This window comes from Haemorhous mexicanus, chromosome 2 (genome assembly GCF_027477595.1).
Source record: "Haemorhous mexicanus isolate bHaeMex1 chromosome 2, bHaeMex1.pri, whole genome shotgun sequence".
Lineage (NCBI taxonomy): Eukaryota > Metazoa > Chordata > Aves > Passeriformes > Fringillidae > Haemorhous > Haemorhous mexicanus.
The window spans coordinates 81,296,487-81,553,943 of record NC_082342.1 but is presented as its reverse complement, the minus strand read 5'-3'; the positions used below and the strand labels follow the sequence as shown (position 1 = coordinate 81,553,943).

General features: G+C 40.3%; 1 protein-coding gene and 1 long non-coding RNA gene across 7 annotated transcripts; one reads left to right on the top strand and one right to left on the bottom strand.

Annotated features, from left to right (window-relative positions):
• The first annotated feature begins 28,187 nt into the window (after positions 1-28,187).
• On the top strand, positions 28,188-169,508 carry ABCC4 (ATP binding cassette subfamily C member 4). 6 transcript variants are annotated; one of them, XM_059839228.1, is made up of 32 exons: positions 28,244-28,377; positions 30,955-31,098; positions 41,413-41,523; positions 43,713-43,833; positions 44,490-44,714; positions 49,317-49,406; positions 49,740-49,903; positions 53,965-54,090; positions 56,879-57,128; positions 59,236-59,340; positions 63,593-63,682; positions 64,051-64,242; positions 65,782-65,876; positions 65,983-66,069; positions 72,217-72,313; positions 73,450-73,668; positions 75,550-75,690; positions 77,043-77,080; positions 77,382-77,482; positions 80,428-80,574; positions 105,495-105,574; positions 123,332-123,482; positions 124,130-124,249; positions 127,617-127,727; positions 129,209-129,309; positions 131,472-131,663; positions 135,769-135,924; positions 139,901-139,990; positions 140,464-140,636; positions 146,834-146,939; positions 160,226-160,360; positions 165,060-169,508. In XM_059839228.1, exons 3-32 carry the CDS (start codon positions 41,468-41,470, stop codon positions 165,165-165,167), a joined length of 3,867 nt encoding a protein of 1,288 aa, XP_059695211.1. In that variant the 5' UTR covers positions 28,244-28,377; positions 30,955-31,098; positions 41,413-41,467; the 3' UTR covers positions 165,168-169,508. The 6 variants fall into 6 exon arrangements, with proteins under 6 accessions (XP_059695208.1, XP_059695210.1, XP_059695209.1 ...); XM_059839225.1 differs by lacking the exon at positions 30,955-31,098 and having other exon boundaries at positions 28,188-28,377; XM_059839227.1 differs by lacking the exons at positions 30,955-31,098; positions 53,965-54,090 and having other exon boundaries at positions 28,188-28,377.
• A 32,674-nt stretch (positions 169,509-202,182) lies between these two features.
• LOC132324289 (uncharacterized) lies at positions 202,183-209,875 on the bottom strand. Its single transcript, XR_009485562.1, has 3 exons — positions 209,781-209,875; positions 205,513-205,650; positions 202,183-202,304 (listed from the first exon to the last, which is right to left on the bottom strand). It is a non-coding gene; the product is annotated as an uncharacterized LOC132324289 (long non-coding RNA).
• Between the last annotated feature and the right edge of the window lie 47,582 nt (positions 209,876-257,457).

Sequence of the window (257,457 nt, the reverse complement as noted above, 5' to 3'; positions counted from 1 at the left end):
TTCATGGTCACAAGCACTTTACCCTGCATTGTTTCTAGAAAGTTAGTGTGTGAGTGATGAATAAATTAAACAGATACTTAAGTGATAAGAAAGAAGTAAGCAGTCCTGTTACAACCCTCATTTCTTCTATAAACTGTAAGAAGTAAGTTAATCAGTCATTTAAGAAGTTCAAGGCGAAGTTGAAAGTTAACTTGTTAGTTTGTTTTTCATTATATCAAAACTTTTTTCTCTGTTACTGAACAGACAAAAAGTTGGAAAACAGCCAGGAGTTTAAGGACTGTTTAAATACGAAGTTGGAAAAGGGAAAACATTTTGCTATGGGCCTTTGTTGAACCATTTTCCCCGAACTCCACAGATGCAGTGACTGATTATGTGACATATTGCTGTCTCCATTAAACTGGACACTGTGCCAGTAACATGCAATATTTCTTTTACTACTGATATTATCTTTTTAAATGTCCAGTGCCAGTTCTTAAATGCAGTTAATGCCTCTGCAGTAAGACAAAAATGTTTACACAGGTAAGCTGCAGCTTTCAGTCTGTGAATTCTACTTCAGCCTATGTCAATTGTTGTAAACTTTTAATTGGATGACTTCCCAATGCTGATACAGATCTGGCTGCTGACAACATATATTTTGCTCATGAAGACAAACACAGCTAGAGCAAATAGGTAGCTAACTGAATCAGTTGTGGAGAAAATTATGGTTAAAAAAAAGAGAACAAAGTGCAAATCAATCCTGATGTTATCTAGGCAAGAGAAAAGAGAGCTCTGCAAAGGAGGTACCTAAGGTAACATGGAGACAACAATGTATGAGATAAATAATCTGTTATGACAAAGAAATTCTATCCAGAGTGGGTGGACCATGCAAATTGATCCTGAGCACTGCCAGGAAGTTATGGGAGGCCTAAACAACCAGGAGAAGTTGGACAAGCAATAAAACTAGAAGTTACAAAGACAGAATCAGTGACTCAAGATTTCTGCAGAAGTCAAAGAACTGAAAACAGTGTGTAAATAAATCAAATGCTCAGAGACATCTCTACTAAATTCAGTCAGGCAAGGCACCAGCTGTATGGTAATACGACTGGTCCTATTACACAAACACAAAAAGAATTCCTGAGAACTGGGAGTGAAGTATGAGATGGTGTTGAAAGAAGGAAGGGTGCATTCCAGATGAGCACCAAGTTCTGCTGTCTCTGCCAGATGCATGCAACATAGAAATCAAGCAAGCAGGGTAGCAGGCATAGGCTGAAGGGGTACCACCTAGAGAGGAATTTCAAGGAGCAATGAAATCACTAGAAGTGGGAAAGTTGAGGAAAAAGACAATTTCATCGTTTACTATATCAAAAGGAGAACATCATGTTTCAACATTAGAGTGGTATACAGCAGTTGCAATTTGAGATGTCTGCAGTTCAACTTGTTAATCATGAAGTGCTGGGTGACATAAACACAGAAGGAAAACTCAGTTCAATGTTGATCCCAAATGTATTGCTTTTTAATGAGCACTGCAGTCACAATACTAATATGATTATATTAGGGTCATGTAGTATAGTACAATCTCATTATTAATAGCACAATTTTTATATTCCCATTCCTGTAAATATTTCAGGTCAGGGTCAATGGGGTTCTTAGTAATCTGCTCTAATTGAATATGTCCCAGCTCATTGCAGAGAATTTGGACTTAGGTAGTCTTTAAAAGGACCCTTCAAAGTCAAACTATTGCATGATTCTATAATATTGCTGTAGAAGAGAAAGAAAAACTTCATATCCTTATCACTAGGCGAATTGCTTTGCAAATATATGGACACAGCAGGTAACCCAATTCAGGGTTTACACTAAATTTATACAATCTAGGTATACATGTGTTTAGGAAAATACATAACTATATATGTAGTTATGTATTATATATATGTATGCATTTAATAAGGGTAGGTACAAGCTATGCTTTATTACATTTTAAAGCATTTTCTGTTAGTTGTTTAAAGGGCAAACTGCTCACTCATGCATTATTTATATGAGCACCTCTTGAATATTTGTCTAAGAATGTGTGGGATTTTGAACAGCAGATTCAAATCCGTGTTTGGTATGAAGATAAAAACACATAGGATTAACTTATTTTCGCATCACGTTCCTTAACTGGGCATTAAAGATAAGAGCTGAATTTGAAAATGCTACTTTAGGATGATAGAGCATTATGTTCCTTATTTTATGCTATTGACACTAGACACTAACAAACTTACTTGGATAAAAGACATTTGCTGTCACTAAGTGCATTGTTGCTGCTGGCACTCAACCTAGACTTTCAGTAAGTGGCAAAAAGCCAAAATGGCTTTGTCTACATAAAAATATGAAATGCGAAGAGCTAAAATGCAGTGAAGTTAGAATGACAGGACAAATCATGTGTTTGATCTGTGCTGAAAGCTGGGGTGAAATTCAAGTCATCGTGCTTTGCTGAGAACTTCCAAACGGTTAGAGATGAAGTGATAGGCTCAATGAAGAGATCATGGTTTTTATAGAATAAACTGATCAAACTCAGCCTCTATTAGAATAAGTCTGTGCTGCAGTATAGTGGTAGCATTACTGGAAGCTGAAGTGTTAGACATGAACAAGCTCCAGGGTGCTGTGGATAGAGGAGCTCTGTGCTTTGAATGATGATAAATGCCAAGTGAAAAGATTGCAACACAGATAAAGAAGCAAGGAGGCTGGGAAAGAGGGAAGTAGCAGAAATATTGTGGTATAAGTGCTACAGACACATGCAAACACTAAAGAAAAACAACACAATGCTGGAAAAATCACCAGTTTGTCATACAAGTGAACTCAGCCTCAAGAAAACCTGTGTAAGTGCCCTGAGCGCACCCACATCCACCCTTCCCGGGGATTTGGGCGCTGGGGCTTAAGGCAAGCTTACAAATGGTGCAGCTGAAGATGCACATCTCCCTTCCTGCTGGAGATGTGGTAAGAGACTCCCAGCCAGCACGGTGCTGAGCAAAAGCCATGGCAGGTGTCCCTCTCTGCCCTGTGGGATCTGCTTTTATGCTTGGTCCTTGATGGAGCTACAGCGCCTGGTGCTTGGCTTCCCAGGCTGTCCTGGGCCATGGGCCAGTGATCCAGAGCTGGACCCTGTCCCTGACCTGCAGTCTTGACTTGCCAGCTTGACCTTGGACCGTAGCAATCACTGGGCTGTGTCTGACACTGGGCACTGTCACTCCTGGGGCTGTCCCATTCCCTGGACAAGGGCCCATCCTGCCACCCCCGTGGGGAGCCCCCTCTGCCCTCTGGCCAGCTCAGGGCACCATGAGCTCCAGTGCTGTGGGGCCTGGGCCCTGCTGACCCTTCCTGTCCGAGCGCAGCACGCCTGCCCCGAGGTCTCCACAGTGTTCGCTCTCTGCACAGCCCGGAGCTCCAGCTCAGCCCCAGGTCTTGACTTCCTCAGGGGCATCTGAACACCTGCACCCAGCCCAGACACTAACCCGGGGCAGCTCCAGTTCCCCCCATGCCCCTGGAGCTCTTCAGGGATTGTCTGACACCCTTGCCCCACTGCCTGACCTGGACCATATATTGACACTCCAGCAATATCAAGCCAGGCTCGCTGGCCACCGGGAATGGATATGTATCACCCACCCCACTCCAAGCCAGGGAGATGCATGGGCCCTGGAAATAGTTCCATGGGGACCCCCAGCATGGCCTGAGACCCATCAGACATTGCCCAGGATCCCCTACCCTCGTGGCCAAGGCACCTCACACGCAGTGTGTATGACCTCAGGTCTGTGCAAAGTCTGAGAACACTTGTGAGCCAGCAGTGAGCCCAGGTGGCCAAGAAGGTCAAAATAACACTGACCTGCATCAAAAATAATGTGGCCAGCAGGACTAGGGGAGTGATTGTCCCTCTATATTTGGCACCGGTGAGTGCCCACCTCAGATACTGGGCTCCTCAATTTGGGAAGGACATTGAGGTGCTGGAGCAGGCCCAGAAAAGGGCAATGGAAGGCTCTGGTGAAGGCTCTAGAAAGTCATAAGAAGAGCAGTTGAGGAACCTGGGGGTGTTTAGCCAGGAGAAAGGAGGTGACCTTATCCCTCTCTATAGCTGCCTGAAAGGAGGTTGTACCCCGGTGGGGATCGGCTTCTCCCAGGTAGCTAGGGGCAACATGAGAGAAAATGGGCCAGGGAGAGTCCAGGCTGGACATCAGACAGAATTTCTTATTTGAAAGGGTAGTCAAGCAATGGGAATGGGCTGTCCAGGAAGCTGATGGAGTCACTGTCCCTGCAGCTGTTCAAGAAATACCTGGATGTGGCACTTAGTGTCATGATCTAGTTGACAAATGTGGTGGTCAGTCAAGTCTTGACTTGATGATCTTGGAGGTCTCTTCCAACCTTACTGATGCTATGAGTCTACAGCATCCCTGATTGAGGAGTCCATAGCCAGGGCTTATCCCTTCCCATGGGAGCTGCTCTGAAGCAAATCTTTGGTGCTGTATCTCTAGAAGAGCCACAGACCCCACTGTGGTGCAGCCCAGCCTGCACCTGCCTGTGGGCCCTGCTGACCCCGACCCCGATCTGCACCCATGGGCCAATGCCTGAGCCTGGCCACAGCCTGTCCCCATCCCTAGGGAGCTGGACAGTGCCCAGAAATTGAGCTGTCCTGGTGACCCTGGCTGCCCTGCTCCAGGGGAACGGGAGGATTGGATGGGCCCTGGAAGCCAGGTCCTGCCCCTACACAAGGGAGCCATGCCCTGGGGAGACTTTATCCAAATCTCAGGGCATTAAGGGCAGAAACCACGGTAAAACTGTGGAATCACAAACTCTGTCTGTACATAGCTCATGTTATCTGGTTGTATCAGTCGTTTTGAATGAGTGTATTTAAAACAACATGCAAATAACCCTTTCTGGGTATAGTACTCTGTCTGTACTGTATTGAGTACAGACAGAGAGAAAACAGCTTGACATGAAGAATAGACCTGAAAGGATGTTATCAATTTTGAGGATAAGGTCCAGCTGTGCAAAGTAATCCAAACTGACATAAAGTAATAATATTATGAAAATTAATAATTAAAAGGAGCTGCTGAATTGCTTTCTTAATGCTACGTTTTGCATGCCAGAAAAGGTTTGGTACCTTCCCACTATTTCATCTGATAATACAGCTCTTTAAAACTGCAACACATAATCACATTGCAAAACTCTTTACACATCTCTTTGGCCTATGTCATAAAGACTGTGGAAGATACAGCTCTCTTTGCCTCTACCAGCCTGCCGTGGTACTAGCCCTCTGGGAGGCTGTCACTTCACATGAGATTTAGGCCAGAAGGAAAAATGTTGTTGCCCTCCTGCAGCAGATTGATCTCCCCTCCTCCTTCAAGAAGGTGCTTCCACCCATGTCCCATACTGGTGTGGTGGGGAAGAGACACCTCTGCTTAATTACTACAACTTTTTGGGTGTCTGCCAGTGTGCAGTTCTCATGAAATTTCCTATGCTGCTAGTCATTCTTTCCATAATGGCAGTAGAAATGCATCTGCTCATAAACACACATAGGTACACCTCCTTCTGTTTTAAACAACTGAGGTACTGAACATGCTGTGCAAGTTCCTGTGAACACTGCCAACCTGTCCTGCTCACATAAGCACTTCAGGACCAACAAAGACTGGGTGATATCCCTTAAAGCTGATGCACAAAATACAAAACTATGCTTACACGTCCACGCAGCATTTCCTGTGACCTCCTCATATTTTGAAAACTGAATTTAGTAGAGTTCAGCAGTTTCATGACACAGACAAATTATCTCAAGTAAGGCCATTAATACATTTGCTTGTCACCAGTGACATCCCAAATCCAGGACATGTCAGACATACCTGCTCTGAGGCCTAACACTAGGATTGGTATATATTCTTCCTGCAATTTCTTTGTATTGCTTCTGGGAGCAGTGCAAAGTGCTCCATTCTTGCTCTAGCTGTATTTGCCTCAGACCATTTCCTCTAGAGCAGAAAAGGACTCTCTCTTTTACTTTTCCTTCTTGACTCCTAGCAATGCTACTTACAGTGTCAGAAAGCCCAAACCTGGTGTTTTCTACAGCACATATGGATTAACTTTCAGGTCTGGCTGGTCTTCAGCCATCCCTTCAATAGGAAACTTCCTGAAACACTCAAGAAATCCTTTACCTCTTCTGTTTTCAGGTAGGAATATGTGTTAAACTAAGGTGGGATTGAGTGCAGATGACACTGTTGTCAGTGTTGTGTCAAACTGAAAGAGCCCAAGTTTGTAAAACTGGAGAAGGACAGTATTGTTCTGACAGTGCTTCTGAATGTTTTAGCCAATTGAGACAACACCATCATGTTTTCCAAGAGCAATGAGGTGATTACAGAGATGTCTCACACTTCCAAATGGACCAGGTGTAAAGCACATGTGAGGAGCTAAAGGTGGGGCACAGCTCTTTGTTTGCTGGTGTTTTCCTAGCTTAGCACCCAGCTGGACTTAGGCCCAGCAGCAACAGCCCTTTTCTTAAATCCAACCCTTGCTGCTAATTAAAAACACGTCCAGGCAATCCATCAGCCATGACACACACCTGACTGAGAACTGCTAACCACCTTAATACCATCTAAGGTTATCAGGAGCTGATAAAGCATGATTACAGCCTGCCACAGGCTAAGTCCAGTTTCATCTGTCTTGTAAAAGCCAGCAGATGAATGCAGCTTCAGGGTAGGCAGGAAGCTGTTCAGTAGGATCTAAGCCCTTCTCAGCTCTCTGTTCCTGGCAGGGCAAGCACTGAAGAGGAGGGGAATTAATCACAATGCTGCATCTTGCTCATCACTTACTATCTGCCTCTCATATAGATCACTTGCTCCTGATATAACAGTGCCTTAAGGGAAGAAGGAACCTTTAACACATTTCCATCTTTCTGTATGTCACAACAGGGGTTAGATCTCAACAATTTCACCTTTTTAGTATGACTCAAGTCTATCTTTGGAGAGGGCATTTGCTTCTGATTTAATGGATGAAGATGAAGCCAGGAATGCGTTTCTGAGTTTGTTCCAAGGGTAAAATTTGCTCAATATCTTAAATGTGTCTTCATCATTCAGTGTCTCTTCTTTTGTTTTCTTAAACAATCTTTTAATAATGGCTACTCTGGAAATGAACCAGGTTGGATGAGATGATCTTTTGAGATCCCTTCTATCCTGGGGTGTTACATGAAATAATTTTATACTGGAGTCAGTGTATGACCTCAATTACGGTTTTCATAATCTAAATGCATCAAGTTCTTTCAGTCTCTTGCATTAAATATTTTCATTAAATATTTTCTTGAACTTTCAGATACTTTCTGGGACTTTTTTCCAGCATGTTTCAACATTCTTGTTAAGTTATGGGGACCAAAAAGGAAAGTTATAGTCTGGTATTGCCTGTTCCAATACCAGTTCTATTTTGTATTTAAAATATTATATTAACTTTATTTTCCAGAGTATATTGGAAAACAATGTGTTCCACAGTGCATTGGAAACTCACATGTAGATATGACTCTTGAGAACTTTCTGAATGCATTATTTTGCACAACTGGGAATTGAGTAATCTCCATACGTTATTTTTTTACAGTTAACTCTGTCAAAAGAAAGTAACATTTGACATCCCCTATGTCAAAGTAAGGCCTGCTCATTTACTGTCCTCAATGAAAAATAATAAAATATTTAAAAACAATACAGAAGTCTTGATAAAAGTAATAATTTTTGGAAATTAAGAAATGAAGTCATCTTGGACAAATAGCTCTTGCATATGAACAACTGCTTTGGCAGAATAAAATTAGTCCATCTGGAAAACAAGCAGTTCAGTGACCTTCCAGCATTAAAACATTCCTCCTAAAGACCTGAAATCCTGGCATTATGCCAGAAGTACTTTTTTTTTTTTATTTACTAACCAACCTTTCCCATTCTGTGCTCTGCTTAATTCCACACAAGCAGCCAAATGTCTTGCACAGTGTTTGGAAAGCAAACCACTGGTTTGTTCTTAGAGATTATGATTGAGAATACACAATTGACCTACTTAATTTTGTGGTGCCATCTACTTTGGCAACCAGAGCAAAGTAAGTGCTCTCTTGTAAACAATGGCTTTCATGCTTTTCTATCTGTACTTAATCATGTCCCAGCAATGTTTGCATATTTGCCTGAGAAGTTCTCAGGCTGAAAAGCCAAACTCCAGAATACTTGGGGACAAGAACTAAGGCAATTACTCCTGCAATTTCATTACAGAAGTGGTCTGAGGAAAAACTTTGCTGTTTCTTATAGCAGACGGGGTTCTGCAGGTTCAGAGAGTAAAAGAATTTCATTAGCAGGGTGATGGTATTTACACGTGATTACACATTGTGCTAAAGTTTGTAATTTGCTGTTATTTCATTTGGCTTGGGAACGGAAGGATGGGAGTAGGAATGGAAAAAAAAACATCACTGGGAAGGTTTAGCTGGTGTAATTGAGTACTGATAGTTATATTGCTGAGAGGCTGAATTTTGGCAGGAATGATCATTGTACTCCTGTGTGAAGCTGGCTTCTGGGGCGTCCACAAGCAGAGCGCAAGTGAGAAGGCTGTGCCTTCTCCTATTTGGTCCTTGGCCCTGAGCTGAGGGAATTCTCCTTTTCCTCTCCCTCTCCCCAGGTCTTTCCTGCCGAAACACAAGCTGATGGCAGGACAAGAAAGGGAAAGGAAAAAGAAAGGAAGGGAGGGAAGGAGAGGGAAAGATAGGAGAAAGGATTACTGCAATCAGTGATGGATAGCATCAATCCATTTCTCAATATGGATGTGCTCAGTGGGACAAAGTTTAGAGCTGAAACCCATGCTAAGCACATAGTAGGAACAGCAGCTTCTCATGTTCCGAAAGTGTATTACCTGCATTAGCTGTTTCTGGACATCCTGAGACAAACCTTGATCCTCACCCTGGGTGACTGAACTGACCAGTGCTACAGTTGTGAATCTGATGGAGCAGCATCACAGGGAAGAGCTTTGTAAACATTCACATTGTCTGAGTCAACATCACCTCCTTGTCTGAACCATCTTTGATTCATCCTGCATGCATAGATTGTCTTTTGTCTCTGTTTAATACTGAGTTCCTTATTCACAGCCAAGTGATAATTCAATCTGAAAGCTTTTTCATTTTTCAGGAAGTATTCTTAAACAGTGTCTAAAAGCAATTATATACAGATGTAAGGCAAAATAAGACTGTTGACATGACTTCAGTGAGCACAGAAAAACAATACATTTTTCATTTGGGCTGCCAACTACAATCTTTCTGAAAGCTCTGTATCTCTTTGGCCCTGCAAAACTTGGAATTTGGAAGGGACTGAGGGGCCTTCTGCAGCAGGTATTTTACAGCTCTCTGAATGATATTGTATCAAAGCCTCTACCATGTTACACATATATTGCAGATGTTCCAGCGTTTAACCTGGTGGTTTTCAACAGATTTGGACTGGGCTCAGAAAGTAAGGGAATTTGTTTAGACAACCAGATATTAGTAAAATCTCTTGCTTCCTATGAATGGCATGTACAGTTCAGTAGCAGTGAATAACATACCCTTTGAAAAAAAAAATTGAATTACCATTCTGTCCTGATATTCTTTCTTGTTCCAGTCTGAAAGAATCCATCACGCTGATTCTTTCAAGAATTCTTACATTTCTTGACAGGTATATACCCATTGTGTGACTCCTGGCTGATGATTTATAATCTCCTTAAATCAGTGGTTTATTTGGGATTTGATGGAAGCAAGGGTGTTATGTTTACTGAGAAAGGCAATCATGAGAGGAGAATAACTAATGAAGTGCCACCTCCTCACTTGTGGAAACTTACAGACCCTCATTCAGAGAAGAGAGAAAAAACCCACATCTTCATGAGCAAAATTCTTTGTCTACCCACCACTCACAGCTGCACGCACTTCACAAATCTCCACCCCAAAGCCCAGCTCCAAGAGCAAAGCCTCACTTGGCCACAGCTGCACTGAGGCGTGTGAAACTGCCCCTGGTGTTAACACCTTACACGAAGCTGATGTTACTCACCTGCTTTATTTCCCTTTCATACTTTCTACCCACTTCAGGTGAGTGATTGAATATTATCACTGCTTTCCAAACACAAGAGAACAGAAAGTCATGCTTAAAAATATATATCTTTTATCTCTTTTAATTGAAAGCATGGAATTTGCATCTTTGCCACTGAGTAGTTCTCTGTGATAAAACTAAGGTAAGGATGTGACTACACATACAAGAAATGAAACAGAACATAAAAGTGAAATATTTATTTAAGGGGATATATACTGCTCTAGAGGACGAAAATATGGAAGTAGTTCCTATCACTAATGTAATAAACATATCATTACTGTGATTCATGCGTCATTAATGGGATTATCATATCACTAAATGATAAGATTGCAAGAAATGAGGAAGAAAAATGTGCCTAGACAAGAAACCATCTAGGTCTAAGTGTCTTAAAAGATGACCTGCTTGGGTAACATGGGTAAAGACCACCTAACTTGATTTTGCAGAGGAACAAAAAGCTTGGCAGTTGTATTTAAAAGATAAATAGTTCTGATAATTTGGAATCACTGTGATGGAATCCGAAAAGGACATGACGCTTTGGCAACAAATTCTTTTGTGGTTTCTGACTGGTCTTGAAGAGCTTCCTTTCCTCCCTGACTCTCTTTGTTGATCATGTTGTGCCAGCTCTTCCTGTCTCTTGACCAATCCCTTACTACATGTCCATTCTGTAATATAAAACCTTGGCAGACATATGTGGCTGTAATTGCAAAATGTTAGCTACCTGAGCTGCTTTACTTCTCCTCTCCTTTTGCTCATAAATTTCCAGATACATATTGAAAACTTAGTTCTTCTGTTTCCTTAGTTGCAATAGAGCATATAATTGCTGACTGTGAGAAACGACAGGTTCTTCTCCAAACTGTAATTTAAGCATCAGGAACTAATGTCATTTTAAACTTGGTTTTGAAATGCATGCTTTGTGGTACTCTGGTTCTGGAGTAAAACTTCAAAATAAGTGGCCACATGATGATTCAATTTTACAGAGAGGGACAAATTCAGGTAGTTTTGAAACTAAGCTCCCTGATTTCCAAAGAGGTGGTTATAAATTCATTGGACTTATCCATAACTGCATAAAGTTCAAGAACCTGAATGCAAAAGAAGTCTGTAACCTGCAGATATACAAAATGGAAGAAACAGCTGCAAACCTACTTCATGAATAGGAAAAGGTGAGTAACACAGACTATTTTAGCCTGCTAAACTAGTTCTCTGTAGTTCAGAACACAGTAGGACAACACTAGGAATGCCTGAATTCAAAATTACTCAAAGCTCACAGAGAAATTCAAAGTAAATGACAAAAGGCATTGAAATGTACAAAGTCAGAGAGGACAGAGAAAGAAAGTGTGGATCCACTTGTATGGAAAGAAGGAGGTACATGCAAAATGCTAGGCTGGTACCAATCCAAAATAAAGGGCTGGATTCAATAAAGGACATGGGTTGTGCAAGAGTCAGCACCCAGTCAGGAATGTCCTTGTTTGTTATGCATTGACTGAGGAGATACAAGCACTCCAGTTGGGATTTGTAAGCACTGGAAGAGTTAAGGCTCCTTGAGACTTAAGAGAGAGTACCACGGGGTGGTCTCAAACACTGTTTGTTTCCTGGATTTAAGCACTCTGTTAAGGGCTACAGGAAGTGCCCCAGTGAGACCTGGGTCTAATCTGTGCTTTGTACATACATCACATATTGGGATGCAGATGACAGGCTTGTGGCTTCCTTAGTAAAGATGGGGAGGAGGAATACATGTAAAAAGGCAACAATCAGTTCTGAAAAATTATATGTTAACTAAAACAGTTGACAAAGAAGTGGAAGACACATTCCTTATGTAAATCCAAACCTCCAGCTGCTAGGTAAATGCTGCAGACCATGTGATCAGTGGATTTTGGAGCAAGTGGAATGAAGAAACAACTCAGCCTCTGCCTTAGACAGCCACAGAGTTGCTAATGCAAAATTCATGATTTCAGGAAAGACATCAGACCTGACCCCAGGGCCCAGCAAGTAAAGGACACAGATGGACTTAATATCATCTCATCTTTCAGTTTTTGTGTATTTTATGCTATCCAATGTAATAGGATAAAAAAGCTGAAATAATTTTGATGTCAGGAACCATCTAAATACAGGCTAATATAGAGTGTCTGTGCTTGTATTTTCTTTATCCCTCAAAATCAGTAAAGCAGATAAGCTTCCATCTGGTTTCTTCTCCCCTCATTATTGATATCAGCACTTGCTAGGACACTCCTTCTGCAGTTTGCAAACTCTTTTGAGATTCTTTAGGGCAATATTAAAGCAAAGATGACACAACATCTTTATAATTTCCACATGAGTGAGGAAATTAATACCTCCTGCTATACACTTCAGAAGCAATCTGTGCAGGGTACACTTTCTGGATGCAGATTTGGGCTCTTTGTCTTCTGGCAATGCTTCAGTTCCTCTGTAACCTTCAGCTTCCAAAAGGTGCCTGCAGTGTGACCATGATGTTTGAACTTCTTCTTTCTACCAAGGTCTTGAGGGATGCATTGTCACTGGGCCAGTTTTACAAATTAAAAATTCCTGCATTTCTAATGACTGGTTCATCTGCAAAATCTTTTAATCTAATTTACAAATGTTTCAAAGTAACAGAAGTCCCATTCTTTGAGGCAGAAATAGGAACAGCAGGTCTACCAGCCATCTGTTTCCTGAATAGTTTGAATGGGAGCAGAGCATTTACCTTTCCTCAGTCTTAAATCTCTTAACTACCTCAGGATTCAGATGGAGAAAACCCAACACATTTTCTAAGACATCTGGCTTGTCATGTATTTATAAATTCAGGCTTGGGGTTCAAGAACAGGACATCTACTTTAAAATCTCTATCTCCTGCTTTCCATGCAGCTTCAAATTGATGGAGTACTTTAAACTGATGGGCAGTAGTGCCACTTCCTATTGAAAATGCAAGCAAAATAATGTCTTTAAAAAGCCCAATTCTTCTTTAAAACTCTGCAATGATGATTTTGTTGAAAAGTCTCTAATGGACTCAATTCAGGTATGCCACAGATTGAGCCCATGGAGGATAACATAATAGTACTTAAGATGTTTATTGCATCTCACAAAATGTCCTGCTGTCACTCATGAGGATACACACTAAGATGCTAATCCTAAAATCCAAACTACTTTTTTTGGCAACTGTTTTTGCTGTGATATCAACTGGCTTGGCTTAATGTTCAAGTATCATCACTCAGCAGTCATTGCTCATGTCTGCAAAGCCCACAGACTTAGTCATGCAGACATTGGTATTATATCACCTAAATTAATGTAGAGCCTAGGCACCTACATATCCCTGCCAATCTCAAATCCAGGGGTCACTGTGCTATTATGGCACTTCTGGCAATGCCTTCAAGTCCAAGATTCAGTAGAAACAAATGCAACAGGAAGAGTTAACCTCATTATAAACATATAAATGTCACAAGCGTTAGCAGACAAAATAAAATACAAAATTACGGAGTTCATGAAGCAGAGCTGAGCAATGACCTCATGCTGCTCACCAGCCTGTTGGTATGTGTCAGCTGCTGCTGTTAGGCTGATGTCACCTCTAATGCAACAACTAAAACCACATTCTTGGGTATGTGTTTGCCTAGACATTGTCCCTGTTCCCCTATTTCTTGTACAGTAGCAGGAGGCTCAGCATAGGCAGCACAGTAGGCACCAGAATAAGTTTGTTACACAGGAGCACTTGAGAGAGAAAAGTCAAATATTACCCATTCTTCAAGGGTCTTTCTGTCTCTTCCCACCCACCCCATCACCCAGCCTGCATCTCTGAGGTCTCAAAGCTTGGCTCTGCACTCATCTGCTCCAAAAACTGCAATGATAACAGGCTTCAGAGGGACAAGGTGGCATAAGATGACACATTTGATAGCTGTCTTCCACCTATCTAGTTACTGGCTAGACTGGACACACAAGAAGGAAATAGCATTCAGCATATTCTGTGTCACCTAGATATCCTCAAATTCTGTCCCTGTCACTGCTTAGTTTGCTAGTACAGAATTGGTGTTGTCCTATTACAGACTTCCCCAGAAAAACAGCTCTAGCAAACAAAGCTTTCAGTGTTGGCTGGACATCCTGCTTCTCCTCCACAGAGATGCAGCCACCTCCACAGTCCTGCCTGCTTGCTCTGGAGGAGGGGAAAATACTTTCCAGGACATTTAGAAATGCACGCAGCCAGCCAGAGCTGGCAATGTGGAACAGCACCATCTCTGACAGAAAACAAACTTGGCTCTCCCATGTCTGAGATTAAAAAGTCTTCATGGGTTCCTCCTGGAAGAATGCCAGAGGATGGTTTTGGCGGGGGGCTGTGCCTTCAAACAGACTATGAGCTCCTTCTGCACTGAGGGTGAAAACCAGAAACAGGCCTTGAGGTGCTGCAGGGAGCCTAGAGAACTTGTTCTGTCCTCAGGGCTTTCTCACCATAGTTGTGTGTCGTTCTAACCACATTAACTGGCTGAGCTGCTCGGACTGAACGGCTAAAAGGCAAAATACACATTTATTTAGGGAGTTTTCTGAGAAAGGGATACCCAGGAAAGTTTCATCTGATGTTGTGAAGCTTTTCAGACCTGTGGCAGTCAAAGTCAACCATCCAATCCCAAATTTCTGAGTTTTCTATGGTGGTCTGAGAGCAGCAGTACCCATGTTAAGCTGCTTTAGGAAGACTACAGGGAGCGTAGGACTGACATTCTTTGGGTGCTGGTTGCAAGGGTCTAAATTTGCCCAAGGTCTTTGTGAGGAAAATGAAAATTAATTGTCCTGGGTATGAGCAATGGGAACTTGCTTTTGTTGGATAGCAAACATTTTGTTTCAGATTGGTTGGACTGCCCAAAGTATTGCCTTCTCCTGACTTCACCTATGTCAGCCAAAGAGATGCGCCCTATACTCTCCTGCAGCTCTTCTGAATCTGGAGCAACCAAAAGGAGGGGGTCATGCAGGCATTCTGACAAAAGCAAGAGACTGAGGGAAGCGCATGTAATAAAGTTCTGCACAAAAAGAGGTAATAAAAAGGGCAGGAATGAGTTGTTTCTTATTTCTTTGCAATTTTCAAAAAAATACATTCATATTTGAATATTTTAGGGCTTTTGTGGCATTTTTTTGTTTCTTCCTGTGATATTTCATATGTCAGATCTGCTTTTGGTCAGGAGAAGAGACCAACTGCATGGAGACAGTTGTGTGTGTCTGTTTAGGAAAGTGTCTGTATCTGACTATGTAAGAATATGACCAACGCATGCTTTTGATTGCATTCTCTGGCTAACATAGAAATGCATCTATGTAATCAGAAAAATCTGCTTATAATAAAAATGAAAAGGTTAATTATTCTAGTCCCTGTGCAGATGTTATTGATAATGCCTTTTATGTGAAACAACATGAACAAAACAGACCTCTGACCTTCAAAGAGACAAAAGAAAGGAAAAAGCCTAATACTGTGCCAAATTTTAAAAAGACAAATGCTTCAGGGAAAGAAAAATAAAAAGTTTGAGAGAGTAGAGTTAAAGAAGCAAACTATGAAAGCAATCTTGTCATTACCACATTCTTTAGAAAAAAATCTATTCTGAGTATCCTTTGCAAAATATTAAATCTTCAAATCCCAGCAAAAATCAGGGCAGATAAATTATATCAGGAGGGTTGACTGACATTATATATTGCTTCAGTTAAGTGTTCAGATACTTGCATTGTCAGCCTATACCTACTGGGACTCTAGAAGATAATGCTCTTTTATAGGATCAGAGGAGTAGAAACGTTTAAACCAGATTGTGGCTAAACCCGGTAATAAATATCTTGGGTTTGGAAAGTCATCATCCTCCTTGACATTTTACCTTCTGACTCCTCCATGGTTGTTCTGGTTTGCTTGTGGTGCTGCTTGGGGCAGCAGCTTGAAGAAGGTTTTGTGTGAGGAGTGAACGAGGAAGTGGCGGAAGAAAGTGGTGGAAGGAAGGAGGGAGGGAGGGAGGGAGGGAGGGAAGGAAGGAAGGAAGGAAGGAAGGAAGGAAGGAAGGAAGGAAGGAAGGAAGGAAGGAAGGAAGGAAGGAAGGAAGGAAGGAAGGAAGGAAGGAAGGAAGGAAGGAAGGAAGGGAAAAATTATTCAGATTGTGGTTTTCTTGACATACGAGGCAAAATATTCAGTAGTTTTTTATTAAAAAAAGGAATTTTGGCACGAGAATTCATTCTAGGGTCACAGAATTCTGTTAAAAAAATCCAAATTGAGAATAACAGCAAAAGACAAATAGAAAAATATTAATTTTTTCTATTAAAAAAAAGTTTTGATTATTCAATTTGAAATCACTTGTTCAGTCTAGAATTTCTTTTAAGATTAAAAATGTAAAGTGTTCAGATTTACAGGCTTAATAAAAAGCTTTCTTCAACCTAAAATTACCTCTTCTATGAAATTACCATCAAATAATAATAAAAAAGTATAATTCACATACGTTCATCCATCCATCCATCTAACTGCCAAAAGCACATCCTTTTTTCCACTTCCTTTACTGCTTTGACTCTCTATCATCTGATATTTATTATTATTTAATTGTGCTGCCATTCATCCAAGTCAGGGCTGAGCTGTGCTAGTTGCTGCATGATTAGGTAGCAAAACCTTTAAATTAACAGTTTCACTAAAGAAATCTTTTAGATTAGAAACATAAATAAAAAGGTTTTAATCGAATACTTATCCAGTGCAGTCAACCAGGAAAAAATGGTTGCCATGGTAGCTAGTATTTCCCTGTATAAATGTTAGGAGCTGTGATGATTCACTGGTCAAGCAACAAAGTTAGGAACCCCTGCTTCTTCCTTGGCTGTAGAAATGCATCATCGGCATCTCTCTCTGACTTCTTTATTTGATCAGCTGCCAACAAATTTAGGTGGGAGTTTTTTGTGTTGCTAAAGTCCACTACGGAATATAAACTTTTTGTCCCTCTGTATCGATCCCTTGTTGTCATTTATACAAATTATATCCACCCTAAATGTATTTTGCAAATGATGCTTTTAGCAACATGTCCCATTAGGGAGCTAAGGATGTGCTTAGCATAAGCATTTTGCTTTATGGCTGTCATAGGTCTCACCCAGAAGCAAAACTTTAAGCTTCTCTACTGATTACTATAAGGAAGCAGAGACCAAAATGCAGATTTGTCTCACCTTGGCATTTGTGGCATTAGACTATATTATATCACCACTACATTACTGTGTGATTTCTTCCCTTGTGGCAAAGACAATGAGAATTACAGTTCCATGTTTCTTTTGTAAGGTTGCCATACCTTCAGAGAGAAGTGTGTTATCTCAAGTGGTGCCTAATTCACATAGAATGTAACCTATTTCACACAGAAGAGACATCATCACTTTATATCTCTGGACTCCCAGCAGCTTATATCTTTCTGAGTAATTCAGGGCTGCAGGGATATTTGGGGATGTATGTCATATCTGGACTTACCTGAGGGGTTGTACAATGAATGGGAACAGACTTTGAAGCCCACTTGGGGGTCAGTAGGATGCTAGATGCATTTTGATTTCCAAAAGAGCCTATTTACTCCTATTTACTTGTTTGGATGCTGTCAATCTAATTTATGTGCAGATATGTCCAAGGAAACAGCCAGGTTTACTGAGTCACTGCTGCTGTATAGAAACTCTGCAAGAGGAAGTGGAGAGCACTTACCCAGCTCACCTACCTACAAATGTTCCAAAGCAGAACTTACTAATGCCATGGTTGTCTTACACTGGGTGGGCCTCCTTCCTTCAAACAATGACCTTCCTATAAGGAAATATCATTCTTACAAAATTACTTAAGGAAAATATTTTTTTAAAATTTGGCAGGCTAAATGACTCATTCAAAAGGGTCATTATTTAAATCTTAGAACAAAAGCTGGCAAAATTACTCCTATTCTTTTTCTGTGGTAATGTAACTCCTGGGAATCCAAGTCCTGAGGCAGAAGCTCTACACCAGTGCTGGACAATTAAAGAATGAAAGTGATTGTCAATCCCCAAAGGAGCTCAGTTCTAATACATGAAAACAGTGCTTTAGCTAATCTTCTTGAAACTCTGTATTATAAATGTTACCAGGTAGGAAAATGAGGAAAATGACAGAGTTCATTAAGGTTTTTTTACTCTCCATTTTCTTCTGTTTAGAAGAGCAGGCAGGAAAAGACATCAGCACAGGTGACATCATTAGCAACATGGCAGGATTGTGGAAAACTGATTTCTGTTGTGAAAGGATAATAATGGTGCTGCCTGCACTTAGGAGGTGAAAAGCTTTTGAACATCCAGAGAGAGAGGGATGATACTTTTATGCAACCCTTGGGTGACTGGTCATCTCCTTTGAAGATGATCTGGAGAAGAAAGGAGCACACACAGTGGCACCAACTTTCTCCGGCAGGAGGGATGATGGTGTAATTTTGCTGCTGTGAAGTGTATTTTGAAGGGTAAGAAATGCATTTATTTACAGAAACAGAATTACAGCTATGACTTCTGATACATCCTAAAGCCATTCTGTGCATGTAGATATCACTTCATATGCACACAAATTTATTCCACCTATTCCTGCCTGCCCCTGGTCGCAACTGAGGAGATTTGTAAAGAAGTTTTCTCTCACTTTGGTCTGTTGTCAGGTGTGATGAATACATTTGGCTTGTTGGACAAAGCAACCATTCCACACTTAACCATCTGCTGGTCATCTTAGTACCTGGCATAATCATCCTCCCTCCCTGTCCCCCTTTCATGGTTAACCTCACCTCTCTCTTTTTTCTATTATGCTCAGTTTTCCATCCTTCTACCTAATTTTCCTTCCTTCTTGCTTTGGCCCCATCTTGGATCCATGTTCTCCCCAAGCCTTGGATAATACCTTCCTTCAGTCCTTCTTTTCTTCTCAATCTCTGTGGTTCATGTAGCAGTCCTTACTGGCACAGCACTTGTTCTTACTGCCTTTTCTAACTTCGCGGTTGTTTCTCCTCCTTGTGCTATTGTCTCGAACCAACCTCTTCTGAAAACATCTGCAGCCTTTTTATAACTCTCTGACACAGAGTATAAAGGTTGAAAGGCCATCAGAGGGAATTTGCAGGCCAGAGATTCAATGAGGAAGCAGGTAGATGCTAACAAAGAAAAAGATTAAAATGTAACAAATGCAAATACGGCCACAGGATTCCCAGGAATGCTTTGCAGCTTCAAAGCAAGAGGAAGGAGCGGGTATGTATTGGTTTACATCTGGCCAGTTCCAGTCATGGCATGGAAATGCTCCTGAATTTTTCACCAATGCTAAAAGTTTTGTGTATTTCTGCAAATGTAAGCAGCCCTTTCTCTTATCTCCCACAGAACAGGCAACTGTGTCTTAGTTTGGTGGTTCATGTATCTGAGGCCATGATATTTTTTTTTCCTTTTTACACTAACACACCTGCCTGTTCCCTCAGGACTTTACACACTCTTTGCACTTGGACATGAAGCCAGCAGCCCATAGGAAATACAATGAAGTGCAGAATACAGAGTGCACATCCCTGAGGTAACATGGAATACTGTAAACACATCTGCTTTTTATTCTCTTCTATGTCTTCCATAAACTATTGTTGAATGCAAGATCTCAGTTCTTGCCCTCCAAGTGCACTGTTGCTTCTTCTCAGAGATCTAAATAAATGCCACAGCAACCAAGGTAAACATCTTCCCACGACAGAGGAAGTAGAATGTCCCTCTGTAAGAGTTAGCCTCCCTCTGTGGGAGACAAAATTTTCCACCTTGGTTTGTCTGAGGCTGAGAAACAAACAGTCATAGAATGGGAGCACTAAGGAAGACTTCACTGCCTTCTCCCCTAACAGCAACATACATTCCACCAACCTTTTTTCTCTAACATAAACACAGCTGTGAGCATATTAGCTTGAAGCCGCACAAACCAAAACAGATTAAGAGCAAGAATAAACATGACATTTAACATGTTGCTAGAAGATACCTAGATGCAACAGTGATTAAGGTGTTGTAAGACTCTACATGCAGGAAAACATATACATGGTGCCTGTGAGTCAGTATTTATAAGCATTTGAGTCACAGGAGCATTGAATTGTTGAGGTTGGCAAAGACCTTTAAGATCACTGAGTCCAGCTACTACCTAACCCTGCCAAGGCCATCACTAACCGTGTCCCCAAGTGCCACGTCTACATGTCTTTTAAATACCTCCAGGCATGTGACTCAACCACACCCCTGGGCAGCCTGTTCCAGTGTTTGACAACTCTTTTGGTAAAGAAATTTTTTCCTAATATCCAAAATAAACCTCTCCTGGTGCAACACGGGATCATTTCCTCTTGTCCTATCACTTGGGAGGAGAGACTGACCTCCACCTTGCTGCAGCCTTCTGTCAGGTAGTAGTGGAGAGCTATAAGGTCTCCCCTAAGCCTTCTTTTTTTCAGAGAAAGCACTTCATAGTGTTTGGGCTTAAATTTACCAGATAAAGGAAGATTTTAGCACCAATTATTATATAAGAAATCTTGTAAAACTCTGACTCACAAAATGCATTCCTGGTATGTAGCCCACCTGTGCTTGAAACACCCCAGAGAAGTGTCAGGCTGCCAAGAAATAATTAAGGAATGAGGGCCACGCCCACTGGTGTGTGGATAGGATTGAGGAGGCCAAGGATATGTGGACAAAAAAATTGCCTTTTGGGAGTTCTGCGTTGGCAGGTAATTGGTGTTTTGCTGACAGCTGTGCCCAGAAATGTCAGAGAAACTTTTGTTACTTCTCAAACTGTGGGTGCCCCAGGAAAAGTGGGAACTCTGTGTGACCCAGCCAAAAAGTCACGCTTTGGACCTATGTGTGCTAGTCCCTGGTGAAACAGCCAAGAGCTAAGGAAGGCCAAGTGATAACAGTGTTGACAGACTGTTGGTCAAGCTGAGAGTAACTATGTTTGCAGTCATTTTACATGGTTTGTGTTCTGATTCGATGGTCTACATTTGCAGGTAAGCACCTCACACCCAGGTGTGAAGTGCTTACCAGCTTTCCAGGAAAGTATTGAAAATTGAGTAAACTATCTTCTCCTTTGTCAGCAGAAAAATAAAGAAAAAACTGCAAATTTTTGAAATTATAATTTTTTAAATTTTTTTTTACTTTCCTGTCCTTAGCATCCTGTTAGAATGTCTGGTCACTTTCTATGCTTTCTGTTTCCAAAGCTAATGGTGTACACACATACAGACTTGCATTTCACTTTGCCTTGTAAGGATCCTATCAAAGTTAGAAATCAAGTGTGCAGTGTGTTTCATTTCCTATTGAAACTTACGTGATTTTATGATCTCTAAATATTACTCACTTAGCAGTATCCTAGCTTTTTTCCATCTTCATCCAGGATGCTGGATGACATCAGGCTTTCATTTAGTCCATTGGTGGCAGCAAATACTCCCAAGGCACCTCAGAAAAGGTGAAAAAACAGTTATCACATCTTTTAGGTTCATTCATATTTGAAGAAAGTGTATAGACTGAGGATCTCTACTGACAACATATGCAGTTTCTATTGTGAGGTCAGAAGTCTTGCCTTATAACAAGAGAAGTTACTTTAATCATGTCCAAAATCCCATCATAGTTGGTAACCCCCAACAGGGAAAAAGCCACTCAATTGAAGAGGAAGCCACTCAATTTAATAGGGAAAATTGCCACTCAATTTAAGTAAGGTTTTCTGTGGCTCTGTGTTACAGAAAGAAAAAAGGTCTATGTAGTAATTTATGATGTTTTTCTGTGTTGTCTTCTGTCCCCTTGCTATCGCCAAAACTAATTTTATTAAACTTCAGTCTGGCAGTGACAAATGAAATACAATCAGGATCCAGATTATCTTGATAATGATGTTTCATTCTGAAAAGTGACCTACGTGTCTCTCCCTCTGGAGCTTGTTGCTTACTCATGCTACTTCAAGGAGGGAAAAGAATTCTTCTGTAAAGACACTTCTGTTTTGTTTGACCATCTGTACAATGTCTTTTTTCTGATTTTAGCATGTAAGTAGAGTGGCTTCAAGAAAAACCAGAAATATCTGGGCTGTAATGGTGGAGCTGCTGATTGGTTTGCTCTGTAGCTTATAAATTTATGAGTGCTCACTATTTGCCTTTTTCTTCTTAAGATAAAGGAGAACACACATGCTTCCACTTCTGACGTCTCTCCTCTCTCTTTTGCCCGTTTAGGTTAACAACAAATGAAAGAGAACATGCAATGGAAAATGCATTTATATAAATAAATGAGGAAAATGCAAAAGGATATTGTTATCAAGAAAAACATTGAAAGAAGCACAGATGTTACTCAAGTCAAAGAATGTTATTTGCTGGTAGTTTTTCACATGTTTTCATAGTCACTTCTGAAAGTAGAGCTTTCTTATCAAAGCCATTTGAATTCTATGTTTTACAAGTGTTCTGTGTCCCAAATTTTTCTTTAGAAAATCAAGACAAAACTCTTAGGCATAAGATCCTCATTCATATAGCAAGAGCACAGTATTGCTGGAATCAGATCTACATGAACCGAAATGAACCATTCACCTCCAGGCTGAGATGAGGTTTTAAAAAGGGAGTTTTCCCCTCCATTTTCTGGACATCATGGTAACACCCTGGCAATCTTGCCCAGGCAAGTGAGTCTACAGACACTGGCATTCACAGAAAGCACAGAAGTCAGAAGGTCAGCCAATCCACTCCCTACTCTCTGACTAGGTTGCCTAGGCTGAGCAAACATCATGACAGAGATTATAGAATCATTGAATCATAGAATATCTCAAGCTGGAAGGAACCCACAAGATAATTGAGGGTCCCTGCTCCTTGAAGAAGCAATCTTGTTTTTAAAAGTCAGGGATGGGAAGTCTTCATTTCCCTAGGCCATCAGTCACAGTCTGCACAATAATTGCAGCAGGTTGGTTTTTGTTTGCTGACTCACCTTTGTCCTGGAACTACTTGAATTTTTTTTTTTGTTACTGTAATTCACTGTTGCTTGGGGATTATCCCTGGCTGTGTGCATTAGTATTAAGCTAGAAAACTGAGAGATCAGGATAGGAAGGAGGCAAATAAAGGGCAAGATTTGCTGTAACATATAATAGAGAATGTAAAGAAAGACTTTGGTCTTCAGAAACTGTATTATCAATATTATCAATGTGGTTCAAAAAACAGAAGACTTGAAAATGTAATGAATAGAAGCAGGAAGATTAATGTCTGTTACCTAGTGAGAGTAGAAGAGTGAAATGAGCTCTTAGCTGCTAATGGAGAAGAGAGGGCCGTGTAGCTCAGGACAGCAATATTGTAAATACCTAAGTCTGTGTTTTCACTAATAGCACAGGGAGCTGCTGCTGAAGGCCTGCTGCAACCTCATCCAAGTCATCCTATAAAAATATCAGTCTCTAAGCGCATGAAGTTCAAGACATGAAATTGTTAGGGGCAACTGAACAGCTGGTAGGTGAGTCAAGTTTAGTTTCAGTACAAACACATCTGATACTTTTCTACTGCATCAAATATTCAATTTAATTGAAAGTAACTGGTCTGAATCTTATCTTGGCAGATAATCAACAGAAACTATTTGCTATAGAGAAATGATTTTAACTCCGTTTTGTGTAAGGCAAATAAGTATATCTGCAACTACAGTCAACTATAAGGCATCAGAGACATCACCATGGGATTGGCAGGTAAAGCACCATTAAAAGAAGGCTGAAAACTTCTGCAGTGGTAACTTGTGGCTGCATGGAATATCCTACCGTGTCTAAAATGTAAGTGGGCACCTATGTGTAAGCACCTGATTTGCACCATAATTTAAGGAGAATGAATTAGCACAATTAGCACAAATTGGCATGTAGAAGATGGATATGAGGATGTATAAGAAGATATAGGGAAAATAGAAATGGCTAGGGGAGTAATAAGAAGAAATAGGAAAGGCATCCAAGGAAGACTGTTGACATTACATGCTGATGATGAGGCTGAAATAGCAGAATTACAGCCTTGTTCTGCAGCACTGCCATTTCCACTCTGCAGCTGAAGGAGAACAGGCCAATATGTCTGTACTGCAGAGGCACAAACATCATTCCCCAGTGGATACATCAGCCAGATGATGAGTCAGGCCACTGGGTAGTGACAAGCTGGGCTGCCAGCCAGTGGGACAGCCTGCTTCCCTGCCAGCAGCGTGGTGGGATACAACACTGCCTGTTTGGGTTGTCAGGCAGGCATATGGTCTTGCCCTTCTGCCTGGCTTCAGTCAAAAACATTAAACTCAAACAATGCAAAGCCTTCTCATTCTGCTATTGTAGCTTGCCTTTGGAACACTAATCCCTCCAACATCTTTCAAACAGCTTTGAATTTGATTCTGTCCCTAATACTGCCTCAGAAACACCACACAGTGCTCAGCAAATCTTTTATACAGACTTCAAACACACTCATCCACAACTTCTTGGTTTTCTAGGTGCTCATCTCAAGGCACTGGGATATGATAAGGAAAAACTCTTCAGCCCAGAAATCAATGGTTGCTTGCTTGAAAGAGAAAGGTTATAGTGCTATATCCTCCAAAAGACAAAGCTTTATGTTCCTTTTGCATAACAGGCATCAGTGCCTACATTTCACCTCAAGACCCATGTTTTATTTGCCATCTGGATACCAGTGGAAAGTAGTGCCCAGTAATCTTCTAAGGGTTTTGAGAGAAGTGGATGTCTATGAACTCCCTGATGGTAAGTGCCATAAAAATGCAGATGGAGAAATTTATTAATCTGATTGTATTCAAAGTGCAAAGACAGTAAAGAAGACGTAAGGCCACACATGATAAGATGCTTACTTAGTGATTACTGTCTTTCTTGTGCACTGAATGAAGAGTGATACTCATGTGTTTGCACATTTGTGACACCCCCTGTGATCTGAATTTATTTTCCCAGGACAATATATATGCATAACAATTTTAACTCAGTTGTCACTGCTTTAATTTGGCTATTGCCCTATTTGAATTGTTGGCTTTGCTAGATCATTATCCATATGGCTATGATAATTTAGATTTACTAAGTCACACTTTCATTAGTTTGCTACATATCTTATTTTCTCCACATGAAAATAGTGTTGCCATAGCAAAATGTTCAATGCATAAACTGGCATTTGCTTTTTTTGACTCCTAAAATAGAAGAAGGATTATTAAATTCATTACTGTGCTCTTTTCCCTTCCCTTTCCTCTCCATGGGCAGTCTCAGGATTTTGTGGGCACTTCTTTGCCCAACTACTTCACACTTTTTTATTACTCCATTAGCTTCTAATTGCACACTCAGCAGATAGAATTACCAGTTAATCTGGCTTTCAGGATTTATTTTATTAAATGTTATTTTCCCTTTCTATTTTAGTTTTTTCTTCTCCAAAACTTCTTTGGAAGTGTTTTGTTTTGGATTTAGGAGTAAACACTGATATGTATTTCAAAATTAAGTGGCGTCAGCATTCATCAGTCATAATGATGGCAACTGAACAATTTATTTCTTGAGGATTGTTTTTTGTCCTTTTCCCATCATCACAATAATACTGAAAAAAAGTTATTTTAATATTTTGCTTTAATACTTTTACCTGCATTTTGAAAATTAATTACTTGTTCATGAATAGCCTACTGCTTCCTTCCCCAAACTAAGAAATATTTGGGTAATCTTTCATTGCACAACCACTTCACAAAGCTGAAGTCAGCCTTAAGATTTACATTTTCATTTCTCCCTCTCCCTGACCCAATCTTTATTGACATTTTGGGACTTGCACTATGCTGTCATACTTTTTAATTCACTCATGAGTATCTAGTTAGACAAATTTTTCTCACAGAAATCTAAACCTGTCAAATTTTGCTGATGGGCAGAGCTTTTCTTCACAAATTTTGTGAGGTTCTTTAAATTTATTATCCAGATTCTAGAATTTATAGGGACTATTTTGCTAAAGCCTGCCCTTTCAAACCACGGCATCCTTTCCACAAGTTTTTCCCCTTGTTTTTATCTGGAAGGATCTAGAGAAAGCTGTTGACAGGTGTACTACTTACTGTTCATGAAATTCTGTGGCACACCATCTATGCACAAGCAGTGCAGGCTGTTTCCAGCCCCATCAGTGCTCACTGACAGCAAGCTCAAGCTGGATTTGTCTGACACACGGTTATGACATTCCTTCAAGCATGAACTGATGCTATTTATTCAATAATGTAGTATTTATTCAATAACCCTCTTTTATCTCAGCATGTCAACTCTGATGTGTATAATTAAAGTCAGATGCCAGCCCTGTCAATAGTTTCACTGTCAATACATTTAAGCAGGAAGAGATAGGCTTGGTTGCTCCTGGGGACATGAAATGAATACACAGAACATAAGAATCGTGTTTGTTTTGTGGCTGGCTCAGAGTGGGCAGGAGTCTAGGAGATCAGGGTTGGGATTAGTTGCTCAAAATTGAGTTGGAAGTAGTGGTGTACATCAGGTGTTAACATTAGGTCCAAAACTATCTGACACCTTCATAAATGATCTGTATGAAGCAGAGGGCTGCCTCAGCAAGCTTACTGATGATCACAGAATCACAGATCCATTAAGCTGGAAAAGACCTTTGAGATAACTGAGTCCAACCTATGGCCTAACACTACTTTGTCAACTAGGAGTGGCACCAAGTGCCACATCCAGTCTTTCCTTAAAGACCACCAGGGACGGTGACACATTACTGGGAGGAGTGGCTGATCAGTGAGAGATAACACTCCACAGACTTGTGCTGCCATCCAGAGGGACCTCAAGAGGCTGGAGAAATGGGCTGACAGGAACCTCATGAAGTTCAAAAAACTAAGTGCAAAGTCCTGCACCCAGGGAGAAATAATCCCAGGCATCGGTATGGGCTGGGGGCCACCCCAGCTTGGGGTCCTGGTGGACACCAAGTTGAACATAAGATAGCAATGTGTCCTTGTGGCAAAGAAGACCAATTATATGCTAGGATGCATTAGAATGGGTATTTACCAGCAGGTCGAGAGAGGTGATCTTTTCTCACTACTCAGAAGTGAGGCCACCCCTGGAGTCCTGCATTCAGTTCTGGGCTCCCCAGTCCAAGAGGGACATGGACATACTGGAGAGACTGAAAGGTCTCAAGGATGATGAAGGGACTCTAGTTACCTTTCCTATGAGGAAAGGCTGAGAGACCTGTTCAGGCTGAGAGGGAGAAGACCAGGCTGCTCAGCCTGGAGAAGACAAGGCTCAGAGGGGTCTCATTAGTGTGTACACTGATGAAAAGAGGACAGAGCCAGGTTCTGCTCTGTAGTGCCCAGTGACAGGACCAGAACCAAGAGGCACAAGCTGAAACACAGCAGGTTCCATTTGAACACCAGGAAACACTTCTTCATTGTGGGGGTGACTGAGCACTAGCAGAGGTTGTCCAGAGAGGCTGCAGAGTCTCCATCCTTGGAGATACTCAGAAGCTGCCTGGGCATAGCACTTAAGCAGCAGGGGTTGGACCAGCTGACCTCCAGAGGTCTCTTGCAACCTCAGCCATTCTGGATTTTAGAGACTTCAGAGAAATAACAGCATGGCAGGGAATCATTCTCCCACAGAGATTAAGAGTTCTTTGGTTACTTCAGGCACGTGTACTTTCTGTTTTCCTTGCAGCTTTCACTACTCCTTTTCATCACGGTCCCTTTGGCAGGTCACGGCTGACATGACTGGAGAGGAGTTTGGTGATAACTTGCTGAACCTTTGAGAACTGCCAATTTCAGTGATGCACCACGTCCTGAAATGAATTAGCTCCTTTATTATGTATCGCCAACCTCTCCTAAACATTGTTCTTTTGGTTTGGTTTTTGATTTCTAATAGAAGAATATGCAACATCTGGGAAGGAGCGCTGACAGCAAGTTTCTGACGGCGTTTGGTCCCGCTAAGCCTGACTTGACCCTGACTCGCGGCCGATTTTTCTGTTCAAAAAAGCCGGGTGGGCACCTCGCTTGGCGCTGCACCGAGGAGATGCTTTCCATCAGCAAGGGGCACACACAGGCGCGTAACCGGGGCTAGGGGAGCAGAGCTCCCCGGCGGAGGCTCGGCCCGCGCTGAGCCAGCCCCAGCGGAGCGGCTCCCGGCGCTGCCCGGCACCTCTCAGGCTCCGCGGGGAAGCCGGGCCGGCAGGAGGCGTCTTGCGGCGGCCGGCAGGAGGAGGAGGAGGAGGAGGAAGAGGAGGAGGAGGAGGGCCGAGGCGGGGGTGCCGGCTCTCCCGGAAACAGCGCCGGCCGGCGGCAGAGCTGCGGTGCCTGCCAGCCGTGGAAGCCGCTCGTGGTCCTGCGCCTTCGCTGCACGCCGGGCGGGTCGGGGCGGCATGGCGGGCGGCATGGAGCCGGTGCCCCGCGAGGAGAAGCCTAACCCGCTGCAGGATGCCAACCTCTGCTCCCGGCTCTTTTTCTGGTGAGCGCCCGGGAGAGGGCAGGGGGAAGGGCAGCGCCGGAGGCACGGCGCCGGGCTGCCCGCCGGCGAGGAAGGCACCGGGCACAGCGCCGCTGGCTTCACCTCGCCCGGCCGCTCAGGAGTGCCGAGCCCCGGCTCGCACTTGAGCGCGGCTCCCGGAGCGTCCGGGCGCGCCGGCGGGGGGCGGGAGGCAGCGAGCGAGGAAGGGAAGCGGCGGTCGGCGCTGCCCCGCTGCGCCGTCGGCTGCCGGCAGTGACTGTGCAGGCGCGGGTCGGACGCGACCTGCCGCCCGCCCCCGCCTGCCCGGCTGTCAGCGCTGCCGGCCGGGGCTGCCTCGGCTCGCAGGAGGGCTGAGCTCTCCTGGAGTGAACCCGACAGCCCGCGATAATCCCCGGCTGCGGTCTGGGCACGGCGCAGCCGGGGGCCTGCCTGTCTCGGGCACGGCCGCGCTCAGCCGGGCGGGCGGCGCCGAGCGCGGCCCCGTCGCCCCCCCGAGCACGTGTTCGGTTCCCTCGGTAGCTGCGGGGAGGACGGGAGCGTGTTCTGCTTCCTGGCCCGGGTAGCCGTGCCCGCGACTGGGTGCAGGGCTGCAATGCTCCCAGGCATTGTTCTGCTTCCCTGTTTGAATAACGGGTCGCGGGCAGGGATTGCTCATCCCGGCGAGGCGTGAGGCTTTGCCCTGCAGCAGTGAGGTGGCTTCTGACCCGCATGGCTGCCTGGGAACTCCCTGGCGTAAGGGATGGCCGGGCAGCATCCTGGCTGCTCTCCCCCGCACATTTGCTGCCGCCGCTCCGCAGGGGCTTGGGATCTCACGGAGCGAAGGCTGACGGTGTTGCCAAAAACTTTACGGCTACCAGTCCAGAGTTAGAGCTTGGTCTCTTACTAGTGGGGACCTCGGCGTGGGTATATATCTGTACGCAGAGGTGGGGAATTGCAGCTCAACATTTTAGTTGCTTTGAACTGTAGTAGGAAAACATGTGCAAAGTAAAACGAGAGAGCGCCGAGCCTGTTTGTCCAAGCAGATCCCATTTGGAAGAGCACTTCCAGAGAAAGCTCTTATCCTGCTTCACCTGCTGCAGCCTGAACCAGGGTACACATGTTGTGTGGTGGAGGAGGGGGAAGGAAGGGAGGGCATGGCAGGTGAAGCTCTTTTTTTGGAAGCCTCTGAAACACAAATAAAAAACTCTTTGATTCTATAAGCAGCGATGAGCAGGTGCAGAAGTCCCCTTTGGAAGGAAGGGGGATTTTAAAAACCCTGACAAATTTTAATGAAACATGTTTTTCAGTCATGGATATGTCCTCAGAGGTACTATGTGCAAAAAGAAAGAAAATAAGTAATAATAAAATGGCAGCTTGTATGCTTGTGCAGACCTCCCCGTGTTCAGCATTTTGACTTTTACTTTAATGCCAGGGATGCCTATGTTGGAAACAGCTTTGTTGTGAAATCCAAGCAGAATGGGATGAACCTAAGTTGGCCATGTAGCATTCCAGGACTGCTTTTGGTCTGTTCCCTTTCCCTTGCTGGAATCTTGTGGTGTTACTGGTAGTTCTGCCAAAACCAACCCAGCTAGATGTGAAAAAGAAGCATGCAGTGCTCATATCCAGCTTTCTTACTGCTTGTACCATTGTTTTTTTAGGCCTTCTGTATCACTCTGCATGTGTTGCAGAGAAGCGTTCAACAGCAACAGTGATGTGCCTTAAATTTCCCTAGTTTTAGGCAGGAACCTGAAAGGCTCCTTTTACTCCAGAGGTGCTTTTAGGTTCTTACTTTGCAAAGGGAAGAGTAGGTGGAAGGCTGTGCTTGGGGGATGACAGGTCTGCTCAAAGTCCAGAGATTGACTGGGACTTGAGACTTCACAGTTCGATGGTGGTGTACAGCCACAGGGCTTCTGCATTGGAAAAGGGTTTAGTGGGTCATGTAAAGCTTTAGAATTTGCCCAGTGTCCTGTTTCTCAGGCTTTTGTAGCAGTGTAATTCACAGCAGTGAAAATCGCCTTCTGAAGTCTCGTCTCTTACCTGTGGTGCGTGTGATCACAACTAACATCGGTATATTAGTCAACAAGCATTAGTGTTTCTAGGTGTAAATTTCAGCTGAAATGATACCTTCACTGTTCTCCACTGTTCAGCCTGGAGAAGACAAGGCTCAAAGTTGAGCCTTGTGGGTAAAATTGAATAAGCAGGGGCTGTCATTTTTCTGCAAGTTAATACATTTCTGCATAAAATCCAGGAAGTGTTCAAACACCCTCTCATTTAGCTATAAAACTAAGGGTAACTCTAAGAATTACTCTCCCTCTCTACAATGAGCATAGCGTCTCTCAGCTGTGTGAGTACTGCTTCATTTTAGCTATGTCTCACACAGGACATTGTGAGATGTTTTCATCTGGAGAGCTGGGGGAACAGTGCCTGAGGAAGGCCATCCTGTGAGTAGTAGCAGCCCCCTCCCTGTGGTTGTGTGCCTGCTCTGCTCTCCACATTTCAGGTATTGGCTGCTTGTTGTCAATGAGGGTAAAAATATGGCATTGCAAGCAGCTGGGCAAAGGTCCTTCTTATTTTTATTTTGTTTGTATTTTTCTCCAGAAGTTCAGTTTTGCCATTGTGAGGAACCACCCTCCCATTTGTTGCCAGCGGTACAAAATAAAAGCCGACATGATTGCCTGGTGCAAACAGGATCAAACTCATGGGAGAAAAAAAGTCATGTTTTCACTGAGTTATAAATCTCAGGTAATGAGTGTGTAGGCTGAAGAGACATTCTTCTTCCATTGTTTGAAGCTTGTCTTCTTGATGTTGGGTTGTGACTTCAGCAAGTATGAGCTTGATGAACGTGAAACGCTCCAGCAGTACATTCATGGGAAAGAGGAACATCTGGATTCTGTGTTAATATTGTTGCTTTTATAATGCATCTCTTGTGCAATGTTACAAGAATGAAAACTATTCATGACAGAAGTGTGAAGATCAGGGCAGTTGCAAAATATTCTTGTTTTCTGTGTCTTTCACTGAATTAGCAATATTAACAGGAGTTTATCAAAGCCCAAATTGGCCTTCTGGATGTTTCAGGTATTATTGTAACTCCTGACTTTCAAGAGTCACAATTTCCATGCCCACCACACTTTTTAAAGCCCTGGCTGGTATTTAATTTATAGTTTGGAGTGCTTGTAATTCTGATTTACTTCATCTATGTTGTTAGGTTGTTGGTTTTTTAATTGTTGGCTCTGTTTGCTGATGAGAATGAGGACTTTGAAGGATGGATAGGAGGGTTTGCTTTCTTTTTAAGGTTTGTCCAAGGAAGAGAGAATTTGTCTGTGTTTTTCATGGTTAAACAGCTATTCAGTTGTAGAAAGCTTAGGAATTGAAAAAGCCTTATAAGCCCCCATGCAGTTGAGAATAGCACTTTTTGCATATTTTTTTTCTGATGTGAGTGGTGGGGATTATTAAATTGATAACTTAAGAGTAAGAATATTTCTTATTTCTGGCTATTAACCCATCCTTGATCTTGCATGTTCATTAAGTAGGAAGCATATCTTTATTTGCTCAGAGCACTTGTTCCCTTGAGTTACTAAATATGTTTTTTCTATATAGCAGTTGAATTTTTGTGCATTCTGCTGTTTGGACATCAAATCCACTTCAGTGGAAAGTTGCCAAACACAGGGTATGATTAAATTTTTGAGAGACTCAATAACTTTTATGCTCTTAACAATATGATAAGGAGGGCAAGCTGAAACACCCTGGAAAGAGTATCCAGCATTTTTTGTGCAGAGAAGTAAAAGAAGTTAAAGTTCTTCTAGATTTCATACAAAATTTTGACTTCATTTTAATAATAACAGTAATTACTTACCTGTCACAGAGTCACCATGACTGTGACTAGTCTTTGAGTGTTTTGGAACACTAAACACTGTCATCATCCTCAGGCTAGATGCCTTTTCACATCATGACTTGACATGTGGCAATTGCCATTATAACAGCATTAAAATGTAATCTGAAAACTTGCAGCAAGGCATCTACAGCATTGTTACTCCAAGGAATAAGTCAGTGACTGGTTTATCATTACCTGTTAGTGTCTGGCAGCACTCTTTTTACTTACTACATGTATACTTTGGGGAGGAGAATGACAAAACCACTAAGTCTTCTTCATGGGTCTGTGTGAAGTGCAGTGGGTGAGAAGAGTAAAAAACAATCTTAATTTTTGGATTTAAGTGTGAATTGAATGGGGTAAGACATGTGAGTCCCAGGATTTTGAGTGAGGACTGTGCAGTATGTAGCTGCTTGCCTGACCAAATGTAGTCATATCACAGATTTCTCTTGTAGAAGTGTAAATTGCTTCACACCTTATTTAACTTCCTCCTCCTCTCACCCTGTGGTTTAGAATTGGAAAGGCCACTGACTGATTTCACTAGATTTCTGAGGCAGCCTAAGTATTGCCTGCTTATCTGTCTTCAAGTGTTTCTTGCCTTGCATTGAAAGAAGTTATGGAAAGAATTCATCGTTGTTCTTGATATTTCAACTGGACTCCAGCGGTGCCACCAATAAAATTGGTTTGTGTTCTTTACTGTGTCAGTGAACAGATTTGGCTGTGAGGATTTTACATTTACTTAACATGAAAATATCAGGCTTTGTGACTTGCCTGGGATCTTGCCTGATATTTAGTGAATTCCCATGGTCAATGCCTGAAATTGTGTGGTAATGCCACTTTATAAAGACCTCTGAGGTAGCTAAGTTCATTTATTCACCTGCTGGTGCAGGACAGTTGTGGTACTGTAAGAAACTCTGAAGAAATATGTAAGCATTTTCAGTATAGATAAACAGAAACCACATTTTCTGTACCCTGAGATGGAAATCACATTTGCTTCTCTTTTTTCTCCTGGATGAAGGAAGACTGAGGAACATACATACAACTTTTTTGGAAAGATAATGTCTTGTTTGTTCATTTATCAGTTATTTAATGTCCTGCTGTCAAATTTGAATCACTTGTTCTCCTGAGCTACTGCATTAATTTTTAAGTTTTGTGTGTTTATTTGCGAGATGTCTGTATTATGCAAAAGAAAATACTTGAAAATTATTGTTTATGAACTAGTAAAGTTAAAATATGTGGATAAAGAGTGCTAAATAGATTATATGGAATACAACAAGTGTGTATAAACTGTTGAAGTGTTAGCATTTGCTGTCTAGTGTAAATATCTGTGCTTAGATATGCAGTTAGATGAACTGTTAAGAGTATAATGAAACACAGACTGTTTGCCTTTGGAATGCTTCTGTAAAGCCTGCTGTATCATTTATGAGAGAAAATGTCTTCTAATTCCTGCAAAACTTCAAAATTAAGATTATGTCATGGTGCTGTTTTTGTCTTCTTTTCCAAAAATTATTTCCCTATCCTGCTTCTAGAAAACTAGGCCATATATAAAGTGGAGGAGGGAGATAACCCAGTTAGATTTTGGGAGTGGAAGGTTTTCCACTCCCAAAAAAAGACCAGTCATCTATTTTATGTTGTTTTGTATCCGTGGCACCGTACCACTTCTAATAACAGTGGGAACTCACAGGACATTTTAATTCTCCCTATTTCCATTGCTTGTCAGAAAGGATGTTAATACAGAAATTCCCACCATTAGGTCCTTCTTTAATGAGTAACTACTGAAGTTTATTTTTATAAGTCACAATCTTCAGACCTTTACATCAAATCTTTGGTACTTTGGTATTTTTCTCGGCTGTGGTTGCTGGGTTTGGAATTGATATTTTAATGATAGTCTTTGAAATGCCACAGGTACAGGTGATGCCACTCCTCTCTTCCCTGTTTCTAGGCATGCAGAAAATGTTAGTTTGCAGTATGCTCCCCACTTCTTCTTGCCATGTCTGTGCTTCTTCTTGCTGTCTGAAATTCTGGGAAGTGTGCTAGATTAATAAGGTAATTCCGTACCTGGCTGATAAACAGTATGAAAAGAGCCTGCAATAAATGTAGTCAAATCCCAGTTGTGTTACTGTCACCATCAGAGGGTGTTTAGCAGCTCAGCTGCTCACACTGTGCTATGGAAAAAGCAGCAGCTTGGAAGATGAGATGGAGCTGGGTATCAAAGGTTAATACAGTTGGTATTGAAACTGGAAGCCTGAAGGGCGTTTTTGAGTTAATATGGCTTTGAAGTAATTTCATTGTATTCCTATTTTTTCCTTCTGTAAGCAATGAGAAAAGCTGCTCTTTAATCCACATTAAACTGGGGAGGGAAGTTGCAACCAAAACACAGTTGAAAAGCGTCTGAAGAAATACCAGACTTACTCTGTTTACTTTGTTGCTTGTGGATGACTGCCTTTGTAAGGGGAAGTGGGAGAAGGCAGCTTACGAATGAGAATGGATGAACATAGGGAATGGAGAGGTTAAAAAAAAAAATCACATGATGACTACAAACTGTTGCTAGGGTGTCTATGAGTTCTTGCAGAATAACTCTGGAGACTCTCAGTGCATGTGTCCTTCTTTCTGTACATCCAGAAAGCCAGCAGTGATCCTCTGGACTGAGAGCAAGCACACAGCAGTGCTGAATTGCCCTGCTGGTGTCGAGTGTCAGATCACAAAGGTGGGTAATGGACAGTTCAGTGAGGCAGTACAGGCAGACTCCTGCCTGCACCAGGGAGAATAAGCAACGTGCATTATTATCCAAATGGCCTGTGAGGAAACCCCATTTGTTTTATCAAAAAAGCCATCACCAAAGTAGGTGATTAAAGAAAAAACAAGAAAAAGTGTTACTTTGCAGCTTAGTTGTTGAAGTAGTGCTTCCAAGCTGCTCGAGGGAGACAAAATCTCCTAGTGTTACGGAGGAATTTCAGTAAACAAAGACTCTCCTGTGCAACTGTTGAAAAATAACTGGACATTGAGTGTGAACAGGTGATGCTTGTAATGTAATGCACAAATAAGCTTAAGAGGAATGGGGAAAATGCAATTTGTAAACCACCTCTTAAAGGAATTAGTTGCTGAGAGCATACTGGATGTGGCTTTGGCTGGGTGCTGTAAAATTATCCAGAAATTACACTTCTGCTTATTATTACAAATAAAGAAAATATTTTTCTAATCAGGCAAGCAGTTTGTGTAGTCTGATTTTTCTGACTTGTCCTGTGATAAAGCAGGAGCTCTTGTGAAACTGATGAGAAAGAAATCTCGCACTTCTGCAGAGGAAGGTACTGTAATATGCAAGTGACTGACTGTGGGGTGATTGTTGTGGGGCTGGTCAAGGCAATTGAGACTTGTGGGTGCACCCAGGGCCCTTACAGACGCATCCTTTGATCTTAGGACATTTTTTATTTGTCTCAGCTTTGTAATGTAATTGCAAATGCTTCTTGGCTGATGTTTTTTGACAGACTTTATCAGTTAATGAAGAACTTGTATGCTTGGGTTTCTAGAAAGCTCTGCAAGCCTGCTCTGCAGTGTGAGAATGGTACTTTTTGAGTATTTACAAGCAGGACATGATACAACCCCAGAGGTACAGCAGGTCCCATCCCTGTGTTAATGAATCATTTGAGCTGGACACTGCTATTAGTTTCATATACCTATCTGTAATGTATTTCTTCTGTGGCTGATAGGAGATTATTTCGGGATTATAGGAAATCTAATTTACAAGCTTTCTTGTTTAGGAAATTTTATTTCATGTATGAAGCATGACTAGCCGTAATGATGCTGCCTTTTGGATAGCAGGGCCTGTTTCTCTTTCATGCTGATGCTGTCTTTGAAGAAGGGGCTGACTTCTCTTAGGAGGGTAAGCAAACACTGTCTTAGCTTTTTCTGCAATCTTAGAGGCTTTCCAATATCTTGATGGAGTTGTTCTCGTAGCAGTTGGTAAAAATTGGACTTTTCCTAAGCAACCAAGTAAATTGTGGCTGGTTGACTGTGTTGTAATCTTAAAGGGTGTGTAATGTCAGGGCCCAGGAGTAGGGAAATGCAGGAAGTGAATGTTTATATTGTGGTCTTTGTGTATCTGCTGGTTCAGAAATGAATCACTTTCTTTTTTTATCAGTGCCCAAGGTACTGCTGCAGAGGTGAAAAGCCTTTTGGGGTCGGAACAGTGATTTACTGTTTTGCAGCTGGCTGTCTCTGGGTTTGCACCAGGTTATAGGGTGATTTTTTAATTTATTTTTTTAATCTTTATTCCAAGTGACATCAGTATTCTGGCAGTACCAGGGACTTACTCTGGGCATGTTTCCAGACTGATGTCTTTGATCAGCTAATCGTTTTGATAGAACAGAGGCATTCCCAGCAGAACACAAGGTACTCAGGATTCTTACAGATACTCACATTTTTATGCGTAGGTCACGCTAGGAAGAATTTGGGCTAAGCTCTTTGAAAGGCATCATGTGAACCTTGTGTTCTGAAAGAGTAACTAAAATGAAGCAATATGTAGGAAAAAAACCAGGAAAATTCCTAGCGAATTTTGAAATAAAGACAGTTACTAAGGAGTCCTGTTTTTATTTAAGTTGAATAGCTTCTTCAGAAAGAAATACAGAAAGACATTGTGAGTCTTACTTCCCCAGCACATTGTTCCTCTTTCTTCCAGTAAAATAGTATTGAGCCCATCATTGCAGTGAGAGGAGGGGTTCGCATGACTGCCTATATATTTCCTCCATTTCTTTAATTTAGGTTATTATTTTAGCTTTCTTATTAAAGAATAATGTAATTTGCACAGGTTCTGTTTTCATAACAAATGCTGATTTTTTGTGAGCTGTTTTCATACTCTTTGAAGTGATCTGTGTTAGCTGATCTCTCTTCTGACAAAAGACATACCACTCTAATGAGTAGTTTTCCTTTATGGCTGTGTTGGGGTTTCAGAGATGTTCTTTATGTAGGCTTTTGCTTTATTTGTCAGTCTCCTCTAGCAGCCCTGTGACAGCATTCTAATTTAACTGAGCCTTTAGGCAAGAGAAGGGCTTGGTTGGTTTTTGTGTGTTACAAATGTGTGACTTGACTAACAGCGGGCTGTGTGAAATAGGTTGGTCTCAGTTCTGCTGTGAGTGCAGAGAATTCCACAGGGCATAATCTGCATGTGGCATTCAGGTGGAAACTTTAATGGCTGAATGTGCTAAGTCTTCTGTCTGGCAGTAAACCTTCCAGCATGAAGTTCAGGATGCATCAGTGAAATGGTGATGCTCAAACTCCTCTTGGTGTACTTAGGGTTTGCAGAAGACCTCATTCTTGGGATAAAAGCCCTTCAAGGACTAACCATCATTTGAAAAGAAAAATGTTTAACCTTCTTCTAAAGGTCTTGAACTATATTCCGTTAATTCAGCATACTGTTAAAAGGTTTTTTTACTCCTGAGATCTTCATAGCAGTAGCTCTTGAAGATGGGTGTTTTGGGGGACACTAGTCAGAAAGTTCAACAATGGGTGATTTTTAAATTTTTTTGAGTTTTTTGTACAATTTTTTTCTCTAACCTTACGGAAATGTGGGCTTGTGCTGAGTCTTTGCCATGTGTCCATTATAATAAATGAGTCACAAAATGAATTACTACAGTTTTCTGCTTACTCTGGATTGGTTTTCCTTGCATTCTTTCATGTTAACTTAGGTTGTAGTGCAATATATTACTCTTTTCAGTGTTATGGTTTTAACTGATGGAAAAAAGGAAGAAGCCCTCAAGTTGCCCTAGGTCTCACTGGAACTTATAGCCTTGAGACTTCTGGCAGTTTTTACCCTGCACTACCATCTCTTTGCTCCTTAAATCTTTTTCAAAAATTCACTCACACTGTAGGTACAGTGTGGAGATGGGGGGGACAAGGGATTTACTGCACACTGTAAGAATTCCTCAGTGGAGATGGGCATATCATCAGTAAGTTGTTTTGGGTGTTTAAGGACCAAGGACAGACTGGGTGGCTCTTACAGTCCTGTACACTTGGGAGTGTTGTCTTTCAGTGGATTACTTTGCACCGGACTGCACATCTGTGGTCAGCACGTGCTGCTCTTGGCTGTAGTGTGGAATCAAATGCCATCAGGATTGAGCAATTGCCTTCAGCAAGAAGGCGTTATTCTTCCTGTTGCCTGCCTGTGGTTTTTTGAACAGTGTAAGTAGAGGAATGGTGTTCTACTGAGTAAAATTAAAAGCATTGTTTTTGTTTTTTAAGACTATATATTTAAGTCTGTTTCTAAAGTCTCTTTTGTTTTCCTCTGTGTGCTCTGCTGCATGCAGAAAGTATTCTATTCAGCACTGCTGAGGCCCCAGTTGGGCCCTGAATGCAGTTCTGGGGTCCCCAGTACAAGAGAGACACTGACAGGCTGGAAAGAACACAGCAAAGGGTCACAACAATGATAAAGGGTTCGGAACATCTCTTCTGGGAGGAAAGGCTGAGGGAGCTGGAACTGTTCCTACTGGAGAGGAGAAGATATGGGGAGTATCATCAGTGTGAATAAATACTTGAGGGGAGGGTAGAAGGTGGGCAGAGCCAGGCTCTTCTCAGTGGTGTCCAGGAGTAGGATCAGAGGCAGTGGGGCCACAAACTGAGTAACAGGAGGTTCCCCTTGAGCATCAGGAAACATTTCTTTGCTGTGAGGGTGACTGAGAACTGTCGTAGGCTGCTTGAAGAGGTTATGAGGTCTTCGTGCAGATCTTCAAAGCTCTCGGGACATTGTCCTGAGCAACCAGCTCTCGGTGGCCCTGCTTGAGCAGAAGGGTTTGGACCAGCTGACCTCCAGATGTCCCTTCTGACACAACCCCAGCCTTTCTGTGATTCTGTAAGAAATAGCCTATTTATGTTCCGTGTTAAATGTCAGAACCGGTTTTCTTTTCACCACCTTGGCAGCAGTAGCCAGTGAAATCTCACAACCATTTCCGTAGGTGGGAGGAGGATTTAGCCTTTGTATTTTCCTGAAAGGGCTGCCTCATCCTGATTCTCATGTTAGGGGAAAGATAACTTTAGCCTGTGTCTGAAAGGAGACCTGTGACTTGTTCATGGATGCATCCTAGGCTAATACTGATGTTTCAAGAGAAGGAGCACTGGGTATTGACCTCAGGAGTCAGCTGAAGTCTGCAGATCTTTCCCTGCTTGTCCTGGAGCAGAGGCTATCTTCTCCAGCAGGCAGAAATTATTTGAATGGCTTTGAGGTTATTTGCCTCATACCTGCTTTTCACCTGTGGTCTGTAAGAACTGAGGCCAAAGAAGACATGTTTCAATGGAGCAGATTCCTTGTGTCAAGCCAGGCAGAAGTTCTGCTGCTGGTTGGAGCAGTTGGTATTTTGGACCTTTTGTGGGGAAGTTGGGGTAGTGATTTGGGCCCTGATGCTATTTAGCCATAAAGTCCCAGCAACAGACTTGTCTGACAAGTCCTTTCTGTTTCTAATTGTACCTGTAACATACATTTAGGAATTAACAGCTCACATAAACAAATCTTCAGTACTCGCTCCAAGAGTTTGAAAAGGGCTGTTAGGCATCAAAGGTGCTACTCTAAGGATAGAGACTTAATTTTTTTTAATGAGTCACGAAAACACTGTGCTAACATGCTAAGTAGTGTAGGAACACTAAATAACCCCATTTGTTACTTGCAGTTGTGCCATGGGGCCTGGGAAAAAGGTTTTTACAACAGTGCTATCTTTGAAGAAACTCTGAGCCTCCTCTCTAGAGTTCTGCCTGCCCATCCACCCTCTCTAAAACTAGCCAACAACCTTCTTGTAAGCCAGTGTATACAAAGTTTAGTTAGAACATGCCCGAGCAAGAAATGTAGAGCAAGTTGATGAGTATTCATAAGCACTGTTGTGGTTGTGAATAAATAAATACCCTCACTGTAAACCACCCCAATTTTGAAATCTCACATGTAGGTCTTGCAGAAAATAACACGCTTCACCTAGCACACCACACGTTCTTTTAAGAGCTGTGTTGGTGAAATTGGGGAGTAAATAAGTATCATGAACTAAGCAGCAGTTAAAGAACTTTCCCAGGCAGTTGAGATCAGACAGACAGCTTGCCTTGAGTGCAAGAGTATTTTTTCCAAAACAGATCCTTGACTTCTTGATTTTGATGGTGCTAACCAGTTGAGAAGGTACTTGTAGGAAAAGCCTTAGAGCCAAAATACATGTCTCCTGGAAACAAAATATCACAAATTCAGCAGAGAGACAAACTAAATGGAAAACTGCAAGTTCCCTAACTCCATTGTTCCCACTAAGCCATGCCTGTTTTGCATGTGTCATTCCTTTTCTCTCCATCTCATAGACAACTTGGTCACTTTTGTGCTTTATGCCATACCACCCTCGCTCTGTGGAGGACAGCTGAAGCTGTTTGTAGTTCCCTGATGTGTTTCAGGCTGAAGGATCCAGGTGCATAAAAATCTAGTCTTGCTGTTCCCTGAGAGTTGACCTATTTGATCTAACAAAATACTGTGTTTTTCAACAAATCTACAGTACTGCTGTTATAATTTATCTTCAAAGTGTTCTCGTAAAATAGTGAGCTTTTAATAATCTCCACTAAGGAAACTGAGCCGTTAGGCATTATTTTCCTTTTTTGAACCTACACACTGTGTCAGTGTGCTTCTGTTTGTGTTTCCATGCATGAGTAAGGTACATAATAATCCATTGTTTTCCCATTTTTAGATTTCAGTGATTGTCTTTAAATTACTGACCTTTAATACTCGTCAAGATGTCAATTGAACAGCAGCTACTTTTCTCCTCAAGTAAATGTTACAAAAAATGTCTTTTAGTGTGCATTACAATTTTATTTACAGCTTTCAATATTTTAATAGTTGGGTTAAGTTCTGGCTTTTCCCTTCATATTTAAAGGAATGCTATTTTTCCTTGAGTGTAAGGAAGCACTGTGAGAAAACAATTCCCTTAGGGCCAAGAAGGGTTGGTTTGCTGGCTGTCTGAATGCCTGGGAGGAAGGTGTTATGGGCATAAAGAGATTTAGGAAGTGGGAAGTACTTTCCCATTTGCAAGATAGGGGTTGACTTAATTCTTAGATAAAAGTGCAGTGAAATGTGTAGACGTTGAATGATTCAGGAGGGGGAAAGAAGGGGATAAAAGATTTACTATGTAAAGAAATTACTCTTTTTGGTCTGCTGGCCAGTTCACTAATAATTTGTATTTAACTAGGTGGTTGAATCCCTTATTTATTATCGGCCATAAACGGAAGCTTGAAGAAGATGATATGTATAAAGTGATGCCAGAAGATTCCTCAGAGAAGCTTGGAGAGGAATTGCAGTGGTAAGGAGAAAAATAGTAGAATACTTTGGGTTGGAAGGCACAATTGTTCTCTTTTCTGGTATTAATGCTGGAGAAGGTAAAAATCTTATTTCTATTCTAAAATTAAAAGATGTTATTGTAAAGTTTAACAAGGTTAAAAATGCTGAAGAATTTAGAGCAATAAGAACTAAGAAAACTTACTTACCATAGAGACTTTTTAGATTTTTTTCAAGTTATACATAATGGAACTGCATTAGAGTAATTCCATTATGTCATTTATAATTAATTTGACACTTTGCAGAATTGCTTGCAAAAGACAACTTTTCATCAACTGTAATGGTAGTAATCCTTAATAAATGTGTGAGTCTTCTGGCCTGTGGTAAAACAGCTGTGGAAGCTTCAAATTGCTCTGTATAAAAGTGGAGAAAAAAAGTTTTCTATTTTATTTCTTTTTGTTTGTTTCTTTCTTTGTTTGTTTAGAGTGCAAACTGAATTAAATGACCCTTTAAATATATGTGTATATATAAATATATGTATGTTGAAAATCTGCCACTCACTGGCAGTGTGGGCAAGATGCCTTGGACAGCTAAAAGCATGTATCTAGGAAGTGTTTTTATTTGGTTTTAAGTACTTTTTCATGGACTTTGTGTAGCGTTACGGACTCAGGGGGATCTATATTTGAGAAGGAAAATATCTTCAGATAATTACTATTTATATCAATTGTCATGAACCTTCCAACAGAGGGAATTTTTGTCTTCAAATAATCTTCTGCTAAATGTAGTTAGAGGAGAAGATGCCTCCTGGTGAAAGGTGGCTTCTGTATTAAGAAAGTGTGGCTTTGCTGTTTCTTGCCATTACACCGAAGGCAGAGTGGATGGACTTTCCTGATAGTTTGGTTGGGATGAGAGACTCCTCAAGAAGCAAAAAGAATCCAGAAACTAAAGGTTATGACCAGGTCTGACATCATCCTGCTCTGGATAAGTTAACTGAGGAAAGAGGGTTGGTGATAAGCTCATAGGAGTTGCTGCTTTTAATGTCTTTGTAGCTGGAAAGCTTTGCCAAATTCCATGGTTGTGTCTTCAAGCAGTTCAGGGACTTGGCTGTAGGGAAGATGGATTTTTTCCAATTATTTTTTATAGTAAAAGAACACACTTGCATGAGTCAGGAAATGGTAGAAGAAAAAAAAAAAAAAGAGTGGTTTTTAATTCTTCAGTGTTCTTGACCAAGAAGCAGAGAATATAATTCATAAATAGCTGCCTATGGAAGTCTTCTCTTACGCCAAGAAACCCCACAGAACCTACATAGTTTCTGTTTTCAAAACATGTAGACAATAACTCTGTAATTCTTGTAACAAAAAAAGAGGGTAAAAATAATAAAAAAAAAGTGTTCTTATCTGTATGCTTTGAACTTTTGTGCTTTGTTGCAAAATAATTGGCTTTCATGCCTTAGATTCATTTCACCCCTCAAACTATCGAGGTCAGAGGTTTGGCAGAAAAACACTTAGCCTTCAGAAGAAAGGGAGAGGTTTCTCTGTGACAGCAGTGTGTTTTAAGAAGTCTGATTAAGTTCTGATACTTTCTTGTTAAAATCATGCTTGCTATTGCTGTCTTTGGTTTTTATGTGAACAGATTGTGTCCTGCTTGTGGGCAGACACGTGGTGATGGTAAGGTCTTTCCCACTCTGCTGTTGAATCCTCGCCTTCAGATAGGTGTGTGAAGTGTGCTGGGTGACAGAATCCTCAGCAAAGCAGGTGGCAGAAAAAAGAAAGGGCCAGACATGAGAAAGGGTTGGATGTCACAACCTCTCTGGGCAAGCACAGGGCATATGGATAGATAAAGACACTGTGCTGCCTCAGTTTAGTCCATGGTCAGGATGTCATAGAATAGGAGGCTCTTAATTAAGGTGGGTGGTGACTCTCTGAACTGAGAGGAGAAGAGATATGGGAAGGGTTCCTCATCAGCAAATATGATGATATGGTGATAATAGTCAATAGTGGTGAATTGTTTGTGATTAACCAAGAGCAAATAGGCCTGTAATATTAAGTACCAAGTGTTTATGTGACTGAGAAGACATGATTAATTCCTTTGGTTTGATTGGATTTTATTAAGGTGATCAGGGAAATCTGGCTGGTAGTCTGAAAGTGTTTTTTCTAGGTAATTGCCTTGTGATTTTACTTCTGTCCTCCAACATAATTGCACTTTGTTTGTCAGGTACTGGGATAAAGAGGTGCAAAAAGCAAAAAAGAGAGGGAAAACACCACATTTAACAAAAGCCATTATTCTGTGTTACTGGAAATCCTATTTAGTTTTTGGAATTTTCACAATGATTGAGGTAAGTGCTGTAAAATGTCTCAGGACCTACTTCTTGGCTAACAGCAATGGGAAACTTGTCCACTTAGACTGCATGACATGTACTGGTGACTTTGTCCTGGACAGCTCAGAGAGCCTGGTAATGTTCTCAGAAAGGTAAAACAGAGCTGTAGCCCTGCAGAGACTGAAAAACTGAGTCATAACTGCGGGATTATGGAAGTGGAGCAGAGAGCTCATTTCAGTGCATTATTTTTGAGACATTGCAAACTGCTGCTTTGCTTTGTAAGGCTCATCTGTATTTTATGTATCTGAGTGGGGTGCCCAATAGAAAGGGGTTTTTTTGCTCTTTGTAAGTGACTCCAAAGGACACATGGCATTTTAAAAAATGGAAGTGTAATACATACACATGCAGTTTTTACAACATCAGAGCGAGTTTTTTGGTAATTGAGAGAGTTCTTCTTGAAGTTCCTGCTAAATTTTAATGTGGAGCATGTTTCTTTTGGATTTTGTGTTGATAAAAATTGGCTTGACATTTTAGAGCACAATAAAGACAAAATAATAAAGGATATGGCTTGCAGCAGTACTTGGCTTCTGTTCACCTGTGTACAGACTTGGTTAGCATGGGGTGATAGGAAATGACTAATACTTCTAATACTTTCCCCCTTCTTTCTCTTTCAGGAAACCCTCAAAATAATTCAACCAATTTTTTTGGGAAAAATTATTAATTATTTTGAAGAATATGATGCCTCAGATGAGGTAGCTTTGAATTTTGCATATTGCTACGCAGGTGCTCTGTCTGTGTGCACCCTTATTCTGGCTATCATGCACCACTTATACTTCTACCATGTGCAGAGGGCTGGCATGAAGCTGAGGGTGGCCATGTGTCACATGATTTATCGGAAGGTAAGCAAACCTGTTCACAGCTGTGTTTTGTATTTGACAGCTGTTCTGTTAGAGGAGTTTAAAAATGCAGTATGGAGGGGCTTGACAGCTGGCCTGCAAGCAAAGCTGAGTTAATAGAAGAAATAACGTTTGATGATTTTCAAGTGTATCCATAGCAAAGAAGAAGACAAGGCCGTCAGCATGGAAACAGATTAGAAGGGATACATCAAAATTTTTGTAAGCTAGACTACGTGCATCAGTGGATGTGTATATGTACCTTATTAAATTTCTGTAAAACTTTTGCCAGTTATATTAACACCAATTGCTTTGCACCAATGAATATAATAAGCTATTGTGATGTAGTTAATGACTTAAGATCTCGCTTTGTTAAGAGTATATAAGCTAGAAAACACACAGAGTGAAAACTTTTTTCTTCTTAGACCCTAATCACGTGTGCGCATGTCACGTCCCACCTGGCGGTGACAATGCAGTTATTTGTTATGCTCATGATTGTAATTCCATTGAAGTTACTCATTAGCAGAGACCTAGTGCATGGGGAGTGTGTCAGGCCTTAGATGTGTGCATGTGGCTTTGCTTTCTCTTTGGTGCTGAGGTGTCTGAATGACAGCTTCAGGCCTGCTTAGTGAAGGCGGTGAGTTAAATAGCCCTAAAGTCTTGGAAGAGCTGCTTTTTTTGACTCCTGCTGCTGTTGGAGAGGAGCTCCCCCCATTGCTCTTGGAAGTGTTGTGTGCTTGATCTGTAAGAGGTGTCAGCATAGAGCAGGAGAGGGACTGAGCTCCGAGGGAATGCTGGCAGCTACTCAGCCTTGCAGCTTGATCCCAGGGGCTGATGTGGTGCTTGGATGTCACCATCCACTGCAGCACTCTGTCTCCTGGGAATTGCTTTGCTGTCTAGGTTTCCCCCCATCCCTGTTGTAGTTAATGGTGGGATTTATTTATATTTTATCCCATCAGTGATGTATAACTAGCAGGTTGTCTCTTTTGCAGATCAGAGGCTGCTCCCCTCCCTTGGGGCATCCATCAGGTTCCCTTGGGGAGTGGCAGCAGTTCTGTGGAACTGCTCCTTCCCACTCCAGGCAGGCAGGGATGCTTGGCATCTTCACCTTTATCCCTCCTGTTTAAGGGGGAAGAGAGAGAGGAGCAGGCAGAAGAGACACAGTTCAGAATCAAGTGGAATCCTGAAGGGAGGGAGTTACTTTTTTTTTATCATTTACTGGTTTTATTGTGGGAGTACTGCAGCCCTCCACTAAAACCAGTGAAATGTGAGAAGGGATGTGGTTCAGGAAGCTGTGGTTTCTTTGCTGTCTTTGTGTCCTGATCAAGAAATAGCTGTCCTGAACTACAGGTGGAGTTGTGGCTGCTGTCAGAGGGAAATTGGAGCAAGAGAAGTTGAGTTTTACTTACAGGAAGGAGCTGAGCAACATCCAGGACAAAATGCTGTTTCCCAGTTGAAAATGTCTGCTTCACTCTTCTGAAGCTGTTGGCAATACCCAAACTGTGAGCCTGTCTGCTTGCTAGCAGGAAATCTCTGCTGAGAATGCTGGAAGGGAAAATGCCCCATCTTTCTATTTTCAGTGCTGCTGGAATAGTGACCTGCAACTTCAGACCTCAGCAAAGAAGTTTAATTGAAAAATCAGGACTGCACAGTTTCTTTGGAATGTAAAGAAATCCACATTATTTTAGCCATTAAACATAGGTACCATCAACTTAACACAAATGGTGTAGGTCATGTGAAGTTTTTGGACAAAGCAGTAAAGTGAGGAGAGTAAAAATGTCCCCATTTTAAGTGGTGTTGACTTTTCATACACACATTTATTCTCTTCCTCTTTTGATACCTTGGAAAGGATCCTCTGTGAACTTGGCTCTAGGATGGCACAATGCTTTCTTGTACATAAACATCTCTCTACGGTATTAATTTACCAAACTGATTACCAAAATGGAATTAATGGAAAATGTATATAGTGGTGGTGTTTGTTGCTGAGTTGATAGTGGCTTAGAAGCCTGGAAAAGAAATATTTGTAATATGCACCCTTATTTCTAGAGCTAGGATTAAATGGAAAATTAATCAGCTCTCATTTTTACTTCTGAGGGTGAGGGTTGAGGTAACAGCCGAACATTGACAAACCTTTCTAATAATTTGTCTTCATTATGTGCTGCTTATAAATAGGTCATACTTTCTCTTTAACCTCATACAGGCTTTTGAAAGAAACTGGGGTGTTTATTTACCAGCACTTTAGCAGAGTTTGTTAATTGCTGTAGAAAATAAAATCTTGGATTTGTAAGGATAAATAGATTGGATAAGAGAGCATTCTTAATAGAGAACCTCAAATGTTCATAATTCTTAAGTTTTAGACCATTTTTCATTTCCTGGAAAGTTCAGATCTAATTTGTAAAATCCCTGTATTCAAACACTTAAGAAGTTTTGTTACCAGTAAGAAGTATTAGTGATACACATAGAAAACTCCTAACAAAAATGAAAGTGAAATCTGTCTCATGATGACTCAGAATCTTATTTTTTGAAATCAAAGGCTACTTTTGGGAAACTGGTTTTTGTTGGTTTTATTTTTTTAAGACTTAGCTTTTAGAAATTTTTTTATGTCAGTGTACTGACTTTAGCGGGATGGAATTAGTTTTCCTCAGCTCATATGGGGCTATGTATCAGATGTAGTAAAAAGAGAAAGGTACCAAAACAGGACTTTTTAGTAAAAAATTGGTTATGAAAGTAAAACTGCTACTTTGCAGTCGAGACATATCCATTCAGCCAGGAAAATGCAAGGCTTATTTCACTTAAAAAAAAAAAAAAAAAAAAATCAAAACCAAGAGGGAATCGAGGAAATACTGAAACTGCATTGCCACATGATGGGAATGGCTGCCTCTTCCCTGAGAAGACAAATCAGTCACAGATGAGCACCCTCCTGTTGGCTCAGATGCTTTTGTGGTTCCTCCTGAGACTGTCTTGGTCAAAGTGAACTGGACTCATAGAATGATTTTAAAACTGGTTTTGTTGCTTGTGTGGAAGTAGCTTGGATGAAGTCAGGAAGGTGACTGTGTGGCAGGTCTGAGACAGACCCAGGCCATGGGCCACTAGCAAGATACCAGCACGTTCTTCTGATGGTTCAGGTGAACTTCAGGCAGCAAATATGCTGTAAACATCCTGATGGGAAACTTCCCCAAACATGCATCCTGTGAACTCCTATTGCTATGATCTGTGGGTTTCTAACAGCTTTTCTCAGAGCTTACCAGCCTTAGTGTGTGGTGTGGAGCAAACGTGATAGCAGCAGGCAGCAGCTACCTGGGGGATTTCAGGGGGATGAGAGACAGGTGGCTTAAGACAGGGAATGAATCAATAATTTTCTCAAATAACTAAATCTGATCTTTCATATACTCAGTATCCTAGATTTATTTTTTGGAATGTCAGAGGAATTTCATAGTGGAGTTTTAAAAGTTTCTGCCTTTCAGTGTTTCTGACTTTCAGGGTTTCAATGAAGTTAAGGTTGGGATTCTCTCTGTGATTGTGTCTTTCTAACACAAACGTGAGGTGCAAGAAATGTAAGGAGCCTTGTTTGAAATTATGCTTTGAGTAGTACTTTGATGGCTGATGTTCTCCTACTTGTTTCAAAATACTAGAACAGTATCTTTGAAACAATCAGTGCTTTTCATGTTTGGTTATTGGTCAAAAAGGAGCCGTAATAGTGTTTGGAGAGGGAGAAGTAGATATGCACTGCCTAAAAATGTGAAGTGTTTTTGAGGAGTGAACTATTTCTGTACAGAAAAACATGCAACATGCTTTGTATGTTTTTTAAACTTGTGCTACAAACCTGTGTTTTCTCTCTAGCAGGAAGAAGCAGGGTGTGTTATTGGTATTTTTGAGCAATTTCACTTTGGACCTTTGCAGTAAGGTTCAGACTGCATATTTCCAGATGGGATTTTTTGGAGGGGGGCGTATTTTTTAAACACATTTTATTTTCTATTGACTAAATTTTTTACTAATGTATAAAAATACTTGATATTTACTCTTGTTGTTTTTCATAGTATGTGCTAAACAGCATTTTACATAATTCAGAAATGTTATGATTTTCCTAGAGTTGGTGATTTGTAAAGGGATACTCTGATTAGCAAAGATAGTCTGAAATTAATAATTTGAGGGTTTTTTGCCTTCTGCTGATAACGTGTTCAAAACAGAATTGTTTCAATTGGCCAAACACTGTTCTGACTTTAATCTGGCCTTCAGGTGGAGTTTTCTGTTCCTGTTTTGTACAGAGGCTCTTAGTAAGGAGGAGAACAATGCACATGGAAAGTTACAGCTCTTTTGCTTGGTGGCTCACTGTGTTGGTATTTTCCTATTTTTAATCACTTCAGACATGAAGATACGCCATTTTTATTCTCACAGTCCTTCCCTTGACCTTTTTTTTTTATTCTTTTTTCTTTGCGACTTTTTTTAGGATATTTAGTCTAGTCCTCATTTTATTTAAGGCTCCAGTGCTCTCAGGCAAAAGATAAGTGCCTTCAGCTTTAGCCATGGTACTGTTTTTATGTATCTTGTGTGTATAGCTGTACTGTGCTCTACAAGCTGTGATAATTTGAACTGTTTTGACTTTTTTAGGCTCTTCGTCTCAGTAACGTAGCTATGGCGAAAACTACCACTGGTCAGATAGTAAACCTGCTGTCAAACGATGTGAACAAATTTGATCAAGTAAGGAGTATTTTACAGATCTTTCCAAGGGCCTGGAGAAATTGTGGGGTTGGAGTTAAGAAAGTTTTGTTTAAAACTGGTGATTAAATGTTTCTAATAAACATTTCTTCTAGTTGTTTCTTAAACATTGAATGTTTTGTGTTGGAAGGGACCTTAAAGACTGTCTTGTTCCAGCTCCCTGCCATGGGCAGGGGCACCTTCCACTAGCAGCTTGCTCATAGCCCCATCCAGCCTGGCCTTGCCACAGGCAGAAGTACTTCCTAAATGTTACTAGGGGTTTGATTTGTTAGCTAAGAGCAAAAGTTAATTTTTGATTCTTAACTATTTGTTTAGGTAACAATTTTCTTGCACTTCTTGTGGGCTGGACCGCTTCAAGCTGTAGCAGTAACAGTACTTCTCTGGATGGAAATAGGCCCATCATGTCTTGCAGGAATGGCAGTTCTGATTATTCTTCTTCCTGTGCAGACCTGCATTGGGAGGCTTTTTTCTTCCCTCAGGTAAGGCTGCATGTTTTGGGTTGTAGCTATTTTCTGTGCTGGGTTTTAAAATGTGCGTATTGATGGAGGCAGAGTATCAGCTTATGTCTGGTGATTTTTTTTTCAGTGTCTCTTGTCTTTGCTAATGTTTATTACAGCTGCTCATGTGAGAGATCTGAATTCCAGATTATGAACTTGAAGTGGTCTGTCATCCAAACATGTTGAAAATATCTGCTACTTATTAGTTATCCAGTGCATTAAAAGAGTCTGACTGTTTCTGTAGGTACATTGCTGTGGATGGGGGCATAGAATTGTGGAACCTGAGCTTTGCCTTCCTGCAGTAATTCTTGGGAGTGGTTACTCCTCAGGGGATGTGGTCAGCCCTTCTCTGTTTGACTTACTGGGGTGACACAGGCATTGCTGCAGAAGGCTCTGGAAGTTTCTTGTTCAAAGATCTTGCTCTCTCTCCTCCGTGACTAAGATGCCGAGAGAAAAAAGGGGAAGGAACTGAGAGAGAAGGGAAAAAAAATTTATCATGGTGGTTTTGATGCCAGCTATGAGGTTTCCAGCTGCAAGGTTCTAGGCTGTGGAGATAAGAGTTAGGAGTAATTTTCTGCTGTCAGACAAATTTAATTTGTTTTTCTGTAACTTTATCCTAAAAACCCCAAGCACCACTTGCCTCTGTTGGATTGCTGAGGCAAGTTCTTGCATCCAGGTTTTGTGTTTCTTGTGTAATTAGCCATGCTTGGCTTACATTATGACTTTATAAAAGGCTTTCACACCTAACTGGAAATATTTTTGTGTTCCTTTGCTCTGTACACGTATGCTTAGGCATGTTAGGCATCTTTCTTTGCATCTTTTTGTTGAATGGGTTCCTTTTAGCTCTTTGGGTAAGTGAAATTTCTGTAAGTGAGTTACTGGGTTTTTTTTCAAGTTGTATTTCAAGACATTTTCTAGACATACTGAGCCTGGAATTGCCATTGCATGGCCAGGTATGAAGAGAGAGATGAGAATTAAAAAATGAAAACAACTTGTAGACCTCTTCATTTGTAACCAGTGTGGTAGTCTTCAGTCATTACATTCCTGTGCTGTTTCTCAAATAATGTTCAAGGGCTATTTCTCAAATAATGATCCATTCTCTGTCAAATTCTAAGGGCTTTTCTTTTTATGATAAAGCCTGGTTGTAGAACACTTACCATATGTTCTTAAATGTGTATTTTCACTGTGTGTGCTATATGCATGCAGAAGTATCAAGCTGCTTCATTGCTATTTTTCATTAGGTCTAAGTTTTTGAGGCTTGAGTCAATAATTAAAATACCTAGTGCTTAGCTAGTGCTTTATCTGTGGTGACAGGCTTTAATATCCCCATTTTACAGATGGGAAACTGAGTCATAAAGAGATTAATTGACTTTTCCGGGGTCAGAAAATAGGGTGACAAAAATCTCTTTCTTGAAGGTATGTACTTTAAAAATTAATCAGTAGCAGTGTAACAGTGTTTGGGGTTTTTTACCCATTCAGTAACAGCCACTTGTTTGGATGCAGTGCAAGGAAAAGAATTGGTTAACCAGAAAAGCTGCTTGTCTCCATGTGCCCTGATTTTTTTCTTTTTGAACAGAAATGTGCAATGAACAGAAGGAGTTAACGGTAAAACTGGAATAGATTTTAGCTCTGAGTGAGCTGATGAGTGTGTTCACATGGCATTTGCTGGGAATCTGCATGGATTTAAGGAAGGCAGCCTATGAAGAAGTAATTTAAGGATTAAAGCTTTTGCTAAAATCCAAGCATGCTCGGTGTGGCAGTTAATTTGTGCTATTATTCAGCATTGTTCCTGTGACTCAGTTGTGTCAACAGGCATGAACACCAGTTCATGGTGCAGCCTCTGGCCTCAGAGCTCTGGGGGTTTGCAGAGATGGATTTGGTATCCTGTGGAATGGTATCCACTGCATTCTGCGGGCTTGCCTTTACTTGCACAAGTACGAGAAGTTGTGCAAAATACACATGACCCAATATATTATTTGAGAAGCTTTGTTGGACTGAAGACCATTTTATATGTATTTTATTCACAAGAGCTGGATGCTTTCACTGCTTAGTCATGCAACTGTAGTATTGTTATTTAAAGTCCTTCTTCTTGAAGATAAAAACTGTGTCTAACTGCTGTGTTAATTAAAACCCCCCAAATATGCCTTGTGAAAGCAAAAAGGAATTTTGTAGCTAGCTTAATTTAGAATGGTTTTTAGTATCATAGAGGGGTCGTCTCAGACAAATTTTCAGGTCCTTTCTTACTGCACTTTCTTATTGACATGCTATGTGAGCATGTATTGGACTGATCTGTTTGTACTCTGAACTCACTATTTTTGAAACCAGGGACATGTGTTTCTCTGCAGTAATTTACCATTAATGCAGAGGATGTCTGTATACTTAGTAAGCCATTATACAACATCACTGAGCCTGTGGCTTCTGGTATGTGTGTACAAAATATGCTTATTGCAAAGTAGGGGAGTCTAACTTCAAAATGTTTTTAAAAAGACTACTCCCCCAACCTCCTGAGCATTTTAAGGCAATTTGAAACAGGATGGTTACTATGATAACATTTCAGCAGGAAAACTGAAAAATTGGTTTATGAGAACTACAGTCACACCATTTAAAAAAATAAACCTCTGTTAACTTTATTATTTATTCTATGATCTTCTGCTTTCTATTATGTGGAGACCAAGCCTGGAAGTTGGGTGACTTTCAGGGTTGTAGGTGAGAGTTGTTTGCTGCTGCACAGGCAGGAGCAGCACTTGCTAATTTTATCTTTTGCAGTGGTGGTGTGTGTATGGGGAAGAAATGATGAGCTATTACACTATTTTAGCAATTGCTTTTCTGTTACTGTTTCTTTTTTAAAAAGGGGAAGGATGAAGTAGCAAAGACAATCTCATTCCATGCTGATGTGGTTGGTTTAGTCTAAGATATTTTCCTCAGTGTTAATAAGAATCCACGATTGCACTAGGGCTAAGTTTCTAAATGGCTTTTGTTAGTTCCCTTGTATAAATATTTTTTAATACCCTGCTTCAGCCATCCTAACATTTATGGAATGCTGGTGCTGAGAAGTTTTTTAAAATGAAGAGTAGGTGCTTGGAATTCTTTCAACTTGCCTTCTTTAATTATGGTGATTTCTTCCAGTGTATCAGAGAAATCTTTCAGGGGACAGGTTAAGCTGAGAAAGCCCAGTCATGCCTTCTAAAAAGATTTGAATTTTTTTTTTAATGATCTCTGAATCTTAACTTTCATTGTTACATGAAAAAATAAGTAATTTAGCAGGTAAAGGTATGTTTTATCAAAATAAGGTCTACCATAGCTCTCCATGTGCAGAGTGTTTGTCTACATGAATGAATTCAGAATTGTAATAGGATCTATTAGCATGATTTATGCATTTATTATGTGGCTTCTAACTTTCAATGCTTTTTTCCTAATTAAAACTGTGACTTTATTATTTAATTATATAGATTTTTCTTTTTTTTTCTATCAGTGCAAACATAATGTGGGACTAAAAGGGATACAGTTAAATTAGTGTTAATTACAATTAATGCTTAAATAATATTTTTTTTAAAGAAACCGTATCTAGATTATCAATTAATTATGGTTCATGTACTAAGTAATCTCTGCTTCAACTACAGTTAATCCTAAAAAGTCACAAATGAGGCCAGCTTCTTTAACAACATCAAAAGAACTTTATGACAAGGGTGGTTGTTTTGGCATTTTGAACTCTTTTTAAAGTAATTTTCTGATTTTTGCTTAGTTCTAAATGCAGTAAACAACAGATATGTTGTTTAATGAATACCGCCTGTTTGCACAGACTGACATATAGTCCTGAGCATTGAATCAGCTCTCAGTTCCCTGAGAAGCAGGAGTACAAGCATACCAAGTGTGTCTGCTGTGTGTCAGCTTTAAGACACTGGTCTTCAGGAAAACCCTTTAATGCAATTACAGTTTTCTGAATCGTCTTTACAAATAAAAGCAGAAACTTCATACATATGCTATGTGCTCATAAATAGTCTTCTTTAGGGAATCTGAGGATTTTTCCTTTGTCCTATTTTCAGAAGCAAGACAGCTGCCTTAACAGATGTCAGGATTAGGACCATGAATGAAGTGATAAGCGGCATGAAGATAATAAAGATGTACGCTTGGGAAAAATCATTTGCAGAACTTGTGAATGGTTTAAGAAGGTAATCCTGGAAAGATACAGCTTGATGTATGATCAGTGTCATTTTCCATTCTTTACATGGGAATAAGTGCTTTATTTTGTGCTTTAAAATGCAGTTTTCATCCATTTTGTGAGCTTTTTTTTTTAATTTTCATATAGCAACAGTGGAGGAATGAAGATACATTCTAAGGGAATAAAAAAATTTAAAAATCCTCCAGACTTCAATAATTCAGGATTTTTTAAGCTTCCTCTAACAGTTGTGTTCAAAATGAGCAACTATTAAGCTGTAGCAGTTGTAATGCAGCAATTTCACCCTCCTTTTATGCATTTTATTACTCGAGCCACCTGGGAAAGGTAGACAGGAGAAAGACAGCAGATCAGAAATTCCATTGTTATTCAACTGGCAAGGCCAGCTGAGTTTGGTGTCCTAAGACATTTCATTTCAGAGGTTCGTTGGCATCAGATTAAAACATACTAATACATTTGATTTTCAGTCAGTATTTGCCCTTTTACTTGACACTGTAACAGCATTCAGTACTAAAGGTTAACTGTAGGAGTTTGGGTGCATATTTCTTATAAACTGATTTTCATGTCATGTACCCCTCCAGCATATGAATAGAAGGTTGGTATCCTGCTGCAGATTATCTGACTTTTTTAGTTTTAAATGTTTAAGTTTGGAAATCCTTTTCTTGAAAGGAATTTTTTTTCCTTTACATCCATGTGCAGGCTTGCAGACTTGCAAATGTTCCCTGAGATGTTCCTTCCCATGCACATTATTGTTTCCTCTGTTGAATTATAGGATCCTGTGCTGATTGAATGTTCATGACTGATGGGAACCTTTACTGTCTTGCATGGAGCCAGAGAGAATATTTCTTTATTGAAAGCTTCCTCAGTGGGTTGTATTCACATCACTAAATTTTAGATTTGCAAGTTCAACACCTCATTAGGATTAGAGGCTTCCTTTTTAATGTTGGAAAGAAAGGAAATCTTCCAGAACACACCTTGAGCCTTCTTTCCTTTCTTCAGCTGTGTTGTGGAAAACTGTAACTAAAACTCTTAAATTTAGTCAGATGCTTTATTGTCCAGTATTTCCACATTGGCCCTTGACAGTGGCTGAGATGCCATCTGAACTCCTCCATTGCTCTTTTTTTCTTGTGTCTGTCTGTGTTAGTTTCCTTTTATGTAAGTTTGTGCCTCAAGACAGTGCCTCATATATATTATATGCAGCCTGCAGGTAGGCTGCAATTTATCTGGTATTTATGGAGAGTAGCACAAAAAACTTGCCGATTATTCACAGATAACGAGAGGATTATTAAGGATTATTAAAGGGTGGGAAAAGAGTTTCATCCAGGGTTTTAGAAGTAATTGAATTAGACCCAATTCAAATAGTTTACATACAAATGTTCCTTCTCTGTACTCTGGAGGAGATTAGAGATGGTGAACCCTTAAGCTGAAAAAAAGAAGTCTTTGAAATTCTTTAAAAGACCGTCAGTTCAGCCAGTTTGGCAAATATAGTGGGAAAGTTGTTTAACTAGTTTTCCAGTAGTGCATACTGCATCCTTTTCTTCTTTAAGTGGTTACTTAATTTACTTCAAATTGTATTATCACACCTTGAGTTTCTAATCTTAATGTATAGTTCCAAGTGGAAGGCAATCAAAGTTATTAAGATTTTCCCTAAGAATTGACAGAATATGTGGAAAGAGAAATTAGGACTTGTTTTGGGATTTTATATTTGATAGTATTAAGTAGACAAAAAGTAGAACATATGAGGAAAGAGTAGGTTGTTTTGGCTGTCTTGATAAAGGAAAATTATTATGTTAATAAGGAGGTAAGCCTGATAGCATCCACATTGTAGCAGATGATAGTGCAGTAACATTTTGAGGATTGGACTTGTTGAGTCATTTAGAAGTGGAAACTGCAATTAAATGAAATGGAAATTGAGAACAAATGCATCAGCAGCTTTTGAGTTGCTGGAGGAAGACTTATGTGTTTGTGCAATACTTCAGTCACTATTTAGCTTGGGCAATGACTGGCAGAACGGTTGGCCTCACAGGTCAGTGTTTTCTCAGTTTATGAACCAGAATTCCTAGAGCAAAAGAAGCCAAGAGCAGGGTCCAAATTGGGAAGGATAAAGACTGAGATGAGAGGAAGTACTCTTAAGTCCTGTGATATAGCTTGAGGAGCAGCAGCTTAATAATGGCAGATACTTGGGCCATGGGCAAACTCTTGATCTTCTGGAAATTGCCCTGGTTTTTTCGATTGCAGAGTATGTGTTGGTCTTGTCATGAGTTTTGTGACTGAACTCCAGTGGATTTTGATATTGGAAGGATAGGGAGTTTATGGGTGCTTGGCCTTTATACAGGCTTTTTCTCCTCTTTGCTATTGCATGCAGCCCAAAAATATTTGAAGCAGATTAGAATCTGAATTAAAATACTAGTTTGACTAGAGAAGAAAAAAATGGTACATTAGTTTTCTGACTCGGAAAAATAATTGATTTCTATAGCTATTAAGATATTAAATATAATGAATTTCTCCTTTGAATTTCCAAGCCCATAAATTCTGGTTGATTTTTTTTTTGGTTTTTTTTTTTTTTGTGTTTTTTTTTTTTAGGTTGGTTTGATTGGTTTTGTTTTGTTATTTACCAAATAATATGTTTTCTTCACCATTGTTTGCATATGAGTTGGGGCAGTGCAAGAGGAGGAGAAAGGATGTGAAAATAGAATCCTGATGGGGGGTTTCCCTCATCCTATTGTTGAGGGTAGCAGTAATGGGAGAGATTGATGTGATTTGTTTATGTTTTGCATTTTTAGGAAGGAGATTGCCATGGTTATGAAAAGCTCTTACCTTCGAGGACTGAACTTAGCCTCGTTCTTTGTGGCAAGCAAAATTACAGTGTTCATGACTTTCATGGCTTATGTACTGCTTGGGAATGCCATCTCTGCGAGCAGGGTGTTTGTGGCAGTGTCCCTCTATGGAGCAGTGAGACTCACAGTGACCCTGTTCTTCCCTTCGGCCGTGGAGAGAGTGTCCGAGTCGGTGATCAGCATCCGGCGGATCAAGGTAGCGTTTCTGACTGGGAGGGGTCTGCATCCCTGCTCTTACTATACCTTTGTTCCTTCTCTTACTCTACCTTTGTCTCTTACTCTACATTTGTCACTGACAAATGCAGCCTTATTATAGTTTTGCAGTTTGGGATCTGTGATGAAATAACCTGTTTTGGAAACGGAATGTCTCTCTGCGTGGGGAGGATGTTGAGATGCTCGAGCACATCCAGAGGAGGGTAGCAAGGCTGGTGAGGGGCTTGGAACACAAGCCCTGTGAGGAATTGCTGAGGTAGCTAGGGTTGTTTAGCCTGTAGAAAAGGAGACTCAGAGGTGACCTTGTCACTCTCTGCAGCTTCCTGAAAGGTGGCTGTAGTCATGTGGGGGTTGGTCTCTTTACCAGGCAGCAACTGACAGAACCAGAGGACACAGACTCAAGCTGCATTAAGGGAAATATAGGCTGGATATTAGGAAAAAGTTTTTTACAGAAAGGGTGATAAAGTTCTGAAATGGTCTGCCTGGGGAGGTGGTGGAGTCACCATCCCTGGATGTGTTTAAAAAAAGACTGGATGTGACACTCAGTGCTGTGGTTTAGTTGAGGAGTTGGGGCATTGGTTGATGATCTGAAAGGTCTCTTCCAACCTAGTGATTCTGTGAGTTCTGTGAATTCTGTATGCAGATACGAAAAACGTGATATGTGCTGTAGGGTGGGCTGAGGTGTGGGAGAAAAGTGTGCATGGTGAAGAGGTGTTGTAGACATTTCTGAAGTGAGAGGAATGTGTGTGCAGGCATGCTGGGATTGGGGTTTGAAGAACAAAGCAGGCAGATGGGAGCTACAGGATTCATATTTCACACAGCAGTTCCCTGTCATCTGTGGAGGACAGGTGTGAACCCCAGCTTCTCTCTTGTGGCTGCTTTCAGTGCTGGAGTGAAGACAAATTCAGGAAGAACGAGCATTGGTAGTGCTGATGCTGGTCTAACAGAACCAGCACCACAGTGCTCTGGTGTTCACAGGAGTGTGTTGTACACCATGGACTGCTGTGTTAAAATGCTTGGCTTCTCACAGGAGTCTAAGCAGTACCTCTGTGCCTGGAAAGCCTAGCGGTAATCTCTGCCCTCCCATGGCTCCTGACATCCTCTTCCTGCTTCCTCTTAGTTACTGCTTTCTGCAAGTCTTCAGCAGCTATCTCACATCTGCAAGCTCTTAGCTGAGGACTTGTTAACTAGTCTTGGCTTCTACGATCAAGATGTTCCTTCTCTTCCCAAAATATTGTCTGCTGCTGCCTATTTAAGGTCCTTAGACTCCGTGAGTCAAAGGATAAAAGAATTTTTTTTTAGGTTTTGTCATAAAACTGTGGCAGCTGTTAACCTCAAAAGTTATCTGTGGAAGTAGCCCCTTTCCTTTCTAAATGTGTTTGGGCTGTTGAAAACCTAGCATCAGGCAAGGTGTGGCAGAAGTGTGGCTATGGTGCAAAGTGCATGCTTATGCAGATTGAAGGAAGAGTTTGCTGACTGGGATGTAGTGTAGAATAGAAGTGCAGTAGTGAAAGTGAAGTGAGCCAGCTTTGCAAATGTAAGCAAGTTTCTTTTTTGGTTCATGTCCTGGACTTGAAAATGAGGAAATGTTCAGAGAGTGTTCTGTCTTCTATTGGCCACTTGAAGAATGCTTAATAGAGACAGTGGACAGCTGCTTATTGTGTCCTCATTATTCTTCCAATTAAATAACATAAACCTCTGCCAGCAGTGGAATGAGAAGGTGTTGCAGTGAGGGTTTCACCTCTTCTGCATGGAAAGAGGGAGTTAAACAATTTTAAAAGTTGTTAGTAATTCAAGGAAAAGACAGGACAGGTTCTTAAGATCCATTTGCTTCTGGAATTCTTTATTGAGCAGGTGGTTGTTAGAGTCCTCTCCTATTAAGTCTGCAGTTTTTTGGGAGGGAGAGCTGGCTAGTTACAGGTACACTGCTGTAGTTGTGCATTGCCTTGGAAATGCAATTCTTTGATCAGTTTGTGGTTGTTTTATCCAGCCCATAATTCATGTTGTGTATGCTGCCTTCAAAAAAATGTGTTCCTTTCCCATTCTCAGTCTCACTTTAGGCAATATCCTCTGCTTTTCTTTTATTGCAGAACTTTCTGATGCTTGATGAGGTCTCACACTTCAAGCCACAACTGCATGGCAGTAATGAAAATATCATTCTTCATGTTCAGGATTTGACTTGCTCTTGGGATAAGGTAAATTTACTTACGAATTAAGTATATTGATGTTGCCAGCATTTAAAGTCTGAAATGCAGTGTGTGTATGGATGTGTGGTGTGCTGATACTTTGTATTCCATCCTTTGTGTTTGAGAATCCTTTCAGTATGTTGAGCTAACTCTGTAGAATAGTACTGAAGACACTGTCTAGTGCATCTTAAAAGCAGCTATTTCTCAATACAATACTAAATGAAGAACTTTGTGTTTCTCGGGGAAAATATCTCTTTTTATTAAGCAGCACTACATTGTGGCTGAGGTACTTAAATTGGAATTAAGGACAGACAGCACAGCAAGGTCAGCCTTATTGTGTGGGGTTTTTTTCTGTGAACTGAATGCTTGATCAGTCCATTAGTCTAGAACCAGTACAATATTATACTTACCACAACAGGTTTGAAAGCTTTAGGGACGAGTCAGCACATATGTATTGCTCTGTATTTTGAGACTGATCAGCTGCACATTTTTTTCTGCTTAAAATGCACCAAACTCACCAAATGGCTAGAAAAAGGGACAATAAACATGTGATAAATTTATTATATATCTCTCTTATGTAATAAAGGCAAGGGTTGACTGTTTGTTTTAAAACTTTAATTGCTATGATAAGCAGCAATTTGTGAGGAATTGTTGGTGCTATTGCAGCCTGGCAGTATCCTCACACAGGAGAGACCTCAGTCTCCATTACAAGTGCTGGAAGCTCTCAAAATGACTTTTGCATATAAATGTAATGCAAATAAGACATCACATATTTCCCTTTCTAAGCCCTATTCCCCTGCCTGTGCTGTGTCCCAAGGAAGATAAGGTGTGAAAACATATGAAGTGAGGATCTACCTGCTTGTAGCTACGTAGCTGCAAAATATTGCTATTTTATTCTGCTGTACTTTCTCAGACTTCTCTGTGGCATCAGTATTTCTGAGGCATTGACCAAGCTTTTAAAAATTAATAGATATGAAAGGTTGTGAATGCATTCTAATGCAAAATGCAGTGTATTGCCTAATCTTTGTTTTCTTCTCAAACTGACTTTGGTACCACCATTAACAATTTACAGGAAATGGTTGCATAAAGTGCCCATAAAACACTTTTTTTTTTCATTAGTTGTTTATTGCATGAAGCAGGGTAGCATGACTGGAATTACTGGTTTTCCTTCAGTTAAAACCAAACCCCAAACCAAGCCATCGACAAAACTGTTAATATAACTTCCATTTTGAAATTTAATTGCAGTGTGCATGGGAGAAGAACATTTCTCTCAGAACTGTTAAGATCTGCTTAGAAAGTTTCTACTATAGGCTCTTAAAATGATGCAAAATAATTTTATAGACTTGCTCACTGAAAAAACATGGTTAGTTCTGATAGAGACAAGTTATGAAAGGAGTGCTATAAACATGTGTCCTTTGTCGAGAAGTAGGCTTAGCTTGCCACCCTGACTGAGTTTCTCAAGACACTTTGGATGTCTGTAGAGACACTCTACAGCAGGAGGATAATTTTTTTTTTATTTTTTAGAGATTGTGTGCCAAAAGCGATACTAAAAACACCAATCAAGAAGCAACGCATGAATCCAAAATCACTTGATGTAAAAAATGGATTATTATCTACGCTTTTAGGAAAACAGCCTAACATGGTGTATTACAGTTTCTCAAAAGATAAACAAAACCAATTAACTCCTGGTCACACTCTTGTTTTACTTAGACAAGTGTTATCTGAGTACCACAGGCTAGTCTGATACCAGCATGGAACTAGGGATTCTTCAGTACAGCTTTTTACTGATGTTCCTTGAATTTACAGAACAGTCTGTCTGCTCAACTGGGCAACTTCAGATTTAAAGTCTCAGCATTTGAGCAGAGGCCAAATTTATCCCTTGTGATTTTAGTCCTTACATGAGAAGCCTAAGTAGTATAGTACTTTCATGCACTATATGATCTCTGTGTCCCTTAGGTGGGCAGAACTATTTTATTTTCTTGTGTGTAGGATATGTAAGGTCTGCCCAAGCTCACCTAAGGAGTTGTTCCCCCAAAGGGATCATTCTTGTGTCCCCTTGTCCTGCCTTGCATTCTCTGTCTGTTGCCTCCCTTATGCTGGTTGTTAGTGCTGGTTTGTGTGACCTTGTGGTGAAGCAGCTCGGAGGGATAAAGCAATAGAAAAGGAATCACTTCTAATGAGATCAGTTTTCTGATAGCTGAGTCCCATAAACAACACATGCAAGGTTAGGCAGAAGGAGGAAAGTTAGAGACACAGCAAGCTGACAGGGCACAGGTGAGCTGGTACATTTCTGATAATGTGCTGTCAGGTGTACTTAGCTGCAATATTAGTCTAGTTTAAGTGCCTCAGTTTAGTGCCTTAAAATAGGTGTGGTGAATTCAGGACAAATTTTCTTTAATTATAAGGAATGCTATTTTGGAAAAATACCGTGTTTCTTAGGGGGGTGTGTGTGGCTGTGCTGTTTGCTTGAATTACTACTTTTGTGTAGGCTCTGTGATAACTTCCAGTATTGCTTTAAAGTATAGTATGGCAGTAATAGTTTAAAAACTTTCTGTATTGTTGTAAAAAATCTTTCTGTATTATTGTAAAAAATCTTTCTGTATTATTGTAAAAAATCTTTCTGTATTGTTTTTTGGTTCTTACGTTATATTTTTTAAAGTTTTTGATGTGGGCGGAAATGTCTTTGCACTTCTGTGAATACAGAAGAACAACCTCTGGATGCCTGAGGAAGGGCCTGTGTGTCTGAAAGCTTATTTATTTTTTCCGTACAGACATTGACTTAGGAAGAGATATGTTCTCTTCCTACAAACGCTGTGTTAAAAAAAGAAAATCTTTGGCAGTCATAAATTTGCTTGCTACCCTAAGGTCAGTTCTCCTGACCTTAGCACTTGGGTGAGCACCTGAGCTGCGTGCTCTGGGCAGAGGAATCACCTTCGAGGTCGGTCAGGTGCTGCTGCTTGGGGCCGGTGGTGGGGTTGTGCAGAGGAAGGGAAAGAAATCCCGTTGGTGCCACCTTGTGGAAATACATAATGGCAGCAGAAGGGGTTCAGCAGAGCTGCACAAGGAGCCCGAGTTCAGCTCCTGGCAACCTGAGGATCTCCTGCAGTGTGTCCCAGGGCTCTGGCAGCGGGGCTGCCTGCCAGCCATTTCTCCTGGCTCGAGTGAGCACGTGTGTGCCATCCCAGCTGTCCCAGCCATCCCAGATGTGGATGGATACTGGATTTCTCTTTCTTCCCAAATAATTGGAAATGAATTGCAGGCTTCCTCCTTTGCAGTCCCTGAACATTTTTGGCTTTTGTCATCTTTTGTGTGGAGTTATGGTGGTGGCCTTTTTAGCCCCTTGATCTTCAAAAGATGGCTGGAGATGTTAAGGTATTCTTTAACCTTGCTCTTCTGTTTTTGGAGCTTAAGGCTGAGTTTTTGTTTAGTCCTTTAATCAAAGTACTTTTGGGGGTTTTTAATGCATGTATTTTACTGTTTGTATTTTAGTGTCAGTCATGCTTAGTGTGGGTGAAGATGCAAGTGAAGGAAGATTGTATTACAAAGGTGTTTTGCTTAATTGAGAGGGAGCTCCACCAGGTCCTTAGAAATTGCTGTTTAGCATAGCTGTTAAAGACGTGAGCATCCTTTCCTTCCACATCTAGGCATTTTTGGAACCTTGAGAGGAGAGGTACAACATAAGCTCATCCATAACTTAAAGGATAGGCATACTAGAAAGGAATATTAAACAGACACTCCTAGGATAGTAAGAAAGAATATCCAGTATACAAGATGAAGTTGTGTAAAATCAAATGGCATTTTTATGGTTTTACTTTGGGTAGAGCCTTGACTAGAGCAAACACAGCCCTGGCTTTCCTGAGGCTCTGAGAGCCTCAGCTCCCCATTTATCTGTGCGCTCAGAGTGGCTGAGTGTGTTGTGCTGGGGCTGGGAATGCTGGTGTGGTGGCCACACAGAGCTTGTGTTCCTGAGGCTGCCACCCAGATATGTGGGCTCTGAGGAAGCCCTGCTTCTGCTGCCTTTGGCCTCCTTATTCCTTGAATGCTGTTTTAGCTGGGTTGCGTGTTCGTGGTGAAGGATGAGGGTCTTTCAAAAGTATTTGTGAATTACTGAAGAGGCAAAAATCATATGCCTGAAAATATGGTGGGCATAGGGACTGGTAGGTTATAGTGATGTATGCACACTGTTTTCTGTTTCTAAATACTTATTTTGATGGTTTATATTTCATTGCTAGAGATCCTGACTTTTTTCTCAAATCCCCAGAGTTTAGAAACCCCAACACTTCAGCAGATATCCTTTACTGTCAGACGAGGGGAGTTGCTGGCTGTGATTGGTCCTGTAGGAGCTGGAAAAGTAAGTCTTAATATTTACACCATCTCATGAGGCTTTTGAGTCTATTAAATGTGAAAACTAGAAACCTGGAAATATACAATTCCTGTGTATAATGTGTATGATCATACATTCTGCATCAGAATACTGGCATTCAAGATAAGCCCATGTCCTTCTGGGTGGGCAGAAGGTCCTGTGGAGCCTAACAGTATTTTGTGTGTTGCTTCATGACTGCATGAAAAGGGTACTAGTGCTTTTCTGCTGTTAGCAGTAGTTTGAGACACAAGGTGAAATAGGCCATCATGGTAGTAAACACTGCCCAGTCTCTGTGATATCTTTAGTGCAACCAAACTTTTAAATTTTTACTTTATTTTTTTTTTAATCTTTTCCAGTCTTCTCTCTTAAGTGCCATACTTGGTGAGCTGCCTAAAGACAAGGGTTCGATAAATGTTACTGGAAGAATTGCCTATGTTTCACAGCAGCCTTGGGTGTTTTCTGGCACTGTAAGAAGTAATATACTGTTTGACAAGGAATATGAGAAAGAAAAATACGAAAATGTTTTAAAAGTCTGTGCTCTTAAAAAGGTAAGGCTTTCTCTTTGTGTATTTTCTTTCCATTGTTATTTTTATTGTAGTGTTCTTTCAGGCCTGTGGTACAGGCTGCAATGTACGACATATGGAATTGTTATAAGTAGCAAACTCTCGTTGCTCATCAGAAATGTGTAATTATTTTTGCTATCCTTGTATAAGGGATCCTCTTCTAATTCCCAAAACTTACACTAGGGGGAAGTATAGCATGTGTGAAACACTGACAAATTTGGGAAAAGCTGTTCCCTATTATTTTGTTTCATAATTACATTTTAGCCGTTTTTAATGTGTATTATGGTAGGGGTGTGTGCAAATGCAGTAAGAGGCAGAAAACAAATGATGAAGCTAGCACTCTTTGTGATTTTTGTTTCATAAATATCCTATGATTTTTGTTTTATAAATATCCTATATGCTTTCCTTTGAAAGAAATGTTGTGTTTGCTGTATATTATGCATTGCAAACAGCTATCAAAAGAACCTTAGGGCTATGTACTGGAGAACTTGCTGAACCCAAGTAGTTTTATGAAAAAATATATTTGAAAGGTTTGTGTGCAAAGGAGTTTGTGACATGAGATACAGAAGAGGATTAAGCCAGATTTGTCAAGAAACAGACATTTTGCTTGGCAGCTAAAAAGGTTTTGTACAGCATGTTATGATATTTCTGTCAGCAGTGACACAGGTGAAAAGCAGATGGTTACTGTAGTGAACATTTTCTGCAAGATTTTTACACTCGGCAGGTAGACTTTAGTGTCTCCTGCTGATATTCAGTCATGCTGTTGTCTAAACTTAAGGCTTTAATGACTTTAGAAGACAGCAAACAGCATTTTAAAAATCCCCACTTCATATTGATGGTAGATTTGCTTTCATAGTTTTCTTGCAAATTTATGTGTCTTATAAAAGCTGTGAATAAGCTTTCAGAATATGTTTTGTAGCTTAATGTAAAACTTCTGTATTTCCTGAAAAGGAAATATGGTAATATGACATAGAGCACTGTGTAATTTTGTTGTCTTATCCACAGTCCTGAAGTCCCAAATTAAGGAAATCTGTGTGATGAATGATGTAGTTATTTTTCTTGACTACATTGCAGTAAGAATAAAACCAATGCAGTTTTTAGGGATGGTGGCAAGATAATTTACCGATAATAGTTAGTGCAGATTTTATTTTTGTGACAGCTAATTTTGTTCAAATAAAAACTAATAAATTTACTGTTAGACTTTTTAGTATTTTATTTTATTTTCTGAATCACCAATAAATACTCCTTGTAAGACTAGGGGTAGTAGTGCACTTTCCTCTGGCACAGCTGTAGAAAAAGTGAACTTTAGGATCTCATCTATTTTTTCTGCTTTCTCAATTACCTTTTGCTGAAAGTATAGAGTCAAAAAGTAACTGCAGATATTACACTTAGTATGAAATCTTATATTTTAATGTGTTACATTAATACTTTTCAAATAAGAAATGTTACATTGAAACAGCTTTGTCAGTGTTTGAAGTTAAAATGATTTAAAAAATATTTTTATCTGTTCTTTCACGTTTACAGGACTTGGAATTACTGGCGAATGGTGACCTAACAGTGATAGGAGATCGTGGAGCTACTCTGAGTGGGGGGCAGAAGGCCCGTGTAAATCTGGCCAGGCTAGTGGTTTTTGCTGTTTCTAAAATTTATAAACTGTCAGATTCCAGTGACTGAAGTAAACTAATGTAAGACTTTGCTTTATTGGCATTTCTTTAAACCTTTTAGAGCCGTGTATCAAGATGCAGACATCTATCTTTTGGATGATCCACTGAGTGCAGTAGATGCTGAAGTTGGAAGACATTTGTTTGAAAAGTATGTTACTGCTTTATTTTAATAGAAAATGCAACTTTTATATTGTAATTCCTTATCAAAAAACTTGAGAAGGCATTTCTGAGGAGATGGATTTCTTCACAAAACTTTGTACATTCATTTTCTGATTTGTTTTTCCCCTATTTTATGTAATTGGAAGATACAGAGTATTTTTGTTCTGCTCTGTGTTTTGTTGATTTTGTTCTTTATTTTTGAAAGCCCTGTAAAAATCTGTTTTGAAGATATTATAAATAGAAATATTCTTAAAGGCATATGTGCCATTTTCTTAAGGAAAATGTCAAGTTTCATACATGAGTACTGTAATCTCATGGGGTTTATGAATAATGGAGTTTATAAATATTAGTACTGAGTGAAGAATAAAATGGGGTGGGATTTTAAACCTCTTCTTAGTTTGCTACAACTTTACTTGCTAGTAATAAGCACTTAACTCAGGTGACTAAAGGAGAGGACAGAACTGTCTTAAACTGTTGAATAATTCTTAATTTTAATTCTTGAAATTTCTCTTGGGTAGGTGAAACAGGGCATGTGGCCTGCAGAGTAGACAGCAGAGAGCAGAAATAGAGGGAAAGAGAATGTACAAGTTTACTATGTAAGAGAGGGGTATTGGACCTTCCCCCATTTCCAAAGAAACAGGAGAGTGTTCATTAAAAGTCAGGTTCTCTTTTCAGTGAGTTTCTTCTCCATCCCTCTAAAACTGTGTAATCTAAGGCACATAGGTGAGTATCAGAATAATTTGGTTAGTCCCAACCAGTGTTTTGTCCTTACTTCTTCACAGCTTGCAGCTCTGTGTTAAAAGGCATAATCTGGAATTTACTAGAAGGAGGAGCTTCTGTTGATGAAATTCAGTGGTCTTTGGTTGAGGCCTTCAGTAAATGTGTTTTGTTTAGCATATTTGCATCCTTTGAATTCCATGCTCCAAATACATGAATTAATTTGGTTTTACTATTGTTCTCTCCTGTCCTTCCCTAGATAATCATAAAAACTTGCAGAAATGGTCATAGAAATTGCACTGAGTAGAAGTTGCCTGAATGTTCTTTTTTCCCCATACAGGGGAAACTTTTAGTATCTAAATTTGAAAGTTGTACATCCTGTTGATGTTTGCAGTTTCAAATCTGGACCCTCTGAAACCCCTTTAACATGCTGCTTTATTTTACTGATGTTTTCAAAAGGCCATTGTTTGTTTCTGTCTGCTAGTATGGAGTAAGAGTTTTAGGGTGCGTGGGCTTTACTTTCGTTTTTCAGCTGCCACGACTGATAGATGGAGTTCATCACCTCTGTAGTTCGTGTGCTGTCAGATTTCTTTAATGCCTGTTGAAGCTTTCTGGGCTTCAGCTGCTGCTTTTCTGTTTCTGCACAAGATCTTTCTGCATCTCCAGCATCTGACTGTATCAGTGCCTGGGTTCTGAAAGTGCACCCACCTGAGCTGTTAACCTGTCTCTCCCTGAAGTCTTAAGGTCTCTTCATGAAGAGGGAGACGAGAAAGTACCACGGTGCCTTGTGAAGGAGGTCAGGCTGCCTCTTCAGCTTGCTCTGCTTCTCGTGTGAGCTGTGACACTGGCAGCATCTACATTCTACTGCAGACCTGGAAGTGTGGATTTTTGCATGTGCAAAACCATAAAGGAGATAGAAGCCATTGCACTGTGTTTTGCTGATAAGCGTGTGAAGATGAGAAGGAATTAGGAGGTTATCTCAGAGAATTTGAAACTCAGACAAGTAGCTGGGGTTCTTTCTGTACTTTCATTTTTTCTCACAACTCCAGATCAGATTGAGCAAAACACAAAGAAGTAGAATAAAAGCATTTTTTAGAAAATGGGCTGGGTGGAGTAGTACTGAGAAGGAAAACTGAGCAGTGCCTCCCTATACAAGATTTTAGGGGGAGGTTTACAAACAGAAGTTGTCTTCTGAGGCTTACATGGAATCTGTAAAGGTACTGGGGGTAGTGGGGTGAGCATTATGTTCAGTGAGTTGCTTTGAGAAACAAGGCAAGGCATGTACTTTAGTGCTTCCTGAGTAGTGCTAGAAATGTGGAGAAGACAGAGAGCACTTGGGCAAGAATGATTTCTTAGAACATGGTGCTGAGGAATGTCCAAAACACCACTTCAGGCAGGCTGCTCCCCCAGGAGTCCAAACCACGAGGCTTAAAACAATGGGTGAGATGGAAGAAACAGGGGATTTTTTAATGAGAATCTGAAGTGGATATTGTTCAGTTCACTAGCTCTTTTTTTTCTTGCAGTTTTGTGTTAAAGTTTATTTTTTTTCCACAAGTGTCTAGTCTATGTGTTTGTTTACAAAGGTAGGTATGTTCCTAGTAATTCCCCAAAGCTATGGCTGGTTCGTTGCATTTGCTGCTTTTCTGTGTTTTATTCAGCTACTGCAGTAAGTAGTTTAAAATATATAAATACTTTCAAATGAGAAAGAATGCAAGTAGCACAGCTCCGGTGGGAAAACAGACCATGATATTATTAATAAAGGACTTTGGCTCTTAAGAATTTCTTCTTGATTCAGACAAGTCATTCTGTGGATGATGGAGTAGATAAAGGCAGTTTTTCAATTAATTTCTCTTTTCTGGTCAGATTCCTTGGAAGATATTAACTGAAGATTTTCTATTTTTGTGTTATTTGTTGCCTTTTTTCCTGTGAGTTCTCAATAGTTAATAGTAGGCATGCTTCAGCCTTTTTCCAGTGGGGGGTTGCCAGTAGAGTTGTATGTTTTTTTACATATTTGTATTTGGATAGGAAAAGATGCCTTTGTTTTATATTTATTTAAATAAATATAGCTTTTAATTCACTTTTAAGAAAGCTGACATTTTGAGACCTCTGCTTTCAAAATGAGGGACAGCCATCACAGATCCAGTAGGACATTTCTTTGTATGGTGAAGTTTGGAGCAGATGGGGATTTCTAAGAAAATCCTTCAATTGCACTTGGATCTCAAGGAATTTCCTACTCTCCCTTTTTATCTATATATTGCTATAGATTATATGGTTTCAGATCACCTTTAGAGATAAAATTGTGTCCCACCAGCGGTATTGACTCCAAAGTCATGTTTTTAAGAGTGAGATTTATATTTCATCAGTCTATTGGGGCTTTCTCTAGGTATTGTTACTTCCCGTGTATCTTTTTCAGTGAGAGGAGCTGTATGCCATTCTCAGTTGATGATAAGCCTGATTTCTTTCTCTTTCTCCTCTGTGCTTGTGAGAGTAGACAGAGTTGCAGGACAGTTTAGGAATCTTTTAAGACCTAAAGGACCTAAAGTTGTGATGGTTCTTGGGACTGGTATGCACATCATTCCTAGTGTCGGACAGAATTCACATAAAAAATTCACAGACACCGGGATCTCTGGCTCAGAAAGTTCCTAATACATGGACTCTGGAAGCTGGAAATGGGTGCCATAGGAAGCATCTCCCTATGTACTTTCTCCAGCCATCCAGTGCTACCTGGTGCCTGGAATAGGTCAGTGGCTTCTGTGGACCAGTCATATTCATGCGTGGCTGGGACTAGTCATGGGATGGAGATAAATGATTGTCAGGGTAGGCATAGAAGCAGAAGCAGCAGAGTAGAAAAAGAGACAGCAGAGTAGAATGTGTAGGGTGTGTGGGGTTTTTGTCTCTGGCAATCATAACTCACTTTTTTTAAAAATTTTGTAAATTTTGAAATGTATAAAACTAAGGGGGATCATTCTCCCTAAACTGCTTAAATTTAAACAGAAGGAAGAGGAAAACAAGTGTAGGAAGTAAATGAATGTAACAAAGGGTTTATGCCTGTGAGCACATCTGCATGTGCTTTAATTTCATTTCAGTGGTTATTTTCATTGAAACGAATATAAGTATTAACTAGAGTAAAGTTAAACTTCCAAAAAGGAGAGGGAGAAAGAATGGTAAGGAAGAAAGTAGAATCATTAAAGAAGAGACATTTTGCAGAGGTGAAAGAAAGCTGGTTCTTGGAGATAAAAACTTAAAGAAAGATTGAAGAAAAACTTGTCTCAAAGAGAAGCAGAACTGATAGGGAAGGAAGAACAAATGAGGATTTGTATGCATGAAGTGCAAAGACTGTGCAGGGGAGCACTGTGTTACTGTAGGCTCCTTTCTCAGTGTCTCCTGCTTCATGCTCTGCACTATCAAAGCTCAAGCTAATTATTTTTTAATTTTGTATAGTTTGCTGTCAAAGTGCAGTGGGTTTTTCAAATGGATTATAGTATCCTGTTGCTTAAGTTTGTTAACTTAAAATACTCTTTGCTTTTTTTTGTTGAATCAGAAGGGTGTAATTTCTAGAGAGGTCTGTCCTGATTCTGGTATTTCAGATGGTGTATGAAGGTCATTGATGGTACATTTTTAGGTGATGGAAAACCAGGCAACACTAAAGGCTGTTCTGGAAACAGATACTTGTGAAGTTTTGGCTATGGGATGTGAATTATTAGGTGCGTGCAGCTGGGTAAAGTGCCAGGTGTTGAGTCCATGAAGGTACAATGAGCAGGGATCAGCAGTGTGGAAAAGGAGGTGTAGAGTGTTGTAGATGACAAACCCAGTATGACTCAGTAATGTCATGCTCTTGTTAAGGAAATGGCACCTTGGGATTTATGACTAGTACTATATGTGGCAGTACAGGTAAAATAATACTCCTGTTATGGTTTGAACATGTAAGGTCTCAGCTGAAATAATGTTTCAATTTTGTGCCCTTCAAAAAATGATCAGCTTCATACTCCAGTGTAGGTAGTCAGGAACATTCAGGTGTCCAGGGTAGGGTGGCAAAATAGAAAGCTATCTGCAACTTAAAAGAAAAGTTTATTTGGGAGACTTCTTTATTACTTTTATTGGTTTTTCTTTCCTGTCTGGAGGACTTCAAGTATGAAGGGACCTTGTACACCGGAATGAACTGGTCTAGGGGCCCTTGGGGATGTAATGGATTGAAATTGCACCAAAGGACATAAACTTGAACTTCAGAGGAAAAAAATTATAATGGCAAGGGTAGTTTGTCCCTGGAATACATTTTCAAGGGTGTTGAAATTTCTGTTTAGCTTAAACATGGAGAAGAACCCATTTAACTTTTGCCAGGAACATTTTTACGTTTAAATTGATTCTCAGTTGGGGAAGAGGATACAGCTTTCATAGTCCCTTCATCTCGCTTTTTCTTGTACTCAGGAGAGGCTGAAGAACCTTTGGGTGTTCTCTGTCTGGATCTGGTGTGACTGTGTGCACAGGTGTGCATGTGCTTGTGCATGTAATAAATGGGACAGTGGTGACTGGAGTTGGTGCAGCAGTTTGTCCTGTTGTCATGCATGAAGTGTGCCCACAGTCTAACAAAGTGTGCCTCTGAAGAGTAGTGGACAGTCCCAGGGAAGGTGAATTATCTGGGTTTGAAAAGGCAGGTAAAAAGGTTGTGGCAGTGCTAGGCTGGCTCCAGCAGATATCTGAACTCTTGGACCAGTTACATGCTCTGCTGAGAAGGTTTTCCTTGTGTTCTCTGTATCATCAGGGAGAAAGGGACACACTATCAGATCGTGATTCACTTAGAACCGGGCTTTTCACCTTGTTGTTGTTCTTCAGTTATACAGAGCAGTACTTCTAAAAGTAGATGGATGATGAAACTAAGCCTTAGTGGAGCAGTTAGAAAAAGAAACACTCAGGGACTATTTTGGAATGTTTTGGGGTTTTTTTCTTAAATCAGTAGTACTGTGTAATTCTCCAGAAGAGTCTCTGTGGCTCAGTGTTAAAGCTGGTCTGAAAGCTTCTCTCGAAGAGATAATTTTATTGGCTGTATTTCTCCATAATTTTCTACAGTATCTTGCCCTCCTTTCTCTTTCCTTTAGAATATTTTTTTTAAATACTCTCTTTGCAATTCAGCTTATGACATGTACATTTGTTGCAAGAATATTTAAGACAACTTTAATGAAATGTCTTATTGCCTTCTCTTTTTTTGCAGACCAGAAATAATTATATCTTTTCCCTGCCTTGAAAACTTAAGAATTAAATGAGGAACATGTTTTGTTAAGGTTTTATATAGTTTTTGTAAATCTAGTAAGCATGGTCTTCTTCTTTTTTTAAAAACTGAGAAATTGAATAGAAGAGGTTTTCCAGAAATAAGTTAAATCTTTTAGGATATTTAATTTTAAATAATCTTTCAATCTCTTTGCAGATGTATTTGTCAGGCCTTAAATCAGAAGATTTCTGTTTTGGTCACTCACCAGTTGCAATATCTCCGTGCTGCACATCAGATTCTAATTTTAAAGGATGTAAGTGATTTCAGTGTCTATACTTACACTTTTAAATTATCCTTTTTAATATAAGAATGGAAAAAAAAAAGTCAGATTTTAATTTTTAGTTCGTAAATATATTTTTTATCTACTTATGACTACATATGGTTTTTAAGTTTTACAGTTATTAATAAGTTGATTTTTCTTGGAGTACCTTCCCTGAAAAATCTGTTTCTGAATTTTATAATGCATGTAAATAATCTTGCATTAATAATACTTATTTCTTCAAACACTTTGTCTGGTTTGAAATAAAGTTTTAGCCTTCCCTTGCATCAAATTTAATATACTCTGAGACTGTGTCAATGCTTTGCTTTTGTCCTTGTTGCTTACACTTCTGTGTGAATTAAGAACTGTGTTAATTTTGCAACAAATCAATTTTTAAATTAAGGCTGAGAAATAGTCTCAGATGCCTTTGAGAATGAGCATGCCTTCAGTACAGCTGGTTCCTTCCCATCTTCATTGTACCAGATACTGAGAGGCAGAGGGGAAAGGCAAGGACTGCAGTTGGGGCTTTTTTTCTTGGGTTTTTTTTAAGGCTGAGTAGTGAAATATTTGAAATTACTTTTGATGCATCACAATGGTGCAAAAAAGGGCACTGTCCCTCTTTTTCTTTCCATTCAGATTGCTTTAAAAGTTTCAGGAGCTCTTGAGAAATGAGTTTGTGGTAGAGCTGAAAGAAATGTGGACATGGTCAGTGTTGCTCCTTGAAAGGTTCTGTGAGGATCAGAAAATGGAGATGGTGTTTACCCCTGGGATGGAGCAATATCAAAAGACTGATGGTTGTGTGTGTGGTTTAACAGGTTGTCCTAAAGCTGCATGGTTTGGCATGTCCCACAGCTTCTCCAGGGAAGTGATTCTCCCCTGGCTGTAACTGGGGCTGTTCTCATCCTGTTTGTTTGTTGGCCCTCTTAGCTGCTACAAGGTGGCTGGTCAGAGCTTAAAGAGCTTGTTTCTGCTCCTCTAAGTGAGGAACTCATAGAGGCTTCAGCTCAGGTACTGCAGTGGGATGTGTGCCCAGCAGCTGCAGAACCCCAGAGGTAGCGAGGACAGGTAAGAAAAATTGTCCTTTATGGAAAGTATATAACGAAGGTACTAAAAGTTTATATTGATTGTAGGGTAAAATGGTGGGGAAAGGTACCTATGCAGAGTTCCTGAGATCTGGCATCGACTTTGCTTCCCTTTTGAAAAAAGATGAGGAGGTGGTAGAACAGCTGTCAGTTCCAGGAACCCCCAACCTGAAGTCTGCCCGGAACCGAACCTTCTCGGAGTCCTCTGCCTTGTCCCAGGATTCGTCCGTCCACTCGCAGAAAGATGGAGCCATGGAACAGCCACCTGTGAGTGCTCAGAGGAGAGAGGTGTCTTGATTCTTGTCTGGCTGGTTTTTAACTTAAATTTTGATCTGGGCTTTCCCTGCAGCGTTGGGATTTCAGGGGTTACTGAATTGCCTTATCAGGTGAGAGCTCGCCTGTGGAGAACCTGCCTGGCTGTGCTTGGCTGGCAGCTCACAGCTCAGCGTGGTGCTGTTCAAGCCCAGCAGAGTCGGTCTGTGCAGTTCAGCATCAGCTCTGCTGGGTGCTGGGAGCATTCCTTGTGTGAGTCCAGAGCCACCACACTGTGCTTCTTTCAGCCTGTCCTCTGACAGCAGTGCTTTAAAGGGCCGGTCCCACTGTACTGGGTGTGTTTGTGCAGTGTTGAACTGAAATGAACACTTTCCCTGAAGTCCTGAGCTCTGGGAAGTGCATGTAGGAGCTGTGGCTTTATGCAAAGTCAGTGTTTGCATAGCTGGCATCAACATACCCATAAACATACCCACATGATCTTGAGCTGGCCCTGCGGGGGTGATCCTGGGACACTGCTGCCTTGCTCTCTCCAGCCCTTTTGTTGGTGAAAACAGAAGGCTTTGTATGGTGCCAGTGTGACTTCCAGGTGCCTCCTTATCTCAGCCTGCCCAATGCAAAAGCAGCCCTGAAGTTTCTGTGCCAGAGGTTGCCTTCTGCTGGTGTGTTTGCATTTGCACCAAACAGTGCAGGCTCCCTGTAACCCTGCTAGGCTTGTGCTAGCACTGCATCCATGGACCAAGCATTCCCTGTATGTCCCTGATGATTGTCATCCCTATGCTGTGGGTATATATTATCTATATTTCTTCTCTATGATGAAAAGCAGTGAGATTAAAAAAAAAAAAAAAAAAAGCTACAGACTTTTTAATGCCTTTTTGAGGAATGGTTTTATGCTCCAGAGCAGTAAACTTACATTATTAATGCCCCAGTGGCAATTCCAGTCTTAAATTCTCCTAAATTTCTGGAGGTGTACCAAACCTCTGGGGAGAAGTGGGAAGGTGTGGTGGCTGGAGAAACAAAAAGCAAAGATAGGCTTCTCACCTTTTATGGATTAGTGGGTTGGATCTCTCTTTTTGTGTCCGTCAGGTCTCTTGATTCCACTGCTCTTGTACAGCCATGTCTTGTGGCAACAAAATCAGCTGTTACAAATCCACTGAACTGACACTAGTTTTTTATTGCATATACTGTAAAAATAAAAAAAAATCCTGATTTTATTAGTTTGTATAGTTCTTTTAACTTCTTTATGCCTATATCATTTTTTCCTTCTCTGTTTTTTAGCGTTCCCCATCCATTGTTTGCTTACTATGACTTCCCATTTGTCATTTTACTTATTTTCCCTATTAACAGATGCTTTGTTTGTATTTACAAGGAGATGATTAGAACTTTATTGATAATTTGTAAGTCTTGGGTATATATTAGTTGATTATGGTACACACTTGTAGAAGAGTATTTAATTTAAATGCTTTTCTGGAAAGGAAAGGTTGCCCATATTTGCATTCTGAAAACTGAGTCTTCCCTGAGTAAAGGCCTTAATTTCTGGAGCTGTTATGAGTGAATGTAGTGTATAAGAAAAGAAGAACCCACATAGTTGTAAGAGTAAACATTTCTGGCTATTTATGAAGTTGTGGTGTATTTGGTGAGCCAATGCAAATAAAATTCTTGAAGTGTTGCTTTGCAGAGTGGATTTTTCAGTATTAGTGCACTGCGACTAATTTTTTTTGTCATAGCTATAGTTCGATATTTAAAAATTTCTATATGCATAATCACTTTATCTCCTTGTTTAATTGCTTGCTAATTCTGAACCATGACTTTCAAGTGGCTTAGTCTGAATCTGTAACTACAAGGTTGATGGGGTTTAATCTGTGGACTTTCTTTCAGGGTGAAAATGCCCTGGCTGCAGTGCCAGAGGAGAGTCGCCATGAGGGAAAAATAAACTTTAAAGTTTACAGAAAATACTTCACTGCAGGAGCAAACTACTTTGTGATTTTTATACTCTTATTATTGAATATTTTGGCACAGGTAAGTTGTTGGAAGCCACAAATAATATTGAATGTATTTTGGGTTTGTGAGATCTTTTTCCCCTCTATATTTTTTTTTTTTAATACAGTGCCTGCTTGGTGCTGTAACGTTTAGTCTAAAATGTTTGAGTGTTCTTTAATAATTTTGTAGCGTACCTAAGTGTCAGCATGGAATTTTTGGTACAGCATTGAGAGGTCTTGGCACTGATCCTTATTCCAACAATTTTCATACCTCACTAAAATAATTATTTTGGTGACAGCATGCCATGAAAATTATAAGCCAGTGTACTCTGTTTAGAAAGAGAAGAAAATCATAAGGTAAATAAAAGTGGTGTTATAAAACAGTCAGAGTGTTTCCAGTTGAGGAGGGTAAAGAGATGTACTTTGTGTGGGAGGACAGAGCCTGACAGAAGTTCAAAGAGCAGCTCACCTGTTGGTAAGTGCAGATCATGTGAAAAGTTTAGGTGGAGGGTCACTGTTTAGCAGAATGAGAAAGAAAGGAAGAGCACAGGCAAATATTTTGTGTGATGCAGACTGTAGCAGGTATATAAATGATTTTTTAAACAAAGTTATTTACAAACTTACTGAAAGCAATGGTGAGCTGAGGAGGCTGAGTGAGGATACCTTTCGTGAACCTTTTTTTCTTGCTGAGAAAGCTCAAATTCATGTCATGGAAATTATTTTTCTTGGCTGTAAAAAAATAGTCTATATATTTTAACATCTTAGTTCTTGCTTGTCCTTGAGTTGAGTCTGTTGGAAAGATAGCTAAACAAGATCAGATCTCTGTAGTAGACTGCCCACAACTTCAAATTCATGTGAACAGAAGTGTATTTTGAGATAATAACCCTGTTACATGTTTGTAGTCACCTTTTGTCACAGAAGGAAGGTGGCAGAAGGAATTTTTCCCTCCTTCTCCTCTCTCATCCTCCTTCAACCCTGTTTCTGGTAATTATCTCCTGTAAACACAAATTTCTGGACTGGTAACATCAGAAAGTTTGTTAATCAAAAAGCATTTTGGAATATCTCTTGTAGCAAATTTAGGAACTGAGAAAATGAGTTCTTTAATGTTCAATTAACATACATTAGGAAGAGCTACTATATTTTGTTTGCTAAAGTGTATTGCTTTCCTTTAGTTTGCTAACATGTAAGGTAATTTAAGGTAACTTCTTTCTTTGTAGAGCACCTTCTAATGTGCTTGGCAAATTGCTGCTGGTCTTGAAAGACTGGATGGCATACTTTTCTGAATATGGGATGTTTTCCCAGAGAGCTTGAAAGAATAGCAGGGAAATTTAATTTTCTATTTTTTTTTTAAATTTTGTGAGATGATTCTTGTATTTGCTTCTTTTGCTCAAGGTGGCCTATGTGCTCCAGGACTGGTGGCTTTCTTTCTGGTAAGCTGGTGATAAAAAGTGGCTGGTTGTTTCTGCCTTTTCAGTCAAGTGCTGTTTGTTTAGTTGAAAAGGAATGGAACCTGCTCTAGAATAGTTTAGATCTTCCACTTCTTTTTTTGGGGGGAAAAAATTTAAACCTTATGCTAAGTGTAGACTGTAATTGCATCTATTCATGTTGAGATGCATGACAGCATCAATACATGAGATCTTTTGAACTAAAGATTTCAGCTAAAGAATTGACTCCAGAAACAGCTAAATGCACTTCTTTGCTGATAGCTATCTTCTGTGTGCATTTCCACAGGGCAAATCATCAAGAAAAGTTGAATCTCACAACAAACGGAAATAATGGAACAAATGAGCCTGATCATCTGGACCTTAACTTTTATTTGGGAATTTATGCAGGTAATTGCACATGCATATGTTTGTGTGTGTGTTTGTGTCTAAGAACTATTTATTATCTGATAGGGATTTTTGAGAGGTGCAAAGCAATGTGTGGCGAAATGTGATTTCTAGCAGTAACTGAGCAATGTCTTAGCAGATTAAAAGCCTGAGTCTTGCTTTCTGATTAAATAGATTGCAATAAATAAAATAAGTCTGACAGAAGAAATAGGTTGAATGCAGATTCTTTAATTGCTTTGGCTGGATTTTGGAAGGTAAATCAGGAATTGAGTATCTGAAAAGTCAGTCACATTAAGGTTGTGGTTATTGTCTATATATTAGTAAGTAATTGAGCTAAATCTTCAGTCATTATATGGATGGCAAGAGGGATTAGAAATGGATCTTTGTTCTGTGCTGTTCTGAAACTTGGCATGGCTACATTTCTTCTGAAGTGCCATAGCAAAAAACAAGCTTTTAAAAGGCCTCCTAGATGGGTATGCAAAGCAGGTTGTTAAAAAACATTTCAATATATTTCAATAGGTAGCATTATGCTTCTGAATATTCAGAAAAGGGCGTTGATCCTTGCATTCAGGCATCCAAACATCTTGAAAAACTGCTCTGAGATGTAGTAAAAATTGCCACAGAAGAATCATGTGCATGCTCTCAGATTCTGCTATTTAACACTCCTGGTGATGTATGGTTTTGTATGGCATGGTAATTTCTTCATGGAGATGTAAATGACTGGTGTGAGAAAACAGGTGGAATGCCAGAAGAATATGCATTGAATGTATTCAGAAACATCTCCATGGGTGAGAGAATAGGTGCAGGATTTTTTGTATAGTTTGTTTTCTGGAATCCACGTGATCTAAGTGGCTGACAGAAAACATTGTGTTTGGCCTGGAAAGCAGCAATTTAGGAGCCAGATGAACTTGGCTCTTATTTTCTCTGTGTAATGTCTTATTTCCTGAACTGTTCCAGTGGACTGCACAGTGTGATTAAATGTGGCAAATTTCACTTTCTCCGACCAGGTAGCCTAAACCACATTAGTGAAAATTTTATCCTTTAAGGAATATTTTGCTCTAGATAGCAGAACAACAAAAGCTACCTTTATATTGAAACATTTAGATGACTTAGGGAGATATTTACAGTTGTTGAACAGACAGCATTGACTTATCTACAAAATTCTGAGTGAAGCTGACAAAGTTATAAAAAGGTAGTACACTTTACATGAAATACATAATAATCCAACTTACCTTTTTTTATAATATCTTAAACAGTATAAAACAATTTATTATTTTTATTTCTGATTCTCAGTGTTTGAAAAAACAAACCCGCTGTCTAAATTCCTTCTTTGTCCTTGTTGCTTCTGTGGAATAAAGATTCTGAGGAGTAAAATTTTTGTTAATGCTGGCCAGAGCTGAGGTACCAATTCCACACCTCTTCTATAAGGCAAACATGCAAAGAGCCCCTGTCTGTCTCATATTGAAGTTCTGAGCTCATGAACAGGGAAAGCAAAGAGACAGACCAAGTGAAGGACTTGGAAGCATGTCTTGTTTCTCCCTCTTGAGCCATTCAGTCTGTTCAGGTGTTTTGTTCTGGGACGGTCATACCAACAGCTTCCAGCTGCTTCCAGGCCTGAGTAAAGTTATGCAGAAATGTGGGGTTTCCAGGATGTGGTCCCTCTCCTCATGTTGCTCCCAGAGACTGCTGTTAGGAATGGGCTGTGCCACAGCCTCCTGCTTTGTGCCTCTCTGGCTCCCTTTTTGCATGACCCAGCTTTCCTGTTTGGGTATGTGCAGTTATTGTGGGAAAGCTTGTCTTCTCCTACCTGGCCTGGAATACAGCAGCTGGGACAAGGCAAAAAAACTCTCATCCCAGCCACCATCTTTTTTCTTAAAAACCACCTCACAGAATGTGAGCAATAAACTGCAAGAAGACAAATGAAATAGTGATGATAGCTTTATTTACTCCCTGGGAGGATATAGAAGGAAGCAGGATGGGATAGCTTAACCATGTCACATAATTTAAAACCTCCCTCTTACCCACTTTTACTATAGCTGTTCCTGAATTGTGTATGATTTTAACCTGCCCTGAGAATAGGCAAAGTTTTCTGCTGATAGTTGGGGTCTAACTTCAGCATATCCACAAGACCTGAGGTAGCTGTGCTGATTTTCTGAAGCAGAACACGTGGAGCCTGAAAGCTCTGCTAAATGTAAGGTTTAGACCTTCACTGTTCACTCTTATTGACAGGGAATTTGAGCAGCCACACTGGAGATTATGCACAGCAAACAGAGCAACAGCAATCTCATTATTTATTTCCGTTTTTTGCCCTGTAGCACCCTTGCCTTGTAAGCAGAGTTGTGCCCAGAGTTGTGCACACCAGCTCCCTAGAAGGACTGTTTCTTCTGGTGGCATGAGGAATGCATCTTACATAGTGTGAAAGATACCTAATTGAAATTATTTGGGGTGTTTTACAAGGGGAAGAATGGCATGAGTGGTTTGGGCTGATTGGGAATAACTAAAGGTTGTGTCTAAATAGCCAGGTATATATTACTTGTTTAATACCTGCTGGAAGTGTTGAATCTTCACAGTGACCTGTGCAAGCCACAATTATACATGGCACTGTAAAATGATTTTTTTAGTAACACTGTTATGCAGAAAGTTTCAATATGCATTTATCTCATGGGTTAACAGACATTTCCTACATTTCTATGAAGTACCAGTTCTTTCAAACAGAAAAAGAGAAATGGATTAAATTGATTCTGTGATAATAACTGAAGCTAGTGACAAATGTATCTGTGTTCTGCACTCAGTCTGAGTCCCCCTAGGCTTAAGTTTGGATTCTTGCTATATGCAGAAGTCCAGAGAATTTGGTTTTAGTGCAATTTTATTTTTAACTTCTTTTTCTTCTGAAAGATCCATATCTTTTTGGAGGCTCTATTCATGTTTTGGGTTTTTTTTCATTTCAGGTTTAACAGTGGTTACAATACTATTTGGCATAATGAGGAGTCTTCTGGTGTTTCAAGTTCTTGTCAGTTCTGGTCAGAATTTGCACAACAAAATGTTTCAATCCATTTTGAAAGCCCCTGTCTTGTTTTTTGACAGAAACCCTATAGGTAAGTTTATTGTAAAAAAACCAAACAAACAAACAAACAAAAAACCATCCTCAATATTTAATGTATCTCCTTGATTGCACAAATTGTACTATTTCTGGAAAATTACAATTTGATGGTATTTTTGCACTTCTGTTGGTTTTTTTGTTTCTTTTGCTTAGACTTTCTAAATCTAAATTTTTACTTAAGCACTTCAAATTTAACAGTGTGGTTGTTTTCAATTTCAAACTCAGACTGCTTATTGATGGTTCATCTTACTGTCTTTAAAAGCAGCTTACAGAACAATGAATTAGCTGTAGCTTTGGTGTTGTACATAGACCTGCATTTGCACTGCTGTTCAGATGCTGTTTCACAGGGAGTCTCCAGTATGCTGAATGTGTGTGAATGCATTTTGTAAAACTGTCATCCAGATCCTTCTGTTCTTCAAAAGAAAGGAGAGAAAAGCTGGAGCAGAGTGAAGAGAGTGGGAAAGTGTGTGGTACTGATTGACTAGCCAAAGGTTTGTCTTTTACATGAGAACCAGAAACCTGATGGTCTTCACTCCCTTGGAAAAAAATGGACTTGTTCTCATTGCCCCAGGAGGCATTTAATTGTAAGGATATAAGGATGGCTTTATTGTTTCAGAGAAAGTAGTAGTATTTTCAGGAAATAGATACTTATGTGGAGAAAAGGTTCATGCCCATGATATGATGAATGAAAGGTGTATGATTTAATCTTAAAGAACACCCTTACCACTGCAGAAAGTTAGGGCTGTGTTACATGGCCTGCTTGGAAATGTAAATTCATGGCCACAGCAAAGGTTTAGAAGGGAAGCTCAGGAAATGGGAAGAAATCCTAGTGCTGATGTGTCTGGGGTTCTCCTCTTCTCTCTGCTCTTTGTGTGCGCAGCAAACGCAGTAACTTCATTTCTGAGGGAATACATAGTGATCTTGTAAAAATGCCCATAAATCTGGTTCATAATAACAAACCAAGAACTAGAGAGAGAACATCAGCAACAATGTAGAGTAACACCAGTTTGCTTTGTAACACTGTGAAGCTCTAATTAGCAGTGCATTGTAAAACTGACATTCTTTAATTCTGCTTGTAGCTGGTGTTCGCACACTGTTGTGACTTGGATGTGTGTTTCTGTTAATCAACAGATATTTTATAATAGAGGATTAACTTCAGGATGCATGTATTTCTTTCCCTTCATCTTTCTTTTGGTCAGGGTGGCATGCAAAAGTACTGCTGTTCTGATCTCTGCATTATTTGAAAAAGGAAAAAAGAGAAGAAAAAAGATGACACGTGAGACAATGTTCTCCTTCAGAATTGCAGCACGCAGCAGTTCTGAAATCTGTTTGTAATATCTGTGTTTCATTGTCTGATTTACATGGAATTTTTTACTGTTTATTTATCTTTTAGAACTTCACAAGCTATTTCTTGCATTGAGGTGGGATGGGTTTTTTTGCCTTTTTTTAATATGCGTATGAAAGACATACTAAAAAGAAATTGAAATTATTAAATGTGCTTTTCTTCTAGCTTGTGATTGTAATAGCTAAACCAAACTATCAGTTATCATATCCCATATTAGCAAAACTGATATTGCAATGTCAGATCTGTCATTTAAGCATCCAGCATGTTCTCAGTGTTAGTGTGAGGTCTCTAAGACCTCAGCAGAAGCAGTTGCTGAACTGAATTTTGCTGTTTCATTTATCAAAAAAGAGTCAGCAATTAAGAAATGCCACAGCTAGTATTTTTAACACACAGTGATCTGTGTTCCAGAGTTGAGTAGGTAACTTAAATAAACAGACATCCCAAGCTCTTGGTAGTTCTTACTGGGGAAGCAGAGTAACGAGGAGCATCGGGGAGTCGACATTAGGAAATGGAAATGCGTGGTGAATCATGACATGTCTGTCAGCTCCCAACACTGTAGATCCAATCAGTCTTGGTGAATAAATGAGATGACTTATTTCTAAAAAAACTGTGCTTTGTGAATCAGTTTAGGCATAAGCCCAAGATCTCTCTTTACAGATTGCATTAGCAATATATGGGGAGGGGTAGGTTCTAAAGGGAATAGTAACTAGCATTTTATCCAGGTGATAGAAGAATGTCAATGTATTTTTGGAACCTGGATTACATAGCAGAGAGAGAAAAGAAATAAAAGGACCCCTCTCCTGTCTCCCTTTCCCGCCAAAAATATTTGTACGTACACAGATTTCACCTTTCAATTCAGCATAAGTCTTAAAGGAGGTAAACATTACTGCATGTTTTGCACTGGAAGAACCTTGTTAATAGATGACTGTCTCTCTCTTTCCTTCTTAAATGTTTAGCCTAACCCTACTGAGCTGATAATCCTAAGTGACCAAAGTGCAGTGTTTTACCCAGCGTGCAGAAAAAATTGCCATTTATTTATGACTGAAATTCTAATTTATCAGCAGGTATCTCTACCACATCACTTACACAGGTGTTGTGAAAGCCAGATGGGTAGTTGAAGTGTTAGTATTTTGGGTTTTATTACATCTGACTTGTCTGCATTTGTTCATAGAAGTTTTTTTCATGTGTAGAATTTGGCTCTCTGGAAACTTCCTTTGCTCTTCTACCCATATCCCAGTAAGGGAATGACATGAATGTTAAGGTATCTGTAAAGTAGGAAGATTTGAACGTTTTCTATTTCATAGTGAATGCTTTATATATTGCTCTTCACATGTCACTTGCAGGAATAAAAAGGGGTTGATTCCTGTGCATGTCTAGCACAAGAGGGCAGCATGATCTGTTTTATCCCAGTCGAGCATTACAGAGGCTTCTTAGAAGGATAACAAAATTCATCTGTTGTGTTTTTAGAGATGATATTTGAGGAGTAAATTTTCAGCCTCTCCACTGAGCAATAGTACTGTGGTTCCATTCAGTTGTCTTAATTGTCTGCAAGAATAGTATTTTCTCCTGATCTTTCACACAATAAGCTTTTCAGCTTCATGTAGTGCTGAGTTCAGGAACTTTTTTCCTTTTGGAAATAGTGACAAAAAAGTCAGATAACCCTCTAGAGTCAGAAGACTCCCACCAGGGCGACCTTCTTCAGCCATTATTTCTTTTATTTTTTTTTCCAAGATGTTTGTAACACTTCAAAACAGATTTGTTATAAAGCTATGTGAAAGGGACCTGGACTTCAGCAGCAAAGACTTGATTTGGGACTTGCCTCTTTTGAAATGAGTTTCTTATTGAATAGTTCAGATGATCCTACTTTTGACAAGCTTTAGGATTTGATTCGAGATTACGTGCTTAGCTTGTAAATGAATTGTTCTTTTCTGGGATTTAGGGACAGAGATTAGAGAAGTGATGCTAATGTGTAACTGCATAATTTTCAGTTATGGTGGTTCCAGTGTAAATTCTGTGTAATTTTGAATTGCATTGAATTTAGGAAGCTGAAACCTGCTGCTGCTTTGCTGATGGGTGCTGTAAGAAGGAATGGATGATATGCATTAATTTGTTCAGATAAAATAGAAGTCTCTTCCCCTTCTAGAGAATCTGCCTGAAATTTAAATTGAACCAGAATCACTACAGAAGTGCAGCTTTTTTCTTTTTTTCCCAAATTGTATCTCCCCAAACTCTTGGCTCTGACAGTTATAGGGGGAAAAGAAATATTTTGGCAGACTTTGCAGCATTTCTGGCCTTCTTAGAAATGGGAGGCACTGAATTGTATGATATTTGTCCTTGACTTGTTAAATTAACAGATTTTTTTTTTTCTCCCATGAATGCATTGTGGAAGCATTAAATAAACATTGATGCCTTTGGGTACTTACCTAGACTTTGAGATTTGACCAGGTTGTAGAGAGAAATACTCTTTTTTTTGGTTTTGGCAGCCAGAAATGCCATGCTGAACTGATAGCTAATAGCAGCACATGAAAGCAAACTCCAAATATAAAAAGATTAAAATGTGAAAGAAAGCTGTTGTTATAATGAAGTTTGTTTTTCTTTAAGGCATAAGGATTTTAATTATGGTGTTCATAAGTCAACTGCTGAAACGCTTATAATTTGACAGAGAAAGTTTCTTTATAGGATTAAAAGCATGTTCATCAATGCACAAATGCCTATCTGCATTTTATCTGACAGAAGTGTCAAATGGGCAATGTTGTTACAGTGTTTCAACCATATAATATTTGCAACGAATATGGTATTTCAGCAGTCTGAAAATTACAATGCTGATAATGAGGTTGTTAAATTATACTTTATCAGATGGATAGTGAAACTGCTCTAGTTAGTGTACATTAATGTCTGCTTGTTCACACAAGTGATTCTGCTGATCAAGTAGCATGTTTAAACAAGAAATACTGGTCTTAAACAGTGTGATTTACAGTAGGTGGTGTTTTGGCATATCATGCCGTTAACAAGGCAAAGCTTCATGTTAAGATACTTCGTTTGTAGTCTCATTCGTCAGTGATATATAAATATTCAGTAGCAATGCCAGGAAATGTATTGTATTCCTATTTGACTCAATGACTCAATTGCTTTCTTTATTTCTTTTTTTTTTTTTTTTTTTTTTTTTTTTTTGGAAACAAGATCTGTCCTATCTTTCTGATGCAGTTTTCAGATATATCCTTGTGGTCAAGATGAATTCTGCAGGGTTGTGAAAAACTGTACCAGCTCTTTTGACGGCTTTCATGTTCTCTTAAGCTAATACAAAAAAATACATTGTCCTTAAAGCAGCAGAGGTTTTGTTTTAGACTCCCTGTGCCAAGCTCTAAAGGGCATTCACATGTGCACAGGTTTGTTAGTTTATGTTGAAAAAGAAGTCCCTATAGGACAGCCCTTTGTTGTAAAATAAAAACACAGATTCTCTCTTCCGTGTTGGTAATCACTTGCATTTGTTTTTATTAAGATGGCAACACAATGGGTTCCATCAATCATCAAGATCCTTAACAACCACACAACGTTGTAAATATTATGTTTGGGTGTTTGAGTGGAACAGCTCGTCACTGAAGTAGGTGTGGTAATTAAAACCTGTTAGGTTGCTACATGTGTTAAAGAAAAAACCCTTTAATGTTTTTTTCATATAACAATGGCGATATGTACTTTAAATCTTATCAGGGCGTGATTATTAAATGATATTTTATGGGAGTTGCTCATTTACTGTTAGTATTATCATGGCTTTGTTAAGAGTTTAAATAGTCTTATGCTTCCATGTGTTTTATCACCATTATGATTCTGTCAAGAGCTGTACGAAGGTGATTGCTATAGGAGTAGTCTTTAAAGTCAGTAAATGGCACTCTGGAGTTATGTTTACATTTATTATCTATTAGTGTAACTCGATTCAACTCTATCCTGTTCTTTTCTGCAATAATAATTGAATGAAACTTGGCCATAAACCGATGAGACAAGCCCATTACATTTTCAGTTCACCGAGTCAGAGCTCACCCCATTTATGCCTACTAAGGGAGATAAAATTAAAAGCTTTACGGAAAAGCTGTTTGTAGGAGGGGATGAGACATTATTTGACAGGGAAATAGCATGAAGCTTGCGCTGACAGCCACTTCCAAGTGCAGCCTCTTGCTTCCCTGGCACAAGATTCCGCGTCCCTTCGTAGGGATTTTCGATCTTCTTCACATTAAGATCCCCTGGTGGGGAAAACTGCCTGCTGTCAAACTCATTTCTGACCATATGCTGACCTGCCCAGATACTGCAAAGTCTAGTGTTTTCATTTACTGAAGCAGCTACAGAGAGAGCTGCTCTCGCCCCACCTCAGCCGAGCAAAAAGGAGGCATGGAATGTCGAGCAAGACAGGGAAGCCTAATTAAAAATACTGGCTTTAGAAGACTGCGCAGAAGCTGTTCAGAGGCATCCCTTTCCTGCAAGTGTAGCTGGAAAATAAAAACGAAATTTTGTTTCAGTCTTGCATAGCTGGCATGCTGTTTCGGGGAGATTTGTGGCAATGGGGAACTAAATGTTGGTTGGAGACACTTGAAAACAGAGGGAGAGACTGCTGTAATATTGATGAAAAACTGCAAGGGGCTTTAAAAGAGGGCCCAACTGAGGTGATGCAGTTACAAATAAGCTTTTAGAGATAATCCAAAATGGAGATTTTTTTTTTTGATTTTTTTTTTTGTTTTGCTTTGATAATAACTATTTTAAATATGTAACCCTTTTTTGCTATTTTTAATCTGTTTATAAATTGTGGAATGCTACTCCGACTGCTGTGGATAGTGGGGACTGGAGGTGCCACATGGATAGAATGTCCTCTCTTGCTGTTCATGGATGTCAATTTTGGATGGGAAATGAACATCTCTGAGAAATGAGGAAAAACTTATCAAAACTCACTTCATTCAACCTTGGAGCAAGGCATAAGCATTTCCAAAAATAAATTACTTTGGAGAAGAGCTGGGCAGGGATGATGAATAACCAGGTGGTGAGACCACCTATAGGGAATGTGGGAAATGCAGTCCAGCTCTTCTCCCCTGCTGGTTCAGTGTGAGCTTTGAACATGTGGATCCCCCACCCTGGCTGAGCCATGCACACTGGGCTCTTGGCTGTGCCATAGCCTTCCACTGCTGTCCCTTATGGACACACAGACACAGTTAGACCACTCTGGTGTTTGCAGAAAAACTAAACTAGCCTGCTTTCATGGGGTGTTTTGGGGTTTTTTTTGTTTAATCTGAGTAGCTGGAAATTAAAATGAAACAAACACTATCACAGTGTAAACTCATTTCAGTAGCACTGTTCTGCTTTATGCTGCACAGAATTCTTTCTCCCAGACGGTCCTAGGTAATCTGCACTGCAGCATCTGGGTGAATTAATTAGTTGAGGTTTCTTTCTTTTTTTTCTTTTTTTCAGATTGCCAGCATCTTGCAGATTATGCAACAAGTGAAGATTAGTTTGTGCCTGTGGTGATCTTGTAGAGTGTTTGGAAACAAAAGGCACTTCTCGATCCAAAATTAAAATTTTAGTGTAGAAAAGAATGGCTGTTGTATGTGAATCTGCCTGTTTTGGCAATCCAGACTAAAGCGTGAAGAATAGAAATAACAGCAGAAGCAGAGGTATTGAATCGAACTTGACTTCAGTGTGTTGTTCCGTTTAAAAAATACAAACGTAAAGTAATTTACAAATAGCAAAATACAGCATTGCTTGCTGTCTTCCACCCTGTCTTTTTTTTCCTTCATCAAAACCATTAGGGACTTTGTCTGGGGCTTTTTGTTATGTGTTCAGGTGAATGCATATGCAAAACCTCCTTCAGGTTTTGATTTTTTATGTCATTTTATGGAAGATAATGTTACATTTGGAGAGGGCAACATTATTCCAGGCTGTATATGTTGATAGCTACCAGCCTTAAGAGGGCTTTTCAAAGTGTTCTAGTATAGCATCAAGCATATGAAGAACATTTTTTTGTTTGTTTTATTAGTTAGTGGACAATAGTCCTGTAATTAGAGTGGTAGTATGTAATGGACATTAATTATTGCTTGTGGCTATACCGACCTTGAGGCAGGTAGCTTGAAACTGGAAACTGCACATTCATTTTTGTTTGGGGTTTGTTTTAATGTTCATTTAAATTTGGGCTCTTGTTGAACATTTTCTTAGGTGATTCTTAGTTGCATACTTAGTTGCCCTAGCTTTTGACTCCGGTTTGAGTAGACTGTTTAGTTGTGGTGGTCCCAAAGGGAGGTTGTAGAGTGAAGAGGTTTCTGAAAAGTCTGTATAGGCTGGGGCTGCCTTAACTATGACTCACCTAATGCCGGGTGGGAAGTTGTATTCACAGAGCCAGCAGGGAAAGCAAGCTGCTGGATGGCAGAAAGGTGGCAGAGTCTTCATTCTCAGCTGTTTGATTCAGAGTGGAGTGCCTTTTGTGCTCAGGAGGTGGTTTTGGTTTTGTGTTTGTCTTTGCATTGTTGTAAAAGACTTAGAAATGGCTTTTGACCTGTTTGTCTTCTAGTTGTAGGATCCCCTCATCCTTCCTCATTTACCAGTTAAAGAAAGACCATAAAGGTCACTAATGCTTCTCAAACTTGAGCTTTTATCATGTGCTACTTGTGCAACATTTACGACATTTGAAAATTTGGAGGAAGTTTAGAGTTCAGCTTTTCATAAGGTCAAGGTTTCTCTGTCCACTGACATGGTTCTGGTCAGTTTTCATCCACTGTGTACTGAATTCACCCTCTGTTTTGTCCAGGAATGCTACTTTTCCTGCCCTCTTTCAAGCATAAGTCTTCACTAGCTTGATTTAGTGTTGGGTCAGAGAGTGCAGAATAATCTGAAGGTGTTTGGAAATCTGAGAAGGTGAAGATTTGGAACTTGGACATTCTTGCTAGCAATTATAAGGAATAGTAGATGGAAGAGAGATGGTCTAACTCTTCCTCAGTTCTTTTTATCAGATGTGATGAGATTTCTGTGTGTGTGTGGTAAACCTTTTTTTTCTCAATGAAGTTACTGTCTGTTTAATATGTAAATGATGCAATGCAGAATATTGCTAATTCATGTGTAGGCAGGAAAAAACACTCTGTTTGTGGTAAACTTCCCTTCAGTGGGAATACATGCTTCTTTGTCCCTGTGTGTATTCATTTCTCAGCATAATTTTGTGTTCATTCAAATGAATGTTCACAACCCAAAAGAAAGAGTTTAGTCTACATCTTAGGCAAAATTCCTACATATGTTCTTAAGATGTCATAATTAACTTCTCATACAGGAATTCTGTTCCTGCCCCATCCTTTCTAGGACAAGCCAGGAGGACAGTACATGATTGCATGCCAGGGCATTTGCTCAGTGTTGGGTTTTTCCCCACTCTCTCCTTTTCAATGTGGATATTTAAGCTGTAAACTTTACACTGTCTTGTTCCTCTCTTCTTCAAGAGCACTTTTTTTTTGTTTGGTTTTTTGGTTTTTTTGTTTCGAATCTGTCATGCTTATCTGTATAGAAGAGGTGGTATCTGTCTAAACTTAGGGAGTTAAGTCCCTGTGCTTAAGGATGGGTAACTAGGATTTGGAAAGGGTCACTAAGAAATTAACCATATTTTTACCTTTTTTTTTTTTTTTTTAATACATGTTTATGTAAAGGCCCATATATGCTTTCCTTGAGGTTGGTGCAATACTTCTTTCCTTTCTCCCTTCATTCCTTAATTCCCCAGTTTCCTTTTAGAAGAACAGTTCTCCTCTCTCCTGTCTGAACAACCAGCCAAAAGTAAACAATTAGCTTTCCAGAATATTTCTGGTGTTCCCTGACTAAAAAAATGTTGAAATGGTTTAAGGAAGAGTTGATAGTTCTTACCTTTAGTCAGCTAATATTCCCTTACCATTGGAAAAAAAAACCCAGTTGTTTGGTGCTCCTTTGGGACAAAAGATACCTGCAGAAAACTCTGCAAATTTAAAGCCTCAGAACCATGAAATATAGGTGGTTTTAGCTTTAGAAGTGTCATCTTTTTTTCTGTTAAACTAAGAATATAGACTTTTTTTTTCATCAGTATTTTTGACAGAAAACTAGTTATTCTAGACTTATTCTAATATTAAGAAATCTTATCTAAGGAGCGCTTTCAAAATAAAGCCAAATTTGAGAGAAAAAAGTGCCTTGAGGTTTTTATAAAGCTGACAAGTTCTAATATTCCAAATACATAGTGACAATGATCTTCTTTTATAATTAGGCTACAAGTATGATTTAATACTGAATTCAAAGCCATTCACTGAATGCTGCTTATATTTAAACCCCCAAAAATCCCCAAGAGAAAAAATGGAAAAAAACAATCCCAACATATTTTTTTTTAATTCAGATAAGAAAAAATAAACTCTGCTGCGCCTCAGTTTAGTAACCAATGTTGCTCAGCTACTACCAAAGGCTTAAGGACAGTGTTTAGAAGTGATTGTTCAAAAATAAGTGTTTCTCTAAGATTATGAGGGCTTATACAGATGATTTTGTTCACCTGCTGAGTGTTCAAGAGTGGAATGTCCAATCTGACGCTTTCCAGAAGTGTTTGTTTGCTTGAAAAAATAGAAACATTCCTGTGGAAAAACAGGATTTAATTAATTTTTGTCCCTTCTTAGCCACATACTAAAGCAATTTTATTATGTACTTTTAATAGAGACACAAATGTTTAGTGGAATGCAAAATCCCAGGTTTCTGAAATGAGGTGTTTTTAGCTTAAAATGTAGTGCTGTGAGCACTGCTTAATTTGTTAATACCTTCCTGTTCTTCCTCTTGTTGTTTGTGCTTCTCATGAGATGCAAGATGTTCAAATGCTTTTTGAGTACTTGTTACTAATTTTAAAAAGGGCATAGAAGTGTTTTGAATAGAAATCTTACATTTTGTTCAATTAAATGGGCAGAAAGAGAACAAGTTAGTACAACTGAAAGACAGTACATTTATATTAGATATTAAGAAAAAATTATTTGCTGTGAGGGTAGTGAGGCACTGGCACAGGTTGTCCAGACAAGCCTGTCCATGCCTTATCCTTGGAAGTGTTCAAGCCACGTTGGATGGGGCTCTGAGCAGCCTGGTCTTGTGGAAGGTGTCACTGCCCACTGAAGGGGGAGTGGAACTAGGTGGTCTTTAAGGTCCCTTCCAACCCAGACCCCATTCTGTGTTTCTTTGATTTTATGGGTCTTGGAAAGCCAGAAGGTTACATTCATTCTTTGTCTCCCTGAGAAGGAGGTGCAACAATTCTCTTCCAGCTAGTGACCTGCAGCACTTTGGTAGCTTTGGGTTGTATGTGAATTACCACAAAGTAAAGGTGATGGGGAAAAAAGTTTCAGCATGGAAGAAGAGGGCTTTAAAGATCTTTCGTACCTCTCTCAGATTTGGTGCAAAGCAGAGATTATTACTTTCACTTTCATCTCATCTTTAAAGGGGCTGTGGTTCTTCCTAGTGGAACTTGAGCAGCAGGATGGGCAGAGAATGCTGTTGGTGTAAGGGGGAGTGTGACAGGTGTAACATTTGCTCCTTAGACCAGTTTTTCCTCTTGCTGTATGCCTTTGTGTTGTGATACCAAAGCAATTCAAGAGAGGAAACAGAGCAACGAAGGCGGTTACTTTAATTAGTATTAGAATTTTATCCTCAAAGGCTTTTCCATCTAATTTGGTCTTCTGATTTTCTGTTGATTCTTCCAAATGCTTCAGACTTTGTCAGACAAAAGCCTTTTTCTTCACAATTGTCAAATTTCATTGAATCTCGAGTCTTGGTGATAGAGCTTAATTGTCAGCAAAATAAGTCTTGGTTTCTCTAAATTGTTTGATCCTCAGTTGGTTTAGAAGTGACAATATACTTCCATTTACAGGAAGTAAATGGGTTTAGATACTGTTTTCATGTGGCATGTGGAGCAAAGTTGGACCCACTAAAAACATTATTTCAGTTGTTTTCTGTCAGGGAGGCTTAGACAAAGAGCTTAGTCTCAGATCCTTTAAAGTTCAAGCATCTGCCACTAGGGGCAAAAATTATTTTCCTGTGGGCATTCATCTTTTATTGTAGATTTACTGTGTGGCTTCACTTGGTTGATAATCTAATTTAAACCTCAGAGATGATTCATACCTCCTCAAGGGGATTCACAGCTAGTTTAAATTTTGTGATGTCAGAACTTTTCAGTTCTTCTAGGATCTCTTCTTTGAACATAATGGTCCTTTGGGTGTTTGAATGCACCGAGGAGTAAAGAATGTAACCCATGCAAATGGTAACACTTGAGAGATACCATTTTACAACATACCTCGGGGGTTTTTTCGTATTTATTTGGATTTCTAGTTCAGGTAACTTGTGATGTCTTGACTTAATTTAGGACCTAATCATTCCAGGTAGTCTATTTTGGACAAACTTCTGCAGGTATGAATGTGGTACCTGTTGAAGTAAGGAACTTTCTGGAAGGTGGAATAGACCATGTGCTGTGCTAGAGACTTTTGTTTCATAAGCCCAGCATTTTGTATACCTGTAATATGACAGTTTTCCAGAAAAACGCCAGATTATGAAAGGTTAAAAAACCTTGATGTCAAGAGGCATTTTCAATTTCCATTCTCAGAAAACCAGAAGAAACAAAGAAGCAAACCCCCAATTGTCCAGAAGGTCCTAAAAGGTTTTAGAGTCATCCAAAGACTTAAACTTGTTTGTGACCCCTTCCTGAAAGCATGACCACTGTATAGTTGACCACTAAAAATGTTAGGAATTGAATGTTCATATTAGTTTCATATTATATTCATATGTGGACTGGTATTTGAGGAGTTCTTCTCTAGAGTCAGGCAAGGACAAAACAGACATTCAGAAAATTGAGAGGTGTTGTATATACCATTCAGCTGTGATGAAAGGTTTATTGAATGCTTTTCACAAGCATTCTAAAGTCAAGCTACATTTTGAAAACTATCAGAGCCAACATTAGTTCTCCAAATATTCTAATTAAATAAACTACTATGCTAAGTTGTTACTAATAATACTCTGTAATTTTAATAGTGGTTGGTTTATTAACACAATTTTGCCTCTTGTGGATTTTTTGCTTGGAGGTATAGTTTTGTTTCATATGTGTTAACGATGAATCCACAGATTGATCCCGAATCAAGTTCTGTGCTCATGCTGTTTTGCAGAGAGGGAAACAAAACACAGGATATTTTTCTGTCATTTGCTTTCATTATTATATGTGTATTTTTCCATTTTATTCATGCCTTACTGACATTTGATGTCTTTTTCAATGCAGAATAATGGCAAAGCTGTTGTTTTGAAAGAACCTTTCCCAAACTGTCTGGGATCAGATTATGATCGGTTATTATTTGCAAAAATTTTAATGCATATTACAAAATAGAACTTGTGCTTCAGGTCCATGAGAGGATTTAATAGTGGTTTATGTATTGGATATGGATACTTGAGTGATAGGTAGTTTTGTTATAGTCTTTACATTGCTCCTCTAGTTGTCCTGTTTGTTACAGTCCTGGAACTTGTTTCATCCTAATGTGTCTGATATATTTTCAGCAGAAAAGCTGCTGGTTTGAAAAAGTGACAAAACCAAATTGTGGTGAAAATGGATGTCAGGAAAACAAAATCAATGTGTAAGTAAGAGGACTGTTAAAATCCAATAACAGACATGTTTTGAAGAAAGAAAGAAAGCTCTTACTGATAATTCCTTTACCTGAAATCTTAATTGGCCTTGTGAAGTCTTAAGACCCTTTGTGAATGAAATTAGGCAAACTAATCAGAGTATACTCTAAAGACTAATGAGACACAACCATTTGTTTCCCCTGCAGTTCTGTAGTTAGCAGAGTGAAATATGCTCCTTTAAGAGCAGTTTAAAGCAAGAAGTAACTGAAATCCTCTGAATTGTTTTCTAAAGACATCTCTTTCAATAGAAATAAGTCTTCCCTCGTCTGTCAGAGTATAACCTTGTGAATAGTCTGTATGTGAGCAGTGCCTGTGGTTATGCAGTATGTCCTGGATGTGCTTTGCCATCTTCCTTCAGGTGACACTGACTCTTTGATTTCCACAGTTCTAGTTTGGGATCTATTTCAGAACCTGATTTCTCCCTTGCTGTATTTCCCCTGTTTTTCCATGTAAAACAGGGTTTCTGTTGCCTTTAAGGCTTATGTGTTATTCCTCTATCTGGCTCTTTTTGTCACTCTGCATTTCCAAAACATCAGTTCAGGCACTTCTCTGGTTTTAAGTGTTGCAATCACCTTGTGTTCACCTTCTGTTCTCAGTTCCTGTGTCCCCAACTCTTCCACACTTCCTAGCCTGTGTGTTGCTGTGTTGGGCTTTGTGCCTTGGCCGTGCGTGGAATGACATTTGTACCTAGAGCTTGTGTCGTGCCATGGTGAAGGAGAATGGAAGAACCAATGTTGAAGGAGGAGAGAGAATAGGAAATAGGGAGTGGGTATTCAGTGTATGAAGCTCAGGGTGAAGCAGAGGATACATGCAGGCAAGGCAAAAATTCAAGTCAGTATGTTCACAAAACTCTCTCAGGTTTGGTGAGGTCTGGGACTGGGACTGCCAGCTTGTCTCTTGACAATTCTGTCTGGCAGCTGCATCCCAGGGCCAGGTGGAGGAAAGATCTTTTCTTAGTCTTACAGCCCCAATATACTGTGAAGGAGTCTAACAGGAATTGTTAAGGGAGTATGACTTGATTTGCACATTAGCCTTACCCCCATGCAAGGCTTTTACTATTTCTGCACCTGGTAAATGGAGCAGTTGGCACATTCCAGTGTTTTTAATTCCCTCCCTCATAATTCTGCTTGTTTCTCTTTCATGCTTACATCTTTGTAACTTCCTGCTCCCTGTGCACTAAAGTTCATCCACAAGCTGGCAGTTTTTCATCTTAAAATCATCTCTCAAGATGCACCAGTAGCATTGTAACCGCAGTACACTGACAGCAGTTAAACGTGTGGGTGGGGAAAACTCATTAATTCGGTGACCCCTTTGTGTTCCTGTACTTTAAAACACAATCTTGTCCTGCAACTTTCTGTTCCAGCTTGCTGCTCCATCTGCCCCTAGCTCCTTATTCCTTCTGTAGTCAATTTTACTGGTTTCTCTTAACTGGCACAACAAACTCTTCAGGGCAGGGCATGCTGTTGGCTACGTGCTGGTCCAGCCTGCATTCCAGTGAGGCTCTGCCTCCTGCCTCAGGTCCACTAATCCTCTTCTGGCTGTTTCTGACATGCAAACAACAAATGGCAACGTTCTCAGGAGTCCCTTGTTGTGAGCAGCACTCCTCTGTTTTAGCCTGTTTATTTATTTAGGAATTCATACTGCTGGACAGCTGTAAATCAGAGCTTCACAGTGAAGTCTGTCTCTGATCTTAACAAAACCAAAAGGGTTTGTAAATTGTATTCACTCCTGCTTGCGTGATGGTTCAGTCAAGTAATTTTTTTCCTCCTTGATGTGTGTGATTTTTTTTTCTGTGTTCATAGAGAAGTGAAAAAATGTTGCTGTTAACATATTTATCATTCTGAGTTTCTTAGAATTAAGAAATTTAAAGTTTCTTATTTAAAAGCCATGAAAAAGAGGAAATTATAGGATTTTTTCTTTCATTTTGAGCCACACATGTAATGTGTAATAAGTATGTAATATTTAAGGTATATTTATACATAAACATTAAAGGTTCCTTGGTTTTGATATATGCACAATTAATGTTTTAGTGTGGTCAGCAGCTATTTCTCATTTGTAGTATATTTTTCTTTTTCTAGTATATTTTTCTTTTTTGTTTCTGAGATGAAGCTTTCTAATAGTCGCCCAGTAGAGGAGTACAGTAGAGTCAAAGGCAGTGCAGTATAGCTTTTCCAAATGCTTATCATTTAATAATGGAATTATTAAAATGTTTTTCTTTCAATGTAATGAATAAAATACACAGTAGAGCAGAGGTCATATTTGGGGTTTTTTTTTCTCATTTTTTTCTCATTCTCATTGATTTCATTTAAATTAATTATAGTTTAGTCTGTAAAGAAGTTTACTTTATAGCGATATTTTTTTCCCCAGAAGCCAATGGCCCAAGGTAATGCATTGTCAGACTATATGTATATTCTCTTGGACATCACTTCTGGAATAAAACTCTTGGGTTGTGATCGCCTTCAGCTTTTCTGAGGAAAAAGATTTTTGTTTGTTTCTCAGGCAAGATTTGCAAGTGGAATTTGGTGCCAGCCACAAAACAGAAGAGTAGGTGAAGTCCCAGATTGAAGCAAAATATTTATTTTCATGGGGCATGACGGTGTGGGGTGTGTCTTCTTTAACACAGAGCAAATATTCCAAGGGAATGCTTTGATTATTTGCACAGCAGAATAAGTGAGCTTTCTGACAGCTATACCAGAATATCTCTTTGAGTTCTGTAGTAATGACCTTCCATGTGAGGCAGGAAAGAACCCATTGAAAATTATCTAGTGTCATCCGTTGAGCATTCTGGATAGCCAAACCGATGTGGTTTTTAATTTTTTTTTTTTTTTTTTAATTCACAGTGGCTTTTTTTTAATTGTAGGAATAGTTAAAAAGGAAAATGTGTTTCAGGAATCATTACATGGGTATATAATGAATGACCTTTAGAGAGAATCCCTCCTTTCCAAACAATCACATATTCCAGAAGAAGAGAGAAAGAAAAATAAACTGAAGGTAAAGAAAAATGAATAATCAAGTTGAAGGAAGATGCCAAGCAAAAGAGAACAGTTTACAGTCAGATGGAGATGTGAAATGCTTCTGCTGTTTGGCCTGTCCAGAGGCTTTATCCTCAGACTGGGTGGGCTAGGTGGAGGCCAGAAGTCTTGGCTGTCCCAAGACAGCCTCTATAGAATTCAGTCCCTATACACTTCTAAACAGAAGAAACAGTTCCTGTAGAATTTTCTCTTATGGTTCCGAAAAAAAGGAAGATAAATGGGGATCTGAATATATAAGATTGGTAAAAAATGGCATATTATTTGTTTTTGGAATGATAACCATATAGCAGTGATAACCAGATAGCAGTTTCAACTAAGATTTCAGGAGTCAAATGCTTTATGTTCAGTAATGTCCTATTTCTCCATTGTTATTTTAGACTGGATTGATGATTGAGCCCCCATAGCTTCAACACCAATTAAAAAAAAGAGAGGGGGAAGAGAAAAGCATTGGAACATTAGAAATTAAGATTCTTATTATGAGAATTATTATTAGGAGATAGAATGTGAAAAGCAACAAATATGAGCAGATTTGCAAGAGCTGTGTGAGGTCCACCTTAATATTTTCTGAAATGCAGTATTTAAAGCCTATTCTGAATCATGTCTTAATAGTATGAATAACATAGGAGAACTCCTTTTTGTTGTTGAAAAAACCTCATCTGGAAGGTGACATATATTTCCATTTTTATTTTAATTCTTCAGTTGATGTATATTTTTATATATGTAGCTCCCAAATATAAAAATAGCTCTAATAGCATAAGGTCCTTTGGGTGTTTGAATGCTCTGAGGAGGAAAGGAAAGAATGTAACCTCCTCTCATGTAAGTATTCCAGTAGCAAAATACTCTTCAGATACTTCAGTCCATCCTGTTTGTAGTATTCTGTTTAAATTTTCTAAGTCCCCTTTCCAGCAAAACAGCACTGGGGACATATTTTCAGCCCAAACTGGGTTTGTAGCAGAAAGAACTAAGCTGCACAAGTGCTCTTTTATAAGTGGGTGCATTTGTGGTTAAATATTTTAGCCAAGAATTAAATTCATAATTATGCTAGTAGAAAGTCATTATAAGACTAAATTTTGTAGGCAATGTTTTGTGTTTCTGTTACACAGATGCTTTGCATTGTCGTGAGAAGTTGAAGTAGGTAACTTAATACATGAAAAAGAAGGTGGAGAAAAATCAATGGAAAACGTAGTCAGTAGTGTATAACGTGACATCTTTTTAAAGGCCAATTGATAAGAAGTTGCAAATAGTTACTTTTTGTTTGTTTGTTTGGTTTTTTGTGCTTTGTTTTTTGTTCAGTTAGACTGTGTCCCTTAAAAATGGAACTTAAAAGTGATGTTGCTTATGTTGAAGCATACAGCAGAAATTAAGTTCTGCTGTATTTTGGCAGTTCATTAGATGTGGTGGTGTCATTTTAGGTTGTGAGGTTTTTCTGTTTCAGTATGTTTAACTTCAGAATTTTTTCATTAAACTGAGGATAACTTAAAACAGCTTCAGTGGATGAGTTTAAAAGGAAACAGAGGGGATATCCAGAGTTTAACTTCTAGAATGGTTAGAACTTTTTTCTGGCAATCTTCATCACAGGATTACATATTAGAAGTTTGATATTACTCCAGGGATTGGCGGGGGGGTTGCAGGTGTCTGCTTCCATTGTCATTCTAAATATGAAGCAGAGATGTAGTTTGGTACTCAGGTTCTAGCATAAGACTTTTACATGTTGCCAGGAGTTTGTACTTTTAAATGATTTTGAATCTTCCTTTCACAATCAATTGCAGGGTATGATTGCAGGGATCAATAATTAGAAAATTCCTGATGACTGTATTATCCCAACTCTAGCATACTTTTTTTAACGGGATCACTTTGTTAGCAAGTATAATACAGCACCAAAGATAAATTCTGTTTTGTAAATGCTGTTACATCTGGAATTGTAACCAACTTAGTTAATGGGTAATGAGATACGATCAGAAAGGCGGTTAGAATGCAGAAGGTATTTTGAGATTTGCCAAGAAAGCAATTTCTGAAAGAAGGAAAGTTACACTTCCCCCTCTTCCTCCACACAATCAAGGTTTTTCCTTTGTGTGCTTCTGTTTTTAGTGGAGACTTTAGATGTAATTTCTGCATTGTATCTTATGTAAGGAAGCTTTGGCTGGCGATAACAGATGTTAATACACGTGCTCTTCTGAGTACACCCAGGAAAAAGGACTAATCGACTGCACCACATAAATAACCAAAGAGAGAAAAAAAATTGTATAGAGCATTGACCTATTTTGGTTTGCCACTGCGGGGTAATTCCAATCAATGGTGTGTATGGACTAGAAAGCTCCAGAAACAACTGTACAGTTGTGAATACAGTGTATTCATACTAGGTAATGTAGATGTCTCCATCAGCAGTAAAAATAAAAATTCATTTCCAAAGAAGCCTGTTTCCCATTCTTATCTTTATCATAGTTATTCTTCTTCCTTTAAATCCTACACTTAAAAATAAGATCAAACACAGTGTTCGCGTTTTCTTCTCATTTCCTAACTGTTTTCTTGTTTGACAGCATTTGTGTAAAAAGTCCTTTTCAAGTAGTAAATTAATTTGGATAGAAGGCTTCCCACCTGAATTCATTACATGCTGGCAGTTTAGATAAATGGATATTATGGTCTCAGCATATTTCGGCCCAGCACCACTGTGCCTATTTGCAAATGTCTAAGAAAGTGATAATATTCCTATCAGTTTCAGACTGCTAAAGAAAAAAATGGGGTAGAATTTCTTATTTATATTTATAGGATGCCTGTGGGGAAGACAGCAATGCTGTATATGGCAGTTTGTGTGGACATGTGGTGCTAAACATATATTAAAAAAAGATAACAGACCTTCTGACGTTTCTTTGTAGAAATATGGAAGAAAAGCCAGAGTAGATCAGTAATTGACAGTTATGCAGGAGATGCATTTCCAGATTTCTTTCTGAAGAAATATTTCACAAACTTACAATTCCTTTCAAAGTCGGTAATCCATCTTTAATTATTTTGTTGATTTCATAGTTGTATTTTACAAGGTTGATGTAATGTCTGCTTCCTGCCAACATTTGATATGGACAATCCACTTTGTCATTGCTTTGATGAAACGGCAGGCTGCTTGTAGTTGCAGTACTTTTTTTTCGGGGTGTGTGTGTTTGTGCGTGTGAACTGAGCATGGGTAAAGGCTTATCAGTTGCTGAATGCCACAGCTTAGCAGCAAGATCTGTGGGGAGCTGCCAGTTTGTACCACGGACAGAATGGGAAGTGTGTTCAGTGCAGTTCAGTGGACGGGTGTTTACATGTACCCGGTTCTGTACAGCTGTTTCTTATATTTGTATTTTCTGAGTGTGCCTTTATTGCACTTTATTACACTTGAGAGCATTATTTTGCTACCAGGTGTCCCTTTGAAAGGGCTTTGGTGTTCCAGGCTGTAATTGGGACTGCTGGAGTGCACGATTCCTCTCTTTGGGGTCAGGAAGCCCATGCTGCAGTGGTGGCACCCAGCCACCCTGGTGTCAAGGGGGTGGGGGACACAAGGGGCTTCTGCTCACTCAGCAAAGTCAGTGGCTGCACAGTATGTGCATTGGGATTGTCTGACATGGATCCATCCAAAGGTTATCTCCTTTGCTAGCATCTCCTTGGCGTGACATACCTTCAAGCAAGTGTGCAATCCTAGCTGGGGTTGTTTAGGTTTAGTTACACATAAATGACTAAGTACCTTCTTGAATCTATTCTTAGCACTGCAGGCTGGCTTTAGACAGGTTCCTGTGAGTTTACAGCAAGGAGAGGAAGAGAATATAACTTTTTCTCCATGGAGGCTGGGCAGTGAGGGTGTTCTGGCTTCAGAGTAGCTTAAGAGATTTTGAATGGTTTTTTCCCCCTGGTGAATGCAGTACGTGGATAGGGATATTTAGGCCAATTGCAATGGAGGAGTTTAGGTTACTATGCAAAGCAGTATTTATTAATGACATTTGCATGTTGGAATAAAAAGTGTGATGCAATTAAAATTGCCTGCACTGAGGATTAGCCTGATCTCTGAGGGGAAAAGCATTCCAAGACTGCGCACCCATGCACACACGTGCATGCACAAGTGGCAAAGTCTTTCCATCTGTAGAGGGCTCTTTTCTTAAACCCTTCTTCTTTTCCAAAGGGGCGAGTCAGTGAAGTAGAGAAGTAGTGACAAAGTATTTCTGCAATGTGTGTTGAGGCAAGTGGGTATAAAGGTTTTGTAAACTCATTGCAAGGTATAGAAAATCAATGTGCCTACTCTATTGTATTACACAGAAGTATTTCAGTGAATGCCCTGGCCAACAAAGTGTACTAGAAGTGCCAAATACATTTAGAAATAATGTACTCTTGCTCTTAGGGTCATTGGAATTTAGGTTGCACAACATTGAATACTGTCAATGGCATTTGGCTATTCCAGTGGAGGATCCTAGTTTCGTGTTTAAAAAAAAAATCCTTTTCTGGTGTTTACATCTTGAGTGTTGATTCAGTTTGGATTATATTTCTTTCATGATAAAGTATGTATAAACATTTTAGAAAGGTGTGGCACAGTCAAGTATTTTCATTATTTATATGATAGGTTTGAGCATCTATTCCAAAGTATCAGTAGGCACCTGCAGAGGCAAAGTGGGTTTGTAGCACCTGAACACATTCCGATTCGTGCAATTAAAGCAGTTTACAGAGCAAGGAAGAAAAGAATATCACATACTGAGGTTTGATGTCTTTTTCACAGGGGACAAAAGAGTTTTGATTCTTTCACTTCAAGTTTAGCCTAACTATTGTGTAGGGGAGGAGGTTTAATGAATCATTGTTTAACTTTGATACTGCCAAGTATTTGACCATTAAATAGTCTGAAATGTGTACATAGCACTTTGGTGACAGACCCTTATTTAACAGTGATTAATTGGCATTGAATAGTTATTTAATTACTTCGGAAGAAATCTAGCAACAGTGTGTGTTCTGATTAAGTTATTTGATGTAAAAACAAACACAAGGCTGCTGAAGAGAGCACGTCCCCTTTTGCAGCTTGCTACTAACACTACACACTGCGTGGAAGCCTGAGTGATTGAAATAGCAGATACTATTCACCAGTTTGGATGCTGTTGTAACACTGCCATACTTAATCCTTGATTTCTTAAAAGACTTTTTTTGTTTGTGGTTTGCTGAAATTTGACTTAGAAGTTTTAGATGTAGTATTTTCTTTTTGCTTTTGTAGCCCCTTACTGGGATAAATAAAGGATGTAGGTATTAAGGGAGCTTAAAATTTTTTGTGAATTGGACATACTGGACTGATCTAAGAGTTGTTGTTTCTTGGCATGTGTATGTATCTCAGAGATGCTTACTTCAGGAGTTTGGGGTTTTTGGAAATATGAACTATGGTGGCAAGGTTATGTTGATAGTCTGTAAGTTTAGGAGAGAAGGATTTAGAGGTTTTGGAGAGAAAATGTAATTTTCAGGGTGAGGGGGCAGGTAAGTTGTGCAGCTCCTGACCGTCTTGAATAGCAGGTACAACAGTTTTCATAGTCTGAAGAAGCATTCTCAAAAGTTAGGTTTACACATTTTGGTGGACACTGTAGTCATAACTCTAAGCATTTTGAGTCCTGACTCCAAATAGGTAGTTTAACTTTAAATCTGGAATGTTTTCTCTTGCATGCTTAATTATGCATAAGCAAGTCAGTGATTTACTGTGCTTCCAGTAAGTGGAAATAGTAGTTTCTTCATACCTTGTGAAACAGACCTTTTGTACTTGTAGACATCCTTATAAATGAAGCAATTGCTTTGAATGCAATACTGTCATGGCTGTGGGGCATCTGGTGGATATTTCCAAAGCGTAACACTTCTGCTTGAAGGTGCATTGCTGTCCCTGCCACATGGTGAAGGAACTTGGTTTAGTGAGTTACTGTGCCTTCCTTCTGTGTAGGACATGCTGTATAAAATGCCAGTTCAGTTACATCTGTGTGAGCAGGATCTGAAATGCATCTCCAGACTTGTATTTTCTCTTCTACTGTCTCTGAGGTAGTAGAATTGGAGAACAGCAATGACAAAAATAAAGCTAAGGCTTGTGGGTCTGTCGCTTGCCTTTAGCTGTAGAAAAGCATTAATGGTCACCAGATAAACAGTACTGGAGGGAGATACAGACCTCTTAGCAATAAGCAGAATATTTTCCTGGTCTTAATGGCTTCAGGTGTCATTTTCCTGATTTTCTATGTGCAAACACTAAATAGACTAATTTTTCGGTAATTTGAGAATTCAAAAACAGTGAAACTCTGCTATCAGAGAGTCAAATTAATGTTTATTTGGGAAGCAACTGATTCATGTTGCCACTGTTTAATTGTATTAGGTGGACTGTGAAAGGTTCCAGTTTTCAAGGTTTGTCTTTTTCATATAACATTTCTTTTGCTCACTCAAATTTTAGTCAGTGTCATTTTACAGAATTGCTGTATTTACATTTTAAAGAGGATTAGGCAGATTAAAAGATGTTTTCATGTTTTATTGATAACATCAGATTAATTTCCACTTTCCTAGTGGCAGCTCACAGAACTGTCAAAACAGAGGCTGTAGAAACATTGTTATACTTAACAATTCCATAAGGCAGTTGCAAAAAACCTCAGTTTTGGCAATTAGCAGCGTGATTGCCTCTGGGAACTGGAGTGGTTGGTGGTAACAAGGAAGAGACAGTGATACCAGGGATTGCTGGGGACAGCCTGGCTGAGCTGACTTTTCTGTCATGACCACGTTGCTCTGAGAACTTCCCAGGAAGAGGAGCAGAGCCACAGTCATCCTAAATGTGCAGGCCTTGCTCCGTGGCTGGAGGTGCCAGCATGGGGCTGACCTGGCTGTGGCCATGGAAGAGCAGCCAGCCTGAGTGACCCTGCTGCCTCCTGGCAGTGTCACGTGGGATGGCCTTTGCGCAATGGCTTCTTAAATAAGTCTGAAACCACTACAAGTAAAACTTACTTGGGGTTAAAAGGCAAAGAGGTGATTCTTAGGCTGAATTAAGGTGGGGTTTGCTCGCTATGGGAATAATCCTTTGCCCTTGTGTGCAGCTGGTCATTGGTGGGTCTCACAGCTTTTCATGGAGGGGCTTAGCACTGTCACCTCTCCTTGCTGTGCTCCTTACTCTGTAAAATAAAGTGAAGTCACTCAAAAGACAAGTGACAAAGCTGTGAACAGATTTCTAATACCCTGAGCCCAGTCTTTTATTCCACCTAGTTTTCCTTATCTGCCCTTCCTGGACATACTGCTAAGGAAACCTCTATCAACAGGAAGCATTTAACCTCTTCAAATGATTTTCTTTTTGCCAGTGAAGTCTTGGTGCATTTGAAAATAACCTAGAATGTGATATTTAAGGATATTAAGAAGCCTTAGTGACAGCGTGTATGCAGCATGTGCTTGATCACTCTTCTGTGACCAGTCTCCATGAAAGAAAATCATGGCAAAAAGCAAGCTTTTTTAAAAATTGCCTTGGACTTTCTTCTGATGTGTCTACCCTGATATAAGTAAAAGGGAACATCCCCACATGATATTCCTAGTAGAAAAAGATCAAAGAGATTTTTCTGAGTCTTGTGCTGCTGTACACCCTTCCTCTCTGTGTGCAGAGCCTGAAAACAGGATCAATTCAGCTGTTGGCTGCCTGAAGCAACTGCCTTGGGGAGTGAAGTACTGCAGAACAAGCTCTTTGCCTCCAGTATCTCTCTTCAGAGTCATATCCCAGACCTGAGGAGAAGGAAGATTTCTGTATCATTTGGTGTGCGACAGAAATTCCCTTAAAAAGGAATGAATGAAAAAGAGCTGTGAGCAGAGAACTAGCACGATGGTTGCTACAGAAGTTCCTTCAGTATCTCTTATCTCTAAATTACGTCGCCAGTGCACTGTGTGGAAACTTTAAACTTGCTTTCAGTTTAATGAGTTCCTTTGAAAGGAGGAAAAAAAAGTCTTTTGTTGCCAGTGCAGTGAATATGTTTGTACCAGTTAAAAGTATAATTGAATCAAGATATATGCAGATAACAAAGCAATGTGAATGCATGTATGGGCATCACACACCTTAGAAATAGCCAGATTCCCACCCCTGGTTTCGTTTCTTTCCTGGTGAGTAGAGATACTGATTAATAGAGAAAGATACTAATCCACTTATGGGTGGCAGTGCTGTGACTTTAATTATGAAAGAAGTCTTGATGTAGCTGACTTTTTTCAGTCAAGTAGAACTTGGGAAAATAGAGAAATGTAAATGCTTCACTGACAGCAGATTAAAAATCGTTTTATTAGCTTTAATAAAGATCAGTATTGTCAAGGTTTTCAATAAGTATAAAGGTAAGGCTGCATGAATGCAAATCTATCTCAGATTTTATTTTAGAAATGCCTGCAATTTGAATCCATGTATAATGTCGAGGGGTGAGAACAGAAATGCTAAAAAAGATCAGTTAGATCAGCTATGATCTATCTGAGACATGCATGCACTAGTGAGTTTCAGTCAAGGATAGGAGCAGATTCCAGCTGATGTTGCTTGATGAAACTTGCATTAGGTTGTCTGACCTGTAAACCTTTACCTGCCCATGTTAAGCATATAAAAGCATGTGTGTTTCACCCGCTAAATTCTGTTGAAATATTATCTTCAAAGCCCATTTAATTTTTTTTTTTCCAGCTGCTTAAGTGAAGGTTTTATATTTGGGTAGAAGGCATTTGTAAAAAAATTATTCTTCTTCAAAATATATTGCAGTGGTTGTAAGAGACTCCCTTCATGGGGGTTTCCAAAATTGTCTTTTTATTTTTAAAGTCCAGCTGTTTCTTTTTAATTGTTTTTGAAGTGGTAAAACATGGATCTTTTCAGGAGTTATATTTACTTCCCTTTTGTTTTTCTTCTCAACCCTGTTTCTATAGGAAGAATCTTAAATCGTTTCTCCAAAGATATTGGCCACTTGGATGACTTGCTTCCTTTGACGTTCTTGGACTTCGTGCAGGTAATTCAGTTGCTGCTGTCAGAGACTTCAGCTCTGCATTCTGCATTTAGATTCCTGTGTGCTTTGCTGAGGATCAGCTCTTTGTCACAGATGTAGCTGAGTCGAAGGAAAGTACTTGTTTGTGAAAGAAAGGTGCGGTTGAAATTTAGCGTGTCAGTAAAAAGCTAACATGAGTAATAACTGGTAGGTAGGAGTGGCTACACACAGCTTGCTATTATGTCAAGATTTCAGCTCATAGCAGCTACATGCTTGGTAAATTGCTCCTGATTTGCCTTCAAGCAATCTGGCAAGCTTATTGCTGTTATAAGAAATATGTCCATAGTAAAGAAACAATCAGCTCACATGAAAAGATAGCACAGATTAACCTAATTACATGTCTACTTCCACAAAGAATCAAATGCTTACCACACCATTTCGGATTAAAATAGGTGTGGCTATTTACAAAGAAAAGATTAGTAGTAATAGGGTGAATATAATAGCCTTAATAGGAACAAGTGAAATAAGTTGCTGCAGAAAAGAAAGATGGACAAAGCATTGAGATTTTGATAATGATGAAATGATAAAGGATTATATATGACATCAAGGTAATTTTTCTGTTGCAGTTGCTATTAATCTTTCTCTTAAAAAATTGCAGGAGCGTAAATCTGAAAAAGAGTGATCGTACTGTATGAAAATAACATGAATCACAGAATACACAGAATTGTGGAGGCTAGATAAAAAAAGACTTAGTGGATTATCTGGATCCACTTAGTGGATCACACCTGTCATGCTGAGGTCAGAAATGTTTCTTAGGGTGCTATTTCTAGCTTTGTTTCGTCTCTTAAAAATAACTTATTCAGGATCTAAACCCTGTTTTGACTTAAAGACATTTCAGGTTGAACAGTTTAATCATATTGTTCTTGCTGAACTCTTAAAAATAGGAAAAAAAATATTCCAAGGAGTAGAAATGCCTACTAAGATAAAGTGGTTTTTGGAGTTTAGTGAAGTAACTGAAATTGAGGTGTATTTTTTGTTTTTCACATTTTTAAAGTGTCATTTTGGGGAAGAAAGAAACGTGGTGTATTTTACCTGTCAATTACAGTAATTGGGGTTTTTTTGTGAGTTAGGGAGTTGCTTACAGTGAATATAAGGATTTTTGATTCATGGTGAATTTAATTTAATTAAATTTAAATTCTTCTTGAAAGTGCAATATGGCTTTTTTATAAAAACAATTAAATTTTTGCTGTTTACACAGATTCTAAGTCTTCTTCAGTCTCGTTAACTGTCTTATTAGACAGAATATCTTTATTTCAGCTGTCTTGAAACTATGCATGTGTGCCTTTCTTTTTGACTGGAAGTTCAGTTTGTTCTGCAATCCTTATCATCTTCTCTTAGCATACGGTTTGCCATCCACAAAGTCAAACCCATCTGTCCTGCACTGTGTATGTGTTCACACTATGTACTGCTCATGGCCAGAGCATCCTCTGTTTCCTGTGGTCCTGAGATAAAATGATTGACCATTTTCTTTAGTTCTGTGCCTTTGCAATAGTAATGTGAGGGTTGTGTTGCAAGACAACATGGTGGTTTTACAGCAAGAAACTGAGTGGGTGTTTTGCACGCTCTGGCATGTGGTTTAAAGGCATGTGGGGTTGTCTGAGGATGCAGAATTTGCTGGGAAAATGTTACAGAAGTCTGCAAAAGCAGAGGGAGCCGCATTGGTGTGATCCTGTCCATACTTCCTTTTGGGAGCAGACCCTGAAGCAAACTGTCTTGAGAATTGCACTGTCTTACTTTTGACAGAACAAACGGATCTCTGCTTCAAAAGAAGGCTGAGAGAGTGTCTACCCTGTGTGCATGGCACATGGTACAGAGTGTACAGAGAGAATCATCTACCAGCACACTGGAAAAGCTAGTCAGTGACCAGTGTATTGATCCTTTAGGCAGTGTGTGCTTTCCAAAACTGAGCGGGTCTGGAATGAAAGATGAAGGCTGCTTCACTAGATGTGATTGTTTTCTTCTTTCAGGCTCCTACTGTAAACCACATTTGGTAAACATTTCCTTCATCTTGATTAATTTATGTGGATTTTTTAAAATTGGCTATTGAATTATTTGTCATATTCTGGAGTTTGTTTTTTAAGTGAAAAGTTTTTGCTTTCCAAAAAACAAAGTAGATTTTACAAGTCCAATAGAGTATTTAAAAGACACTGTGGTTCAAAGCTTGCCTTCTCTATTTGGCATCAGAAAAGAAAATTCAGGATCTTACTGTTGATTAATAATGCACTGCTATCCATAAGAAAAAAACCCCTTTTTTCTTGGCATTTTTTCTAAAATTTACTCTTCTCGATCAGCAGGCTTCTTGCTTAGTGGATGCTTTTGTAATTCAAGAGCAAATATATATTTATTTTGGATGAAGCAGAGATTTTTACAAAGGATAACTGTTATCAATAATGATAGAGATCTTTTGTCACTTGTTTTGTTTGCAGGTGTCTTTTATAACACTTCTTATAATCCCTTCAGGAAGAAATATTTTCTCCTTTCTAAAAACAGTATTAGCTGGATATAAAAGCCCTGATCCCAGCCATTATTTTTGATTCTTTGAGAGACATTTCCCAACATTCATTGTTTAAATGGTTGTCAGGAGGAATCAAGTGAAACTTAATAAACAATGCAGTAACTGGTTCATCTTACTTTGTGTGTAGAAGCTTTTCTTGAGCGGATTTGCATTGAAGAAGTGGTCGTTTTTCAGAGTTATTGCTAGGATCACTGTGGAGCATTCCACCCTTTTACTGTATTGGCAAGTGAGTGTGTAATTTCAGCACAAATAAATACAATGTGATTGGACACTCAAAAGCTACAGCATGAGCCAATTTAAATACCAATAAATAAATAATTAAATGCCACCTTCTAATTTCAAGAATTTTGTAATTATACAAAATACAGATATTTTAAGCAATGCTAAAAATTGATAACATTCTTTTTGGAGTAGGTAATAAGATTTATACACTGCACTGCAGCCATAATGAGCATTATTCGTTTAGACAGCTAAACTGGATGAAAATTAATTCTTTGAACAGAAAGAGTTTAATTTTTTACATCTTCTGTTGAATTAAGGAGAATAAAGATTTTCAAGTCAGTGGATAGTCTCTGTGCACTTTCTAGTTAATGCAAAGATTAAAAGTATGCAGCAAGCACAAAGATCCATCATGAACCTTGTGTTTTCTTTTGAAAATCTGGTTAGATTTTACAAAACCATGGCTTTGCAATATCTCCCAAAGTAGCTACTCGCATTGCATTTAAAGTTTTCTGCCATATTTTCATTCTTTGGTTTGAAGTGCACCAAAATATAGCACACGTGTCTTGAGAGGTTGAAGGGAAGAGAAGCAGTCCTCACTGGAAGGCAATAATTTTTTTCTTCTTATGAATTTTAACAGCATATGAGGCATCTCATGTTAGTGCAGCTGACTGTGTTTTGTGGAAATTACAGCTGTATCCACAAGGTCTATGAATTAAAAATAAGTTTCTTTTATGAGAACATGTTTATGGCCATGTTTGACTACATGGCTGGAACAGAATGCTGTGGGTAGATGTGAAGTAGAAAAATTGAGAAGAAAGCAAAATTTAAGTTAGGTGTTTCAGCTAAGATATCTTTAATGGTATGGTTAGAGTCCAGATTGAAGTTCATTTAAGTGAAAAAAACCTTCAAAATCTGCAATCTAAGCCTGAGTCTTACCTTCTGTAATGAATTCTGGCTGACCATAACGTTCTGTACCAGTTCTCCTAAAAAAGTAAACTAGAAAGCAGCGCTATGTTCAGCATGACACTTGTTATTTCTACTAAATATGGCATTAAATTTATTTGTAAAATCGAGTAGTAATCAATGTTTGTAGGTTGACTAAAATCATCAAAAAGCTGAATTAACTTGTTTGGTGATGAAGGTGGGGTTTTGGCTTTTTTTTTTTTTTTTTTGGTAAGCTTACATATTTTTAATTACTGTTAGCCTCCTTAGCCTCTGTCTGCATCTTGTTCTCTTTTTCTTAACTGGAGTTATGTGGTTTTGGCAGCTGTTCTCCAGCTAAGTTACAATCTCATCAGGTACAACTTGTGTGGAGGCCAATACAGTGCTTTAAAACTTTCTAAGAGGATTTAAACACCTACTTTATTTAGATATAAATGTTCTGCCTTGACCTCTGTGGGAGTATAAGGTGGTGAGGATGTGGACTTCACTGGTAGGTGTGGGGTCTGATGTGTAAAATCATAGGCTCACAGGATGCTTTGGGTTGGAGAGGAGCTCAAAGACTATTTAGTTCCAAACCCCCTGCCAGGGACAGGGACAGCTTTTACTAGACCAGGCTGCTCAAAGCCTCATCCAATCTAGCCTTGGACACTTCCAAGGATGGGGCATCCACAGCTTCTCTGGGCAATGTTTACCTCAATGCAGCACTAATAAAACTCAGTGCACTAATTGGTGAAAAGGTCAGCCAAGAAATAGAATAAAATTTCAAGAGGATATTAGGAATTTAAACTAATGAGGGGGTATTAGGAGTTAAGAATCCAATATATTTAATAGTGGTTTATGCACATTAGCCCAGATATTCCTAAGTGGCCAGTGTTTTGGATGCTGTAGTTTTGAGACCTCATCAAATGCTGAATCATATTCTGACTCAAGATAGATCTACAGAGGCTTAACATCTTTAAACTCTGATCTCAGACTTTGCCAGATGAGTACCCAAACTGATAAACTACTGCTTGGAAATTATGTCTGTAAACTGATTGAGTACATAGGACGGTGAAATATATTTAAGACTTCCTGTTGGTTTTGTAAATTATTCTGATAAGTTTTAAAGGGGTGATTTTCTCTGTAGTTTTTTGTAATTTTTGTATTTTTTCAGTGATCTTATTACTTGTTAATAGAGTTGATTTTCTGCTTTAGTTTCAAGTGAATTTGAGTAATTAATGTGATGGCCCCTTCATTTTGATTTCTTACCCTATGTTAGATTGAGGGGAGGAGTTAAAAAATCATGATCTGTTTTGTTTCTGGAGAACACTGTGAACATGTGAACTATCTGCAGCTGCCCTTGAAAAAGGGCAGTGATTTATTGAGGAAAACTGAATTGCAAAACCTTTTTCCTCCCCAAAATCAACAGCTTGACTGAGTTTAAATAACTGACTTTTCATATCCTTTCATCACACACAAAGACCTAATCCTGAGACTACTTGAGCCACCAATGTAGGCTGTGGCTGAGACCACCACTGAATGTGCCATTCCCTTCTCACTGCGCACAAAACACATTGACTGCAGCTTTATGGAGTGAAAATAGTGAAGAAAAGGAAAATGTGAAGGAGGTGTCCACAGTCATTTCTTTAAAAAAAAAAAAAGAGAAAGGGGGAAAAAAAAGCTGCTGCATCTGGATATTAGGAACAAAAAGTGCCTCAGACTGGAATAATAGCTTGGGTCACTTGCTTTCGTATGTGCACAAGGGTGGAACTGCCGTTCCTTGTTTCAGTACCACTGACCCCTGCATTTCATTGTGTGGGGATGTCAGGGAAAGTGTGTAGAAGGAATTTGAGGATCTTTTAGTTTAACAATGACGTTGTTATTTTGTGCTTTCTGTGAGAGGTGGGATTCCTGAGGCGTTTGTTGCGTTGTTTTTTCCAGTTTAGCTGAGTTTAGTCTGTATGCATGTGTGAGTTTTGAGAGATATTTTTATTCATTAAAGAAGAATTCTTTCTGTGTGTTTGCATGTGTGTATTCAAAATATGATCAGCAGTGTGTTGTCCCCTCAGTAGTGGGATCTGTGTTAAAAATGTCAGTATAGTCTGTTGAGCCTGGTGCAGACCTGTGAATACCTTGGATACTTTTAGCTTCCCTTCTGCTGAATCATGGTAGTTTTGCTGTGCTGAGGTTTAAATGAAAAATAAATAAATTATTGAAACACAAAACAGTTGCCTGGTAACACTTGGCAACTGAAACCTTACAGGACTTTTTCTTGCTGTACCTTCCCAAGATGCATATTAAGGGCATCTCGCTATTGCACAATGAAGGACTAGTTAAAACCTAAAAAAAAAAAAGTAATAGGGATATATATTTTTTCATTGGTAACTTTTGAGCTCTAGTTTTAGAAAAAGTTAAAATTATCATTGCAATAAGATCCTAATTTTTGCTGTGATCATGCAGTATTTGCATGTGCTTTCAGTTTTGGTCATTTTTTTTTAAATTAACCTCACTCACTTGTTAAAAACAAGCAAGCAAACAAAAGGGGTGGGAAGTAGTGGAGGAAGAGGAGACTTGGGTTGCATTTGCGTCTCCAAGGCTAACATGCAGAAGCTGTGAGTTTAGCACAGACACTTGTCTAAATAATGCAGTTTTTTATTGACCTTTTTTTCTCTGTCCTTGAATGTCTTGATTGTTAAATCTCAGTAGCCAATTAGTCTTGTTGATGGTGACCAGCAGTGGGAGATAATCTATGCCAAAGCTATTGCTGTTCTTTATTTTGTACCTGTCATCACATTCCTTTGAATGGAAGGGTGAGTATCTTGCATCCTTCAGACTGAATATTTACTCAGGTTGGTGGTTTGTGTGCAGGATAAAATGTGTAAAGTCTGGAGTCACTGCTAATGGGTGAATTCCTGTTTATATATGGACCTCAGCTTTCCAGGGAAGGCTATGGTCTGTTCTCACTACAGTGGCTGTGTATCCCCAGCCTAAGCCTTTGCCTCACCCCCCCTTTTTTTTTTTTTAATTCTTTTTCTATTTATGTTAATTTGTAGAATTTTTTTAAGACTAGGTATACATGCAATTGTCCACACATTAGTGTAAAGGCAGCAGAGATCACTACTTGTAACAAAGCTAATTTGTGTAGGAACGTAATGTAAATGCTTTAATATTTTAGGGTGTTTATTTACTTGGTGTTAATAAAATTTGAAGATGCAACACTTTATCTGATATGGGAAAGAAGGTAAAATAATACTGAAAATGTGGTGTCATTACCTTCTTGTCCTCTTGCCTCCTTTACTGCTTTTGTTTTTTTCCTTTTAGTTTTTGCACTTCTGCATTTATGTGGTAAAAGTAGGTCATAGGTTTGGACTGAGCTCCTTTCATTTTCTCATTGTGGAATACAGGTGGTTTGAATATAGTGCTTTGAAAAATGAAGCTAGTTTTCAATTAGTGGAATTCTGTCTTTTTCTAGAGCATATGAGCATTGTGAGGTGCAGTCTTTATCCTAATTTCTCTAACATTTTAGCAGGTTGAGATTTAATGGTGCTTGTTCTTGCAGTATTTTGATAGTTGGATCCTGTAAATACAAAAATACAGTCAGGTGTAAATAATTTCTTCTCCAAATGGACTTTTCTGTTTTCTTTATCAGATGACTTTCAATATATTTTTAGATAGTAGAAAGCAGGATAGTGGTATGGAAGTCCAGTGATGTTCCTTCCCCCTGTTCTGTGTGGTTTGGAAATTTCCCCACTTTGGTTAAGGTGGAATTTGTAAAAGTTCCAGAAGGAGATTCTGTTCATTTGGGGATGTTCATATCTGTTGGAAGGTATTTTCTCATTTGCTTTTCTTTTTTGTGAAAGAACGCAAAGAAATATTCTCTAAGTGTATTTATGTATGCAAGTGAACTTATTTTCTGTTGTTTTTTCTTTTTCTTTTTGGTCTTTGTTTGTGTATATACTACTGCTGTTTTTAGAGCTAGAGTGGGAATTTTTATTATTATTTTATAGGTATTTTATATGTATTTTATAGGTTATAGGTTTTTATAGGTTCATTAGTATTTCCCTGACTTTGTAAGCATTATCACAGCCTATCTTATCTGTGTCTCAGAGTGGTGATAAGTTTTAAGACTTCTGAAAATCATTAACATTTCTAACACTTTACAGTAGCCAGAAATATTATAATTCTGCTGTCAGTCACAGAGTGTAACAATCCTCTTCCAAATGGTGATAAGTACAAATCTTCTAGATTGCCTTTAACTACTGATACACTATAGATAGGGCAGTGTCTGCTTACAAACAAATTAGGATTTCACTGTTCGGCAAAAGGATTGGAGATTTCACTTTTGATTCAAAAAGGAAGGAGAAACTTGGAGGTAATTTGCATTACTGAGCCATGTTGCTGACACTTGTGTGTTTTTGTGTGTGTGTGTATTAAATCATCATGCATATTTATGCCCAAAACAAACATGTGGGACAGGGAATTATCTTTAGCAAAAATAAAGACTTCATCTCACAGAAATGTTCTGCCAGGGTTATGTGTGCATCTGCACAATGTAAGAACTTTTTTCTTGCTGAAGCTGATACTGTGGCAACTTGGTGAACTCTGCAGCTGATTTGAAAATTCCAGATGTGTTTGTTTGTCAAAAGGTAGAGGAGACTGCAGTGTCGGCAGTTCTGTATGACAAAATATGAGAGTTCAGCTGGTAACTGAATGTCATATGTCTTTTTATTACATCTTTTTGTTACATCTACATTAAAGGACTTCTTTGTACTGTTTAAAATAAATTGATTCATTTGGATTGTACTCATGAAATACAAAAGTCTGTGTATTTAGGCTCTTTCAAGGACTTAATAATATCTATTCCTGCACAGTGGAAGAATAGGATGCTGAGCTATTTCATTTTCTTTCACAATCACATCCCTTAATAATTTTCTTAATGGTTTTAAAAATCAGTCTAATGTTTAAATAAGCAGAGCTCTCTTGCTATGAATGTCACTTGTATTCTAAAGTAAAGGGCTTAGGTCTTCTTATCAAACTGCTGGGTTTGGTAGTTGGTTCAGTTGTCCACCCTTCTGTCAAACTCAACTTAACACTCCAAAAAACAATTTTTCAGTTTTCCACTAATAGTTTGGATTTTGGGATCAGATCCAACTTAGCTATCAGTTACTTTCGTAAGTGTGCCCTTGTTGATGGTTTGTGATAAATAAAGCTTCTGAAAAATCTTCCTGATGGTTTGCTGCATATTTGTAACACATAAAGAATGAGCACACACTTATGACAGTAAATGATGTTTGTTCCTAACACTTTACAGTAGCCAGAAATATTATAATTCTGCTGGAATTTTCTCTTTACTCACTGGGTTCTGGACATGCACAGGGCAGCTGAGCTGGGTGAAACCTGCTGGTGGTGGAGTGAGGCTGGTGCTGATTAGTTTAAGTATGCTGAAAGCATCAGACTGCTGTTCAACTTTTTGGAGGTGAGTGATCACTAGATATCATGTAGTACTGAAAAGTTACAAGTCAGGAGTTTATTTTGAACAGGAAAGTAGTATTTTATAGCCCTATCCAAGTGGCAAAGCTCTGGGAAAGTTAAGGGGAAAATGTCAGGGACAGCTTAGAAAGCATTTTTTGCATATCTCCTGTGAAAGCGTGTGACCTGAAGGAAAAAGAAGGTAGTTTTATTTCTTAGGATAGCTGATGCTGTAGTCCTTAATATTTTTCATAGTTTTCATTTAGCTGGGGCAGAGAGGCTGTTGTGGTATTTACAGAAATAGGAGTAGTTCTTCATTCCACCTAAAAATAAATACATGAGTAGTGTATTTCTAAATAGCAAGAACAACAGTAAAATGCTTAAAAGCTTGTAGTTGCTGTAAGGCACAAGAGCTGTGTAACTGAGGAATTGATACTCTTTTTAAGAGAAAAGCCCGCAGTTTGAATGTAGCACAAAGCTTTTAAAGTTGCTGAAAGACCCAGAATTAACTTCTGGTGAAAGTTAGACTTGGCTGAGCAGAAAAGGTCATGCAGTTGAAAATGAGGTATTCTTGAGGAGGGTGCACAGCTGCTCTGGCATTATGGTCATGGGGGACAAGAGACCTGAAGCAGGAAAGTACAGGGCTCAAAGACAAAGTTTGCAAAACTGTGACATGTGGGGTAGCAGTGTCTTGGTAAGCAGAGTTTTGCTAAACATTTTAAAGAACTGAAAAGAAAAAAAGTGCATAACGTGAGTGAAAAGGTGATATCATTGTTAGCTCAGAGGAATTCCTCACAGGAAGAGGGAACAGTATTTCAGCAAGTAAGTTAATGGGCTAGACCCTAAGAACATGAACTAATGCCATCAGTGATCTGTCTGGGTCAGTGGTTTTTCTCCAGCAGCGGCAGTAGGAGATGCTGTTCGTGGAGGGCATGAGCTGCTTTCTGTGATCCTTTCCCTGTTTAGTCCCCCAGCACTCACAGTTTGTACTCATGGTGTCAAACAGCCTAACTTTTCCCAGTCCTTTTACTATGCATTTTTTGCATCATTTTATATTGGCCTGTAAGATCTGCCCCCTGCATCCTAATAGCCTGAAAGCAGTGAGATTTCTGTGGGGTTTTTTGTTTTCATTCTATGTATATGTTCTCCATAATTTTCACTGAAATAACATCTGCTTTCAAAAGGGGTTTTTGAGTGGGATAAGACTAAGACTAAGATCAGTGAATCAGCCTCTTCTGGTAAAGTGCTAAACATGTGAATAAAGGACAAAATGGAAAATACACCACTTGTAGCAGTACTAAGGAGTAAAATACCCATTGTTGAATCAGATGTTTTGATTTCATTAGGCTCTGTGCTCAGTAGGGCTGTCTTGGTTTATATAGCTGGGGAAACATTGTGGAAATTACTTCTAAGAGGCGGGAGGAGAGCAAAAATTGTCAAGCCATTCTTCATTTTCCTTTGAAAATGTCAGTTAATCAACAGCAAGGACTGACAGAGGAGATAGATACAAAAATGCCTTTTTCTGGGAATCTTGAAGCAAGGGCAGCAGCCAACAAAACAACCCCACTTGGCAATGGGGGTGGATATTGGAGGCGTAAACCCTCTAAATTAACATGATGGAAAAGAGATGCTTTCTGCTACCTGAGGAGTAACTCTGGGAATGTTGGATAATGCCAGACATTTTTCTGTAGTGTTTCAGGCAGGTTCTGGCAAGAGCTGCAGAGAAAGCAAAGCATGTATGTGTGCACGTGCTACACTCACTGATTAATGCTGTTTCCTCAAGCTACCATGTAAAGTTGTGCTCGGCATCTGAGGTGTTCCACAGGAAGATAAAATGTATTTTTTATGCTACAAAGACCACTGTAGTTTATGTGAATAGTTCTTGTGTGTGCACTTTTTGTGCCTTGGGAAAAGAGCAATATATGAAAATAGCCAAGGCCTATTCACAGGAGATGAGACAAACAGCACTGTTGAGCAGCAGAAGCATATTAACTCTTTATATTGTTCATATGGGGAAATCACAGGGAAGTTATAACTAACTCCTGTGACTTCAGGAAGATCTCTCACTTTCCTATAGATCTCATTGCAAAGTTGTGACTTGCTGCCCAAATCATTGAGAACACTTCTGTGCAGATGTGCTTAGGGGGCACAAGGTGCAACGAACAAGGAACACTTCAGAAAATCGAAGATCCTGTTCAAGATTCTGCTGCTTATAAATACAAAAATACATTGTCCACAGCTGTTTACAAGAATGGCTATTGGCACTGTCATTTTGTGTATGACAGTGTTGGTTTCCCTGTACAGTGGGTATGAGCTGGAGCTGCATGCCTAAGTAGAGGCTGTAGCTTTGGCTCTGATAAAAGCTTTTTTTTCCATGGAAAATCTGTATTAGCTGGAAGTAACTTACTACCGTGGCTGAAGAACCCTGGCAAAAAAACTTCTTACATGAGTGAAGATAGTTTATTATTAGAAAGAATATAAACTGTGTATGTTGTAGGAATATAGTGCAGAGTTTTAAGGGATGAGTGTTTCAAGTGTCTGTCAGAATCACCAAGTCCAGAGCTGGTTATGTGTCTGTTTCTAAAGCATCATATCTGGAAGTCTCAGACAACGTACGGACTGTGATTTCTGAAAACTGCTGTTACAGTCAACTTCTGCATGAGACAGTTAAGCCTCTTGGCCCAGGGTGCCCAGAGAACCTATTTCTATCTTACTTCTTGAAGGGTAAGAGATTACTGATGATAGGATACTGTTTGAATATGAGAGTGGTGGTGGTGCCAATGCATTAAAGAAAACACCCGTTTTATTATAAGGTCACTTGTTAAAGAACAATTGCGCACAGTTTGCTGTGACCTCAAACAAATATTAAGGCTTCTCACTTAATGACAAAATGCATGCCAAGTCAAATGAATGAGCATGTTGGTGGCACAGAAAACATTTGCCCTGAGGAGCTCAGTATATGCTTGTTCACTTGGAACAACAGTGATCCAGAAGGACTGTCTTGTAGAGACGAGAACAAATAGGAGGTGCTAGCATTAAGGATGTGATTGGAAATTTTGAATACATTTCTGGCAGATGTATTCAGCCCATTTGCAGTGACATATTGATTTAGTTCAGTAACCCCTTGTTGACTAATTGCAAATAGGATTGAGAGGAGATGAGAGCGTCTCGCAGGACCTAAGATGATCTTGCTCTTTTTGAAGCTTTTAGAGTTGGCAGTATTTAGTTCTTACTTTCTTCATTCAATTTATCTGAAATTATAATTTTCATTCTTATCTAGCTGTGTATTTTTTCCCCCTTTCAGTGCATTGGTTGTCATGATCTTTAAATTCCATATTTTCCTGTGGATGCACGTTTTCCTAAAGTTGAATTAATACTGATTGAGAGCTGTCATTCCTGTCAAAGATTGCTGTCCTTGGTTGCTTTAGAAAAGGACATTGTCAGAGACGCCACTTAAATATTGTATATCCCATGTGTATATGGGATATACAATATTTAAGTATTCTTAAATACTCTTTATGAGTATCCTGTACTCATAAATCTACCTTGCATTTTTGCTGAAGACAAATGTATTCCTGACAGTTTGGTGCAAGCAATAGTATAAACAACCATATATACTTATTTTTAACCTGTTCCAAAAGAAAACCCATAAATTTTATTTAAGAAGTAGTTTGAACACAAGACTGCTCACCTCAACTCAGCTGCTATAAGTGAGTAAAATGAAATAGAATTGTTTAGGTGCCAGTTTCTCTTTGGATGTTTCCTGTGGCTTTTTGTAATAAAGGGGAAAAATGCAGAAAATCTGCACTGTGGTTCTGGGTGGAGCTGGCTTGAGTAGAGTGTTTATCACTCTGATCTTCTCATTGCAATGTCATCTTCCCAGGAAACTTGTCTTCTGGTGTCCCAGTGTAACCAGCCACCTGTGCAGTTTTTCTTTAGTAGAGATGCAGGTCAGTCAGTCCAGACAGTCTGGTTTGAAAAAGTCTGTTTGAAGGGGGAAAAAAAAAGCATTCAAGGATAAAGAAAATGTCAGAACTGGATTAAGGATTGATTGTACATGCAGTTATTTGGCAGAGTCAACAAGGAAATAATTTCTGTCAGGGGTAGGGGAGAAGGAGGAGGAAGGGTGATGCCAAGCAAGTATGAACAGAGTGGGGTTTTGTAGTTTCTTGACATGGCTTTACTTCAGACAGCACAGCCTGACTGAGAGTGCCTACAGTTAATGCAGTGAAGGTTCAAACTGAAGTCGAGGACATGTGCCTTTGCTACTACTAAATTAGTATGGCTTTGTGGCAGTTCCATGGGCTAATACAATCCTTGGGAATGTATATTGAGGCCCAGGGAGTAGCATTTGGGAATTGGGGCTGAGTAGGTGTACTTGGCTTCTGCTTAAGTATTGGTAAAACCAATCCTGGAATGCTGCAGTTATTCTTGCATGGGATTTGACTGTCAATTAGTTCATCAAACTTTAGCCTTGATGGGCTTTAGATGTCTCCTTTGCTGTAGTCAGAGGGCACCAAGTAAATACAGTTAGTGGACTGTAGCAAAATACTAAACCACAGGGTCATTAGGTATGCACTTAAAGGTTAGATGAAGTTACTGCCATCCTTGGACATGTTTAAAAGATGCACAGACCATGCTTAAGGACATGGTGTAGTGGGGGACTTGGCAGTGCTGCATTAAGGATTGGACTCTAGGATCTTAGTGTCTTTTCCAGTCTAAACAATTTTACTATTCTATTCATCAGTTCTAAACTGTTAAACTGGGACAGGAGTTTCACTATGTAAGCCACATCTGGACTCTTGAATCCCATCCCCTGGGCTCCTCACATTGATGGGAGGTCCTACCAGGTCAATGACTGCAAGTCCAGAATAGTGTGGTTCCTATGGTAGTCGGTCCTATACCAGGTTTTTCTGTTCTGTGGCTGTGATACAGAAATACCTGTTATTCCTAGATCAAGACCTGTTTGAGATAGAAACTCCAGAATACCACTCTTAGCACCTGTAAGAATAATGGAGATGGTGAAGGGAAAGCTTGTTTCTCCAGTGAACATGCTGATCAGAGCTTTCATTTCCCCAGAGGGTTATCGTTGGGTATGCCTGCTGCAGTAAAAGAGGAGATTTTTAAGGAAAAAAAAGCCACAGTAAATGGAGTGACTGACCAAATCATGAGGGAAATCTCTCAGGACTCTTGTAAGCGAGGGGATAACTCCCAACAGAAACAACATGGGCTTTTCTGTACTCTAGGGATAGACTGTGTGCTGGCTATGTGTGAGAGATTCATCTTTCTCCAGGGAAATTGAAGCAAGTTTGAAGGTGGACATTGGTTACTATGTCTCCATTTGGAAGCCATGGTCTTTTCCTGAAACTATCCAGGTCTTTTTTTGTCTTGGTAGCCAGTGCATCTGTTGTCTTTTGCGCAAGGTGGCCTTGTTTCAAATACCGTGCAGATAGCTGTAAAATGTGATTCTTCAGCTACTGTGTTTTTGTTATGGTTGTGTTTCTTCTCTTTTTTTCAGTTAAACTGTTTCTTTCTAGGCAGTCATTACATTTTGAAAGTTAAAATTAAGAAATACATTAAAAGGTGCTTGGTTTGTAGACCATATTTCTTTTATGTAGGAAAATCTTGGACTTTTGATGCAACTTTCCACTGTAGGCTGATTCTTCCATGAGAAGTCTAGATACCCAATCCTGAGTGTTTCTTGCTGTTTGTCTCCAGAGAGGAGAGACACCAGACAGTCATGTTACCATTATTGTCACCCTGCTGATTATCTTGGGTCCTGCAGCTTGCACACAGTGAAGCTGGTAGAAGCTGGGGCGGTCTCCACCTGCAAAGGTTGGTTGTCTCTTGTGAAATTCAGGAGCTAAAACCTTTGCCTTACCTCACGCAGTGACTACATGATTACAGTCTGCAAATGGTTGTGTCTGGCTTTCAGACTACTTCATTAAGAGTTAATTTATATGCAAGTTTGGTTTTCAAAAAAAAGAACACACATGACTGATCCACCCTATCATAAATTTTTATAATGATAAGGTGGTGCAGGCTCATCTAAAATTCCTTCCAAAGGCGGTGTCAGATTTTTACTTTAGTCATCCTAACCATCTTTTCCTTCCCTGTATTTCTGCCACAGCAAGGCTTTGTTTACACGAGCTGGATCTTAATAGTTTTACTCCCACTCCCACCCCCACTGGCACTTTGCAACATATTGTAGATTATCATCACCAAACTTCAGTTTGGCTTCTTTGTTTTTTATTAAGAAGCATTTGTTTTCCTCAGAATCCTTTTCCTTGAAGCAGCTCTCCTCAACATTTGACTTGAGATTTGCGGCTGACGTTACGAGGAGACTGTGTACTTCAGAAACAGCTTTTTTGTGACTGTCTAGGAAGTGATGGAGGGAGAAGGCAGCAGATGCATCGAGCAGATTCAGGAGTGAGTTTGGAACAGGAAGGAAGGAGTGGACTTTAGTCTCTGCTGATAAGGATGGAGGTGAGGGAACCTTTAGAACCTGGCCAGCGTGTGGATGGCTGGCAGGCTTGGCAGAGATAATGAGCATTACTGAGGAAAGCAGAGATCTAGAGTGGGAGAAAATTTGTAGGAGGTCAGGAGTCTTTATGTCCTTTCTCCTCACCCCACAGTAAAAAATAAATACGTTTACAGGGCTCTAAGGAATGCCCGAGAAGTAGAAGGTAGAGAAGGGCTGATGGCAGTGCTGGTGAGGAGCCCAGGGTGCTTTGTTTTGCTTTGTGCTGACACAGCCATGTGCGTAATTGATCCAGGTGACACACTGTGCACTCTCATTGCCACCTTGCCTCCTCCTGATGAAATCTAGGTAAAACGTCTGTGATCTGCTGTGTGTATCTAGAAGGTCAAACAACATGATGCTATCAACACCTTAGCCTACCGATGAGCAGTGGTAATGCAGCTTCCTCCAGAGCTCCTTTCCCATGCCTACCTTTTAGCAATTTTCTTTAATAGGTTTTTGAGCCCCTAAAATGTGTTTTCAGGATCTATGAGATGGAGGGCTGTAACACTGATAAATCTTCTTTCATGAGCTAAGACCTCTAAGCCTACAGCTGACTCATGCAGTTGTAATGTGTAAGGGGTGTGCGTTTGCTCTCTGGTCAGGTCAAATTAGGGTTAGGTCAAAGAAGCCTGAAGGGAAAAAAAAGCAAATTTAGGGGTAAAGGTTGTACTTATTTTTGGCCTTGGTGTGCTTCCAGAAATGCAGCAGGAAATGCAGTGTGTCTTAGACACTTCCACTGAAAGTGTTTGAAAACCCAGGTAACTCTCTGGTACCTGCCTTAGCTGATGTGTTGCTTTATATGAGCACTGAGTTGGAAAAGTTGAAGGGATGGAAGCATTTTTGCTCCAAGACATACGTATATTTCTGGCACCCAGTGGTGACTAATGCATTTTTGGAATCTAAAAATCAGGCAGCCACAAAATTTAGCTGGAATTCACTTCTGTGTTGTATGAGGTGATGAAGAAGGTGGCTGCTGTACAATCCATAAAATGAAAAATCTTTAGAAAATATTGTCATTGCTAAGGAATATATTAATGAGAATAACACAGGAATTTCAGGTTGAGCTAGGATTAGTCTGGTTTTGGTACCGTATGGGTTTATTTTTGTATGGGTTGGGTTTTTCCCCCCTTTTTAAGGAACAAATGGGCACATCCTAATTATAGTATACCAGGACTCCTGCCATACATTCATTCATATGCATCTGAGTTCTGCATGAAGTTTGTGTGCAGATGATGGTTTTGACTGCGTATTCAAACTGAAAGTTTGTTGAAGATGTGAAGGGGTCTGAAGGAAATGGAGGATTTGTTTCAGAAAGTTGGGCCAGGATCCTCTGTCCTAAGCAGCAGAGTTTTCCTCATTATATCTAGTTTTCTAAGAGTAAAGTCAGGTTTACCTCACCTGTTACATTACACTCTAGTAAACCTGGTGAAACTAGGCTTTTATGACACTTCTTGCAGTGTGTAACATTTTGTTCTTATTTGTAGCATTTCACAATGCAGTCCTTTGAGAAGAGAAAGCCCACTTTCTCCTGACCTGGTTTTTCTTTCTAAATGGGACAATGTTGTGTTTAGGAAAACACAGCATTGCAAGCCTATGTTCAGAGTCTCTCTTCCGAGTGTCAAGTCTTTCAAGTTGAAAGCCAGTTTTTCACCAGTTTCTTCTTAGCAGGAGTGAAAAAACATGTCCTTGACTCACCAAATAACTAGGGTTCATTAAAGATAAGTTGTCCATTACATTGATAATTTATTATTTTATTACAGCAGTCACAAAATAGTCTACCAAGAAAGACACTAATTTTCAGTCAACCAGCTTTGTAAAGACTTATTTTAAAGAACAAATAATGTGGAAGAAAACCATAAACTGGAAAAATAGTCAATTTAAATATTACTGTAAATTTTCCAAGTTGCTTAAAAATAGATGTTGCTCATATGTTATACAATGCATCCGCTCTTAAATGTGGTAGTTATGTTTAAATATTTAAGTGTTTCAATAGTGTTAAATAGTTTTATACTTGTTCTAAATTAAATTCTTCTGGCAAAGAGTTTTTTATTTTGTTTCTATTGTGCTCCAGACTCTCCTCCAGATTTGTGGTGTGGTGGCTGTGGCTGTGGCAGTGATTCCTTGGATGCTCATCCCCTTAATTCCACTATTTATTCTTTTCATTTTTCTTCGACGATATTTCTTAGACACTTCAAGAGATATTAAACGCCTGGAATCCACAAGTATGTAGTTTGGTGGGACTTGATGTTAGTTTGAACCCTGCTTATTATTATGTGAAATGCTAGTATTTTGTAGACAGTCCATCAAAGAATTTTTTTTTCTTTTGCTATGCAAATAACTTCCTTATTGCCTTGGTTCTCAGCTAGTGAATTACATGCTTAACTCCTGTTTTGCATAATGATAAACCTGGGGTATGTCAGTTAACTATCTGTAAATAAAGCCACTTAAGAATATGCTAAGCTGCTGGTCTTTGGGACGTTGCATGCATATACTAATGGTATTTCTGACCTTATCTGACTCCTGTGCCTGACTTTAGCTTGACTATGATATGGAATATTAAGCATTATGAATAACAAACATGGGTGCCTAATGTCATTAATAAAGCCCAAAGAATGTCTACAGTGACAGCTATTGTTAAAAATGTAAGACATTTTTGTATAAATTAATCTGCCTGGCTGTCTGACTGATTCTAGTTGAGTAAGAGAACATTAGTTAAAGATATTGCATATTTATTCTAAAAAGATGCAGTAGAGTAGTTTGTATGCTTAAATATAAAGTGGTAGGATTAAAGATTAGTGTGGTACAGAAAGAATTAAATGTTGTGTTTCATCTATTGTTAAGTTAACTCAACTCTCATTTCCCTTTGTAGCTCGAAGTCCAGTGTTCTCCCACTTGTCGTCATCCCTCCAGGGGCTTTGGACTATTCGGGCTTTGAAAGCTGAGGAAAGATTTCAAAAATTATTTGATGCACACCAAGACCTCCACTCAGGTTTGTGATGAATTGATGTGAAAAATCAAATACTTTGCACGGTAGGAGGGAAATATCTTATGCCCTCAGCGACATGTATATAATGTGCATTAAAATCAGTAGGAGCTGTGCATTTGTCTCTTTAGGGTAAAATTCCTGTATTAGAACAAAAACATTATCTCTCTAGATTTAGAGAGTTTACTTTAGGCTGTAATATAATTTAGAATACCCATGCATATGTTTTAACAATGTATAAGATAAACATTTGAAAGTATGCCTGATAAGAATACTTAAAGAATAATTTTTAACATTTTCCTGTGTTCCATCTTCAAGAAAAGGAAAGGTAGGGGGAAGGGTGGAGAGAGATGTGGAGGGAACAAGCTATATTCTGAAGCATTTGATACTAAGTAGTGTGCTAGGAATGGGCAGGTATTACTAGTATAAATAATGTTGGAAAAGTTTCATAAATCTAACTTATTTTTTACTTTGAGCAGCTTTCAGGGCTTAAATCTAAAATATGGAATTAACATAATTGGAAGGTGTGAAATACTGGTGTTCTGAAAGCATAAGTAATATAATTCAGGTTTGCACTGTGATTCTTTGACTTCTGTTATTTAAATGTTCTCTATTACAGTGTTCTTCAAGATATAGCAGAATGCAAGTTTTCAGTTTTGTGTTTCTTAAGTAAGATTGTGACTTTCCTCTGTTGTAAAACATAAAAGTATATTCTATTGCAGTTTTGTAATTTATAGATTTACAAGGTTTCAGGCAAGACCAGCTGATCCTTTCTGAAGTACAGCTTATTACAGGTTGTAGCATCATACACACTGACCATGTTGAGCCCAGTGACTTGTGACTGGTGTAGTGCATCTTCCAGGGAAGCACCTCTAGCTTTGAATTTCCCATTTTTAATATTTTATAGTTGCTAGTTATCTGACCAAATCAAAATTACAAAATTAATACCCGATAGCAAGGGAAGACAAAGTTGTGGTTTAGTTTTATATTAAAAGACATCTTTAGGCAATAAACTGCATGTAGAGGTTTCACTATACAAAGAGGACCATGACATTTAAACAAAATACTTTTCTGTATTTTAAGGTCAGATCCAGGGAACGTAAAAACACTTCAGTTTTTCAGTTTTGTGCATCTCCCTAACAAAACTGTCAATAATACCCCTCATGGACAGATCCTGAACCTGTTTTTGAGGTCAAGCTTCAGTGCTTATAGTTGCACTCTTCTGTGTACCTATGCACTTCATCTTGGTGTCTTTCCCCCCCCAAGCCTTTGGGGTACACCAGCTGGCTTAAAGTGTGTGTGTTGTTTGGTCCTCACAGGGAATATGTGCCTGGACAGCAAAGGAAGCCAACCCCCTCTGGGCTGTATTAACAGGAGCATAGCCAGGGGAAGGAGGGAAGTGATTGTCTCCCTCCACACTTCTTAGGCACACTTGGAGAACTGCATCCAGTTGTGGACTGCCAGCTCTGGGAAACATTCTAACAAACTGGAATGAGATCCCTGGAGGGGCTGCAAAGATAGTTAGGGTATTAACAGGAGAGACTTCCTTGTGGGGAGTGTACTGGGCTTGTTCAGTTCACAGAATACAGAGGATTTAATAGCTGCCTTCCAGTGCCTGCAAGGATGTTGCCATAAATACATGTTCCTCACCATGGTTAAGTGGTAGGAGCACTGTCTTGGGTGTAAGTTGTAACAAGAGATTTTTAACCTGAATTCAAGGAAAAGCTATTTCACTGTGAGCACAGTCAAGCAGAGGCAAGGATTGCCCGGAGGTGCAGGCTTCATCTTACAGATTTTCAAGACTCACACTGCATAAAGCATGGAGCAACATGGTCTGACTTCTGACCTGACTGTGCTCGAGCAGGAGGCTGAACTAGGGATTTCCTGAAGTTGTTTTCACCCTGGATAGTTCTTTGATAGTAAATGTGAGCAAGCAGTAGCTGATGTAAGAGAATAGCAGCTCACAAAGTTGTAGTCCTGGGTTTTTAAGTCTCCTAAAGAGTTTTAAATTCTTTCCTGCATTGCAGAAGGCTCTCCCAATGGTGATGGTTTTGTTTAGCACTTGACTGGAGTAGTATCTTCCTCTCTATTTAGGTCTGAGCCTAGGACTGAGGACACATGCTTTGAACCCCTTTGAGGGATGCCTATGAATGGAGTATTAAATAAATTTTAGATAAAAAGACATCTAAAAGGCATGCTGGCATTTGACCAAAGCCAAGTTTTCTTCCTACCAGTGCCCATCTTTATAGGCAAGCCCATGAGTTGTCAGACCATGATGAGTCTTTATTAGTTCCTATGACTGTCAGATCCCTTTCTTTATGCACAGTGACCCCTGTTGCACAGGGAGGTCACAAAATTACCCATCTCAAGCTGGCAGTGCAACACACCTCCCTGGACAATTTGGATCAGTGGAGCAAAAGCTCCATAATCTGGCTATTGATGATCAGGCTTAAAACCACACTTAGCTCCTCTCAATCTTACAGAAGGAAGAGGTTTTTTAGTCTGAATTTTTCCCAGCACTAGGCTAAGGAGCATTGAACAGTTGAAACTGCAGTGATCTTTAATAGGGAGTAATGGCAAGCAGGGCGGAAGGGGTTGGAATGGTAACCTTCTGCTGTGACTTAGCAGCTGGAACAATTCCTCTGAATAGCAATAAATAGTGCCACACTTTATTATGGCTACTTTGCTTCTGGTTTTGGCCTTGGATGCAAACGCTTTGCCATCTGTATTGCTGTGTGTTTTTGTGCTGTCTCTTGTACCTTGTACTGTAGCCTTATCTACCTGGGATGGACCTTAGCCCCAAATTGTCAACACCTGAGTGTGAGTGCAGAGTGGAGATGTCCACCTGTGAGCTTCCCCAAAAGTGAAAATGTGCATCTAATCATCTGAATACCTCTGTATAGCTGCACTGGCTGTATTGAGTAGCTCCTACAGGAGCTTAACCAGCTGCAGCTACCTTCTAAAAACTGACCTCTGACAGTTGTGTTGTGATATGTTCTAGCTAAAAGCCTGTAGACTCTAGTCCAGCTACAGTGAATGCAGTTGTACTTCTGCTTTTTGTGTAAGATTCTTGAGTCTACTAGAGTTGAGAAGAGGCTTCCATTTTGAATAAGTGCACCATGCTTCGAGCCTTGACTGTTTTTCTTTCTCTTCCTATTGCTGTTGCTACTGGTGTGAAAACTAAATTAGACAATTTCAGGAAGACTGGTCAGTAGCCTGATCATCATCAGTCCATGCAGACATGCGCTTGAAGATGGCAATGTTGGGGTTTTTTGACAATTTGTATTATTAACATGAATAAATTTAGTAATAATTATACAGCTTAGTTTTCTAATAATCCACTGGTTTTATGTCTTTGTTAAATACACTTTAGAGGCCTGGTTTCTCTTCTTGACAACCTCAAGGTGGTTTGCTGTGCGTCTGGATGCCATCTGTGCCATTTTTGTTGTAGTGGTTGCTTTTGGTTCCCTGCTTCTCTCCAACAGTAAGTACAGATGTTAGAAAAAGTTCACCCAGTAATTACCATGTATAGTAATGCCTAATTCTTTTTCATAAGTTGCTGTTTCTAATTGTTTACAGGCTGTAATTAAGTTAAATATTTCTTTCTAGATCATGATCTCTTCCTTAGTCTAGGGCATTGGGGCTGTATCTGCTTTCCTGCAAATCCTGGAGGCAGTTCAGACATCTTCCGGGCTGAGGCGTACATCTGTCATCCTCCCCAAGTGTGCAAACAAACGTGCTCTTCTGTAGTCTTCACTTTTGAGATTCTGGCTTTCAGAGCAATAACAAGAAATAAATCTTCTTCTTTTTCCCTACCTTTGTCTTTCTCTTTTGGGCCTACAGGGCTTTGCTTTTTATATTGAAACACCCACGGAGCTGCCTCTTAACAATGTTTTTCCTTTCTGCACGTGGCACAGTAGGTCAAAAGGCAAGCTAAAGTTCCTAGGGATACTCTTCTTGTATCTTGGATCAGTGGGATAGGCCAGTTCCAGAAAGAAAATTGCCTCATAATAATACATTTTATGTTCACTGTCACTCATGAACTGTCATTAGTGGATGCATCATCCAGGATGTAATTGGGTTAGATGTGCTAGAATGAGATAGTCATCTTAAACATGAAGGAAGAAGTAATTATCTTGGACATGAAAATTAGTGCTAATTTGCTGGTTTTGTTTCTTTTCTTTTTTCTTTGGATAAGTTTTGTGTGTGCTCGTGTATTTTAAAATTTGAACACTCTGTGCTGCACAACTCCACAAATTTTGAGCTAGATTTGATGTTACTAGAATGCAAAAACACAAGTCAAAACAATGGTCCTGAATCCTTCCTTGCCTCTGGATAAAGAGTAGTTCTCTCTAAGTCAATAGGACTGTGTTAGGATAAAGTTCAAGTAAGTCAGAAGACAATCATGCCTAATATTGGGGCAGGCAGAATACATTTATTTTGTGAGAGTAGACCCACTAAACACAGTAAATGCTTCTATAAACAGGGGAAGAAATATTCTGTCCTTTTACTTTATCTGATTGTTTATAAGAGTACAAAGTTGATGTAAATTTCATAACTAATTTTGAAATAATTTTACGCAAGCTTTTTGCTTAGGTTTAGGGCCTTACCTGATTTGCATAGAAAAAAAGTGAAGCGTTAACTAATGCTCAGCCAGACAGGGATGACCCTAAAAATCTATGTAAGTTTAGTCTTGAGACTGAATCTCAGTTTTTAGATGGACGCCAGTCCAAGGAGAATTTGGATTATCTTGTCAAAATGTGTCCAAACTGTACCCCAAAAATGCAGCAAGCAGCTGTTCCTGCCTGGAGCTGCTCATTGCACAGATAGCAAGTAGCGCATAACCAAATAAAATTCTGGCTGTGATGCTTCCGTCATGTGAGTAACCTCATGAAAGAGAACTTCACTGAGATTTTGTGTAATTACAATGTACCTATTTGAGTCTCATTTTCCTTTCTTCTGCAGCTCTGAATGCGGGGCAGGTTGGTTTGGCGCTCTCCTATGCAATCACCCTCATGGGAACCTTCCAGTGGGGTGTTAGACAAAGTGCTGAAGTTGAAAACCTGGTAATGTTTATTTCTTCCTTTTCCCCTCTTGTTTCCTTTCATGCTTGTGACATGAAGCCTTAAGGATGAGATTCTTTTTAAATAACTTAGGATATTAATACCTTAGCAAGCCATTGAGGCACCACTCTGCAGTAATAAAGAAAAATTACTTCTTTTAGGTAATGATTTGTCTGACTGGTTTTGAGTGTTTGTTGAGATGAGCTGTGTCTGGGGATTGTCCTGCATTCATAGTAAGGGGGGTTTTACAATCTCCCTTTACAGCAGAAAGGAGACTGTCTAGTTACAGTGTAGACAATTGCATTGGAACTTGCTAAAGTTGCAATAAATTAATCCCTTTCTATAAGGAAGATTTTAAAATATATTTTTATATTTGGCATTTATAATTTATTGTTATTTATTACTGCATTTTAAAATTTTGTCTATATCCCTCATGACATTTTTAGAGTCCTGTTATTCCTTTGCAAAGGCTTATAACTTTTAAATTCATTCTAAGTTAACACAAATGTGAAAGTATTTGTTTATATTCAGCTGACAAGGTTGTGTGTTTTCCAAAATATATCATATAAAACACCTTTGACCAATTCACAATATTTACTGGCATATTCTAATTTGCCTGTCTACTGTCTTAAGCTAATACATAAGAAAAATAGATTGTAGAAAAAACACGCTAAACATAAACCTGGGATTTTTTTTTGTTGTGTTGACAGCTGAAGTTACTTGTAATTATAGTTTGCTGTACATAGTCTAGGAAATAGGTGTAGTCCTTTCGTAGAAGTTACAAAGCCATGCTTAATTATAGTATTATAATGATAATAACAATAATGATAATAACCAAATTAGAATTTTTTTTGCTACCACATTGCTTTTTCAGTGCATTTTTCACCCACCAGTAAACTGGTGGTGACAGATTTTCTGAGGAATGGGAAGAAAGCTTTCAGTTTATTTCATGCCATTTGGGACGTTTGGAAGTGTCTGTGGGAGTGTCACATGTACTCAGTGGCTTTCTTGGAGGCTGTGACTCAGAAATACCTTGGAAGAGAAAGGCCATTCACTAACCTGGCTTTGGTGTGAAATGCTGATCATTTTATGGAACTGTGATTAGCATCAACTTCTTTGATAGGTGGACATCCACCAAAAATGCCTTGTTATTAAAGGCATTTGACACCTGGGGGAGGAAAGAACGTTTCATCTCCATTTTGTTGCTAGCTGGTCAAGGGCAGTGATTGTCACACTCTGCTCAGTGGTGGTGCTCCCTTGTTTTCAGTCCTGTGTGCAGTTTTGGGCAGCACAATACAAAATGAAGCTGTTGGGGTGTGTCCAAAGGAGGGTCATGAGGATGGTGAAGGATCTGGAAGGAAAGCCCATATCAGGAGTGGCTGAGTTCACTTGGGTTGTTCAGCCTGGACAAGAGGAGACTGAAGGGAGACCTCATTGTGGTCTACAACTTCCTTGTGAGTGAAAGAAGAGGGGCAGGCACTGATCTCTTCTCTGTGGTGACCATTGACAGGACTGAGGGAATGGCCTGAAGTTGTGTCAAGGGAGGTTTAGGTTGGGTGCTAGAAAAAGATTCTTCACCCAGCGGGTGGTTGGGCACTGGAACAGGCTCGCCAGGGAAGTGGACTTGGCATCAAGTCTGCCAGAGTTCAAAAAGCATTTGGACAATGGTCTCAGGCACATGGTGTGATTTTTTTTTGGGTTGTCCTATGCAGGGCGAGGAGTCAAACTCATTCACGTGTCTGCCTGCAGTTCATTTGGCAGTTTCATTTCTAGCTTTATCTTTCTAACACACTGTTAGAAAGTGTGGATTGGTGTCATCTTAGTCAAGACTGGCAGACAACCCTCTTAGCTTAATTTTTTTAAAACTTATGCATGTATTTAGGTTTGTAATTAATCCTACTGATGAGAAATGCTTATGAATGGCTTTATGTATCATGATAGATCTGGATCTGTAGTAGGACATGACATGCATTCTTCCCACTTTTTCAGTTGCATAAATAAAGCCTAGAATGGCACCAAATACTCTTACCTGTGTTTAAAAAAAAGAAAAACATGGAGTAATTTGCATTGAATCTCTATGGTAAAAATATTTATATGCAAGCAGTATTTGCAGTGTATGCCATAGGATGAAGCTCATATATCTATGCCTTCTTTCCTCCCCTTAGATGATATCAGTAGAAAGAGTGATGGAGTACACAGAACTTGAAAAAGAAGCTCCTTGGGAGACCAACAAACATCCACCCCCAGAATGGCCTAACCAAGGAATGATAGCATTTGAGAATGTTAACTTCACTTACAGTCTAGATGGACCATTGGTTTTAAGACATTTGTCTGTTGTAATTAAACCAAAGGAAAAGGTATGTATGTGGCTGTCCTTGGATATTCACAGAAATTGAGCAAAGATGGTTAGTTGACAAGAAGCTGCATGCTAGAAATGCATTATAAAATATGTGGATGTTAGGAAAATAGTAAGTGTTCTTTTGAAAAATAAGTTTTGGTTTTATTTAATAACCTAATATAGCCTATTTACTTCCTGTAAGTGTAGCATAAATTTGTCTGGGAACATGATATTTCAGTCTGTCAAAACAAAGGATCAAACATACCTGATAATTCCCTTAAAAAGAAACTGAGATTTTTCAGAAAGTAGCAGACATGGAAAATACCGGCCAAGCCAAGAATGTTTGTTCAAATCCAAAGAAAATGGAGCTGCGTTAGGAAATTGGGGATTCAACAGAGGGAACATAATTGGAATTGAGTGTGTCAACAGAGAAGGTGAGCAAAACCAATAGAAAATAAGGAATGTACATGCCCTTGCACTGAGCCCAAAATGGAAGATAGAAGAAAGAAATACAAATCAGTTGCATAACTTCAGAATTTGGGATTTTATTTCAGTTCCTTTTGGCAACCAATGCAATTAACTGTTGTCATTAATTAGATTGGTTGCCAAAAGAAACATAGAAATAAAACTCTTGCTCCTCTGCAAATTTGACTCCTCCTCCTCAATTTTGACACTATCCCTTTTGAAAGATTGCTGCAGGGAAGGTCTCCCCCACAGACAAAATTAAATTGGAGCCCTGAAGTGTTAATTTGTGCTTTGCTGCATTTCAAATGCAGGTGTACTTTTTTGATTAGGAGGTCTTCCCTAGGAGGATGGTTCAACTCTACAATCCTTGCCCATGCCTCCTTTTTAACATGCTTTTCCACTAAATTCCAAACCCTTTCATTTCCTCAAGTGGACCTTTTAATAATATTCATGTTACAAAAATTCAGTTGGACTTTGCTGCATAGAGGTGATTTCCTGGAATTAGCTGTGAATGAGTTAAAATGGTCTCTTAAAAAGAAGAGCCATGTGAGCTGTCTCCTTAGCTGTTACAAGTCTCTCCCACATAGACGAAAAGTTCTATATTTCTCAGTGAGAGACAGGAATAAAATTAAAAACGGAAGCAAGAGATACTAGCAATACATGACACAGTGCTTGGTGGGGGCAGGAGACGGAGGGATGACTGGGGGTATTTATTTTTGCTGAGCACTTATGCTGTGGTTTCCGCATCCTGAATTTGTCCAGCTTGAAACTATTGCCAAGAACTTTGTGTTTCCTCTCTGTGATGTTTTGCGCAGTACTGCAGTAGGCTGCCACTGTGTAAAATAGCTCTCCCAAGCATCTCTGCTCCTCACATTGGTTTTAATTATGGAGAAGCATTTTCTTCAGAACCAGGTTTCTAGATATGTTGGGGATTCTGCCCATACTGCTGTTATTGAGAGCTCTTATGCCTGTTCAGACTCCTGGCTTTTAGAGACTTCTGGTGGCTGCAGTGCCCCTGGCAGCAGGAATGAGTTTAAGCTTCTGCTGTGCTTGTATTTTTTCTTGTAGCCACGCCAGGGCCCAGTTTGGGAAGCTGTGGGTATAGTAAGAGTGAGGGAGGTGATGTGATTGTTGGCAAATCGCTCACTCCAGGTCTCTTTTGATCTGTTTGTCTCAGCATTCAGTATTTCCCTACAGTCAAAGCAGGCTTGGAAGGACCCTGTGTTTTAAACATCTTTGCTGAAGTAGTGTGGTCTGACAGAAACAGACCAGGGAGATACAAACTGCTGTGCCTGTAGCTGGCAGGGATGAACCTCCTCTGCCACTATAGCTGCAGCAGGGGAAGGTTAGCATGTGTAGTATTGGGCTTTACACACCATCTTTGTTTCAGGGAGCTCATGAATGCTTATTGGCTAACATATTGTTAAATGCACCCTTTCCTGACAGCTCCTGGAATCTGCGGGCTACATGAAAAAGTCAGGAAGGTGCACGTGTAGATTTATGGCATGGCAGCTGTGCTCCCATGACGAAAGGGAGGTTGCCTGAGGGATAACAAAGACATGGGCAGTTTCAGTGGAGTGGCTGACATGCTGTAAATCTCACATTTTTTGTGCAGCTCTGCTGTGAAGTACAAGTGACACTTGAGTAACGATGAGCCCAGGGCAGCAGGTGTAGTCCTGTGTGTGCGCTGGGCTTGTATCAGGCAGCACAGTCCTGGCGCTGTGATTCCTGATAGGTGGCACTTGCATTTGCAGGCTGGTGCTGTATTTGCACTGGCTGTGAGTTGGGCCTGTGAAGAATAAAATGTATTAAAAAAATGGATAATGTGTATACTGAGAGCTCTTTCAAATTCCTGTCAGTTTTCAGTAGCCTGTAGTCAATTGGACCAAAGATGCAAATAGATTCTTCTAAATGTTGAAGAGCATAGTCCTTTCATTTGATGTCAAACTAAAAGTGGGATTTTGACAATATGCAGAGCAGCTGCATTTTTATTTTAAGTATCAATGTATTTTTATGGTTTTTTTCTTTATATCTTTGATACAATACTTTATATTGACATTTGCAGAGGAACAATTGAACTTTCATTTTCACAACTCTGATTGTCCGTGTTCTCTATTCAGTACTTCCTTTCTGAGCTGTAATTTATTCAGAACTGTTTTTCTGTTGTTTCACTGATACAGTTTAGAGTACTAAACATTTGATCATTTATTGTAACAGATTTGCTTAAATTAGTCTGTTTAATAAAAAGCATTGTAGAAATGTAATTAGTTTATACACAGTAGTACAATAATGAATTGTTGGATGAAATTGTTAAATCAGAATGTAGAAGGAGAAAATATCTTTTAGATTATCCAGCATAAGTTGCTCTTTGAAGTGTACTTTATTAGTGTGTTGTGTTTTTTTTATCAAATATGGGCACTCTGTTTTGTCTGAACTTAGTGTCTCTGACTGAAAGTTTCTCCTTGCACTTTGGTGCAGTTTCCTGTGCTGAATTTCATTTCAGCAGGCATTACTGCATACATGTGAGTCTCAGGCAGTGGGTAATTGCCCTCTGGTGTCTGTATATACACTCATGAAGGTTTTTATTTTTCTTCCTCCTTTCTGCACTCCAATCACTTCACCAAGCCTTACTATACATATTTAATCCTCATAAATCCTTCCCCATCAAATCAGGATCTCCAACCTGTGTTAATTTTGTGTTGCACTGCTCTGAACTTTTTTAAGTGTGCTGATTTTTTTTTTTTTTAATGGAGGGATTAGAACAGAATGCAGGAAATAACAAATTTTGCCAGATCAGATTTGTGTAGAGGGTTACACCCATTATCTTCTCTGATACAGTTGATTATTATACACTGTTTTTCTCTTAGAATCCTTTACCTGAATACAACATTAAAAAAATTAGAAGAAATATTTCTCAATCTTAGACCCTTGTCATTAAAGCTATTGACCCCATATTTTCCATTGTCTCTTTTTTTCTGAAAACAGTTTTTTTTCACACTATGTGTGTCTTCCAGTTTTCCTTTGGGAGCAAAAAGAGCCCTGAATCTCTGTGGTTTTATTATTTGCTGTTTCTTCTGTTTGAAAAGGAATTTCAGCTTGATGTCATGGCCTTGTAGTTGCAATGCTTGCTGAAGATGTCTGAAGTATGGATACAGTTTATAATGATGCTACTTTAAAGTACTTCACCTTAACCATAACTAACCAAAATCAGTCTCAGTTATTTAAATTGAGAGTACATTGTTCCCAGAGTGCTTTATGGGAGACCTTTTTGGGGTTGAGTAGTAGATGCATGCATGAAATGATTTGCCTAACATCACCCAGCAAACCAGGTTCAGTATAAAAATTAGCAGCCTTGAATCACATTACTGTATGCATTGAGCCACTTCGTCCTGTTTACACAATAAGACACCAGACATTAGGGGGAAATCATTCACCTTTGAATATGATCCAAGAAATTGTCATGTATACAAATGTCACCTGAATCCAAACTGATTTAAGGGAAGAGGATTTTTCCTCTTGGAAGAATGTTAATTACAAAGAAGTTTTATTTGGTGCATGTTCTACTGCAAATCCTGTGATGCTGTAAAAATGTTGCTTGACATATTAATTTCTCCTGAAAAGCTCACAGTTTAATGGCACAGGCTTGGCTTGCTCCGTAGGTTGGAATAGTGGGAAGAACCGGAGCTGGGAAAAGCTCTCTGATAGCAGCCCTCTTTCGCTTGGCAGAACCTGAAGGAAGGATTTGGATTGACAAGTACTTGACATCAGAGCTCGGACTCCATGACTTGCGGAAGAAAATTTCAATTATACCTCAAGTAAGAGAGTGACTTGGTTTGCCATGGATGTTTTGAATATAATTGCATAGTGTTTAAAGTGCTTTGCTGGGATGTGTTCCCCCTGCACCTCTGAATACAGTAGGTACAAGAAATGTAGCTAGGTATTATTCTTACTTGAGGAAGGTCTTGATTATTTTAAGATAAACTTTTGGGGGAATCCGTTTTGGGGACTGGAGCATTTTTTTCACAGTTTTGTACCCTGTCTGTTCCTTTGCAATATCTGTGTGTCAGCTGTATGCTGTCCTCCCATAGTCTGTGGAAAAGGAGAGAAAATCTGGGAAGTGTATACCAGTCTTCAGCAGTCCTCTGAAGTCACTTGATCCTTTGGCAGCAATTCCTGCCTGATGCTTCCTTAGTAAGGGACTTTGCAAGACCACTTTCACCTCTCTGGTCATCCCTGTACAAACTGACTGGTGCTAGATTTAGAAGGAACAAACATGCTACCTAGAAGCGAGCTATCAGCTTTAGCATTAGAAGTGAGCTATCAGCTTTTGCAGAAGGTTGGACATGAGAAGACCAGAGGAACAGATTAAAGAGTAGGTCGTTATAACCCGTAATAAGTAGAACTTGATGAATTTTAGAAGCTGAATGCAAGAAAGGCCACAGTACAGGAAAAAAGCCCAATGGGGCAGTGTTGGAAATAGCCTCATCTCTCATGCTGGGGTAGAAGAAAGGCTGTTGAAAGAAATCCAGTAGGTCACTCACCGGTCTTCTCTCTTAGAGTCTTACTTTCATGAGACCTTGTATCAGAGAAGGGTGATGTGTAACCTTAAAACTTAGGAGGCAAAGTTTGCGCATGTTACAGTTTTGTGAGAGCTCTGGTCTCTTCCCTGGCCGTTTGCTCTCCAGTGAAGAGGAAGGAAGAGTGAAAAGCTCGGATGCTGCAAATGTGAAGTCATTGGAAAGTAGTTCATCTGCGCTGTTCTGGCAGGTAGAGTGAAGGGTAGACTGTAAACCAGAGGAATTTTTTTTTGCTATGTTTTGCATTATTTCTCAGATCTCTCTATGTTATAACAGAATCTGTATTTAGAGTTATGCCTGAATGTGTGCTAGTCTGTTGGCAGGGTGTATTAATTTCTTTAAGTTGAGAATCTAATGCAAATGGTAATGAGGCTTTTTTTTCCTCAAAGAATAGGAGTAAAAAAGAAACAGGTATACTATTGAAAAAAAAATTTAAAAATAGGTGCTTCCCCAGCAATTGGATTGTTGCCTAATGCAGGATGTCTTTTGTTTCTGCATGCTGCAGGCTTTGTTATTGCAGTACTCACTGGAACTAGTCATCTTTTGTATGTAAAGAGAAGTTTATATGGATTTAAATTCCTTTTTTTTTTTGTGTGTAGCGTTCCTTTCTCATGAAGGCAGATGATCATCAGTTCATTCAAGGTCTACAGCTTTTTGAAAGCCTTGCCCATAGCTGTTGTGGGTGATTTTTTAGTTTTGAAGAATTCAGCCCAGTTGAACAAAATAGGATACTGAGACAGGAAAACTGAAGGTCATATACAGTTTCTACATGTGAGTGACACAGATGATCAAAGTTCACCGCATTTGATTCTACATGTGAGGCTTTTTTCATACACAGGTCTATTGACATAGTTTTAAAACTGTTTTAATCCAGTGGAACTCGGTGATTTTTGTCAAATTTATATAAGATTTCATCATAGTCACGAAAGTTTTGAGTGCCCAAAGGCTAGCAGGTAGTTTGTTTTTTTGGGTGGTTTTTTTTTTTTTTTTTTTTTTTTTTTTTTTTTTTTTTTTGGTGTGTAAGGGAAGGCTGTTTCTACTTACAAGATGCAAAACTATCGAGTGGTGGTACAAAGAAGAAGAGGAAGGAGGGTTTGGAATCAGGGTTCTGCTATGGTAAACTGTATGATAGGCATTGTCTGGTACTGTGCTAATAGTAGTGTCAATAATAGCAGTGTAACATCAGGTAGTTATTTTGCAGCAAATATCTTCATAATTATGTGGGCAGCTGAAAAACCAGAGAGAGAGATGCTTATTAGAATTGCAACATAAAACATGCTAAACAGAACCATTCCTAGAGAGTGATGAGGCAAGGCTGAAGTTTTCTTGTGTGTTTAAATACCTACCTGGAGAAATAAAAATGTGCTTAGGCTTCTAATTGCTTGCTTGGATGGAGCTGTGTAAAGGTTGTGTTTGTAAATCTTTTCTATGCAAATGTTGTCTGCCTCTCTGACTGCAAGCATTTTTACAACAATTATTTACAGGTTAGTCTTATTGCTTTCCTCTCATAAACCAGACTGTTTTAAATAATAATCTGTGTCAGAAATGGTAATTAAAAAATATCCTTATCTTCTGTTGCAGTGCATGTCTGTTGTTAGGACTTTTATAATAGTTGTGAACACTTTATAGGTTCAGCCTCTTCGTTGCCAACCAATAAAAATGGATTGAAAAGGAAAATAAATGTAACAATACCTTCAAAATACACCAAATGGTGTACTAAAATGTGTGTTGTTAAACAGATTAGTTTCTAGGTGTTTTTGAAGAAAATTGTTTTTTGGCTTGGAAATGTTTTGTGTTAAACCCTTTTGCTCATTCAGCAAGTTTTCAATGACATTGCTGTTGCAGCAGATACTTTCAAATAATTGGCATGTTGTATCAGGAAATGTATATCTTCTTTTATATCGCTTATGATGTGTTCTGTCTTTTTAAAGTCTTTTATAGCACTCAGATGGATTAGAAATTTAAAGACAATAAAAGGGTTAAGGTCTGAATTCTCTTCCGGTTTGCTGCAGCCTTTGGAGCTGGGCATCATTAGGGTTAGATGAGGAGAAAGTCATGACAGGTTAATCTCAGAGTAAGCTGAAGTTACCCAGTGTAAGTTAGATTTTATTTCCTAGGGGAGAAAGAAAAAAAAATTTATTTTGCCTAAAATTTCCCCAATTTAAAGAGGACTGACAACGTGATGAATGGTCTCCATTTATGATTAGCACTGTTACAGCTTTTGACTTGTTTTTGTCTTTATGTGTGGTATTAAGATGAGTTTAGCCCTAAAGTCGTGTCAGTGCATGACTCTCAGGTCTGGCAACTCGCATAACTGAGTACTGATCTTCTGCTTAAGGAGTTCTGAACCAAAAATCCTCTTCCCCTTTCTTATATAGTACATGTTTCAGTGTGATTTGATATGTGCCAGTTTGATGAATTATCTGTTATTGCTCTGACTGGGAACTGAAGTAGAACAAAACTTGCTTCGACCACAGGTAAACCCACATTGGTACCTGAATGGGAGAAGGTACTCATTTGACTCCCTGGTGTGTTTTGAGTGAGAGCTTTGCCCAGCAGTGCTCCAGTTCTAAGTAAGTTTGCTTTGGTGCTGTGGCAGTATAGATGTGTTTAGGTTTTAAATGGTGAAAGCTGTTCCTGCTTAGCCCTGATGGTAAAATGGAACGGCTTTTATGGCATGAAATGAAAAGAAAAAAACCAAACCCACAGCCAAACACAGAAGGAAAACCAGAAAGGCATTGTAAGTTCTTTGATTCCTCTCTGGTTTATGTACTTCAAAAACAGGTTTTCAAAACTGCCCAAAAGTAATTTAGGAGTGTGAGCTCATTGACAGTGCTAGTTGTTGGTTTTCATTAACAATACCATGAGGATAGCAACGATTTCATGTAAGTATATATATAGCTTGTGGCATCGGAACAGTGGCATGTAAATGCCCGTTTAAGTACCGACATAACTGTGTACAGCAATTTGCAAACAGACCTCTCCTGTTTGGTAAATTATCTTCTTACAGAGTAGTTGAACACTTGCCTCCCCCCCAACACGTCCCTCTTAAGCATGCAGTTGTAATGTACACCTTTGCATTTCAAAAATGATAGCTTCTTTTTGGATATGTCTGTGCTGTTGTTGACATAGGTTAGCTGTGATTATCATTAAATTACCTATTGCATTATAAAACCTGTATTTATAGTGGAATGCTGATTTTACTGGGTTTCAGGAGCCTGTTTTATTCACTGGAACTATGAGGAAAAACTTAGATCCTTTCAATGAATACACTGATGAAGAGCTGTGGAACGCCTTGGAAGAGGTGACTTAATCTAATAATGTACATCTGGTATTTAAAATCCGTGTGACAATAACATTACAGTGCTTGTGTGTGTTAGGGTTTGGATGTTTTCATCAGGTTTGATAAAGGTATAGCTGTTGATAGAAAAAGGTACACTATCATATATGCATTTGTGTATGTGTGTGTGCATGTGTGTGCAGGCATGTATATTGTTATATAAGTCTTTTATGAAAAAATTATCCTTTGGGATGATGCCTTGGTTATAGTTTGATTCATATCTTGGTTTTAATGAACATTAATAGATTCTTAACAACGTGCTTTAATGTTTTTAGAATTCTAATAACTGACACACACTGTAATCCAACTTGGCACTCACTCATTTTGTGTCAGAATATAAAAGGCAAACCTTGCCTACTTATTGTTGTGTCATCAGACACACAATGCCTGATTTAAAAGAGAGTTACTCATCCTACAATATGTTGACATGTCAACAGGTGCAACTGAAGGAGGTTGTGGAAGACCTACCCAACAAAATGGAGACACAGCTGGCAGAATCTGGATCTAATTTTAGTGTTGGTCAGAGACAGCTGGTGTGTCTTGCCAGAGCAGTTCTAAAAAAAAATCGTATTCTTATCATTGATGAAGCAACAGCAAATGTGGATCCAAGGTAAAAACAAAATCTGTCATATGAAAATGAGCTGGTTTCTCTTCTAATACGTTCGTCTCTGCTGTAGAGATGAACGTAAATGCTTTATATTTCATGTACTTTGTATTGCTGTTTCATGTTTTTGATGATACCATCATTTTTGTCTATTCAAAACGGGGCGATTGAGCTTTGGCTATGGAGCAGATGATATAAACTAAGCACTCCAAAAATCCCTAATTTCAGTGCATTCCATAGAGGAGGGAAATTAATATTCAAAGTTTATTTGTCCTGCAGCCATAGATTAGAAGGCAAGAACGTTCTTGAAAATGCATCTCTGCATTTTCATCAGAATAGCCAGGAAACAAGTTGAGTTCTGTTGACTTCTGGAAGAAATGTTTGTTGAAAATAAATAAATACAAAAGATTTAATTCATCTCACTCCCAAAACCCCCTAAAATTAGAAAGGTGAAAAATGGCTATAAGCAAAACAAGATACTTCTGATTGTGAGATGCTGTCCTTTCAGATGGCTCAGATGCTGGTGTTGTAAGTTAAAGTAAGGGCAGGGGCAGAAAGTAAGCTGTCCTAAACACCACAGGAATTGCAGAACAGATTTGGAGGTGTTTAAGTCTACAGGATGGACTCACTAATTCATTATTCTGTCTCGTATAACTCAGGCCAGCAGAACTTTCCTGAATTCATTTCTGTTTGAACTAGAGTGTACTTCTGGAAGAACATCCAACCTCAATAGCAAAAAAAAAATCAATGACAACCCCTGTTAAATTGTTCCAATAGCTAAGTACCCCCACTGTTAATTTTTGAAACATTTGAAGCGCTGGTGGAAATATTTGGGAAACAATACTGCAAACGTACTGCATCAATTAGTCTGAGCTGAATATATAGTTCCAACAAACTATGGCTTGAGGGAGAACTCAAAGTCCAAAGAGGACAATAACACAGCAAGTCCCTCAAACAGATGTATTAAGGATTTTGTATGTCATCTGGGCGTGACTCATTTTTCTAACATCTTCTTAGGGGAGAAGTGGTGCCACTACTGGTGTAGCTTTACAGTTCGGCTGACATTGTATTTCTAAAACCTGTAGAGAAGTGCATTCCCTTCCCAGAGGTTCTCTTTTTTTTCTTTTTCTTTTTTTTCTTTTTTTACTCTTAGTTTATTTTTGGCTGAGCTCTGATAGATTAACTGTGATTAATCATAGGTGTAGAAATTTAATACCATCTTACTCATCCTCCCTATTTTGGCATCTCACATGTGTGTTCTCAACTTGCACTATCCATTTAATTGATCTTGATTAATGTGTGCTGCAATATATATTATAATAAGGTAAATGTTTGTTTGTATCAACTCTAGGCATAACAATACAAATAATAACTTGGAACTTCTTCTTTGAATTCAGTTTGCATTACAGTCATTATTACCTTTTCCTTAATGTGTTGGTATAACTAGAGCCAAGTATTTTTTAGCTCTGCAATCTGATAGGATGATCATCAGGAAATGCTGATGTGGGTTGCTTAACTGAGCAGTTAGGGAGGCATTTTTGGTGTGTAAGGAAAACCTCCTGCTCCTCTGATGCCCAACCCCCATACCTGGCACCCTTGTCTCTCACCTGGTGGCAAGCACACATCATATCGAGCACCTGAGATGGGAGACCATGGCGAGCTGCCTCTGCCTCTGGAGATACTTCTCTTTTTTTTTTGTTTGTTTTTCTGGCTCTTGATCTCTCTCCCTCGGCAGCCTCAACTGCTGCTGCCACCATGTCCCTTCTGCAGTTCAACCCTGAAGCAGGTGTGAGAAGGCAGGAGTTCGGGGTGGCAGGAAGAGAAGGAAGGGTGAGGTGATGCGAGGCAGTGGATGCAGTGTGGTGGGCTCTGTACCTTCCCCAGGGGACTGAGGGGACTCCCCACCACATTTCAGCTCAGCTAGGCCATTCTTACCTGCTGCTGGACTGAAGGGAAGGAGTTTGAAGTTCATCTTCTCCCCCCTCATATGTTCTGGCTTGCCTATGTACCCACATTTTCCCCCTTGCTCCTCACAGATGCCTCCTGCTCTGCATGTGGCAGAAGTGTGAGTGCTTTTTGGGGGGAAGGAGGAGCTTGCCATAAAGAAGGTTGCCCTAAGTCGGGCTACCTGCCTGATTTGTGTGATGACTGACAGACATTTAATTTGATTTTGTCTTCTTGGTCCGTTCTCACCCTGAAGAATAGAGTCTGGTTTTAAAGCAGTTGAACTGTTCTGGAAAACTGTGTGAAATCTGGAGCAGAAGAACTGAAAATCTTCATGTAGTTGCTTTGATGATACACAGAAACAAATCCATTAGTAACTGAGACTTTTTAAAAATACTGGATTTGTTTTAATTGTTTAACTCATATTTTTGCTTATAGAGAACAAAAGATTTGGTGAGCAAACCACTGACATCTTTTTACATTGGTTGTTTATTGAGTCTAGTAAAACCAGCCATTGCACATAGTTCAGTTCATTAGCCATCTTAAACTTGTCAGGTTTAACCTTTTATTACTTCTGACTGCTAACTGTAACTCTTTTGGAGAAATTTTCTGAGCCTCTCAGGAATTGTGTAGTGTGAGATACGCTTTCAGGACAATCCCAGGAGGACATTAGACAGAAGATTATGACTTGCCCAGTTTTCCTTTCAGCAGCTTGCTTGCTTCTCTTTCAGATCATATTTATTCTTCCTCTTCAGATAGTTTTCTTTTTACACAGTCAACTAGTTCAGGTTACACCAGATCTTGGGTTGCTGGGAAACTTGGAGTGAGATCTTCAACCTGTGGTGCCTGTGGGACAGCTATACCACCATTTTGTGCTTTCTTATTGTATTGTTCCTTGCAGTAGGGAGTATCGTGGTTCCCATTTTTATGTAATCAGATTAGGACTGAGTTTTTGTCATCCAGCAGCCCAGATTTTGGTATTCAGGTTGCATCTTTGGTTTTTAATGTGCCTGAAAGTTGCTGGGGTTTGATCTACTGAGGCAGGTGATGAAATCACTGGGCACTTGCCTAGACACTTGCTCACTGTGGATAGATATCACTAAGAGTTCATTTATACCCTGAAAAAGGGACAGAAATTGTGCTTACTTTGGTACTTTTCTAGCTCTAACTGGTATGTGATACAGTCTCTACACTCTGTCAGCACATAATTCTGCATACAGATGCTTTTCTCGGTCTTTTTAGATTTTCTTGCTTTCCCTAGCTTCTTCCTGAGATTCTCCTGGAGGTTACTGATGGTGCTTCTGCCTGCTGTCCAAAAGCTATGCTCCAAGATCTACCATGAACCTTGGAGAGGTCTAGCCAAGTGTCAGTCAGCAGACACGTTTGCATGAGATCTTGTACTGTGATATTTGAAGATGGAGCTATTAAGTCTGTTCCTGATTACTCTGAAGTCTCATTTTAGAACATTTGTCACGCCCACAATATGGACAGCAGTTCCTTGTTAGTGATAAGCTTGTGTTCAAGAAATACCTGTTTAAGATAATAGTTTGATAGTATCTCTCTAAGAATGTGTGGCTTTTTTCTTGTAAATGTAGGAAGAGGTAGTGCTATAAAGAGGACATGTAATAAAAGAAGATAATATAAATTAATGCAGAGGACAGGGGTATTCAAGGCTGAGGCATTCTTGGAAAACAGTAGGAATAACTTGAGTTACAAATAATTTTAAGCCCTTTGTAAAGTTGTTCCCAAAGTTCCTGAGCCAGCTACGATTCTCATGTTCTGTAGTAGCTTTGCAGAAAACTTCACCTTGAGCTTGACGATAAGGAAAGAAAAAGGCTTTCTTCACACAGTTCTAGAGAGTATTGAATATTGAATATTTTCTGGTTTGCTATTTCAACCATTGCAGAGAACACATCCTGCTGTGTCTTTAAGACTCTTCCATAGTGAGTGTTTTCATGGATGTCCCTGCTTTTTTTTTCCTTTTGGAGGTAAGAGTAGTCAGGTTATTGAGGCGTTGGTGAGAAGAGAGCAAACAAATATACATGCATTAACACTGGGGTGAAAGGCCTGGCATAGCTGTGATGTGGAACATGATGAACAACTTCCTCTTCTTAAGGAGATAACACAGAACTAAAGAGCCTGCCCCTCTCCTGACTTCTCTTCCTGTCTCTTGCCCTGATTGCTTACTGGCCTTTGTTCAAAAGGAGTTGAGGAACACCTGCTTCCCACTTTGTTTTTGAGCTTCTTTTAGGAAGTAGGAGCAGAAGGACCAAGTCTCTCAGACTGTGGTCCAGAACTCAGTTCTCTTAAGCTCATGAGAGAAATGTTTCTGTCACCAGATGAAGGTAACAGTTAGAATGCTTGGAATTCTTACTTAACTGTTTATGTCTTCCTTCTCTCTGATGATTCTTCCTGTCATCAGCAAGGATCTGTCTTCTCCTTTGTCATGCTGATTGCTTCAGCTTAGCTTGTAGCAGAAGCTATGTTCATCCTTCAGAGCATGAACTCATACTTTCTACTGTGGAAACATAATGGTTACCTCATTCCTTTAAGTCATCCTGTTCTTCCAAAGTTGTCTGTCCGCTTCTTATTGCTGGTGCCTCCTGGCATGATGGCCTCAGAACAATTCTCTTTGCATAATTCATGAAGTGATACCAGATACTCATAACGTGCAAACAGATTCAGTGTGGAGTACTACTTCTGTCTAAAAAAATACTACTTAATCAGAGGAAGATATGTTTCATGTATTTTTATGTTTTTTATTTTATTTTCCCATTGCTTCTAAAAATTTGAAGAATTTAAACTTTGCCAGCAACTGATTGCATCCAACATGTCTGCCTAACTATTCTAGTTTATTCAGATATCTCCTTTGTCTTTTTTAAACCTAATCTGCACATTTTATTATTCTCCAGTCATCATATATACAAAATAACAAATTCATGTTTTAACATAAATCCTGGAAATGAGGCCCCTGCCTTCAAGTGCCTGACTTCTTGGCTGGAGCTTCCTTGGTTCAACGAGCGCCAGTATATTTTGAATTCTTTACGTCATCCTTCTATCTTGGATGAGAATTTTGGTTTCTGTTCCTTTTTCTCCATTGTCTTTTGGGGTTTTTTTGAATGCTGGTGAGCAATATGTGAGTCTTCACAAGGCCTGGCTGGTGGGACCCAAAGCTGCCTATGCAGTGTGGGCTGTCAGGTGCCTCTAGAGGGCATTCATCACCGGATGGCTGCCTAATCCAGGTCCTTGGATTCTCCTTTCAGCCGTGCCTCTTCCCTTTCAATGACTTAAGAGAGGACTGTAGAGATCTCAACGTATAAGCCTGACTGGTGTCCTCTAAGTTAGGTGGTGTCAGTGCTTCTCTTGTACAGTTAGTAACTTCAATAAGCTCCAGTTCCATGAGTTGCCTTACTGCTTGTTTACATGGCTAAAGAACTAGTTCTAACTACCTATCAGTATAATTTTATTTCCTTTTCACAGTTCTCAGCTTTATTTGTGACAGTTTTCACTTCAGCTCTGTACTTCAGTGTCTGTGTTCTGGCTTAGTTTTCATTCTTTACAAGTCTTATGTTTCCTTCTGCTGTCCTTTTCTTAGGTGGTGGTTAATTCAGACCATAGGCTCACCCTTAACTTGAATTCTTCTATCTCTTTCTTTGGGTTGTGCATTCCAGTTAATGCTTTTGATTTACAGGGTATGTCAAGTTTTGGGTTTTTTCAGTATTCAAGTTCTTGAGCTATTCCAGTTCTCTTTTAGTTTACCAACAATCTCCTCTTAATTATCTTCTTTTGCATTTGAAATCAAGAACCTTAGTTCTAGGCTGCCTTGTGTTTGTTCTTCAGATGATTTGCAATGAGGGATATGTACTTTGACCAACTTTCTTCACTGCTTGCATGAACTAAATCTTGAATGAGAACAACAATGATTTTTTTGGTGTAGAAATCAGTAGAACTATCTGAATCGACAGAATTTTCCCTTTTCTCTAATCGAAGTCTGAGAAATTAGTCTCCTGAAATGAAACCTTTTGCTCTACTCACAAGAAACTTTTTCCTCATGAGGTGTGAAAGGGTAAATTTTGGAGTATGTTTCATGATACGCCTCCCAGTCATCTGGTATAACAAGAGGAAGAAGCACTGTGATAACTTTAGAAGTGTATTTCCTTCTATCCAGTCATGTTTGATGAAGTCATAAAACCTGCCTGCCATTCGGTTATCCATGCAAACATCTTATATTTGTCTGCATTCCTCTTGCTGTGTTTCAGAACAGATGAGTTCATTCAAAAGACGATCCGTGAGACCTTTGCTCACTGCACAGTGCTGACCATTGCACACCGCTTGAACACCATTATTGACAGTGATAGGATTATGGTAAGACAGTTAACTGCTTCACTGTTGTTTTTTTTTTTCCTTTCCTGAAGAATAATGTTATTGACTCTTCTTCATTTTGATCCAAAAGTGCTTAGGAGTGTAAGTCATATGTTAGGCTTATCCAAGTGAACCTCATTATCCTAGCTACTGTAACTCACAGCTCATAAAATTGTAGGTGTAATGACCTGGAAAGAATTCTTGCTTTCTTTGGCCTTGTGCTTTCCATCCCACAAAGCATGAACCTACTGCAGGTGAGGTGCAGCAGGAGACCCGAGCAAATTAGCTCTGCCCGTACTGGGAGCCTGTGAAGTCACACCCATGAGGTTCTGGACAGTCAGCTGGGTTCAGCCAGGTGTAGTAATGCAGTCTCAGTGGGCCGAGGGAGGCAGTGACAGTAGTTGGTGTGGGGTGTGTGAGGAGGAGGTGGTGGAGCTTCTGGGGCAGGAAACACAGAGGTAAGGAGACAGCAGCTGCCCTGGGGCAAAGGTAGTGATGGGAGAAGTAGGACTAGAGTGGTGAGGTAATGAACATGGTCAGCTTTCCAAAGCAAGGTTCAAACAGAGAAGATGGAGCACTACCAATGCATCAGCCTCTGCCATCTTTGCTCCCAGTAGAGGAATGTTACACCATATCTGCCACCTTCTCTGCCCCAGAGTGCGTTGTACATGCATAGAAATTAGGAAATACTTGCTGATTATTTTCATAAAGGCAGTGGTGTTCCCTGGACTCTCAGGAAGTCCACCTGGTTTGTGTCCTTGACATAATATGCAGCCTGCAGTTTTACAATTTCCTGCAATAAGAACACAAGCCCTTTGCAAACATCTTCTTCACAGCTGGTTAATGAAATAACTGGCATAGAGGGCAAACTGTGTTCATAGGTGGAACTCAAATTTTAACTGGACTTCAAGCAGAAATCAACCTTCACCTCTTGGTGGTAACCTTAAAAAATACCTCTCAACTTCTGTCTTGTGAAAATGAAGCATAATTAACATAAGTGTTGTCTTTTTTTTTTTTTCCCCAACTGGATGCTCAAAACGTTTTAAAATTTTTGATTGAGTTACAGTGGTTGCCTGAAGTACACAAAATTAAATAATTCCATCTGCTGAGGTGAGTGGTGTTCTGAGGAATAGAATAGATTGTGAGCTCAGTGATTATAGTTTACTTACAAAGAGAGAAACCAGCAGAACTGCCGTAAGTAGTCATGTAATTGCAAGCATTTAACGTATAATAAATAAATATTTTCTTCTCTGGTGAATACCTCCCCACAGGTCTAATGGATATGTTGGTGTTTTCTACAACTGAAATGAACAAAAGATTTGTGAGGAAACAACTGTGACCTAATTAATAGCTGTGTGTGTTTGTTAGCTGTCCAAAGGGATTTCTGTGGGTTTTGGTTCATTAACTACCATTAACATGTTAGGCACAGAATGCTCTCTCCACAAAGATGTTTTCCTAGCTTACCTTTAATGTCATGAAGCTGCAGTGAAAATGAAATGTTTTATTTACTTTTTATGCCAAAAATTATTGGAGCAAAGCATAAAAAATCACTCTTTTCCCCAAACTGCTCAGGATAATTGCCAACTACATAGCTGCTCTATTGCATTTTAAGTGTCCATACATTATTCTTACCCTTATATTGTTTCAGTTTAGTCACTATTAAGATTTCTAGTTTCCTAATTGTCTAATAGTCTTTTAATGCTTTTGGCCTCTTTTAAGAAAGAGATTTGCAAGATGTGTCTTTGAGTCTGCAGTCAGTAGTAACTTCTAAATGTTTTTCATCTTTTTGCATTGCTCCATTTTGATCTTACAGATTTCTGTAAACTGGGGGAGGGAGGAGGGTGAGAAGCCTGATTAAAAAAAGGAGGAAACTGACATGTAGCTTCGTAACAATCTTGTTTTCTTGACATCCTTTCTCAGTTATTGATTCTGTTTAGGGGCAAATCAGAATTATCATGTCATATTTAGAATGATCAGAGTTATGGCAGATGTGCTTCTGTTACACTTAATTACTTGGTTTCCCCAGCCTGTAACTCCTAGTAGGAATAAAGCAGAATTTTGGAAGAAAAACATGTTAAAAATGCCAAGAATAAGAATATTCCTCAAGAAGACTAACTATTCATTAATAAGGGTTATTAATAAAATCAGCATTTATGGAAAATTAATTATTTACTTCAATATCACAAAAATTAAGAAGACTTAGCTAAAGAAAGCTTTTAGTGTGTTCTGTAATTTGCTTAGCCAATGGTACATTTTACTAATTCACAAATTTAACTTGATGCAGATTATTTTTCAAGGGGTAGAAATACACAAAGAAAGGACCTGGTATTATTAAAAATCCTGGTTTTGTTTCTCTTTTAATTGAGACCTCTAGAATTAATAATTCCTTATTAATAAGCCATCCCAAATCTCTGTTGTTTGCTATTGTGGTGAGCTTTTTAAGAAAGTGAAGGAAGAGGAACAAAGATAGAACCTGGCAGTTAAAATATTAACAATTATCTTTTTACAATTAATAAGTAATTTATTTTTCAAACAAATTTTGGGCACACTTGTTCAGCTCTCTAAAATCAATCACAAATGTTCAAGCCCACTCCTGAGCAAGTGGACATCACGTAGGGCTTTCCTCCCTTCCCATTGAGTCAGATTGAAAGGAACCTCTTGCTCAAGGCAGGGGCAGCACTAATTTCACATCAGGTTGCTCAGGACTTTTTCCATTTGAGTCTTGAAAACTTTGAGAAGTGGAGATTCCACAGTCTCTGGGGTACCTGCTCCAATGCTTAATTATCTTAATCGTTAAATCTTTTTTCTCCTTATATTCCAGTGAAAACCTTTCTTCCTTTTATGGCAATTGTTTCTTGTTTTCCCACTGTGTATCTCACTAAAGAGCCTTCTGTCTTCTCAGTAACTTCTTTGTAGATACGGGAGGGTTGCTGGTAAGTCCCCTGGAGCCATCAGTTCTCCAGGGTGAACACGCCCTGCTTCATCAGCCTCTCCTCATAGGTGTTCCAGTTCACTGGCCACCCTGGTAACCCTATTACAAGCTTGCTCAAATTTATCTTGCTTTTTCTTGTACTGGGGGGTCAAAACTGGTCATCATGTCTTGAGTGTGTTGGCTGCAGTCTCCAGCTTGGCATTGTCCGTGAGTTTTTTCTTTAATTCTGTTTGATTACCAGTTAAAGCAGAACTTTCCAAAAAGAAACTGTTCGCCTTTAGGGTTAATCCAGACATTAAAAAAAAAAAAATTAGAACAGAAAATAATTTTAAGAAAGTCATGAGAAAATGTCAAGTTGGATGAGTATGGAAATAGGAACTGAACGTGAACTGTTGCATGTCTGCTCACACCCGTCGTAATAACCGGTTCTATTTTAGAAGAGAAGAAAAGCCTACTCAGGGAGGGAAAAAAGGAAGAACAGAATATATTTTATACAACTGTAGACAAATCTGGCCTCAGGAGTTGTTTTAATTCTCGTTTGTTCCATTCCCAAAACCATACCTCTGCTTTCATAATCCAGGTCACGCCTTAAGAGTATTTCCATTATATCTGTCTTGGTGATAAACACATTTTATCAGAACTTCAAACGCTTGAAATCATTGAGGGAAGAGCTGTATTGTGTAACGTGATACTCTCTAACCCAATCGCCTCAATGAGTAATACTACATTGCACTTGCATAGGACCTTTCATCTGGAAATTGTAACGCTCTTTATAAACATTAATTAATTAAACTTCAAACACCTGGGTGAGATAGGGAAGTATCCATACAATCTTTGGAACCAAAGTTGGAAAGACTTGTTAAGTCAGCCCATCAAATAATACTACCATAAAATTATAATCCAGCGGTTTTCAAGCTCCTTTTTTTTTTCTTCCCTCTGTGCTGCTCCAGCATCTAATATGGCACTTTCTCATTCCTTTTCCTTCATTACTTTGAGAAGCCAAGTTGTAACTCTTCCCATCAGGTGCTAGCAGTACCCGTTTTAGCTCTCTGGCACAGGTAGGCACTCTGCTGCCTGGCAGGAGGGGAGGGTAGGATGAAAGCTGCAGTTACCCCTTCTGTAATGGCAAATGCTGGCAGAAGCTCAGCTCAGGCTTGCCTCACTGGCCCCTCATTCCCTGTAGCTTCCCCACCACGTCAACAGTTGATTCTCCTGTCCTCACCATAGAGGGCAAAGGCCTTTATGTAAACATCTGAAGTTTGTGGCAGCCAGTGGGCACCACTCCCAAGACTTTCAGGGGGATCTTATAAAATCCCTGTCACCCATTCCTCCCCCTCCTCTCTGCTTCCTTCTGCAGGTTGAGAAATGCTTTTTAGAAACTCTGTTTTTACAGAGGGGAAACCAGAAGCATACAGAAATTGAGGCTCACCCAGGGACGTAGTGGTTCAGTAGCAAATAAAGTATATGCATCTGGCAAGAACCTGATGGAGTTGTTTGCTGTATATACTATGCTGTGGCCTCTCCAGAGGAAAGCCACAGAGTCAAACTTGTGCATTTTTCAATGACAAGGATGTTTCTCCAGAGAGTTTTCATATCAGTGCAATACTTCTTTGAAATGGAAACTCTTTATGCAAGCAGAACTTGATCTAGTAATTAAAAACTGTCATTCAAATAGGAAGTTTTTGATGAGAGAATCATGGGAAGAGATTTGATTTATTTATGGGAAAACCTGTTGTGGTTACATTCTGAAATGACTAATATGCAGGGTAACAATACAATGCACTTCACAGCCAGACCTGAGTTGGTTTTTTTTGGTCAATAGAAAATGACTTCCCACGTCTTTCCGGTACGCCTCCCTCATTCGGTTATTCTCATTTTTCTGATGTTGTCTTTGCCATGGTGGAACATCTGGGCCTCATAAATCAGGAACTGTGTTTCCTGTGCTGTAGATATCTAACTTCAGCAGAGCAATCAGTCCACCAAGAGTAAGTATAAACATCTTGGAATCAAAGAGAGAGTGAGATCCGGGCGGTGTGGTGTGTGGTGGAAAGGCCGTCACTTACAGCTGTGTAGAAAATGCTGAGCAGCAGACAAGGTCTGAGCCCTTGTCTCTCTCTGGAGTTCTGATACCTGACCCAGCATTGCACATTAATATCCTTCATCCATCCAGGTGGAGATGAGACAGTGGTGATAGACATCTAAGTGAATATGGTGGTGATGGCCATGCTGCCCTCCCTTACCATGGGGATGACAGCATTCTTCCAGAAAGTACAGAAATCTGTGCTCTGTCTAAAGAGGTCTGGATGCAATGCTCCCCATTCCCAGAAAAATGTTGTGTCCTCTTGTGTACCCAGGGCAGCCAGGTACACAAGAAGAATTGCATTGCGAGAAGAGCAAGAGTCATCAGAGGATAGCAAAAGGGAGTCTGAATCTGCAGCCCAGTGAGAGGCAGAGCTCTTGTAGCAGTGGGGAATCCCCATCTGTCCTACTGATACCTTCATGTCAGCTTTCACTGCAGTGGCCCAGCTTCAGATGGAGATGTGGAGAACACGGGAGGGTAGTGGTGATACACTTAAGTTAGTAATACTGAGTTAGTCAGAAAAGCTGTGGTCTGTTGACTCTTCTCTAGGTAGCTTTCTTTTCCACTTATTTAAATATCTCTGCTGGAAAATGAATGTGTTTTACAGCAAATCTCGACATTCTGTTTAGGGGGTATTATGTTAAGTCACCAGACACAGAACATGCAATCCTGCTTGTAGAACAGTTCTTTTTGAAAGCTGTGTCCCACCATTGGTGTTGACTTTCTGGTCCTCAGTGTGTCTGTGTCAGAGTGTTTCCTTGCTGGAGAGCTGCCCGCTGTCAGACACTGGCCCTCGAGTGCTTGGGATGTCTAAGAGAGGCCAATTGATGAGACCATAAATATTCCTGGAGCCTGGGATGATAGAATGTGAAAATTTATGAAAATAAGAATTTTATGACTTCCTTCAAAATTCTAAAGCAGGACAACTGGATGGGTATAAAATGGGTATTTTTTTTTTTAATTCTGAAAAAATGAAAGGTGTAAGCAGAATTGACCTTCTATCAGCCCAGCATCTGGAGTGTGGTGAAATATTATTGGATATTAAGCTTGTGCTATTGAAGTGTGTTCTGTTAAAGAATGTAAAAGGAGCTTAATGAATTATAGTAGATGGCTAGAATGGATGCCAAATTTTTGCAAGTAAGCATCTAATTCTTCATAAAAGCCTTAAAGTACCTTGTAGGTCTGAATCCAGTAATCTGCAGTAGAATTGCTACATTCATACTGGTGCACCTGCTGTCATTATTCAGAAGGAACAAACAGTAATAAAGCTCTTTTTTTGACTCAGCCTCTGTCTTGAAAATATGAACTAAGGAATATTAGAACTAAATTCATTCTTGTTTTTATTCAACCCAAGAAAGATTCCCACTGAGTTCTGGGACCAAAGTCTCTTGAGTAAGGAAATGTGAAGACAAGAATATGAAGGGTACTCATAGAAGGGGACCTGCATGGAGAGCAGAAGGCCTGGAAACCATTAGGTTTCTCCTTTCTTTTGTTAACTCAAGACTTCCAGAGTTTCTGTAAGAGCTAAGAATTTAGCAAATAATTTTTCAGAAATGGTCCGTTTTGATTCTGAACAAAAGCAGTTTCCAGTGTTCCCAGATCTTCTGAAACTGGGTTGATGTTTACCAAACCAGAAGAGAAAACAAAATCCTTCCATTTTCTTTCGTGGAATTTATTGAATTCCACAAATATCAGCAGTGAAGACACTGGTTTCAAAGCTGAGAAATATATGCATCTTTACCATTAAGAGAAGATTCTATATTGGTGTTAGGCCAGGTTTTGCATGAGATACTGAGCTATGTGCCATGATCCTGTATCAGAGCGAGTCTTGCCAGCTGAAATGGAGTGTCTGTTACAGTTGTGAATGTCACACCTGGCCAATCTTCCTCTAAAATCAAGTCAAAATCCCAAAGAGCTTGAAAATACACTAGAGTTCTCGATTCTCTTTGCCAGTTTTAAGCCACATTTCTCTAAAACATTGGCATCTTCAGTTCTTAAAAGCTGCTCCCATTTCAAGAGGGCTGCCCAACAAGATTCTTCTTTTGCCTAAATAAAACAAGTGATTATTGAGGCAGTACTTCACATTCAAACAAAGAATTTGAATTTCTGCAGGAAGTGAAGTCAATGTTTGATGAACTTTGATCTCTCATTCTGTCAGGCATTTGTGTGTGAATGTGTTTCCATCAATGTAAGAACAGGATGGTCGAATCATGCAAGAATAAAGACAATGGTGTGGAATCTAGACTGTACTAGAAACACGAACACGTCTTTAGAGAATGATTTTTTTTTTTTATACTTCAGATTATAAAAAGGTGAATTCCCAGGTCTACTCTGCTCTGTTAATGTACATGATACATGAAAAATACATTATTTCACACCAAATTTATCTGGAGTTACTGGTAGAATAATCTGTATAGGAGCCCTGAAGGAGCATGGAGAATGCTTTGAATAAACCTGAAGGCTTAAGAAAAATCAAAACAAAAAAACCAAAAAATAACCAACCAAAGCTGCACCACCAAAAATAAAAAAAAAAAAAAAAGAGAGGAAACTTTCAAAAGAAAAGAAAAGAAACCCTTTAAAATGGTTTCTGAGTTGTATTTGCAACCTTCTGAATGTGCTTCACTGTTCACAAACATGTTTAGATAGGTTGATATTTATAAATGATTCCTCAGAGAAGTATGTGCATGTTTCTGATCTGTTTTGACAAACCATGATGAGACAGAAGAGACAGAACATGCTTGCATCTGAACTTAATGCCAACTGGAGTACAGGCTGTTGACTCTTTCCCACAAAGCTATGTATTGTCTTGGGTGAATATATTTCTTATAATATGATGTAACCAGAAGCATCTCCTGAATATTCTCCTCTTCCCAGGACTTTATTGAAGATCATCTTGATGTATGCTCTCTGAGGAAAACATTGTTCAAAGTTGTACTCCTAGCAGAGTTTTGAACTTTAATAATGATTTTTTTGTTTGGTGATGTCTTCTCCAAGTCTAAATTAAATCAGATGTATTCCCAAGGAGATAATTTCCTTGAATTATTTTCCTTTTGAATAGGAAATAAAAACATTTATGATCAACTCTTAAATGTCCCATTTCCCCTCTAGCTTAATGGTGAATATGAACGTGAATAAGAATACTAGTCATTCCTCAATAATAATTGAAATAAATTCCCATGCCCCCCTCCTCTGTTGCTGAACACTTCCAACCTTGGATTGTGTTTTTTCTCAGAATGTTTTATAACTATTGTTCTCTTGGTTTGTCTGCTTTTGTTGCTGAAAGTTAGAAAACACAGGATTTAGAACTTTGGTTTTTGTGTCTGTGGATGCAAGTACATGGTGTTTGTTACAGCGTTTTAGAAGGCCCTTGTTCTTTCTCTCTCTGTGGCCAATGACACTTCTTTTACATATATTAATCTGCAAAGAAGATTGTAAAATTCACTTACAAAATGAGTGTTGGCTTCTGCAAGGTCGTGTGCAACAGAACAATATGGATTATTTGAGGAATCATCAAGGAGAAAATGTGTTCTCCTGGCTCTGCTGCCTAGGTGCCTGCTGGAAACTCAACTATCTTGACGTAGTATCCTCATTGTCTATTGTTTTGTTTTTCTCTTTTCATAATGAAATGGATTTCCTGACTCCTTTTTCACCATTTTATGTTTTACTTTTTGTCTTCCTTCCCCTGCTTTTTTGTCTTGGTTAATACATTACCTTATGAAGCTATGGGATGGAAATTCTGCAAAGCTTGGGGGTTTAGCGTGGGACCTAGGCAAAGTGGGGATAGATCCCCCTGGTAGGTTACAGCTGAGGCAAAATGTAGTGCTCAAATCTTACCCAAATTTAGTTCAGCAACATTTTTGTGGCATAGGCAAATACTCTTGTGCTAGTTAGAGTTAACATAAACACATTTAAATGGCTAATAATCTTCTGATGTTTGATATTGCAGGTCAAGATCAAACACTTCTTTTCTGTTTCTCTGTCCTTCCCTGTCATATTTTAATCATCCCCTTTCTGTGTTATTCTGTGCCCCAAAATTCAAACCAAGTGCTGTTCAAAACTATGTTGTCTTCTACCAAGATGGTTCTTAACCTTCTGGAAAGATCACAACTCAGATGGGCAGTCACTGCCCCAGACTGTTCAACCAGGATGAAACATTAGGTGAACTAGAATTAGATGGCATGAGGATTTTACTCAAGAGTAATACATCATTTGAGCCCTGTTTGAACTTAACATGTCTATGTATCGCTGCTTGAGTAATGCTGATTTGGATAGCTATAAGTGAAAATGTTTTCACCATTCTCAGGGAGGTGAGCAAATTCCATTGAACAGCAATTTTCCTGCATGTTTTCTTTTGTATGATTGCCAGCAGCCAATTTTGTAAATTTTGTACTGTTGGAATTACTCTTTCATATGAGAAAATCCTGTTGAAGCCATAAAGGTGGTACTACAAAGGCAAGAACAGTGCAGGCAAGGTAAAAGAAGCTGCCAGTGCAAGAGGGTGGAGAATCTGGCCCTGGTTTACATATGACCACTTTGGGTTTATATAACTCTTTTGTGTTTGTTTTTATTTCACTCTGGGCTGTCTAAGTATTTCACAGGCAGTTAGCTCCCACAGAATGATCAAGTCTTTATTTCGTGCATTTTACAAAGAGTCAGAGCGAGGAGCTGAAAAGTTGAGTGATTTGCACAAAACCCCTCTCTCAATATCTGCACTGCAGTCTGTGATGAAATTCAAGTCTGATTCAGAGTCAAGTGCTCCTGTGTGTGTCCTCCACAATCTCCCTGCTGATCTGATTTCACCAGTACAAGCTTCTCTGGCTCTTCTGTATCAAGTTCCACTGGTACAACTGCCTTGGGACGCATCTGGGTTCGATTCTCTTGTATTGTGCAGTGATAAGCGCTGCAAGTTGATCGGAAAATATGTGGCTGGTAAACACCAGATTCCACCTTTCCTGAATGATTAGCTGGCTTTTTGAAGTCCTAATGATTTTAATTTGGCTTGGAGTCAGTGAGTAAGAGTATGCAAAGCCTTAGCCAAAGTACCTATTTATTTATGTAAATCTTATCAGCACACATTTCTTCAAAGAAGAGTACCTATCTCTTTGTCTAAGTGCTTTTTAATAAATATATAAATATATATATGTATAACTACCAAGTAAACCAGCTTAAATTTTCTCCATTGTCTCATGGATGACAGCACTTAGTAGAAAGTGGTTTTCCGTGGTGAACAGGGTTTATAGTGTTCCTGACTTGTAGGAATGATATTGTCTGTTCGGTTTCATTCTTCCTTTTTCATTTCAGATTTTTTTCTAAAAAGTAACACAGCTTATTTTTCTATGGCTGTTTTGTCTATCTTTATAACACAAGTTTGGGTTTTATTCCCAAAGAAAGGCTATGAGTAGGATAATTATTTGCTTAAAATGTGGATGGAGTTTCTCTGGACAGAATTGCTCACTCTATCCATTCATCTTCTGGACTTGACTGTTTAAAACTTGGCAAGGAAGAATCATTTTTTCCCTTTCCCCAGGTTCTCTCGAGGGGAAGGATTGTCTGTGCTTGTGGTTGTTTCAGGTATTTGCAAAATGAATATTAAGATTGCAATACTGCAGTAATATAATTTTTTTAAACCCTCTACTTGTCTATTGCAGTTCTTTACTAGTAAGTGACACATTTAATGAAGATGCTTTTTGTTTCCTTTCTTTAGAAGTGCTTGCATAATCTAGTGCTATGCTGAGAAAAGCTTCACTTAAAGGCGACAGAGATGCTCTATGCCGTGGCACCCTGATTTAAATGTTGAATTGTATACGATGATTTATGGCATTTTTAAGGAAGCTGTCCTTAACTGTGACATGCAATGGCTTAAAAATGGTTGTGATTAAAATTATATTTATAATTAATCATTAAATGTTCAGAGTAAATCAGGATTAAGTACACTGAAAAGTCAGCATGTGTGCAAGTACAGTAGGTGAAATACTGCATGTATTAAATGACTGTATGTTGGGCTGTGCAATATTACTAGTATTTCAGATTTTTCTGTGAGCACTTTCTTCAGCTGCAATTCCAAACCATACTGGAAATCACTTGCAAAAGAAAATTCATAATATAGGCTGGGTTTTCTAAGTTAAGAGCTTTTGAAAATAGCAAATATCTTCTTGTAGGTTTCTGTGCATACAGTTTATAAAATCAGATGTAATTATGCAGCTGTTTGTTGTCTGAGTTATTTTCCATTCAAATGCCATGCACTTAATTGAACCGGAAGGGAAGGAGTGGGCCCCTTTTCCCTGGTGCTGGGTCTCTGGTGTCAAACAAGTCGACAGTGATCTTGGCACTGCGGGATTTTCACACTGGTGCAGGCAAAGGGGTCAGCTTAGCTGTGCCCCTTCCCTGTGGGCTTTGTCATTTACTGGGGTCCAGGCTGCTTGGAGATCTGCCAGGCCCTTGGCCGTGAGGATGTTTGGTTTTATGGGCAAAGGACACGTTCACAGGCAAAGGACACGTTTGAAAGTTTCCTCACAGGACTCTGAATTTATCTGCAGGCGTGTTGGAGGTTCTTCTTTCAAACAGAAATGTGCACACTACTTTTGTTACTTTGGAAGTTGTCCTCACAATACCTTTTATTAATTTCTTTCCTGAAATCAACAGCTCCATTTTTTAGATCTTTCTTTTTTTCTCACAAGTATGTACACCACAATTGTGGCTTGAGTTATGAGTCCTTGAAGTCCTTTTGTTGTGGCAATATCTTTGTCAATAGCACGCCTGTGCATTCAGGTTTTTTATTTATAGAAGAGCAAAAATATTTTCTGAATTGTTTTCTCACAAGAATTCTTTCCCTTTTTTTTAAACTCCATTACTCCTACTCATGGTGTAAAGTACTAAACTTGTAGACTAAAACCCAAATCTCTTTCTTGAGTCAATACCATTAATTTATAAGCCAGTTAAGTATTTGAGTGCATTGCATTTGTCAATATTGGCTTTTCCCTGCTATTGTGTTTCTCATTCTCTTGGGTTAGTTAGGTGTATCTGAACCCCTGGTCTATTCTTATCTGCACATTTTTGTGTCATTTGCAGGTTTGTCACTTCTCTGACTCCTCCTTTTTCTGATGATTAACATAAGTAGCTACCACCTCTGCCAGAACAATATGGTTCCCACCAGTTCCTACCTGTTCAGCTTTCTACAAAGAAAGCTGCACTATTTAATTCAAATCTCTTGTTTTCTGTCCAGGTTTTTGAAAAGCTTTGTTCTTTGTAGCATGGTTATTTAGTTACACCAGGTATCTTTCTGGAAATCCATATAAACCATTTTTCCTTTAGTTTTCTTCTAGTGCATTAAAAATTGTGTCAGAGTTGTGATTGTTGAAACTGTGGAGAACGAATTCTACCTGTGATCCGTGTGTTTTCTTTCATTTTAATGACTGTTTCAATTAATTTGGTGTCTTGCATCAAAATATATATGCTAATCTAAAATTTCCTTGAATTAATCCTGTAAAGGCTTTTAAAAATGTAAGTTCAATGTTTTCTGCCATGCAGTCCTTAAATGAAGTCACTAGTCTGAGAACAGTTTCATAGAGGTTCAATCAGCTTATTCTGAATTTTTTCCTATATTTTTGACTGTGTATATTCTCCATGGATTATTGACTTAATGCTTATTTAATTTCTCTGTTGTTTCTTTCTTTCTCCCTTCCTCTCTTTTTGGGTACGTGTGTCCATGGTGGCATCTGATCTTTTCTTTATGTGGAAAGAATAGGGTCAGGTTTAAATATCTTTCTAATCCATAGTTGGCAAAAACTGATGCAAGAAATTGTTTATCTTTTCAGCAACACCCTCATTTTCTTTAATTACACCTTCACCTCTAATTCAAAAGACCTACTTATTCTCCCTTAACCGTCTTGGTGGTTATTGCGTGGTTTTTACCCACAGCTGTTTACTTCAGAGCCCATTTTGGACCTCTTTGTTTCCTTCTTACACAATGAATCTTATAATCTGCTTTGTTGGCTGCACAAACATTGTATTTCCATATTCTGCATAACTTCATGTTGGATTCCTATAGGTGGAATGGCTGTAGGGCACTCTAAAATTGTATAACAGGTCTGTAAACTGAGAAAGTGCTATGCTAGTTTGAAGAGGACAGAATTCATTTTCAGGGTACAAAATTCATCTTAGCACTAAAAATGCATACATTTCCCCCTTGCCTATAGTCGCCTACATTTGGTTTCTAGTCTCTAGCATTTAGTTTTTAATTTTCTTATGTTAATTCATTGGTTTCTGCTGATTTAACAGGTTTTAGATGCGGGAAGACTGAAAGAATACGGCGAGCCTTACATTTTGCTGCAAGAACAAGACAGCTTGTTTTACAAAATGGTGCAACAAGTGGGCAAGACCGAAGCGGCTTCTCTGATTGAAACAGCAAAACGGGTAATTTTAGAAGAAGAGATAACTAAGTTTGTCTCTGCAGTTTGTTTATCTCACGTTAGCATATTCAGTGTTGCAGTAAGCCTTCCACTAAAGGATCTGTCAGTTTTGCAAGGCAAAGCCATAATTTTCAGTGGGATATACGCAGACTTCCAAATGATACATGTATTTATATACCCCAAGTTGAAAGACTGGATTTCTTGCATCCTTTTGTGTGTACACAAAACAGTAAGTGTAAATAATATAGGACATACTCACTTGTGCTGGGCATTGATCTTAACTCGCCGTGAAAAACACATTAGGGCTGCAGAATCAAACATTTGTATGTTATGTCTCTATTTTTTAAAGGGTCCATCAGATTTTAGTTGGGGCTCAGTGCCTGTGACCATGCTGTGGTCCCTGAGGGTTTGATCACATTCCTTCTGTTGTGCCTTCCCTTACTTCGTTCTTGTACCCTGGCTCTCTGTTCTGCACCAAAGATGAGCAGGGCTCAGCTAAGAAACAGCTGTTGAATGTTTTGTCACTTCCTTGTTCCCTGCAAGGCTCTGTGCCTGATTTTGAACTGTTCAAATCCTACTCAGAGTACAGAATTATTAATGTAATTGTGGGCATTCCTCTGACAGTCAAAGTGTTTAAGAGACATCAATGGATTCGTTTTCACAATATGCCTGTGAGGTACAGGCATCTACATCATCACCACTTCTCAGGTGGAAAGCTGAAGCAGAGATAAGAAGATAAAAAAGAAGGACCTGTGATTGAGGATCTCTTTGACTAGCTTTGGCTTGCTTTCTTTTTTCTTGATAATTTACCACACAGGGTGTCCAGAGCAAGACTTAATTCCCTCAGTGCCAACAGTTTCGGCATTGCTCCAGCTGAGACTGGCAGTGCTCAGTTTGGCAGCAGCTTGCTTGGACCCATGTAACTGTGCTTTCAGCATGTGAGTAAGGCACTGGTATTAAGCAGAGCTAGAGGAACACAAAGTCTAAACTGTTACCTGAGGAAACAAAAGACCAATAGATAGGGAACAGCACACAAAGACAGGAAACAAAATGGCAGGTGTTTGACTATTTTCCAGTGAAAAAATAGATGCATTTCCAGCAAGTTGGAAAAAAAAAAAGGAAAGTAGTGCTGTCATGGAGGCTCTGTGCTCGTCTCTGGATGCTATTTTGCTGGACTTTTTGAAGATTAGGGAAGAGATTTCTGTGTCTGTTCATATTCTCAGATTTTATTTTTTACAGAGTTTTTCAAGTAAAGCACTGTAGCTAAGAGCATACACCATAAATTCTTGTGTGGCACAAATTGCAGAATTGAGGAAGGAGTTTTGTCTTGAACTAAGCTGTGTTACAAGTTCTGCTGTCCTCTTCCATTGCTGCAGTGTAGCTTTATTCATTTTGTTATTAGAAGGGAATGGGTTAGCCATGTTTTCTGTATTATGTGCATGACAATCTGGAGGTTATATAAATGATATTTAAGAGGGTAGCTTCAAATTCATGTGACCATTGTTTGTCTGTAAAGTGAAGGCCAGCTTCCTAAGGCTTGCTCCTTGGAAAGACAAGAGGTGAGGCTGTCCAGCTGTCATCTGTAGAAATTTAGCTATGTCATGCTGTCATTCCTTCCTTCCCTGGAGCCCTGCACAATTGCACAATTGCATTCAAAGATGATTCAAAATGTATAAAAATAATTGCCTGATGTTACTTGCCCATATAGTCATCTGCAGTTACCACATCAATGTTATGTGATTTTGTACAGGAAGGGAAGAGATCCAGGAACCAGTCTCTGCTGAAATGTGGTTTGATGAAAAAGTTTGCTAACTCCCAAGCTAGAAGGCAGATACAAGCTTTAGCATCTGCCAAGAATGCAAAGCATGGTGCTTATCCACACTCGGACCAAAAATATGGGAATCAAGAGACTGTATCTCCAGTCAGCAGCTACCCAGAAGCAGAGTTACAGCTCCTTCTGTTTGAAGGACTTGGACAGTTCAGGGGTTTTGTTATTGCTGTCCCTTGTGCTTCATGCATACTTTCAGAGAAGTCGCTTAGTCAGAAGAGCTGATTCCAATGGCTTTTCTTTTTACACTACTGAGTCTGCTGCATGCATTGCTGTTGGTTTCCCACATTCCTGCTGTGGTTACTAAGAACTGTTTTTATGAAGAACAGCTTTCTTTCTGTTTTTGGAAAACAGCATGCTGCACATAAAAAGAAATGGTAACATGACATACATACATACTTTTCGAAAAGCATTGCAGTGGGTTGCTAAGGAAAACGGTTTGGAATGTGGCTATGCTTTGGCAATGATTGTTTGATTTATTGGATTTTGGACCTGAATCTTGATTCATTTCTGTTTGGACCTGTACAAGACAAACTTGTACCAAGATCTTCTTTTAGTAAGCTGAAACTTCAAATGCATTTTCTGGAAAGTACTGATTTTGCATATATCCTTTAAGTGCAGCTTAGGAGGTACTACACATCTTAAATTGGGAAGACTAACTTGGACATATTTAAGAAACATAATTTAAAAAAAAATCTAATGGGCCTCTTAGCGAAGCATTGCATGACTGAGCTATTGCTGGAACCTTAGCTCAGGCTTCCAGATTGATCCAGTTGCTATTGTATGGCTTGCTTGGTCACTCAGTATCCCCATTTTTTGTGCAAATGTCAAAGAGAACAACACAGGCACAACTCCAATTGGATACTGCTGAGTATGCATTAAACAGCCCATGAGCCTGATGGCAGCTGAGTTGTGCTTGACATCATGAGACTGTTTTTATCTTTTCTCAGTTTACAAGAATCTATTAGGAGAAAATGGTGTGGGAAAGAGAAATAATCATCAAGGAGTAGAAAAAAAAAATAAAAGTGCTCATTTATTCAGATAAACCGAAGTTGGTGTGTTCTTCCTGCTCTTGGCAGTGTTGAGAGAGGCTTTTCTGCAGGCTTTGGTGGCATCAGGATGGGGATGGGTTTCTGTCAGTCAGGTTTGAGTACTTTGAGGGAAAAATAAGTGTTGTTTTATTTTACTTTAAAGCTATGACAGATGTGTAAATATTAAAATACTAGGTGTTATCTCACCTCAGTGATTACTTTTAAAAAGGTTGCAGCTCTGTTGGCACTGAAAGAAACTTGTATAAAGACCTGGGCATTTAATATCTTGAGGGATTGGGCTCAGGGGAAGAATTGCAATGAGAGAGTTGAAAAGCAGCTGCCATTTCATTACATCTCTAGTAATGTGCCAAGGTTTTCTATTAGCTTTCCATTAAAAAAAAATGGCATTCAAAAGCTGCATAAAAAGTAAGCCAAAGTTTTGTGTTTTAAACCAGGAACGGGATGGGAATACTGAGGCTGCCGTCTGCAGCCTGTGTGCAGTCAGCAGCCTCATTAACTTCCCTCTGTTGCATCCGATTGTGACTGGTTACTGAGGAATGTCTCTTAACAGGACTCCCAATTCTTCTGTTGATTCAAATCAGGCTTTAATATTCTTTGAAACTTGTAAAAATGCATATACCCTGCATTAGTGAGTGCACAAAAGATGACAGTGGTACTTACAGGGACATTTTTGTAGAATGACTGTTTCTTTTTTATCCCATGTGTCTTATACGTATATTCATGTATATGAAAAGGACGTTTTTATCAAACAAACTGAACTTTGTTGACAGGACTCTTAAATATAAATTGCAGAAATGTTTCATAAGCTGTACTCAAAGCAGTCTGACTATGAGACCTAACTCGTGACACGTGTCAGCTTCAGAAAGATAGTGTATTTTCTGTTTTTAAAGACTCAAACAAAACTTTTCACATTCTTCTTTGGAAAAAAAATTGCATTTGAAGTCCTTTTTCACCCAACACATTTTTAGATAAGAGCACACAAGTCTTGACATTATTTCATTTTGTTATGCGCATCTGTCAAGGAACAGAGATATGATACAGCTGCTAAAAACTGATGATTGTGGAACAGTGAAACTTGACAGCATTTCATTTCCTTTATGTTCTGATTATACATTTATCAGGAAACCTGTATCTCTTCTAGTTGAGCTAGAAATTGGTAGAATTCAGGAACTCAAAGGCTTGGCAAAGAACTGTCCTTTTATTTGGTATCATCTTACGTTTTAGAGAAGTTGCTTGGTTGAGTCATTGTTAAAGCTTTTGCTTCTTCTTTCATTATTGTGGTTCACTATCCAGAGATCACATTTCTATAGGCCCTATAACTGCTCTGCAGCACAAATTAAAGGCTGGGATATTTCATACATATACTTCGAAGTTTCAATGGTTGTCAATCACAGTTTGTAAAATATAGGGATTACAACCTGATTTTAACATCCAAATCCATTGTGTTCATTTTATGTGTGAAAATGAGAAACCCTTGTGCAGACGCAAGATTTCACAGCTTCTTTGTCATCCTGTTTTTAATTTATCTCCATGTTTTGAGCTAGTGAAATGATTTTACTTATCAGTTTAATGTAAAGCGATAAAACATATCTATTCATCTGAATTAACAAAATTTGAGGGATCGACAGGTTGTGTGGGATTTTTCACACATTTTGTTTTAATATAAGTTCATATAGTAATTTTACTAATTTTTCAGTGCTGTACATTAACTGAATTCCTTAAGGATATGTATTTACCTCTATTATATTTATCTCCAGAAATATTGTTTGAAGCTAAATGGACTTTGGTACATAATTACTCATAGAATCTAATATTTTTCCTAGGTATACTTCAGTAAGAATTACCCGGAAGTTGTTCAGAATGGTCAGCTTGCCATAGACTCCTCCTTGGATCCTTCCTCAGGATTATGCATAACTGAAACTGCACTGTGATTCCTCATTGCCTTAACTGTTCTCTGCAGAATGTAAACCTGAGATCATCTAAACTCGGCGGCGATATTTGCAAGTGTCAGCGGGAGAGGAAAGGGAGGGGGGCAATTCTTTGCACTGGACATCCTTCCTATTTAATACTGAGAAGAAAATTTATATTGTCCCTGTTTCTTTCATTTCAGTGCAATATGTTTTTCTTTCCAGCTGATTATGTTTGTATTGCTAAGGAAATTAGGCAGATTCCGTTTTTATTTGAAAGTTATCTGGTAGAGATCTCTTTTATTTAAACAGGTGCAGGACACCTAACAGGTCTAGTATGCATATTTGGAGCTTAGTAAAATAATTGGAATGTGTCCTTCTTTTCCCTTTTAGAATTATTTTGAGAGCAAGCAAAACCAAATTTTTTTCAGTGTCTCTTTGGTATGACAGCTCTGTCTGAACAGCAGATTTGGTAGTGTGCAACTCACTTGTCTAGAGGAACTGTCTTTCTACCTGTCACAAGTACCTATGCAGGCTGGTAGGAAAAAAACTTGAAGAAGTCAAAAACACTTTTTCATTTTGATAGAAAAGTACTATATACTTTTTTTTAATAAACAGTTCAAATAATGGTGTTCAAGATGAATGTAAATATTAGTTTTATTTTCCTAAAATTCAAATGCTGAAAAATCAGTCTCGATCTTCTGTACTTCAGAAGAAAATTACCACTTTGCACTGAAGAAATATTTAAATAATTTAACATACATTCCTCTTTTTACCCAGGTTATCAAAGAAAAAAAGGTATTAAAATAACTTGAGGAAATGTTTGAATGACATGTCATTATACCTAAATTCTGTGTAGTACAAAGTTATCTTCAACACAGCACATTGAAATGTATACATTATTTGCATTTATTGTGCCTTAATATTTGTGCCTTCAAGCCAAAGCTGTAACTGCAGGGTACACAACAAATTCATTAGATATATGTTGAAAATATAACTTTAGTTTTGCATCAGGGATTCTGTTGAACTTCAGCTGTATGAAGTTACCATCCTGCCAGTTACCATCCTGCCAAGTAGGAAAATACAACCTGTAGTTTCAAATGGCAGTTGCTGATAGAGAGGAATGCAGTGAGGGAGGGGTTCAATATTTATAAGTTTTGTCCTGATTCAGCAAAGCACTTCAACACAAAGGCACTATTCCCATGTTTGAAAAATAAACCAAGCAAGGGCTGTGCTGCTGCAGATTTTTTCAAATCTGAAAAAAATTTCAGCTATTCTTTGAGGTCCGGTAGAAAATGTATCTATTCATCTTGCTGTTTAAAGGCCACAGGAGAGACTAAAAGGCAACAGGTTTCTTCAGGAAATGGAAAATACTGTGCTTTTTTAAAAATACTGAAGATGCTTGCTATTACCTTTGCAATGCCGAACAAGTGTTATTTACCCAGTGTTCATCCAGTGGTCTAAAAGTAAGGCAAACACAAATGTTTCTCATTTCAAGCAGTTCTACCAGATTGCAATTTAGTCAAAGTTACTTCTTACTGAGAAGTGAATTGAGGCCAAAGCCTGTGCCTCAGCACAGCCTCTCATCTTGGCATCTTCCTGCTCGGGGCCAGCCTGATGGTGAGAGGCAGAGTCCCTGTTCCCTGTTACAGCATCCTCCCTGCACTGGGGCTTGCTGTCCTGCTGTGAGATCCCATGAGACAGGGGATTGTGTCTGCAGTGCCACCAGCCAGCTTTCTGAGGGACAGGGGCTTTTGGAGCTTGTGGAACAAACATCAGGCATCTGTGCTTGCTGGTAACATCCTCTTAACGTGCTTAAAAATCATTAGGGGGGAGTTACAAAATGAGATGCTTTTGCCCCTAGCCTTTTTTGTCAAGTCCTGACACTTCTCCTGCAGTGTGTAGCACCTTACACTGTAACAAGTTCCACTGAGATCAGTGGAACTGAACTTCACACAGTGATGTGCAGCAGGAGGCTTGTGCTACATCTGATGATGAAATACCAGCCAGCCATGGGCAGACACTGGTCACCAAGCCACGTGGCACAGAGGTGCTCATGTGTGCAGTGCTTAGGGCAGATCCTTCTGGGAACACACCAGCCACATCCACTTTCTGTATTGCTTGGCCCTTCTCTGAGCTGCTGCAGTCCACTTACACAGTGTACTAGCACACAGTTATCATCCTGTGTGTTCTGTGGCTGTTTTCTTTTTCATTAAAGTTGTCTGAAGTAAGGATAGGGTTGTTCTGCAGCTGAGTGAGAGTGGCTGCATTGCAGAGGTATGTGAAGGTGTAAAGTTTCAATGTGTAAAGTCATGTTAAATAATTCTAGGGGACTGTGTAGCGTAAAGAAAGTTCAACCTCATGGCCTTGTCCACAGCTGCCTTTTTGACAAGGATCCATGGATCCATGTCCAAACTCTGCTCAAGCTTTGCTGTGGAAAACCTCATTGGAGTGGTGCAAAAGACAGCTATGGTGAGCTGACCAGGAAGGCAGTGCACTTCATCGAGTTTGGAGTTTGAGCTCCTGTGTTTATCTTCTTTTTTGAGAAGTGTGAATATATTCAGAGTCTGTGTTCTACAATATGGAATTCTTATTATTTTTAAACAGTTCTTATAGAAGAAGAAATGTGATGTATAATACAGAGGCTTTTAAATACTGTAAGAGAATAGTAAGTTCTCCTGGCCATACATACCTTAGTTTATATTTTTTTATCAGACCCAAGGAGATCTGCACGCGTAAACCAAGGGTATAATTACAGTTTTAGTTCATTTCAGCTCTGAAATGAATCTATGGTAAGTTATATTTAAGAGCAGAACTCCAAAACGCTGGCTGCTGCAGACTCACTCGGATGAGACCCTGACTGATCTAGCTATCAGTCTATAAGCTAGAATTAATTTGATCCTGTAGCTTTTTGAATGTGCACAAAAATGTTAGTTATCTCTGAAAATGCTGATTCTGCTTCTCTACATGTTTTGGCAGGACACTACTTGCTGTAGGTATCAAATATCAATATAAGACAAAACAAATTTCTTACAAAATCACACTTGAAACCCATAAATTGCTGAGTAGAACAACTGATAGCAAGTCATTCATGTCTGTCATTGGCATTATTTCATCTTTTTGGTTTAAAGCAAGAAAAATATTTTATTCAGGAAACTGGTTTTGCAGGTATTGTTGATAGCTGTTTTTTTCAGATGTTAATTAAGACCGACTGACCCATTTCATTTTAGCTTGGTAAAAAAGATGCAGTGTACCTGAATGGCAGAACTCAAATCAGGGAAAGAAAAAGGCCTTCATGTTGAGAAAGTCTTGGTCTGTTAAATGAATACATTATCTTTCCAACAAGGTATTTTATGTTTCCTTACAAAGAAAAATTTAAATAGTTTTCAGCTTCCATTTTGAAAAATGCTGTGCTTTATTTGAAAACAGCAGAGCAGGTTACTCTACGTTGCATACCTTTCTGGGGATCTTGGAAAAAGAACTCAGTCTCTTGAGTTATTCAAGCCTTTAAAATATTTCTTTGCCATGAGGTGCCTTAAAGTATTCTGGAGTCTTATTTCTAATAAATATAATTTTATACAGTAATTCTGAAAATCATGGGTTACAAAACTCTTGTTTCTTAGGTGTAAAAATTTAGGAACAGCCTCTACTTCTGATCCAGAGAATTGTTTTTCTCCTATTTGTTTTGGTATGTCTTTGCTCCACCCCTTCTCCAAAGACCACTGTGAGCCGACAGAGCATGTTGGCATTTCCAAAGCCACAGTTTGCCAGGAGAGACTATTTCATGTTTTACGTATTTGTTTGTTTTAAGGACAAAAATTCTCTTTAGTAAACTGCACCGTTTGCCAGATGGGCATAATCATCTGTGTGACCATTTGTACTGCCCTTCGGAAGAGGGAGGACTTTCTGACCAGCCTCAGAATTGCTGTTTGCTTAAGTAATGTTGATGGTTTCTTTTAGCCTTCCCAATACATGTGGCAAATAAGATTGCAAAAAGAATCAGCAGAAATGCTGCTTTTTTTTTTGTTGTTTAACGGACCCTTTGAAATATCTCACTTCAAAATTTGCCCCTTTTTTTTTTTTTTTTTTTTTTTTTTTTTTTTTGGAGGGGGAAAGAAAGAATTGAAATCACTTCTTCCTTGTGATGGTGATGACCATGACAATTTTGCAGAAGATGTGGCTTTCTGTGTATGTTTTACACTGTGTAACAGCGCGCTGCTTTTTCATCATTTTAACTCTGGTTTTGTTTTGGTTTGGTTCTTGCATTTGTTGTAATAATTTGATTTTGGCATTACTATGGAATGATTTCTTTTGTGGACGTTCACGTGACACCTGCTGTCGTTCAATAAAAGGCATTTCTCAGAAGCCTGTCTTATGTCTGTTGTCATTGCAAATATGTGGCTGAAGGCAGAAGTTACGGGCTGAGCTAAGTCAGGACATGTCTGACATCTCAAAACACCTCTCGGTGGCATCACTAGCCCCAAGAACTGAAAATGCACTTGGAGGTACAAAACACAGTAATACAGGCCACCTTGGTTTTACCAGTTTTCTCCAGTGTGAGATCTCTCAGATCACATTACCAAGATTTTAGCTTCAATTGCTGAAAAGTATTGCAAATCAATTTTAAAAAACTGTGATGGAAGAACCATTGGAGTTGCACCAGTGCAGACGGGGGTATGGTCTCTGCCTGCAGCAGCTGGCAAGCTCACTTGGGCTGGACAGTGGAAATGTGAAAGGTCAGTGGGGTTAACAGCATAACTCCAAAATCTGGTGTTACCTCTCAGTCCTGTGCTCCTGTGCTTCTGTCTGATGAGCTTGTTGCTTAATTTAGCAAGACGTTCTGAAACTGCTCATTTCTGAAAACCATGCAAAACTCCTCCCTATGTCTTCCAACTGTCTCAGGTACTTCACTCTGCTATTTTGATGCAGGATTTTTAGTACTGGATGAATTGTGCATTTGTCAATAATCCTTCAGTGCAGCAAGTTGCAGGACCTGGTACAATAAGAATTGTCATCTCTCCTCTTCTACCATGGAATATGTGTTAATAATTTCTCATATTTCTACCAAAAGTCTACCTCACAACCACCATGCAGTTGTCTTAGTTGCCTCTAAGTGAATTTGGCTTGGGTTGTCACAGCACAAGTCGCCTGTGGGATATGCAATATCCATCTGGAGCTATATCCTCCCAGAGCAAGCACTTGCCCAATGTGCGTGCTCCTGTGTTAATACAGAAGCTCTCTTTTAGAAGTGGAAGAGGGAGATTTGTTCCCTTGCCTGAAGGAGAGCTACTGATAAGTAACGAAGCCAAAGATGATTTTTAGGAATCTGCTCACAAAACAAGCATGAATTTCATAAACTCTGTGTTTAAAGCTGGTTCATAGAATTGGAGCAATATTAATGTACAAAGAATTGGGGCCATACTCTGATGTCTGAAATCAGGTTTCCACTGTGTTCACCTTGGCACCACTTAACTCCCAGACTGACCTGGAATCAATAGCTTCAACTGTTTTGAGATACAAAATTCCCTGTGGATCTTAGCCACAGATCCAGCACATGCTGAAAAGTACAATTACCTTGACAAGAAACTGGAGGTAGTCCCACTGCCATTCAGGAGCCAGGGCACATCTGGCTTTTATGTTGCTGGGCTCAGCATGGATGCTGGGATCATACTTGCTTTTTTTAACTCATGAGTTAAAAGCTGCACCGGAGCTCTTGTCCCTCTCCTGCATGGGATACCTTGGTTTTTTAGAGTGTACCTTTGGGTGCTGTTGGTTTTCCTTAGGCTGAGCTGTTTGGATCTTCCCATCAAGCGCATGACCAAAGCATAATGTTAAGGATCTTTTTGATGGGAATGTTCACCATGAGTGAATGACATGGGGCATTGCTTACACCAGGACAAAGGAAAAGCCTAGATTCAAGTCCAAGTTCCAGGGAGTATTTATGCCTTTTATTTGATTGTCTGTAGAAACACCAGGAGAAGCTGGGGCTTCTATTCCGTTCTGTCAGCATAGCTGGGATGTTGTTGGGCAGCAGGATCCATTTGCTCATGTTCACTCCTGCTCTCTGGCCCCAGTGGGGCCGTGGTGGCCCAGGCTGCAGCTGCCATCACACAGGTCTGACAGGTCTGCCCTTTGCAGTCAGGGCTTCAGCTGTTGGGCAGCTCTACCAAGGCAAACTCGCCTCTCCTGCTCCCCCAAGGACTCTGTTGCCCTGAGCGCCACTGCTACCATGTGGAGCTCTGCTCCAAGATGAGATGTTCTTTGTGCCCAGCTGCTGCTCCTCCAATATACGGGCAGTGAAGTCTCCCTATAGACCAAGCTGTTCTTAGAAGCAATAAAGCTCCTAACAGAAGGGCTCTGGAATACTAGCTGAAGTTTCTGCATTCACTGTACCCAGATAAAAAGCTCCCAGTTTGTGCAGTGTAAATCACTGTGTTGCATCCAAGGGGATGTGTATCTTCTGCTCACAGTAACATCTGAATGTGGTCATGGTGCCTGAAGTATGGCTGATGGATTGTAGTCGTGCTGGTCAGGCACATGAGACTTGCAAAGAGCTATGGTGTTTTATTCTTTTTTTCCCCTCTCTTTCTGCCTTTCTATTTTGCGGTTCTGGATATGCTATGGGGAATTAAAGTGAGGTGAAACAGTGAAAAATAGTTCCCTTTGTTTAATTCCAGTAAGCTTTGTACCTCACAGTTCAAGCACAGATAATGAATAAAGGAAGGAGTGATTTATCCTGAGTATTCTGAAGAAAGTCAGTCTTGCTAGTGTTCATGCCAGCTGACCTTCTTCATGGAGCTCTCTGTTTTCCAGGAAAGGACCATAATTATCTTATGGCATTAAATTGAGTTGGGTGGGAAGTGCAGCCTCAGATTTATTAGTCAAAGTTTCACTGTCAACAAGAGCTTGTTCTTGAATATTACAGGCCTGGATTTTCTTTTCAATGTAAGCGCCAAGCATGAATAGGGCAAGTGAGTGCTGTTGAACTCTTTCTTGAAAACATTGCCAGGACAGCAAAAGAGAGGATTTCTCCCCCTCCCAGCCCAGCTGAGAGTATTTTTCCTCATTCTGTACCAGCAGGAAGGCAGCATTGTACCAAGAATATGGACTGCTCTGTGTTTTGGTTGATTTAACATGTATGCACTTTTGCAGAGTAGTGATTTCCTTGAGTGGAGTTATGCAAGTAATTCACCATGAGTCATTCATGCAGTGAATTAAGTGCCTCTTCCCACAAGCAGGTTGTCTTCTGACAATCTTTTTTTTTTTTTTTCTGGAATTACTCAACAAATCCTTTTGCAATTACTTTTAAGCATTCTGTGTAGATCACGCATTTATGTATGTGGTTAATGTTTGTTGATTTTTTTGAGTCATTTTCACAATACATCAGAGAAAATATGGAGTGTTTTCTCTGTATCGGTTGGTATAAATGTCCAAACCTGCAAATAAAAATTTTGTTTTCATCTGGTTTCAGGAGAGCAAGTGCCTGTTCATTTCTGTATGAATCCCTGTCCATAAAACTAGATTTACTTGAATGGTGCGTCACATTATGCATACACATCAACACAGAAGGGAAGGGAATCTGCATTTTTCAAATAGTTTTATGGAAAAGTCTCTGCTGCTTTTTCTAGCAGCAAGTGATAGAGACCATCACAGGCTTGGGGGAGCAGGAAGATGCCTCTGCACACGCCAAAAGAATGTAGAGAACAGCAAGATGCCTGCAGTCTGCTGGGATGGAGCAGAGCTAGAAGGAGTCTCCCTGCACAGGTTTTACCTGCCTAGGTCCTTTGTGCGTATATGTGCGTGTGAGAAGTTGCAACAGAGTCTGTGCAGAACCAGTTCAAGTTGCTGAAAGCAGAAAGTGAAAGGCCAAGTGCTGCTGGTAAGCAGGAGCAGGTGTTTAGCCTGTGCCAGGCATGGCCAAAGCCTGTTCCCCCAGGTGTCCTTGCAAGCGCACTGGCTGACTGTCCCTCTGCCCCATGGGAGTAATTTGGCATGTTTTGAAGGAGAAGGAGACCTCCAGAAAGGAGAAATTTTTAGGAAGAGCTTCCTAGAGCATGAAGAAAGCAACAGTGAGATCTCCTTCTTGCAGGAAAAACCTGTTATTTTCTGATTTTCAGGACGTGTGCTGGACCCTGCAAGGCTCATGGATGCTCTGTAAGGAAGGTGTAACAGCCCACAGTGCTTAGGAGGACCTCTTAATGGGCTGGTTAAGTGGCTAATGGGGATGCCTTTGCTCCAGCCAAATGGATTACTTAATAGAGTCATGTAGATCTTTGGGAAATGACTGGGCTGCCAAAAGGAACGGGCAACAAACCAGTTTGAGCTGCTGATGCTGTTGTCACAGATTTACCAGAAAATCTGCTTTTCCTTCCAGCTGCTTTTTTTTTTTTTTTTTTTTTTGGTAAAGTGGTTATCAGTTCAACCTTTCCCAGGAACTGATACTGAGGCAAACTTCTATCAGATATTGCTAACAGTAATATGCCTTTTCATGACTTCTTGGCTCATGAGGTCTACCAAGCTCACAGGATATTTTGGCCCTGTTACTGAAACTGTGGCTACTGTTGTTCGTAGCTGTTCAGGACTTCCATTTGCCCATCCTGAGAGAAGTGTAAAAAAGACTGGACCCTGCTGTTAAATTGTTTGCATAATTCATTTTTTCTTATGTTTTTTTTTTTTTCTAATTTTGAACTGGGAAAGTTGATCTTAGACTGGAAAAAGTATCAGCAATGCTAGAGTTTTGACATGAAATCATCATATCTGAGTGATTCAAGATGAGTGTGTCCCTCTTCTCTCATCCATTGCCTTGAAGTTGAGGAAAGTGCTTAATTTTCCCACTTTGATTTCTCTGGACGACTCTTAATCCCAAATTTTAGTGAGGAGCTGATTTATTGTCTAGCATCAGGGAGGGGACATTAATTCTGTCTGCCACCCAGTGTGCCTGCTTGGAAAGAAAGAAACCTCCTCTGCTGTAGGTAAGATCAAAACCAAAGGGTATAAACTGGGTTGAAATCCATGTGTTCAGGCAGCTTGTCTGGAAAACACGACTCTACTGCTACTTAACCCTGCAGCTGCCTGGAAAGCCTTGAAACACCTGACTCTTTACCTTGAAGCTCCCCCAGGTGCCCAGAACAACCCTCCTTGGGGTCTCCAGAGTGGCCAAAACTTGCAGCTTAATGCCTCGTGCCTGCTGCAGCCTCACTGGCATGGAGAAAACAAGGATTTTACTTGTATAGGGACTTGCCCTGGTAGCTGCACCTGGCATGTCCCCACGCAGTGCTGTGGCAGCTCCAGCTCCAAACATCTGCTCCAACAGATGTGTAAGAACCCTTGGAGCAAGTGGGAGAGAGGCAAAGGAGGCCCCTGCCTGCTGCCTCCCCGGGAAGTGCGCTCAGGGGCAAGGATGCAGTGCCCCCTTGCTAAAAGCCTTTGCTAGAGTCACGATGGCAAGGAGAGAGGAGGAATTTGGATGCCAGAACCTGCAGTCAGCATGTAAACCTCCCAGGATAGGAGCTGCCAGGGCAGTGAGGAGGCAGCCTGGGGCTCCCCACTCCCTGGTGACAGCCTCGGCGTGAGGTTTCGGCATTAGGCACACGCTCCCTCCTTGCTCTCCCTCGCAGCCCCCTCCGCCCTCCCGAGTCAGAAATTCCTGGCTGCAGAGTGTGGCAGTTTCAAAGCAGGGGTGGAGGAGGCTCCTCCGCCCAAGGTAGCCTCCAGCCTGGTTGTTGGGGCACTCTCATGGGATGTGGGAGATGTGGGTTTGGGCCCCTCGGGCTGGGGCGGGAGAGGAACCCGGGCCTCCCACTTCCTCAGCATATACTTTGAATACCAAGGCATTATATAATAAAAGCTATCACCACCTTTTCTTCTTCCTGCTTTGTTTTTTAAAGACTGATCTGTGTGGAGTCTTTTGAAATAAAGGGCGTAGGTACCAATCTCCAGGAGAAGATTCCAGACAATGGATCCCAGGCAGACAGGGTTGCCTCACTCCAGCCTCAAGGGGCTTTTAGTGCAAGAGAGAATTGCAGATACACCCTTGTCCTCCACTTTTCCTGTTGCTTCAATGTCAGCAGCTGCATGCTCCCTTCGAGAAGATCCCACTGTATCCTGCCAGCTCTGTTGTGTTCAAGTCTTGAAGCACCCAAATTCCGCCATCAAGGGATTCTGAGTGTGGCTCATGGAATGCTGGAGGCCAGATCATCTAAAAGTCAGTGCTCAAACCTCTCCTGAATTTAACCTTAAATTCTCTACTTAAATTATCTTGTCCAATCCAGACGAAATGATTTGCCTCTTTGAAAAAATACTGGGGATAGAGGCCAGATCAAGAAGGACATCCTTGCAAAATCGTATAAACAGGTAAAAATATTTGTGCTGCTTTGAAAATGTTAGAGGACTTTAGACTAGGAACAAATGTCCACAAGTAGTCTTAATCATTGCACTCTGTGAGTACTCGTTTGAAATAGTCTTGGCAATCAATTCTGATGTAGCTCTTTGGCTGGAAAAGCCCAGACAGTCCCAGATGTCTCTTTGATGCAGGATCACACAAAGATTCAAGTTTCCATTGCTCTGATGAAGCAAGATGTCCCTTGCCCTGACTGAGGGGGAAGAAGTCCTTGTGTCCCAAAATATAAATGTGTTGCACATGGTGCCTATTAATCAATGGAGTCAAGTCTGGAGCAACATCAGCTCTTACAACTTGCACTCAGTGGCGCGTTTATACAAATCCATGTATCTCTTCATATATCCATATAGCTTTCCATGGCATTTGAAAAATTATGGTAGCTGGGTGAAGTCCCTGGGGACTGGAAGCAGGAAAATACTGCGCTCATTTTTTAGAAGGGTAGAAAGGAGCAGCCTGGGAAGTATCAACCTCTCAGCCTCTATGCCTGGGAAAAACATGTAGTAGATCCTTCTAGCTGTGCTGAGGCACATGGAGGGCAGGGAGGTGATTTGTGACAGCAAACCCCAGGATAAATACAGTCTAGAAGACAAAGAGATCAAGAGCAGCCCTGCCAAGAAAGATTTGGGGGTGCTGGTGGATGAGAGTCCTGACATGTCATGTGCTCGCAGTCATGAAGGCCAACCATATCCTGGGCTGTATCCAAAGGGGCAAGGACAGCAGGGTGAGGGAGGAGATTCTCTCCTTCTACCCCTCTTTGGTGAGACCCAGCTCTGGGGCCTCCAATATCAGAAGGTCATGGACCTGCTGAAGTCAGTCCAGAGGAAGGCCACGAGGATGATCAGTGGTCTGGATGGAGCACTTCTTCTATGAAGAAGTTGGGGTTATTCCACTTGGAGAAGAGAAGGCCCCAAGGAGAACTTACTGTGATTTTTGGAACTTCAGTGAGGTTTATAAGAAAGACAGGGACAAACATTTTGGTAGGGTATGTTGCAACAGGACAAGATGTAATGGTTTTAAACTGAAACAGGGTAGATTTACACTAGACAGAAGGAAGAAATTTTTTACAATGAGAGCGGTGAAACCCTGGAACAGGTTTCCCAGAGAGGGCAGTGGTTTCCATCCTTGGAAACATTCAAGGCCAGGTTGGATGGGGCTCTGAGTAAGCTGATCTGGTTGAAGGTGTCTCTATTTCTTTGCAGGGATGTTGAACTAGATGGGATTTAATGGTCACTTACAACTCAAACTGTTCTATGATTGTGTGTAACCTGTTTTTGAAACATTCCATCTAAGGAACTCTTATTATTTGCCCTCTTTTTCTTGGCAGAAATCTCACTCCAGAGGGATGAAGGCCAGTTTATCAGTGGGTCTTCAGGAAAGATGAAAATTTTTGGTTGTGTGTGGTAGATATTACAAATCAAAGGAGATCAGCAACCAAAATGAAGAAAGGATGTCACTAGCCACCCTTTTATCAAGAGAATTCCCGAAAGGATGACAAGGGCTCTCTGCAGACCCTTCACTCAGATCTTCATTATCATAAATTGCCAGTGGAGCAACCATTGCAAGGGACACTAGCTATGGTAGAGGGGATTGAGGCTTTGTCCCCTCTTTGAGACAAAGCTGAAAGGCATGAAATAGAAACCTTCAGGATGTCCTGAAAGTCTAAGTGTAAATTTGAGGAAGTCCAACCGCAGGAGAAATGGCTGGTTACCCCGGGCCTGGACTGACTGGCCAGATATGATGCTTCATGGACCCTCAGGTAGTTTTTGCCAGGTGCTGTGATTAGGTGCTGCTCTGATACCATCAGGAGATGTTCATGGCAGAGAAATAAAAGACAGAAGGTACTATAGAGGATCATTTCAATACCTGACACTCTTACACTTGGCTAATTGTATTTGTTCATTAAGATAAGGATCAGCATTCAGCTTCTTCTACATTTAGGTCAGCCTTCCAGTACATTTGCACTTGCAAGAGAGAGCTGCTTTAATGAGGGATAATGAAACTTGCTTCACATTGCATCATAACTTCTGTGTTAATATCATTTACACATGATAAAATGCAAATAGTATTGACCATCAATGCACAACCATGCTTAATCCTCTAAGCCCACACACACACATGCATGTGCTAAAGCTAATATCCCTAACAGTAAACAAAATATACATCTGTCTCTCTCTCTCTGTCCTCCTGAGAACATTTGTTTTCCCTAAACTATGAGGTGCATCAGCTCTACCCACACAGCCAAACAAACAGACTGCCACTGGCTTCTGTAGGTACCTTTATTCCCTGTTTACACTTCACAAAACTGTGACAATGCAGTGAAACCTCACTGCAAACGACCCTGCCTTAAACAGACCCACACTCTGCATTACAGACATTCAAAGGGAATTTCTAATGCATAACTCTGGTTGACTTTCCCAATCCATTGGAGGTGTATAAGACCTGCTTGTCCATCTTCTGTAGGCACCCTGAATTCTGAAAGACGCATCTCAGCTAAATGATAGGTGGTAGAGATGCTCAAACTCTTTTTCATTTGGGATTTGTGCTGGTAGAAGGGGACCAGCATACTCTTTTACATCTGGGTTTTGTATTTAGAAGGTAGCACAAAAGGCAAGGTATTAAGCTGAAGTGGGATCAGTTAGTGACTAGCCATCTTCAGTGAATAAATGTTCCCTGAAGGTTAAATGGGTCCACATGAATTTCAAGAAATGCAGATTAAGCACAGAGTGAAAGGTAAATGTATTTAATTATAATTCTGTCGGGGGAAGTTCAGCTTCTTTTTCTTTGGAAATTTCTCACCCACCTTATGAAACACAGCATTGTAGCAACTGCTTGCTGTTTCCATTTCTCAGTGCTATGGGCATAGTGCTGCCTTGGGTTCTAATGCTGCAGAAAAATGCAAGAGACAGCAGTTGTCTGGGGAAGCCATACATTTGTGCAGGACATGATCCTTGGGGAGGCATCCCGCTGGTAAGGAAACTCTGAGGAGCAGCTGAACAAGCTCAGTGCCTTTGAAAGGCACTCTGCTCCTTTGATTGCACAGGCTCTTAATTCAAGAGGGCTGCTTCATGAAGCTAGTAAAATTTAGCTTCACTATGCCTACTGGCCAAGTCTCACCATGAACAAAGACTGAGTAAATGAGGTTTGCTTTCCAGAGAAGGGAAGTGTCCCAACTTTTGTCACCAGCTGAGTCTGATGTTCACAGAGCTGGTTGGAGTGCTCAGTGTTGAATACAGATATACCCTTTAGACACCTCTTGGCCCATTCAAAGCTTTGCACTATATTTCTGTGCCTACCTGAAATCACTTTGTCCCCCTCAGCAGTCATAAAGTCAATTTTTTTTTTATTTAATACCAGTGAAGCAGAAATTATTCAGCATTTACTATGCTTTCAGTGCCTGAGCAGCTGGAAAGACAAGTGTGTGCCAGAAGTGTGTGTTAGAAAACACAGCTACATCCAAGCTACAAAAGAGTGCAGGTGCAAGGGCGGCATCTCCTCCAGGCAGACCAGGCAGCCATGGACCATGTCAGAGGACCTCGAGACACAAGCTCCTCAGAGCAGCTGGATGCAGACTCCCCTCAATCGGACATGCACTCAGTTTGAGGATTACGTGTGTTAGATCCTGGCTTTGATACCTGCACTTAAGCAAAGCCTTGGCTCTATCAGTTCCAGCATAGTCAAACTTGGGTGAATCAGCCTCCCTCAAACCATGCAGCCTGATTCACACGCTAGGAATCCAGCCTCTCCTTGCTGCAGACTAATCAGTGGCAGCTCCAGCAGTGGAGCTGCATTTAGTATCAGCTCTGTGAGCATTTTTGTAAGCAGACCTCAGGGGTTTTTTGAACCCTGGCTGTTGTGTGTGTTCCTGGGTTGTTCCAGCTGACTGGATTTGTAGAAGTAGGGCTGTGTGCATGGAGAGTGAGCTTGTGCTCCTAAAGAAAAGTAGTGAGTCTTGTCTATAACCTGTAACTTAGAGGGTGTGAGCTCTGTGCTGCAACCAGCCACACTTTTTGGTGTGTGTTCCCCAGCATTGCTTTAGCCCATGAGGCCTAACATCCTCCTAGGTACTGCAGGTGTAGCACACATCAGACTGATCTTCATGGGCCACATGGATGAGGCCAAGTGTGTTGGATGGGAAAGTGTGTTTACTCATGCATGTGCAAGTTGTGCATGTCATAAAAAGGATTTGCCATCTGGGTACTAGAGACTTCTTTCACTGCTGGTAGTGTGCGTGCAAACATACATTAGACTGTGAAGTATGGTCATGTGAGACATATGTGCATGTGTATACACAGATATGTGTATTTATATACATGCACACGCATACACTGCATTTTTATGCAATAACCAAGTTTAATGCTATAACTACCTGTACTGCAGACTAAGAATTGTGTCCTCATGTTCTGTTTCTTTTTTTGGAGAAGGTCAAACCATGCTAATTTTAACAGGTCTCCCTTTCTGAGCACCAGTGGGCTTCAATGCCCCCAGCACAACACTGTGGTGAGCTGGTTATTGTCCCTGAAGGGTGATGGAACTGGGTTAAATAATCATAGTGCTACAGCCCTTCTGCATTTTTTGCCCCGAGTGATGTTGCTGAAGTCTAGCTCCAGCTTCCCTCCCATCATTGTACCATTATGTCTGAGGTGCCTGATTTTGTTACCTGCCTTTTGTGTGATTCTCTGGACTCCTCTATAGTCAAGACTCACTTACAGGCAAAGAATGCTAACATACTATTTCCCGAAATTCTCATGGATGAGAAAATTAACATCCCCCCCCGCTTCCTTTTTGTTGTTGCCATGGTCACAGGAAAGGAATTAAAGCATCAAAGCTTTCCATTTCCCAATGATGGATTAAGGAAATTATTAATTTGTCTTATAGAAAGGCAGGTTGTGTCTCTGCAATTAATGTTAGAAGGCTCTTCATGAGGGGAATTTCAGCCTCCTGGGCGGAGAGAGCTAAAGCATCTGCTTGTTCACTAGCTTAGATAGATGGGACGACTATGGGGGTCTGTGCCATAATTCCTGCCTTTATTAGTCACTCCAGATAGTATTTGGCTGTCTAGGCAGTGGTTTCCTTGGGGCACAGTATTAAAAATTCAAGCCCACCTACAAATTAAGTCCTCTCCTTTATCCATTTTTTTATTGCTCCATCCATGATCTCAGGGTTTTTTCCATTGCAGGGTGAGGAAGAGAAAACCCAGGGAAAAAACCTACTTGCATGTAATTGTCTTTGATATGCTCCTACTCATCTCTTGCCCTGCTTTCCTGGCTCCCTGGTGCCTAGCATCTACCTACTGGTGAGGCAGCTGTTTATACTGGAACACTTTACGAAAATTAGCTTCACAGTGGGATGTGTTCTCCCAGGGAGCTGCAGGCTTGGCCATGGCCACCAGAATTGACCCAGCATGGGACATAAAGACGCAGTCCCATAGAGACTTTCTGATGGATCTGGGCCTCTTTTACCAGCTACATCTTGCAAAGTTTCTTGGTGACCTGTCCCAGCTGGAGCTGCCTAGGCTTACAGGAAAAAATGGGGGGGAAAATATCTTACCCTGTCTGCTTCTGGTGTCAAAAATTCTTTCTTTTGCTTCACCTTTTCTTCTCCATTTTTTATTCTAAACAATAGCAGAAAATACAGTTTTTAATTGCAGCATTTGTCTTCAAAATTAGGAGACCAAAAATACCAATACCAAAACATGGTGATTTTGATCTTGATACTCATGAAAATTCTCTTGGCTTCACAGAGGGTCACATTGTCCCAGGCTTGTTTTCAGCAGCTTGTCTGTGCTTAAAGGTGCTGCTTTGGCCTCCCACTTCCAGCAGCAGTGTTGTGTGATGACAGAACACTGCACGCCACGCAGACTCTTTTAAATTCATCCCTTCATATTTCTTCTTGGTGCATTCAGGTAATTTGGCCTCTTTATTCTCTTGATCCCTTTTTCTTCTTCCCGAAAGAGAGTGTCTCAGTGCTTCCCATTGAAACCCATGGAGGTAAATTGCTGGAAGATAATACCTGGTGAGCAAGTGCCGCTGGGGCAGAGGTGGCTGAGCAGCTTGTGACACAGAGCGGTGCCGCATGCGAACCTCGTGGCTCGTCCCTTTGATATGGTGTCTGTCAGGCTCTGTGCTTTGCCTACCTCGCTGTGGGAAAGGAGGGAACTTGTTTGTCACTTTTTCCTGTGCTGACGGGGCATGAAGAAGGAAAGGATCTTTCCTCTGAGTGCTAAGCTCCTATTTCCCTTTGATCTGCTTTATGGGAGTACCTTTCCTCTATGAATGAGAAAAATGCCCGGACTACTTCGTGGAAAAGCTGAATGCAATTTGGAAACTCAACAGGAGTTTGCATACCTGCCATATTCCTATGAATAATACAGTGCTGCTCTCCCAGCCACCACACTCAACTCAGATATCTTTCTTGAAGACACTGCAGCAGTCAGGAAGACTCCTTCAGCTGATTGAAAGATATGAAACCCTTGTTCCTGGGTTGGACAGGTCTATAATTAAGAACTTTAAAACCAATGTTGTAACACCATGAGGGACATTTCTTTGGTTCTAAATGTGTCAAATGACCTACTGCTCTCAGATGTTGAGCTATAACCCTTAAGGTCTCAGTTGTTGGGGAAAAAATCCATATTTATGTCTTCATTTGTGCAATAGTCATGGGGCTGGTGATATTGGTGTCACAATAACACTTCAACATGCAAATAGATGGATTTGCAAATACAACATAAACCAGCAATGTCTAAAAAAGTAAAATGTTTTGCCAGGTGTACCCTGGATGTATTTATATAATAGTTAATCACACTTTGAACTGTTCCACAGTGTACCAACACCATTTATTTTTCCTCTAGTCAACAATGGGTATACAATATGCAGAGTTTAAAGTAGGTGCCAAATGAGCTTACCTTCTCCACAGATAGCCTTTGAGGACTCAAAAACACAGATGCCATCTTCTCTGCTATGCCTTTTCTCTCCAGCTGAGCTGAGTAATTGAGCTGGTAGCCCAGGTGGCACCTCAACACCTCCACTGCTCTTGATACTGAGCTTCTTTTGGCCAGCCTGCAGCAAGTACACATTGTGCTCTTCTGTTGATCCTTATTTTCTCTGTATTCAATACCAGAAGGCCATAATGCCACCATAATCTCTCCTTATGCTGATGTGAGTGTCCAAATGCCAGTGGCCACATGCAGATGTATCTTGGTGTTCAGCATCAGGGGTGTGGGGAGAGGAAGATTTATCTACCTAAAGAGAGGAAGAAGGAGATGCAGACATCATGCAAAAACCTTTACTCACACCACAGTTTACATTCTGTTGTGAGAAGGAATTAAACTTACATGTAACTCCCTTTAAACTGAAACATCCACTGTCTAATTCAGAAAGAAAAAAATTATAAATCTCATCTGTCTTCCTTTTTCCATCCTTCCAGACTCTACAGAGACCCACCACAAGTCCACAGGGGAATTTTGCAAATGTCTTCTGCTCTATGGCAGTCCTGCTGTTAGCAGTGCTGCTGTTAGCAACACATGCTTTTTAGGGAATGTGGAGATGCACCACATAAACTTTTCTTTCTCTCTTTTACTTTCTCTCCTGAACTCCAATGTGAAGATTTCCAGGTCATGCCATGACAGCCTGCTCCACAAGATAAGTGAAGCTGAGAGCACACACTTCAGTCATGGAGTGACTCCAGCTGTCTTTGACTCCTCAGCTGATGTTGATGGAGGCACACAAACATGCAAGTATGCCTGTACAGACCTGGTAATCCATTTCCAGTGGGATATGCATCACCTTTTGTAAACATGTGGAAACCAGAAGGAGAGTTATGTTGCTAAACTTAGGCTGCGGAAAACTCAGTAAGACATGAGTTTTTCCTCAAATGCTATGAAATGCTCAGGATAGAAATCATGACAAGACAGCCTTATTTCCAGGTAGCCAAAGGAGAGGTGCATGCTCTTTGCTTTGGAGCTTGAAGACCAGCTCACTTGGAAAGGTGAGGCAGAAGGAAGGAAGGAAGGAAGGAAGGAAGGAAGGAAGGAAGGAAGGAAGGAAGGAAGGAAGGAAGGAAGGAAGGAAGGAAGGAAGGAAGGAAGGAAGGAAGGAAGGAAGGAAGGAAGGAAGGAAGGAAGGAAGGAAGGAAGGAAGGAAGGAAGGAAGTGGCGGAAGGAAGGAAGGAAGTGGCGGAAGGAAGGAAGGAAGGAAGGAAGGAAGGAAGGAAGTGGCGGAAGGAAGTGGCGGAAGGAAGGAAGTGGCGGAAGGAAGGAAGGAAGGAAGGAAGGAAGGAAGGAAGGAAGGAAGTGGCGGAAGGAAGGAAGGAAGGAAGGAAGGAAGGAAGGAAGGAAGGAAGGAAGGAAGGAAGGAAGGAAGGAAGGAAGGAAGGAAGGAAGGAAGGAAGGAAGGAAGGAAGGAAGGAAGGAAGGAAGGAAGGAAGGAAGGAAGGAAGGAAGGAAGGAAGGAAGTGGCGGAAGGAAGGAAGTGGCGGAAGGAAGGAAGGAAGGAAGGAAGTGGCGGAAGGAAGGAAGTGGCGGAAGGAAGGAAGGAAGGAAGGAAGGAAGGAAGGAAGGAAGGAAGGAAGGAAGGAAGGAAGGAAGGAAGGAAGGAAGGAAGGAAGGAAGTAAGTGGCGGAAGGAAGGAAGGAAGGAAGGAAGGAAGGAAGGAAGGAAGGAAGGAAGGAAGGAAGGAAGGAAGTGGCGGAAGGAAGGAAGGAAGTGGCAGAAGGAAGTGGCGGAAGGAAGTGGCGGAAGGAAGGAAGGAAGTGGCAGAAGGAAGGAGGGAAGGAAGGAAGGAAGGAAGTAAGTGGCGGAAGGAAGGAGGGAAGGAAGGAAGGAAGGAAGTGGCGGAAGGAAGTGGAGGAAGGAAGTGGCGGAAGGAAGGAAGTGGCGGAAGGAAGGAAGTGGCGGAAGGAAGGAAGGAAGGAAGTGGCGGAAGGAAGGAAGGAAGGAAGGAAGGAAGGAAGGAAGGAAGGAAGGAAGGAAGGAAGGAAGGAAGGAAGGAAGGAAGGAAGGAAGGAAGGAAGGAAGGAAGGAAGGAAGTGGCGGAAGGAAGGAAGGAAGGAAGGAAGGAAGGAAGTGGCGGAAGGAAGGAAGGAAGGAAGGAAGGAAGGAAGGAAGTGGCGGAAGGAAGGAAGGAAGGAAGGAAGGAAGGAAGTGGCGGAAGGAAGGAAGGAAGGAAGGAAGGAAGTGGCGGAAGGAAGGAAGTGGCGGAAGGAAGGAAGGAAGGAAGGAAGGAAGGAAGGAAGGAAGGAAGGAAGGAAGGAAGGAAGGAAGGAAGGAAGGAAGGAAGGAAGGAAGGAAGGAAGGAAGGAAGGAAGGAAGGAAGTGGCGGAAGGAAGGAAGGAAGGAAGGAAGGAAGGAAGGAAGGAAGGAAGGAAGGAAGGAAGGAAGGAAGTGGCGGAAGGAAGGAAGTGGCGGAAGGAAGGAAGGAAGGAAGGAAGGAAGGAAGGAAGGAAGGAAGGAAGGAAGGAAGGAAGGAAGGAAGGAAGGAAGGAAGGAAGGAAGGAAGGAAGGAAGGTTGGTTTAGGTGCAAGACTTAGAAATTGGTTGGTTAGATCAAGAGAAAGATGGATTACATGGCAAAAAACAGTTGGTATATTGAGAAAGGATGATTTCTTTATTTTGTAGACACAACAGCTAGAATATTTTTTTTAAAGCCCACAAAAAATACCAAAAAAGTGTTGCAGCCTGATTAAATGGGTTAAATATATTAGAGGGAGAAAATATGCAACTTCCTGCTCAATTTGCTACTAAGAAGTCAGCTGGCAAAATAGTGGCAAAAACTATAAAACTGCAGAAAACTTACTGTGGCACATGGGATGTCACTACTGAGGCACGCTAGGCTTTCAGTAACAGGAGGGTGAAACTGGTTCCTCTCCTGCACCATGGCAACATGCAGGACATTATCAGAAAGCTGCTGCTTTTGTGATGGCTTGAGCAGGACAGGATAGAGGCATAGCTCATGTTTCATCAAGCCCCTGATGCTGCTGTTCCCGTGAAAAGGCAAGGGGGCTGGTGGGAGGGGTTTTTCTCCATGCTAAGGCAGAAGGTGTGTGCATAAAATAATTGTGGCACCAAGAGGTGCACAGAAGAGTTGTAAGCATGCACCAGCTGAGGGGAGGTCCCCCTTGTCCACCTGCACAAAGATTTAAAGGCCAATATTTGAAAAGGTGTACTAGGAAAGAATACCTTCAGAAAGGTTGCTGCTTAGGGGAGGGTAAAGAAAAGTCACTCCTGAAGGATGGGAGACTAAATAAAAATATTCATGCTGTGGATACAGATAGAGCTGCAGACTGTAAGACTGGGATAGCCAGTTTAGAAATATTCATCTTGCGCAAGATGGATAGAAATATAATCTGGTTAACACCCTGGGTGGTGGGGAGAGACTGGAGATGAAGCGGCATGTAGGATCATAACACAGTGGCTGTCATCCTGCTTTGGCAGTATTAAAAAATCCTTCCACAACATTGCACTAATGCAGACACCAGTGCTGCCGAAGATTCCAGACAGATTGGAAAAGCTAGGACAGGGGCTGGCAATCTGTACAGTACTGGAGGAAGATATCAAGCACTGCAAGAGCAGAAAAAGCCAGTGAAATTTAACTGGATTTAACTCCTCCTGGAAGTAGGAGTAGCACTTTTCTGCCTCTGCCCAGCACCTGAGTGTGTGGCCCAGTTCAGGTCAGGTGCATTCCTACATTAGGACGCTTCTTGTGGGAGCTTTTCCACCCCAGGTGCCTTTGGTGGGGAGAGAGCCAGGCACCTCAAATTAGGCAGGTTGACTAGGGATTCAGCTATGTAAAATATTCAAGGAGAGGATCTCTGGATCCTGAGGAACGTGAGTCACCCTTTCATATTTGGCACTCTAGGTCCCACCACAAAAGCATGCTTCAGCACATAGCAGAGAAACTTTCATGTCTCGGGATGTGGCAGGGTGTTGCAAAAGACTGTCATGGATATTATCTCAATAGCGATTTGTGGCCACACCAAAGTGGTTGGTTTTTTAAAAATGGTTATGATAATAGTTTACCAGGTTACTAATTAGCCTATTAATTTTGAAATGGTTCAGAACAAGGTTGAAAAATGATGATTCATATGTATTGTTTATCAAGAATGATTTCAGAGAGGACAAGTATTTATTACAAGTATATCACATTATGAAATGAATAGAAGAAGAAAAAATAAAAAGCCCTCAGAAAGTTATAAAAACCCTGAAGAACACCATTCATCTACCAGGATAAGAAAAACAGATCCCACTATATGCCCAGAAAGTTAATATGAATAATCTGAAAATAAACTACAGACATAGCATTCACTAAGTGTTGTAAGAAGAAATAATCCTATGCCTCTCATCTTCTGCTCTTACCATCAATTACATTTCTTTTGTCTTCCAGTGCAAGAGTATACAAAATTGCCTTTAAAAAAGGGTCATCTCCCTGATTTTTTAGCCTCTAATCCTAGTCCTGTGTTCAGATGTAATGTCATTTCTCAGTCAGATTTCTCAGTCATTAGAGTCCCTGCCCAGAGATTGTTCATTGACAAACTCCAGGAATTAGGGCAATAGGAAGACTTCCACTTTGGACCCAGTAAGGTGTAGGAGTATTGTTGCTGGAAAGCTGAACTTGAGGTTCTTTTTACAGCCCCAATGTACTTTTATGACAGAATCACAGGGTCAGGTTGGAAAGGATCAGAGTGGTCCAACCTCCCTGCTCAAGCAGGGTATTCTTAGAACACACTGCATAGGATTGCATCAGGGCAAGGCCCTTCCTACTGCCCCTGTTGCTGGAAAATGCCCGCTTTGCTTGCCATGTGGAGCAACAAGGGTGGACGCCCTCCCCGGCTGGAGAACCTGACTCCCAGCCCAGGTTTCCCTGCCTGGTAAGTACACTCTAATTTACATTCCTCATGAGTTAGTAAGCTCGAGCCTAGCCTTGAATCCTTCTTGAAAATCCTGGACTGATTCATTTTCCCCCTGAAGAAGCTCCTCATAAACTCTGGCTCACCCCACACACATACATTTCATTTTAATTAAAAAATACCTTGCTGGCATGACAAGCTATACAAGTTTCACTAAAATATTAAATAATAAAAAAACCCCTCTGAACCCTCAGGTCTCTGTCACAGAGAGATACAATACATCAAACATCTGTCCAGAACAGAACTGAGGATAGTCTTAGCATTTTGGAGGCTTAACTTCTTTCCATTTATCATTGTGACGTGTTTCGGATTTGGAGGTAAGTTCCTTTGCAGCATGATCATAGGTCACTTTTTCTTTTCCCCCACAGCTGTTTGAAAGTTTTCCTCAATTTTTCTTTTAATGGAAAGTCTTTTACTACTTTAAAATATTATTTTTTAAAAAAAGAAAAACTCCTCCTCACATTTTCACCTGTTTTGGGCACAGAAATAGGATGCTTTTCTCCATTTCAATTCCTCTCCTATCACATTAGTTGTGCAGTGATTTCTTTTTAGTTCTGCACTGTGCTTTGCCTCTTCCAATTTCAACTCCTCGTTTACAGTCATTGATTCTTCATATGCTGAGGATCTACTCCAGGCTGGCACATTTCAGCCTGTGAAGCTATCCATTAGTCTCAAAACGCTATTTAAAACTCTTCAGCAACTCTATCTTTGGGGCTTTAATATATCTGTGACAGTGACCTGTATATAGTTTTGTGGTAAGGTTAGGTTTGGGGGTGGAGACATGCCCCTGCTCCACTTTCTCCAAAGTCCCAGACTCCCTGTCCCGGTGCTGGGGGAGGAAATATAATCCACAGGAAGTTGTGTTATGCACTGAGAGCCGTGTAAGCAAGTCCATAGCAATAGGAAGCAATGAGGTGGAGTGTAGGTACCACCTCTGGTATGTGGGCAGGCACATGCAGCTGCTGGGGTTCCCAGCCAGCAGCTTTTTGGGTGTTGGGAGAGAGCAACTGAGAGCAAGCAGCCAGGGAAAGGCACACTGTAATGTAAACCAGCACAGGGACACTGCTGAGTGAGTGCTCCCGAGGGTGTTGGGATGTTGCTCCAGCTGGACAATTGGCCTGTTGTTATAAGCCCTCTCTGAAGAGGTTACTGGGGCATCTTGGCATTGTGCTGTGCCAGCACTTCAGCTGCAGCCCACAGTATGAGAGTTCAGACACCCAGCAGACCCATAAGGGACCTGGGTGAATTCCTAGGCAGCTATTGCTGCTGCCTAGAGAGTACTTACATGCAAGGTGCTGGGTTCACTGGGACTGGAGCACCTTCCTACCTTCCTGGGTAAGGTGAGTTACTGTGCAGAGAAGCTCCCCAGTTAAGTGTGGATCCTCAGTTGTGATGGCTTTCCTCTGCTGGACCAGGGCTTGGCTGCACCACATGTTGCAGCTGCCGGTGTGCAGGACATTCAGGGCTGAAACCAGGAGCAGCAAAGTGAAATCAGAGCAAAGCTGTGTTTCAGTGGCTTAGCTGCCCCTCTCAGCCAGCCTTGCTGACAGAGCTATGCCACTCTGAGCTCCACTACTACTTTATTTTCTGCTTACATAAAGATCTTCCCACTGTACTTCAGTACAAAGCCTAGGCACTCCTAGAAGGGTCCCCAGGGAATTTATCTTTGTGCCAGGGTGCATGTTGATATAATTTCTTATCATCCAAAGTAATGTTTTCATCTGCTTTTGAATGTCTCTTTCAGTGACAGTCCTCTGGAGTGCATTTCTTGGCCATATAAATTCCTTTCCTGTTCATCCATGCCCTTAATTTCAAGAGCAAGCCACCTTCATGGCAGAGGTGTTCCAATTGAGAGCCATTTTGCTGAGGTTTCTAATAGTGTGGTCTTGTAGATTTAATATTTATTGCTATTTGTAGGGCATTTAATACTTTTTTATTGCCTGTATAGTAATAAACGTATTTGAGGCTTCCTGTAGCTCAAAAAAACAATGTCCAGCTAGATAGCATTAACACACTGCATACAAGAAGAGGAGGAGAAAAAGCAGTAAAGAAATGTCATAAAACTGACCTTTCTAACATATTTTTGTAGTGGAAAAATACAGAGAAAGAGCAACTGCAGATAGTCTTACCCTGTGTCTGAAGTCCTAAGCAGCACTGGATATGGTGTGGTAGGTGAGAAAGTGCATTGTGGAGAATTGCAGTGTTTATTGCTAAGGGAAATTTGCCATTGTTGAGTTAGAAAAATGGTATGGGCTGTATGTGACTGGCAGGGGGCCATGACTTTCTTGGTTTCTCCCTTGTGCACCAAGACCTCAGTTCAGCATCCCGTACTCCCTCAGCCCCCTTCAATGACCTCGACCATAAAGTGCTCGTTTGGAGACTTTCGGGTGCCTAGAGAGGAGATGAGATGGCAGGTTCTGGCAAAGCTGATGCCTTAGACCAGAGCAGGCAGCTGCCAAGCAGCCATCCAAAGGCATGAATCCATGTAGAGATGTTTGACCCATGCCTCTGCAGAGATCCTCTACGCCAGCCGGCCTTGCTGTTTGAGGCAGCAGCCCTGAGTCCTCCTCGCAGGTTCTGCAAGGACAGGACATGGACATAATGTCAAATAAATGTTTTAAAAGTTTCTTTGTGCAACTAGTCTCCTTGTGCTGGGAGCTATCCTGGGTTTTATTCCAGCTAATGTATCACGATTCTCAATATCCATATAAACACTGGTCCATTTTAAAACCCTCTTTTTCTAACCTCAGTAGTATCTGTGGCTTAAGGTCTCACACTTTAATTACATGTTGAGTAATAAAGCATTTCCTTACCAGCTCCTTAATTTATACAGCAGAAAATATCTACTAGGTAGCATTTCATGTACCTTGCCTGTGTTTCCTATTATTAATTTTCAATACTGGCATCCCAATTTTCCTGTTAAACATTTCTCTCCCTTTTAAGTGCTCTCCCTTACCAGTTTTGAAGTCAGAGAACATCCCCCAGCACAACATCCCTTTCAGTGGGTGTTTTACCTCATAGTTTCAATGTTATTTCCTAAATAGTTTTGAGACAAGTTAACCTTGAGTTGCTTCAGAGTTCCGCGGGCTCCTGGTGCTCCTGCTCCCTGTCCCTCTCAGGTCTGCCGTGGACCTTCCTGTCCTTGTCCCTCACGGGTATCCTATACCCAGTACTGTGCAGAAAGTCTTGCATTTTTTTCTTCTGAGGCCGCTTCAATTACTTCAAAAATGACAATTCTCTATGACACCCATAGTCTTGCCATTTTTGAAGAAACTGACAGGAAATTTCAGAGATTTCTCTGGAAAAGGGATGAAGAAAGCACACCCTTCTCAAAGATTTGAAGAGGTTTATTGAGAAGTGGTTTCATCCCACTTTCGAAGCTCTGGAGTTTATGTAATGATGGAGACTTTCAAAACTTCTGTTTCATTTCATTATTAGAAAAACCTTTTTAAAGACAGTGGTAAACACATGCTTGTCACTTTTTTCCTAGGGAAGGTGCAAGGAATTTGCCCCATTTCCCACCATACACTCCTGTTCAGAGACAGAAAACTTTACACTATGACCCATGAAGTGGTAAGCAATGAGAGATACTGATGAATTTTTTAGGCTCAGAAGAGTTTCTGTGCTGCACTCATGGTAACATTCTCCTCCACACTGCATGGGCTTGGCTGACAACGTGGCACACCCAGGAATTCAGCTACCTATATAAACCCTTGCAAAAAATTACAGTCTGATGATTTCTTCTGTGGTATGATTTTCATTCTTTTGCCTTTAAATTTCTGTAGGTGTTTCCAAATAAATCAATTTTGCAGAGAGTTAAGATAGCCACAAAAATATGCTAGGTGTGCAGATATTGAAGCTGTGAGGTTCTGATCCAGATGGAATTTTTAAAACTGAAATTTTGCCCAACTTTCAGTGCAGGATTTTTTTTCCTGGTTTTTCTTCATATTGAGAAGTTTGAGTCTGTGATTCTCTGTAAGTGTTTGTGTGTCTGTGTGTGTGTTTGTGTGTGTGTACTCGTGCATCGGTGGTCTCTGCTGTTTCAAAAACTATAATATTGAGAAAGTGTAACCTTTTTATAGACCAAAGTTCACACAGAGTTTTTTTCTTTATCTCCCTTTATCAATTTTATTTATATGTATGATGTTAAAAGCTTCACCCCTAGCTGTAAATAAATAGATACATAAACAAGCAAATGCTGGGGTTTAGCATAGTGGGAGGAGTGGACTGAAACTGGATTTGTGTGGCTGAGGATCTATGTACTGAGCTGAACATAATTGCCTCTAGTTCCTGTGCACAACATCTAATTTGTGGATTTAAAAGTCCATAAGTGCTCATTGCCATGATGGATCATAACAGCTTTTGAGGCAGTTTTTCAGCACCAACGTGGCAAAAGATATTAATTTAAAATTACTCTGCATACATGCATTTTTCTGCATCTGTGACAGACCATCAGTACTGACCGCTGTAATGAAGGGGGTCCATTATGGACTCTTCTGTGCTCCGAGAGGAGAAATCATGAAGGACAAATAAAGGGAACTGTGTGCACACACAAACAAGTTTTCCTATTGTGCTGTTAGGCTTGAGCTGAAATAAGACAGGAATAAGGTAACCTGATACCTCTTTCAGGCTAAGAGGTTAAAGTGTGGGAGCTTTAACCCAAACTGGTGCTGTATGCCAACTCCATCAGTCCAGTTTCAGGCTGTGGGAGGCAGAGGTGCAGAGGGGTTTTTTGAGCCTGCCCTTATTCACCACATCTTTGCCTAGGTACTGCAGATAGTAGAAACTTCCATCAGGGGTCTCTGGCTAGCAGATGATCTTTACACATCACACAAGCTATACATGGAAATTCAGAGAAGTCTGAGGAAGGGGTTGAAGCTTTCTCACTCTGTTTCTATAAAGGGAAAACCTGACAGATGGGGACAGCGGCCTTTGGCCACAGTGCAAATGTGCCAGCACAGTGAGGGACATCCATGGGACATCCCAACTACCCCATAGTGCTAAGCTCCCTGGAATTATCCCGCACGTATGTGTGGAGTGTAAAAGAACCACTTAAAAACAAAAAAACCTATCACAATCTGGTGTCTGGGGCTACACTTTTAGCCAAGCTGCTGAAAGTCATGGCTGCTGGATGCTGTGAAAATTACAGGATCATGTCTGGAAGACACACGTGAGGGGTGGCAGGTAGTGCCCTTCCCTGTGTCTGTTCTCACTGCAAGTGTGTGTGTAGGATTGAGAGGGTGAGTGCATGTGTGTTGGTGGGAGACTAAAAAAGCACATGCAAAACTGCAGGGGGCTGCTGCTGGTAAGAGCTCCCAGTTTAAAACGGGCTTTACTCAGAGGATCTCAGCTGCTTCTCAACTAGACAAGCTTTGGTGAGACAGAGGAGGAACAGATACACCAGAAAAGCCCAAATCTAGTACCTTGGGTTTGAGCTTGTTTTTCAAATTATGAAATGTGGAAGTGGGAGAGGTGAGGAAAGGGGTCCTGAGGAGGCACAAAATCCAAGTGACAAAACACCAAGCCCTGCTTCAAGAAGGATCTGTCTTCTGCTGTGCACAAGGACAAAGAATCATGAGGAGATATGGTAGCTTGAGGGGACGGTTTAGCAACATTCTTCTTTCTGCCAGAGATCAGGTCCTCTCCTCAGCTGGCAAAAGCTGCAGACAGCCCCCTCCTTGTCTGCATGGGGATCATTTCTGTAGAACGTGAAACGAGGGGGAGGGAGAACATCATTTTCTCTTCACAGCAATTATTTCAGTAAATTATTTCAGCTTTCAGTAAATACCCAGGATATGTGTACAAAATATGTTCAATGTACGTAGCAGCAGTTTAATGTGTAGTCAGAAGGTACTGTGACACCCTTGAGAGAAAATAGGCACATACAGCTTATTTGTAGTATGTGTTGCACAGTTCAATGTGTCTCTCTCATGGATACATACAGTATGTTATCTATGTGCATGCATGCTTACATACCTACCTATTTTATCTTTCTGTAGAAAAAAGACCAATTTTTAAAATTCTGCAACATGGGTAAATTATACAGTAAGTACAGGTTAGATGACTGTTTTCATAATTTCATCATTTTGGGGATTAAATTAGAAAAATGGAAATTGCCTAGAGCCTGAGGAGCCTAAGTCTCATATTCAGAAGTAATTTAGGAAGGAAGTCTCCATCACATAAATGAACTTTGTACTGGCTTTTCTGAACTGAACTTGACTTTGTATATATAAGTATGTAAGTATTGCAAAATGCTTGTATATGTTCTCAATCTGTCTGAATGTAATGATTTGAATTTTTGAGACGCACAGATAACAGCTCTAATGGGACCTCAGTCCCACTGTAAGAAAAATTTCCTAAAAAGGCACTCTTGGCAACCGTAGTACCAAACTGCTCAGAATTCAGCTTAAATCTTAAGTGTCACGTGCCTAAGATTTTGTGGCAGTGTTTGTGATGGAACAATAAGGCTCTTCGAGGCCTGTGTGCTGTCAGGCTGACCTGCATTGTGCACAGGCTTCCAGTACGGCTGTGTTTCCATGAAATACTTTCTGTGTGGTATCATTTTTTTCAATCCTGCTTTGAGTCATAAGACATGGGTTACTGCATCCTTTCCCAAACAAGTGCCAGCAAAACCTTTATGTTCTGCCCCAACATGGACTATTCTGTAAATGCTACCTTTTATTAAAGAGATATTTTGGAACAATTGCAGAGGGTTTTTAATAATATTATTGGCACTCCTGCCTTCTGCCTCTAAAGCCAGATGACTTGGGGCTCTGTAAACACAGGCAGCACTCTCTTCATGTCAGTAGCCTTAATGATTTCAACTCTGTACAGTACCTGTAGCAAAACCGAGAGTGCACCTCAACCACATGAATAGGGGTATTTTCCCCCCTTTAAAACTTTTCACCGCAGATCATTGTTGTCATAATTTTACGTTATAGAAAAGCTCAGGAATTTCCAGGATGATGAGCAAGCATCCCACAGGAAAGGAAAAATTCTCCCCTCACTTGGTGGAAACCTCTCCACTCTCAATTTACCTCACAGAAAATCTTCAAGCTGGTCCCAAGCAAGCCCTGCATTGAGCCTTGCCTATTGTGGTCCTACAGAAGTCAGTAGGACTAACACAAGGATGGGCAGGTTTCACTGAAATTTCAGTAGCTCTCTGTATAGGATTCCCAATCTAATGCCTGCTGCAGTCAGGAGGTGAACGTTGTCGGGTGGCAGGAGACATGGTGATGGTGCTGATAGTGGTTGCCTCTTGGGCTTGCTGAGGCCCTGAAGTACTGCAGCCCTATAACCACCTGCAGAATTAGGGAATTTGTGGGAAAGGAGGGAATTTTTACCCAGAGGTTTGAATTAAAAAAGAAAAATAAATGGGAGCTGGTTTCATCTGTTTTGTGCTGGGGAATAAGGACAGCAAAGCCAACAGAAGGGTATGAGAGGGGACAGAAAATGCAGGTGACTATGTCTGGAAGGCATGAAAAGGTAATTTAATCACCTTTGTGATTTATCACATACCGATCCCCCTGGATGTGCTGCGATGAGCGTGTGTGAAGGCGGAGCCTGCTGGGGGCGTGTGGATACACGCGAACCCGTGAGCACACAGCGGGGCCACCACACAGGGTACCTGCTGTGGTACCCTGAGCGCCACCACTGCCACCACCCCCACCACCATCCCTTTGGGGCTGCAGGCAGCCAGATGCTCCGGGAGGTTTTACACCAGCCCAGGGGCAGGAGCAGTGTATTTTCCTGTGTGGCTGTCAGCTGGTTTTGTTCTCCTGAGCAGAGCAGCACAGCGGGTGCTGGCTTTTCCCACTCACAGGGGTGCAGGTGCTGTGGGAACAAGCCACCCCCAGAACCTACCTCGCTGCATCCAGCTCCCTCTGCGCAGCACTGGGCAGGAAGAGCCTGTCCTTCCCCTTCATCAATGTGCTGCTGTTGCTGCAGAGAAAAGAGATGTTGCCAATCCCTCTGACCTGGCAGGATTCCCTTGGCATCTCTGCATCTCCATCTGAAAGCAGTGGGGCCATGTGGATTTGGGGGCATCTGCAGGGGGATGGCAGGGCAAACCGGCACCTTCTGGCTGGTGGCATGCAAAAAGCCCTTAGTCCCCACGTGTTTTAGCCCAATCTATTTTGCAGAGCCAGAGCCAAGAGCAGGACTGAAAGTGGGGACTGCCTTCAAGCTTGTTGTTATGGCTGTCCACACAGCTGTCTTAGTGGGAAATGCATTTTGAAGTGTGTGCTGCTTTGCTCCTCCCCTGGCTGCACTGTGAGGGAGACAGCATCCTGCATACCACATCCTGTACCCCACTCGCCATATCCTGCAACTCGCATCCCTCACCCTCTGTCCTATGTCTTGCATCTCACACCTGCACCCTGCATCCCTCATCCCATGTGGGACCCAGGGGAGAGAGGACTGGGATCACTGCCTGTTAGCACTGGGTGAACTGGGAAAATTAGAGAGGTCCCAAGGTGCTTTAATATCAAGCTGCCCTGCATGATCAGCAATGTCACAACAAAAGGCATGGCCACCAGTGTCAAGGGAAGGACTGTGGTGGCACTGCCTGCAGCTGAGCTTGCAGTTTTGTGCCAGCTCTGAGGAAAAGCCCTGAGTGGGTGGAGGGGGCAGCATCCATGAAGTGCATCCTGCCTGGCCTAGAGAGCCCAGGACTGGGACGTGCCTTCTTCACGGGCCAGGCTGTAAACAAGCCCCTGAGTGTGTGTCTGGCCTGAGTCAGCCCCTGGCTTCCCTCACTGCCGCCGAGGCTGCAGGAAATTTGGGCAGCAAAGTCCCTCCCATGACTGCCAGTCTCTTTGTTGGGAGCCGGGGAGAAAACCCGTCAAAGTTGAGGAGGAGGAAAGGTGTGCCGAAAACTGAATTGCAAAGTAGAAAGGCAATTTCAACTTAGCCAAAGAGTCTTGAATTTCTTAGTCGGGAAAATAAAAAGCAGAGTGTGAATCTGCAGCTTAAGAGCCTTCCTAAAAGTGTCAATAATTTCCATATACAAAGAATTTATTTTAGCCTTGGATTTCAATGTAAAGTGATTCAACTACGGAAAGTAGGACCACTTTATTGCTGTTCACAAATTCACATGCATTTATTCTGCTGAAAATTTGATATAGGGCATTTTTTGTATTCCCATTTATCGCTTGCCAAGAAATAATTAAGAATAGGAGCTAGAAGATTAATTTTAAATAAAAAATCTTCTCAAATGAAAATGTCAGGTCATAAAAATTCCTTTTAAATCATAACAGCATATAAATCTTTGAAATTAACCATGTAATTACAATGTCTATCAACTTTTACCTTGAGCTTTGAGCCTCTCTTTTTAATCTCCCATTCTTTTTTAATGAATAGCTATTTTGAAATTAAAAAGTACTGTTCATTACACATGCCCCACTATAATAGGGTTTTTATCATATTTGCTCTATTTAAAAATACTTGCTACTTTGTAATTATTCACACGCCGATCCCTTCCTATATTGAGTAGAAAATAAAAAATGAAATAGAAGTCAAAGGTGCTTTAGAGCTGAATGATTTACACAATTCATTAAGGACGGTGATTTTTCAGTTAGCATCAGATTAAATGGTTACTTACTCTCAAATAGCCCTTGGGGAGTTGAATTGCTGGGTAGCAAACAGATTAAAGTTTGCATTGAAAGAAAAATTGAATTCAGAGGTAATCAATAGCATAATAGGGGCAGTGAGTGGTGCCTGCTGCCTGAAATGAAATTACCATATTTTTAATCTTAATTTTCCACTCTGTTTATCTGACAGTGTGGATGTGCAATCCAAACAGATAATGAGAGAGTGGGATATTGACACTGCTGTCCTCTGGAGTGCTTGTTTTCAGTGATTAAATGCTGTGATCTGTGATTACTTTGTGCAAGGATGTCAGAGCTGCTGGCCAGGACTATGGGAGGGACACTAGCTCAGCAGCTGTAGCTCTCTGGTCTCTCAGGTCCTAATGTCTGAAATTCATTTTCTGCTGGCTTTACGGGGAGGGGGGAAATTACCTCTTTATGTATATACTTCTGCTGCACAAATTACAATAATTAATCCCATTACTATTGTTGTCCTGATTCAGAAACGTTTAATTAGATCAATATGTAGTGCACCCTCTCTGTAAGAGCTATATTAAGGAGCCGCCAAACTTGTGAGGGACAGTAAGACATGAGTTATTATATAAAGCATGACTAGCAAAGTTTGGAGGTAAAGTGAATTATCTTTGTAGCAGAAGAAGATGGATAATGGGAAAGCATGATTGTACCAGAGATCCAGCAAAGCCAGTTGGTGCAGATATATGGAAATCTGAAATGTAAATAATGCCCATTGTAAGTATAACATCCGCAGTCTTTTAAAATGCAAATGTAATGATAGAGATGTTTTTGTAAAAAACATAGAAGGACTTGGGAACAAAACATGATTTAAAAATTGTAATACATTAACATAGCTAACACAACTGGAATGCAAAAAAATATAATGATGCAACTCTTTTTTGACAAACAACCTCGAAGATTTCTCAATTCTATGAGTATGAAATCTCAAAATATTCCTGGTGTTTGTTGCTTAACCCAAACGCAGCGTAAGCCATTTGCATTTTGATTACAACCAATGAGATAGTATGTTCAGTATCAGGGCCTGATCCTGCCTGATAATGGGATTACTGGCATGTAGCAAGGTTGTTTGTGTTCCTCAGTCTTTCAGGGATCAGGCCCTGGAAACAGAATTTAGGAAGCCTTGAAGTGTGCGTGTATGTGTGATGGATGGGTGGGTTACTTGAACCAGAGTATGTCAGGCCTTGGCAGTGTATTTATCGGCGACAGCTATCATGTTCTCTGGAGAATTAGCATCTCTCTAGAATACAGGTTCCACATTTGATTACAGCCTGAATTGAACTTCTCACTTTTCTTACATCACCACTGGGAGACACCTTGTGCGTATTCCCAAACCTTTGTATCAAAGATTACTCTGGTCTAAGAGAGGTTATTATTTGAACCAGTCATTAGAAATTTAACCATTTTCAGGTATTTTATTTGCATTCTTTTTTAGAATTTGTTTCTTTGGGTGGGTTTTTTATTTTTTACTACACTGCAACACAGAAGGCAAGATTTTGTTTTCACAAGTGCTAGATTCTCAGAGCTACTGTCACAGTCATTACTATCTGCAAGATTTCTCTCCTCCCGAGAAGGAGGTGCAGTATGAAGAGCTGAAGGACTCCTGAGTGTAGCTCTGAGCTAAGGGCAGCCCTCAGTGTCTGTGAGTGTCTTTGTCTTCAAGGAGGTCACATTTCTTGAGCTCTGCTTTGATAGAGGGTAAGGAGGATACACCTCACAGCAGGTACTTCTAGAATGCCCAAAAGTCAGATCCATCCTTCCTTGTGTGTATGGATGTAAACACGCATGTGCAAGATTGATTTCCATGGATGAAAGCTGTAGTCCACAAGCATCCTCAAACTTTGTCCCTCTGTAGTCATTTCTACAGGCTGGAGCAGGGGCATGGTGCATGAGCTAAAATAGAGGTGCTGCCTGGTCAGGTGCTCTTCACCAGACAGGGCTGTCCTTGCCCTCTCCCTTACAACTAATTCAAAGAGATGTCATAACATGCTGAGTCATTCTTAATTTTACCTTCCCCTCTCTTTGAACACAGTTTGGATGCTCAGGTGGAAACAATGCAAAAGAGCTTCTTTAACTAGAGAAACCAAACCTTGGGAACTCTGTAACATCAAATCCCTGAAGGCTCAGAGAAAGCCCTGCTTTACTCATAGGGAACAAAATTAGTAAAAGAGCTGCTACTCCAAGAATTAATATAGAAAGTGGAAATTGCCACAAAACTACCACCCCACTCTCAAAAACTGAAACCTGGTAAAGTCACGAAATTTCCTCCATTGCCTTCCGTAAAGAAGTACTTTATTCTATGGGAAACTCGTTCCTACTCCAGATAAAACCAATAGTAAAGAGGACTTCAAAGGGAAATTAAAAAGGAAGGTAAGTCAGAAAAATACTTTAGCACATGTATGTGTCCCCTGTATGGGTGCTGAATTACACCCTGTGCAATGTCCAAAGGTGCAGATCTGAAATATTTCCGTGTAGTTTCTGCATATGATAAGAATTTTGAGGTTGATACAAAGAAATATAATGTAGTAAAATGCATGTTAACTGAGAGATCTGCAGGTATTTGTTAGTCCCTGTCAATATTTTTCTCTCAGTAAATAATAACTGGCCATGTATCTTACATGGTGCTATTCCTTCTTTACTTAATGTTCATGAGGATGAAGGTTCTGATGCAGCACTGTTGAAATCTGTGGAAGTTTTATCACTGACGTCTCTGAGAATGAGACCAGGATTAAAATGCACATGGAGGTTTCCCCAGTCTTAATTCCCTGTTTGTGAATGACCTAATGAGAATTTGGGACAGAATCATAAAACCGGTTGGTTTTTAAGGGCACTCCTAATTTTTGTTGTTTTGTGTTTGTTGGGGTTTTTTTCCAATTTCAAACCTTGCTGTTGGCTCAAATGAAGTAATTATACCAGTATTTCTACCACAAATTGTCATGAATGCTAAAATATAATGCCTTTTAAAAGGAATACTTAAATATATTACCTAGAAATTTGCTGCTTTTTTGTTTTTGTTTCGTTTGGTTTTGGTTTTTTGGTTTTGTTTTTTTTTTTTCAAGTAGCAGTAAAATTGAAATATACTGCAGTGCTTGGAAAGTGAGTGCAAAAGAGGTGTGAGTGAGGCAGAAGCAACTCCAGTTAAATGTCTGATCAAACATTCATGACAGTATTCACCCACCTTCAGTAAGAAGACAGTATCCAAAATATTCACATAATTACAACCTGCCTTCAGCAGACATTGAAGATGACATTATTCTCATATTAATCTTTGAACAGTGCATCAAGGTGATACTTTGTCACTTCCATATGGTCAATGACGTGAGTTCCCCTCAGAATTGCCAATATCTCACCGAGTCACTTGCTTTACCATATTTCTTTGAAACTGTTTTCTCCTGAAATTATTATATCTGCTGTGTTTGTCACATCCATTAATATAAAATACAATGAATTTGTATTAGCAATATTTTTAAAAATTGCTAAAAAATCCTGACATAAGAAACTCCTTTGATTCATGACGTGGGGTTCAGATTTGCTCTTCTTATTCCACAAACTACTTTAGATAAAGATGACAGAAAGATAAGTGTTTTCCACAGTTATTCAGAGTTTACAAACCTGCTGAAGATGAGGGATTTGCTTGAGCATAGTGAAGTAAGAAACTGTCTAGAAGAGGTAGAAACAATAGTGTTGCTGTTGTTTCCCACATATTAACACTCAGTTACCATTTATGGAAAATTATAAACTCACAGGTGAGCAAGACTTAGTCCTCCAGCTTTCTTTTAAACAGGGACATCCATACTCATTACTGCTCTTTGCACTGCATTATCTGTGTGTGCATCAAACTCCTTATCAGCACTTTAAAATGCTGTCTCTGGGACTCAGTGATATTGCTAATAAACACCCATTGAAATGGAAAGTGGCTAAAAAACTGTTTGAACTTCTTTCCTGTCGTCTGACTATAGAGGTATAGTCCCAGCAAACGCTGGGGTTTATAAGAGCACAAAAGCTTTCTTCTGCCCATGTACCTGCAGTCACCACTCTAAGTATATTGAGCTTTAGAGCACACAAAAGAGAGGCAGAAAATCCAAACCAATCTCTTCCCTTTCACTCCTTAAATCCTGACATGCTCCATCACCTCCTCAAAATACTGAGCTGCCCTTCCCCAAAATAGAGAAAAGGAACAAAATCAAATGCAAAACAATGAAGGAGGGATAATCTGATCTTTAAATAAGGAGACATGTTGCTTGGGGCTTAAGCAGGGTAAAGTTTCACAATGATGTCACCTTCTTCTGAGAACGTGACCCCCGTGAGAGGTGAAGGGTGAAATATAAATACCGCTAATCCATTGTGTTTGTATATCTCTTAAATATGTGCCAAGTTTGGCATGGCTGACTCCACCAACTGTCTGGCAAACTAGGAAGTCTTCACTACAGGCTTTGAATGAGCAGTATTCATGGAAATCAAACGGCTGCTCTTTTTTTTTTCTGACTGAAATACACCTCATTGATGTATTTTCTTTAAAAATAGACCTATTTTTCTGTCTCGTTTCTGACAAAACTGTCTGATTTTTTCAGACAAAAGCAGAGGAGCCGTTGCTTTTCATGCAGACAGCAATATCCTCCACATACAATGGTTTCCACAATCCTAAGTCAAGTGTGTGAGGTTCACTGTTTGCTTCTTGGTTTGTTTGTTTGTTTGTTTGTTTTAAAAATCTGCTCCAATCCAAACATGAATGCATTCAGGGAAGTCACATTGTCCACGTGAGAGAGGCTGTTGGAGTGGGTGACTGACAACGTCTCTCCTTGCATGGTTGTCTATGCGTTGGCAAAGGTGGAAAGGAGCCACAATAGCAGAGATTTCTATTTTTATGAGATGTTCTGAAAATATCCTGAGAACAGAAAAGTTTAAGATTTTTAAGGATGTCAGTGATTCACCTTTTTTTGTTGTTGGAATGCCCTGGGAGAAATCTCTGTGTCAGTGTAGTGGGAGCAGAAATGGAAACTGATTGAGAGACCACTCTCCAAGCTCTTTTTAAAGGCCTTGTGATACCTGTCTACTTTTAAGACCAGCGACATGGGAAGTACAAACATAGATTTCATTTTAATAATATTTTTATTTGAAAGCACAAATGTTCATAGGCATTACAGCTGGTAAGAGACTCATCTCAGAGAACAGGAGCAAAATCTGTGCCCTACCACTTGGATCAGGGAATTTGTTTAATCCAACATTTGTCTGCAGAGAAGTTTCCTGTGAGGGACACAGAGAGAAGGAAGATGAGGAAAAAAGGGAAAATACTTACTTATTTTCAAGAGGAAAGCAATGTTTGGCACAAATATTGTATCCCAGGAGGCACAGCTTTTCCAGGTAGATCCTGCAAAGTGCTTTTCCATGAACTTGAGAAACCCTTTATTTGCCCTGCTCCCATCTAGCCAGATCTACAGGAATTTTTGTTTCTCTTTGAATCACTCTCTCCTTTTTACTACACAGAAAATGTTTGCTTTCACTGGTAAGCACTTTCACCATCTGTTGTCGTCCAACCTTTCATCTTTATTTTAAGTAGCCCCCCTCTGGTTTTGACTGGGCAAAATATTTGTTTTTTCCATGCTAAATTTGTACACAGGTACTCCCAGATTTTTTGCAGTACCTCAAAGTGTTGTGGATGACAATCTCAAGATTATAACACAACACTGATACCTTTTATATCTTCAAGTTCTGCCTTTTCCTTGGAGCAAAGACATTGCTAGTTTCTGTGCCAATGTGCACAGTACTGGCCATAACCACATCCTAACCCAAGGCTGAGGTGCCTGGTTGGTCCCATAGTACCAATTCAGTAATTCCTAGAGCATGAACTGCTGGATATTTGCACATCACTTTGATCCTGTTGCCATGTTCATGCATGTACCAGTCTTCACTGCTGAGACTCTGAAGAGCAGGAGCTGTCTTTTACAGTCCCTGTGTGCAGGGAGATGGATGAAATCACCCAGTGACTCTACACAAGTGAGTCTACAGTCGTTTCAGGCATCTTAGAAGGTCAAAGACATCCCAGTGGGCTAGGAGGTATGACACAGGACCTACAGGACCTAGTCAAGAGGACTTGGCCACAGGACCTACAGGAGAGGCCAGGGAGGCCAGGTCAGACACTCCAAAGCAGGTAACGTGACCCTGTGCACCGCTCAGCTCATGAACCCCATCAGAGGGACTGCCCATGAGCTGCTCTAGGTGGCTGTGTGAGCCTGGAGGTTGTCTGTGCTTGGGTAGCCTTTCACAGGCCAGGAAAGCTGCCAGCAAACAACCAAAGTACTCGAGGAACATTAAAGTTCCAGCCTAACTTTTATTTAGCTGTTAATTAAGCCACTGGCTGTGTCTAGACTGGAGGACCTGGGCGTGCTGCCAGGCTCCCGCGCACGGCGTGTGTGTACCCACCCTGCTGCATCCTGGCTCCAGCCCGGAGCGTGATGCCCGTGTTTGCTGCCCACGGTGCCCAGCCCTGCCAGGAGCCCCTGCCCACGCTCAGCACCACTGAATTTGGGTGTCTGTGACCACCTGTGGGAGCCTCAGCACACACAGCCAGAGGTTAGTGAGGACACGGCCTCTGTCAGTGAAGTAGAAGATAACTTTATTTTCCAAATAAAATCCCCTCAAATGCTAGGTTGAAAATGTTGAAAAACGGTCTTCTAGACATGCTAATGAAACACTAATAAAATAATGCAGCCAAGTCCCACTAGCTTTGAGAAATCAAGCAGGCAGCTGAATTCAGCCTATGGTAAAATGAAGTGATATTTAGTGATTTTGGACAGACACCAGTTATCTGAATTCTTCCTTATTAGCAGAATGAAAAGCCAAAAGTTGTTACCCTGTATGCTGAACTGAAGAAATGGATCAAACAATCAAATGCATGGGCTTCTCATTAGGCAGAGCAAAAAGGTTGGTTCCCTACTTAAAAGTCAAAAGTATTCATTAGTTCACTCAAGCTGCAGATCTAACTTAGTACAAAAATCATGTTTTCAGTCTTGTTTTGGATCAATATATATTTAAGACATCTCCTGTGGTGGTATCAACATCTGAAGTACACTCTAGATAACTTCATGGCACAGTTCACTGTACATGGACTAATGCAAGAAACTGTGCAGAAGAGAAAGGAAACCTTGTCTGGGAAGCAACAGGAAATACAAGAGCTGGTAGCAGGGTTTGATGGCAGTTTAATGACAAGGACAGAGCAAGTGGAAAAAGCAAAAAACTTGTGCTGCTTGAGTAAATCAGCTCATGTCACAGCACTTTTCCTGGCTGGTGTATGGGTCTCAATTTAGAAGTGGATGACAAAAACTGTGCATGTTCATAAGGCCAGAGTCACATTTCTCTCTGAAACTTATGTGCCAGGTAGAGGTGGCATTTACCCAGACACTGATGAGAAATAAGAAGAATCTGGTTAAAAGATTTGTCTGATCACAAAACATACATCTAAATGAACATTGCTCTAAAAAGTGTGCATTTTTCCCCCTTGACTGAGATGAGATTTCAGAGCAGTGGTCTCATGTGCAGCCATCTACAGGTCAGGAAAGAGAAAGCTGGTGCAGATATTTGCTGCCAAGCAGAAGAAAACAGCCCATAATTTTTCCCTCTTCTCCTCACATTCAGGTGTAGACACTGTGCAAAAGCCACATACCACCTGGAGCTCTCTGCCTCCTGAGGACATCCAAACAGGAGCCCTGCACCTGACACCTTTGTCGGAGCAGCGGGTCCAGACCCTGTGTTTGTTTTGAGGAGCAGAGCCTGCCACGTGCTGGGAAAACCACTGAGACAGAAGAGACAAAAAGATGTCCAGTCATTCTTTTGTGGTTAGTGGTGTGATAACATCAGCCTGGGGCTCTGCAGGGCAGCCTCCAGAGAAGACCAAATCAGCCACACCATCTCAAGACACGCCAGCACAACTCATCTGCCTCTGGTTCTGGGTAGGCAAGAAAGCGTATGTCTATAAGAATCACCACCCAATTTCCAGAACTGGGGACTAGCTCTGCTTCAGAAATTGACCTGTTTTAGAGATGAAAGGAGGAAGCAAATTCCCTTGTTGTTCATACAGCTGTTCTACCTAGACCTTATATATACCTAAAGAGTTTATAATACAGTATTTATTTGTTAGAGACTTTTTATATCCTGGAGTAAAATCTTGCTATCAATCTAAGAAAAACAATCTGGAATTCAGACACCTGCCATAATATTATTTTCATTTGATACTGTATTTCATTTGAGCTTGGCTTTAAAAGGACATATGTGCCTGGGTGTGTTAGAAAAACCATAGATTTAAGTGTGGAAAGTGGAGTCAGCAGTCATGAAAACTTTCACCATGTGACAGATATATAATCTCCCTGTAACACCAGACCATAATATATAATATATAGCTGGGAACTGAGCAGAAAGGAGAAAATCAGTCATTTACAAGTAGTCCCTTGTGTCTTACCTTTATTGCAGAAGGGCTTTGCATAAAGTCTGTCTTGCCAGCTTTTAGTGTGCCACTGCAAATGAAAGGGAGGAAGATTGCCAGGCAGTGAGCTTGCTGGACACAGGTTATAATTTCTCTCTCTGTTAATGGTGAGTCCTGTGAAAACAAAAATTATTCACCCAGTGTGAGGCACGTAACCTACTGTATGTGTAGGTTAGCAGTGATATAGAGTCCTGATGATGGTGAATAAGGAGTTAGAACAACTAACCTGGATGGCTGCAGGTCTTACAGGTGCCACTAACATATGGATCAATATGTAACAGCAATTCTCATGCATTTACTGGACCAGGATCTATAGCATTTTACTGACTGTGGCTGCACAGATATAAGGGATAATTCTTCTAGGTGTTGGCAGTGGTAATAAATATTTGTATTTATATTATGGTGATGTCCAAAAGAACCAGTAGGGGACCATTATGCATAGAACTATATAAGAAAGAAAAGATATAATCCCTTCCCTGTGGAGTTAACCATCTAGGGGACACAAATAAAAGGTAGAAGAATGGGAATAAAACGTAGATGCAAATGAGTATAGCAATGAATTGGGGTAGCTTTGTGAGTTGTATGACTTCTTTTGTTATTTTTCTAAGGAAGAGAAAAACATGCACCATGGTTGCTATCAAGTCACTGAGACATTCTAGCAGTCTGGAATTCATTTCTGTTTTAGAAAAGTGGGTTTATGAAAATTTTTTAATTTTGGGGGGTTGGTTGGTTGATTGTGTGTTTGTTTGTTTTTTGTTTGTTTGTTTGTTTAAATAGAGGAAGAGGGAAAAGTTAAGTCAGAGCAATTTCTGTTTCTTTGGATGTGCAAAACTCTTGACTAGGATTTTATCCATTTTAATATGCTAAGAAATGAGCAGTAATTTTCAAGTCATGTATATGACTTTCAAGACACATTTAAAGAGATCCAGTTGTTGGTCACTGTCACATCTGGTTTTAGTGTGGGTCTCACAGGAACAGCACAGCAGCAGCATCCACCCCTCTCCTTGTGGGGCTGTGTGGAAAGTATACATCCCACAAGTGGACATACACACCTGATGAGCAATTCCTGCTCCCTTTAATAAAAAGACATCAGAATGAAGGCTAAGTTATGCCTCTCCCCTTTCCAAAAGCTGGTGGAAGAGAGGGAGGAGGAGGAGGGTCACCCTGGGGAGGCTGTAGGGCTGATTGACACTGCTCCTGGACTGCCACCTCTGTGCCAGGGGGAGTTGCCCCACTCCCAGGCCTGTCCCTGCTGCCCATGGGAGTAGCTCTGGTGGCAAGTGACTCTTAGTAGGAAAGAAGAGCATTCAGATTTGATATTTAGCTCCTGAGCTTCTCTCCCTGAATTGTTGATTGTTTACCAGCTAAAGTGAAGTTCTTAGGGTGGATATTAGCAAAGAAGGAACTAATTAGGCAACTTCTGTAATCCTGTCAACACTGTTCTGGCTTGCTTGTGCAGGCTGAGGCATTTTCACATTTTTTTCTTCTTTATTCTAAGCATTTCCCAGGTAAGAAGGAAGGTAAAGAAAATTATCACCTTTTAAAACTGCCTCCTTGCAACTTACCTTGACAGAGAGATGAAACTGCTTTTTCTCATGTTTTCCTGGCATAATCCTTTCCCTCTTTTATCCTTCATTTCATGGCGACCTGTAATCCTGGAACTGATCTAAAGAGGCTGTGTTTTGCCTGTATCTGTGTCTTATAAAATGTTTTCTTCATCACTCTTCAGGAAAAAAAGTTGTCCTAGGACACTGGGAGCAAAGCAGGGCTTCAAGCAACACAGTAACAGTTTCATTGTTTAACTTAAATAATGAAGGCTTTGGGATTCTGGTTTTTATTTTTAAATGTTGGAAATGAAATATGGTAGGGATGTTTGAGTTATGAACAATGTCACTTATTCTTTTACTGCTTCAGAGTCAATGTTATAGCAGTCTTCTGGGCTACAGTGCTCTTAGCTGTGGGCAATATTGGTTAGATAGATTTGAGGCATAAATAGGTAGAAAAAAAGGATGGCAAGAAACACTAATGCAGGATTGTGTGCTACTTTCTGGAAAACTTGTTTTTTGTTTATTGTAGCTTGTCCTTTTTCAACATGACAGGAGTAAGAGTTGATTAAAGAAACAAAAAACATGCACAAGCATAATATAAAGTTGGCAACTTAGATTTGCATAACTTAAATTCTTAGTTTAAGAGACATAAATAAAGAAAGAAATTCCCTCCAGGAATTCAAACAAAACTTCTTTGGATTTTGTATTTTCCACATTATAAACAAAATCCTCATTGCCCAAAAGCAGAAGAAACTTAAAAGACTATAGCTGGAGGAAAGGGAAGAAGGAGATTTAAGTTTCTGAGACATATTAGAAATTCATTCTAAGATCAGAAGGACAGACATTTTTATCTGTTCTGACCCTAAATGGCTTTGTCTGATTGTTTGTTTCTTTTGTGATGGTGCAGAGAGCTGCTCCCTTGGAGGAGGCTGTTTAGCAGGTACCAGTGGCTCTTCCTAAATTACTGACAAGGACAGTCAGGTTAGAAATGGATCCCCTCATCATTCCCTCTGTGGATGTTCTTTTTGTTTCTCTGCTTATGGCATGAATCCCATCTCTCCCCCCTGCAAGATTTTCATTATATATGGCTTTAGTATTATATTTTTTAAGTTCCTTTTTGTTTTTTTCTCTCAAAGTTTCTTGTTTAGTCTGTGAGCACAAACAATAACACCTCACAAGGTATTACACTGAACCAAAGAGCTTTCTGTTTTCCAGCTCAGAAATAAAATACTACAGGTGTGTCTGCAAGTGTCAAGTTTAAAAAAAAAAAAAAAAAACAACAAAACACAACAGGACAACATGGAAATAGTAAAAACAGTAGCAGCATTAGAAGGGTTTGAATATTCACATGATAATGGGCAGCTTTAATGTGAACTTTTTTACGTAGTCGAGCCACTGAGATCAATTTAATCCGGGTGGGTTATTCTTCTCCTAATGTAAAAGACCATTGATTCCTTCTATTGGCTCAGTGAGGGAGCTCTTCAGCACAGTGGCACACTGAGGAAGCTGGTTGAAAGCCACTGAAATCAGCAGGAGCTTTTTAATTGACTCTGAATCAGGTCCCAACACTGCACATAACTGCTGTCCTTTCACAAAACTTTGTTTCTTCAATACAATTGGATTACCTAAATAAAACTTGGGTTTTGCTGTTAAATATTCGGTGTGAATCAGTTCTTTATGGGAGAAAATATTTTGCCTGCGATACAATTGCTGTGTGTTTAAAGTCTGATGGCATTGCCAGTGATAATTGCTTCATCATCTTTTGTTCAGGTGACTAATTATAATAAAATATATTTTATGCATAAACCAGTATGAGACTCGTTTTTATACATTTCATTTAATTACTTTTTACTGTGACAAATCACATTGTTAGAAATGTACTAACAGATGGGGTGGATTTTAAAGTCAGTATAAATTATGACTCCTTAATTTTTGCAAGTGTTGAAGAATTTAATTGTCTCCATTCAGATTTTTGGCTTAACTCCTGTGGTTTGACTTGTTAGGATTCCAGACATGCAACACAAGGAGCAGAGAATTTCTGGACTGTGCAGTGCCTTTTGGGGGTGGGGGGGGGGGGGAAAGAAAAAAGTGTCCTAAGAAGGAAAGGAAGTTAGGACAAAAGGAAGGTCTGAACAGAAGTGCTCAAAATGGCCTGTCCCAGAGTGAGGGTTAGGAAGGGCTCTCTTTGAATAGCCCTGCTTGTTAGGGGCAGTAGAAGCAGTGCTCTCTTGTGTCGTCCACATACCAGCTGCAATGAAATAAAGGCTCTGAGTGTGACCCCAGCCCAGGAGTGGGGGAATCTCTTACCCAAGTATAAAATCAGAGCATTGGTAGCTGCAGCTAGCAGTAAAACATGGTTAGCAATGAAACGCTGTTTCAGAAAGCCTTTTCCCTTCCTTTCCCTTATTTTGGGATGCAGAAATTCTTTCAGTTTCAGTAATTTTAAATTCAGATGTTCCTGTTGAGACTTCTCTGGAATTAGCTGCCTTCTCAACTGTCCTTCAGTCTGCTCCACAGCTGTGAAGTGTACTCCTGACACTTCACCCTCCCTCCCTTCCTCATACAGAGCAGATTCTCCTCTGGCAAGCCTGGGCAGGTGGGCCACCATGGGCAAAGCTATATTTCTCACCCGCTGCTCCAAACCTGCCATTGCTCTTGTTAAACCCTCCCACACCCATCCTTTGATATATCACTCACCTGCAGCTCTTTGTGGTGCTCCCTGTGGTCTTCACCCTGAACTGCCTGAGTAGCTCACTTCATCAGGCAAGCACCAGGACTTGCTGACAAAGGTCTCCTTGGTCAGGTGATGATTATAAACTGTGTCAATGGGAGGCAAACAAACAGCTAGGTTTCCCAGAGGACCAAATTGAGCATAACAGACCCAACGTGTCACATTAGGCCCTCAAGTGATGATCTGCAACATTCTCTTTCCTGCTAGATCTGTGCTTGGCGCATTCATTCCCCTTTTGGATCCAAAATTCCCTTGTAGTGCTTTCCAGATGCTTGCTCAGGCTCTCACCTGAAGAAAGGCTTGTGCTCATATTCTGCAGTGAGTGGAAGACTTAGACATGTGCCCAAAATGATTTAGAGATACTATTTACACTGGCACTTGCTGTTTTCTGTGTCACTAATATCTGCCCATGAGGCCTCATTCATACATGGAGTACACAATACAGGTGTGTGGAATAAATTCCACTAAGTGTGCCATTCTGTGTCTGAAGGTAAAAACCACATTAAGTCAATGAGGAATGCCATCAAGTCCTAGCCTTTGATTAAGCTCAAAGATCTGCAACTATAAGGCTGTGGTGTTGGCTAGCAGGGTGTTGTTTTTCCATGCCTGCCAGTTTTGAACTGGTATTGTAGAATTTGGAAACCCTGGATTTAGAGTTTGGTTTTGAAAGTTCAGCTGATTCAGAGATTAGGAAGCATTAATGCAGCATCTGTACCCATTATCTCATGATTTAAATGTTCTCTGTTTTACACCAGCTAATGATTTAAGTGCCATTAGATATCTTTGTATGACATCCAATATGAAATAATCAACTAGCTTAGCCTAACACTGGTCTCATCAATCAAACTCCCTGTTCCTCCCACAACATTGTTAATGAAATGTTGGTAAGAAAACCAACAGACCAGACTATGGCATTAGAATCATTAGAATTAAGGGGTGAAAGGTGACATTTCATTACTCAATTTTGGTTTGTTTGGTTTTTTTTTTTTTGGCTTGGAGTCCAATTGCGTTTCCACAGAGAGTCCAGAAGGGACATTTGCTCAGAAAATGTTTTAAAACTCCTAAGATATCTGTCCTAACTACTATTTGTGTTTAAGCTGATTATATAACCTAGCAACATTAAATGGAGGGAAAAAGTCATCATAGCCTTTAAAACATACCTGATGCTGGAGCTTGACATGGTTTCTTTGAGAGGGAGTCCTGGCAGGTCTTTGTATCTTTGTGGTCTTCATGGTGAGATGGCTGTCAGCTCAGAAGTGGTAGTTTCAGTGGAGACAAAAGAGAATGTTGATCCCTGTGTGCTTGCCTGACTGATTTGTAGGTGAGGGTGAAAATGTGTGGATAAAAAGATAGAACATTGTGGTGTGCAGGATCACAGAGCTGCTGTCAGGCCTTCCAGGGGACTCCTCATTAAAATATAACATACCAGTAAATTAAAAACAAACCCAGCCTCACTGCACACTGTCGTAGTAGAGGGCTGAACAAGGAGGAAATGAGAGGCATGGCAGGGACCTGGACCATTTTGTCACCTTTTTCTCCATCATCTGAAGCCTCCAGATGATCACAGAGATCGTCTGCCTACATGGGAACTGAACAGACAATATGGAGAGACCTCTGGAGGGAGAAAGAAGGAGGACCTGAGGCAGAGGAAGGCCCAGCAAACAAGCAGTCAAGAAGGGACTGGTGATTGTAGTGTGGAGTTATGTTCTGTGAAGTTAATAATAAAGATGAATCCCAAGAAAGTTGGAAAGCAAGCCTGTCTGCATCTCTTCTTCTGTTCAAAGCAGAGCAGGGACTCCAACAGCTTGGAGAGTCACCTTTCTTTGAAGCAATTTTGAGGTGAAAATCTCAGGCCTTTGTGCAAAGAATTAAAGCTTTTCTAATTCCCCTTTAATTTGGGAGTACTCAGAAGGCTTTCAGCACTTCACTTCTGCAGGTAACTTCAAAACTTAACGAGTTTTTTTTTTTCCTGAGACACCAGGTTTGAATTATTGTAACATACATGGAAGAGAGACATTAATTAATTTCAAGGAAAAGATGATTTTTAGCCTATTCTTATAATTATCATCTAAAGTACATAAACTCTCATCTGGGACTGGTTTCTTTTAGGGCTGTTTCAGATCATCATGAAGTCTTTTTCAATTGGGCACAAACTCCATTCAGTGAAAAAAGTCAATGTCTCTGTTCTACTGCTTTGTCCCACTACTGTACTAGGGAGAAGCCAGCTGTAATGGAAAGGCTTGATATTGCTGGTTTTCTCCTCTTTGAAGATTTATATGGTATTAAATAGGAAAGAAATGTGCCCTTCTGCTTGTGAAAAGAAGGACACTTCAATAGGTTCAGACTTTTTGTTTTTTTGTGGAGGAGTGAAAATGTGACGCTGAATTCTGAAATGTGTTTAATTAACAGCTTGGTTTTGCCAGACTTTTCTAGTGAAGAACTAACTTAGCTTATGGACTATAACTCCAAAAAAGAACTATTGATATGTTAATTGTATATGATTATGAATGGTTATTTATGGCATTGGATCCCTCTGCTAAACCAATTATGCTCTATTTGTGAGATTTGCATTATACTGCATCCATGGCATTTAATTAAACTTCTATTTCTCTTCTTTCTTTCTTTTTGTTTTCCTTTTCCAGCCTTACATATATGATAAACTACAAGAAGTCACTCAGTGGTTAAAGCTAAATCAGCTATTCATTTGATCACCCCTCATTCACATCCTACTCTGTTGGTTTGGCCCAGAAAATCTAAGCTGTGCCCCCTTAAACATTAACTACCCAACTCACCAGCTCAAGTTCAATGAATTTTTATAATTGTATTTAATGTACTTATAGAGTTTGTACCAATATGTACCAATAGAGTTTGAGTCTCTCAAACTCTATTGGTGAATACCATCTTCTCTATTTTAATGTATATTTAAATATATTTATATAAACATAAAAGAGATGTTTAAAAACAGTGTAATGGCACAGCATGCTATAATCTGAGTTTCTTTTGGTCTCCCTCTGCCAGTTAATAAACAGCATGTAAAGTCAACTGCATAACCAATGCTCTAATTCAGAACATATCAAAAGGTTTGCGTGGGTGAGGTAAATTGGGCTGATAGTGAGTCAGGAGCTGGCTGGATCCCTCATTTGTTCATTCAGAGCATTTTTTATGTAGAACTAATTTTCAAGTTGTTGAATTTCTGAAAAGAGAATGAAATCCTTAAGGGGGCAATTTAGCCGGAATCCTCTGAAACACAGTTCAACATGGATTGCTGCTTCACAGCTGGTTTGTGTGGAAAAGGATTTTAGGTTTTCAGTCCCTCCACACCTGCTCACTGCTTCTTTTCTGGAAGAGTTTTACAGTGCACCTAGTGAATGAGCTTTTATCATTCAGTGGAGAAAGGGGTTAAATCATTATATGGGATATACTTTGTTACTGGAAACTTGCCTTGCCTCCTACTCATAGCATCAGTGCCAAAAAATTTTGGTTTGGGGATTTCAGTGGTTGAAGTGTCTAACAGTGAGAGTAAAGAGAACTGTATCCATCCTCCCTGCAGCCCCTTGTATGTACTGCTTGCTGTACTACTGGGGCAGGGTGCAGAGAAATTGGGAATTCAGGAGCTGATCTTCCAGTGCACATGTATACACAGACATGCACAGATCTATCTGGTTCCTCTGTCCCTGCCCAGGCAGTGGCAAACAGCACAGAGCCTGTTCTTTGGTTTCAGAGCATAATAATATCTTCTTCCTGGCCACAATGCTATTCATCACAGCCTTTTGCCAAATAACAGGCCTAAGTGGCCTGGAGGTCTTTCTGTGGACACTGTTCCAGATTCAGTCTCCCGAAGAATATTTTGAAACATACCAGTCCTAAAATATTTTCAGTCTTACTCAGGAAAACTCTCACTAACTAAATTCTACTCTTGGATCTTTGTTCTCTAAGAACCTGAGTCCCTTCTGTCTCGGATGAAGTCTCAACAGAAAGGAATTTTAGCATCTTGCTTGCATCTTAAGTGCATAATTTAAAAGGTTGGCTACACAAAGCAAGAACAATTGGAAGCTTTCTTCTGTGTATGATCACAGGGATGGGAGAACATCGTTGGAATAATTGTATCAGAAGGGAAGCTTTTTAATTATGTTTCTTCCACCCTAACACATAAGCAAATAAAGTGGGACCACTGCAAAAGCATTTATTTAGCCTGGTTGTAGGGGCAAGCACAGAAGTGTTTATCATCTTGATATTACCAAGGCAGCCATTGCTAGACTATAGCTTGAAATAGCTGAAGAAAAAAATGTAGCTCTTATTTCAATTGGGGCAATTTGCAAATATCCAAATCTTCTATTGTCTGAAGGGTTTATTTTGCGACACAGAACCTATAGTTACTGCACCCCAAAAGTTCTTTTTTTTTGATTAGCTGAAGCACAGACAAATCATGAAAAGACAATTGTACACTTTCTTGTGTGGCTTTATGGGCTTTAAGTGCCTACAAAAAAGGATTCCTTATGCTTTAATTTCTCTTTATTTTTTTGACTGTAAAGACCCATGGGGTAAATGCCAGTCCCACAATCCTGCAGTTATATGGTTACTGTCAGCCTGCTCAAATGATGCTTCCTGTTCATTAGGCATCCTTTCATCTGACAACAATGTACTGGCTTTGCTGCAATTCTTAGTCAACGCCCATCTCTTCAATAGCCTGTGAATAGTATTAAATAGTGTTTATGCTAGCTATTGTTGCCTTTTGTGTGGTTTGTCTAATTCACAGAGAAAAGTCTGCTTTTGTGGTCTAAGGCTGGCTACGTCATGGCACGCCATGTGCCTTCTGATGGGATCCATTCCTGCTGAGTGATAACATTACAGGTCTCAACTCCTTTGCAATACAATCCAGCATTCTTAACACAGTCAATACACTCACAGGCAATCTAGTTTACTCTTTATATTAAGAGGTTTAGGGAGACAAAGCTCATCTAAATACCTGCTCGTGAAACAAGCAAGATGAATTCAACCGATTTGAGAATTACTTCCCAGCTCCCACACAACTACACAATGAGCCCCATAAATCAAAAATTTAAAAAAAAAAAAAAAAAAAAAAAAAGAAGCTGAGCAGGGAATGCCCAAATATCCCAGGTAGACTCATTCTGCACACAAACACGGCACATTTTAGCATATAGGGTAGCATTAGTGCTCCTAGTTAAGATGAGGCTTACTATTAGAGTCAAAGCGGCCGCTTTTCTTTGCTGAGACTACTCACAAAAGAGAAGGGATATTGTAGGGATCATTACATTATCCCGTAGCTCAGGAGCCTTTGCAGGGCAGGTATGTTGCTGTGCCTTGAAAGGGCTTTTGATGTAAGCAGATCATTAGAGGCTCAGTGTGTAACTGATCCCCGGCTGTCTCTGGCTTTTGCCGTATATGGGTTATTCTTATCTAACCGTATGCTCCCTGTTCTAGGTATCTAAAATCTTATTGTTCTCCTTCCCTCCCTCCCTCCCTCCCTCCCTCAGTCCCTCCCTCCAACCTTGTCACTATACAGCTGAAGTTGGTTTCCAGCTTTGCCTTGGGAAGCGTACAAGTACAAACACAAATGCAGCTGGAAAGTGAGGCTTACACTCCTAAATAATGCCATTTGTTTGTCCCAGGAGTTGTTATCCTCCATGCGTCACGCTTTGAACAAGATCAAGAGTGGCTTCTAAAAAATATGGCAATGAAAAGAATGCACACAAATAGTAATTATTGCTCTGTAGCTGCTCAAGCTATAATACCCTCCATGGCCAGAAGGGGAGGCAGGGGACTGGGTGGGGCTGGGAGTAGGTGGAGGCTGAGCTTTGTTCTCTGAGCATCTCAGGAGAGCAGCCAGATTGCCCTTCTGATCTGCATACCCATACCCACACTTCTCCTGGTGTTGTGGGCCACATCCACAATGGCATTCAGGACTGTGAAGCTCCTGGCAAACAAGGGGCGCTGGGGTGAATACCCACAAACAGCCTGAAGGTAGAATTCTCTACCTAAAGTGGACACTCTTTTGAGTCAATTGGAAGAGACTACTTGCTTCATCCTGGTGTTGACCTCTGACATTGTTCTGTTGAAGTACACAGCTTTTTTTTTTGCTGCTGCTAATGAGCACAGAAATGGCCACCGTAGACACCTAAAGTCTGGAAATATAAGTCCTACCCAAATGTACTTCATACCAGGTTCTGCTGTCTTTGGAATAAAATCTGTTTTATCCAGACAGATAGTATAGAAAAGGCATGATGTCCTTATTAATTATGTTTTTTTGTTTTTTAAGCTTCTGAGTGCCTCCAAGCTACACAGAAGACAGTCCTTCTTTCCACCTTAGAGTGAAAAAATGAATACAAAAATCTGTCATAACAACATGAAAGCATTTCCTGAATTACAACCCTGACTGCTGAATGAGTGTGTTCACCTGAAATGAGTCAGTACAAGTGCAAAGTCTGTTGCCAAAAAACAGGGAGGAACCTGACAGTCTAGAGCAGTTGCTAGATAAGAGCTTTTCCCTGTATTCAGATCACCTTCTTATGGAAACAAGTTGTGCAAATGCTCACCCAGAGTCAGTAAATGAAAGAGAGTCCATGTCCTGCAGAAATACATTACCTTATTCTGCTCCTGAAAATGAATGAGGTGGGCTTTGACTAACGCTTTCAGCAGCAGGCATTGGGAATGAACTAGGGTTGTCAGGAAAGATCATCGATTTTGCGGGACCCATCCAAATTATAGGATACAGTTTGGAGAAAGAGCACTCCCTTTTCAAAAGATAATTTTTCAATGTACTGCCCATGTTTGTGCTTTTGTGCAAGCAATAATAGTTTAATAAATGTTTTATATGATTGGGGTTTAGCTATACCTGGGAAGTTGGCAATTCTGACTAGATTTTACAGGTACCAACTTTTTTTTTACCATTAGTACTTTTTTCTCCCTTTCTGTTTATGTTCCCAGATTGATTTCCAATAGTTAAAATTTAAACAATAAAGGCAACTTCAGTTTTCAAATCTGCAAATAGGACTGACAATGTATGCAACCTCCTCATTGATTGACTCTTCTGTTTTTATAGATTCACCCTCTTGAAAGAGTCATTAAACACCAGAGAAAATGATTTGTTGCCATTGATTACATGACATACTGCTCTGACATACACAGTTTTTATATCTAAGTTATTAATTATGTTGTTAATGTAATTTGCAGACCACAAGATAAATCATTCAGCTTCTGACTGGATATAACTGGATATATTGCATGTATAAATACATCTCTGGCTGTGAAGGTAACTGTTACCAAGAGTAATAGATTAGAAGGCTTCTAGTTTGCCTTATAAATCATAATGAGCTAAGGAAAACTTCCTCTGCCCATTTATTTTATTAACTTGGAAATGCTGAGTTTCTCAACATCTCTGCCATTTATGTGCTACAGTGATGCACATTATCACTTCATTTCAATACAGAGGAAACATTTGCAATTGTTATGTTCATGCTCTATCCTCATTTTCTCAAGAATTTCACAGTTTAAGATTAATAAGCTACAGGACATAAAAAGTCAAGCTTAATTTGTGTCCTCCCAAAGGCTTCACTAAACAATTTTTTTCCCTCTTCTGGTGTTGGATACCTTGTGCTAGCTTCATTCTCTTTAACTTTCTTTTCCTAGCAACAATTGCCAAGGAATTAATTATGACAGTCAGTGTCATAAATGCGTGCCACGGTAGTCTGAAGCCACTGGTGACAGACTCATGTGTTTCAAAGTGGAAGTCTCTGCATTTGTACCAACAAATTGCTTTTAAAAGTTCCTCCTGTTTTGTAATTCATTTCAACAGGTCTGGGTCTTTCCTTAATTTCAGAAGGGTTTAGCAGCAACTATTCAGCAGTTACCCTGGGAGCACACTGCAGATTATGCATGCTTGCCTGACATTTGACAGATGCCCTTAAAAGGCTTGGTTTCCTTTTTATAGAGGCCAGGGGGTTGAGGAGGGTGGAGGGCTAGAAACATTTTTGAAGTGAGTGACATATGTTTAAATGTCAAGGTGGTCTTACTGAATCGCTAAGCACAACCCTTGTACACTGAAGCAGTGGGAAATGTCCTTTTTAGCTAGAGCTAAAAATTCACATTTTTTAATATTCCTGATCCCAGAGATGACATAGTCCTTTATTTGGAGAGGAAGCTGAATGCTGAAGACTAAATTTTGTTGCCAGCATATGCTAAGACTCCTCTGAAAGTTTCACCACATGTGAAGAGTGAATAAAACATGTTTTGTAAGAGGCATTGCTGAAAGTGTGAAACTCAAGGAGGTAAATTATTTTCCCTCCCGGATCAGCTCTGTCTGTGCAGAGGTTGACATTGAATGTCGGTACAGCAATGATAAACAAAGCCACAACTGCAGCTGGAAAAAGGCCTGAGTAAAAGGAGGAGAATTACTCATCTTTAACAGGTTTCTTGGGTTCAGAAGTGCTCAGCGTCTTGATACAAGGGTCTTCAACATCATGGTTGATATTTTAAGAGTGTTAGTGCCACAGTCATTCCCAGATTGAAACAGCAAGTTGGTCTCATAGAAGGGAGGTGGTCTTGAGTTTGGATCTGGGTGTACATCCCGGAGAAGTCCTGTCCATAGAAGGAGCCACACACCCCCTCACTTTTTCCCTTTCCTTTGGCTCAGGGCCCACCAAAATGCAAGCTGTAGGCTCAAACTATGTGCAAGTCTAAGTTCAATTGTATCGTCAAATCCCCCATGCAGACGACTAGTGAGCCCCTGTTGGGAGCATGCTCCTACATGTTTCAGCGGGTGAAATGCAGAGACACTGAAAGTTGCATTTGAGATCCCTTTTAAAACCAACAGAAGTTATTTCTGCTGTCAATGAGGATCCAGGTTTAAACCTCTCCAGCAGACATCATATCTGTTTTTAATGAATTAGTTATTTTGAGTATTGTATAGAAATTTCATCTAGGAACTAGGAACTAGGAACTAGTATTGCTGGTTCCTATCAACTAGCAATACTAGTCGGAGTAGGGAATGGTGCAAGCAGCCCTGGTTCAAGGTTCAGTGCCCAACAGCTCTTATCAATCTTGGACTTGATTTGTCCTGAGAAGATATTGCCAATTATGTCATGGTAGCTGAGGTAGATAGATATCTCCTTGGGAGGAAAATAATGGCCAGCATCATTTTGACTTCCCATCTAAATTGAATTTGAACTCAACTCTCTAGAGAAGCACAACCACTGCATTAAACAAGTGGCGGAATTAATGCTCTCATTGATCCTGTTCATCATTACAGATGTGTGTGCTCCCATCTGCATCCAACCTCTCCATCTTAGGGAGCCAAACTGTGGCCCCGACTGGGCAGAATGTGCTGGCATTTCCTGATGTGCAAAACGGCACCAGCCCTGCTGCTGGTCTCACAGTTCTTCTGGGTTCACACTGATGTGAATAAGTGAAAGTAGAGATTGAGTGATGGATGAGATGCAGAGGTGATTTCCCCTTGTTTGCTTCAGTGCCCCCTTTTAAATGCAAGCAGAAAGTGGAAAATGAAAACAACTGCGTCAGTTAACACTGATGAGTAAGTTTAAAATTTAAGTTATAAAATGCATATCAGCAAATTTGTGTTTTGCTATTCATTTTTATGAGACAATTTCTCAGAAGAGTGTCTATAATATGGAAACAGTTCCTGTCTATCAGATGATGACTGAATGTTTAACAGGGCCCACAGGTACAGTATAGTAGAAGATACAGTCAAGTGTTCAGTGGTTGCATCTAGACTTTCCCACTTGGACACTCTGGAATAAAGGCCTTTAATTTCTTTATGCTGCATCTACTCTGAAAAGAATTATTATGGGTTTATTTCTGGAGAGTTTTGTTAAAGGCCATTTGGAGACAGAAGATGAAACACACAGCACTTCAGGGGTATCACACTTTTATTCTTGATGCTTTGAAATTTCAGAAGGTTTTTTGAAAGTTCTTTATGGTCTGACCAATAACTTATATAGATATATAAAAGATTCAGCTGCTAAAGATATTTTTTTCTCTTTTGTTTAATTCCCCTTATCCAGAATAGCAGATAAATTTTTAATCAAAGTAGACATTGAATAAAATGTGTGAAAAGAAATTTTCATAAAAATAAAAGGATCCTTTTTGCTTTATCAGTTTATTCACACAAATTGCCTTAGTGATCAATAAGGAGGGCAGGAGGTAGATGAGCAGAAAGGAAAGAACAGCAGCCTTGGAGTAATGACAAACAGTGCTGGAAACAGTGCAGATTGTCAGCACAATGCAGGAAGGAAGTGGAGGACAGCATGCTGATACCCTTTCCTGCGTGCAGCTTGTGTGAGGGCCCTGATGGATGTGAGGAATGAGGCTAAGAAGGTACAATGCTGACAATCTCTAAACAGGGGACCTGAATCACCTAATAATCCCAGGAGTGTGAGGTAGAGAGACCGTGTCATGGAACCACGGAGTGGCTTGTGTTGGAAGGGCCCTTTAAAGGTTACCTTGTCCAACCTCCCAGCCATGGGCAGGGACACCTTCCACTAGATCCGGTTGCTCAAAGTCCCATCCAGTCCTCTGATAATCTTCTTGTCCCTACTTTGGACTCACTCCAACAGGTTTACGTCCTTTTTATAGTGAGAAATTTCTCTGTATTCCTCACAGGTTATCAGTCCTTGCTTCCATCTTCTGTAGGCTTCTTTTTTGTGTTTGAGATTGTCCAGGAGCTCCTTTTTTATCCTTGCAGGTCTTCTGCCATTTTCGCCCAACTTCCTTTTTGTTGGAATTCATTGCTGTTGAGCTTGGAGGAGGGGATCCTTGAATATTAAGCACCTTTCTTGAGCTGCTCTTCCCTCCAGGGCTTTATCTCATGATTCTCTATGCACAACCTTGAAAAGGACAAAGTCTGCTCTCCTTAAAGCCCAGGGTAGTGAGCTTGCTGTGTGATTTCCTCCCTGCCCTAAGCAGTGATCACTTCATAGTCACTATAGCCCAGGCTTCCCTTCAGCTGCCCAGTCCCCACCAGTCTCATCTTGTCAGTGAGAACAAAGTCCAGCATAGCACGTCTCCTCATTGGCTCCTCTGTCACTTGGAGAAGGAAATTAACGTTGATGAATTCCAGTAACCTCCAGGATTGCTTATGTCCTGCTGTGTTGTCCCTCCAACAGATGCCAGGGTGGTTGAAGTCCCCCATGAGGACCAGATATTGCAAACGCAATGTTGTTCCCATCTGTCTGTAGAGGGCCACCTTGACACTTCCTGGACAGGTGGCCTGCAGCAGACCACCCACTAGAGTGTCACCTCTCCCTGCCCTCCCTTTAATCCTGACCCATAAACTCTGGCTTGGCTCCTCACCCATCCCCAACTGGAGCTCCATGCACTCCAGCTGGTCACTGACATAGAGGGAGCACCACCTCCTCAGCTCCCCTGCCTGTCATTCCTAAAGAGCCTGCATCCATCCATTCCAATACTCCAGCCGTCATAGCCTTCCCACCATGTCACTGTGAAGCCAGTAAGGTTCTAGCCCTGCAGGTATGTGCACATCTCTAACTCCTCCTGTTTTTTTCCTCCTGTGCTATATGCAAAGACACATCTAAGATGGGTCCTGATGTAGCTGATTTGCTGATTGGAGTAGCTGGAATTCTTTTGTGCTGCACTCCAGGTGCTCTCCTGCTGACCTGCTATCACTCTCTACTCTGGGCATCTACTGATGGCCCTGTTATCAAACTGGTAGGAGTGGGGTGGATCTGGTTCCCCACCCCCAGTAACATAATTTTTCCCTCTCTATCAACTTGGTAACCTGATGACTGAAGAAGCTCCTGTCCCTCTCTGACATATGGACTCCATGAACCCCCAGTAGAATGTTTAAGTCCAACATCATTTAGCACTAGTATTGTTTAAGTCCTTAAAACTAGTTAATTTGTTTATTCTTATTCTTTTTTCTTATTAGATTATTTCAGTCTTCCTTCTGAGGCTGCAAAACTTACTTTGAACATTCAGGGAAAATCTATTCCTATGTTATTTTCTAATAGACTTTCATTATAAGAAATTAAATTATCCTCCAAACCTCCTATGGACTCCTCTTTCCTCAAAATGCACTTCTCACTGAGGAAGTGGCATGGCAAGCATAGTGTTGTCTGATAATAAAATGCACATAGATAAAAGACATAAAATTAACATATCACAAGATTATAAAATCACAAATTCTGTTCAGTGTCTGTTCTGTCAGTTATTAATTTGACCTCTGCAAATACTCTTTGCAGTACGTCACATGGTTATAAATCAGCAAAGCTTTCAAAATTGCAGTCAAATCTTCCCAAATACTAGAATAGCCTTAGAGTGCAAAGTCAAACGTTCAGCTGCTGGTAATGCAATTAAAAGTCCATTGGTACCCACAGGCTAAGAGAGTAGAATTTTGCAGAAGATTGCATGGCAAGCATGGAGTGCAGCTGGAGCAGGATGCAGTTTACACAATCCCAGAGGTTCCCCAGCTCTAGAGACACCTTCTATCTTCTTGCCACTTGTCGCCACATTTTCTTTCTTTCCTGATTTATAACTTCAACCTTGTTTATGGCAGCATTTGTAAATTTTGAGCAAGTCAAAGGGATAGGTGATATATCCCTTGGCACAGGAAATCTGTTGGAAAGAGACAAAAAGAGGATCACAGAGGTGATTAGAGGACTGAACCACCTCTGCTATGAGGACAGGTTGAGAGAGATGGGGTTGTTCAGCCTGGAGAAGATAAGGTTCCAGGGAGATCGCATAGCAGCCTTCCCCACCTGAAGAGGACCTGTAGGAAAGATGGGGATAAACTCTCTAGCCATGTCTGTTGTAGCTGGACAAGGGATAATGGTTTTAAACAAAAAGAGAGCAGATTTAGATTAGATAGAAGATTTTTAGAGTAAGGGTGGTGAAACACTGGAACAGGTTGCCCAAAGAGATAGTAGATGCAGCATCCCTGGCAGCATTCAAGGTCAGGTTGAATGGGGGTCTGAGCAACCTGCTCATTGCCAGGGGACTGGACTAGGTGACCTTTAAAACTCCCTTTCATCCCATACCATTCTATGATTTTTAAGTTCTGTATAGCTTACTGTTTATAGACTGTCCAATCCACAAAAGAGATCATTAGTATTTTAACTGGAAAGTAAGTGGCAGAAGTAAGATTGCTCTTCTTTATCACCCATATGAGAAGAAAGAGTGAAAAACTCCAGCTGGTAGTTTCTGCCATCTACTCTTTAAACCATGGAGGAGCTGTGGAAATACCACCTGTGGGTGTTATTTGTAACTCTGTGGGTGTCACAGAGTCCAGCAGAAGTGATGTTCATTTGGCATGCCTGTGCTGAAAAGCAGTGATAGGAAGCAGTCAGGTCTTGGATGCACAGTTTCAATTCCTTGCAATCTGATGTCCACTAGTCCATGAACACCACCAACAATTTACCACAGTTTAACCATTTGCTGCTTCTGGAGTGAACCAGTATAAATGACCTGGGACATGCCCTCAGCCTTCAGCAGGGATAAGATGGGGTGCTCCTGGGAAAACCCATACAAAAGGAAACTGCTTAACAAGCAGGTTGCTAAACCTATGAGTAAATCCCATTCCAGCACCTGCCCATGGACAGCCCTTTATGGCAAAAGAAAAGTCTCTGCCAAGTCCTCAGGATCTACACAAAACGCAGCTTCACTTCTCACCTTGCCAATCAGTCCTGGTGTCCTCTTCTTACACTTCTGCTAAATCCAAAATTGGGGGGGTATAAAGCTGTAGATAGGCACCTGCAGGTGCTGATATGCCTCTCCCAATCTGCCTGGAGGCTCTCTGCCTGGATGCTGTTACCAGCATCCCTCTTTGCCAGCACATTTTTCCATTCATCTTCCTTTAAAAAGTGTTGCAGAGCAGTTAACTGCTTCAAGAGGAGCTGTTGTCATTACTAATGTTTAGGGATTAGAAAATGTTAGTTCCGTGCAAATTATACTTAATTAGTGTTGTAAGATAATAATTATTTTTCATTAATAGAGTCCTAAATCTTTGAAAGCCTTAAATACTGTATATCTTATTATGCTACACAGTACAAAACCAGTGAAACCCTTTCATTAATATATTAATGATTAGTTGGAAAAGCAATGTGACAGATTATTTTACATGTTACCAAGTACTATTACTACACTCACATACACAGCTTAATTTAGAACTTTAATATTAGAGTTTTATTTCTTCAGCCATAGAAAATGAAGATAAATTTTCATTTGATTTTTTTTTCAGCCACACTTTCTGCCATGTACTCCTTCTTTTTTTTACAATCCACACAATAAGAAAAAAAAATTAAATATGTCTTTAACATAGAGGACTACTATTTTTTTTTTTTTTTAAAGCTAGGTATCATTTAGATAACGGATGTCCAGTTATGCAAAATGTCCAAATCAGGACTACCATATTTTTGGAAGCAGTGAATCCTCTCTCAGCTTAACAGAGAGACCAGGCAGAAGTGCTTAAGCAACTAAATCAGACCTTTAGTTATGGACTTCTACACTTTCCCAAGGCAAAAACGCCAGAAAAGATGAGGTTAAGGTTCACCAAAGGAAGTTAGCAAACATCATCTCTTTAGAGAGAGAAAGGGAGAATGAGAGAAAGCATGAGTCTTGTTCTCTTCCCACTTTTGTCTCAAGAGGAGACAAGGAGGAGCACCTAGAAGTTGTCTGGGATGAGAAGGCAGACAGTACCTTAAAAGCAGCACCTTTATCAATCTGTGAGTATTCCCTGCAGGTCTGCACCTCACTCACAGACCCTTGTTTGGAGAGGAGAGCTGCGGTCACCGTGCTGTGTGTGAGCGCTCCCAAAGCCAGGCTCTGACTCTGTTGCCCCCTGTGCATGATCAGATTATTCAGGCCACTGGGTCTAATTTAACTGGAGTTATCACTGCACATAAAAAGTAGACGACTGAAGAAAAAGCCACACATATTTCTGCCTGAATGCACTCTTGCAGCAAAGCAAGCCAAGATAACATGCACAGGCACTGCTGCTCTATTTTTGTGAACCGCACATAAAATACGGAGAAAATGTCTTTAAATGACGGCTTTGGAAATATCTGTTGGCAAAGGAGATGTTTTGAAGGACATTCTGCAGTAACTTCTTGCCTGGTGGATAGGACTCTTGTTCTAGTTTTAAAATGGAAGGAGAAATTCACAGATCAATTCCTCTGCTTAAATAGATGCTCAGGGAGAAAGTACAGAAGGGTATCTGTCAGCCACCAGGTATTTCCTTCATTTCTTATCCCTTCAAGATTTTGGGTGGTCTTTGGTGGTTGCAGACCTCTACTCAGGTGTACCTACACAAAATGGGGAGCTCAAGCTTTCCATAAAATCCTTGTCAGAACATAGGCTTTCTCATTCACGAGGATCCTCTCACATCCTTTTGAAATGTGCTTTGATCACACTACAGTATCAAGTCAGGGAGCTGGTATTATACATGTGTCAAACAAAAAAAAAAAAAAAAAAGAACCAATCAGCCAAAAAGCCCTCAACAACTTTAAAAAAATATTACCATAATTTACACAATTTAACTATTCATTTTAATATTTTCTAATGCTCTATTCCATTAATTTTAATACAGGGATTCACAGAAAAAATTAAATGAGGGCTTGGTGGTGTAAACAAGAAGTTTAAACCCTTTTGCATGGAAAACTCTGTCAAAGTTGTGTGCCTGCTAAAAATTTGCAAATTCCTCAAGTCTGCTGTCCAGTACAAAGGTCTTCCATCAGAAATGTTTTGTATTCATGAATTTGCTCAGAACAAGCAGTTTCACATGCTCTAATGAGCTGTATGTGAAGACAGTAGACATGCACTTAACCAACAAACAATGTTTTTCCCCACCCCATACTCAGCAGAATGCAAAATAAATTCCATTATTTGCTTCATTTGTGTCTTTTGAGGACAGTAATATATTGTAAACATTATTAGTGCTTTACATTGACATCTGTCTGTGGAAGGACTCAGAAGTTAGTCTTACCACAGGGTGTAAATTATCACTGACCCTCTGGAAAGAAAGTCCCAGACTGCGGCTGGGAAGACCAGGAGTGGGGACGTCCCTGCAGGCCAACCAGTCTTTGAGAATCTTTTTTTAATGCTCATTGTAAATTCTGAAGATATACAGAAAACTTTAGTTTCTGTGATGCTCTCTAAACCACAGGAATATATTTAACACATTAATAAAAGGGAAAAAAAGCCAAATAAACCCTAAGAACAATCCAGCTCCTGTCATCTCTCTTGATTTTTCACTTAGTAGACTTCTTTATGGATTAAAAAACTTTTTTTTCTCCTTCTTCTTGTAAAGAGTGTTCATTGAAGCTTGGCCAATAGATGGTATCACCCTTTCCAAAGTCTATGCTATGGGAGGCCTATGGAAGCATATCTGCTCAAGGCATTCATGCAAATTATTACTTACTGCCCTATATGCTCATAAATTAATAGCTTCTCTGTGGATGAAAAACAGAAATTAGACAACCATTAAGGTTGAACAATGTATAAAGAATATTAAATATTAATATATGAAATGAAAAAATATTGCAAGAGATATGAATAGATATGCCAGAAGCATAACAAGCCAAACCTAGGAATGTAAATAATAAAAACATGTTTTCAGCTAGATATTCTGGATGGTTTAGTATTCAAATTAAAGTTTGTTTTCCCATTCAATAAAAACAAAACAAAAAGTATTTACCGTTGTTGCCTTATTTGCATGAGAGTTCATTTTCCTCCTGTGAACAGAGGCAGATCTTTAAGCAGAGGCGAATCAGGATGGGAAGGCCACTTTCCCATCGGTGCGTTTTTCCAGGAGTGTTTCAGTGAGGTGTGGATGGCAGCTCTGCAAGTTCAGGAGCAAGAATACCCCCTACAATTTAAAGTGTTATTTGAATGAATAATTGCAAAGCTAGCTTGTGCATTTTAATGGCTTGTGTCGGCAGCAACGATAAAATTGAAATGGAAATTGGATGAAGTGTTTACTTAATAGTAGGATAAGGCTGCCTGTTGCTGAAGCATTGTGGATGACTGCATGTGTCACTTGTCTCTGGCAATGATGCTTTTCCTTGGAGCCCTGTCAGAGCTACAGGACCTATCATTTCACACAGCTCATCAACTGTGAAAAAAATCATGTTAAAAATACCAGATTTCTCTGTGAATCCAAGTTCATTTTTAAAATAAATTACACCCTGGCCAGCTTCAGCTCATTTCTGCTAATTCTGAATTAAATGCTACTCTTCCCTGTCCGTGGGAGAATTATTGCAAAAGCACTCTGCATGGATTTTGACCTTAACTATGGTTTGCTTCAGCCGGACCTTGATCCAGCCTCCTGCAAGGCCCATAGGAGTGACAAGTGCCCCCGTTTTAAACACACATTTAGTGAAACATCAGATGGAGAATGTCCTTGCTCCCATGCTCAGTTTTATACCATTTCATTTAGCCAGATGTTCACTTCCCAGAGCTTGGTCCGGACTGTCTCACAGGGTGCTTTCCAAAAACTCTAGATCCACTCCTGGCTAAAGCCTTGTGTGAATGCTACCAAGATTAAACAGCCTCGCTTTAAAATTGCATAGAGTTGCACGGGCTCTGCTTTAGTTAGGGTACTAAATCTGGGCCGTTCCCATGCTGGGGGCTGTTTTGTGGGATTCCTAGGAATGAGCAAACAGTAAGAAGGAGTCTGGTATATTTGTAGTAGGCAGAAAATGTTTTTCAGGATAGTCCCGAGACAGTCTAATGAACATAGATATCTAAAGATTTCAGATCCAGATGCTTGGTTTAATCAACACGCACACGCACACACACAGAGCACATGCTGGCTCGGAAAACTGATTAATTACTAAAGCTTTTGATTAATACAGATCATGGAAAACCCCCAACATTTGTTTTAGGAAAGAATGCTTTTCTTTCTGCTTGTAGTTTGAAAAAAAATTTGACTCCTGACTGTTTCTCAATCCTGATTGGAAAAATGTTTCAAAATAACTGCTGTGCTTTTATATAACACAATCACCACACAAGGCAAAGTACCAATCCTTCTAAAGGCACATGATAGCAAAACCTAGCCTTCAAAGTACTTGGGGCTGTGTCCAACACCGAGAAAATCCAAAATAACACTGCACAACTGTACTATCAGGCAGAGGGTCAATCAGGTTCAGCTCCAAAGGAGGTGGCATCTGTTACCTACCTCATGTTTTAGTAAATAGTCTGTTTTTTATGTGACAAGTGCAAACAGAGATACAAATTAATGGGAAAAGAAAAGCCCCAATTGTCCATTTGTGTCACATTGCAAACTGCTGGGTGAAAAACAGCCCAGCATCATTTAATCATCCTGTTTTCCCTCTCCTTTTTCACTCATTACATTCATTACTGGTCACAAAAGACTGCTCACAAAACAGCTAGTGATTTTAATTTAATGCATCCTTTCTAAAACCTGCAGGGAAATTAAAGGAGGGAGCAACCTGGGGAGGGCTGGGGAGCAGAAGGGGGAAATGGCACATCTGAAGCTTTAAATGCTAATAGTCAAACATTTCCCAAATAGATCTGAGCTGACCCTAAACACATTGGGAGGGCTTAACTCATTAGTTTGCAAATTGAGTCAAATTGACACAAGGAGTTTCCTTGCAGTGCCTTTAAATCTCTGATGGAGGCTGGTGAGTGACCTCTCAATCTGACAGGCCAACAGTTGCCAAACCATCTCAATATCACAAAATCCAATAAAACAAGCTACCCAGGCAGATCACCAAGGGCTGGTGCAAGTTTGTTTTTTTTCCTCTACATTATGCAAAAGGCTGTTGTTGCCACCTCCAGCTAAATATAGGGGCATCATCGCTTTACAAAGGGATAACTAAATAAAAGAGCAGTAATCAACCAATCTAATCAGTACAGGGTGTAGTATTAGGGTAGCATGACAATATTTGGTTGGAGCTGTAGAGGGCCTGTGGAGCACAGCTCACCTGGGGGGCATTGCTCTACAAAATGGCACCCTTCCAAATTGTTCCACACTAGCTAGAGTGGGGGCTTTGATGGTAGATTTGCTCTTTCAAGTCCTGTCTCCTCATCCACTGAAATCAATAGAAAGGCACCCATTGACACCAGAAAGGTGAGAAGAGGGTAATATGCACGGTGAGAGAGGCAGGAAGGGGCTGTGCTGGCATGAGCATGACCTGTGACAAGGCACAGGTCACCACAGCTACAGCAATGGGATTTATCTCCTCAGAAAGGTGTTTACATTGGGGTGTCTGCCCACAAGCTCGGTGCTTACACTGGCAGAGGTGCTTGCCCCTCCCTGAGGTCCCCCAATCCCTTGGACCAGATCTCCAGCAGCTGTTCCACGGGAGCCTCAGCACCCAGCTCAGCCCATGCTCATTTGCCTGAAGCCTGGCATCCTGGGTGGTAGCACCACCCTTCTGCTCTCCAGCCCCTACTGTGCGCTGTTGGCCTCCTCCTGTAGAAGATGCTGCCATCTCTAGCCACCTGCTTCTGACTGGAAGCAATGCAGGAAAAAAGCCCTGCTCCTGTGGACACACTCCAAAAGACCTTAATGGCTCCATTATTTAACACTGGGGAAAGCTCTTTGAGCCTGATTTTGACAGCAGGTTGGCAAGGATGCATCACAACAAAAGTAGATGATTTCTACTTTATTTTTAGAAATAATATCACAGTGATTTAGGGGAAAATATTGCAGAGTCTGAAAGAGCTGTTTAATTATGTGTTTAATAAGGTTAGTATGCCTAAATTATACAGAGCAAAAGTCCTCCAACGCACTACTGTACGCATCTTCCTTGGGATGCAGTCTAAAGTCTATTGGTCTTGACTTGACTTCCAAGGCACTTGACATGGAAATTGTTCTCAGTGTTATTTTTATCATTTTCATATTGGTTCTGGTATTTTACTCAAGGCTGTCCAAAATATTTCATGTGTAGTCTCACCCTTTCTAGCCACACAGAAACACGTGTGCTGTGATGCCCCCAGAGATGTAACTCACAAGTTACCAGTTGAATGCACACTTGTAAAGATGATCCTTGGGAGACCAATTAAGCCACATGGTTGTTTTGACAGATCATGTCCTAGTACAGCCTTTTGAACACAAATGGGAAGTATATGTCCTTCAGAAATGTGTCCTCATGCTCAGGATATGGATATGGGAACTAATTACTGCTGTGTTTAATTGCTCCTCTCCCCACAATGAATTCTCTCTCCAGTCTGCCTGTTACCCTTTATTTACTTACTAAGGAGGAAACTCTCCCTCACATATCCCATGATCAGAACCGGTGCAATGGCTGTGACTGGAGGGCTGCTGACTTACACCAAGTTCACACTTTCTCCTCCCCCAGTAACTTGTTTGTATGACCATCCCATAAACCTATAAAATTATTTTGCACTGAAAATAGAGGTAGTGAGTTAAGGTGATACAGCACTTCAGCACTTGCCTGCCTAACTGCCTGCCCTGTGCTGAGAACACAGTTCAGAGACCTAGGAGTCCAAAATCTCAGCTCAGTGTCACCACAGCATCCAACAGCAACCACTAGGGCTTGGCCTTTTCTTAGCTCAGTATTGCCTTGTGGGAGACTGCAAGTCATTCCTTCTGTGTTGTAGCATGAAATGCATCCCCTTTAGCTTGACTTTTTACCCAAAAGAATTATTTTGCAATGCCAGCTGGTCTTGTAATCCTGGGTGGAGTTCCTGTTTCTTCCTAAAAATTGATTTTTATAAATAATTGGCTGCAATTTACCTCTTTTTATTTGAAGAGGAAAAGGAGGGAAAGGCACAGTAAATGAGATTTTGGACACTTGAGTCTGATCTCCATCATTGCTTATTTGTTCTCTTTTGCCTTTTACTAATGAGTGTTATACCTCCCTTTATTCTCCTTTTATTTCTGTTTTGTTGAACTTCTTTTGGTTGTCTCCTACTCCCCTTGCTAATTGAAACACATTTTATATCTTAGCTTTTTTTATTTTATCTCTGTCATATAACCCTCTATTTGGTGGGAGAATTTTAACAAGGGGGTTTCCAAGAGACTTTGCAGCTTCTCCTGCCAATGCAGCAAACCATTGTGTTGTAAACACATCCAGCGCTGCCTGACGATTGTGGGTTATTGTGCTCCTCATACTAATTACCCCCTACAGGGAGATAGTGTGCAGAAACATTGTGAAAACCTTGTCTTCTCTTCCTCCAGCTTTTTGTTCCATTCTTACATCCTTGGCATCCAGCTTTTCACCACTCCTCAGCATCTCAGGCGTTTTGTGTTCCTTTTTCTCTCCCTCCTCTTTTGCAATAAATGAAGTCTCTTTTCTTAAACACACTTCCCTGCTGAAACACCTGAGCACCTCTGTTGCTTTTTCTACTACTCCAATGCCCATCTTGTAAAGCAGCACCTGGTATAAACACACCGCTTCAGGTGTGGTCTTACATTTTCCCATCTGCTGCCAAGAAAGAACTTTATTTCCAAGTTCAAAACTGCTCAGTTCTTGTCTTGGATCATACTCAGCAGTGCAACAACTCCACTGAGATCTTCATCCTGGTCATCCACGGAAAATCGTCTGTGCAAACATGCTCGGTCACCATTCACAACGAGGTACCCTTTGCACACAGTTATTTCTGTTTCCCCTTGCAGACTCAAGGCATGCTAGGATAAGAACTATTCACCCGGCCTTCCTGCAGTAAGATCTGTCAGAGTTTGTCTAATGTCATAAAATATAATAATAGCTGTTAACCTGTGAGTGCCTGAGCTAGGAGAGCTGGCTTACCTGCTTGGCTGAGAGAAGCTCTCTTGGTGTTTGAAAATCCATTTTTTCACATGGACAAAATGAAACCTGTGGAAAGAAGCTTTCTTACAAACTTTTTAGACCTCTGAGACAAATTAAGGGCCCAGCCTTGAATTCTCTTTTAGAGATCATCCCACCACTAACTGGCCAAAGGAATAACCCATACCATGGGCACAGAATGAAACCCCATCTAGTTTTTAATGGCTTCCTCAGTCTCCAGGAGAATCTTCCTGTCCCCAGGTACAGCAACATGTCCAGGTTTGGCCTTGTGCCACCCCAGGTGAGATCTGGCCATTTCTCCCCATTTACCCCCCTTCTTTCCTTGTCTCTGGCTCCAGGGAAGGGCCCCTGTGACACCCACTGCAGCAAAGAGCCAACACAGCTGGGGTGAGTCAGTGCCTGGAGCCTTTATTTGAAGGAGAAGGAGCACCAATGCAATTTTTGGCTCACTAGCCTGGCTCCTGAGGCCTGGGAGCATGTGGGCTTCTTTTCTGCCTCACTGAACAGCAGTCATGTTCATCAACTGTTGGAATGATGGCAGTTAAAATGGAGGTAAAATACCCTGATGAATAGTGACAGGGATACCTGATTTTTAATTGTTTTAAGATTGTAGGAGAGGGGAAATTGTGACTATAACATGCAGGAAAACCTTCTGCATTTCATTATTTGTGGCATGTATTTAAAAATTAATAAAACTTTCAGAAAAATCTGTACACATTTAACATCTGTTATCTCTTTTCTAATCCTTTAAATCCCTTCATTTACTCCAAAGTTGCTTAAACTGTTATCAACCTCTTTTGAGGGCTCTACATCTTAATCACAACTGTATGACAAATATTTGATGATACAGTACGCACTTGGCAGATACTTAGGACTCAAATGATAATACCAAAATAGAGGTTTCATATGATTACAGAGACTAAGGGATTAGAAACCAGATTTAAATGGGTCCAAGGGGCAAATTCAAAGACTTCAATCATCTTTTTAAAAACAAGATGCCATGGTATGTGAAAAAATTCTAAAACGAATTTGCCAATGATCTCTCCTCCAGAAATATTCTATCACTTCATCAAACTTACTTATTTATTTAAACTGCCTTTGAAGCTCTTTTATTTCAAGCGGAAAAAGACCCTGAGTTCAACTGCATACATTTCGCAAGGGGAAAAATAACACTTATGTAAAACCTCGGTAGGAAATTTCCCTTCTTCTCTTCTGTGAAGAGCAGACATTTCCCCAGAGCTGCTTTCGAGTTTCGTGGTAAATCGAGCCTCCAGGTAAATCCTTCTGAGTGGGAGTGAAGAGCTGAGAAATGGCACACAGTGACATGCTGGGGTTTGTTCTCCATGTCCATGCAGGGAGCTGGAGGCAGATCCAATGGAGCATCCACACAGTGACCGGGTCTGGGTGGCCGCTAATCCCCGTGGAGGTGGACAGCTGCCCGCACAGAGGTGAGCAATGCTGTTCAAAATGTCCTGCAAGCACAGCAGGTCCCCACCGGCCTGGCAGCTACGTGGCACTTCAGGGACACCCGTGCCCTGGCATAGCCCTGGCTGGCAGCTGGTGCAGTTTGGGGTCAAGATGTGACCTCCTCACCACCCCGGGCTGGGGCACTGTGCTGGTGTCACCATAGCACTGTCATTTCCAGAGCTGCTCTCCTGGACCTGGCTTGAGCCCCCTGCATCATGCTGGGAGAAACAACTGCTCACTTTGAAAATTTAGAAAGGTTTATTAAACCTTGACAAAAATACAACAAAAGGACTATATAAAGAAAAATTCGCAGTGCTGGGAACTTCTTTCGTGGATATTACATGGTTGGTTCATCCTCAAGATGGATGCTCAGTTTTTTATACTCCTGGGGGTTGCCTCAGCCAGCCCTGGCCCCTCCCAAGGTCTGTCAGTCAGCTCTTTGCCATTTATCGGTGGAGACTGCTTTCTTGGAACTTGATTGGAGATCAGGTGTTGCCATGCTGCAACCCTGAGCACCAAGCTTTTCCATTCCCAGCTGCCCCAGGTAAGGGACACACGTGCACACCTTCTTTTATCTGTCCTAGACAGCCCAGGCTGTCTGATGGTCACAATACAGGGGGGAAAGGGAACTATGGGGAGAACAGAGGACATCTAAACTACAATAACATAACCGTACATCACTAAAGCTTCTCTTAATATTCACACAATAGTCATCCCTTATCCATCTGTAACACTGCTGAAGGATGCACTGAGGATTCACTGAGCAGGGGAATCACTATTACAAGCTAGCATATCTCCTTCCCATCTCCCTTTCTTCCAGAATGAGATAAGGTTGGGTCTAAATTCGTAGGGTGCCCATTATCTTGAAGAACTGCTCAACAAATTTAGGATCAGAATCTGCAAAACTTTTAAGCTTTCAGTAATTATTTTTTTAAATCCCAAGTTAACTTTTTGCTAGTTTCATGCCTGGAGCTTGTTAGAGGTTTGCATGAGTACTGGTACAGGAAGAAAAGAGAGTAAAGAAATGTGCAGCCCAGAGTGGGGACAGAGGGTGGAATAAGTCACCCTGCAGGAGCACCCTCTGAGGCTGAGGTGCAAAACATCCTCCAGAAAATCTTTAGCATTATCAGTACTCAAGACTAAAGACATGAATTTTTCTTCTTACTGTTAATTTTACTTTACAACACTGATCCTCTAACCAAAGTGAGCTGTGATGCAAGCTCCACTCTTCCTTTCCTACAAAGAATCCAAATAAGGAGAAGGTGACTAGACAATCTTCTGGGACATAGAGGCAGAGAGCACCATTGCTTTATTCCTTTGGGAAGAGAACTGGTGGCTGAACAGGAGCAAAACCCATGTCCTCAGGATGCAATGGAAGACAGGAGGACAATGCTGGAGATCCGAAGGATGCAGCTGATGTGCTGGGCCCCAGCACTGGTGCCGCCTCTTCCTCCTTGCTGCGTGTCTCACTGGCAGCCATTAGCTCCAAAACTGTATTAGTGAGCAATACTCAAGGATTCCAGGCCCACCACAAATCCTGAGGAAGGTGCAGAAGCATCCAAGGAGAGGGATTTGCATGCCAGGTGGTTTCTGCTTGGACTGGAACTAGAGGGGTGTATGGCCTATGACCCAGCTCTTCCTGCTGTGCCTTATTGATGCATTGTTCACAGGGGTCTTAGGGTGAGGGAAGAGACGAGAAAGTTGACTCCATGTTCAGAAGGCTTGGTTTATTATTTTATGATGTATATTATGTTAAAAACTATATTAAAAGAATAGAAGAAAAGATTTCATCAGAAGGCTAGCTAAGAATAGAAAAGGAATGAATAACAAAGGTTTGTCTCTGTCCGAGACAGTCTGGACACGTGGACTGCAATTGGCCATTAATTAGAAACAACCAGATGAGACCAATCACAGATCCACCTGTTGCATTCCACAGCAGCAGATAATCATTGTTTACAGTTTGTTCCTGAGGCCTCTCAGCTTCTCAAGAGGGGAAAATCTTAAAAAAAGATTTTTCATAGAACATGTCGGTGACACCTTATTTCACATGAAAACCTGGTAATGTAAATCTCACTTAAAGACATTTTCATACTGGGTTGCTGCTATTCACTTGGACTTTCAGTGGGTTTTTTCTATCCTTTTCTGTTTCATTTCCCTGTATGAAACCTCGAAATGGAGAGTCATCACATATGTCAAGAACACAAGAAATACTATTGCTTGTAGATGAAGTAGCACTTAGTACAGCAGTGATCTGAAAGAGTATATATTGCATTTTACCAGCATTGAAATTTCTATCTTACAAAAGGGCGAAAACAGTCTTTACTGGGTGTGTGCTCTGAATGGAAAAGTCAGTTTATGGATTCAAGTGGCTCTTTCGGTGATGCTTTGGCCAATGCTTTGAACACTATAATAAAAGAAAAATCTTGTGAGCAAAAGACAGGCTTTGGCTTTCATTTCTGCTAACACATTTTCCAACATCTCCAAACAAACTCTGCTCAGGTGTCTTGGGCTACTGTAAACTTCGGAGGCAAAGTTTAAGAAGCAAGATGAATTCAAAAGAGTTTGTGTTGTCAGCTACAAGAGTAAAAAAATGTTATCAGCTGCTTAAGCACTGCTGACTAATGTATATTCAAAGGCAAATCAACACAGTAGCACCCACTCTTCAAGCATCAAGGAAACCAGATGAGACCAGTGTCTCAGAGATATGGTGTCAAAGGATTTGGTGTGTGGTTTTTTTTTTTTTAGACAGTAGATGGAAGGGGAGAATTGCATTAAAATGTAATGTTTGTCAATGGCAGTGATAAAAAAAGAAAACTTCCCTGGCCGTTGCTGGCTGCCGCATGCAGCAAATCTGAATACATTGGTAATGTGAGGGACTGATTAGTCCTGTAAGGCTGCCTACAGGTTAGCAGGCCTCATTTCAAATCTCTGACAGCAATATGTGTCGTTTCATGCTTCATCCTCATTCCCCATGTTCAACACAAACCGGGGTCACTCTATATATGGAAATCACTGTCTTCAGGGCAAAAAAATTAAAAAAGGTGAGATTGCCGCTTTAACCTCACTGGCCTCAGAAAATATGTTTTAGTCTGATACATTATACTAGTAGGAATTATTTATCAAGAAGATACAAGCTCGATATTTCAGAAATAATGAGATGTTCTGGTTTTGCAGCTGAAATTTTATGGTCCAGAGAGCATCAGCTATGAATTCAGAGAATGAAGTAAACTTGCAATGAATGATACACAGCATGCAGCCGAAGTAAAATGGCTGTGCAAAGGGTAATATGAAAGTTATAACACAGTGCAAAGCTCACTATGTCTTAAGTGCCTTTGTTGCCAAACAGACCGATATTTCAAAGACAGTGCAGGCAAAAGATGCTTGCAGTATTTATTGAGGGAAGTTCTGCTTGGGAAAGGAGTTGCCCAATGAGAAAGTTTAGTTGCCAGCCCTCAAATCCCCCATCTTAGAAGACCTACTGAAATATTCAGGCCAAGATAATCTGAGAGCAGAAATGCAATGTTCAAGTAGCCAGTGTGGAAACGTTACGTAGGCGGCAGCAAGGGACAGAGGTTTTCTCCCAGTAAGGGGTGGATTTCATTCATACCTTGTTTGGCTAGAACAAAAGTGGTGTATAAATCCATGAGTGTTGTTTTACACCACTGTTCCTAGCAAATGTTATTTTAATAAGATGATAAGGGAGCAATGTACAAGCTCAATATACTCTCTGATTTTGTTCAGTTTGCTCTCTTGTCTGGTCAAGCAAGCTGAGTGAAGAACTTGTATTTCCTCTAATATCAGTCTTGGGTTAGGGTTCAGCAGAAGTATTTAAATGTCATACACAGAATCAGTTACCAAATGTACAGTGCTGTCCAAAATAATTAATTTGTTTGACATGGCTTGTGGGAATTCTAAACTCTATGTTCACTCTATAATGTGAACAGAAGCACAGCCATGAGGAGCCATAGTCAGCCCTTGTAGCTGCTCACATCCCTACAAGACGGACCAACATGCAGATGCTTAATAATTACCAGAGGAAAAGGAGCTCAGACCAGGAGCTCAGCCCACAGCAGTGCCATAGAGTCTTATCCTTGCACCACCCAGCCTTCTACATCTCCTTCTCTTTCTGCTGGCACAGGCTGGGTGGCAGTTTATGGTCTCCTTTCTAGTGTTTTGACATCTGTAAAATTAAAAAACCAAAAAGCAGCCAGACAATTTAATAAGCTGGGACCTACAACTGTTCAAGTTCAAGTCAGTTTTTACCTGACAATGATGGTTTTTACCTTACAGCTGATCTAAAAAATGAAAAGAAGTATCAAACTAAAACTAAGATTTTTGCAGTCTGCATCCAGTGATCTTTAGAAACGAGCACAGTGTGTGGCTCATCTCTTTCTTTTCCAGTTTCAGCTTGTTCAAGATCATTTCCAGGCAGCTCTTGGGTGCAGGAAAACACTATTCCTTCCTCTGGAGTTGGTAGAATAAATCAGTCTCTGAGCACCTGAGACCAACTCAGCCCCCAGCAGGTTTGCACTGCTGAGTCCATGTGGCACAGGCTGGTGAATCCCAGGAGCAGCACTGCCTGTGCAGCACATCTCCCTCCCAACAGTAGGGTTGGCCTCATGGAACTCAGGCTAAGGCTCACCACAGCTGTCTGTGGAGAGGATGGTGAGGAGAGGGTGGTGATGGAGATGATGGTGAGCGTTGATGCTGCTCAAAACTTAGATTTCATCTAGATGGCTATCATCAGCCACAAAAAGAAAAATGTAGTAAGAGGGACCTAATTAAGAAAGAAACAATAAAACAAATACTTACATTGTTTGTGCTGAAAACCATGCAATTTTAACTGGTCTAACCTCCCAGGAAGTCTCTTTGGCTGATACAGGAGAGGCACATGATACAGCACTGAAAAGGAGCTGGCACTCAGGTGTGTAGCAGCAGCAGAGTCACTTTGGGCACAAAGAAGTGTCCCAGCTGACCTTCAGCTGGGTCTCCCAAAATGCATGGGTCTCTAGGCCAGTGCAATGTCCTCCAGCCCATTCAGAAGTGTGGGATACCCAGTATATTTCACAGGCACTTAATCCTTCATTGAAGAACACTTGTGAGGGTGTACTATTTCAAACCCTCTTATATTTTCAGGTCTGTTTATTCTACATAAATACTTGGGAGTTCTTCAAGTTGTGCAAGGACTGCACACAACAGAATGAGGCCCCTGTAAATGAGATGTGGCATTTTAAGCCATGAGTTACAGTTTTCATCCTGCTCGGGTCTGTGCTTGTGCTGCAGCTGCTCTATCTAGACTGATCCCACATGTATTCCCAGCTTCTGACATCCACTTCTGCACTCCTGTCTTTGGGCACACTCAACATCTACAGTGCCTCCAGGCCACGTTCCTCTTCACAGAACCCCAGAAATCAGAGCAGCCAGGTCTGTATGCTCAGGGGCAGTTTTATAAGAGAGTTTAGGCTGCTTAGGCTGAGACCTTTCAAAAAAGGAGCCATTCTTTAAGTTTACCTGTATTTTATGTGTCACCAGAGGAACATGGGTCCTTGGAGATATTCTGATAGATCTTCACATCAGCATAGATCTCAGACTGAGAGCGAATAATGAGAAAGAGCAGAGCTCAGTCTAATGTAAATTTATTGTAAATTATGATTCAAAGCTGCTCTGTGTGACTTCATCCAGGGTAAAATAAATCAGGAAGGCCCCTCCACTTTGTTTCCACTGTCAGTACACTCATAGCAAGCATCAGTGTAAATCCTGGGTGAATGTTGAAACTCTAAGTCTGTAAGGTGGGTTCAGAATATACTTTTGAATAGTGATTAAGAAGAACCTGCATCCCTTCTTGCTCACTGGCTATGATGAACTCCATTTTATCCTGTATAAATTATTGGGTTGAATAGCAGGCCAGTGTCATTCAATTTGATAAGCCACTGTAGACCTCTGAATCATGATAATGCACAGAATCCTCCACAAGCTGCCCCAGCTCTGGAAAGAAGTTTTGTTATCGCCCTGGCTTTCACAGCAGTGACTCAAAAATTCTTCAATGATTCTGCGTTGAACTGTTGTTCTTCTCAATAAAGAGTTTCATGTCTCAGGTCTGGGAGACTTAGACCTGAAAGACCTTAAAGACTTAAAAAGTAGCTTTGCACACTGATAATAAAGCATCTATTGTTTTGGACTTACTGCATTTCTTATTTCTAAATGTGTATCCTCAGTGCAGAGTTGGAATCACTTCCTGAGTATAATCATGTAAATTGAGCACTCAGTCTTTGCATCACTTATGATTGCATACCCAGCTGAGACGCTGGAAGTGCAAGGAAGGACTAAACATTAAACATTTAAAATGGATATATCTCTTTCAGAACGACCTGGCCTCATTTTAGGCCACCCAACAGTTCACCCAATTCGGTAGCATTTTAACATAATCAAAGGGTGGGAGGAGACACTTCCAGAGAGGAGGTTCAACCTGTTCAGCATTCTGTCCTGGCTGTCTCCATCTGGGGGGTGGCCTTAGGTGATGTGATAGCCTGACAGTGGCTGACAGACTGTCAGTCACCGTGGAGTGGCCTGTTGGCTCTATCCTAGTCTTCAGCTCAGTGCTCAAACGCATCCCTGAGCAGTGCCAGGGTGATGCCACCTGCAAGTATAAACAGAGAAAACACATGGCTCCGAAAAGAAATTTCTTTGTATTACCATCACATGCTTGTCCAGCTGCAGTCAGTGGCTGTGTTCTCATTGCTGGTAAGTACTTTGGGATTTGGCCCTCATCACTGACACAAATAGGCACAAAGTTGATCTTGACACTGAAAGGAGAAGGAGAAGAAAGGATAACTATGTACAAAGTCATGGCAAGAGAAAGGCAAACAGAGGAAAAGTTCATCTGAAGGTGACTGAATGCTATTTTAGGGCTGTTGGTTGTTCTTTGGATCAAACTTGTGTTTAGTTAATGACTCATTTTCCTTTTTCTTTACATTTTCTTCTTGACTCTGAATTCTGTGCAGCATCTCTGCACAGAAAAAAGTGCATTTGTAGAATGCTGATTTTCTGCAATTAGTTTCTGATTTTTCAGATTTGTCCTTCACTCCAAGGCTTTTGAGCCTCCATCAAGCAGCATTTTTGAGAGACTATGGGAAAAAAAATCCTTACAAAACAAAAACAGTATTTTCAGAATTCCACTCTACTGCTTTCAGACTATTTCCATCAACCCTCTTATTCATTTTGATTTATTTCCATCCATAAGCAGACTAACGCTTTTCTATGCTTTTATTGTTCTTCAAGAATAGGCCTTCTATTGGAGAAAAATAATGTCTCTACGACCACCACTTTGCTCAATGCAGATCTTCATTAATCTGCAGCCACAGTACAGGCTTTTAGCAGCAAGCACTTTTGATGGGAATTGAATTTGATACTGCATTATGGTTGTAGGGCTTCTCACAATAGACTGTGTTCTTTTCTGTGTCTGTGCACAATCAGAGAGACCCAATTAAATAATTTGGTGCAATAATGGAGAACAAAAGAGTATGAGGGCTTAAAGTGAGGGCTTCAGCATTTGTATTCTCCCTTTTCTGTATCATGTTAATTAATTTGCCTGAAAACCAAAAGAAAGAACATAATGTGAAAAGCATAGCTCATCTACAACATGGAGGCACTTTAAATGCAGATACCAGACCAAATCAACATGTAACAAAGGAACATTCATTACATTTCCATAAGAAAAAAAAAGTTGCCAGCTAATGCTGAGTGGTCCTAGTCATGGCCACTGGAGCTAAGGGTAGCTATTTGTGCTGGGGGAAAGCCCTCCAAATGTTAAGGGCAGGATAATACCTTGCGCCGCTGCGGTAACACCTACAAATAAATATACAGTTTTGAAACCTAATTGGTGGGTGGAAAAGAACCGGATGCACCAGACATCTCAGTCTTTCTGACCTTTAACTTCCTTTTTTTTTTTTTAAGCTTCCGGGCTCGATTCTATTCTCTTCTATTCTTCCCACAGTAGCTCTAAGCAGACACTTCCAGAGAAGTGAAGCCCCAGTTCTCTGTTTGGTTTAGAAACTTCAACAGTATTTCAGTGGGCACTAGGGCAGCCTCTGTTCCACTGTTATTCCCGTCTGCAACTGAGTTTATCCAGCAGAAAAGATCCATTTACTCCCTGCTGGAATAAACAGTGTGAATGTGCAGCCCTTATTGGCTCCTTGGAGCCTGGCAGTGGAGGTCAGGGAGCTGAGCTGATTTGCAGCTCTGATGACAGGAGCTGCCCTGCACGCTGCAGTGCCATCCCTGCACAGTCCCCTCGGAGGGCGGGCCACCAAGAGCTCCAAAACTGGCAGTCACACATCTCTCCTGTAGTAAATACTTTAAGCTGTTAATTGTTAGAAGTCCTAAAAAATGCAAACCCAAGGATTACTCTATTGTCTCTTGTTCATTAGCAAGTGGGAAAAGAATATCTGCAGAGCTGTGATCCAATTGCATTCATTACTGCTACCTGTTATATAGTACTTTAGGGATATTAGTGGCAATAATTTACATAAATGTTATGAATCTTATTTCACAGTATATTAATAAAAAGCATCTCATCTGGATAAAAAATATGATCACAAATTGAGATTTTAATCCGGTTTGGAAATTTACACAATTATGTCTTTGTAAAATAGAAAGAAATATGAATATGTCTTAGCTAGTTACAACTAATATCTTTCTATCAGGAAATGGCGTTTAGTTTTAGGTTTGAGCTGTACAGAAGCTTCATAACTGCAGCTGTCAGGCTACCTGCATATCACTCATCCTATTAAAAGTACTGAGAATGATCACCTCATCACCTCTCATCAAGGTGTATTACATACCTTTGCTGCTACGATATTGTACTTCCCAGCAGAGGTGTCTTTTTATACCAACATTCCTCTGAATATTACTTGTGTTGACAAGTTACTAGGTTGAAACCTGGGTGGGAGGATCTGGAGGTATCACAAATGGCTAAGATATTTGTGGCTTTTAATCATTGCAATTATCTGTGCATTTCCAAACAACTTTTTTTTTAAAAGATGCTAGGGGTCTTATCTTCCTCCCCTCTCCTTAAACTCGCTAAATATATCACAACAGTAGTTTGTTGACCACCATAGACCCACATGATCAACTTTTCTGGGAAACACCACCACCAGCAATCCTGGCTCAACTAAAGCATGGGAGGCTGCAGCCCTGCTTATCAGCCTGTTCGGGATATGTGTGAGCTTTCACGACAAGTGCTGTTCATTACGGTAGGTCTTCAGTCCATAATTAAAATATATGAGGCTTACAGTTGTTATGTCTCTACTTCCAGCATGAAAACAGATTGTCCTCCTTGAGTCTTAGCAAGTTACATTCTGATCCAGCATTAAAAAAAAAAAAAAAAAAAAAAAAAGGAAGGCATTTCTTCATATTCTCAGTTAATTCAGTCTAAAAGTGTCACACTTATTCAGTAGCAGTTAAAATAGTCTGTGATGAGAGCATGACAATTTCCAGCTAAACTAGAGGATAATTAGAAATGCCCTGTAGCAGGCAAGTCAGTGCTTCAATTTATTTGCTGTTTATTACCAAGTCCCTGCCCCTTGGGTGTAATGACTGTAAAGCAGCACCTGCAGCTTCCCAGTGTTTGATTTAGTGCTGTAAATGGTGCTCAGAGAGTAGATTAAGCTGGAATGTGATCAAACCTTATTTGCAATCCGATTATACAAACTGCTCCTTGCGCTGACCAGATTGAAGTAATTTCCCTATAGAAACGTTACACTCACTTTGGTGTAAAAATGATTAACATGTGCTGACTGTAGGTCAGCCTTTCACTTTCAGTGTAATTCTTTATCAGGCAGGATGCCCATCTTTTTCTTGTGTTTGCCACATTTGTGTACCATGCGGTATTTAACCAATGGATATAATCAACCTCCTTTTTTTCAGGTCTTCTTGATGAATGATTGTAATAAATAAGCACTCCAGCATAAGCAGATTAAACCATTTTCCCCCTGTTTGATTGTTCAGCAGTATTGACATGCTTAATGATCTAACAGAGAACAGCTACAGAACGAAGGAATTTCCATATTTTACTGAAAACGGCTATTGAGGTATTTATAAACAGCCAATACAAACGTGGTGCTCTAACTTCAGTGATGGGCAGGATCGCTGGGCACCCACATAGTCCAAGAACTAACCAACATTTCTTTCAAAAAGTGCCTAAATACTCACTGCCACTACTAATCCTTTCACTCTTAAATAACCAGCAACATAAGGCTTCTTGGTTCTCAGTAGCCTTTCTCTGGTTTGGTTTTTTTTTTTTACCGTATCAGGAATGCTGGATGTGAAAACTGTTTCTCAGACAATTAGCCTCTGGTAATGAAATGCAACCAAATATATTCTGCACATTGAAAGCAAACACTTGGCTCTCTGTATATTTCTGTGACAATCAAAGAAATATTTTAGCCTGAAATGCATTATCAAGCCTGACTCAAATACCAGCAATAACATGTTTTGTTGTATAACATTTTAAAGCTGATTTTCTACAGACATTTTAGTTGTAACCCTTTAGAGACCACAGTCCTGAAGGTTTCACTGAACACTGTGTTCACACCCAGCCTCCTGAGCTGTGAACTGGGAAAATATGGCTCTTCTCCCAGTCAACCTCCTTCAGAAGGGGATTCCTGAAGTGGTTTGCAATATGTATTGGGTGCAGCCATGCGAGCACCATCCAGAAATCCCCAAATACGTCATGCAGTCTTTTGCTGTCAAATAGATATGCTTGCCTAGTGACAGCCAGCAGTTTGCTCCCACTCGGCTCCCGTGCCAGGGCTGCACTGAGGCAGCACCACGTTCGTCCCAGCACAGCTTGGAAGGGCTGCACACATGCTTGTCTGACATAAATATCTTCTGGCTGCTTTTTATGACACCTGAAAGATTAGAATTAACTCAGGGCAAAAATACCCGTTTAACTTCAGTGTTTTTAAGCTTCCTGTACAAGAAGTGTTGAGAAAATTAACATCTGCAAGACAAGGGGCTGAGTTATGAGTTTATTTGCCTTTAATTTTACTACCTGATTGGAAATAGAGAAAATTGGGTCTTGATGGATGTCATTGTCAAAGCCAATTTTACACCAATCCGACTGGAAAAAAAAAAGTCAGATCCTTCCCATCACAAAGGGAATAGATCAGCCCATTACCCTACAAAAGGAGGTTTCTTCTTGCCTTCTTTTCTGAAGACCACCTATAGCAGGATACAAGAGCTGAGTATCATAAGAACAACTGGCCACAACACAGCAGCTTGTAGCACAAGTTTTCTTTGGTTTTCCAGCAGCAGTGCACTTTTTTTTTGGATAGTGCCACAGACATAAAATGATGGGAGTGAGGTGTGGGTGTTTTGGGAACACTGTGCCAACTACTTGATTCATAAAAATAGCTTCTCATGGTAAAGCAGAGAATTCCTCATGGTAGAGCTGAGGAGAAGCATTTTGGTGGCTCCAACACAAAATTACATTGCTTAGTGTTTCACAAATTAAGCCCCTTTCCTCCTGGCTCTGTGCAACATCAAAAAGAAATAAGGATTAGTTGCTCTTGGAGACTTAGAGGGACAAAACCAGAGACCCAATGACATCCTGATTCCTTGAGTCTTACTGAATGGGCAGGGAATGAAAAGCTTATCCATATGGAAAGCAGGGCTGAGGTGACAGGGCTCTTATGTGGAGCAGCACAGTAGGTCCAGTATCAGAGGAAACAGAGGATGGCTTGGCGTGTAAGTGACTGTAGCAACAATGCAGAGCTGTGTAACATGCACCTTCTTGTAGCTCATATAGGTTCAAAACATGTATTTCAAGGGACTTCTGCAGAAGTCATTCATAGGTTGAATGACTTCTTAAGCATGGGAGATACATTTTCTGGTTTGGCTGTTTCTTTATCGTAATTTGTTCACTGAACTTTTATTTCAGTCAATAAAACAACATCACTCTTTTCTTGCTGTGATGCACACACTGTTTTGAGTCAGTGTCAATGGGAAGTTTGGACTGGATTCAAAAATGATCATGCTGGAAGCTGTTTGATATCAATAAGTATTTGTGTGTCTGTGTGGGGATGGGAGGCAAGAGCACAAGCACCTGGACCTGGCAGCCTTCGTTCATGGAAAATGGGACTTCTGTTTTGGTGAGAATAGGCCTGAAAAAAAATTTCAGAAATTGTCCCTGATTCTGGCAAAATAATTTCTTTAGGTGAGAAAAGGGGGAGGCAGGCTAACTTTGGGAATGCTAGTTTTCCTTAAATTTGACATGGAAAAGGTCTAGTGCTTAAGTAGCATGGCAGCCCAGAGTGCCATGTTATATTTTCCCATCGTGTTTTTTTCCATGTTGTACCAACTGTCTTCCAACATCCCACTCTTACACTCTGCATTTTCTGAGTGTTTTGTCTTTATTTATTTGGGCCTGCAAGAGACTTTGCAGTACCAAGAACAATCCCTAGGGCCTGCTGAGGAAAGATTTCTCTGTAATTTGTGCCCACACTTCTGAGAGGGCTCAGGAAAGGCTCTGGAGGTTATGTCGGGGGAGGGAACTGCTTTTCCCAGGGGACTGCCTCTTCCATTACCCTCTTGCTTTCTCCAGCAGCCAGCAAGGGTGGAAATGGAGGACAGCGCAACAGCTCCTGCAATGATTTCACATAAGACCACAATCTGTTGTTTCTTCAGGAGCAAGTGGAATACACCAAGCTGTATGTTTAACAGGTTGGTTATTTGTACACCAGCTATTGTTAATGACTGTGGTGGTTATCTCTTCATTGCCTCTGTTTTTTCCAAGCTAATAGGAGGTTTTCCTGTGTTTAGAGGAGCATACTGTGAACGAAGAGGTATTTAAATACTTCAGATAAATGAAGACGAATGTCCAGGTGAGGGGTTTTGCACATGGCTGGAAGCTGAAGAGATTGCCCTGGTGATATGCTAGCCTTCTGTCTTCCAAAAATTGGTCCTATGTGAAGCTATTCACATCAGGCACCTCAAAACTAGTTTTGGCAGATCAAATAAAATTTGACTTTCAAAAATTAATAATCTGTATTAGTTAGGTTACCATGAGCACCACTAAGATTTACTGGCCCTGGTGGGACCCCCAAACCCCCATCCTCTGGTGGCATGGGGCCCCTGCAGCACCCCTGCACCTTGCCCCCTCCTTGTGGGGCAGTCCTGCTCCTCCTGTGCCCTGGAAGTGTGTTCAGGCACCCATGGGTGGATGGGTGGGTGACTCAGGGGATCTCCATACCGTGGGCACTCTCAGAGACCCAATAACACCAACACCTCACATAGGACTTTTGCTGGCAGCAACTTCCACCATAAGAGGATTTCACATCTTCTGTTAGATTCTGCTGTCTGTACCTTCTGCTTGTGGAGGGTTAGGAAGTCCAGGTAAGGACAAAATAGTATTGGCTCACATGTGCAGACTTGCCTACAAAAACTACTTTTCCAAACTGGCTGTGCTTTCCCAGTGTGTTCAAACTGGCTGTTCTTTCCCAAGGTAGTCCTCATTAATTCCCAAACTTGCTGTACACTTTGGCATGTACAACATACAGAGTAGTTCTTGTGATGTGAAAGCAGGAGATGGGTACTGCCAATTTAATTTTTGATTCCTGTTTAAGCCAAGATTTGAATGCGATGGCCAGAGATTTCAAAATATTATTAAATTTAACATCACTTCTAGTGAAAATATGCGTTACATGCATTAAGGCAAATGTTATTTGACTGAGAAGATCACTGGCTATTTTAACTCTTGTACTTCCCTCTCACAGCCAACATTTTGGATAATAATGGCTACAAATGGTCATGGGTGATGAGTAATCACCTGATCCCATGACAAAAATTAAAGCTCTTTAGTCCAGGGTGATGGCAATGTCACAGCTGCTGAGAACTCAGATGCTGCAATCCCTCCCTGTCACTCCACTCATATAAACAAGCAGTTTTGTATCAGCCCACTTCATTACTGCAAGCCAGCTTGAGTCCAAGGGCTGGCTGAGAGATGGTTATCAGTTGCTAATAAAGTACTTGGAGTTGCAGCCTGCTATAGATTACTTGCAAGGGATCTGCAGAGGTTATGTCTCCCTGCAAAATCCAACAGGAGCTTCGGGACAATGCAAAGCTGCCTTAAAATTTACTGCTAACGCAGAGAACCTGGCCCTCTGCATCTGATCATAGCTTTATGTACTAAAGCCTCTCCCACCCTCCTTTGGAAAAGGAGGGAATGCAGCAGTGGTTCTGGCAAGTTGCTTGGTTTTACTTTCCTTTAAATCCAGGACTGAGCTTTCCAGCTCTCTGAGCCCTGGGACCTAGAGGAAGAGGAAACACGTGCGCTGGGGAGCAGCTAGACCTTCAAGGAAGGCTGACATACTTCCTCCTCACCTTTCTCTCTTCTTCCTAGGGCAGATCCAGCTTGCCACATGCAGCCAGCAATGCAAAATGCAGAAAATATTAATCTTGAAGGAAATAAATTATTGAAGAGATGGCATGAGCTCAACACTATCAGAAGCTAATTGTTGGCCTCATTAGACTACATCATTAATACCCAGAGATGAATGGGATATGCTGCAAAACAAAATGGGCATATTGGCTCAGAATTCTGATGAAGAATGCAATACAAAATGCAATAGAAGGAGCTGGAGGGATTGCTCACAGGAATTTCTGCTGACAGCTTGGAGATTCCCACTTGGAATAAAGTGCAGAGTAGAAAGACTTGGGTATGTCTGTTGGTCAGAGCTTCTGTCTGAGTTGCCAGTTGTGAAGCAGCCAAGAAATACACATGGAAATAATGAAATAAAATTCTTTTAAAAATCACAAAAAAAAACCCCAACAACAACAAACAAACAAAAAAACACCACCAAGAAAAAAGCTCAAAATCAGCTAAAGTATTGCAAATAAATGCAGGGAAATACTAGCGCCAGACGAGTTAAAGAGTAAAGAAAGAAGGGCCAAGTTGACACAAATAAGCCTATGAGGCTGCAGCTGCTGCCATCGTTGCCATGCAGGCAGTGGGACTGTGGTCACCTGGACAGTGGTCAGAGGGTCTAGGGGGAAGGGGGCACCCCATTCTGTAATGAGTAGAGAGGAGGGCTCCTCGGATGGCTGGGATATTGTCAATCCTCTTTGAAAAGAAGATATTACAACTCTTTGTGATGCTTGGCTCAGCAAAACAAAGCTGAGGCGGCACACAGAAGGGCAGGAGAATGCACAGGGCAGGAGAAGAGCAACTGGAAGGACAATAATTAATAGTGATAGGCTTATCCTTGATATCTTTCAGCTGAAAGTCAAAGTATTTTGAGTTATGAAGTTCTGGAATAGCAATCAGATGTGAGGGAAATGAGTCCCTTCTTAAGAAGAAGCAGAATACTTTTGTGATATGTTAAGCAGTGCTCATGGAAGAGGAAATTCCTGTGCCCCTCATTTCCAAGGTACCCCCATGCTGTGTATCTAAGGGACCCTGACACTCAGAGCTGGGATTTTGGCAGCCCCTTTCTTTCCTTCCTTGCCATGTGTGAGCCCAAACACTCTGATGAGCCCCTGAGGAACCTTGCCCAAGCAGGGCAACAGTGGGAGCCTGGCAGGGGACAGATGAGGATCAGTATCCTCCAGCTAGAGAAAACGTCTGGAAAGGAGAATGAGGCATCTTAGCCTGGCTGGCTTTCTTCATATATTGTTCAGCAAGGTGGTTTCTGGGCAGTAACTTCCGTGTGGAGGCTCAAGTGTGCAGTAATGTGGATTTCCATGCTGCAAGTTCAAGAGGAGCAACTAACAGCAGTTATGCTTCAGAGTGCTGAAAAGCCCTCGTGTCTGAGGCAGACACAAACTGCAGACTTATGGAGTCTTCTACTACCTCACTATTCTCCTGCACTGCCAGAGTCCTGTCCCAGCACATGTGGCACACAACTGGGGAAGCATGGACTGGGAACTACCTGTTTTCCCAATGTTTCCTAGTGGTAGTCAGCAATCTGGAGGTGTTTCCCTGTATGACACAGTGTTAACGAGCCCAGACTGAAAGGTTGCACTGTCATAAATAATAAAAATGAGAAAAGGTGAAGCAGAAGATTCATTTGTAGTAGCTACAATGCTAAATTATTACTTGCCCAGCCCATTTGAGATTTTAAGTGCTAGATAAATCATTTTACTTTGACACTTAAAAAAAAAATGCATCTTCCAGCCTCATCCAGGCAAGTTTATAGAGACTAAAACAATCCCAGTTTGGGTGAGGTTACAGTTTAAGAAACTGCTGTTAAAACCAGCTAATTATTATGAATGTAACAAGCAAATTTCTCAGTAGCATTCATACATGTTGTTTGATCTCTAACCTATTGCCCTCAGAGATTGTTGTCCCTGCAAATCCATAAAGACTCCATCCCAAGCCCAGTTTTAAATGGCTCTCAATATTCTCTCAATATGGTTTCAATAACCATCATCATATCCTTTCCCCATGAGAACACTGAAATGGCTTCAAGGTGGAAAAGACACGGAGTATCATACCCACTCCAAGAAAGGACAATCTCTGAGCACCCAGGTGGCTTTCAAGTGCCAGTAGAAGACTCTCGCATCAGATTCCAGAATGTGAAACCCTTCACCAAAAATCATTGGAGTTGTCCCTGCTGTTACTCTACTTTCTCAAATTAAGCCTGCCTCCTATCAGAGCTCTCATTCCCGATGGTCACCTCAGTCTTGTGCATGGCAATAGCTGATCTGTGCAACATCCAGGATGCAGCACAAGGACAGGTCACATTCCCAGGGTGTTTCATAAGAATGGACTTTCAGGACACACTTGACAGAGGAGAGGGATAGAAAGGCACTACAAACTCTAGCTGAAAAGAGAGACACTGATGTGTGTGGGAGGAAACAATGAAGGGACTAGCAAGGCTGGTACTGCTGGGGTGAAGGACATGGAGAGGAACATGGTAGGGGATAAAAAGCCTAAGATTCTGTAAGGTTAGTGTGAAAATTTTCCACTCGGTTTTGTTAGAAGCTGGGGTCAAACAAAAAGATTTGGTGAAAGGCATGAAATCATCTGTCCAAGAAAAGGAACCCCTTTTCAATGGCAGCAGAGCTCAGCTAGAGCTGATATAATGTAGGTGTCACAGAACAATGCAGACATTATGAGGGATTTAAAAACTGTATATATTCCTTGGCTGCTGGAAACAATCCTAAGTGTGTTATTAAAATGAAAATCAAAGAAGGAGACAGTGCAGGTATAGCAGGAGGCAAGAGGGAAAATTAAGGAAGTCTCCCATGGCACTGTGTCTGAACAAAGAAACAGAAGGGGGTATTTTCAATAAAAAGGGAGCAAGTGCTGTACTAGGAAAAAATGTTACAAGTGGGGACTGGTCATGTTAGCTGGGAACTGCTGCACAATGCAGTGTTAGTGCTTCAGTGTGGTGGGGGAGCACAATAGATTGAAAAGAGGGAAGGTTCTTGTATGCTCAGTGGTGTGTGAATCCATGGAAGTGGAAGGCATTGCTCAGCATGATGTCTCTGGCATGCAATAAGGACTCTTGCAGATACCATTGGCCCCATACCGTCGACCCTACTGAGTAGTGGTGGATTCAGCTGCATAAAATTAGGTAACCAGAGTAGCCTCCATCCAGCTCCTCTTCCAGTACCCATTAATTCTCGTCAGATCTGCCAGCCCCATGAAGCTATCTTGGACACCTTAGGACAGGTTCAAAGGACAGTAAACATTTATGCATCTGCAGTTACATCTCAGTCATTGTCTCCTTTACCTCAGCTGAGACCTGAAACACTCACATTAGGCATCTACACTGTAGACTTTTAAATTTGAATGCCCATGAATCTGGAGTTGATTTTCACTTTACAGAGTTGTAATTAACTGACATGAAGGGTTTGAGCCACACGTAGCTACCTTCCATATGTAGAATTGTAAAGATGATTGCTTTCAAATCTTCTTTAAAAATGTGAAATTGGATGAAAAAGGATGTGTGTTCAATTTTATTTATTTATTTTTTTAGAAAAACAGAGACCAGTTTGGAATTGGATTGATGTTTGGCCAACCTGTTCTCTTTCATCTCTACCTCATAATACTATTATCTGAAACCAACTATAATGTATGCCTTTTCAAATCCTGATTTATGAATTTCACAGTTTGAAGCAAGTATGACAACTCTAGCATGTACACATAAATAAGATACTGTAGGATTTGCAGTTTGTGGGCTATTTGAGGATTGTTGCTATCAGTGCAATTCCTATTTGATAGGTGTCTAGAGCATAAATGTTAAGTGGCAACTTGATTGTTTTATCTCTCCTGGTGAACTGATTCAGGTGAGCCTTCACTACCTATAATGAATACAGCTGACTAAATCTAGATAGGGACATGTCTTCCACACTCTGTGCCCCTACAAGTGACAGAAAAAGGGGGCACCTAAAGTACCTTCCACTGATCAAATGCAGTGTCTAGCTATTTGCAATGCCATGGCTTCCTGCAGAACATTGCTTAGTCAGAAGTCTGCTTAGTCAGATCCCTGGGCTCTGACAAACCATATATCATTTATGAGCATTTCTTTGTTTCTCCTCTAAAGTCCTTATCTTATAAGAAAGAGTGAAAAAAGGCAAGGAGGAAATAAATCAAGGAAACCAGGAACGAGGAAGATGACAGAAAAATCCCAGGAATACAGGACCAGCAGGGACCTATTATTCAGTTCAGTCATCTGTTATTGCAAGCACACTGGGCACATGATGTATTTAGAAAGCTCACAGAGTTGTCTCTCTAGTGCTGTAAGAATTTTGTTCTTTCTTTTCCAAATAAAAGGTTGATCCAAACCTTCTGCCTTCTGACAGCAGAGAACCCCCTTTCCCAGACAAAGTTTACCCATGGCCAGTTCACATCTATTGGCTCTTTTGCCAACATACTCCTTAGATGAACAACTCTGGTCTGTAAATATGTCAGAGGAGTAAACATCAGTAGTGATCAGATGTGATTACATCTGATTTTAAGCAGCTAATGAAGCCAGTAGCTTCTAGATCCTAATGTGAGAACAGACTCACGTTTCCTACTAACAATTCTCTGAATGTATGGGATTGAATTTTTATGGTTGCTATGCCTAAAACTGTACATTCAAAATAAGGTGTTACTGGAGTCCTGTACAATGGTACAGACACATTTTTTTCCTCACTTCTAGAAATACCTTGGCTTATTCCACTCTGCTAGCAGGCAAGCTGATTTCGGAGTCTGGAGCTAAAGATCTAGGAAACCTGAAGCTAAAGTCATCTGCAAGTCTTTCTTGTACAGGGTTCTCCAACAAAATGCATCCTGTACAATCTCTCTTTTTTTGCCTTTTTTTGACTGTCTTCCTCCAGGAAGTGCCTCCAATATCAGGTCCCATGAAATATCCATCATTTAGCTGGAGGGAATTTGCATTCAGTACAGTGAAGAGCCAACATATGAAGGCAAGAGAGACATGTTATGGAACATGTCACACCTACTGTATCATCAGCAAATGTTTCTGAAACTGAAGAGTCATCTGCTTTACACCATGTGAAAGTCAGGATACCTTACAAGCTGGTGCTTAATAAAGACCCATATATGTTTTAAACAAATATTCTGGCCTTACTTACTCCACACTTGACTCCTCTTATTCATTAGTTTTAAAATGGAGGCAGGCCTTCATTTAAGTAGAAATTAGAATAGTGTCTCTTTTCTTAAGTGCAGTCCTGTCATTTCACACCTCCTCGGTGAGGGACCCTTAAAACTCTAATGAAAATCCTGAGTATATATGTAGAGAGAGAGGCCATCGATTTGAGGAACATTCAAAGCAAAGTTATAGAAATTCATTATACAAAGAGACAAGTCATGTCTTTTTCTCAGCAGCAACCTCTTGAATTAAAAGGGAAAGATAGGCCACCTAAAAATACAGATAACTGAGAAAAACAGAAGGTACTGCAACTACCTTTTCTAATAAAACACATCTTACAGACATTGGTCTTTCAAAATTAAAGACCAGCTAAAATATGCTAAGTTGGGGTTTTTTTTTCCCTATATCAAGAGACAGACATTTCTTCACTTACAAATATATGGATTGGCAATACAACAAACCAAAAGTTGTCAGTCACAGACCAGGAGGAGAGAATAACTTTTATAATCTGTTGTTCACAAAAGGAGAATGCTTCCTGGGACATGTACATTAGCCAGCCTTTATAAATGTTCGCCACTCTTCCTAGATGGGGAGCTGGTAATTTTCATGGGTTAAGACAAGTTTCACCTCCCTGGATTTGGCTATATGCTATGATGACAAATACTGGGCTTCTCAGTGTTTATTTTTTTTAATGCTTACTGTGTATATGTCTTCTGGTAAATTTGCACAAAGAGAGTACAAAAAATAGATTCTATATGACAGAAATTGTCAAACTGCAATACATGAACACAAAAATACATTCTTCCAGGAGTATGCATTTCATGTTTCTAATTGTCAAAATATTTGCCCTGTGAGACTTTGATAGTAAATATCTCAACCTATCCATATACTGTATGACAGTCCAGCTCCTTTGTTGTTTGTCTCCATAGCTCACTTCTTGAAAAGTAGAACAGACTATGTTTCCAATAGGTTTCATTCATAAAAATTCTTTAAGATAGAGGAAAGTAGAAGAGGGATAGAGGATTTTAGCTGGATGATGGATGAATATGGAGCAATTTGACTTCCATGAAATGAATAGCCACCATTCAGGCATAAATTTCATGGTGCAATTAAGTACATTAAGGTTAGATGACATCTCACCAGTTTTTTGTTAGTTTTACAAACCCTTGACTGTGGCATCCTAAAGTATTCCTTTTCCTATTCCTATTCCTCCCTTTTCAAATATTTAAAACACCATCTCCCAGCATGGTAACAGGCAACCCAAAACTGTCACACTGGACCTGCTCCAAGCTTCACCCTGTCCAGCAGAACGTCTCTAACAGCAGGCATTCAAAATCCCAAAGATGCGTCAAAAAGTTCCCAGTGGGCAAATACAGAATAAAGTCTTTTGCATTGTCTTGTTGCCTCCTTTAATAGTTAGAGATTGGCTTAAGACCCAAAGCATGACATTTAAGTCAATTAAGTATTAAACAAAAAGTGGAAGTGCAAGCTCTGAATATTATTTTTGTTTCTTGGAGAACACACAGACAGATGGAAAGGGCTGATCCCAGGGCCATTCATACAAGCAAAAGTCTTTCCATTTGCTGTCCCTGGGCTGAGGACCAGGTTTGACATTAATGTTTTGGACATAAAGAGCAGACCCAGGCCACTGCACAAGCCAGGGGGATTTCGTGCCAGCAATGCTCTGCTTCTGTGTGTGTTTGTGAAACGCCTCTGAGGTGTGCTGTAAATGTTAATTAGTGCAGCTGACCAATGATTTAAGGAACCATAAGTGATGGAAAAGGGAAATTTATTATTAGGTACATATTCAGATCCCTCCTCTCTGTTGGATTTATAATCAGAAGTGCCTGGACAGCTACTGGACAATGTGTTTTCTTTCCTCTGTGTGAGGTATTTAGGATATATTTACAGTAACCACTCATAGTTCATGAGCTTTTTTTCTTTGCAAACTTTAATTTAATAACTCCTAATATCTTCAGTCACTTTCACACACAGTGTGCTCACTGAACTAGTGCCTTATATTTCCTTCTGAATAGAAACCACTCCTGCCCAGACCTTGTGCAGCAAGGGATTTGAGTGCAGGAGACAATTTCAAAGACTGCTCTTTCTATTTAACAATCAGTGCATTAGGCTAAAATATTCACACAGATGCACTAGCAATTGAAAGGGTGTGCGGTGTAGTGACAAGGTCCTTCTGTTACCTGGACTGTAGAATGATGAATGAGCATTAGTGGAATATTCTTTTGGCCTTTAGGTTTACCTTGATCTTCTCACAGAATGCAAATTGACACTATACCCACATTTCTATAGTATTTATTACTGTGGTCATGATGTGAGGGCTTTTTTCAATATGAATAGTGTAAAAGGGGAAACATATTACTGCAAAGAGGCATTATTGTGCTGGGAATGTATAAACAGCTGAGAAGAATGGAGCGACATGCTCATAATGGAAACTGAAAGCTCTTCATTTTGTCCTGATTGTCTACCCTTCCTTTTTAAACAACCTCCCTTTTTCCTAGCTATCAATACAAAGTTCTTTTTGGTAAAATGAAGTGCATTCATGCTGCCTGAAAGAAGCTTTTAAAGTTGATCTGTGCCCACACAAAAGGGAGGCAGTGTTTGAGCACATCAAGTTGAGGAAGCAAACTTGGTCAATGTTCATTATTCATGGCTTGACACTCTGAGCCTCCATATCATTTTGTAAAGAATCAGATAAACTTTCCTTGTGATAAACAACTGAAATAATTTTTCTTAGCTGTCAAGTCCTTTTCTCCCATTTCCAGCCTGTTCTCACACTCTTCCCAGCTCGTAAAAGCAACTGAGCACAGCTCTTTGGACTGATAAATGGGCTCCTTTCAATTGGTGGCAGGCTTCAGGAAAAAGAGATAATCCTGGATAATGTGGACACAGTTTTCATTTCATGTCACCCAATTAAACTGCAATTATCCGGAGTGCAACAGCAGAAAAACTGGAAAGAATGGTTGGAGAATGAGGAGCCCTGGCTCCCTGGGACTCTTTATACTACACACATTAGCCTAGATTTGTTCTATTCTGATAATAAAGTGCCAGTCTAAGCACTTAGCAGCACACAGTGAGAGACAGACCAGCTGCAACCTGTAGCTCAGAATGAAATACTATTGCAAGTGCTCTGGGAAACATCACTTCGATCCAGAGTAACTTTCTGGGATACTATTTGCATCAGGAATCCAAAGCCCTGTGCTGTGGTTAATTACAACCAGAGCAATATGGTCAGGAGGTGCTCTGAACAATGCAACCAGGTTCAGATTACAGGTAAAACAAGGACAAAAAAAGCCTTTTCTTAGCATGACTCACAGTAGCACTGCAAGCCAAAATAGAGCAGATATCAACCATTTTATTATGAAGACAAACTGCATTAATGTCTCTTATCTCTTCAGCATTTTGGCTGAGATCTAGGGCAGGATGAATTTAATATGGTAATATGTCTTATTAAGTTACCACTCTTGCAGTAAAATGAACTGGATAATCTAACAGATCTATTTTATCTCTAATTACAATGATCCCGGTAAACTGCAATTAAATAAACAGATGGAGTTTTTAAGCTTGTGGCCTGGTGCATGGGAGCATTTTAGTAATTGAAATGCATGTATTTGTTATTACTGCTTTATTTCTTTTGCCCAGCCACGTGAGTGCATGGTGTCTGTCCCATAGGCATGGGGTGTAAGCACAAGGGTAACAGATCATGTACCTCCTGCAACTTTGCTCCTGGAAACCTGTATTCTTGGACCTCAAATTTTTTTTCATTTACTCCTACACAAAGGACCAGGTAGGGCTACCCCAGGCTCTGAGGCAAGTCAAGCAATTCAGCCAACCTTCCCTTTCCTGAGAGGAAAGATGGGCTCTAAGGTGCTACACTACTAGATATTGTGAACATGCAGACAATCATTTTTGCCTGGGCTCTCTTTGCATGCTGGGGGGCAGCAGCAAAACAGAGAACCACCGTTTTCAGTGGCCACACCTGAGGCTGCGTGCAAGTTCCATGCCAGGTGGTTTGGGTGCCTCTGCCCCACATAATTGTGCAAAGGGAGCAACAACGGCCAGAAGCTTCTAGGTCAGACTCAGAGCTCTCCACCATGACTGTGGGAGGCTGTTAGGTATCACTTTAGTCCTCATCAGGTACCAGACTTCATGAGATTCAAGTCAATATCAAATGATAAACTATTTTTGCTATATTTTTTGTTAGCAAGCCCTGTAACAGAAAAACGCCTGACACTTTCGCAGGAAAGACAAAGCAAATCTGAAACTTCATGTGCAGTGATGGAGGAAAACCAATTCCCAAAGGAAGCACAGCTGTTTCATTAGCAGTTAGTTTTTGGACTGGAAATATTCTGGTTTACCTGAATTTTTCAGTATGGCCCTATATCCAGATTTTTATCCAACGGAAAAATGCACTTCCCCATCCCACCTGGGAAAATCCCAGGTGCAGAAAGATTTGGATTCTTCAGAGATGTTAATAAAATTGGGATTTCCCTGTTTCCAAAATAATACCATTCCTCCCACGCTCTTTATTCCATCTCTTCACATTCCTACCTGAAGCAGGTTCAGGGCTGCTTTGAAGATTGCTTTTCTGTTTAAGACTTTAAAGCTGCCTTGTTCCTCATGGAGCATGTTAAAATAGCAAAAATCTGCACCTTAATGTGAGAAGGAGCAGTACAGTGGAAATAGGGGTTGTGGCAGAGGTTGGGTCACTTTTAACTCTTTTGTGGTCTCAAGGAGCCTTTAAGCAACCATCCAACAAAGAAGGGCAGTCAAAAGCCCTAACTGGGGGTTGGTTTAGCAGCAGCAGCAAAGAT

Coding starts and splice junctions, on each gene's coding strand:
- ABCC4 (XM_059839225.1), top strand. CDS start 28,292: ATGGCGGGCGGCATGGAGCCGGTGCCCCGCGAGGAGAAGCCTAACCCG. Junction 124,250..127,616: donor ACACCAAGACCTCCACTCAG/GTTTGTGATGAA, acceptor AATACACTTTAG/AGGCCTGGTTTCTCTTCTTG. Junction 131,664..135,768: donor TAATTAAACCAAAGGAAAAG/GTATGTATGTGG, acceptor CTTGCTCCGTAG/GTTGGAATAGTGGGAAGAAC.